This window comes from Sphaerodactylus townsendi, linkage group LG05, assembly GCF_021028975.2.
Source record: "Sphaerodactylus townsendi isolate TG3544 linkage group LG05, MPM_Stown_v2.3, whole genome shotgun sequence".
NCBI lineage: Eukaryota > Metazoa > Chordata > Lepidosauria > Squamata > Sphaerodactylidae > Sphaerodactylus > Sphaerodactylus townsendi.
Window position 1 is genome coordinate 98,653,928 of NC_059429.1, and position 288,358 is coordinate 98,942,285.

The following is a 288,358-nucleotide window of genomic DNA, read 5'->3' on the forward strand; positions in this document are numbered from 1 at the left end:
CATCTTCTGGCAAGTCACCATCTTGCTTGATACTTCACCTTTTAAGTGGATGTCACAGTTGTTGGTGAGGGTATGTTGTTGGTGAGGGTATGTAGAGAGAGAGGGCAAGCACAGCATTATAAACACAATGTGAGAATGGAGGCTGCTTCACCCTTCCCATGTCCTCACTTTTCCTTTATGGAAGTTTATCTCATTCAACTGAGACTGTGAACACCGTGATGTTTCTGTGCTCTTGCAGTCTACAGCAATAATTCCAGTGCTAAATAAATGTTTACTAAGAGTCACAGAGCTGTGACATGTTGGACGGACATGTGACATGTTGGACGGACATGCTAGCATGTTGGTTGGATGTTGTTAAAGACTACTACTGAGACAAAATGTCTACTGCACGCAGAAGGTTATTCCTCAACCAGAAACCAAGGCTGAGTACAGTATTAAACTGTGAGTGTTGTGTACCATCAAACCACTTGTGACTTATGAATGAGACCCTATGAAATAATGATATCCAAAACATCCTATCATTAGCAACCTCGTTCAAGTCTTGCAAACCAAGGGCCATGGCCTAATTGATTGAGTCTATCCTATGCTGCCCTCAACTTTTCTTAGCATTATTTTTTTTCCAGTGACTCTTGTCTTTTCGTAATGTGACCAACATACATTTAGCCATTTCAGTTTCTAGGGAGGATTCAGGGCAGATGTAATCTAGAATTCACTTGTCGGTCCTTTTGGCAGTCCCTTCAACATCAGCAAACGACAGTAAACTACAACAAGTTATGCTAACATACTACCATGAAATGGGTTCTGTTTCTTCCCTGGGTTAATATCATCAAGTCTCACTATGCAGGTAATTATGTAAACAGCATCCATAGGGAGCTAAGTATTACTCCCACTTTTGATGAGGTTCAGTTTACCCTTACTGATTCAAGTTACGAGACTAGGAGTTATACTGGACCCAATAATACTGCTAGGGAAGCAGATTAATGCAGCCACAAAAATGCTTTCTTCCAAGTTAGTTTAGTCCAGATGGCACCATACCTGACTCAGCCCATCTGACCATCTGGATCCATACCATGGAAACACCAAAATTAGACTACTATAATGTACTCTGCATAGGTCTCCCCTCAAAGTCAGTTGGGGACTCCAGTCAAAGCAGAAGCCCCAGCTCAGTAATTATTGGGAACTATTCCATTATTCAGTGACTCCACTGGCTACCTAACAGTTACTAGGCTCAATTCAAGGTATTGGCTATCAAAAGCAAAAGCCCTTCATGGCCTTCGTCCCTTATGTCAGCATAACCATGTTCCTCCCTACGATCCATCACAATAGCTTCAATCATCTAAGCAGGGCTACCCTACAAATGGGGAAAATCAGTGGTTTGTACATGTTTATTCTCTGGCCCTCCCCCCAGAATATCCTGTCTGAAGAGGTTAGGGAAGGCACCCATGATTCTGGCATTCTGCAAAGAGAATTGTTCAGGAAGGCATTTTTGTAAAGGTGACAGGGCTGTGGTTTGGGAGATGTTTCAAGGAAGGGAACAGGTCTGTAGATTTCACCATTGTATATGCTATGTGTACTTGTTCTTGTGTTATCTTATTCTCAGTGGATTGTATTTCTACTTATATAATACCATTTATTGATTGCTTAACATGACATCCTCGATATTTAGGGTTATTCTAGATTTCTGCTTGTTTTAGAGTTCTGTGATCCCAGTCTTATCACATTGCTTATTAAACATTTCATCTTACTGATTGCAGTGACTAACATTATAGAATTCACCTCAAGTCTCAGTGAAAAGGCGCATTATAAATATCATTCATTCATTAAATAAAATAGCATGCATTGTCTGTTGCTGTATGATCCTACTATATAATATTAGCATTGTTAACACATTGTGTTAATGCTTATGCTCTCTCCCAGCTTTGTTTCAGATTTTTATTCTGTCGCAGATTTCTGCAAACCCAATCCTACTGCGCTGTTGATTAGATGTTCCATCCTGTTGATTGTGCTGGCTTACACTGTATAATATCCCTTGAGTTTCAGTGAGAAAGGCATATAAATAATGTAAATAAAGTAAATAAATAAATGTGAATGCAATCAAGTCAAAGTCAACAAGTCTGAGTATAAGGATTGCTCTTGGATTGGTCTCAGAGAAGGGAAGGCTATCCTAGCAGTCATGTTAAGTTATTCCTTCTGCTTTGTTGGCCAAGAGCAACTGCAGCTGACCACACTGAACCAATCTCTCTAAAAAAAACAAAATGAAACCCTGAGACACTTTTCCTTAATCTTTTGTGACACCGCTGGAAAGCTGATGGTATGCCTCTGAGATGGTACCAGGTAGCACTCATGCCTGAAGCAACCTGAGACAACACCATCCTCTCAAGCTACTTCCAGCATAGCATTTTTTTTAAAAAAGCAATGCTTAGTATGGATACCAACAGACCTGGCACTGGGCTCCAATCTGTAATACCTCCACAGGTAAATCAGTGCTACTGGACATCCAGTGTAATGACAACTCCTAGAAATAGTCACAAGAATACTTACCTATCACATCCCTCTGCTGTACAGAAGACCTATTATCCTTGTCAGTTGTTCAAAACTCTAATTTTTGAGGGGGGAGGGAGGGGTGGGGGTTTTATTGCCATCTGTCTGATGTTTGATGTAGTTCCTATTTATAGTTTATATTTATAGTTTTGTTGGCTGTTATGGTTTTTAATGTTGATTAAATATTATATTGTTAGTATTTTTATGTCGTTCGCCACCCTGAACCACTTCGGGGGGGGGGGGGGGCTACAAGTTTACAGTATAACTAACTAAATAAATAAATATTTGAAACCACATGTAGCTTTGTGCCACAACCATTGTATGTGATTTTATGTAAAATTAGCCATCCCTCATGAACGTGTGTTTAAATGTCCAGGATAACCTTCAAACAGTGTTGAATTATCAATACTCTCACAATCCACTAGTGATCCTTGCACCTACATCAAGAAAAAAATGCATGAGACTCTGAAAAGCAAAGGCAGAACATTTTCTCATTCTTCATGCCCTAAGTGGCAGAAAGTGAGGGGGGACTCATGAGTTGCACACAGTGCTTTAAGCTTGCTGTGGGCAGGAAAACAAGTGGAGCATAGGGCTTTCAATTAGCTGTATGGTTGAGGAAAGCTGGTTAACACCCCAGGTCAGTCAAGACACATTAGGATGGGTTTCTGACAACTTTCTGGAGCAATGGGATATTTGTTTGTCACCAAAGGAGACTATTCCAGCAAGGGCTGTTCCCCCACCTGCTGAGCCCCACTTCTTGACTGTTCAGGCCTGAAGCAGAACTGTTGCTTGCCAGGGTAGACTATTCCACCGAGGGCTAAGTTCTTCCACTTGCTCAGCCCTATGGTCTGACTGCTGCCACCGTTTTATCTCAGCATGTTGTGATTTTATATTGTTGTTCATGTTTTGGTTTTGTAGGCTGCTTTGAGTCCTGCTTTGCAGAAGGAAAGTGAAAGTAAAATATTTAAATATACATAAAATAAATAAATAACAGGTGGATTCTAGTAAAAAATAATAATAAGTATGCACGCAGGAAGAGTCATTTGCTCATTTTTGCTTTACATATTCACTGGAAGAAGTAAGCTGGGGCATAAGAAGAGTGGGAGACACAAGACATTACAGGATGTGTTATGTAGGATGGAAAGGTTCATTCTTGCCTAGAGTGCTGCCTTTTTTTTTTAATGGATAGAGATTCTGTGCTCAGTACATGAGAGTCTGAAAATCAATGGGTAAAGTTTATTCAGCATGGACCTCCTATGGCGGCCCAGTACCTCATAGTTGCAAAAAGGGACACCTTTTCTGTCCATGAAGAGGTGACAGCGCTAATCCTGCCATCCGGGTCAAGGCAGATGCTGAAGTGTTGGAAGAGGGAAAGGCTGTTCTGTTGAGGGCGGGGGGGGTTTGACCTGCCTTTGTTCCTGTCCCTGCATTGCTCCTTTCTGGAGAGGCTGGAGAGAATCTGTGCCTTGGGGCTGGCAGGCAGCAGTAACTGAAAGGAGCAGATGAGGCAGGAATGCCGCACAGAGCTGCCAGCTCAGGGAGCCGACTGATCATCAATATCATTGTAGGAGAGCAAGTGAAAATAAATCCAATGGGGCCGTTGTTTGAGAGGCGGCTGGGCTTCTCTGGAGCACATGCCAGCCTCCCTCCCACCCCCAGCCACAGCACTGCCCCAAGCAGCAGAATAATCCCCACAGGGAGAGTACATGAAATCAGATGGACAAGTTTTGATGCGAAGCAGCAGCTTAGGGCAAGCTCAGGTTTCCTCGAGGTTTGCTATATTTATCTCTGTGATTTAATGCCAGCACGGGGTTTAAATGCCACCAAGCAGTTGGTGTGAGGAGCTGGAGTTTTACTCCCCAACACAGGCTTCTCCTTGCCAGACGCTTACTATGGAACTCCTGGAGACCAACCCGTATTTTTTCACAGAACAGAGATTTTATGACGGGGAAAACTACCTGAGCCCTCGTTTACATGGCTATGAGCAGACAACTTACCAAGACCGAGCAGCTATGGCACTGTGTCCTGAGGGAAGGACTGGCTTGGAAGAGAAGGCCTCAACCCTCCCAGACCACAGTCCTGGTCAGTGCCTGCCGTGGGCATGCAAAGTATGCAAGCGGAAGAGTGTCTCCATTGACAGGCGTCGTGCTGCTACCCTGAGGGAAAAGCGCCGGCTGAAAAAGGTCAACGAGGCCTTTGAAGCTCTGAAGCGGAGCACTTTGCTGAACCCCAACCAGCGGCTGCCCAAGGTGGAGATCCTGCGCAGTGCCATTCAATACATTGAACGCTTGCAGGCGCTGCTGAGTACTCTCAATCAGCAGGAGCAGGACCAGCGGGAACTGCGCTACTGTAGCAACAGCACCCAATCAGGGGTAAGTGCCAAGGGAGGGGTAGAAGCCATCAGTAAATCATCACTATTGCCATGGAATATGTTCCTCAACTTTCCTTAGGAACCAGCAATGCTGGCTTGTGGGATGTTCCATGGCAATGGATTCCAGCTTCTCAGGCTTTAATAATTGGCCCCCACACCAGAGCTTTCTTACCCAAAGCAAAGCAAGGATGGATACTCTGCCTCTGCTCCTCCTACACAGGGGAGTGGACCTACTGAGTTTCCCAGTGTATTTAGCCTGTGCCACCTAAGGCAGCTGTAAAATCAGCCTTAGCACTTGCTTCGAGAAATCAGCGTGGGCTGGAGAATTATCTTCTTTGCACATTACATTTCAGCACAGTAGGTGGAAGGATTTATTTTAGTGAGTGTGAGTAATTTTTAGGGGGTAATCTTTAACAATTGGTTGTGTTTCTGCACTGTGGTACATTTAAAATACAGCTGCAATTGTACAGGGTCCTCCCACTTAAATTCATGGAGCGTCATTCCCATATTCAAAAGGATGCAGTAGCATAATCACTTGCTGGTCATGCGTGCCGTCTGGATTCAAGAAATGGGAACAAGATGCAATAGATGCAGAAGATGGGCATGCAAAGCAAGGCAGCAATCGGCTCAGTCCTCGCACTAAAGGGACTGGTACACAAATTTGTATTCAACAGATGGCACTTCAGAAACAAATTCCAACAGACGTGCCAATGAGAAAAGATGGGGAGGGAGGCCTGAGACTGGGACACCTGTTGAGTTCAAATGGGTAACTAGATGTCTCCATCAAGGGCATTTGGGTACAGGCTGCAGCCTTTATTCCTAGGAGGCCAGATTGTTTAATTCCAAATGCATGAATGCCTGAAAAGTATTCTTGGTTCTTCCTGTGAGGCTCACCAGCAGCAGAAGGGCTTGTACAGGAGCTTCCAAGCCCCCTTCCCTGAATGTACAGCTCTTGTCCTGTATGACGGAGAGAGGCTGTGGCTCAGTGGTTGAGCCTCTGCTTTGCATGAAGAAGACCCCAGGTTTTGTTCCCACCATCTACAGTTAAAAGGATCAAGTCAGAGGTAAAAGGTTGATCCAAGAAGTGTTTCAGCTGGAAAAAAAGGAGAAAAGCAACCACATGAACTTCCAAAAGGCTGTACTGTGTAGGGTATCATGGGACTTGCATGAGCAAACACCATGTTGAATACGGGGCTGTAGAAAGGAAGGAAATTGGGAGGCAAAACTGGCTCGATCCAACCCTATGTGAAAGATCTCCACCTGAGACTCTGGGGAGCCACTGCTGGTCAGAGTGGACTGTACTGATTTTTGTAGCCCAGTGGTCTGCTGCAGTATAAGACAGGTTTACTTGTGTTTTATTATTTTATTATTTTATGGGTTTCCTATTTAAAATTAGGAAGAAGGCTTGTTTTTGAAATATTTGCTACTTTTGTAGATACCACACGGAAGTCTTCTGTTTCTGCTTGGAGCATCTCATTTTACCAGAATTCATTGCCCTTTCGGGGTATACAAATTAGTATTCTGAAGGGTCAGTTTACAGTATGATGAATATTAATCAACTGCATGCAGATTGCACTAGTTTTTCCAGAGTTTCACTTCTAACTTAGCAGCACTGGATGAATTTATTTATTTATTTATTATTTATTTGTTCCACTTTTATACCGCCCTCCCCCGAAGGGCGGTATACATTATGAACCAGCATCTGGGAAAGTGCAAAGTTCTCCACACAATAACACATTGATTGTTGTTATGGCTGTCGCATGGAATGTGATTGCACAAATATCACAGGCACCATTTGGTCATTGCGTGGGGTGCCATTTGAGACAACTGGCAGAATTCCTTGCCTGTCCCACTTTGTCCACTGGTTCTATAAGATCAAGATAAGTACTTTGGGACAAAGGGCACTAATTTCCAAGGGACAAGGTGGTAGTTGGAGACAGTAGCAACATACTCAATCTAATCAAGCATCCTATGTCTGCTCTTCTGAATGTGGGGAGAAGCAAGAGGCGATTTCTGTCTGGGAGCCCACATTGGTGACCGCAACGATGCCAGTTGAGCGCTTGTAGCTCCGGAGAGCTCATCCAGCATTTATGGTATCCAGAGTGATGTATGGTCAAGTTCCATTTTTGCTGAAAACTGAGTTGAACTCCTAATTTTGTGGCTGACGTTTTTAGTTGTGAACATTGGTATGAATACTTGTTGTTGCTGGCTGCCCTGAATCTCTGGGAAAGGTGGGATATAAATATTTGCAATAATTTCAAAAGCTCAAAGAGTGGCATCACTGCCCCTCCACTTTCCATACCATCGGATCATTTTAGGAACCTTTACTTCTTAAAAACAAAAAGTAAAAAAAAAAACCAAACCAAATTTTGCAAGCAGTGTGCTTCTGTACTGGACAAAGCTGGTCCTGAAATGCTCATGCAGATTCATTATATATATAAAAAAGTTATGAACAGCTGCATGCTATTGCTCTCTCTCTCGCTCTCTCTCTCTCTCTCTCACACACACACACACACACACACACACACAGAGAGAGAGAGAGAGAGAGAGAGAGATTAGGTAGGGATAAATTATTCTGCTGGCACTGGATTTGAACTTGCAGAAGTCAAGTTTTAGCTATAAAATATGTCTATGGCATCTTTTATCCTTTATCAAGCAGAAATACCCTAAAACAAAGGCAAAACAAAGATGGATATGAGTGTCCCACAAAAGCGGAACAAAAGCAATGTAAGTAACTCCAGTCAGTGAAAAGAAATTGGACAGAATGCAATGCTTTACAGTGAGTTAACTTGGGTGGCGGTGGGGGAGGGGGGCGTATTACAATTTCTTATCAGCCCAGTCACCCAGTATCATGTTTTGGCTAACAAAAACAAAGCTGATTACAGTTAGGAACAAAAACCTCATTTACCTCTAAATTATGGGACCCTTTGGATCCCCTGGATTACTTTTGAGCGAAAAGCCAACCAAATGAAACTATGCTGACTTTAGGCATGCAGGGACACAACTGCACAACTACACATACACACACAGTGTTCTGTGCACAAAGAACCAGTCTAGGTGCTCTCAGCTTAGATGTCTACGAGTCCAGAGACACAAGAATCCTCCTGCCAAACCACTTGCTCTCTCTTTGTTGTTGAATCAGTCAACTCCACCAGGAACTTGCAGCCTGCATCTGTGTATGATGCTTCCAACCCCAGTACAGCCTAACCCTGGGAATGCAATGAATGTCCCAAGTGCTTGTTACCATCACACCTATCATGATGGGTGTCAGGTAATCTTCCCTTTGTCCTTTCTGGAAGAAGGCAAAACTGTGGTAGAAATGCAGTATATACTTTTCTGTACCATCTCTGACAGAACCCGCTGGCAAATGAATAAAAATAGTTAAGTGTTGCGGAGGAGGGGGACCTGCTTAAAGGTACAGTCATGAATATGTTTAATTATCAGGGACCCTGCCTTATGATTCTAGGTATCCAGTGACCATGGATCCAGCAGTACTTCATGTAGCCCAGACTGGAGCACCCCACTTGAGTTCAGTACTCATCCTGGAGGTAAGCAGCGTTTCTATCCATTTTTCTGCATCCCTCATTTATAATACAGAGGTTCCCTCATCATCCTCACAATATTCTATTAACACTGTGATAAACTCAGTTGTTCCAGTATGGATGATCAATGCTCTTCCTGGGATTGCTGTGCCAGATACATGTGTGTTCCCTTCCTTCTTACAGAGGTTACTCTGCCTATCTTGGGAGCCAAGAGAGCTTGTGGAAGTATAAGGATATTCCCAACTCCTCCTTCTAAGAAGTTAAGAGACAGGCAGGCTATGTGGAGTTTTCTGTCTGGCACGAACTGTAGCCTGGTAAAGCTGCCCTGGATTCTAGAAGTCTGCATTCAGCCACAGGAGAACCTGGTTTAGCACCATTTCCCCCATCGAATACTGGCAGACAACTGGTTGTGTGCAACTTAAAGCTTCTCCTGAGGAATAGAATCAACTGTGATTTCTTAGATTTAGTCAGATTTGTAATATGCTTCAGAAGAGCAACCAAATGTCATCACTGAGATACCCAAAAGCTTAATTATAAGCTTTTCCAATAAAGTGGGGGATATTTGTCTAAAAGTTATCTTGGGCATAGATGAAGGTCGATAACTGTTAAAACATAATTTAGATTCAAACTAGTTAACAGCTGTAATGATCATGTATATTAAGCGATTGGTTTTTAAATTACTGAGGTTTTTTATTGGGTCTAGTTTTTTTATTGTTGTAAATCACTAAGTTCAAGGAAAGGTGGTGTATATCAGTACTTCACAGTATGAACTCCCAGTAAGAAAAATGACAAACCCTGAAAGTTAAAATTTGGGCCCCAAAACTCATCACTCCAGGGCTAAATGTCTTGATTATTCTTCAAGAGAGATCTGAATTCTGTTACAAGCTCCCAATTTAGACCTGGCAGGTAGGTTTTGACCTGATAACAGAACTCTGCCTTTATGTACATTTCCCTCAGCTCAGGAGAGTGACAGGTAGAGGGAACAACCACTCAGCTGCAGAATACTTAGTGTTTCAAGGGTACATTATTTGGCTTGTTGGGGGAAATCCACGTGTATATTCATGGTTTTTTTTACAACAGGCCAAGTAGCAATGCCCAGGACTGTTTTAGGACAGGAAAATTGGGTGGGGAAAGACGAAGCCCCTTCTTCACTCATGCTGTGGTAACAATTCAAATGAGACTGTGTGCATTTGGAAATTAAGTGGAGTCTGCCACTCCTGTGTTATACAGGACATAGAGTGGGGAACCTGGACAAAACTTTTGTACTCTAGGAAGGTGGTGGATTTTTAGCCATGACATGTTATCATAACGATAGTCCAACTGGACAACAAACATGGTATTAAAAAACAAACCACATAAACTTTCAGTAATGGGGACAAATACTGGGTCTGTGATATTTAGTCTTCTCTAGGACTGTTCCCCCCATTAATTCGGAAGCCACTGGATTCTAAAAGAAAGCCACCTGCTTAAAGTTACTGTTTTGTTCTCAACAGATCATTTGCTGAGTGACGATTCATCTGAAGACCGCAATCTTCACTCACTGTCTTCAATTGTGGACAGCATTGTTGTGGAGGATGTAGCTGTTGCGTTCCAAGAGGAGAGGTCTCAGAACTGAGGATACAGTAAAACATGCCCATCTTGCTCACTTTTTAAAACAAAAGTCACCAGCAGCAGATTGTAGAGTAGAGGAAACATGATGCTAGAACTTTACAAATGGGAGAAGCTCTCTGAAGATATTCCAAATGGGCAAGAGCTCTCCTTCCCCTCTAACACTGGATAAGATTTTATTTCCCCAGCCAAAGTCATAGACTTTAACTGGTAAAGCCACTTATTCAGTTTCATATGTCTGAAAAGCTATTCTGCTTTTTTGCCTTCCAAGTCCAAAGGCAACCTACTGATAAATGGGCCTCGTATTATTTATGTATCTGCCTGGTCTCCAAAAGGTAGAATAATAGTGACTTCACTGATAACATAAATATTTCATCTGCTCTGGAAACTGGGCTGAAATTGGCTGATAAAAACATTCTGATGTATTTTGGGAACATTAATTAAGGGCTGGAGGACATCACTTCAGCGTATTAAAGAAGGATTCCAGAGTGGCTGTTTTCTTCCCTGCTTGTAGAAGTTTTGCTTCTTTGGGGGCCAATGGTTTGTGTGTGTGTGTGTGTGCACGTGTGTATACTTTTTCTAAAAAAGATACTATCTGACCAACTTCTTTTGGTAGTTTGTAATTTCCAGGCACTAAGCCATATAAACACTGCCACTGAAGTTTTTTTCTACTGTGTGGAATTGCCATTTTTGTATTTTTGCTAACTTATTGTGAGATTTTTTTTAAAAAAATAAAGGCATTCTTTGTTTGAACTGTCTCATGGAATTCTATTTGCAAGATGCATCCAGCAGCACAAAATATCTGTTTATGGGAATGGGACAGTGTGAGGACTGACGACTTGTCTTTAGTGAGTGACAGCATATAGTTACAGGATGGGAAGAAGCTATGAGACGGCTAGAGCAGTGTTGGCCGGAAACTTATGCTGAATAAGACAAAACACATTGTATGGCTATTTAAAGGGCTATGAGGTGGTCCTGTTCTTCTCCTACCATTGCATCAGCTGAATTGAATCCAGCAAAAATATTTAGGGAAGTTCAGGCCGAATGGCATTTGGGCCTAAAAATCTTGATTGCAATCTGGATATTGGCTATAATGCTTTTGATCAATTGTTTGCCAATTGAGTTGCTAAGCAGGATCTGGCAGCCAGTGGGGGGACTAGCTGTTGGCAGGGAGGCCTCACTGGTAACATAATGGCATCATAGATGACATGCAGATGCTACTCTCTATGTGCCCAGAAGTGATTTCAGCATATTGCTGGGACACCAGAGATGTTCTGGCATTTGGACAAAATACTGTGGGTTAGCCATAGTGTTTGTCCAAATGTCTCTGATGTCACCTGACAATGTTCTGACATCACTCCTCATTGCATCCATAAGTGGTGTCACCACATCGCCAGGATGCAGGGTCACTGGCATTTTGGACAAAATTCTATGGTTTAACCATAGAGCTTTGTCCAAATGCCAGTGTCCCCAGTGTCTTATGTCACCTCTGGGAGCACTGTCGGGACACTATTGGAGTCCCCTCCCTCCGACCAGCTGAGTGATAGTGGAGAAGTGCCTGCTAGGGAGTGGACAGTGGATTCCTTACCCCTGGTAGGGATATAACAGGCCTGTTTGGCTGTGAAGTCTCATCCAGCCCTACTTAGATGGCGGTTTTGTGGTAGATCTTCTGCAAATATACTAGTAGCAATTTCTTGTCAGAGTTCTATGGATATTTTCAGGTTGGTCTCTCTGACTGATGTTGACATGGTATGATGGCTACTTCTTGTAAATTGTATCCTTGCCCATGCTGGCTATTTGTGTAAGATTATTAATGTGTCCTTCCTTCAAGGAGCATTTTACTCACAGATAAAAGAAATTGAGATTAGATGACTTCTTAAATAATTATCTTTGGGTAAGAGCAATGTAGACCATTATCAACCTGTGTCCAGACTCCCCTGTCTGAGTAAGGGGACTGAACAGATTGTGTCAGAACAGCTGCAGGCAATTCTGGATGAGACACATGCCCATTTCAATCTGTCTTCAGGTTCAGTTCTGTAACTGTTCTGTTAGCGGTGGAAGATCTCTAGCAACAATTGTATAAAGGCAGTTTAGCACGGCTGGTATTGCTAGACTTATCAGCAGCATATGACACTGTCAATCATGATATTTGGGTAGCTCAACTACAAACAATGTGTGGGGTAAAAAGGGACAATTGGGTGGTTTACCTCATTTGTTGCTGGAAGAAAGCAAGCTGTTTCCATAGGACCGGCAAAAGCAGTTAGTTGGCTTTTGTACAGAATGTCCCAAGGATCTATTGGAACATATAATACCAGTAACGTGTCAACCTCATAGGTTTCCTGTTTGCTTCTAGGCCCAATGTAAAGTTCTGGTTATCACCTTTAAAGCCCTTCATGGCTTGGGACTCTGTCAAACCACATCACCCAGTATACCCCACGAGACAGTTGCGTTCCTCAAACACCCTTCTGGTGGAACTCTCGCCTAGAGACATTTCTACATAGTCCACCTCTTATCCCACATGGAATTGTGGTTAACATTCCACTCCTGGTTTCCTCAAGCACAAATGTGAACAAATACACCCCACAAATGCAAGCTAGTCTGCAACTGATTTATGAAGAAGTCTCCAATCTTTTTGAGTCTGGATACAATTTTAGAAATTTGAGAAAGAGTAGTGGGGTACCACCACAAAGTAGATACCATGGGGAACCAAGACCTTTTACCACTTGTACTTTAAGTAAAGTTTCAGTGAAATGTTTGGAGGAGGGGAACAGATGATTTCAGTTTCGGGGAGAAATCAAGACACCTTTCAAATGATAGTGTAATGCAAACTAATATGTATTTAATAGTAATCAATTATGGTAGCTCCTGTCTTGTGGAATTTAGTTGAAGTCAGTCCTGTAGAGTTTATAGATTTGTGTACAGTGGATTTTATTTATGTTTGTGTGTGTTTATGTATGTATGACACACACACACACACACATATATATATATCCCCCCTCCTGGAGTGGGAGTTGTTCTGTGCCCAGCACTTGTTACCTTCTGCTGGCTAGCTGGGTGGCTGGAGAAAATGCCCAGGCAACATGGAAAGAGGCACAACTGGCTTTCCTGGTGTGATACTGCTGTTTCCACTGCAACCCAGAAATTCGGTCATCATGTCAAGTGATGCTCTAGCAGTCACCCAAAACTCCATAGTTAAACTACAGAGTTTTTGGCACGTGCTAAAACATCATTCCCGGTAATGCGTTCTGAATGTTGCAGGTGCTAGGAGGTTGGTCTGGCTTTCCTGAATGCAAGTACAGTAAATCCTCCATTCACATTTTCCCATTCTTTCTAGCTATTCCGTCCAGGATTTCCAAAGGGGCAAAACAAAGGAAAACATTTAGAAAGCAGCACAATGTAGATATACTGTAATAGTTAAAATACCCAGCATGGCATTAAATGCTAACTTTTACCATGAACACAGGGACACAGATCTGTTCAGTTGTGGGTTCTTGGTCTGAAGAGACCATGTAGATTTGTGTTTCCTCCCCAGCCAACAAACATCCTGGACATTCTGGGTTTCTTTCTTACCTCATAAATTATGGTTATTAGGATTCTTCTGTCCTGATCATTCAAGTATCATTCATCTGAAGATTCAAAAATCTAATTCTAAACACAGATTCATTTCAAGTTAATTAGAAGGGATAGAATGGTTAGGTTAGGGGTGTCCAACTCTGGCGCTTCAGATGTTCATGAACTACAATTCTTATCAGTCCCTGCTGGCATGGCCAGTTGGCCCTGGGTTAGGTATTCCCCATCTTTCACATCATCTGTCTAACCACACAGATCAACTGAGGTCAGAGAAAGAAGTAGAAGCAACCAAGCAACTAGTGGCTGGCTTTGGCCCACATGCCAAAAGTTACCACTGGCATAAAAACTGTAATATCAGAAGGCTGATCCAACTTATGATCATGTGGCTGTATTATTTATTTGATTTGCACCGTGCCTTTTGATCCGGAAAGATCTCTGAACAGTTGGAATTGCACAGACAGAATTTATGTAAATGCAACAGAGAATTATAAATCCACCAGCCTTGTTTTAAAATCTGGTTTATTGGAACACACATACACCCATTCCTGACCTGTTAGCAGGGTTTGGAATCCATGCAGTACCAATATGACAAAAGAAACAGGTCATTGATATAAAGGGATCAGTTACTCTTTAAATTAAAAAAATATTTAATACTGTATTAGGCAAGTAGTACACCAAAAAGACATTGCAACTGTACAGTCTCTTGGATATTGCACTTCCAAACAGCACGGTATGAATATAGGGCATTCCAGCCACCAAGAAATACCACGTCAGTAATAAGGGGCCACACAAGGCAAAGGCAGCATGAGGAGACAAACAGATCCTACCCTAGAAGGAAGAAACAGTGAGAGCTAGGAACCTTCTGGATCACAGACTACTTGTAAATGCAGAGAGAAGACATGTTTTTTTCTGTTTGTCTACAAGGATAGAGAGAGCATTTCCTGTGCACCCAACTTCATATGCCCAGCAACAGGCTTTATACATGACATGGGACCTGGAAGACATACACATTTGCATGACACATGATCTCTCTTTCCTTCCAGCACCTTCCAGCATCTTGTCCCATTTCTAACCCCAACTCTTTCATTTCTGAGAGTCAAAACTGTCCATGGCCAGGTTCTCTTTGTTTCATGGGTAGAATTGCCAGTTCAAGCACAAGCCTGGCAGGCCTCAAGGACCGAACCAAGCTGGGGTGTCCTATATCCTGATGGCCTTGTTTCCTTGGCAACAGTCTTATAGGGTCCCAGCAATACTGCTGCTCTCTGGCACAATGGCAAAATGAATCACAGGAAGATAATGCTGCAGGGACAGTTGTTGATCAATGTTTGGGTGTCTCCATGTCTTACCAGACCTATGTCAAGATCACAGCATCATACAAAGGACTGACCTGGGAGGAGAAAAGCCTGCTCCCTTTCTCAGCAAGGGATGGGTCTGTAACCAAGGGAAAGAGGAGAGAAGTGGGAAGCCACAGCTATAATTGGGGTTTAGGGACACCAAAGAGGAGACCAGGGGTTGTGTACAAGCAGGAAGAAGAGTGTTCTTTTGGCCATGTAGCCCAAAATGATTGGCCTGTCGCTTCCGTTCTTTGGAGCCAAGGAGCAAGCATAGTGTGGTCTCTGGCCTACTCTCGGAAAGCAGCCATTGTATAACCATACAAGTAGTGGGAATGTGCTGCAAAACAAACAGGTAGAGAGAACACATTAACATAGGCAGATACAGTGCTATGGTAATCTGCTCTGACCCCATGCATTCACTTTAATCTGCCAATCAATTTTTGCACTGCTCTAGCAGCTGAAGTAGCTCAGTCATGAACCTACAAAAAGGATAGGCTGCTACAAGTCTGACTCCTTTCATGACTAGGCACAGGGAAATAAATCTGCTCAAAGAGTGGCAGGGGAGAGTCAATACAATTTAAGTGAACTGCAGTCATCCTCTCTGCCTCATTGGGCTCCTCCCTTGACTCCATTCTTTAGTCTTTCACTAATAATCAAAGCATGCTCTGGTTCTGGTGGGTTTTCCGGGCTGTGTGGCCATGGTCTGGTGGTCATGGTCTGGTGCAAAGCATGCTCTGATTGTGCAGAGGTGGCAGAGAAGCTGCACCAGCAAACATAAGGGAAGCAGCAGTTCCTTCAGGCAGAAGATTCCCAAGAACCAGGTCTGTCCATGTCACTGGGAGCTCCAGAGCTGATGCTGCCTTGAGGAGAGGGAGGAAGGATGGAAAGCCTGCTAGCTTTATCTGCCTTCCTTTCCATAGCTGCCTCCCCAGTCTCTATTCAGCACATTCCTCCTTTTTGTTGTCATTATTGTGACCAGTACACTCTTGCCAGCACCTCAAGCACTTGCATCTCTTGGCCAGGGAGCTCTCAGCAAGATACCAGACTGACTAGCATCTTACTGGACAGACAGCAGATTCTATAATACCTTGGAAAAGGATAAAGTGTCCAAGTGGCTCAGCGGTAAAAATAGACTCTGATTTCTCCCATCTACTTTACTAAACTCTTGGTGGAAGGTGTTTTTTTTTAAAATGAAGCTTGCTTTGAAAGAATGGCTTGATGGCCAAACTGGTTTAGGTGGAAGATCTATCTGCCAGGCTGTTCTATTCTGTATCTTAGCTATTTTCCTAGATGTGTAGAGTCCAGTGTTCAATCATCTATTTTTTTCATGCATAGTCCCTTCCAGGAGGGATGTTTTGGCTTCATTATAACTTTGTGGGGTGGATTAAAGGGGCCAGTGACCTTCATTGCCAAGTGAGGATCAAAATATAGGCTTCCCACACAACTCTTAAAGTTACACCTGACTGTTTGTGGCCTCAGCTGCTTCAAATATATTTAAGATAGCACAGAAATAGTTGTCTTCAATGCAGATATTAGAACCGGATTAGAACCAGGGAGCTCACATGCTTCTACAATCTAAACTCCAGGTTATGAGATTGCCTTGTAGACCAAAAAGAACCACTACAGCAGAGCCAGTTTGGTAACATCCCATCAAAAAAATCTACAAAATGCACCCAAGTGCCTGCTGTGCTGACATTTATTCCTGCCAAGACCAAGGAAGATATAATCTTGATAGTATCCAATGCTACTTGGTATTAGGCTTCTGCTGGAGTCAGGCTGATTCAATTAACCTGATTTCCAAAAACCATAAGATAACTGTACTGAGTCCTCTGTTCTGATACAGACAGAAGAACAGATTGTAGGTCAGTGTGGATGCTGCAGTCCACCCCAGCCCCATATGACACTCTTTGTCTTCATACTGTTTCCTGCACTTCCAGCTTAGTATTACAGAACCACCCCAGAAGTACAAAAAGCTTCCCTGAAAACAATATCTAAGACAGGAACAGATATGTTTGGAAGTACAGAGGAAATACACCCCAATGCATATTGAACGGAAATTTTGGTTGGTTGTGGTGGGTTTTCTGGGCGGTGTGGCCGTGGTCTGTGTGTAACAGACTTCCCTCTGTGATACACTTCTGAAGATGCCAGCCACAGATGCAGGTGAAATGTTAGGAACAAGATCCACCAGACCACGGCCACACAGCCCTGAAAACCTACCACAACCAGTTGAATCTGGCCGTGAAAACCTTTGACTGTATGTTGTAATCTGCTGTATGTTGTAATCTGCTGTATGTTGTAATTTGGAATGCTGTTTTTTAATTAGGAATGCTGTATTTTAATTTAGTGTTTTAATGTGAATAGAGCCTATATTTATTTATGGCAGTTTTGATTATGCTTAAATTGTGCTCTATCTGTCATATTTATGTTGTGCACCGCCCTGAGCCCTCCGGGAGAGGGCGGTATATAAGATTAACAACAACAACAACAACAACAATAGACTATACATTGAAATTCCGGTTTCTTCCATGAAGTTCTCTAAAATACTGTGATTGTAGCTGCTCTGTGCCAGTTTCTAAACTTACCTGGAGCATGGTCCAAGTCTCATTGGAAACTGAATTTCAGCAGGAGTATGTGCGAACTGTGGACGACTCCAGTCTTTGGGACCCAGATGCACCAACTGCAAACCATTCACCAACAACATACAAAAGCATGCAGTTAATGAGGACACAGCACTCATGCGAAGCAGACCATTAGACTTGGGCTGCCTGTTAAGGATGAAGATACTTTTGTTTAAGCTATGATAATATTTTGTCAACAAAGAACTAGTATCTGATGGTATTAATAGGCCTAAGAACATAGAATGCTGGTACATTTAGGATGAAATATTCATCCGGGGCTAGGAGAAGTTTTTTTCTCTTTAAAAAAAATCCTTCCCTCCATGCTATTTCCCCAATGCAAATTATTCCCCACAACTCCTAGCAAAAACTGATGATTGCTGGGGGTGGGGGGGATACCGACGCCTCATGTATGTTTGCCTCTGCAGGGTCAACAGCAGTTCCAGAAGTATGATGTATATTACATAACAAAGTAGGGAGTGAGGATTGGGGGATCTATTTAACACTTTCCTAGAAGCAGTGTGTTCTCCCCACTCCCTCATGCTTGCCTTTAAATTTTCCTATCAACAGCGGACACACCATGCAGCACTCAGATACCTGAGAGACAGGAAATGTTAGTTTGGAGTTGTTTATTTCACACATAAGAAAAACAACAAAAAGTTCAACAGTACCTTCTGGAGGCATTTTCTTCGGTGGTGCTGAAGGAGGCGGCAGAGGTACTAAAGAAGTCACTCGGAACCCTGCTGGGAGAGTCTCTGCTGACCCACTGAGCATGTTGATGCTATGAATATCTCGTGGTCGGAAACGTTTTCGCCAGGAAGGCGTTCGCCGAAAGCTCTTGTCATCACCCTGTAGGGGAAGGGAAAATGTTCTGTGTATCAAGGCAAGTGATGGAATGATTGGCAGAGCACATGGAAGGAAAAAAAGAGTTCATGCCTCCCTTACTGCAAAAGGGTACAGTTTGGGCAAACTGAAAGGACAGGATAATTTCATGAGATCTCCATTAACCAAATGGCCAGTTTTAAGCAGATGGAATGAAAAGTATTGTGGTCACAAAGTTCTTTATTGCAAGCAGGAAAGTCTGTATAAGCAGATCATGTTCAGACCATTCTTGGACTGTGTAGCCTGATAGTATGAAAAGTCTCCTTGTGAAAATATCTGAACCCAGGCTCTTCGGCAATAGAATAATGTGTCACAATATCAGGATTTCTCCCCCATACACAAACAACCACCAAATATCTGGTGGAGAACCATCTAGGAAGAATCAACAGGAAACAGCCTGATGGGAAAGACTGCATTTTATGTTAAAAATCAGGAACTTTTGGTGGGGCAGGGACGGGAAAAGGAGTTTGTAAGCCACTTTGAGACTCCTTGCAATTGAAAAAATTGGGAGAAAAGTCCAAACTCTTCTTCTAATATGTGTGCTCTGCCTAGCTCCTGATAATGGCAGAGCCCTGGCATTCTGCATCAATTGGAGTTTCTAAACTGATTTTGAAAGGAGACCAACGTACAGTGCATGACAGCAGTCTAATCTCTGTATAATTGCAGTGTCGATCCAGTGGCCAGATCAGCTATATCAAGGAAAAGCTAAGCTAAGCTGGAAGAAAGTATATTTTATTATTTATTTATTTCAGCTGTATTAACTTGCTTCCATAATGATGGGTCCACGATAACCCCAAGGCTCTTAACTGAGTCAGCAAGGGTCAAAAGTGGGGAGCACAGTGTCCTTCAAGATCTCCGCATTCCCGACCTGCATTTCTTTTCAGGGTTTAGTTTCAGGTTGTTCACTTTTAGCCAACTTATCAAAGCAGCCAGGCAACTATTCTGGACCTCCAGTGCATCACCTTGACCAGTTATATGCGGTTGATGAAGGATAGCATAAGGTATTAGTGGGGACAGACATACTATGATGTTTTCTTCCAGCTATGTTTCTGTTAAGCAAACCAGGTCAGTTTCTCAGAGGTGTGCAGTTTTGTGCTTCACTGATCTGATGTTGCATAATATGAGGGTAGACATGGGGGAACAGGAACCTTGATATCATCAACTCTCAGGATGCTGCAGAGGTTAGACAAGCAACAAGCATCCTTGCCAAACACTGGCCATCCCACTCCCATACTTACCAGCTTCCATTTACACTAAAATATTGCATTCATCAAACATCCTGTTCAGTGTACAGATTTCTCACAACCACTACCAATAAACCTCCCCAGCACCCCAAAACCAACATTCCAGTGTCCACAGAGAAGCCATACAACAGTCCAGAGCATAGCTATGATGTGCTGGGAATAGAGTTGTCCAATAGGTATTGTGCTGTGTTGGTATGGTTCCTGGATAACTAACAGTTGTAGCTCTCTCTCTCCTGTGGTGGAGGGGGGGGCTTATTGCATATAGTGCCTAGGCCCCAGCTGTGCACCACAGATGACAAGCCACAGACCCAAGATTCCTTGTGCTCTCATCCTTCCACTTGCACCAAGAGACTTATGTCTCTAGCACAGTCCTCCTGCTTAAATGAATAACTGGAGTGAAAGCAGAAGAAGGGATCAATGGGAGAGATCTTTTCCATTCATAATTTAGCTACCTCCTATCCCCTGATCAAAAGAGGTACCATCATCCCAATAATAAAATTAAAGGAAACTCAGGGCCAAGGAGAACTCAATGAATTTTTTGCATTTATTGTGGAAAGTGTGGGGAATGTGCCCATACCACAGCCACTATTTTCAGGAAGGGAGTCTGAAGAACTGAATTAAATTGAAGTGAAAAGAGATGAAATTCCAGGTCTTTTGGGAAAATAAAAATAAATTAAATATCCAGGTAGAATCAGTTAGGGCTTTTGGCCAGGAAGGTTTCTGATTGGCCATTGGAGACCGGGTTGGCTTGGCAGATATTTAAAAACATTGCTTTGGCAGCAGCTATCCCCACTACACAAAGGTCTTCAGCGAATGACTGAAAGTAAGCTGTGTGGATGTAAGAATTTTTAAGGCATTCTGTTAAACAGAGCTTCTGCCTGAAAATGTTAATAGCTTACTATAAAAGTTTTGAATAGCCTCACTCTTTGATATTTTGCGGTTAGCTCCACCTTTTGAGGTAGCCATTTTGTAGTTGTGCTTGTGTTAGAATTCCAAAGTGGCTTTCAGGCTGCAAAAGGTCAGGGATCCTGGCATTAGCTCATCCAAGAAGGACAAGCCATTGTAGACAGAACACACAAACATAATTCGTGTGTGCGGTGGATTGGACTGAATCAAGGAAATGCAACATATATGAATAATCAGCAAGGCAAGTATTGATTAGTTAGCTCCTCAAAAAAATCTCTTTTAAAATTAGAGCCAGTAACATTAACTTTGCTGAATTTTAGCATTGTGGACAATATAAGAAAGCTTTATCTGAATTTCAGGCCAACATTCCTATTATTTTTTAGAATACACCATTGCCTGTACTTGTTGAAGATACCAGGAAATTAGTGCCATAACTAAGACAGCAGGGTGGCTTACTGAGTGGTTTGGCCATACAAACTGTAATCCATCAACTGGCAAACTCCTCCTTCTCAAGACGAACATTAGTTTGCATCCACATAGCCAGGATTGTCTGTTTTCCATTGACTGTTGTTGTAGATCAAATGCATTGCCAATGAAACATCCACACAGGATTTTTCAGTTTCCTGCATTAGTGGGATTTCTGTTTTGTTTTTTTAAAACCAGTAATAGCTAAAAGTACTATGACACATTTTTTAAAAAATCATCAAAATACCCTATACTGGCATGGAAGGGTACAGGGTGGCCATAAGAGGATGACCAAAGGAAAATGTCACCAATGTGTGCAGGACCTTTGAAATGAAATTTCCTACCTAGACAGCATACTAACAAACTTGGACTGCATCCCCCCTCCAAAAAGAAAAAAAAAGATAACAGCAAAGCAGGTTTGAAAAATAATGGACCAAGGATAGGGAGCAACTGGAAAGTGGATAATTAGACGACAATGTGGTATGAATGCTCTCCAGCATTCAGGCTTGGAAGCAAAGTAGATAAAAACATCCATGCAAATGTAGCCTTGCTCATGTTTGAATGCAAGAAAGCCAGTGTGACAGTGGTTCAAATGTCAGACTAGACTCTAGGAGAGACAGGTTCACATCCCCACTCTGCCATGGAAATTGGATGACTTTTGGCCAGTCACATGTACTCTGCCTAATCCATCTCACAGGGTTGGTGTCAGGATGAAATTGAGTAGAGGAGAAAGATGGTATGCTGCTTTGGGTTCCCATTGGGAAGAAAGGCAGGATATAAATGAAATACATAAAATAAAAGATATTTTGGGTTAAATTTTGGAGAACCTGAATTTTCAGGTGACAATCTCCAGCATCTTGCTAATTAATAATGAAGTCAAAAATATGGGAACCTGGTTACATAAGCTTATTGAGACTGGACTGCTTTATGCTGGATCAGGTTCCCAAATAGGAAGAGGTAGAAGTCTCTGTTTTTATTTTTTCAAGTCTTATGTTGCTGTGTTATGGGGAAGAAGAGCAGCAAGTAGTAGTGTTTTGAGTCAGCAGTTTGAGAAAAGCACTAAGAGTGAACAATGAACAAGGATAAAACTAAGCAAGAACTAATCAACAATGCTTTCCTTCCAAATCTCCTCTTTCTTGCTGAATCTGCGAGAGGAAGGGCCCAGAACACCTCACCCTATATTGTTCTGTGTGATTTGATACCAATATAATGGTATCTGTTAGCTCATGTATTGGTCCAGCAACTGAAAAAAAAGCTGATGCTGATAATCTGACAAAGAGGTTCCTGCCAAAGGATTTGTCAGATTGGTAACTAAGGTTGCTTACAAAACCTACCTTTGCAAATATTTCTCCATTGATTTTATTCACCTGGGCAGTTCAATTACATATTTTCTAGTCAAGTGTTCCTTTTACTTTGACCACTCATTTCCTTTTGGTTTTTAAATATATTTTTCTGCTGCTTTTATATTGTGTGTTGGTTGTGGTGTTAGTCAGAATAGACAATGCTAACTTTAATAGGCAAATGGATATTCTGAAGTGGTCTAAGCATCTACTTTCAATCTTCAAAGAGAAAATTATGAAGCTCTCATAGTTATTTGCAACATAGTCACCAATACTGCAACGCCAAAAAGATTTGATGTCCTGGAATCCATGGGATCTACTTGATAGAATATTCTCTATGTATTTCATGGAATCCAACACATGCAAGTTCCTTTGTCTCATTTCTTCTCCCAGGTCATTTATCTTCCTCTATATGTGTGTCACACATTCGATGAGCAGGAAAACATACAAGGCTAGCTCTACTATTAGGTTTGGTGCAGTCTACTACATACAACAGATTTTCGGATTCTATTAAAGGGCAGAAAACTGTCAATTATTTAGTTCATTATATTGTTATTGCTATGATAGGACATCATTTGGATTTGCAGACAGCATGTCAGCAGCAGAGCATGTACTTTACTGGCAGAAGTCCCAGGGTTCAGTTCTAGCAGTCAAACTTAAGGATTTGGGTAGCAAGAGCTTTCAATCAGAGCAGACAATATTCAGATGTTCCAATGGTCCAACTAAACCTGATTCCACAGAGGTGATATTTTGGAAACAACACTTTATACTGCTTGGGGTCATAGTATACATTATGGTGCAACATCTATGGATCTGGCCCATGGAAACAGACACCACTTAAGAGCTGAACTTGGTCATTTTAAAATGGCCACTGGCAGGACTAGGTGATCTCCCCCCACTCAATGAGAGAGGGTTGTTCTAGTACTGTAAAAGTCATATGGGGAGGGGGCAGGAGACTGCTTGTGGCAAATCCACAGCTATATAGGTGCAGCCAATCATATTGCGGGACATGGTTGCAAGGGTTCATTTCTGTTTGCCTGCACAGCTACGCATGTGTTGGAGGACATAAAAAAAAGAGAGAAGTGTCTCTGTGCAAAGGTGTGAAAGCTACCCAGATTGTTTCCATGGGCTCCAACGGCTTCCTGAATGGCACACATGTGAATGGGAAAAAAGGAAAACGGGTTTCTTTATAACTGCAACCCATTACACATTTGCTGTGCAGAATCCACCAAAATATACCAGTATCAAATTGTTCTTGTTGATGGAAGAATCAAAATGTCAAAAACATTATATTTTCAAACCACTTAAATGGCTATTACACTTGAAATATAGGGTATAGTTTTCATCTTTCTAGGAACAGATATTTGCTTAAGGCCTTAGCTAATAACTTTGACAGGATATTCCATTTTACTTTTTAGAAAGAATCGTGACTCAGACACCAGAAGATTAAAATTATCTGAAGGGTTCTTTTGTTGTTTTTAAATCTAATTTAGGGGGTTGATTTTGGGTTACCTGGGGCTGACCACACTACTAGGACCTGTGCTTCAAGTACAGCATGAGTCACTTCTATGTGAACCACGGGAGGAAGGGCTTGAATACGTTTTCTTTTTTCCATTGATAGTTGTGTACATTTTGTGGTGCTCATGACTATACTCTTGATAAGATGGGTTTTACATCACTGGCTGCCTTTCATGATTCTGTAGAAATGTAGCAGGTACACTTACCTTTTTAAAGACTGCCATTTCAGGTATCTGCGATGATCCCACCATGGCTGCTTTTAAATGCCATGTTACTTTAAGGATGTAATCAGAAACAGGATCTTGAACTCCACCTTCTTTCCATGGTTTGGAAGGACCAGACATACTAAGTCTGACAGCTTTCAATGTAGCAGATGTATGTGCAAAACTACTCGCAAGGGTCCTGTCTATGCCAGTCGCTTTCCAATTTGATATACTTCTGAGCATACCATTGAGAATAGGCACAATCTACACTTCTTTCTGATCCCTGTCCTGGATAAATGTACTGCTTTTGAATCCTTCACAAGAAGAACTGTGCCACTCACTATACAGAACCAAACTAGGGTTTGTTACCAACTGTGCCCCTAACAAGAAGATGCCCCTAACACATCTTTCTGAAGAGTATGATACACCTTTCACAAATATGTGTTTCTTTTATTCACTCATACTTTCAGCGGCTCATGAAACTAACAATTAGTGCAGATTTAAAGAATACAATATGTAAAGAGTATGTGTGTCAGATTTAAAGTAAAGAGTGGACAGACTAGAAGAAAAGTATGAACTTTTATCATGACCATGCTTCCCATTCCCCTCCTCTTCCTACTAAGACAACTTCCCTCTAGTCATTCTTCTCCAAATGGTCCTCTGTGACCCTAAATAAACCCAGCTGGGGGACCAATAGCTGGAAAGAAATAACTGTGGAAGGTGGGAAAATTCAGCTTTCCGTTCTGCTCACCTATGCTGCACTTTAATTCTGCCCTTACCCCCTTCTCCCCCTGTCTTTATAGAGGTTTAGAAATGACCCGCATTAGGCTGTTTTATGTTATCTAATCTGACCCACATTTCTCACTCTCGGGATACTGAAAGAACAGTTCTGATCTTCTGCCAAACACCGAACATTCCAGAAGGCGTTCTGTCTCCTTTGCCCACTCTTCCGCTCTTGCTCCATCACACTCCAAGGGGCTATGTGTTCCAGTTGTATTACTGGATACATTAGAAAGGTTCATGCAAAACTGGCATCTGTATCGAAACAGTCCCAGATCCCCAGGTTTAAAGAAATCCTTCTACGTATTTTCAGTCCAGTGTGTATATTTATTGACTGAATAATACATGTGTTTTAGTACAGCAAGCAATGTGATATTGCTTCACAAAGCATACAAATAGCAGCGGGACTGTGGAAACTCTGATAGCAGGCAATCACAATGCTGAAAAGGAGAGCAGCTCCATGCTTCATGGAATTTGGTTGACAGGCGGTGGTGACATGGGGGGGGGAGGGCAAAGAGGTCCCAGATGAAGACGTTTCCAACATCGCTGGTCTTCAAAGCTTTGTCCAGAGCCGTGTGAAACTTTGTAGTTCCTACCACTTCTTAGGGAGTGGATTCCATGGTCCACAGATTAAGGATTTGTCTGCATACAGACCTGCACCATTTTGACTAATGGGATGAATTTAGGTTTATGTAAAGCTATGTGGCTGTTCAGAGTTTGTTTAGTCCAATACAACTGATGAAAGTTTAAGCTAAACTAAAAAAAAAATCTACAAGAAATTATATCCTAGTTCCTAAAAATTAGGAAGTTTGTTGCTAATGGCCTAGCATTAGATAAGCAGCATCCCCAAGAAAATAAAGAAGAAAAGCAAACAGCACAAGCTCTGCAGCCATAACCCTCGGCCCCAAGGAATAAGACCACCTCCATGCCACACCATTTCCTAGCAGGGCCCCACCTCTGCAGACTGGAATCTGCTTGGATCAAAATGCCTACATTTTTTTTCTGAACAAAACTTGGGCCCTACAATGTTCCCTTCATGGAAGGATATTTCCAGTATTCCTTTAGCTTTGTCAATTTCTTAGCCAATAGCACGTGTCCCAAACCTCTCCAATTCCCACCATGATTTAATCAGAGGATAGTACTTGGTACTCACATCATCAAGCCTTCTATCAGTGCCCAAGGCAAGCAGATTGTTGAATTCTCTCTCCATCACCTGTCGTGCCTGGAAATAATATCAAATAACACAGCAGTAATGGTCTAACAAAAGGAAGCAACTGCCACTAAAAATGGGAATATAAGATTTATAGCAAATCATCAGTTTCTGAAAGCTGCTTTACCCTCTTGAAAGGGAAATAAAAGCATCATTTTACTTTAAAAACATCAGAACATCTCTGAATAGTACTTATGTGCAAAATCGATTGTAAAGACCCTTCAAGCATGCATCATAACAGAAAACGTACAATAAAACCAATGCTCTAAGTCGCCAGTACAACTGGACAAATAGAATTACTCTCTGCTGCCCCTACAGATGAAAATCAAGGAGTCTATCAATGTCCATGCATAGGTTGTGAAGAGGGGATTAATCATGGCAGCATGAGCAGGTATGGGTCTATTGATTAGATCACTACTCAGTATTTCAAATTTGAATGCCTTTGTTTTCCTATCTCTATAAGCTGAGGTAGGAAGTCAGGATAACAGGGCAGAGTTATGCATAGATTTGGTAACATGACTCAAGACACAAAACTGTCGTGGGCTGTGTGGTTGTGATCAAAGGATGTGCAAGAAACATGGGCATTTTCTTTCATTTCAAATTGGAGAGTCTGAAGAAGTGGGGTAAGTTTTTGGCAATTAATGGGGTGAGAAATAATTTTATAGTAAATGAATTGAATAGGAAAAGCTGCATGAGAAGTTAGCACTGAAGTGGATGAGGGTGAGGTTTGGATGTTTTGTGATAATTACATTGAAGGGTGGTAAATTTGAGAAGGAAATGAATAATTTCAGTGGGAAAATAAGCAAAGAGAAAAAGAGTTTGATATTTGGGGCTTTACCTACGTCTTGTATTCAGTTTGTGACCATTAGTAAGATTTATATCTCCACCTAATCCTACATCCTACTTTAAACAGTGACTAGCCAAATACCTTTGGAAAGTTTACACCAACATAACTACTTATGTTTGTTATCAGCATCTGGTTTTCTAGGGTAGACTGCCTTTGAACTCAAAGATTCCCTTTTGCTATCTTGACTGATGACAGGGAAGTCTGCAGATTAGGATCTGATACAAGGAAGTATAGGTAGGTGGAGTACAGCACAGGGCAAATGTGGTTGGAACAGATTAACATGGTATGGGGGGGGGGGGGGGCTTGTAGAACCTTTATGTTTTCAAGATACAAACTGCTACGCAGCCAGACTGAATTATTCAATTTTTCAAAAGGCAATTATTTCTACTAACATATTCCTTTAATATCTTTGACATTCTCAGAAGTTCCATTAATTACGTGGCTGATACCAAGATTTGAAGACAGAAACATATGATATTTGTCCTGGAATATACGTGGACATTTCTTCTTACCTGAGTGTTTTGAGTAGGAATTTGTAACACAAGGGCCAGACTATTATAATCAAAATTCTCATCCAAAGCTATGAGTGCCCCATGGACTCCACTCTCAGTGAGGTTGTTGGCATATTCTCTAAGCCCAATGGACTGAATCCAGTGCATGACTTGATCATTGGTCCAGACTAACACATCTAGAAGACAGTGCGGCCATACATTCAGGACAGATAAAACTATAATTGAGTACAGTTTTCAAGATCCTGTAAACTGTCAACACAGAGAATACCTTGCTAACTGTAACTAGCGTTATTCACACAACATATCCAGAGATGTGTGTGTGTATACACAGTCCACGTGTATGTGACAAGGAGATGACTGCACCCACTAGTTCCTATTCATACACACTGATCCCACATTGGCACAGCTCCTACTTGCATTTGAACTGTATGGACACAGGCTCGCACCCACATAATTGGATATGCTGCTTTTCCAGAGTTCATAGGAATTCTGAGCCTATGAACATATAAAGATATGGATGAGAGCAGGAAGAGTAGGCACAGTGCCACTCTTTGTTTTACACACATAGTCTGTACATATGAGTTCGGCTTTTTGAAATCTTTCTACATACCACAACTGGTACACTGCATGATAGCTGATATATACTATTGTAGGCATAATATAACTTCAGTTAGCAACATACTCTTCCCCAAGATCAAACCAAAAATATGAAGAAACCAAACTACATCCAACCTCAAGGGCTGCAAATTTTAGTGAGTACATTAACTGACTAAAGCTAACGGCCTGGATCCTACAAATAAGTTCTGTGACTGCTAGATAGTCTCTGCTGTGGAGCTCTTTTCCTATTCCACTACATCTTCTTTATGAACAAGATCTTTCAACAGGCTTTTGTGAAAATGGAATCGCTAACAGAAGAGGAGCAACATTTCATGGCAAAATCTTAGTATGAACAGAATATATTTGTACGATTCAAGCCTTAAACTTTGCACTTGATTAATCAGCATGGCTGATTAATTTCATACCACTTTGCAGACCATACAGGCGTGTTGGCTTCCTCAATCCTGTACAAATGTGTTGAAAAAAAAGTTCTTCTATTAATTTGTATTCGGCATTTTATGGTAAAGTCACTATTCCTTTCTTTCCAGCCAGAAAAACAATGCTCAGTTGAAAGTAATGTTAATGCCTCACTTAAACCTATTGAAAACCTTTGAATATGCTCTGTTTTTGATCCTGGTAACACAGTAATAGAGAATACTCACTATTTCAGTATCCCAAATTGAAACAAATACTTTGCGGCCCTTCCTTCTCACAAACAGCAGCAAACTTTGTTTATTATACTCCAACATAGCACAGTCTCAAGACAATGGACTTATTTATTTGAAGATTTTGGAAACAGGGACATTTACTTGGTGTAGATTATTAACCAACTAAAAACTACCACTGTTCTGTTTTCTCTAAACCCCAAGGCATTTCCTCCTGAAGCAATAAATTGTTAACTTGGGAGTCAGTTCTCCTTTGGAGTTGACTTTAGAGGCTCTCTGTATCCCAAACTACTGAACTCCCATTGAAAGCTAGAATTCCCTATATGGGGAAAGTGAGCAGGATGCTACAAACAAGTTAGACAATTGACAAGTTAGGAAACAGTTGATTCAGAAAACACACCTTCTGTGAAGAGCAAATCTCTACTGAAAATCCAGTAGCAAATGTTGTCTTTGAAGTAGCAGTCACTGAATTTCAAAAAAGGCATCGAGAACTTGGAATTAAGGACTGATTCTTTTGCATTTTGTCACAAGGGGGTCTCTACCTTGTCACCTACCTTTGATTTCATGCTGGCTTTCCTCTCTCCTTCTCTCCAGTTCCTTTCTATCATAATTCAGTCTCTTCAGGCACATAATACCATACTGCAGACTTGTTCTGCAAAATTTCAACAGAGTTTACTACTAGATTACTACAAGGCCTTTCACAGCCTCCCTTATAAACTGAATATCACTTGAGTGATACACTATACTAGTCTAACGTCACTACATAATTACACAGCTCAAAATGGAAATACTTTCTTACAGTCACTTACAATGAGAGGTGTACTCTGAATACAAAGCCATTTTTCAGTCACAAATAGTTCTGAGGGCTCATTTGCCCTATGGCAATTTATGTGACTGATAAAACATTGTACTATTAACACTGCAGAAGCAGAGCCACAATGGTAAGCATTCAAGATGTCTTCATTCATTCCTCCTTAGCCTTAATATAATATCCTCTGGAATTTCTAGTGCTAACAGGAATCTATGCAGGTGAATCTCATCTTCTAATAGCAGGCATTGTGTCTCAAACCAAAGTACTTCATTTAAAAAAGGAAACTTTTTTTAATTGCCTAAGGGAATTTAAATAGATTCACAAAACCTCAGGAAAAAAATGGATACAGGAAACACCTCCAAGCTGACTGCAGCAAGACTTTCTCTACTCTACTTTCTCTACTGTGATAAAAACAAAACAATATATATGTCTAAAGATAGGGGTTTTTTACCGATGGAAACTGTCTACCATCTTCAGGTGCACTCGAAGATCTTTTTTAGTTAGATGATCCAGCATTCTTGCATCTACCAGACACTCCATGAAGTAGCTACGATACTGCGGGAGACCCAGACTAGGAAGCCATTCATTTCCTATCCACTCATGGTTCATGTCCCCGTAAGCCAGTGTCTGTAAAAATAAGGAAAATGTGAGCGTATGCCCCTCAGTAGCAATTACCAAGTCCCATCTTCACAATTCCGGGATGAAATCTAAAAATTTTTGATAAAGGTCTGATAATCACATGTCTGGCAGTTAGAAAAGCCCCCAATATTATAATTACTAGATACCTCCTCTGGTATTTCAAAGTGGCAATTCATTGATGGTTTGCTCTGAGTTAGTCAGAGTGAAGTCAACAATGGTGGATTCCACACAGCATAAATATAACGTCGTTAGGATGTTATAAAAAGATCATTTTGGGATTCTGTGTTCCCACAACACGGGAGAACACATGAATTGCTAGCCAAAATTGATCTTTCTTCCCGCCTGCTGCATGGAGCTCTTGTCAGTTTCAAGTGGTGCCCACCATTTTGTGTGCTGCAGCAGATTCTCCATGGAGATTCCCCATGAAGATTTACTTTGCTTGCTGCTCATCCATTTGCTATTTCACTGTAAAAAGTAGACAAATAAAGTATGTTTAGCCTGGCAATCCCATTAACGTATCATTTCTCATTTTCTTTGTTGTGAGTCTGTGAAGTTATGGCAACACAAACATGCACCTATTGCAGCTTCTCTAATTGTGTTGCTGTAGCTTCACAGAAATCCCCCTCAAAACAAAAAAAGGAAAAGTGACACATGCATGGGATTGCTAGGCTAAACAAACTTTATTCATCTACTTTTTACAGCAAAATAGCAAATGGATGAGCTGCAAGCAGAGAAAGAGGGAATTTCCATGGAGAATTTGCTGCAGCACACAAAGAGGCGTGAGTGCGCAACAGAACAAAAGTAAGAGGTTTGGGTAGGAGAAATAAAGCATTTCCGGCCTGCTGGCACTCCCTCAGGAGTGCCAGGCAGGAATCATCTTCAACCCAGGTTGGGAGGACAAGATAGCTAGTTCATGATTTTTGAAAAACCCAGATTGAAAGGAATATAATGGGTTGAACTTGTTTTGGGGAATAGAGTCATGTGAAGTTCATCCCCAAAATGCTATTTATAGCGTCCTAAAGATGCTATATTTGTGCTATGCGGAATCTGCCAATCACAGAATTTACATTATAGTTTGAAAAGCAGTTTTCAAGAGTATAAACATATGCTATATAATGGGCAATGTTATGCATATACTGTATCAAGAAGGCTTGTGAAAAACATCATGCAGAAGGTCATTTCTAATATAAGGCACAACACAGGAAAACAGTCAGATGGTTTAGAAGATATCTGAAACTGTCTTCCTCGATCTTCCAGTGATGCATGTTTGAGAACTAATTTAGGGAAATAAGTTTTTTTTTTAAAAAAAGGCAAAATAACGTAAGTTTCAGGTAGTCACTGCTCCTTTCAGTGAGTTCTGCTCACTCGCATAGCTCCACGCTCCCAAATACAACAAACATAAGATGATGCAAGAGTCTCACCTGCGCCCAACTGCCCTCCTCATTGTCCTAATGTAACAGTGCAGCATGTCAACAAAACAATAGGTAAAGTCAGTTACCACCACCATAGATGGACTGAAAATATGTCTAATACAAGAAGAGGACAAACACTTGCGACGAAAGATAGACAATGCAACAAAACCATCTGGATATTTTTACACAGAGGCTGACCACAAAACCACAGGCATGAGGAATGCTTCCATCCTATTATTTACCAAATTACACCATGGAATATCATATTGTGGTCAGAATGTTTGGCCTTCAACAGCTAATCTTAAGAAACTTGGATCTGCATTAACCACATAATGGGCCTAAAGAAAAATGACATGTCACTTTAATAGAGACCAAATGGGATGTTATTTACCAACATGCTTTGAAAACCTTCACCTGCCCATTTCCACATATTACACCTCTATTAAAAAGAACAGGACATTTCCCTCCATGAGAGCTGGCAACCCCAGCCTCACCAATGCACATTCTCTGTAGTTCAGGCTGACTGGTATGTTCAAAATACACAGATAAACAGCAAATGCTGAATTTATGAAAAAGTGACAGCTTCTGTTCCAAAATGACCCTATATGTGATTCTGGGCTAACTGCCAGTGGGTGACTACATATAACATGAGAAACATGTGCCCAGTCTTGGGGGAGGGGCCATGACTCAGTGGTAGAGCATCTGCTTAGAATGCAGAAGATCACAGGCTCAATCATTTAAAGAACAATGGAAAAGATGAGGCTGTACGTGATGTGAAAGACCTCTACCTCAGACTCTGGAGAGCCACTGGCAGTCTGAGTAGACAATACTGATCGTGATAAATATAAGAAGCTTCCTATGTTCATGTGGCCAATATGCTACTAATTCTTCTGTATATTTGTGCATGCATTAAGGATCTTTGGCCTTAGCAGAGGATGCTTTAGCAAGTGAAAGATGCCTGTAATTGACTTCCATTAGACTCTAAGAACAAATACTGGTTGGCAACAGTACAGTCAACTGCCAGACTCCTAGAACTTGGGAGCTTCCTGAAAAAAGAGCTTCAACAAGAATAACTAAGTTACCGTAAACACAAATAGATTTTCTATTAGTTGGCAATTTGTACCCAAATTGAAAGGGATGCAATTGCTGTGGCCAACTTGGAGTTCAATGGTTGCAGGCCCTGAACAAGAAGACATTTCTTATTCACACAAGTAAATAATTTGGCCAGAGTCACAACAGCCTCTCATTACGGGTATGCTATACTTTAAAAGGTAGATTGCAGTATAGATCTGAAAAAGCTTTTTATCCTTTTAAAAATACAAAATGTAACCCCTGCCAAATTTGCCAAGGATGAACTGGAAGCTATCTCAGGCACTGAACCATTATTATCCAAAGGAGATTTACCGTTTTGGTTGAAGTTGCCATAGTTTCCATCTCCTCATGTGTGACCCAGACATTTCCAGATGACTAGGGGGAAAGATCAAACAGATGAACAGGAAAGGAAGCAACTTGTCAATCAAGCATTTTGACTTGACATTCATCCTACTTTAAGCCTGTATTAATTTGTAGATAGAGATAATTTTCAGAGGCTGTCATAACAAAGATTCTATGAAAGGTCATTCCCAATTTACCCTCAAAACAAAGATCCTCAGGATAATAAATTCTGAAGCTTTTGAATGATGATCACTTTTCTCTCGGGTGGTAGGGATGGATTCTCTTTGGCTCCATTTCAAAGGAACAGAGGTGATGAAAGCCTCCTCATCACTGAGGAGAACTTCATCACTGTGGAAACTACAGTCTTTATTTGTGCTTCCTCAATCTCTAGCTTGTACACTGCTTGCCCAGCCCTACGGCTTTTAGCTCTGCTAATTACTAGCCATCTCCCTTGCCTGCCTACATTCCTGTCTTTTCCTGGCTTGTTCCTTTAGATGAGAGGCCACTATTCTTTTTGAGCCTGCAGGCACATTAGGAATTCACACACAGCATGGTGGGCACAAAACAGCTGCCACGGGAGGCAGAGCCAGCCACAAAATGGATGTTGCAGTTTACCTTCAATCCAGTGGCATATCACCAAAAAAAGGAGCCCAGGGCAAGAACTGAGTTTTCCGTCCCCCTCCCATGGGTGGTCACCCTCCCCCACCATCTCACAGAAGTGGGGGGGAGGAGGCTCAGCCAGGCTTCTACCAGCTGGGTGACAGGGAGGCCACACATGGGTGAGGGGCGTGCTACTGGTCCCCAGCAGGCCCGCAGCAGCTTCTCTCCGACAGCCTGCTGGCCAGGCGCTCCAGTTCCTGTGGTTTCTGATCAATCCCCCCCCCCCGCCCCCCACTTCACCAAAGAAAAGTGCCAGAAAAGAAAACCAAGATAGGACAAATCCTTGCACCTCAACCCAAAGTTGGTTGGACAGACAGGATTCCACGTGGGATCAGAGGGGACGGGGTCATTGCCCTCTCCACCCCTGTCCTGGGTGTGGGTGCCTGGCTCTCCCTGCCACACTCTAGTTGCACCTGTGTCACCCCTGGGAGGTGGCAGCTGCACAGTTATGCACTCGAGCTCCACAGCGGGCTCCTGCATCAGCTCAGCCTTTGGGGATGTGGTGGGGGTGACTTGGCAGAGCCCGACTGTGTCCATTGCTGCATCGCCCAGTCTTGAGAGGTGGCTGTGCCCTTCCTGCCTGCCAGGCCCTCCTCCCTCCCAAGGGCACCTCCACTGGGCAGGAAAAGCAGCTGCTAGAGCTGGCAGGCGGTCCGACTGCCGCTTCCGCGCTTGCCCACCTTCAAGTGGGGCTGGCTGGTGGCTTGGAGTGTGGGGGGAAGGAGGAGGGGTGTGGGGTGATCTTCTGCCCGATAAGTGACTAAATGGGTGTCGCCCAGGGATATTTGACCCCATATGTCCCCCTGGGTGGTATGCCCCTGCTTCAATCACATATTAAAGATTCTTGTGCTGTGGCAGCAGCTGCTGCTAAAGCAACATTTTTTTTAAATCTGCAGATAATCAGATCTCCAGTGGCCACTGAGAAGCCTCACTAAGGAGAAGTTCCACCAGGTCTTTACCTTTTTCTAAAATCACCTGGAGGGTGCAAAAAAAAAAAAGGTGCTGCTGGCCAGATGCAGCAAAGCAGAGATCTGTGCATAACTCAGCAGGGAAGACTTATTAATCTCAAGAATGCAACATGCAATACTTACTGTTCTTGAGGTAGGAGGGGCTGAAGGGCTTGTAAGTGACACCATTTCTTGAATGGCCAAACGCAGTTTTAACCTGTGGAGGGCATTACTGATGCCAATCTCTCTTTGTATCTCAGTATCTGATAAGGCAGACATGATGGCACCACTCTTCACATTGGCTCTGCAGGCTGCAACATACCAAGCAGGCATGCCTACCCAAAGCTGAAACACAGAAAACCACAGATGGGTTCACATACACCTTCACTGGTTCAATCAACAACATTCTCTCCAACTTCCTCTTATGTTGGGTACAGACAATTCACTAGAGACATGAGAGAGATTAATGAGAATATTTTTCACATTTTATACTCTATTTGAATGTAATTCTTCTTAAAAATGAAATGTTTGCTGCAGATCAAAAATGTAACTTAGATAGAATTGGCACTGCACCAAGTTATATGTGAACATTTTTTGATAGAAGTGGCCAAAATATCCAACACCCTCTCCCTTATTCATCTTCATTGCAGCCTGTTCCCTTTTTCTGATCAACTGGGGATCACATATTCACTGTGATAATGTTACAATGCCACATAGCTAATCATATTTGGCTAAGTGACATCTCAAAGGCAATTTTGAATAAGGGTTTTTGTCTTATTAATACTTTTTAACCTATAGATCGTGGTAACATAAGAAAGGGCCTTCTCAACCGTGGCACCAAAATTTTGGAACTCCCTGCCCAAGATGATTTGTCTGGTTTCCTCTGTTATTATCTTCTCCCAGCAGATGAAGACTTCTTTGTTTTGTTTGGTGTTCCCTCACAAACTCTTATTAGCTCTCCTTCAGCAGTGGCGTAGTGGTTAAGAGCAGGTGTACTCTAATCCGGGTTTGATTCCCCACTTTGCTGCCTGAGCTGTGGAGGCTTATCTGGGGAATTCAGTTTAACCTGTACACTTCAACACACTGCCAGTTGGGTGACCTTGGGCTAGTCACAGTTCTTCTGAGCTCTCTCAGCCCCACCTACCTCACAAGGCGTTTGTTGTGAGGGGGAAGGGAAAGGAGATTGTAAGCCCCTTTGAGTCTCCTACAGGAAAGAAAGGGGGGATATAAATCCAACTCTTCTTGTTCATCATGACTGTGTGTATTTATAAGTGTTTATATTTATACGTTTTAACTGTTTTCAATATTTGTATATGTATATACACATGTATGTACATATTTTATTTTAATATTCAAAAGTTTAAATATTCACCATGCTAGGCAACCAAAGTTGAGTGGAAAGGTGGCATAGCAATATGTAAAACATACTGCCCTGGTGCCCATGTCAAGTTTGGGCACTTTTCACAGTGGATGAAAGCTTTTCCGTTTTGACTCAGACCTAGTGTTGAATAAAATATGTTCTGTTAATAATCTATAGCCCTTGAAGCAGTCTTACCTCCAACCAGGACACTACAGTTGCACCATCCCACTGAGCAAAGGGAATGCCCTTTCTTCGAGCATCTTCCAAAAGCTCATGTCTGGGGGAATGAAACAACATAAAAAGAGGTCTGCCGGATCAATCCGAGAGTCTAATCAATTCTGTTTCACACAGTGGTCAATCAGTTTTCCCGGAGGGCCAAGAAACCTGGCATAGAGGCCAAGGTTTTCCCCTGATGTTGTCTCCTACAACAGGTATTCAGAGCTTTACAGCCTGTGCTAAGCATCAGAAGGGAAGCCTTTGCACAATGGATTTTGGCCTCTATTAGTAGACTAGCACTAGTGTAGCACTAAAGAAACAATCTATTTCCACAGCATTGGAAAAGCCCCCAGAGACACACAGAAAGAACTGGATAGAAGCTTATTTGTAGTTATCCTCAAGAAATTGTTCTAGCTATTCTAGTTTTATCATGCAGACAGGAAGTGACTGAAAAGATGGGGATTGTGAAACTTTGGAAATTGCACTCTCTCTTCTAGAGGATTTTCTTATGTGGGGCCTTACATCTCTAACATATGTATTAGTAGTCTCAGAAAATCCTGGGTTTCCTCAGAAGCTTATGGACTCCTTGATAAGATTAACAGCAGAGAAACTGCCAAAAAGAATATTAAACAATCTTCCCTCGCAATGCGTATCTGAAAGGAAGGCATGGGCATATATTGGATAAGTGTCCTCCAACAGAGTCCCTCCTGAACTGAGATTTCATTCTAGAATCAATCCCAGAATGTTCTGCAATGGCACAGGAATTCCATGGCCAAAGAACAAAGGTACTTCAGTGTGGAATGGGTTCCCTGAAATTAGGCTATTTCGAACAACCTTTCTCAAAGAAATACTGAACCAGAACACTCACTTTTTCTTAAGCCGTCGGTCTCTCTCTGCTTGAGCTCCTAGCTTGCCAAGACCAAGAGTGTCCTGAATGCCAATTTCTGAATCTGTCAGCATAACTGAGAAATATAAAAGACAAAGGATTAGTCTAGAGCACTGATGGAGAACCTATGACACATGTGGCAAAGGTGACATGCCACAACATTCTGGATGACACACCAGTGTTCACCAACACCCGGCAACTTCAGTTCTTCCTGTTTGAGCTTGACTAATTTTGTAACTATTTGACATTTCATTATATAATACAAAGCACGACACTTGATTGGACTTCATCTTTTAAAAAATAAATGAACATGTAAGGAATTGTTTCTCTTTCATTCGGGTTAAAGAAAGTCACAGACCGTGTCCAGCAGCACCTTCTCTGCTCATCTGCATCAAGCGAGCTTTCTCTTTCTTTCCAAACAATCGCCCAATAGAAGATTTGATGCCTTTTCTCTTGGAGCCTTTGTGCAGAGAGTCCTGGCTGCTGTTACTGCTGCTGGGGTTACTGGCCTGGTCCTCCAAACTAAAGGATGTGAAGGAAAAGAGTCGAAGGTTTAGGCTACCATCCATTAGCAAAAGAACACAATGAAGTTAAATTACCTTCACAGATTTAGTCCTATTTCCCCTTTTGACTAAAACATTTATCACACTGCTTGCTATGAACTATCCACTCAGGTCTTTTGCAAAAAGCGGGCAGAAGCCAACTTCAGTGTTATGCCAAATAACTGATGCCTGTTCTGCCTGTTTAAAGAATAGAGGCATGCCATCCCTTCAGGTACATACACAATCCTTAGTCCACAGAAATTAATGCTAAGAATGCCAGTTGCTGAGTATTCATGTACAGAATCCTATATAGCAATCCTCTGAAAGTCAGCCTATCTGTTTCCCTTTCCTCTTTTTGCTATCATGGGTGAGAGAGGTGCTGCTGGAAAGTGGAGAGGGAAAGGAAGGCAAAACACAGTGGCAAACTTGGAACCTTTCACATTGAAGAAAGCCACTAAATGCCCCTTTCCTTCGAGAACTACATAGGGAGAAATGCCGTTTTAGGAACTAGATGGGGGGATATCACTACTTTGAACAATGTCTTGGTGCCATCAGCAATCATTACAGAAAATTGCCTACAGTCATCCTAAGCCTAGTTGTAAGCCTAACAGTTAAAGCATAAGCATAAGCATAAGCATTTTATTGTCATTGTGCACGCACAACGAAATTTACAGCAGCATTCCTCGATGCACACAATTTCAGACTCATACATCATCCTCACTTTCTCCTTCCTCCACCCATCCCTACACAGTCCCAAATACATCAATATGAAGCAGCGGAGTTTAGCATAGCCACAGCTCTAGAGTAGAAGCTGTCTCTAAGCCTCTTTGTCCTAGTTCTGAGGGCCCTGTATTGTCTGCCAGATGGTAACAGTTTAAAAAGAGAGTGTGCTGGGTGAGATGCGTCCCTTAGAATATTTTGGGCTTTATTTAGGCTTCGGGAATTATAGATTTCTTCCAAGGAGGGAAGAGGGCAGCCGATAATCCTTTGTGCAGTAGTGATCACCCTTTGGAGCGCCTTCCTATTCGCCACTGTGCAACTGGAGAACCATACACAGATGCAGTAGGTTAGGACACTCTCTATAGCACAGCGGTAAAAGGACACCAGAAGTTTTCCATCTAGTTGTTGCTTCCTTAAAAGTCTCAGAAAGTACAGTCTTTGCTGGGCTTTCTTAACCACCGCGGCAGTCTGTATGCCCCAGGTCAAGTCCTCTTTAATCATTCATTAGGAAATTTAAAACTAGCCACCCAGCTCCACTTGATCTCCATTTATAGTCAAGGGCTGAATTTCCTGAGCTATTCCTTCTATAGTCCACTATGAGCTCCTTTGTCTTGTTAGTGTTAAGAACCAGATTATTTTCCCTGCACCATGAGCAGTCGGTCCACTTCATTCCGATAGAGCAGACTCATCCCCTCCAGAGATGAGCCCACCACCCGTTAATGTCATCAGCAAATTTGATAATGGTGTTACTATGATAGACAGAATTACAGTCATATGTATAAAGGGTGAACAGTAAAGGACTCAACACACAGCCCTGTGGCGTTCCCATATTTAGAGTAAGAACTGAGAAACCCGATTTCCCAGTCTAACCCTCTAGGAACGATCAGACAAGAAGTCCCTATTCCACAAACAGATTGAATGTGAGAGTCCAAGATCCACAAGTTTAGGTCACCAGTCTTTGTGCGAGATTGTATTAAATCTGGAACTAAAGTCCGCAAAGAGCATTAGCACATAATTCCCCTGATGTTCCAGATGCGTCAAAGCAGTGTGGAGGCTAATGGCAATGGCATCCTCCGTAGATCTATTAGTCCGATATGCGAACTGATGTTTATCAAATGTATCTGGAAGGCAAGAACTAATATGCCTATGGACCAGTTTTTCAAAACACTTCATGATGATGGGGGTGAGTGCCACTGGTCTATAATCCTGAAGATTGTCAGCAGGAAATCTCTTTGGTAGTGGAACAATGGTGGAAGCTTTCAAACAAGATGGGATGGTGGATTGGGATAAAGATCGATTAAAGATCCCAGTAAAAACACCAGCCAGTTGGTTAGCGCATTCCTTTAACACCCGACCGGGAATACCATCCGGTCCAGCAGCCTTCCTTGGATTCACAGCCCTCAAAACTTGCCTCACCTCATGTTCCTCCACAGTGAGGTGTGAGCTGCAATCACCTAGTGGCTGTGTGTCATAAAGTGTCATTCTTAACAAGCCAGGGCCAAGAATACAACAATGCTGAACACTAGTTGGCACTCACGTACCTATTCTGCTACTGTCAATTTTAAGTTCATAATTTCATACATATTTGGTGGACATTTTAAGCCATGGAACCTGCATCAAATGTGCATGCACTTGGGAAGACTTCAGTCACCCACATAATCTTACTTAGAGAATAGTTACCTAACATTATAAACTGCATATTTTAATTAATGTATTGTGTAACTGAAAAAGGATCAGCTGATTGCATAAAGAGAATTCAGCTTCCTTGTATCAATTCTTTGCCCAGTTTTCAAAGACTGAGGCTTAAGAATCAGAGAATCAGAACTAGAAGGGGCCATAACGGCCATCTAGTCCAACCCCCTCTTCAGTGCAGGATCAGCCTAAAGCATCCCAGACAAGTGTTGTTCCAACTCCTTTTCGAAGACTGCCAGTGAGGACAAACTCACACCTCCCTAGGCAGCTAATTCTATTGCTGAACTACTCTTACTGTAAAAGAAAATCCTACTATCTAGCTAATAGCTTTCCACCTGTAATTCAACCCCTTTATTGCAAATCCTATCCTCTGCTGACAACAAGAAGAGCTCCCTGCCTCCTCTAAGAGACAGCGCTTCAAATGCTTAAAGAGAGCAATCATGTCCTCCTTTCACCTTCTCTTCTCCAGACTGAACTTTCCCAAATCCCTCAGCCTTTCCTTGCAGGGCTTCATCTCCAGACCCCTGATAATCCTCATCACTCTTCTCTGTGCCCGCTCCATTATTCTTGAAGGGAACCTCCTGAATTGCACACAGTACTCCAGGTGCAACCAGACCAATACAGTGTATAGCAAGATTATGACAACTTGCAATTTGGATGTTATGCCTCTGTCAGTAGGAAACGCTTGGAGATGCTCATCATCTATGCACTTGATTCTGATTCACATATGTCACTTTTTCCACACAACTGGGAAAAGTATAGGAATACCCTTCTATAACCTATTCAGTAGTGTAGTTTACAGCTGGCCATAGGCACATTCCCTCTTCATCTCCCATGCCAGACCCCTATACCTTTTGCCTTCCTCCTGACTCAGTGCAAGGTGTCCAAACTTCTCCAGCCGTAGGGTCCTGGGTGAGGAAGGAGGAGAAGTCTCACATTTTATGGTGGTTTTATCTTCTCGACTGTCATCCCGACCAGCTGGTGACTAAACAGATAAGGTAAGGTCAGAGTGCAGATTCCTGCCCATACAACTTCTCCCATCTCTAGCAGACTCACCAGTGTGCACCTGCCAGTTCAATTAAAGGAGAAGTGGAACAGGGCCACATGCATTCAGAATGTCACAGGGGTGGCTGATCACTCAGAATATGCCCTAATCCAAAGGCCTGGAGTGACAATTATCAGTGTCATTTGGAGTGATGTAGCCCTAATTAGAGGGAATGCAGCTCACTAACAGTAGGAAGGAGGAGATGGCTTGGTCTGTTAGCCACAAGAAGCAATGAGGAGCGCAGATGCTTCCTTCCCAAGGACTATGTCAACCTATGAGCACCACATAACACAGAGAATATGAGTTACCCTCTGAGTTTAACAAATCTAACAGTTCTGAAAGAGGGAAATGTTGGCATCATGTAGATGAGCTTTGTGTATAGTTCTATGCTTCATCTGGTTCTGTTTGATCCAAAGTAACTTTCTAGTACTGTAAGGGCCATTGTTGAATTTCCCATACGCAATATGGCTTCCACTTGCTGCCAGTGCCAGGGAAATACAACCAATCTGCACAATTCAAGCATTGGAAGGATGGTGATCATATACCCTGGTCACATTTCTTTTGCAAAAGTAATTCAATTGACATGCTTAAAGAACACCACATGCATAAAACAGGGCGGGGGAAAAAGTGGTAAACAGAGAGAACATCTGCTGAAATAACGCATTGTTCTCACAGAATGTGGACTGAAGCAAAGCAACCTCTGTTGTAGTCTCTGGGAAACATATCACAGTTCGTATTACTGGTCATTTCTTAAGATTTCTGCTTCTGTTAGACTAAAAAAATCATTGGTATTCCAGAATAATCTGCTTTGACTTCCTCTGCTGTGCACAACATTCTCTGTAAAGCAATAACATTTGATGCTGCAAGCAAAGTCACCCAAAGCACCCAATCAGAGATACAAAATATGCTTCCATGGAGACCATCAGACTCAGCCATGGGAGAGAGTGAATGCTACAGTTTAAAAAGGAGACTATATTCAAGCTCTTTGTATTGAGCACATCACAGGCAGGCAAGGTAGCTGAAGGCAGACACAGATAAAGCAAAGAAGCAGGTGGAAGGACACAAATGCTAGCAGTGTTATGATGCCCAGTACTTTAGACAATTGCGTTGTGGCTGTAGTATGAATTGCGGAGTGTGCATTTTGAATGCTGAACCAGCAGTTCATGGAGAAGCCTAAGGGTTAAACTATACATTAAGCAGGAGATCTGCAATGAGGATCTCCTGTAGTTAATTCTAAATATAAAAACAGTGCTGGGAGCGGGGTTAAAGGCGTCCCCATGCAAATCCCCTCAGATCCAAAGAGAGAAAAGTACAAATATTTGGTCCTCAAATTATTCAGACAGGTTCATTGTTATCAGACACTCGCTGAACGGAGAACTGAATTTAAACAATTTAAACAACTCAAATCCTATCTTAGTACTGGAGTAATGGAAAACAACCTGGAAATAACCTGACAAACTCGCAATACAATGCATATATTTCCTATATTATTGTCACAAAACTTGGGGCTTCCAATTTTAGGGTCTAAATTTTAAGTGCGGATTTCTAGAGTTCTGTCTTTAGAGCCATGCATGGAAAACTAGACAGAACACATGGAGACTGCTTTATATTCATGGGAAGAGCATGTGAGAAATGTCTGAGTTAATGTTGCATGCATACTGCAGCCCACTAACTGCTGTATCCTTTAAACCTTTTAAGAGAAAAACTTTGTATTAAAAGTCAAATGGTAAGATAGGTGGGAGGTGTGTTGCCTGTCATCAGTTATGTAACATGCACTAGGCAAAATATGATGTTATATTTGTACCATCACATTTCACAAATGTCACTCCCAGTTCTAGAAGGGGATCACATTCTCTCTGCAACAAAAGTATCTTGGTTTGAGTTAAGGGAGAACATGATATCTCTGCAGCAGAGCTGCTGTCTTAAAGAACTCGGGATTTTTTGCAACAACTGAACAACAGCTGTACATTTACCACGGAACAAAGCACTTGTTTAGAAAAAGCCCCTAAGGTGTCCTAGATGCATTTACAGGATAGAAAAGGCAGCTCATGTGACTAGAGCTACAAGGTAAACTTTTATCTATTTTATCTGCATCCAAGAATGGTCTACCAATAGACCGAGCAATTTAACCTTCCTAAACGTGGCCTCTTGTTTAAGATACTTTCAGAATAGCTGTCTTCTACAAAAGAGTTGAGTTGCTAAACTGCAATTCAAAGATCCCAACTTTACCATGAGAAGGAATGATGCAGAGGTAAAATTGGGCTATATGGGTTACAGTCGTTTAGAAGAGTCTGGGACAATTTCCCCCTTTTTATCAGAATAAATTTGGTGGAAACTCTGAAGATGCCAGCCACAGATGCAGGCGAAACGTCAGGAGAGAATGCTGCTAAACACAGCCATACAGCCCGGAAACCACACAGCGCCCACTTGGTGGAAACTGTTTGAAGACTGCAACTACATCCCTACTTAAAACAGCTGTATATTTTACAGCCTCCACAGTATCATCCTGTGGATACAGAAACTTTTCACAATACAGCCAGAGCCACATTGATAATCTTCTAAAATTACTCAGCATTGCTTTCACAAGGTTAGCAGAGAAACAAAAGGGTTACAGGAGAAAACGGAAGTACAAACCAAAGAAAAAGAAGAAACAGACAGACTCACAAGCAGCTTTCTTCGGTGTTTCCTCAAGTCACTGGGCTGTCAAAAGCAGGACACAGAGTAGGTAAAAGTCAGCTTAACATGCAACCATGAAACAGAAGGCAGAATGTTATTACTTTTATTAAAGTTTTATTTATTAAGATGTTTGGATGCTGCCTTTCTCACAGATCATGGGCAAGGCTTCCTACACAGACTTAAAGTAAATAATTGTAGACTTGCGAATAAGGACTTCTGAATGCAATTGTCCTATCAAATGAAGGACAGGGCTTTTCCATACCATGTTTCGATACTGCATATCTTCTTAACTGCATGGGGCTTTCTTTTCTCTTGTGGAAAGGAATGTGTGCTGCTTGTGGCTTTTCTTGTGGGTTTTTCCCCCTGCAAGATTTCTCCATGTTTTTCTGGCTTGCCTCTAAGATGGTTTGAAAAAGTGCTGGAAAAATATCAGCAACCCGCAAACCAAACTTGAATGTGACAAAGGAAACTTTGACTCTTGGGGTGATTTCCCACTGGCGATTAATCCTGGGATGGTCACCCGAAATACCCAGGTTTCCTCGCAATCTCCCCACTGCCGAACCACGGAACACAGATCAATCCCTGCTCTGTTGCTCCCCCTCTCCCTTATCCCACGTATCCCCAGTACCTGGTTGCTTGTGCAACATTTTGGCAAAACACATTACCAACCCGCATCAGTGGGGAGCTTCAGGGGCCTGATGTAGTTCAATTTCCCACCATTCACAGTGATGCAAATGCTGCCAGCCAATCAGAGTGTGGCGGTCCGTGCGCGATGCACGCGCAGTTATTTCTTTTTGTTTTTATTTCGTTTGGTTTCGTTTCGCTCAGCTTTTTCTGTTTCAGTCTAACGTTTAACCTCTCTGACGAGAGAACGAGAGCAAGGGAACGCTCAGTAAAACGTTTAAACTCAGAGGGGTGCCTTGATCACGGTCTCACATCTTCACTGGCTGACGTGATAACGTGAAGGAAAGTTCCCGCCTCAACATGGCACGACAGCCAATCAGGAGAGACCCGCCAAGCATGACAGTGGGGATTGTTGCATTTCTGGAATCCGATGCAAGCCTACAAGTCTTCCCTGGAAAAATGGTGCAGTGAGGATGTTGAATCCGCAATGAAAAGTTGTGGTTCATTTTGAAATTTGGATTAATCTACTTTTAATTTTCAGTGGGAAATCGCCCTTGAAAGCTACCCTGAAAATCTTGCTGGTCTCTAAGGTGCTACTGGACTCAAATCTAAATGTTCTACTGCAGAGTACTATCACAACCCTCTGAAACTATCAGCAAACCACACTGTCTGTAAGGCAGCAAACCCCATGCATTCAAGAAGCTGAGCTGCATCAGTGTTGAAAAGCCTATTGTAAAAAGAACTAAAGAGGAACTGTTAAGGGCTTAAGAGAAGACAATGTGACATGGCTGCAATACATCCAATCATTTTAAAGAAGGTACTGTATACTATTAAATAACCCAGTTGTGTGTCTAGTCTTGTATATCCCCCCTTCCCTGCTTACCAGGGTCATGCTGCATATTCGATCAAGATCTTGAGCTGCACTGCGAGAGGTGAGTTTGGGAGTGGAGCGCCCACTGATAGGAGGAGATGAGCTGGCCAAGGATAGTGCAGTTAGGGAGGTGGGGATGGATGCTCTCTTGCGCAGCTGTGTTAAATTCAGGGCCTCCATGCTACCACTGGTAACACGGCTCTGCAATTGTTCAGCACGCAGCTCTGTGGACTCTTTTTCCTCCTGGATCATTCTAAAGAATAATATGTATCTCAGCACTGCACCTTCAAACATATCCTCTATGTAAGTACCACTTGGAATTCATCATAGGTATTGTCCACATTCAACCAATTTTCAAGGAATTAAAAGGCACAACATCCCCAGCTGACAGAACTCAAATATCACCCAGACAGTCATTATTTGCCTTTCTTCGACCTGATATTTTATTCATTTTCCAGAAAGTCTATCCAGTACTTTCACTAGACAGTGAACATTTATGTGGCTAATCAAGGTGGTCCATGTTCAGATGCAAGTGCAGGAGTTGGTTAGACTACAGTCCTTCAGACATCACTATCAAACTTTGTAACAGCTATTATTTCAGATAGTCTGGAGTCCCTTCTGCACAGATTTTTAAGAGTTTCAAATCTGAAGATTTTTAAGAGTTTCAACAAACCTTTTTATTACAAGCTGAGACCCAGATTGTTATTTGGGCTCCATTCAGCCCATTTCTTGCAAATTTAAAAATGCAAGGTAATGTTGATTACAATAGTAATATATTAACACAAACCACTCAAGTTCCTATTCTGCACTTCCAGTTTTGTGATGTTACTGGATTCCTGTACTTTGGATCCTTGATGTGCAAAAGGCTCAGTTAAAATCAAATACTTGCTATGGACTCACAACTATGGGAATGAGGAGAGGATATATAACCACTATATCCTCTCTTGTCTGATGGGTGATACACTTCTGTTTGGTATAGTACTGGTTCAGTGCATAACACACTGGTTCAGTACTGAGACCGCATTAGCAGCCTGCCCTTAGAACTAAAATGGCATTATTTGTCCCTATGTGGATGAAATATTCTGAGGAAACTGGATTTCCTTTCAATTCTCCCTTTTAACATTTGTTCCTTTGTTTATAGGTTTCCAAAGACAGAATGCTGAAATACTGCCTTTCTTTCTTCTTTATGTATTGTGAAGATTTTAGAGATCTTCAGAAGAAAGAAACTAGAGAGGAATGAAGAGTTCGTACTTTCTGTTACAAATCCAGGGCTCTGGGATTTTGACCCAGTCCCTCAGTATCTATCCTTGAGTTTCCAGAATGGTTGAAGTCCACATACAGAATATTTGTTCCCTTCTAAGAAAACACTACACAGTCCTAGAGATAAATTACACAGCTATTTGTTTCATGACTATGCATGGTCAGATCATGCATATACAGGTCAATTGCCTATGGACTGGACTGATGGATTTCATACCTGATCTCCTCATTGATGGCATCCAGCTGTTCCTGCAGCATCATGGCAAGGGTCTGGGCATCAGAGTGACCACTAGGAGACAGCATGTCCATAGAACTGAAGACTGTCTCCCGGTCATCTTCATCAACATCAGAGATTTCTGGATCACTGTCAAAGGAGTGAGCTGTGGTGGCCAAGACCCCACCTGGTTGAGTAAGCTCCCAGTCCTGCACGCAACAAATCATAAGATAGCTGACATGAAGCACCATCTCGCCATCTCTGTTAGAAGTCAACATATTACCATCATGCTCAAATATCAATATGGAGTGACACAGGAAATAATGCATTTTGAAAGCTGTACCATGCCCTTCCATATCCAATCTTGATTGTGCTGTGTTGAGATTGTGCCTCAGGGAAATCTGGACTTGGTCAAGTGAAGATTTCCTACCGCTGAGAGACATGCCTCGCCAAAACGCAGGCCTTTACATTGATTCTATTGACATTTGACAACATAGAGTATCATCTCCCACCCAGCCATGCAGTTAGTTGGTTCCTTTTCCCAGCTGTAAGTGGTACCCAGGCTGGGCTTCCTGTAACATCGGTCAGACAAGAAAGTAGGCATGCTTACAGAGATGGCAGTGAAGCAGGATAAGAAACATCAGCCTTGTTATTTGAAGAACAGTCGGATGTTTAATACCCTGGTTTTCTCTACCATAAGGAGTCTCAAAACAGCAGCTTACAATTACCTTCCTCTCACTCCCCCACAACAGGCACCTTGTAAAGTAGGTGGAGTTGAGAGTTCTGAGGGAAGTGTTACTAGCCCAAGGTCACCCAGCAGGCTTCATGCAGAGGGTTGGGGAATCAAACCTGGTTCTCCAGTTTAGAATCTGCTGCTCTTTACACCACACTGACTCTCAGATGGCTGAGCCAGGTTGGAAAGTGACAACCTGGGTCTATGTTAATAAGAGGTCTGCAGATACATCCTCACAATTAATTCACAAGGAATAGAAAACTTCACAGCTAGAATTCACTTTGCTGTTTCAATGATTTTATTATGCTTAAAAACTGTACTGGCATTTTGCTTTGTTACAGATATGTAGAAGAAAGCAAGAAAGACTCTTTTGGCCAAAAACGCCGTCCCTGGGCAGCTGTTTGCACAGGCAGCGTGTCCTGTGCGGCCCCCAGCAAGGGAGGTTTTTGGAAAGCACCCACTTTCCCGTCCCCCCCCCCACTCACGTCCTCCAGCGTCGGTCTGGAGGGCTGCTGAGACCCGCCCACGCTGCCCTCTGACCCTTGGAGGTCAGAGGGCAGCATGGGCGGGTCCCTGCAGCCCTCCAGACTGACACTGGAGGACGAGGGAAGTGGGGGAGATGCAGAAGAGGCAACTCCATGTGGAGCCGCCTCTTTTGTGCTGGTAACCTCATGCGGGGGGGGAGCCGCTTCGCACGACTTCCCAAGTACGAATGAAGCCTCTCCCTGGTTCCTCCCCTCCACCGGCATAATTTCTGCTGGTGGAGAGGCGCCCTTTCCGCTGGGCGGAAAGGGCCTTAGTTTAGTTGATCTATCAAGTACAGATAAATATGGCACAGCTTCATTGCCACATAAGAAATTCCCTATACTTCCCAAGTCTCTGTTAGCAGGCAGGTGCTAAATGTTTAGCTGATTACACCGGTGGTCACAATTTGCTCAAATATTTCCATTACCATCACAGCAGGAAAAAGCTGCAGATAAAATTACCCGCTACAAATCTGCCAATATTCTGTTATATCCAGGATCTGTCAGTTCTGTACAGAGTGAACTTATTACATTAGAGCTTAACAAATAGTAACTAATCAACCCTCTCCAACCCTTGAAGAAAACAAATTCACCAAGGACTCTACTAGTATCTCCTGATGTTGTCTTTTTGTTCATGTATTTCATAGTCTGTACTGATGAGAGTCCAAACTCACTGAAACTGAAGTTAGCACCAAGTTGGAATATCAACTTTAAGTCTAACCATCAAACACATGAATTGACACCCTCTTCTCCCAAAGTGCATAACAGTAAAACAGAAAAGCCATTCTAAATGCAATTGTATCAAGTTTCTGAACTGACTGGCGACTGTACATGAAGGCTGGTTTACAATCACATTTCAACCTTTCTGCACTTTATAAGGCATGTGTAATTTTGCTCCATATGGTCACTGTCACTAAAAACGCTTCTCAGCTTGTAACCATATCAGTAGTATTCAGCAATTCCTGTCATGGGCTGTTAGTTAAATACCTAAGCACTTCACTAACACATTTATAGCTGGAGATGCTCACAATAATTAAAACCATAACAATACAATAAAACAAATCCCAGTACCACAGCCAAATAAGGGCTGTACCAGGCTTCCTCCTTGTCCAGATTTCACAGTTTGGCAAAGATCCTTTGAAACTTCATATCACCACCCTCTGCAAAAGCCCATCAAATAAGTACTGTTCTGGCCACCATCCAGTAGCCTTTCTGCACAACAGGGAGTCTTATTCCTTCAGAGAAGGCTAGCCTGCAGCTGTTACTGCCATGTGAAAGCCTAAAGCCCTTTATTTAAAAGGCCCAGGACATCTGCTGCAGCTGTTGCCATCACAAACATTTGGTGATATGCTACAAGATGCAGGCGTAACTGGAGCTGCCCACTGAAGATTAGTGGGAGTTTTACCTTGGAGGGTTCTTCTCGCAGAGCTCCAAATCGGCCCTTTGGTGCCCGGTGAAGGCTAGACGGGGTTCCAAAGGGCTCAACTGGTGCATGGACCATAGTACTCAGGGGATACCGGAGGTCTGGAGTGCTTCCAACAAGGGACCTATGGATAAACAGTCATGAAGCAAGATATTTCACTTTTCTGAGTAAAGCAGAATTACTTCAATAAATAATTCAAACATCATATAAAGTCTCTTTTTGAATGGCCGATCTCCCTCAATTTAATTACATTTTAATATGTTTTTCTCTTTCCATTTTTATTAAGTATCCTAAAGTTAGGAGTACTCTCAGTGACTGCAACAGCACACACATTGAATGCAATACAATATCATCCAAATGGTCTGAAAAGCCTCCAAAGCATTAAGATAATCACAGATCTAGAAAAACAAGAGTATCTTTCATTCGGGACTGGCAAAACCAAAAGCTGCTCCCAGGAACAGACAAGGAACACACAAAGCAGCAGATAATCGTGGCTGAGAGAAAGAAAGAGAGAATACACATATCCTCGCAAATGCTGATTCATCACTGATACCAAAGAAGAAGAATCAAAACTGAATGAGGCAGGGGGAACAGTGCTGCTCATCATAGCTCTGTCACTTGGTACAAACAAGCCCTTGAACTAAGTTTTAGATTTTAAAAAAAAGGTTGCTTGCACATGACCCACGTACACCCTCCCCCAACTGAAGTGGGTTTTCAGAGAGGTGGTCTTCTGTACAACTCTCTTGCGCTGTCACCCACTTTCCAGGGTGTCCCTGGCCCTGCTCTGCAGTTTCCCAAACCTGGTTAAACATCATACTTATTTGGCAAGAGTGTATTATGGCAAGAGTGTATTTGGCAAGAGTGTGGAGGGGAAGGTATCGATTTCTGCACATCCATGCCTATAGATGGGGCAATTTCCTCCCCATTTCCCCTCATGCCCACTATTCTCCCTTTAAAAATTATACCGGTATTTCCATAAACCTTTAAAAAATCAGTAGAAGACATTTTGCTATTGTGTCCCACTGACTTCTAAAAATGGCAAAAAGTCTGTCAGAGGTGCTGGGAAGAAAGTGGCAAGCTTGAAGAACAGCATGGAGAAAACTGCCATGCAGAGTCTCCATTGCAATGGTGAACATCTGTGGCCATGAGAGCAAAATGGGGAACTGTCCTCAAGTGAAAATAATTAATAAACCCATCCTCCTTTCTCAAATGACCTCAGACAAAGTAAACTATTCTGTTGAAGAAGAATGAGGAGGAGGAGGAGGAGGTGGTGGTTTGGATTTATATCCTGCCTTTCTCTCCTGTAAGGAGTCTTAAAGTGGTTTACAAACTCCTCCTCCTTCCTCTCTCCATAACAGACATCTTGTGAGGTAGACAGGGCTGAGAGAGTTCTGAGAGAACTGTGACTGGCCCAAGATCACCTAGCAGGCTGCATGTGAAGGAGTGGGATATCAAACTCAGTTCTCCAGATTAGAGTTGCTGCACTTAACCACTACACTACAGTAGTTCTCCAAGAGGAAGAACAATGCAAAAGGATGCTGTGAATGTTTTCTAAGGCTGAAAAGAGGAAAGTGGAGCCAAGGTGCCAATCGTCAGCTCCCCTGAACTGATCCTTTTTGGATCCTTTTTTCTAGCTAAGGCAAATATACGCACAACATCAATTCTCATTATTCATCCTATTTGATTGAGATCATTATGTTAACTTGAACAAACACTCAATTCCTCTTATGGTGGTTGCCTCAGAGCAGTTTGTGGACTGAGGACCCATTCTGAGGGCATGCTAAAATTAAGCAGATCTAAGAAGATCTCCTGGAAATACCATGCATGCCACTTTGCTCTATTATGAAAGATATGCACAATAGGAATAAAATAAATAACATAATCAGAACCAGAGACAACTGAATTAGGCATTAACTTTTAACTATTTTAAAATATGGAAGCAAATACTAAATACTGGTATATGAGTGCACATGCAACATTTTTTAAAAATTGTATATATTTTTAAAAATTCAAAATCATATATAAATCATGTTTTCATCAGCTCAGTTTAATGTATGCCACAATAAGTTCATATATAAGCCATGAAGCCTTCTCTCATCACACTGGCTGACCTTGGGACCCATTTCAGTCTGGAAAGAAGGAGATCAAAGGAAAAGTAACAGCTGAGATCCACAGTGAGTGCAGGTCTTTCCAATACTACCAAGTGGTTTCTCAGTGTTGCAGAAACACACACACACACACACACACACACACACACACACACACACACACACATCTCTGCCTACACATGACGAAGTCTCTCCTTATACCCAGCAGACGCCTCAATCAGTAGTCATCAGTTTCAACCACCCCTGCAAAAACAGCTAATCTTTGATCTCCAATATTTCTCTAGATGGAAAGCTCTTCAAGACTGCATATGCTGCTCATGGAATATGTAAACTGTTCATTACTGAAACTTGTGCCAGATATTTATACAATAGTGCTTGAACAACCCTCACAAAGGGTGCTACATGTTCTACTTTGTGGCTGATGAAAAAAAAAATCTTAACCTCTCAATGTCTGGTGACTACACAAATAAAGAGCTCAGTTCAGCCCTGACACAAATGTGTCAGTTCACAGACAAAGTACTGAACTCAAGTCTCTTTTTTATGGTTTCATCATGAAGCCTTGGTTTTGTTGCAATGGACAACCCGTTCTGATCAAATCATACTCAGAGTGGGTTTGGGGACAACATTTGTGTCCTTTTTCCAGAATGGCATGGGAAAGGAAAATTTGGCTTGCTAGTAAATTTCTGGCAATAAGTACAAGTTTCCACAAGTTTCAGATTTCAGCAATCCAAATCCTATTGTGTTGCTTATTGGATGTCCCATCCTGTTGATTGCATTGTCTTATACTGCATGCTCTGACTTGACTCTGGGTGAGAACAGTGAACTATAAATGACATAAATGAACAATAAAGCAGACAGATACAAAATGAAGCTACACACATGAGCACTGATGGATGTAGGATGAATACATCTGATGTTCTGAAGCTCATTAGAAGCCATTCCTCCTATCCGTTAGACTGCAACACAATGGACAGCTGCAGTGTTGCAAAAGTTTGTCTGTGTTATCTATTATGCCAGCATGCATGTTATGTAGCTGTGCCCTCTACTGGATCACTCAGAAATATCAGATTTTAACTCCTACATATTATTAGGCCAGTTCAGCACTTTAGTGGAGATAAAAGGAATTTTGTACTTTTTTCTTCTGTAATAGTAATCATATATCTGAAATGTATCTGTCCATGCATACATACTAGTAAAGTAAGTCATCTGTATATAGGGAGCACAAATAGGGATTCTCTGCCAATGTTGTGGGGAAATGTTCATTTTCTGAAATTCCCCACAATCAACTCTAGCTGCCAGGGAAAAATATCTTCAGCTGCAGAGGGCACTGTAGGGGTGCCAGCCCTGATCAGAGATAGCAGAGTTTATACATGTAAGTAAGCACACACACACACACACACACACACACACAAGCGCATACGTGCGCAAGTGTGTGTTTCTGTGTGTGTTTTAAGTGCCGTCAAGTAGCTTCTTAATCAAGTAGCTATGAATTCACAGCTTCCAGAACATCCCACACAGGTCTTGCAAACTCAGGGCTATGACTTTCTTGACTGCATGAATCTATGTCATGTTGGGCCTTCGCTATTTTTTTCCAGTAATGTGGCATCATCACCATATCTCAAATGGTTAATGTTCCTTCTACCAATTTTCATGCCACCTTCATCTAAATTTAATCCAGATTTCCTTACACTATGATCTTCATATATACTGAAGAGATAGGGAGATAAAATATATCGTTGTCTGACACCTTTTTCAATTGGAAACCATTCTATTTCTCCACATTCTGTCCTAACAGCAGCCTCTTGACCGGAGTATAAATTGCAGATCAAGACAATCAGATGTTGTGGTACACCCATTTCTTTTAAAACCAACCACTTAGTTTTTCATGATCTACACAGTCTAAAGCTTTGCTTAGATCTTCTGAAATTCTCTCATATACTACAATAACCAATGGAATTTTGCAGGATGATCTCTCATATCACTTCATCTTCTGAATCCAGCTAGAATATCAGGCATTTTTCTACCCATATACGATAACAGTCTTTTTGAAAGGGTTTAAGCATCACTTTATTCATGTGAGAAAAGTCCGATAGTTGCTGAAGTCATTGACATCTCCTTTTTTGGAACTCGAATGCAGATTAGGCATTTCTGGTCTGAGAGTCATTGTTTTGTTTTCCATGTTGGCATGTTTTTGTTAAACCATTTCTGTGGCTTGGGACAACTCTAGTGATATCCTATTTATTCCTGCCAATTTCTGCAAAATTACTGTCAGTGCAGCTTTCATTCCATTTTCTAAAACTATTCGTTCTTCAAAAGTTTATTTGAAGGAATCTATTTTCTTTTTAATCTCCTCTGCATAATTTTCAGTTTATTTTTCTGGTTGTTTCTTTATTTTGTCCTTTTCACTTAATTAACATACAGCAGAACAGAAAGTAATTGTGTGGAGTCATGTCACCATAGTTATCATAAGAAGGGGCAAATCTTTCCCCTCCACCAGTGGCCCTGAATGAAAGAAAGCCAAGGTCTCTGAAGAGACTAGAGAAAGCAATACACAATTCAGAAGCCATATGCCATTGGAGAACTGTCTCTGAGGCCCAAGTTCTTCCTTCCCTTGTGATGGGAGGAAAAACATAAAAGAAAGAAAAACTGCAGGCAGACTAAGTATTTATGTGGGTGCTTTTGCCATTATTTAAAAATATTTCTAAAAATCCTTACAGCTAGAAATAAATTAAAATAAAAACTAGTGGAACAAAAATTATTACTAAGTAAGCTCTGCCATAATGCAATCAGTTTGTAAATAGAAACGAAAGCCTGCACTTCACGTGTCATTGGATATAATTTACGAGTTCCCCCACTTGGATCCAGTCATGATCAACTTCAAGACCTCAAAATATAGTAAGAAAAAGTAACCAAGCAGCACCTAGTAAAGTAATTGAAGACAGCATTTCATCTTGGAAGCACTTGATAGGTTAAATTTTTTAAAGCCCTGAACATTTTGCTATGCCATGGAAAAGTAACAGAGCAGCCTTACCTTGTATGGACACTGTCAATAAAAGATCCACTTCTTGTCTTCAACTGATCAATTTCTAATCGCAATTTCTCAATTTCTTCTGACAGCCTTCTCTGTTCAGAATAAAATGAGAAATGGTTTCTCTATAGCAAGTATCATCAAACTTTTCCAGATGACAACTTCCATAAAAAACAACCATGTCAAACATGTTTAACACATTAAGTAAAGACACATTTCATGCAGGTAATGGCAGAGGACCGCTCTGAAGGCAAAACAATGAAGCAAAGAATTTCAAAAGAACTATCTAAGCTTGGACTTACATTTTTAAAAATCCTGCAAGACGAGTATTAGTGCTTTTACTACAAATTGGGAGAAAATGCCACATTCAGCAAAGAACTGAAAAGCAAATTGTGTCAAGGCAGCCATCAGTCATGAGAAAGTGACACTGGAAATTTGGCTTCACTCATTAGAAACAAATTATCCAGAAAGGAGCTGTATAGGCCATTTGATTTCAGTTCCTTACAGCCACTGCTGAAATGGACACTATCCAATAGGTGCCTGTGACAGCTGGGAAAGGATTAGAAAAGAATCTTATCTGACCAGCAAGAAAATATTATGGGCTTTGTGTACTAAAAAAATAATCTGTGAAACAGAAGCATAGCACCAAAGGAAAATGAATAACTATCTAGCATTTGTTATATAAAATGTATAAAATGTATAATCTAAAAAGGCTCTTGTTGTGACCTGGATGGTCCAGGCTACCCTGATCTATTCAGATCTTAGAAGCTGAGCAGGGTTGGCCCTGGTTAGTTATTGGAGAGGAAGGTCATGGTCACTACACAGAGATGGGCAATGACAAACTACCTCTGTTTACCACTTGTCTTGAAAATCCTACAGAGTCACCCTACATCAGCTGCAACTCGACGACACTTTACACATACACAAAAAGGATCCCAGTCTTTCCTACTACTAATGACAGGGTTCTCTAGTTGAACATTCATGATCATAATAGGTAGTGCAATGATAATTTGATATATTAAGTGCTCTGGTTTAATGGGAAGTAATCAGAACCAAAATATAAGCAAAAACACCAGCGACTTTCAAAAAATATCCAATCATCTCAGCCACAATGAGACTGGACCACAGCTATTCACATTTTAACTTCCTGACATAATCCAGATGCCATTCCTGGTAAAATTACACTGAATATGCAGTGCTACATTTGGACTTTATGGGATCACCAAAGGCCTCAGTGAGATTACACTGTTAACAGAAGAATGCAGTTTAGGATCAGTCTTTTTCACTATAAAAGAGGAGCCAGCAGGAATGCATAGCAACATATAGCCACTTAAAACAATTTGTGCAGGTGGATCTACTGATGATATTGTTATAATCATCTTCTAATCATGCAATGCCAGGACTTTTTTTGAGGCAGTAAAATACACATTAACAGAAAAGCATGCCTGATGATCTTTGCAAAGTGCCCTGGAATGGTGTTTACCTTGTCGTGTTGCTGTTCCTCAATCTGTTTTTGGGTATTTTCTAGTTCTTGTAACAATGTGTTCTTGAAAAGGAAAGATAAGTAATTACAAAGGTGATGGTAAGGAGACCATCTGGAAAGCTGAGAAAACACCTCAGTGAGGCCACACTGAAAGGCTCCATATTAGAAAAGGAGGGAGATAATTCAGGAGTTTGAGCCCCCTGTGAGTCAGATATCCTGGCAGCTGGCTCATGGTCAACTCAGCCATCCATCCATTCCTTGGTCGATAAATGAGTACCTAGCTCATAGCTAGGGGGTAAAGAATAGCCGGGGAAAGCAATGGCAAACTACCCCACAAAAATGGCTTGCCTATGAAATCTCTCAGTGGTACCCCAGGGTCGGACACAACTGAAGGGGAAACTTTACCTTTTACCTAATTCTAGGAAGGCCTAGCATGCCTTCCACAGGCAACATTCTTGACATCTGTATTTGGCCACAGGCTGACTTTGGGGATAGTGCGAGCATTGACTCATACCAAGTCTAACTATCAGACAACTAATTTGAAGTGCTGTGGACAAAGGTGGTAGTCACATGACGATCCTCCATTGAACAGTACAGTTCTATGCAACAGAATAACAGTTTGAGTGAGTGACCCAGAAACCTTCACAGTAGTAACCCTTTTAGAACAGTTATTAGCAACTCCAACGATGATGTCAGCAAAAGTTTGACAAGGTTTGCAACTATTTGGGGGAAACTGGTTTACTGTTGTGAGTTAGATCTACTGTGGTCATAGATCAATAATCTTTACAAAAACTCAAATTAGTTTATAGTGCTGACCTATTATCTTGCAAGGCTATTACAAAGATCAAAATTGTTTTTATTTAAAAGTTTTGTGAACTGCTCTGAGAATGCTAAAGTAGGACGAAAATTATAAATACATTACTGACACAATGTATGTGAAATGCTTTCAATCCTTAAGGCAAACATTTTGACTAGCATTATTAAAGGCAGATGGTTCGGTGAAACTTTCAAACATTCCTTAAACTTGCCATTGGGAGGTGAGTGGAATTCTGCCAACCAAAATTCTAAACTGGATAGCACTAGAGGAGAATTGTTTCCCTGACTGGCAACAATTAGACTAGAACATCCTTCCCTATTCGCACATAAAATCACTTACACCTGGATGTAATGCTTATGCAATGATATTATTATTTAGCACTGGCATAAATGAAGTAATACAAGAGGTAATGGCCCATCAGTGCCCTAAATTCCAGACTCATTACCTAGTGAGGAAGGTTCTGCTATAGACAGCACTGAGTTCCTGCAAGGAAAATCTGGTTTCCCTGAACCAGAACTTTGTTATAGAGAGTGTTCATTCTGGGATTCAGCAAGCAGATGAACCCAATCAGAAGACTGAAATGTGCTCTACTTCTGGTGGCACAAATGCAAGGGAGCTGCCTCTGTTTTCCCTGTAACATGTTAGAATATCAAGTTCTTCTCCCCCAAAACATCAGATAGAAACTAGTGTAGGCAAAGATGGTCCAACATCTCATGCCATGACTGTGCTTACTATGCGGGCCTTCCATTGGCAATGAAACAAAATAGGGTAGGCTACTGTAGGCTGAACACAAGCATCGAATGTACGTTGCAGTATGCTTGGGGATGCTTCCCAATCCTGAAAAGTACTTTGAACAGAATGCCCTGTCTTTCTTCAGGATATTTCTATTCAGCAGTCCATACTTATTGGTATGAGTTTCATTTCATTTCATGCCCAAGTGAAACTTTAACTGTTGTAGAATGAGTTCCAAGAGATCCTGATAACAAGGAAGCAGGAACAATGACTGGCAAGCTTGCTTTCTGCTGCTCTTGAGACTACAACAAGGAGTAATGGATTCCAAGTACAGGAAAAGAGATTCCACCAAAACATTAGGAAGAACTTCCTGACAGTAAGGGCTGTTCGACAGTGGAATATGCTGCCTCGGAATGTGGTGGAGTCTCCTACTTTGAAGGTTTTTAAACAGAAGTTACATTACCAACTGTCAGTGGTGTTTTGATTGTGTATTTGTGCATGGCAGGGATTGTGGTTTCTTCCAACTCTATGATTCTATTATATCATTCCCCATTGCACAGCGTGGAAAGAATTTTTTCCCCCTAATATCCAGTCAGTACCTTTTTGCCCATAATTTAAACCTTCGGCATATACGATAGCACCTAGAATTGACTGATAACTGAACATCTCAACAACTTTTTATGCCCTTCTTAGACTGACAGCATTTCAGATGCCATAAACCTCCACCACATGAATATTGCCTCACAACAAGGTCAATAATACCTTTTCTTCTAGGGCTGCCATTCGCTCTTTCAGGTGAAGCTGCAGGCGCTCATTGGACTCACTTAGCAGTCTGTCCACAGTATCAGACAACCGTTTGTTATGCTCCTCATTCATCTTCTCCCGCTGACGGGCCTGTGGGGAAAATCATGATCAGTCAAGCAACCCCAAGCAGATCTGCCTTAAGACTGCTGTAAAAATAGATCTAATAATTAAAGAAGCCCAGAAATTATCCTTCTCTGCACTGAAACCATCTTGACACAGAAATGTCTTCACAACCAACCAACCATGCCATGGCCCCCTCATCTGCTCTAAGTGTCAAAACATTCAAGAATGTATGCTCTAAACTGTCATTGGTACAGTTGTATCAATTTATACTAGCAGAAACTCATCCCTGTGAATATTAATTCCTTTGAAAATTAGAGGAGGATTACACTATTTTTCTGAGCACAAGTTTACCCTAGAAAAAAAAAAGAATGGCAAACTGGGACCAGTACAAAACTATAAATTTAAGCAGGCATTGTTAGCAATCATTGAAACATCAGTTCAAGAAATTATGGAACAGACTGGCTAGCAAAAAGGCCTTGTTTTAGAGAGAGAGAGAGGAGAGAGAAGAGAGAGAGAGGAGAGAGAGAGAGGAGAGAGAGAGTTCTAGATAGGAGCAGAGTTAGAGAAAAGAACATTTCATCTCAGAACTTGGATTCCATTCACGGCGCAACAGATCATCTCACTGAAGGATTATAACACAAATGGACTATGTGAATTTGTTGTGTGAAGCAGTCTTTCTGTGAGGTTGGGATGGCTGTCCCAATTTTAAGTCATCAAACCACATTCCTTTGAAACTGAGCTATAACAGTATGGTTGAAGACCAAAGGCAAACATGTGGAAAGCACCCCTAAGGAATGTGTTAAAGCTTAAATCCTCTACGGGGGTTAACCTACCCTTGACAGTTCTTGGTTCTTCTCTTCCAACTGAGTCTCCAGCTGCCGTAGTCGCTCTTCAATACTGCCATGCCTTTCTTCTGCCTGTGCAAAACAAGACAGTCTCCAAGGAGGTAGCAATGCTTACAAAGCTTGGGGATATGGCTTAATATTACTAATATGTCAAACCAATGGGAAATTTGGCTTGAAAGCAAACAAAAAGGATGTAGACAACAGAACCTTTTAAGCTTTGCACAAGAAAACAGGGACAGGGAACGGACTCCTGCTAAACTCAAATCTAAAATAATCTTGCACTAAACAAAGGTTGAAGAAGTATAGGTGGGCTTCTGAATCTTGAAGTACTGCTTTTATATGATCCATGATAATCTTTGTAAGCTCCTCTGTACAGGTATTATAAGAACTGCTCATATTCTGTGCCCCAAGTTCAATTCTTAAACCTGTTGATAAATGTACAAGCTCCTGACTACAGTATAACCAAGTTAAATGGGCCTCAGTCTCTTAATTCAAGTTTGTCCAACCCAAAACAGCTTAGATGAAGAGGTCTCCATCTCCTCCAACTTCCTCCTCATCTCAGAGGAATTCTGCTTCTGGTACCTGGGAACTCCTGAGGGTGCACTTGCCTTAGTGAGTGCTGCTATCCTTTGGGCCAACTCAGCCTCTACCTCCGGAAGTGTCTCTGCTTTCCGCATCGTCTGCTGCAGCTTCTGTTCTGCCAGTTCTAGAAGCTCCTGAAGGTGCCGCGCCTTCTCCTCACACTGGGGATCAATGGAGGATGGCAGCAATAAGTTCAGGGATGTGGAAATGTTAAAATACCACAGAAGTAAAGTCATACCATCCACTGCAATTCTCCCTGGAAGGAGGAGTGCTTAGTTCTGTAGTTGAACCTGCCTTAGACCATGGGCGTGTTCCTCGAAGAACGACTGCCTCTTTGGTGCCGCTATGCCATATCCAGCCACTACTCTATCAACCCTTTGGATCAGACTGCAAAGATCACTACCTGGCGATGAAGAGAGTCTTTATTAGCAAGCTCATTCTCCAGTTTGTCATTGAGATCATGAATAGATGTGGCTTCTCTCTGAGCTGCTAGATAGCGCTTCTCCAGGGTGGTGATCCTCTCCTCCATATCGTCTTTCTGTGCCAAAGCCTGAGAATGTAAAACATGAAGAAAATCACTCACTTTTATTTATTAAGTTGGCATAACTCTCTGCATGAATTACAGCATGGGCAGGCCATCTCTGGTCTACTAGATACCAGATTCAGTACTGAATCTTCACAGAAAAGGGTACCTTGATATTTTGGTTCTGTTTTGTTGATGGACAACTCAACCCAGTGTTGCAATTGCAACAGTTTCCTGCTACTGACAGAAGCTCAGGGTGCTACTGTGTCCTTGCAAAAGTTGAGTTACTGGTAGACATTTTTTTAAACAGATCCAGGGTTTCTGTGACTTAATTTCTGCTTCTTGAGTTCTCTAACCTCTCGTAGGTCCCTCTGGTACTTGCTGCTCATTTCTTCTGATTTGATTAGGTCCCTCCTGGCAGTGCTCAGATCTTCCTCCAGCTCAGCAACAGTGGCAGCCAGAGCAGATAACCGGTCTTTAGACTGTGCCAGCTCAAAGTTTTGCTTCTCTAGAAGTTCTTGCAGTTCTACAGATCGACTTGCCTCATCATCTGGGTGTATAGAGCCATTAGGAAGCCTCTGTAAAAACCCAACAAAAGAGTTCTGTCTCCAGTGGGATACACAACGCACAGTGAAACTCACAGTAATAAAGTATTGAAAATAAATTTCAACTCTGAAATTTCTAGAAATTATCTCCACACATGCCAATATATCAGCACTACATACTATCAATTCTTCTTTAGCCTATTAGTAGGCACTTACTCTTGTCGATAATTGCAAAGTTTAAACATAGCAAGGATAATATGAATCCTCTTTGCAAGAAAAGAGATAATCCAAACTCCTGGAATTCCCTTGGTTGACCCAAAGCTAGACTCTTATTCACAGCATGACAGCACTTACTTTCCAAAGAATCTTCTGGCCAGGTTCTTTTCCCTCAGTCCTTTTGTCATCTTCTCCCACAGGGGCTTCTCTCTGAGAAGGACCTTGCTGCAGAACATTTATCTGTAAAATATACCTTAAATATACTTGGGAAAGGATAATGTTTCTATAAGTATGAGAAGCAAGAAAAAGAAATGGACAGACATAAAAAGCTGCTTGCTTGATCTATCTTCTGCCACTGCCACCAAAGTTTACTACTACCTCATATGTAATATCAAGAGATCCTCCCTGCACATTATACTAAGATTATTACAGCCTGGATTTAAAATTGCCCAAAGTGATTCAGCAAGCCTACTATAGCTGGACAGGGCAGCAGGGACTCTAATAGGTTATTAGAGTCATTTTGTGAACAGCAGCTTAGCATGTATATCTATACACTGAACAGAAGTCACCCAGACACATTATACAACTATACACAGTTAATTTTATCCCATCCAACCCTGCTAGATCAATCCCTGCAAGAACAATTGCCTTCCCAAGCAATATAACTTCTATCTTATCTGGATTCCATTTCAAACTGTTAACCCTCATCCACCTAATCATGGTCCCAAAACACTGCTTTTAAGTCAGAGATGGTTGTAGCTGGAGATTTTATCCCCCCAAAACTTATGTCAGATTTTACATTTGAATTACGACACATTTCTACACAAAACACAGAGATTTCAATCATAAAAGGTCATAATGGAATTCTTTGGGTGCCAAAATTATTACCTTTAAATCCTGCCTTTCTTCTGTGAACCGTAACTTAACAGGATTGCACTTACCTGTAACTGTTGTTCATTGAGTGTTTTCTGTGCAGGTGCACAATTGGACTGCACAGGCCAGCTGTGGAGAAAATCTTTTTACCTCTAAGCAACTGAGGAGGCGCCCTTTCTACCTGGTGTGCTAGGTGATATTTTCCCACTGAAACTATTGCAGAGAGGGAGAGGTGCTATTTTTCCTCTGTTCTCCTGAGTTACTGGAGTGTGAAAGACAATACCGAGCAAATAGATCGACAGATGATGCTGTTAATATGGCTTTGCACTATATCCTACAGCATCTTGAATCGCCAAAGACCTATGCAAGGGTCCTCTTTGTTGACTTTAGTTCAGCATTCAATACTATCAGACCGGACATTCTTCTAACCAAACTAAATCAGCTAGCAGTACCTGAGCATATTTGTAAGTGGATCACAAGCTTCCTAACAGATAGGAAACAGCAGGTGAAGTTAGGAAAAATTACATCAGACACCTGTAAAATGAGCACAGGGGCCCCCCAAGGCTGTGTACTTTCACCACTTCTCTTCTCTCTGTATACCAATGACTGCATCTCAAATGATCCATCTGTTACAAAAATACTTGAAATTTTGCAGATGATATTAACAGTGATTGGTCTCATTCGAGACAACGATGAAACCGCTTGATACAGACGGGAGGTTGAACAACTAGCCTCGATGGGTGCCACTGGAAACAAATCTAGAACTGAAACACACTTAAAACCGTAGAAATGGTGGTAGATTTCAGGGGAGAAACCCTCCTACATCCTACCTCCCTCTCACAATACCTAGACAACACAGGTATCAACAGTAGAGACCTTTAAATTTCTAGGCTCCATCATATCTCTCACTTGTGACCTAAAATGGACACCCTAATCATCAAAATAATGTCATTAAAAAAAAGCTATCAACAAAGAATGTTCTTTCATGCCAACTCAGGAAGCTCACTTTAAACTGCTCCAAGGAGCTGCTGATACAGTTCTACAGAGGAATCATTGAGTCTGTCATCTCGCACCTCTATAACTGTGTGGGTTTGGTTCCTGCAACCCAACAAGATCGACACAGACTTCAGAGAATAATCAGAACTTCGCAGAAAAAACAATTGCTGCTAACCTGCCTTCCATTGAGGGACCTGTATACTGCACTCTGGTCAAAGAGGGCTGTGAAAATATTTACTGACCCCTCAAAAGCATCCTGGACATGCTAAACTGTTTCAACTCTTACCCCTCTAAAACGTCGCTACAGAGGCACTGCACACCAAGACAACTAGACATAAGAACAGTTTTTTCAGTCTACATGCCATCACTCTGTTAGAAAAAACAAATAATTCACCTCGATAATGTCAAACTATTTATTATATATTTATTATATAATTACTGCACTACTTTTTTCATCATTCCTATTACCCATCTCCTCCCAATTATGACTGTATGACTATAGCCTGTGCTGACATTTCATTTTATTTTATGATTTTACATTTTATGTTTTTATTACTATTGATTGTTTCCTGATTGCTTACTAGACCTATATGACAATCATTAAGTGCTGTACCTTATGATTCTTGACAAATGTATTTTCTTTTATGTACACTGAGAGCATATGCACCGGAGACAAATTCCTTGTGTGTCCAATCACACTTGGCCAATAAAGATTCTATTCTATTCTATTCTATTCAATATGCCCAAAAAGGGCAGGAGAAAGGGAATGTGTGCCTGCATGGAAGATACTCAATGAAGATCAGTTACAGGTAAGTGCAACCCTGTTTTCATCTTTGTTCTTCCATGCAGTCTCATATTGGCAGAATAGCAAGCTACTCTCCAAGGAAGCAGGAGTGAGTCCATCAACAAGGAGTGCAGCACCAGTTTTCAAACAGCTGATTCCCCGCTTGAATCTATATCTGAGGTAGTGATGCACAAATGTCTCCTAAAAAGACCACATGGCACCAAGAACACAACTTCCATAGACAGTAAAGCAGAGGAACCCGTAGCAAGTTGTTCAAATGAAGAATAATATGATCCAAAACCAGAGATAAACTACACTGAGGAAATAAAGATGGCTTAGCAGGGAATAAGTTAACCAGTTCCTTTGGAACAGTGGTTCTCAATCTGGGGGTCGGGACCCTTTTGGGGGTCGAATGACCCTTTCACAGGGGTCGCCTAAGACTCTCTGCATCAGTGTTCTCCATCTGTAAAATGGATAAATGTTAGGGTTGGGGGTCACCACAACATGAGGAACTGTATTAAAGGGTCGCAGCATTAGGAAGGTTGAGAACCACTGCTTTAGAAACTGTTGCGAAATATAGTGGGAGAAAATGGAATTACTATACACAGATTCATGGGAAATGGAGATGGCCATCTGATGAACCTTTATAGAAGGCAGGGCTAGGCCTGATCTACTCAGAGTGAGAAGACAGTCCAGAATAACAGGAAGTGGTATTATAATCAGGGAGTAGCCTCTGGAGTGCATCCATTCGACAAGTTATGGAAATATGACTTTTTAGTAGAAGTTTTGAGCATGTTAGTTATCACATTTAAAGCATTCTGTGAGGCAGCTGTGGAGTAATGTGCAGGAGCGAAACTATAAGTTTCAGTCTGGAGGTGCTCTAATGTCAAACAACCCAACTGTATAACTAGTATGATGCAAAAGGAAAGTAAATGCAGTGGCACCCTGCCAGATCCTTTAACAGTGACAGCCAAGTCTGTTGTGGCCAAAAAAGGGCAATCAATATGCAGTATTATCCTGGCAAGCACTTGGTACAGGAAAGGGGTGGGTAGGAAGGTGAAAAATAGACCTTGCGACAAAGGAATCTGAAAAGCATCCCCTAGAGATCTGGGGTCACTGCCTGCCCAGGACCAGAAAAATCGAGCTTGTGTGTTCTCAGAGGTTGTAAATAGTACTATCTGGAGAAAACACTCAGGTGGAAAATTGGCAAAAGGTACTTGTCTGAAATGGACCATTCATGGTGGAGGATCACCGCCCTGCTGAGGGTATCTGCTTGCTGGATAAGAAAACCAGCAATGTGAATGGCCTGGAATGTCACATTGTGCTGAAGTGCCTGGGCCCAGATGGCTGTGGAGGGAAACTGTGCCCCGCCCCCAATCTAAAGTCAGGTGGATCTGGGAATGTAAGTGTTCTGCTAAATAGGCCACCAATAATCAGTCATCAAGTTATGGAAAAATGGTATAGTCCTTGGTGTGCACAAAGGCAGTCACAAGCAACATGCACTTACAGAACTTGGGAGGCCTGAACTGGTGGGAATGGAGGTGGTCATGAAACATTATACAGAACCAACTGAGAAGAGATGCTATATGCTATGCAACATATTTGGTACCTTCTGAGGTGGAGACTGCTATGGGAGAAGTTCGCCTTCCGAGAAGGACTATTCTGGCTCCTGCAAATATGGCAACAGTGTCTAAAGAGGTGGCAGCAAAGCTAGATCAACCTTATTGAAGATTATCAGTTTTGAAGCAGTCAGTTCCAGAGCTAATGGAACAGGCTTGTGGTCTTTCTGACAGCTCAGAACCAAAGATCAGTCCAAATATTTAAATTTTTTAGGTAGTGGTTCCGAGGTGCTATGGTCAGGTGGAGTCAGAACCAAAGATTTTTAACCCACTCTTTTTAACCAAGTTGGGCTCAGGGCAGCTTACAACAGCAATTAAAATTATGCATGTACAATTAAAATCTTCAATGTTACTCAGCACAAAAAATTCTGATAGCTTTGTTGAGACCAACAACACATTAGTTCCGATGCTGATATCGTTCAAGTGAGGAACCTAATTAGCATTATGGTAGGAGCTTATGTGCAACAAATTTTTTGGATGGTGAAGGCTCTTTTTTAGAGGGCAGCTGTTAGCCTCGAAACCTTCTCACCTCTTGCTTTTGGAAAGAATTGTTGATAGTGCAGATGCACCTCAAACATTATGGGACTCATGGAGGCAGAGAAGACATGTTTATCAGAGTAAGTCATTTTCATGCCATACTAGGCACTTTTTAAAGCATTTTGGGCCTTCCTGAGGAAGACAAAGTCAATGAAAAACAAAGAAACAATCTTCAAAGGATAGGGATGAGAGGAGCACACTAGAAAATATTCCAATTGACAGTGACGACAGAACTGAGGGAAAATGGTACTTCTCCCTCTTTGTGTGCAACAGTTGTAGTGGGAAAACATCATGTTGTGTGCCAGATGCCTTTTCAGTTCCTTAGAGCTAGAAAGTTCTTCTTCATGGCTGGTATGTGCCTGTGTAGTCCCAGTGTGGGACTGCACAGAAGAGCAAAGATGAAATGTAAGATTCTTAAGCAGTCTCCCATTACAGCACTGACTAAACCTAGACTTGGCTTCAGCACAGTTGCAATATCATACAAGTTCAACCACTAAAACGTGAATGGCCAACAGTTGCTTCATAAACACTGTGGTCTTACCCATCTGTCCATGTGATGATAACAGTGGGTACCACTTCATTCAAACTAGCTCACATAACAATATGGAGCAGACAGCAGGATGTAGTCTTGATGAAGTTGAGTATTCTTTGAAAAGGATCAGTGAAATGCACATTCAAATTACCTGCTGGTGGGCACCTGTCAATTGTTCTTCTAGTGTAGCTACTCGCTCAAGCGCTGCCCGCAAACGCTCTCTCACCTGAAAGTAAGAAGGAAGAAAGAATATTCAAAGAAAAATCAGAGGTACAAACTTCTGTGATATTATAACTAGGTACAGGTCTAAAGTCCCACATACTACATTGTCTACCATCAAGGAGGTCAGCTCACTGCAAAGCAGAAAGTAGTAGTAGTAGTTTGGATTTATATCCCCCCTTTCTCTCCTGTAGGAGACTCAAAGGGGCTTACAATCTCCTTGCCCTTCCCCCCTCACAACAAACACCCTGTGAGGTGGGTGGGGCTGAGAGAGCTCCGAGAAGCTGTGACTAGCCCAAGGTCACCCAGCTGGCGTGTGTGGGAGTGCACAGGCTAATCTGAATTCCCCAGATAAGCCTCCACAGCTCAGGCGGCAGAGCTGGGAATCAAACCCGGTTCCTCCAGATTAGATACACGAGCTCTTAACCTCCTACGCCACTGCTGCTCCCTAAAGGTTCAAACAAACCACACAAATTCAGAAGCCTAACTCTAAGCTATTTAAGTATCAACAAAAATTAAGTGTGGGGCTCGACTCTAAGAACACTTTCCTAGGAGTGTTACTCCTTCACCGAAAAAAGCTAAAGAGGCAAGGACAAGAGTGTGCAATACACACTACTTGTCCCACATGAAAAGGGAGGCAAATTTACTGCTGACAAAGAGCAGAATAAGATGTGGGTGCGTAATTCGCCCTGATTTTGCCCAAAGGATGGGAAAAGTTGGAATAGCTCTTCAAGCAAGCATTCAAACAGCAGGTTCGCAGGATATATTTTGGATCTCTTAGCAAACTTCAAGGTTTTAGCTCAGAAGATCATTCATAAAAGGAATTGAAAGGTTGGTGAGAGACCTGTTGGAACATGCTGACTAAAGTCCTCAGACTTAATTTTGTGATCAGTTAGTTTGCTGAGAAAAGGCACTCACCATAAAAACACCAGTTAACTCAAGCCTCACCTTCTCATCCAAAGCTTTATGGTGTTCAAACAAAGATTTCAGTGCTTTTAGAACTTCTACTTCACTAGAGACACCAGATGGAGACTGAGCCTGCCGTTTCACCACAGTCATCCTCAAAGAACGTTCATGCCTTGAGACCAGGCACTCCAAGTGCTCTAACAGAAGCTGAAAGGTGAGGTATAACATCAGTCACTCTGAATTCACAGTTGACAGAGGGTAGAAAAAGACTTTTGCTGTGCTGTTATTTTCAAGGTTTTACCATAGATTATCAAGCTTTATCACCGAACTACTTCCATCCTCTGATGTGAAAAACATCATGTATTACTTATCTAATTTAGCATGCTACAGTTGCCAGTTTATCAAACACAAGAGTGTCTGCAACTTCAAAACCCTCAAAGCCCTGGAGTGCCCAATATATAGCCTGTGGGCCGTATACTGCCTGGTGGACCCATGTCTGATTGGAAGTTGGTGTACTGACCGCCTCCCCTGGAACCTCACAATGTCCCCGCACAGATGAACTCTGCAGGTTTTTCAAAGAGGGAGGGATCAGAACACCAACTCACAGCTGAAACTTGTTTTCTAGTACTCCACCCTGCCTGGATAGTTTCTTACCAAGTCCCTCCCTCAGGGCAAAAGCATTCCAACCGCAAGGTGTCACCACTAAAAAAGCTCTGTCTCTGGTCACCACCTATCTAACTGCAAGCAGAGGCACAGAGAACAGGACTTGGGAAGGCAATCTTAACAGCACAACAGACAATATGGGTGGAGACACTCCTTTAAGTACCCAAGCATCAAGCATCTTAGAGCCTTAAAAGATATTATTATTATTATTATTATTATTATTATTATTATTATTATTATTATTATTATTATTATTATTATTATTATTATTGGGTTTATAGACCGCCCTCCCCCGGAAACAACACTTTGAATTGTGCCTAGAAACCAAACAATGGCTAAAGCAGAAGTATCAGAACAGAGGTGACATAATCCTTACTGATTAAAAGCAGCCACTTAACTGTTGCATAGCTCTGTGTCCCCTCAATGTCCCCTCAACATTATTCCCCACAATGTTTCATGAATAAAATTACATTTATTGAGTTGCTAGAACTAGTATATTCTACATTTTTATAACTTACTACTAGAAAACTCAGCAATGAAGGAATAAGAGGGGAAGTCCTCCTATGGATTAAAAACTGGTTTAGGGACAGGAAACAAAGGGTGGGTATAAATGGGAAGTTCTCACAATGGAGAGATGTAGGGAGTGGTGTCCCCCAAGGATCCGTTTTGGGACCAGTGCTCTTTAACCTATTTATAAATGACCTGGAAGTAGGGGTGGGTAGCGTGGTGGCCAAGTTTGCAGATGATACCAAATTATGTAGGGTGGTGAGAACCGCAACGGATTGCGAAGAGCTGCAAGAGGACCTTGATAAATTAGGTGAGTGGGCTAAGAAATGGCAAATGCAGTTCAATGTAGCAAAATGCAAAGTGAGGCACATAGGGGCAAAAAATCCAAACTTCACATACACGCTACAAGGGTTAGTGCTATCAGTCACAGACCAGGAAAGGGATTTGGACGTCTTAGTTGATAGTTCCATGGGAATGTCAACTCAATGCATGGCAGCTGTGAAAAAGGCAAACTCTATGCTGGGGATAATTAGGAAAGGAGTTGATAATAAAACTGCAAGGATTGTCATGCCCTTATATAAAGCAGTGGTGCGACTGCACTTGGAGTACTGTGTTCAGTTCTGGTCGCCACATCTCAAAAAGGATATCGAAGAGATAGAAAAAGTGCAGAGAAGGGCAATGAGGATGATTGAAGGATTGGAGCACCTTCCTTATGAGGAGAGGCTGCAGCGTTTGGGACTCTTTAGTTTGGAGAGGAGACGTCTGAGGGGGGATATGATTGAGGTCTATAAAATCATGCATGGGGTAGAAAATGTTGACAGAGAGAATTTTTCTTTCTCACAATACTAGAACCAGGGGGCATACATTGAAAATGCTGGGGGGAAGAATTAGGACTCATAAAAGGAAACACTTCTTCACGCAACGTGTGATTGGTGTTTGGAATATGTTGCCACAAGAGGTGGTGATGGCCACTAACCTGGATAGCTTTAAAAAGGGCTTGGACAGATTTATGGAGGAGAAGTTGATCTCTGGCTACCAATCTTGATCTGCCTTGATCTCAGATTGCAAATGCCTTAGCAGACCAGGTGCTCAGGAGCAGCAGCAGGCCATTGCTTTCACATCCTGCATGTGAGCTCCCAAAGGCACCTGGTGGGCCACTGCGAGTTAGCAGATGGACTAGATGGACTCTGGTCTGATCCAGCAGGCTAGTTCTTATGTTCTTATGTTCTTATCTTTCAAAAATGTAATCAGTTATGTTCAGATTTACACCAAAGAACAATTGAATAAAATGGTATGGAGCAAACAAAATTGGACAAGGAGAGGGGTCAAAGATAGCAGGGGATCGGAGCTTTTTGTGGCCGTTTTATATCTTTTACAACTTAGAGCCATCACAACAACACTCAGAATCTTCAACTCATGGCCTTTGAGAGCAAGCTACTAAAAAAAAAGCATCAGTGCAGCAGTGGGAAAAGAAACCTGAGATGAAGCATTAGGTCCAAATGTAAGTGACAAAGTCTAGAGGTGCCTGAAAAACAACTGCCCAAGAAGGCATCTATTTGCATATGTACACTGCTAAGGGGGATGCTCTCATCTGGCTGGCCCAGACTAGCCCGATCTCATTAGATCTCCAAAGCTAAGCAAGGTCAGCTCTAGTTAGCATTTGGGTGGGAGACCACTAAGAAATTTCAGGGTCTTTATTCAGAAAAAGGCAATGGCAAACCATCTCTGTTAGTCTCTCGTCTTGAAAATCCTATGTTAGTCTCTTGTCTTGAAAATCCTATGAGGCCATAAGTCAGCTGTGATTTGATGGCACTTTACATACACACAATGGGTATGCTAAAGACAGAGGCTTCTTAGCAAATGTAGGGCCCCAGAGTAAATAATGTTGTGCTTTTATGAGCATGAACTGCTTTTATCAGAATGAAAATAAGCTATACTATAATAAGAATGAAAGACAACAGCAACTGTCTGTAGAAATTAAATTGGATTTTACAGAGATTATGCTAAGACCTAAACATTTAATCAAGAATACCAGTCTCCTATCAAATACTGACTGGGTAGGAAATTCCATAGAGCTGTTAAACCTTACTGAGATGAAAGACTGCAAGTCTTCCATAGATTAAGCAGGAAGACCAACCACATATTAAACTAGATATTTTACTCCCTATGGCAGAAGGGAGGGCTTTTGTTTCCTCTAGATCAGGCTGCCAACAAGCCAGGAAGACTCAGAATCAAGCATCAGACACCACTCACCCTTGTGTTGTTGCGCTCTGCTTTCAGCTCTGAGATCTCTTCTTCTCTTTCCAGAAGCTGCTCTCGACAACCATTCAGTTCCCTGGTCAGTGTTGCAAATTCCTGCAAAGTAATCATACTTTGACAGTCAGAAGTTACCTGTAGCTGGGTTTCCATTTGGCATGGACAAAATACTTACCAGCTTGAGCATTATATTTTCCAACTTGAAGTGTTACAAAGATCAAACGGGCACTGTGGTACAACGTTGTAGCTGCCATTCATTCACAAAGTGCAAATTCCCTCCCTGTTGGCCAGGTGGCAAAGTAGCACTACTTTTTATTCTGGGATTCCTCTGTGGATTTGGGGGAACACTTCAGAGGGCTCACTATCTCATTAATAATTTCAATTCATAATAAATTAACACTAAAAGTGATTGGCCACTAGGGGTTTCCTACATTAAACATAATGCTCAAGGCAAAGCCCATAGCAATACTGACATCCCAGCAAATATCCAAAAGGCAGGAAAGGTTCCTCCTTAAGCGACTGTTCTTCACCTGCTCCCTTTTACACCAGCTAAAATAACCACAAAAACAGGAGGCAGAGCATTTCATTACAAACACCCAAGGCAGTTACACATAAGTAGTCAAGTGTATCTCTAGCTCAATAAAACAGCTTGAGGCTCACATGCCAGCTGCTACTGCAATCCATGTATCACAGTGTAGATAAATGTTTTGCAATATGTGTGTCTGCTTTTCCAGTAGCAGTTCCTATGCACTATAAAACAGAGGATGATACAGACATATGTTAGACCTCGTGTGCTTTGGAGCATTTCTCAAATAATTTCAATATCCAAAAATTTCCAGTCTCCTTCAGTGCTCCCAGATAATATATATTTGACATTTCAGCATGACTTCTGAGCCCATTTGGTTAGCTCAACCATAAATCTGACAATTATCTGCTATGCTGACAGAATTCCCAGTCGGTCATTTAATCCCACAAATACATATTACTTAAACAGATAACTTGGCCAGTCTTATAATAACAAAGCCTGTCAAATTTGAGGATAATTAAATCCAATGACTGGAACTGTGAATGGGCAAGACAGATCTTTCAACAAACCTGAACAATGCTCCAGGTTTGCAGAAAGATCTGAAAACCAAACAAAAAAATGGTGGGGGTTAAAAAAAACCCACAATGATAAAAGAAGCACCTGTAGCTTTAGCAAATGAATTCTCTCAGTGGCTTTTGGTAAGCAAATGCAACATCCTAAGGTTAGGTTTCTATGAATAAAAAGCAGTGAGGATCAGTAGGATCCTTTCCAGAGATGCTTTGGTCTTTGAAGGAAGGCTCATTTGGACCAGGCCTGACAGCAATTTGATTTGATACCACCTGATTTGTATGACTCACCTAGGCCTGGCTGCTTGCTACTCTCCAACAGCAACCACTCTATGGATGCTAGTGTAGTATAGCAGTTAGAAATTCAGAGTAGGGTTTGGGAGACCTAGGTTCAATCCTCATCTTGTTGTGGAAGCTAAGTGTTGTGCCTGTAACATGTTTTCAGCCTAACCTACCTGACAGGGTTGTTGGGAGGTTAAAAATGAGGACAGGAGAATGATGTGAGCTGCTTTGGTTCCCACTGTAGAGAAAAGAAGGTACAAATGAAATAAACAATAAATATAGATGAAGATGGGAGTCAAATAAAAGATGGGTTGCTAGAACAAGGGAAAGGGGAAAGTATGGGGTCTCGATCATGCACGTGGGCCTGGTCTAGTGGCTGATACCATACAGCTGCTTTCCTAAGTAGAGGCTGGTGGAGCGGGGCAGGGGAGACACTGAAGACAGAAGAACAGGCATAGGTATGGCGAAAAGGAGAGAAAGAAACAGGAAATGAGAGGCTATGAGGGCTTTTAAGGGAGAGAAAGAAGAAATAGTGGAGGAGAGTGAAATGAGATGCCTACTGCAAGACCTTGAAGGTTCCCACTTGTTTTTAAAGATTACTGATAATTCCCATACACATTCATATCCCAGTTGCTAGGTGAAAATATAAAGAGCACAAGATAGAATAATCAAAGCAAGCTACTAGTTCAGTATCTTTAAAGGTAGGTCTCTATAACAGCAATTCTATCCTAAATGATAATGCGGATGTTTGATGTACCACGAGCCTTCTATTAATTGCAGTTTCAGTTTTTAGAGTTTCAGCTATGAGTTTCTCTTTGTTTGTAAAATAAAAATGCTTTTAAAACTTTTGAGTTGATTCCACAATATGTTGGCTACAGAATTAAAGGAGAATGAGAGGAGGTGGAATCCTTTTATTTATGCCATGTGTGCAAGTGACAACCAAGAGGAGAATTACTGACTGGCCAAGAACAGCCTATTTAAATAATTAAATTCTCTAGTCTGTGGTAAAGGAACTATGAAGGGAGCTCCAGAAGCCAAGAGGCTGGTGTGCCCATGTAAAGTCACTCAAGTGCACAACCAAATGATCCAACGGAACTCTTAACACCATGAGACTTCTAGTAATGCAGCAGTGGAAGACAGCTGCACCGGTGTCCTGAATACAAAACATCCTACTATAGGATGAAGTCAGACACTTGCCTTCTATAATGTTCTTGATTAAGCTTATTTCCCTCCCTGCCATGTCTAACATCTATCGGAGCTCTAGTAGTCATTATTAACAAACGCTTGTATCCTGAGGTCTGTTTCCAATAGGGGAAAATAGGGGGAGGACTTACGGCTGATTCCGCCTTCTGCTGCAGACTACTACCTTGCTCCACTGCTTGTAATGATCCCCTGAACTCCAAGAACGAAAATGTGCAAAAGGGGAAAGTGGGAAAGTGGGAAAGTCCTGTTGAAGGAACTACGGAGGCTGACATTGTAACAGGAACTTCCTGGCCAGCCAGCATCTCTCGTTTCTTCCTCTATAAACCAAAGATCTTATAAAAATAAATGCCAATTGGAAAATTTGTAACAGCTGTAGGGATTAGCTCTGAAAGGGCAGGGATGAACCAAGCAGAGTTCAAAGAAAGAAACTAAAATAGGAACTGTGCCGAAAGCCCACCCACGTGAAACACTTGATGAAGCATCTTCTGCAGCCAATACTGAACTGGGATTTTGTCACTGGCAGAGCATTTCAAATAGCCTGAAGGAACTGAGTAGGCCTGTCTCTAGGATTCTTTCGTTTCAGAATACAAACAAAAGAACAGCATTTATCTAGTCAATTCATATTATATCTCTTTAGGAGCCTGGCATACAAACCAAGCGACTGTAATAAGAGAAAATAATTGCTCTTGTGTGTTTCCATCTGTGACACTGATGCATAGCCTATTTGCATTATTATGAGACATAGAGATTTCAGGGCGAGTCAACATGAAAAATTAAATATCTTATCTACTTGGATCTCCACAGGATTCAGCAGATCTGCTTTTTAATTTTAATATTCCAAATCCAAAATATCATTCACATATATGAAAAACAGAGGTGGGATGCAGCCTATTCGCACCTATTCGGTAGAACCGGTTACTAAAATTTTCTCAGTTCGGAGAATCGGTTATTAATGATTAACTCTACTAGGGACAAGGGGGTAATCTCTGTCCCTGGGTACAACAAATCTCATCAAGTAGGAGATGCAAAATCGCCCCCCAGGGCCCCTTGCGGCCCCCTGCCCCTATTTATTTATTTATTTATTTATTTATTTATTTATTTCATTCCATTTTTAAACTGCCCTCCCCCAGAGGGCTAAGGGGATGGCACCCCCCCCCATGTGTGTATGAGCTGTATGACATAATTATATATATATACTAAATATATATATTATAGGTAAAGATTTTTCATTTTCTTTTTTCCCCTTGAAATTTATATTGGAAAGAGAGGAGTTTAAACTACTCTTTTAGATTGAGGATTTTGGAGCTCTCCTTCTGTTAGTTTTCTTTCAAATGGAACAGATAAAGTAGTTATAGGAATCTGAAGGGGAAGTAGAAAGTAGAGAGGGAGGGAAATATGGGAAGGAGAAAGGCAATATAGGATGTTTTAGTGGGGGGGGGGGTTGAAGAGAGATAGACAAATTAGATATGTTTGTAATTGAATGTGTTAACAATTTGTAAAGCAGGTTTTGGTTTCTCTCCTTACTTATGTTTATTATTTTAAAACTCAATCAATATAATTATATAAAAAAAGAAATAATACACTACCATACGGTATATTGCTTTTTTAATACTTTAAACAGTCATTATTTGAATCTAGAGGCGGGGCGAAGGGGAACTGCACCTTGGGGACATGCACCCTGTGTCCTTGCCACAGCCCTGCCCAGGAATGCCCCACCCCAGAATGCCTGGCCACGCCCCCAACATGCCCCACCCAGCCCCATTGGCGCTACGCTACTGTTTGAATCCCACCACCATCGGAATCTGTTACTAAAACTTTTGAATCCCACCACTGATGAAAAAGCCATTTCCTTATATCCCAAGCATCACATTAAAATGATCAGGAAGCAAAACCCAGGATTAGGATAAATAGATGAAGTGGCTGAGGAGCATATTTATCTCAGATCAATAGAGCATTGAATGCTTCATTTACTTTGTCCTGTAAAACTGACAATCAGACAATCAGACAATCAGTGGCGTACGGCCCTAGGGACACAAATAACTGTTGTGATTCTGCCACCATTTGACAGAATCCTGTATTCAACAAGGAAAGGCAAATGTGATCTTGAATTTATGGGCTAAAAATATGATGGATAGTTGTGGTGGGATATATCTGTAATCTGGCAAAGGGGTCACTGCTGCCATAGACTCCAAGAGACCTAGCAGACTTTGATCATGAAAAACTAATTGGTCAAGGAAGAATAGCTGTAAAATTGCAAATGTTTGGTATTACACCCCATTTGGAAAGCTAAAATCACATCTACAACTTGTGTTATGCTGTAATAAACAGAAAAAATATATTTTATACCATATTTGGTGGCTATATCCCACTATTAAATTGTTTGCCATAATATTTTCAGATTACTCAAATAACACACACTAATGTTCGTCAGGATCTAAGAATAGCTCTGTTGGTGTATTTTCCTAAACCAGGGGTCTTCAAACGATGGCCCTCCAGATGTTCATGGACTACAATTCCCATCAGCCCCTGCCAGCATGGCCAAGTGGCAGGGCTTATGGGAATTGTGGATCTGGCTTGAACATGAACTGAAACCATGCAGCTTCCGGAAGGAGCCCTCTAAACACTACCATTGGGGGCAGCTAGAATATTGGTAACACAGAACTAGACAAAGAAAACTCACTGCCATATATTAAACATCAGTTGCACAAGGTCTGGTACATCATGCTTCTGAATAAGCTAAAAACCTATCATCTTTATGAAGAAAAGATGCATTCACAGCAAACCATTATTCATTGGTGTTAACCTTTTATCCCATTTTGGAAGGGAAAAGACCAGATATGCCACAAATCAAGTTTTATAATGTACATACTACATTTGTGAAAAGTATGATTGGTTCTGAATGACAACAATTGTGTACCTTAATAATTATATTTTTATATTTGTATTGTTTATGTATTTATTAAAGACATTTTAAAAAATAGAAAGCAAACTGTTGATATATTTTTATTAAGTCTGCTGCCAAACCAATTCTGGTCACTAATCTGTTCTCCAAAATACTAGCCTTTCATAAAATCAAGGATAAAATGAGCTTAACATGATAACATAAGACTTGAAGACATCTACCTGCAAACCTTGGCCTTTTAACAGCTTTAAGCTAAGCTAAAGGTGACAGAGTAGGGTAGTATAAGACAACTGAGTTAACAGCCTTGTGTATACAAGGTTACACATCTCCACCACACAGTAAAAACCATCTGTTTAGTCAAAGTCCTCATCAGTCAAAGTCTTCATCATTATCAAATTAGGTTCTTTCTATATGCCCCCCAGGGAAAGGTGATAACAGATTCTTCCAGACATTCTTTGTAGAGTGCTAGCAACACTGGCAAAACTATTGCTGTGTCAGTTTTAATGCACCAAATCAAAGACTAGATCAGAGATAAGCGGTGAAGGTTGCTTGATAGTAAGCCCTAAAGATTTAGTTTCTTTAATTCAGAATGCTTTTCTAGATTTTCTGACATAGGCAGTTTCATTTCAGACACTAGGGGAGTACAGGAGGAACTGAAAACTTTTTATTTTGGTTGAGTCCCTTACCAAAGAAGAATTCTCCTTCTTTACATACATAGAGTGTCATAACACTGTGAGCCACACAGGACAAAGAAAAGGTGCCTCCGTAGATGCTGAAGACTGAAGTTGTACTGAAGGAGTAGATATTGCAGAGGGCATGCCTGGCATTGCCTGTTGAAGATGAGTAGTACTTGGATACCAGACTGTCATTCTACTATAAGAACACTATGCAAGGTAGGCAACTGTTGCAAAGTTTCAGATAAAGCAGTTGAATGCTGTTGTGTCAATTTCCCCGTTCAGACAGTCATACTGGATGGGTTCAAGGATTTTATTGAAGACATGAGAAAGACAGCAGAAGACAGTTCTGGCGAAAGGGCGCCAAAACTGTTGATAGTATATTGCAGCAAATCCCCACCCCCACATGTGAACCAGGACAGTAGAAGGAGTCCAGTCTGAGAGCTCGTCCCAGTCACTGAGCTTCAAGGCCAACGAAACAGATAAGCGGCACCTGCAGAAAGCTGTCTCCCCAACAGCTCCCCCCATCCCAGCAAATGGCAATCCTGACATGTTGCTGATATGAAGGTTGAGAATCCTGAGCTTTGGGTCCTAGGTAGCACAAGCAAAATCACATTACCTTCCCCCCTCTCACTCTGTGTTTTTTAAAAATTGAAACTTAATTTTGTCTTTGGATTCAAGACTACTCTGTCCCTTGTTTTCTTGTGATTTTTCAATAGTAACAACCTGCCAAATCAAACACAAGTTAAGAAGATTTCCCTCAACATTTCAGGTAAAAACCAACATGAAGTAATTAAAGACTTTTGTCAGCTCCTACTGGAACCAAGCTAGAAGAAAGCTGTCTAATGGACTTGTTTAATAAGTTTCTTCTTCCTCAAGTCACTGAAATCCTTTAAGCTTATATGCTTTCCAAGAGTCGTTTTAGATTAGACTTTGCCAGATCTCTTATGTAGTCAATTACACGGCCACAAGATTTTCAGATTAGGTATGGACACCTATAAAAGGATTAGAAAGTGAAACAGAGATACCTAATCTTGGCTCAATTAAGAGTATTTATAAACTTAGATTATCCAAGGGTTTCTGATGCTCAGCTAATCTAAATTCGCAGCCTGAAATTTGATTCCAGTTTGTTTCTCATTGCAATGAACTCCTTGTATAAATTATACCGTACAGTGGGAATAGGTTGTAATCCCTTCATATCCAATAATCAAATACAATTATGAATACAAAAGTACAGTAATTTCTTTTTCTAAAATGAGAATAATTTTCCATTTCCTTGAAGTTGCCTATTTTGAGAATTCAAGGGTACAAGCTTGAGCCAGGTATATCTGTAATCTCATTTTAGATTTTAAAAAATCCAATCAGTTTTATTTTGAGAATAATGGGCTTATTTTGTGCAGATGGTTCTCTTTCTCATAGCAGAGTTTGATGGTTGAGAGAATTCATCTCGACAAAGTCTGTGGAAATGTCCTCTTTCCCTTATTTGGGCCTGACTGACGAACAAAAAATATATTCTTCTGAAATTCTTTGGACCTATGCAAATAAAAAAGCAAAGCACATCTAACATCAAACAATGGGCAAGACACTTTGGCCAGCTCATAATATTTTATTGTTGACACTTTTACCAGGACAGTGTCTGCGGCAATGCCCTTTCAGAATCATAGAATCATAATGCTGGAAGAGATCACAAGGACCATCAAGTCCAACCCCCTGCCAAGCAGAAATATACAATCAAAGCACCCTTGACAGATGCCATCGAGCCTCTGTTTAAAAACATCCAAAGGAGACTCCACCATACTGCGAGGCAGCGTATTCCACTGTCGAACAGCCCTTACCGTCAGGAAGTTCTTTTTCTGTACTTGGAATCCATTACTCCTTGTCATAGTCTCTGGAGCAGCAGAAAAAAAGCTTGCTCACTCTTCCAACATGACATCCCTTCAAATACTGAAACATGGTTATCATGTCACCCCTTTGCTTCTCCGAACTAAACATATCTACCTCCCTGAACCATTCCTCGTAGGGCATGGAATCCAGATCTTTTACCATTTTGGTTGTGCTCCTCTGGAGACGTTCCAGCTTGTCAACATCCTTCTGGAAATGTGGTACCCAGAACTGAACACAATATTCCTGATGAAGTCTGACCAATGCAGAATAGAGTGGTACTACTACATCCCTTGTTTTAGACACTATACTCCTATTGATGCAGCCAAGAATTGCATTGGCTTTCTTGGCTGGCATATCACACTGCTGACTCATGTTCAGTTTGTGGTCTATGAAGACTCCCAGATCCCTTTCACATGTAGCGTTGTCAGTTCAGGTGTCACTCATCCTAACTATACATTACGCTTTTTCTGTCTAAGTGCAGTATCTTACATTTATCTCTGTTGAAATTCATTTTGTTAGTTTTGGCCTAGCTCTCTAATCTGTACAGATCATTTTGAATTCCGATCCTGTCATCTGGGGTATTAGCTATCCCTGCAAATTTGATTAACATATCCTCTATTCCATCATCTGATTCATTTATAAAAAATACTGAATAGAACTGGGCCCAGGACAGAACCCTGTGGCACCTCACTAGTTACTTCTCTCCAGAATGCAGATGTGCCACTGGTGAGAACTCTTTAAGTTCAACTGTTTGTTGTGGGTTTTCTGGGCTGTGTGGTCGTGGTCTGATAGATCTTGTTCCTAATGTTTCGCCTGCATCTGTGGCTGGCATTTTCAGAAGTGTATCACAGAGGGAAGTCTGTTACACACTGTGTCCAGAGATGCCAGCCACAGATGCAGGCGAAACGTTAGGAACAAGATCTACCAGACCACGGCCACACAGCCCAGAAAACCCACAATGAACAGTTGAATCCAGCAGTGAAAGCCTTCGACAATACCCTTAAGGTTCGGTCGGTCAACCAATTACTAATTCATCTAATAGTAGCCTTTTTTAACCTACATTTTACTAGCTTGCTTGCAAGAATATCATGGAGAACCTTGTCAAAGGTCTTACTGAAATCAAGCTATGCTATGTCCACAGCATCCCCTTCGTCTACCAAGATTGTCCCTTTATCAAAAAAGGAGATAAGATTAGTCTGGCATGACTGGTTTTGAGAAACCAATGTTGACTTTTAATGATCTTCTCCAAAATCTTCCTAGGACTATCAGTCGCTTTTTCCTTATCCTTGATCTTCTGTTTTGTTTTCTTGTATTTCTAGCTGAGCATACCAAAGGCACAAAATTTGTACAACCTTAAACACACATAAACACACATACAGAGCAGATATGTCATGAACTCTCAAATTGATGATTAGTGGGTTTTGAAGGTTAGTGGATTGTAAAAATAAGATTTAATAAAGAAAAGTGTGATGTTTACACGTAGTAACTATAAAGATCTAATTTCCCTTAAGTTATTAAAGAGCAAGCAGTAATTTTTAGTGCTAATACTTGAGGCAGATAAAACTGGGAGTCTTTACAGTAAATGCACTTTTCCTGTCTTTTTTGGTGACTTTTCTTTGCCCTTTTTGTGCTTTCAAGTTGTATAGGTACCAATAAAAATTGCTCTCCCTGTATGAGAAGTAACAGCACTAAAAAGGCTAAAGTTTCTACAAATGCTAAAAACACTACAAGTAAGATAAGAACATAGGAACATAAGATATGTGTGTCTTTAGTATTGAAATGTCTACAAGGGAAAAAACAAGGACCTCCTTGTTTTGTTCCCCAAGCAAACGAAATTCAGGTGCCTTGCACTTGGCCAGAAAAGAGTGTAACACCCACAGACAAATAAGTAACAGTTCAAAAACGGTTTAATAATATTGAAAGTTTAGGGCTCTGACTCCTCCCATGAAGTCTAACTAAATAAAGAATACTTGCAATGCTGGAAATGTTTGTAGATGGTTTGAAGAATTTGCAGACACCAACTGTTTCCTTGACTGCTTCTAAGGAAGTCTGTGCTGCTTGCTGCTTCTTCTGAGTTCTCCAAGTGTCCTCTAAGTGGACTCTGTTTCCTTGCAATTCTGCTGGAACTGAATTACTTAAAATATCATGGATCTTTTACAGCTTAAACATCTGAGACATTGCTGTCTCCAGCCTTCTCCAGATACCTGAACTAAAACTAAACAATCTGTAAAGCAGGAACTGCTAACTAATAAGAATGATATAGTACTTTGCCTCTAGAGGGCTTCTTAAAGGGACAGGGTCTAACTAAGATTCCATCCCATAGAAAACTATACAAAAGGCAACTAAACCCATTCTAAGGGTACAACTGAATAAGGAAAATAGTAAGGGTGTCTCTGGGGGCATGACACTCCTATATAAGAATTTCTACTGAACTTTAATTGCAGAGCCATGTACACCTGAAGCAACAAATTCGGAAACCATACAGCACAGTGTCTTGTTTTATTTTTCTCTTCTGAAGAAGCTCTGCTTTTGTCTCAAGAAGACAGCCTGAACAAATTCTGGCATGAGCAAAGGATCAGATAAAGATAGGTTTTGCATTTTCTTTTTGTTGCAGTTGGCAAGGGGAGATGCAAAGCAACTGGCAGATAATACAAGAATGAATGGCCTTCACTTGCATAATTAGCAAGTTTCATAACAGACAAATTAGGTTACCTGCATTTTGGAAACTTGAAAATAGCTACCCTATTAGGCATGTATACATACGAGCATTATAAGTTCAAGCAGCAAACAAACACTACCTGGATAACATTTAGCCTTCTCTCAGTTTCTCAGTGACTACTAATGAGAATGGTCTTGGGGTTTGTTACTACAAGCCATTCCTACTGTAAGATCTACATAGACCAGGGGTAGGGAACCTGCTGTTCTCCAGATGTTCAGGAACTACAATTCCCATCAGCCTCTGTCAGCATGGCCAATTGGCCAATTGGTAGGGGCTGATGGGAATTGTAGTTCCTGAACATCTGGAGAGCCGCAGGTTCCCTACCCCTGACATAGACCAACTTCCCTATTGTCCCATGACAATTGCCTATGGTAGGAGGAAGGCACCAAATCCAGTTAGGAACAACTATGTGAATGGTCACTTTCCTAGGGAGATGTTAGGGCATATAAACCATGTTTCTTTATCACAATTCAGCTCTAACCCAGCTCAGGCACACAAAGTGAGATATGGCTGTATCTTATGGGCACCATCCAGCTGACCAAGATGAGGACATTAACATGTACACATATTAGTTACCACAGCACTGCCTATACTTCTGAAATTATTGAAGGCTTCTGTAAAAAGCTCAATTTGAAAACTTGCAAAACTGGTTTCTATTATCTTGCATTTTTAGCCTGACCTTTCTCCAAGAAACTTAGGGCAGCATACATAGATCTTTATTACTACAACTGTGTTAGATAGGTGATGCTGAAAAGGGGGGGGAAAGTGGTCTGGCCACCCAGCAAACACCATGACGAAGCAGAGATCTAAAATAATGTCAGTCAAGTCCCTACTGTAACTACAGCTCTTGATTGATAGATATGGGGAAATGTCAAATTCCTTTTTTGGAAACCAAGCTCCATATCTTTAGGTATCACTCCTAAACAGTTTTCAAACTTCTAAAACAGCTGGCAAGGAATTTCTGGTATCTCAAATGACTAGAATGTCTCTAACCCTAGTAGGAGAGATACAGGGGACTTGAGCCATATAGTTGGTCAGCTGCATAAAAATGGATCCTTCTATATCCACCATCATGAAGGTATGACCCAAGTCCCCATGGACTCTTCAGTGTACTATTTTACCTGCAACTGCGGCCTATAGCTCACAAAGCAGTTTCAAAAAATAGGACAGAATAAGCTAAATACTCAGAATAATTATACATGCTCAGCTACCTCCCATCCCAATTCCCTACATGGAACACCTTGTATTCATTTACGTCAGCTACAACAAAAGACTTCGCACCCAAACAACTCTAGATTACTAGAACCCAAAGGTCAAACATCCTTTTGCTTGTCTACATGAAATCTAGCCTGTTAAGGATCATGCTTAGAATGTATACTCTGTTCTTAGCAAGTCACCCCCCCACCCAAAAAAAAAAATTGTATTCCTTCTTAACAGTCAGGGGGAGTATAGATACTAATAAATGTGCCCAATGCTCTATCAACCCAAAGAGGACTTTTCAAATAGCCTAGAGTTCTGCTGTTTCCAAACAAAAGCAAGCATGTCTTCATGAATACAGTTAATTCCTGCAAGCAGGAAGACTGTCTAGCAGGAAAGGGAATGATCGTGGAGTTTAGGGAAAACCAAGTACTAGCTTCAAAAGCACCTGAAATATTTCCATTTACCTAGAGAGTTATGATGGACAGGCTCTGCAGGGGACATCCCGCTTACCTGATACATGTACATGCTGAAATTAATGCCATTGGACAGATGGATGGTTATGGATTTGCTCCCTGCATTCATACTGGGGAATCATAGCCAACTTGATCTGTAAATCCATGGTTCTGTCAGCCTGACTGGAGAGCAGCAGCTAAATCCAGAGATGAAGTTTTGAAGCAGCCTAGGTTCCATATCCTGCTGCAAACTCTGGATATGAGGTTCAAACCAGCAGGAAGTTGCTTGTTGCGGAGTCTCTTTGCCTGGCAGGAGGAAGAACAACTGAGCACTGTAACAGTGTCAGCGAATCACTTGTCAGCAAGAGGCATTTGGAACTAACCGAAATTCCCCATCTGCTGCTCAGGCTAATCACATCCCTTTTCAGCATCCAGGAGAGGCAGCGGTGTTACTTGGTAAGGGAGGCAAAAAAACGAAGAGCAGGAGCTGGGAGAGACAGAGGCCTCCCCCAGAGGATCTCACAGATGCACGAAGTCCCTTTGCGATGACCTAGTTTGCTCTGCATTGCTTGCATGTTCCCTATACAGAACAGCAAAGGGAGAGGAATTGAAGCAGGAGCAGAGAGTAAATCCGCATAGCCCCTTAATCCAAGAGGCTGCAGAGCCCGAAAGGCATAACCCTCCCTTGGCTGACCTGGCATGCTCTCTGCCCAGCTGCTTAGCGTGGATCAGTCTGGGCACTCAATCCAAGAGGAGGGTGCCGAGCATGGACAGCTACAAAAGGGTGTGACACTGGAAATTAGCTCAGTCCAGTTAGGGCCAGGGCACCTCTTGACCAGCTTAGAATTTATCACAAGAATGAATCTGTCTGACTCAGCTGGGAATTTGTCAAGAGGAAGGAGGTCAAAGAAGCTGCAAGACCAAACTGTATCAAGGCCAGAAGAGGCTCTCACTGGGCTTGTAAGATGCCTGCTTCTCTGAACCTTTAGTTCTCCTGCCCCACTAAAGTCTTTTGTAGTTGCTCAGCTATAAACAAGACCCTCTGGGATCAGATGTACCAAAAAAGCATGAGATAGTCCTGTCCTCCTCCAAAATTATGCCCATACCCTCTTGCTTTGAGGCAATGCGTAGTCATTCCCTTGGCCAAGCTCTAGAGCAAGTTGGGGCGGGGTGGGTTGGGTGGGGTATGGATTCATGGGTGACCTAATAAATAACATCCTCAGAACACAGCTGCCAAGGTTAATCCAAACCCTGGATTCCTTGCTGTTTTATGTTTTATACATTTGTGGCTCAAAGTGTCATTGTAGCACTGGTACATCTGTGCGGTTTTCTGCTGCTTGAAAAACTTTGCCCTCCACTAAAAATGTTGGGCCTCCACTAAAAGAGTTGGGTCTCTTGACTTCAGTTTATTCATATCTCATTAAACAAGTTTTAAGATTGGTTTATTTTTGTGCCCTGGAGCTTTACCAGTGCTGAGTGTAACATTTTTCTGAAAAAGTAATGGTGTCAAAATTCTACCTCTGCTGACATTAGACCCTATATTAGGCTCTGCAACCATAAATACTACCTCAGTTCCTGGAGGCAAACAGAAAAGGTATCTGGGAGTCTCTAAATTAGTCCTATATCAATATTTGAAAACTTCTTGTGCTCTGTTTTTTCTCACAGAATGATTAAAATTACACTGGGAGACCAGAGGTTTGATTTATATCTCTGTAAGACACCAGTGGGCCATGAATGCAGAAACAGATCTTTATGCCACTGTGTGACTCAGATAGTTGTAAAATCATCAAGTAGGACAAAATTTTACAGGAGGGTCTTCCAATGCAATTCCTTGGAGGGGAAAGCTAATGTAGAAAGAAAGCTCAAGACCACCTCCCTTCTAAATCACAACACAAAGTTGAGGGGTAAGCAATCCTCTTTATTCCTCCTAGTATCAAGACAGGGGACAAATTATTGTGTTCAGATTCTCGCTATCAAGTAGTCAAGTGGTGGATCGGGCAAAGACATAATACATGATACATAATGTTGGTGTTGCAATTAATTAGCAGAGTAAATAATAGGGTAGAGATACAAGTGTGTTGTTTTGTAGAACTTTACTAGATAACAAATGAATTTACACCGAATACAGGGACAGCAAACTCTATCTATGCAAGTGCTCAGTCTGGGTATCTGTAGTCTATCTGGGCCTGTGTCGGTCTCTCCTCTTTTGCTGGAAGAAGGAACAGAGAGATCTTTCCAGAAACTCATGTGATTCTAGGCATGTGACTTCAGCAGTTAACTCTTGCTTGACTGCATGAAGCAGGCCCTTCTAAAATCCTAACAATAAGACATAAAACATAAGGCCTGTCCTGTGTGTGACTTCAAGTACTGGCAATGACATCGTTGTTGCAATGGTGAATATTATACAACCCAAGGATGTAGGTAAGGGAGGGGGGGTTCTTGGGCTCAAACCCCCCCCCCCCATTACATGTCTAAAGCTCTGCCTCCCGTTTGTAAGTTTTTTGGATTTTTAAAATGTTTTTTCGGTTTTTGGCCTGCAAGGGACACAGTTTTTAGGCTACCAGCACCAAATTTTCAGGAAATATTTGGGAGACCCTCCTGATGATACCACCCAGGTTTGGAGAAGTTTGGTTCAGGGGGCCCAAAGTTATGGACTCCCAAAGGGAGTGCCCCATCCCCCATTGTTTCCAATTGGAGCTAATAGGAGATGGGGGCTACACCTTTGAGGGTCCATAACTTTGGACTCCCTGAACCAAACTTCACCAAATCTGGGTGGTATCATCAGGAGAGTCTCCTAAAGATACCTGGAAAGTTTGGTGCTGCTAACTTAACAATTGCACCCCTGACAGTAGACACCACCCAAATTTCCCCAGATTCTCCTTTTAAATCCACTCCCTTCAGCATGGATTTAAAGAGAGAATCTGAGGTCCCCAGTTTAAACATTGAAAGTGACACTGTTTCAGCGTGGGAGACAATCCACCCCAAAACAGCATCACTTTCAATGTTGTTTTAACTGGGGATCCCAGATTCTCCCTTTAAGGTGGATTTAAAAGGAGAATCTGGGCTCCCTAGTTTAAACACCATTGAAAGTGATGCTGTTTGGGGGTGGATTCCAGCATCACAGTGGCCGCCCATGGGGGGGCCCCCCCGCAAAACTCAGATTTTGCACTGGGCTTCATTTTTCCTAGCTATGCCTCTGCCCAGAGGGGAGGGCAAAAGGGACTGCTGGCTGCTGGCTGGGAGCCCAGCTGGTGGGGGGTGGGGTAGGCAGGGCAGCAGAGTCTGCCATCCCTGGCCTCGGAGAGCTGCTTTTATAAGTACTGAGGCCAGGGGCTGGGCTTCGGGAGATGTGGCCATGCCCCCAGAGACAGGGCCTCGAACCCCAACCCCCCCCATAACAAATTTATACCTACGTCACTGATACAACCTTTATTCAATTGCCTGCATTAGGCTTCAGCACCAATAGAAACAATTGGTAAATTTCAGATTCGGATATTTTTAACTCTGTAAAGCTGAACAGAGTCAATATCAATCGGCTCTATTTGGCCAAAAATATCCTATCCTGCCAAAAATATTCAGATTTCAAAAACACAAATGCAAAATTTTTAAGTTCTCCTCTTACACCCCTTCACATGGGAAAATTTATTTATTTATTTATTCGATTTGGTAAACCGCCCTACCCCTTACCCGATTTGGTAAACCGCCCTATTTATTCAATTTGGTAAACCGCCCTACTCCCAAAGGGCTGAGGTGAGGGGGAGGCGATTGCCCCCACTGGCTTCTCAATAGGGCTTGAGAAATGCCGGCAGGAGCAAATCCTGCATGCGGGGATGATGATGATGATGATGATGATGATGATGATGATGATGATGATGATGATGATGATGATGATGATGATGATGATGATGATGATGATGATGATGATGATGATTTAATTTTCTTTTACTGTCCAATCCCTGAAGGGCTCTGAGCGGTGAACAAAGACCAATAGGCACATATAAAATACAATAATAGGAAAAATAAATATATAAGCATTAAAATTGTTTAAAATACAGTAGCCCTGGCCCGGGTAGAGACTAACCATATCAATGAGGGGCGGGGGACTACCAGAAGATTCATCTCCACAGAGCGCAGAGGTCTACTTGAGACATATGGGGTCAGACGGTCCTGAAGGTATGAGGGGCCAAGGCTGTGAAGGGTCTTAAAGGTCAACACCAACACCTTAAAGATGATCTGGAAGTCTACCGGGAGCCAGTGCAGGTGGCAATATGGGGGAGATGTGATCTCTGATAAGAAGACCACCCATAAGAAGGTGAACCGCAAGCAGGATCGGGCCTGCTCTCCCCCCGCCTCTACTCTCCAAACCACAAGAGCATAGATAGCAGAGTCTGGGGGCAGGGGGCGATCCTGTATGTGAGGCTGCTGAGCTCCACATGCAGGATCATGCCTGCTCTCCCCCCACTTCTACTCTCCAAGACGCAAGGGCTTGGCTGGCAAAGGCAGGGCAGGGGGTGATCCTGTGTGTGAGGCCAGTGAGCTGTGACTGTCAGCAGCTTCTTCAAGCCTCAGGCAGAGATGTTTCCTAGCCACCTCCACTGACTTGCTGAGCTTTAACAGACAGTTATCCTGCCCTAAGCACTGGCAGTTCCACAGACAAATCAATATAAGACCAGAAACAGAGGCTCCATATTAATTAATAATCAGGAGTAAATAGTTTGAAATAAGGTAAATAGCCAAAACTATGACAAAGCAGCTTCTACTCTGCAAATGAACAGTAACAGTTGAATGGGGGAAGGTACAGGATGGAGCATGCCTAGAAATTAGCACTGATCATCAGTAACTGGGTCTTCTCTAGATTGCAGCACCACCTGCTGGCAATAACTTTCCTCCGCAATATGGACATCAGTCATAGCAACAAAGGCTGCTTTGAAACCAGAACATTGCCTTTCCTTTTCTGCAATAGTTGCAAATACAAGTGAAACTGTGCTTCCATGAGGCCACTTATAGTTCTAACTCCATCTCAAACAAAAAAAATCAACAAAATAAAAACACATAAAGGCACATTCTTACTATACATTTATTTGGAAGTAAATCCCATTCAAACAAAGTTCTGCTAAACCTTTTTGGTTTACAGTCTAACTAGTTCATTCTTGTTGATGGCTAGCACAGTATAATGTTAAAGTGTTGAACTAGGACCTTGGAAACCCAGGTTTCCTGCTCTCTCTCTGGCTAGTCAGGGGCATGGGAAGTGAAATCTGGAGCCAGCTCAGTGGAGTCATTATACATTCTGTGGAATGATAGAAGTAAGGGAGCCTTCCTGACCTTATCAAGCCAATACTTCCCAAACTCAGTTAATTCGGCCAACCACGGGAACTCAGAAAAGAATGAAAGACATTTGAAAGCCAGTTTTTTTCTGGATTGTCCACATGGCCATGTTCCAACATTTTTAGATTCCTTGATGAAATATTTTCTGTTTAGTGAAGGCAATTCTTAGACTGCTTTCAGACATCACAAAGAAATGGAGGATTGTTCTTCATGGGTATGAATCTAGCTTTTTTGTACTCTCATGCTCCCTCTCTTAATGCATGAAGTGTGATTGAACACTTCCTGGTTTGGGAAGTCTTCAATTTATCACAACATCTAAATACACAACATCTAAATCTTCCCTGTAAATTTGGATGCTCTCCCACTCCTGAAGCCATGTTTTCTTTTGAAAGCTGACATGATTTCACTCTTGTCTTGCAGATGTTGCAAGGGGTGACGGCTCAGCTGTTACTCCCCTGTGAGGACCTCGCCCTCTCCTCTAGCCAAGATCCAGATAGACAGTAGGGCTCTCTTCTTACTTTAAACTTAGTTGTTTTACAGCCTAAGTGACAGGAGATCTGTCATCACATGCACAATCTCATGGAGGCATTTGGCTTCCGCCATCAGACTAGAAATTCCCAGGAATGAAGGGGAAGGGTATGGCTGCAAGGAAAGCAGAACCCTCATCAGAGGAACTGGGCATTCTCTCAAAATTCTTCTCTTTTTTATGTACCTCAGCCTACACATTTTACCTGATTCTATAAATTGTATTTCAGTTCATGGCCCAAGTATGTATTTAAGAAGAAGTTATTTTGGCCAGCTATCAGTTATCCATTTACACACAAACTACAATTCTTCCAGCTAGACAGATTCTCAATTACAAGTTAACTAGAGAAACTTGTTTCAGCCTTTGTACTCCCAAAGGAAGCTATTTTAAGGTATCCTCTGAACATTGTAAGAGTACAGACATTTCTTTTCCAAAACAAATAGATTTATATAAGCTCCCTCAGGGTGAAATATCATTCACCAGATCTCCCCCTCTCTCCAATTCCTGATCACCTGATAATTCATCATCTCCTTGAAAGAAAAATCAAGTCAACCTGCCTGATATTCTGTGCATAACTCAAATACTTCTTCCCAAAGAAACTAAGAGATACTGCAATGGCAATCTCCCCTCACTTTCACAATGGAGATAGCAGAGTTTGAGGATTTCATTGATACTGTATTCTGTCCAGTAAATGTAATGCTGTGGCTGGACAGTATTAAACTCACCTGAAAAATGCAGACCTCTCAAGTGACTGTACTGAGGTAGTGGAGATGGCAGCAATAGTCGAGATACAAAAATTGTATAAAAGAAAATGGTATAAGAAAGTCCTTCTCCACCCAACCTCCCAGCACCAGTTTTCCAGGTGAAATAGGAGCCTGAAGCTGAATTGTATAAAAGTGGGAAAAGTCCTAAAAGAGATTCACAGAACTATATATAACTACACATTATTCACTCTTATCCAGTGCATTTATCAATGCCAAGAAATGACTCATAGAATCCACTGCTACATGAAAGCAAAAGAAGAAAGAGTTGTATATCACACTAGCTAAAGCTGATCATAAATCACCTTGCATTTTGAGTTATACATAGACATTAAACAGTATAGGGGACAAAATGTAACCCTGCACTCATATAATTCTTACAAAACCAAGAAGTTTCCCGCAATTGACAATGGTTTCTTCAAGTTAGGAAGGACCAGAACTACTGCAGAGCCATGCAACTTAACTCTGAATAGGCTATGCAGCCCAGGAGGATATCACATCAACGTTGTATGTGACAATGTCTAGAATGCAATATCTAGAATGCAATGTCTAGAATTCAAAAGTTCCAGCAGAGGGTGAGCAAGTGGTCAGCTAGATAGAGCTGAAAGATTAGAGACCTTTTCGACCTTTTGTGTCACCTCTTGCCTGTCTTTAAACTGATAATCTCAGGTCTAATTTCCTCCTTCTTGAAAGATTCCTCTCCTTCTTTCCTTAGTTAGTGAGGAACCTGAAGACTATCTCTGCCTCTCACTTTTCCTGCCAGAAATGTTGTTCCCTAATAAACATCTGACTTTACCTTTAATCAGCAAGTCTGCGACTTCTCTGAATAACTAGGAATATGCCAGCATTGGTTATGGGCCCAGACTCAACTACACTGATTAAAAGGAAAGTTTGCGCTGAGATTCAAGAGAGATACCAGATAAAGACAAAGGAACTAAGATGATTTCCTCCAGTATGTCTCCCGCATTGAGGAATTTACAGACTTGAATGACAGCACCCAGCATGTCAGGATAAAAGCCTTTTACAACAAGAGAAGTTATGGAGCATAATTTAATTGAACAGACCCACACAATGGAACCTCCAAGCAACATGGGAAGAGAAAAATGACCAGGCCAGACATATTATAATTTCAGCTTCTTTATGAAAATAGCAGATCTCAAAACAGCCAAAGAAGTTTGGATTGAATTACAGAAGGTGCTGGGAAAGAAATAATAAAGAATGACAGTGTTCCTCCAGCAGAAGTTATATACTATGTGTATGCCTGAAGGGATAGATCTAAGAAACAAGTTAAGAAAAATGCTTAGTTTTGTTGACCCGCTTAAAATAGCAGGAAAACAGATTGTTGATGAGGATGTTATATTATTACTATTGACTTCACTTCCCAAGAGTTATGAGAATTTGGTTGCTATAATAAAGAGCAATTAAAAACTAATTTGGCAGAAGTTATCAAAGAATTTCAGGAGGAGCATACCAGAAGAGAATTCCTTCAAGGCCAACTCCAGTGAATCTACTTCAGTAAAACAAAATCAAGCATGAAAGCCAGATGGAGTCTATCTGAGTATCACAGACAATGCACTAGAAGCACAGCACTATGAACAATGCACATGAAGCAGAGCTTGTATAGCCAGAAGGGGATGTGGAACTGTGTGTCAGATGCTCTGCAAAATCAAACAAAGGAGTATCACCTTTGAGATTAATTTATCTCACAAAGGCAGCAGTTCCCTAGACCCCTTCATAGGAAGACATTACAAGAATGCCTGTGGGAGAAGCAGAAAGGTGGAGAAAAGCTGCAAAAGAAGAAATTAATGTACTGATGCACAGATTGGAAACTAAACATGGTCACTCACAGAACTACTGCCTGAAAGTAGGCAGTAGGATGGAAATGGGATCTTTAAAACCATATAGGAGACAGAAGGGGAAGTAGAAAGATACGAAGCAATACTAATTCCTAAAGGCTACTCAAAAATCTGGAATTAATTATGATGAAACTAGAGGTGAGAAGTACTGCAGTGAAATTACTTTTAAGCACTGCAGCAGTAAGAAAAATAAAAATGGAGCATCTAGATCAGGGGTTGGCAACCTTTAGCACCCAAAGAGCCATCTGGCCCCACCTCCCCAAGCCCGCCCCCAGCCTCCCCAAGCCCTGCCTTCAGCCAAGCAGGCAGGATAGACAGCAGTGGCGATGCCAATGACAGCAAGTTGCACTTGGGACGCGGCAAGTGTGCCTCCTTCCCAACCCCTCCTTCCTTCCTTCCCAACCCCTCCTTCCTTCCTTCCTTCCTTCCTTCCTTCCTTCCTTCCTTCCTCTGGCGTCCTTTCCTCTCCTTCCCAGGCACCAGATGAGGGAAGGAGGGGAAAGGACGTCGAAGGAAGGAAGGAAGGAAGGAAGGAAGGAAGGAAGGAAGGAAGGAAGGAAGGAAGGAAGGAAGGAAGGAAGGAAGGAAGGAAGGAAGGAAGGAAGGAAGGAAGGAAGCGCGCTCACCGCATCCCAAGTGCAACTTGCCACCGTTGGTGTCGCATGGGGCTCCAGAGCCGTGGGTTGCAAACCCCTGAACTAGATGTAAAAACTGCCTTTCTTCACTGAGATATAAAGGAAGAAATATACATGGAACTAACAGCTACCAGGATTTGAGCAACATAAGGCAAGCAGTTTCTGAGCAAACTACAAAAGAGCATCTATGGACTAAAACAAGATGCCAGATGCTGGAATGAGAAACTTCATCAAAGCTTACCAAAAAAGGGATTTGAACAAGGCAAAACAGAACCTTCCCTGTACTCAAGATACGGAGACAACAAATGGACTTACATTTTGACATATATGGAAGTGAAACAACTTGAAAAATATCGACGATTATCTTGGAATATAAGAAAAAGATTAAGATGGGAGCTATTTTCTTGACCAAAAGCAGAAAATCTTGGAATTCCTGGACTTTATGACATTTATTTATCTGTATATTTATTACCTACCCATCACCAAATATGTTAAACCAGTCAGAACTCCAATTGAAACAAATTATTAGAATCAGGAAAAAAATCTAACAAGCGCTTCAGAGAAGCAAATGGTAAACTGTTATACATACACACACTAACACACCCCCATGTAGCACATCCCCGGAACACCCTCGCCACACTCCCACAGGGGAACGCGCCTGGTGCATCGCGCACCCCACCACCACCCCCTTGGAGCTATGCCCCTGCCCTAAAGTTCCCATGCAAAAGGCATGCAAAGAACTTATATGGATACATATTATGGACTGGGTATCCGCTATATGAATTAGGCAGTTGTGAAGTATACAGGCGCTTAGGCACATTCAGGCAGTAGAATGTTGAGAATCCAAAGAGTTAACATGGAACTCCACGTGATTGGCTAGAAAGGACTGCCAAGCATTCTAAGCCAGAGTCCTGGGAGTTTTGAGGGAGAACTGATTTGAACATCAGAGTGAACAGTTGTTCTGTTTTAACTCTGCTCTCTGGAGGCTGAGGACATGTCTAAGTGAGCTGAACTACTCTAATTAAGTGCCAGGAAGGATAGATTTAAGTTAGGGAATCTGTGCCAAGATCCTGGAGTTAACCACGACACAGCAACACTGATTAATCATACTGGTTGATTTTCTCTGAGGAGAAGTCACCCAAATACAGGGCAGTAAAGTTCCTGAAGGTGGTTTAATTGGTAAATAGAGAAAGGATTGGTTTTCCTGGAGGAAAGCCGCAAGTCCTTCTCTGATGAACACCATGTGAGATAGACACTCTAGAGGAGTTAGTGTTTGAGGAACTGGGTAGATTATACTTACCTGATGGTAGAAATTAAGGTTTTGTTGGCACATTAACTAAAGAACCAAACAGAAAACTGAACAGCTATCCTGGTATGTCCTTAGTTCATGGAGAATTTAAGTTACTGTAGTAACTTAAAGGCACTAAAAATAGTGACCTGTATGAACCTTATATTAACTGTAAAAAGATTCTGAAACATCCTGTAAATAGTAACCTCTCAGAAACCAGCTTCTTGTATACAATTTCAATGTTATCCTTTGCCAGAAAAACTTCCTGATTTATTTCTTGTAAAAAAATCCTTTTGATTCTTTGTTTAAAGTTTATATGCCTCCCGTGCCAGTTTACTATTTTTTTCTGACAGAACGGAAAATATTATTTTGGTGTCCCTTCTAAGCTGCTAATCTTCCTGTCTGTGAATTTCCCAGTTGAACAACTAAAGACCATTCCTACCGTTTAACTTAATTTTTAAAAGTAGGAAAACACGAAGTGTATACACAAAGTCTAAATTACCACATTCACACTACTGCACTGAATATTGAAAAAAGGGGGCAGCTCAGCCAAAACATAATAGACTGTTAGAACTTCAGAGGAAAAATCTCAGGGCACGAGTCACAGCAGTCATTACATACATCTGTGGCAGAACACACATTCCTATTACCAAATATATAATTTTTTTCTGAAGACGAAGAAGACGAAGTAGTAGTAGTAGTAGTAGTAGTAGTAGTAGTAGTAGTAGTAGTAGTAGTTGTTGTTGTTGTTGTTGTTGTTGTTGTTGTTGTTGTCGTCGGGATTTATAATCCCCCTTTTTCTCCTGTAAGGAGACTCAAATGGGCTTACAATCTCCTTTCCCTTCTCCTACCCCCCACAACAAACACCCTGTGAGGTGGGTGGGGCTGAGAGAGAGCTCCGAAGAACTGTGACTAGCCCAAGGTCATCCAGCTGGCGTGTGTTGGAGTGCACAAGCCAATCTGGTTCACCAGATAAGCCTCCACAGTTCAAGTGGCAGAGCAGGGAATCAAACCCGGTTCTCCAGAATAGAGTGCACCTGCTCTTAACCATTACACCATGTTGGTTCTCTGTGAATGATTCTGAACAAAATATATGTGACAAGATGAAAATATATGACAAGATTAATTCAAATTTAAGCTAAACTAGACTTGGTAACAAAGCCTTCCTATAAAACAAAAATCAATATTCTTATATATTGAGCATCCAAGCTTCTAGAAGATGACAATGATGAATTCAGTCATTCAGTCTTTACTAAAGAAACACAGACAATGCTATCATTTTGAACAAATTAACCTAAAAATTTACAAACTTGCACAAGTATTAGAGCCATGAACAATCAACATATGTCTTCTTCCTAGTAGGTCATATTCTTGGAATTCTAAGAACAGAACTCCCCAGTTAATAATGATCAGATGCAATTAAACAGCTCACCTTATTTTAACAAAGTCATTGCCAGCATGATGCAATTTAGAGCCTTAAGATGAAGGGACAAAACATCTATAATACAGCATTAATATCAAGAAGCTATTTGATTCTTTCACGTTGTAAATGACAACAATTGGAGGGAAAATAGATCATTCTATTTATGTTGCTTATTTCAGTGTTCCGATATGCTGATGATACTTCTCAAGTAAATAGAGAAGAAACTATTACCACAAAGTCAACATTAATTTAGAATGATATAAAACAGATTGCAAAACTATGTTCATGTTGAATACCTGATTGACAGATAAAAGATCAGTACCTCCTACATTAAACCCATATGTGACTTCAGTTATATTGCCTTGAATCATTGCCTTAGATTAGGAACTAATGTAAGAAAACTGTTCCTTCTGTCCCTAAAACCCTTCACATTCCCACTCAGGAATATTTCTGCTACTGCTGCCTATTCTCCCTCTATCACACACCTGCATATTTATCCTCTTACCTGAGGGAGAGCAGAGTTCAGCTGCCTCTGCAACTGGTCTCGCTCATGCAAGGCCTCCTGTAGCCGGCCCTGAGTCACTGACAGAGTCTCACGTGTTTCCCGAAGAGTCTCTAGCAGCTTGTCTCTTTCATCGAGCATGTTCACCATCAGCTGTTCAAAGTTGGCATCGGAATCAGAGCCTGGCTGAGACCCTAAAGGGTCACTCTCACTGATGGTAGGCATCACCTCACACATCATGGCAACACTTGGTGAATGCCCAGTGATACAGAAACTTAAGGACTGCCAGGGAATTCCTAGTCAGGATGCCTCTTAGGGCTATGGAAATAGCAAGTCAAGGTCACATTGTTACTGTAGCCCACTGCAGAATGTGGAAAGTGTCAAATGCAGGCTGCACAGTAAGGTACGTAAACCCTCCATTTCCCTTTGCAAAAAGCTGGAGATTACATTGCACTTGTAAAAAGTCTTTAAAAAGTCATTACAGCATAAGTAACATGGAATACATAGTCATTAAGATCAGCAAGGCCAGTGAATTGAACAGACTGAGTGATCCTCTGAGGGTCATTCCAAGCACCTTTGACAGATATTAGATCTCTCCAGTGTGGGTCACCATCCATATGGAATACAGCTCTAGGTTGCTCAAAAAATGTTGCTGTCTGCGTTCTGTACACACACTTTAATATCTTATGAGATCCAAAGGTTGCAGAGTATTTCACTTTTCTTGATGTTAGCAGTCATTGTAGACGGATCAACTGTTGCCTTGAGAAGTTCAGCATGATAGTGTAGCAGACGGGTCGTTTGCAAAAGGCAAATTTGTCTTTCAGTCATTTCGGGATCTATTAGGAAAGAACATTTTAGTGATTAGAACAGTGTCCACCAGTTCTCTTGCAAAACCCAGATTTCAAATACTTTTCCTTTGATTATTTCTATGAGAAGAATAAGAAAATAATTCACTTGTGAAATCCAAGGGACAAGATAAACACTGATAGGCAAGGGTGGTTTTGCAGAGAGTTCAGTACTATGGTCCTCAATTTACCATCTAATCAGTGCTGCTCAGGACACTGGCACATTCTTTTACTCAATCTAGGTCCAGCACGTCTACAGACTGTAACTATCATCTGATAGTTTCCCCTGATCTGAATGTTTTAACTTTTTTTGAGGCCATAACCTCCACAGCACACTTCACTTGAAACCACATGAAATTAAGTGTTATAGGGTCAATCCATTAAAGTCTAAATAGCATGCTGATCTCTACTCAGAAGCCCTCCACTGAGGAGGATGGAGTTGCCATTTGTGGCACAATATTCTGAAGTTTTGGTTTCCATTTGTTGCTCTTCCAACAATAACTGTGACAAAAATAGAAAGCACATATAACTGCATTCTGACAAGAGTATTTTCAGACTTACATCCTCAGACTCAGTGATTCAAACATGCACAGCATTCAGGGTATTTCTCTAATGATATTATAGGCACTGCAGTTATGAGAAATACATCCTGCAACCACCAAGACACAAGAATAAAGAAACTGACTTCGTTATGATATCTTTACATCCCACTGCCAGAATGTGGAACTCTGACTGCAACAGACTGAGAATGCAAATGTCAAGATTTGCCATGCTGTCTTGAAATAGGAACGAGAACTAACTTACATACTTGCTGGTGTTGACCTTTAAAGACCTGTATCACCTGGGACTGACATACCATTAATAAAATATATTTATTAATTAAAAGAAAAAGAGAAATAGAAAGTAAAAATATAGGTCCTTTTCTAGCAAAGAAAAGAAAAAATACTCCTTTCACATTTTAACCTTTGTATTTTGATACTTTGATATTCTGACAAAATTGTACATACAGATGTTAATGCTGCTGTTACTTGGGACTTTATAATAAAAGAAAGTGAAATTGCCCTTCCAACCATTCACCAAATCCAACAAGGGGAAGAAGCCAACCATTAGTGGACACACTATGCACAGAAGCAATGTTTTATTACCTGTTACCATGGGTAATACACTGGAAAAGCTGGAGATGAAAAGCAGAAGGAAAGTAGAAAAGAAGCACAGAATCTACCTGCCCGGAGGCTCTAAGTGTGATGTTCATGACCAGGCACGACATGAAGAAGTGTCCAACCTTGTACTGTCAGCTGCCACATGGAAGAAGATAGATCACTTCTTCAGAAATGATCTATGACTCAGAAAAGCTCATACCCTGCCAGAAATTTTGTTATTCTTTAAGGTGCTACTGGACTCTTGCTGTTGTCAGATGAAAGAAGGATGAGCTTTTCAAAAATGAAAATGGAAGGACAACACCATCTGGCACACTGTGTTGTTCAATGTTCGATAAGACATATGAACTACAAGGGCATGTACCATAAGAGTAAACATAATGCCACTATAATGGATATTTTTCACTTCTGTCACCTTTCCTGAAGAGATGAGTAATGGTTTAGGATGACATAAGCAACAATGGAAAGAACAGATGGACTCAGCTCTACAGCTAGAAAGGAGGAGGGTAAAATAGCTCCAACCATCTTGCAGACTATTTACTCTAAACGTTTCATCAAAGCCAAGGCTCTTTGGTCTATCTCCAAGAATGGTGCTGCCAGGTGAGAAATAAAGCCATGCCTCTTCAACTGAGAAGTTCCTTCACTGTGCCAGAGTTCACATACAAGAGCACACACACTTGCCCAGGCAAAGAACATCCATATTAGACTGTTATTTCAAGCAGTAAAAAATATTTTCAACTAAAACTATGCACATTAATACCCCCTGGATATAATATACCCCACACCATTTTTAGAGCCACTGAAAAAAGTCTAAAAGAGTCGTGGGGAAAATATAATGGCAGCATTAATGAAAGGATACAAACAGCTATAAAAGATTCTGAGGATGTTCAGAAGCTTCCCACACTATTAATTCAATGCATCAGTGGAAAGCAGTACAAGAAAACATTAGATTCTCTCCACCCATGCTTTATATCGCACAATGAACATCCTAAACGATTCTACAACTAGCCTTGCCTGCAGTATGCCAAATAAAGGCAAAGAGGAAACCAATAAGAAGGAATTAGATATATTTTGGAATGTCTATCTAAATCCTTTCAAAAGTGCCATCCACACACACCCTTATAAAACAAGTTCATATTCATATGCTCAATAAAAAATAATTCAGCACCAAGCAGCATAAGAAAAAGGAAATATCTTGCAGCTGCTTTTTCAGAAAGCCATATGTTTCAAGAAATCTTGCTGAAATACTACTTCCTAACAAAAACGAAGAGCTTAATTCATGACAACAGTCCTTTGAGAGCCAACTAAAAAATACAGTGGCACATACAAGATTTTAAATATTCACTTAATAAACTGATAATCTGAACACTTAAGTATTTTATTTTAAATATTACATAAGTCCATCTAACACATACAACACCTTTTTAAAAACCAAGTAATAGAAGAAATTACAAGAAACCAGACATAATTTTTAACAATTGTTAGTTTAAAACTGATCAGCTTACCAAACACTTCCCAGTCCAATAATCATTTTAAGTATGTATCTACCTGGATACTATTCAGAGCCTTTTGCAAGGCTTTAAGTCTTATTAAGACATAAATTACCTTAACATTCTCCAGTCATGCACTCTTGAGGCAAAAGATTCTTTCTCCAGTACCTTGCACAGATCAGTTGGGCACAATAACTACATTTAACATCATCACTCTGCATTGTTTTGGTAGTTCTTCCATATACCATGTTTTCCCGAAAATAAGACAGTGTCTTATATTAATTTTTGCTCAAAAAGATGTGCTATGTCTTATTTTCAGGGGATGTCTTATTTTTCCGCTCCACAGCTGCATGCTCTGGTGTTCTGTTCGACGGGCATGCTTCCAAACAAAAACTTTGCTACGTCTTACTTTCAGGGGATGTTTTACATTTAGCACTTCAGCAAAACCTCTACTACGTCTTATTTTCAGGGGATGTCTTATTTTCGGAGAAACAGGGTAGTTCAAAAGAAAAATGTTCAGGCAATCGCAGCATTAGTTCTCATACACATTATAACTGATAATACACATTATAACTGAAGCATTTTTCGGGAAGGCAATGTATTGGCTGCCATGATGGAAAAGATAATGAGCATATTGCATGGGTTACAGGCAGAAAGTAGCAACAGACGTAAAAAAAACTAGGCAAGATTTTAGTTGTACTGAAGGTATGAAATCAATTGACAGACAAACTATGTCCATGATGCCTCATCTAAAATGTCCAGTTAGCACTGGAGTTACTATTTCATGTGTATCGAGATCAAGGAAGTTGAAAACTTTCACCAAAACAGGAACTTTCAAAAACAAATTCAAAGAAAAAAATATGCAGATCTTTTTGAACACTTAAAAACACTGTGCACCCTTAAATGGTTAAAAAAGCAAACAGCAAATTTAGAAGCAGTGCTTTCCAATTATCTCATAATTTTTCAACATGCTTGCTTAATTAAGGCAGAATGCACAATGTAAAGCCTTCTGGCTAACTGCAGTCTCTTCTCTACGAGTGGCCCCTTGGAGGAAATAATTCTGAATATCCACTGTTTGCATACTTAGAGAAACATCAAAGGATCCTCCAGAGTTGGGGCCAGTGTTTCCATCCTTTTGCCTACCTGTATCAGACATCTCTTCTCTGGTGTGAATTGCTAAGAGAGTCAGAGCCTTGTGTTAGTAGCAAAGGAGAGGAGTAGCAGAAGCAGAAGCAGGCAAACCACTTCTGAATGTCTCTTGCCTTGAAAACCCTATGGGATTATCATAACTCATCTGTGACTTGAAGTCACACACACACACATATATACAAGATCCAGAAAGGCTGTACACAAGGACGCAGGCAAGAGGGGTTTTCCGAGTTCAACCCACCCATTACATGTCTGAAGCTCCGCCCCTCGTTTGTGGTTCTTTGGAATTTTTTAGTTTTTTTCAGTTTCTGGTCTGTAGGGGGCACAGCTTTTAGGCTTGCAGCACCAAACTTTCAGGGATTTGTTGGGAGACTCTTCTGATGATACCACCCAGGTTTGGTGATGTTTGATTTAGGGGACCCAAAGTTATGGACTCCCAAAGGGGGTGACCCATCCCCCATTGTTTCCAATGGGAGCTAATAGAAGATGGGGACAACACCTTTGAGGGTCCATAACTTTGGACTCCCTGAAACAAACTTCACCAAACCTGCATGCTATAATCAGGTGAGTCTCCTAAAGATACCCTGAAAGTTTGGTGCTGCCAGCTTAACAATTGCACCCCTGATAGCAGGCACCCCCCAAATTTCCCCACATTCTCCTTTTAAATCCACCCCCTTCGGCATGGATTTAAAGAGAGAATCTGAGGTCCCCAGATAATCCACCCCAAAACAGCATCACTTTCAATGCTGTTTTAACTGGGGACCCCAGATTCTCCCCAGGAGATTCCAGGAGCAGCAGTGGCGTAGTGGCTAAGAGCAGGTGCACTCTGATCTGGAAGAACCGGGTTTGATTCCCCGCTCTGCCACTTGAGTTGTGGAGGCTTATCTGGGGAATTCAGATTAGCCTGTGCACTCCCACACACGCCAGCTGGGTGACCTTGGGCTAGTAACAGCTTTTCAGAGCTCTCTCAGCCCCACCCACCTCACAAGGTGTTTGTTGTGAGGGGGGAAGGGCAAGGAGATTGTAAGCCTCTTTGAGTCTCCTACAGGAAAGAGATATAAATCCAAACTTTTCTTCTTCTCTTCTTTAAGGTGGATTTAAAAGGAGAATCTGTTTAAACACCCTACTTTAAACACCATTGAAAGTGATGCTGTTTGGGAGTGGATTCCAGCATCACAGCAGCTGCCCATTGGGGGGGGGGGGGACAAAACTCAGATTTTGCACTGGGCTCCATACACCTCTGCCCAGAGCCCAGCCAGTGCGGGGGAGCAGGGGAGTCTCCTGTGCCCAGCCTTGGAGAGCTGCTTTTCTAAGCACTGAGGCTGGGGCCAGGGTTGGAGAGGTGTGGCCACACACCCCAGGGGCAGGTGGGGGCATGGTCCCACCCCCAAACCTACCCCATAAAAATCTATACCTATGTCACTAGCTGTACACTATGAATGCAGTGTCTCACCAGGACACTAATGTTGAGGTGAACCAATGAATAGTACACAATCCAACATGGTAAGTGGGATGAAAAATAAATTCATTTACATTTGAAATTACAAGCAGGATTCAAACTTGGAGACTTCTACAGTAGCACGCATTATTGACAAAATTCTGCCAAGCTACCAAGTACCACTGATAAATGCTGCAGCGTTTAAACTGCTGCTTTCCTGGCTACTTCAGCCAAGCATTAGATCAATAATCTAATCAAAACCACTAGGCTACAACTCAGAAAACCACTAGGTACAACTCAGGCTATAAAGCAACTGCACGGAGATAAGTGAAGCCTTCCTTCTAAAATTATGAAAGGATTCTGGCACATCATCTTTAAGACATCAAGGCACAAAGAGCTGCTAGCATTATGCAGTTGCCAATGTATCAATGAGCAATTATCGGTGTCATTGTAGAAATGGTACATCCTTCATCAGAAGTCTCTGCTTTCTCAACAACACTGGCACACACAGTTCCTCCTCTGCATTACTCAGACTATGACAAGAAGTGCTAATTTATTCAGAGTCACCAGTACTGAGCAGCATTACTAAAGTATATGCTATAACTAAAGCTTTGATGAGACAATTATGCCTTGCTCCTCATCATCTGCAAGCTGTAACACATCCCACTCCCTGCCTTAGCACCAAGACATAGGGGGGAGTGCTTTCATCCTCTAGAACACAGTCAAAGAAGTCACTCGTGAGAAAGATGAGCCTAATCATCCACTCTATTGGAAAACCAAAAAGCCAATGTCAACAAGAGAATTTATCACCAACTGCTTCCTTCTGCATAAGCAGAACACACAGGTCCACACTTGACTGCATGATACCTAAGAATGTCCATGTTCATCTGAAGCCAAGTGTACACATGCCTCCTATCTCTGGTCAGATCTCAAAGTGAATCATGCAATTAATGGGTTAGATCCAACCAGTTTATCTGCTGGTAAAAGAAAGTGGAGGAGTCCCCTTACAATTATATAAAAAGGCTATGCTGGGGATCATGAACAAAAACCGTGTGAGCTGTAGTAAACAGGAGATTTAAGCAATGAGCAAAAAGGCTGGCTGAATCCAACTCCATATCAATTCCTAAACACCATTCTGAAGCAGAACTCTGTGTAACATCATCTACTAACCAATAGTGTCTATTACATTAAAATTGCTGACCACTGGCATATTTAAGCAAAAATCTGCACTTCCACAGAAAGACTAGGACTGTGATTTTCAGATAGGCTGCAAACTTGTTCTAGAAGCCACCTTAGTTGAAGTGAAATAGAATATGCAAATTAAAGTTAGCTCCGAGCCAGGATAAAGCTGTAGGCCTTCTCCAGAACCTCAAGACCCACAGGAAGGATACAGAACGAGGAATACCACAACTGCCCAGACAAAACTGCATCGCTCTTATTAATTTAAATAAATGTCTAAATGTGTTAGCCATGTTTCTCAAACTGCAAGGAAAACCTTGTCAACCAGAAGCCAGCAGTTAACAGGTGAAAGAATGTCAACAAGTAAAGAGTGGATCCAGCAAACAGTAGACATGACAAAATGCAGAAGGTGATGAGAAACATGGATGTACCAAGATTAAGTCTAATCAGTTATACACAGGAGATGTTTCATTGCATCAGATATTCCGTTAGGCCAGGGGTCGGCAACCTTTACTACCCAAAGAGCCATTTGGACCCGTTTTCCACGGCCCCGAAGATCTACCGAGCCGGAGAGGAAGGTCTGCATGGAGCCGCCTCCGGTTCGACCCTTCCACTCACCTTTCCTTCCAGCACTGCTCTGTAGGGCCTGCCCGGTACAGCTGCCTCTTGCGCTGTGGGAGGCAGCAGCGCTGGGCAGGGAAACCCCCTCTGCCCAACGGAGCAGGCAGCCGCCTGCTCCATGGGGCAGGGGGGGATGGTGGCTGCGGCCCGCCCAGTGCCGGCGCCTCTCACACTGCAGGAGGCAGCGGCGTCAGGCAGGGAAACCCCCCTCTGCCCTACGGGTGGCAACTGTGGGGATGGCAGAGGGGGGATGGTGATTGCTCTGGAGGAACATGCCCATGCTACCCTCCAACCTCCAGGGGTCAGAGGGCAGCGTGGGCGTGTCCCTCCAGCCCTCCAGTGCAGCGCTGGAAGGAGAGGTGAGTGGAGGGGACCGAGCCGCTTCCAGTTCGAACCCTCCACTCACCTTTCCTTCCAGTGCTGCTCTGGATGGCTGGAGGGACACGCCCACACTACCCTCCGACCTCCAGGCCACATGGAGCCACAGTATAGGACTGAAAGAGCTGCATGCGGCTCCAGAGCCGCAGGTTGCAGACCCCTGCGTTAGGCTGATTACTGACTCTCTCTCACTACAACTGCAATATCAAAGAAAGTTATGGAAGAACCTGTGAAACACATGCACTCTCTTAATAAGAAAATACTCAGCCCAGGGAACTGTAATAGTGCTTTATCCTCCTTTATGGAATCCAAATAGACTTCCTAGACTAACAAGATAGCAGAAACACCACTGAGAAACCTATTAGTACAACCCCCTTTGGTGGCAAGGCATGAACTCTGCTAGCTGCACAATATGCCTGTCACTTAGGCCCATTACCTACAGAACGCTTACCTTGGGGCTGTTCACTGCGCACTGGGCTTGCAGAGGGCTCTCCTCATGTTTCTCTGTTTACATGCAGGGAGGCAGCCCAGTGCCTGCTGCGCGGCTGCTTGCTGAAGCTTCCAAGGGGCTCTGGTTCTTTCGGTTCTCTGAACTCCGCCCATCAACAGCTTTAAAGGCACAGATCTCATCACAGGAGCTGATATTCTCCCCCCTCCCTTCCCCTCCACACATACATTCTCTTTTTCCTCGCTCACTGCTGCAGCAGCAAAAGAGGCTTGTTTTTTTTCAGGGATGGCAGAAGCAGAGTGGGGGAGGTGGAGTGGAGACAGAAACAGACCCTGCTTGTTGGCTTTCTTTCCCTACTCATGCTGTTCTTTTGCAAAACCCAGCTATATCGATGTATCAATACAAGTCCTTGGCCACCGCTTCCAAGTGTACTTCTTACTGCTCCCAGGCAGTCCCAGCAGCCAGGCTCTTCCTCTCCCATTAGTTTGGCACCTTTTCTCACCTGCCTGCCATTGCCACATGCAACAGGGACACTGGGCTGGTACTGTATGTATGTGTGGGTCATTGGGTGGGGTGCCTGCTTCCAATTCCCCTCCTCTGCTCCCCCTGGCCTTTGGCATTTTGAGAAATCAAAGCAGCATGAGGGAGTGGGGATGAGATTAGGCAGGCTGGCTGTGGACAGAGGGAAGAGGGCAAAGCTGTGGTCACTGGCAAATGTGCCCGCTCTGGCTGCAAAGCAAAAATTACATTCAGGCTAGAAGTGGTTTCACTTGCTGCAGGGAGAATAGAAACTGACGATGGGGCTGGAGGAAATATGTCCATATAAGAAATCTTGTGGCAATGCACATTAGTTCCCAACACGCAACAGATGACTTGTGCGTAATCGGCCTTACATTTTTTGCTGAATGCATCGCCACAGTCCCTTCCCTCTGCAGCCGTCCTTCAACAAGACCACCACCAGAAAGACACCAGAATACACAGGATTGGTAACCTTCCCATATTTATAAAGGTCATTAATGCTTCAATTTGTTATAATAATTATATTAAAGAACTGTGTATTGGGCATTAATTGATTTTGGATAATGATTAAATTCAAATATTTACTTTATACTCCACTTTCCTTCTGAACAGGAAACCCAAATAGCTTACAACATCATATAGCCTCCTCCATGTATTGTCAAAGACTTTCACTGGGGTGCTGTGTGGTTTCCGGGCTGTATGGTCGGGTTCTAGAAGCATTCTCTCCTGATGTTTCACTTGCATCTGTGGCTGGCATCTTCAGAGGATCTGATAGTTGGAAAGGAAAGCAAGTGGAGTATATATACCTGTGAGTAAAGGTCAATAGGTGAGGGCATCTGAATAGGAGTGGCCTGGCAAGTGAATAACAATGAAGTGTAGCATGTGAGTAACAAAAGAGATAGCAAGGTCAATAGGTGAGGCATCTGAATAGATGTAGTCTGGTCTTTGTTCCCTTTGATTATCTGTAGTCATCCTGTGCCTGTGTGGAGCTGATTAGTCACTGTCTTGATTCTAGTCTGTCTTGACTCAGTTTTTCAAAACTGGCAGCCAATTCTGTTCATTTTCATGGTTTCTTCCTTTCTGTTGAAATTGTCCATTTAGTCCATGTAGTCCACACAGCACCCCACTCCATGTAGTCCTCACAACAGCCTTATGAGATAGATAGGTTATCTGATGAGCTCAAAGTTACCCAGCATGTTTACATGGCAGAGTACATTGCCTAAAGCACATTCCTACCAGACATCAAAATAAAATAAAAGCTCTGTGTAAAGTTGCATGCTTCCTACTAGCTCAGAAGATCTATAGCCCAATTCAGCCAACTAAAACCAGTGGCAAAACCAAATATATCTAGTGCCATGCATTTGGAGCACTGGCACTTGTAAGCATTGTGTTTCTTCTGCAGAACAGGAATGTGACTCTTTTCTTTCCTTTTTAGAATCATAAAGTTGGAAGAGACCACATGGGCCCATCAAGTCCAACCGCCTGCCATGCAGGAACACACAATCAAACACTCTTGACATATGATCATCCAGCCTCTGTTTAAAAACCTCCAAAGAAGGAGACTCCACCACTCTCAGAGGCAGTGAATTCCACTGTCAAACAGCCCTGACAGTCAGAAAGTTCTTCCAAATGTTTATGTGGAATCTCTTTTCCTGCACCTTTAATCTATTACGCCGTGTCCTAGTCTCTTGAGGCAGCAGAAAACAAGCTTGCTCCCTCTTCAACATGGCGTCTCTTCAAATATTTAAACATAACTATCATGTCCCCCCCTTAACCTTCGCTTCTCTAAACATTCCCAGCTCCCTAAGTCTCTCTTCATAGGGCATGGATTCCAGACCTTTTACCATTTTGGTTGCCCTCCTCTGGACACGTACCAGCTTCTCAATATCCTTCTTAAATTGCGGTGCCCAGAACTGAACACAGTACTCTAGGTGAGGTCTGACCAATGCAGAGTAGAGTGGTCCAATTATTTCCCTCGATTTAGACACTATATTCTTATTGATGCATCCCAGAATTGAATTGGCTTTCTTGGCTGCCATATCACACTGCTGACTCATGTTCAATTTGTGGTCTACTAAGACTCCCAGATCCCTTTCATATGTAGTGTTGTCAAGCCAGGTGTCACCCATCCTATATCTGTGCATTTCATTTTTTTCTGCCTAGGTGTAGCATCTGACATTTATCTCTGTTGAAAGTCATTTTGTTAGTTTTGGCCCAGCTCTCTAATCTGCCCAGATCATTTTGAATCCTGCCCCTGTCGTCCAGGGTATTAGCTACTCCTCCTAATTTAGTATCATCTGCAAATTTGATTAACATGCCCTCTATTTCATTACACAAGTCACTGATAAAAAATATTGAATAGCACTGAGCCCACGACAGAACCCTGTGGCACTCCACTGCTCACTTCTCTCCAGGATGAAAATAAGTCATTGATGAGCACTCTTTGTGTCCAGGCCAGTCAACCAATTACAAATCCATCTAACAGTTACATTGTCTAGTCCACATCTTTCCAGTTTACTCACAAGAATATTGTGCGGCACCTTGTCAAAGTCCTTACTAAAATCAAGGTGTGCTACATCCACAGCATTCCATTCATCTACCAAATTTGTCACTCCATCAAAAAATGAAATAAGATTCTTTCGTTCTTTCGCTTGTACATTTCATGTACTACCTGAAGACACAACTGCCTCTGTCCAATTCTTGCATATATCTCCACCACACAAGTTGATATACAGTGCTACATACATATTAATTTTGCAATATGTAATGGGGCTCTGAAACACATAGATCATTCTCATCACACACAAACACAGTGTTAAAAGAAAAATGATAGATTGCCTACTAGAATTCAGATCCAGAGCTAAATTAAAATTTCATGAGCCCTTGTACTGATGAACAAGATTGGAATAATATTAGCCATTAAGAAACACACAATGAAACAACAAAGAGTTATCTATATATATAAAAAGCTAACAGTGTTTTTGTTGATGACAGTATACCTCAGTAACTGCTGGGCCAATTCCTCTGAAAATTCCCAGCCACTGTAGTCAGCCAGGTGAGAGTGTTTTTAGATGTTCACATACCTGAAATTTCACACCTGGCCCAGGTAAAATGCCTTTTTCCTGGCGCTCCCTGGTGAAGGACATGCAGCTGCCTGTGTGTAACTGTCACTTTTAGAATGTTTGTGCTTAGAATGTTCACTCAGACAGCCAGATATGAGCAGTGGAAACAGTACATAGGCAATCACTCAAGTGGAAGTGAAACACATACACACAAATACACAGGAGAGAGAGGGAAGGGAGGGAGAGGTGGCATGCAAGGGAAGAGAGGGAGGGAGAGGAAAGGGACGGAGTGGGAGGCATGCAAGGGAAGAGAAGTGAGAGAGGGGAGACAGTGAGGGGTGGCATGCAAGGGAGGGGAGGCAGGGGGCCCAGCATCTTGATATGACCCACCCACCCTAGCGGAGGGAAAGGGAAGGGAGGGGGGGGGAGGGGTGGCATGCAAGGGAAGAGAAGTGAGGGAGGGAAGAGAGTGAGGGGTGACATGCAAGGGACGGGAGGGAGGGCCAGGCACCCTAGATTCCCTGAATACTGCGGTTACAGTTAAGAAAACCAGGCACGCATTACTCAGGAGTAGGCTCGGTACAGCAACTGTGACATACTTTGAATGGCTGCGTCGCACCCCTCACAGGGTTTCCTCAGAAGCGATACCCATTGCCACCAACCAAACTTACTCCCAGGTAAAGGATCATGACCAGCTAGCCTAGATGTTTGGGAGGGGTGCCTTTCCATTCCCCCCCCCCCAGGAATGCAGGCACACACATCAATGACATCTCACAGTATCAGGTTGCGTGTTTGCATAAGCACGTATTGCTGGCCTCTGCAATTGATTTGATGCTACTGTTCCTTTCCCATTTCCCCACAATAAGCCACAGCAATGCGTGGCTGGGCCACGCTAGTAAATATCTTTATATATAAAAATCTATCAGTGCATTTTTCTGCTGACAGGTAATCTCCCAAACTACTGGACCGATTACTTCGAAATTTTCACACAACGTCGCATTCGCGTGCGGCCAGGTTTCCATACTGTTTCCACACCTCCTGTTGTGTACATGTCACAACTGTGCCAGTTATTGTGTACATGCCACACCTGTGACAGTTGGAACCACAGTTCTGTTCCGCAACAGCACCATCTGCTGGCCGTCAAAACAACACCCTCTGATACAAGGGAAACAACCATGGCTTCCTTGAAAACTGCTGCCATCTGGAGTGAAAAAGATGGGGCCCGCCATCTGGACATGGCCCACCCACTCTAGCGGAGGAAGGGGAAGGTGAGGGAGGGTCCGGGGTTTGTTGGACCAAACGCCGTGAAATTTGAACACAACGTAGCACATGCCTCCCAGCATGTTTTAAGCTAGGTAATTCACCTGCAAGGGAAGGGAGTGAAAGAGACAGGGCCCACCACCTGGACATGGCCCACCCACCCTAGCAGAGGAAGGGGAACGTTAGGAAGGGACGGGACAGGGTGCCATGCAAGGGAACGGGAGAGAGGGAGGGGAGTGAGGGGCCCCCTGCCCCTTGCAAGCATTGTGCAATGACACATGTTCGAACCGTTCGCCTTTTCTTTCTTTTCCACTTCACCAGACTGAGCCACAGCAATGCATGGCCGGGCCCACTAGTATACAATAAAAAAACTGAAATGACAAACTTGGCGGGAAGACACTCACAATTGGAATGTTAGGATTGAGGGTACAACGTTTAAGAAGGATAGTCAAATAAGGAATGGGAGTAGCATTATATGTCAAGGATGAGTATACTCCTGAGGAAATACATGAACCTGAGCATACAAGTTCAGTTGTGCATCTCTGGGTAAAAATTAAAAAGTAAGAAATAATAGTGATATGGTTTTCCAATCTGTATCCGCCGTCCTCCGCATGTTTCAGCGCAGCAGTCAACAGCATAAAAACAGAGTAAAAACATAAATTATCATAAAATCGTACACAAACAACAGATGATGATATTTCCTTCCCTTCTGTACCCAACAGGAAGCCAATAGCAATGATTTTTTCCAATTCAACTAGGCTGGCCAGATGTAAAAGCCTGGCGGAATTGCTCCGTCTTACAGGCCCTGCGGAAACAATGTAGGTCTTGCAGGGCCCTAATCTCACTAGGGAGTTGATTCCACCAGATGGGGGGCCAGGGCCATAAAGGTCCTGGCCCTCGTGGCAGCCAGCCGGATGTCTTTTGGGTGGGGGTCTGCCATAGGCAGTGGTGCCCCCCCACAGCGTGAAAAACATAGCCAGGTGGGAATTTAAAAAGCAGGGGGCACAATGCTACAGCGGAGGCATGGCCAGGTCATGGCAAGGGTGTTCTGGGGTGGCGCAGGGGCAGCCAGTGCCACGGCAGGGGCTCAGGGTGCACGTGCGCCCCATGCAGTTTCCCCTCACTCCACCTTTGGCCATAGTCCACCAAGTCAGGTAGACTTGGATGAGACATTCCTAGATCACATTACAAAGTTCTCAAAGAGATGGGACATAGTGGTCATGTGATATTTCAATTTCCCGGATATCTCTCGGAAGGTCAACTCTGCTAAAAATGAAAGGCCAAATAAATTCCTGACTTGTCTCGCTGCCAACTTCATTTTCTAGAGAGTAGAGAGTGAACAATGGGGTCTGCAATGGGGACTTTCTCTTTTCTCTAGAAAAATCATAGCCATTTGTTTTTTCTGGGTGCTGTTCTAGATATTCTACAATATTTAGAACTATTCTAATATAATCTTTTAATTGTCATTTGGGTAGAAACCCAGTTTGATCTTCATGAATGTAATCTTGTAATTTGTTTTAATAGATTTGCTAGAATAGCGAAAATATCTTATAATTTAAATTTAACAGAGAGATCGGTCTGTTATTTTTCACCTCCTTATGGTCTTGATTTTATTTCGTAACTAATGATGCATTCGCTTTTTTCCATGACTGGGGTATTTTACTTCCGCTTAATGTTAAAGTCATTACTTCTGTTAATTTGGGGGCCAACATCTCTTCAAGTGTTTTGTAATATTTTGTTGTGTATCCATCCAGACCTGGTGCTTTTCCTATTTTCAAAGCTCTTATACTTTCTCTCATTGTTATCAATAGTTATCAATTCATCTACATTTTTAAAATGTTCTTTTATACTAGGAATATTTTGTTGTTCAAAATATCTCGTTATTTTTTCCTCACCATTATTTCCTCCTTATACAAGTTTGAGTAGTATCTAATAAAATATCTTTCAATTTTCTTGATTTCGTGTACTATTTTTTCACTTTTAATTTTAGTTATCTCTTTCTCCCGTCCTTTCCTCAATTTGGCGGCTAGCCATTTCCCAGGTTTATTTATCAATTCAAAATCTCATTGTTTCAAGTATTTCAATTTTGTGGCCTTCTCGGTTGTCCATTGTAATTCTAATTGTTTTCATAATCCTGTTTTGTTGTTATTTGGCCTCTTTTATAGTTCATTTTCTTTTTTTCTCACTCCTCTGTAAAAAGTTTCATTTTATCCTTTTTCTTTCTTTTTAAGATTTTTCCTCATTGTAAAAAAACCCCTCTCATAAATACTTACTTGTGTCCCAAATTATATTTGGGTCTTCTACTGAATTATTATTAATTTTAAAACATTATTTTAAGCTTTTCTCTCAATATTGTTTCACTATTTCATTTTGTAACAACCACTCCTTTAATCTCCAATTGTTTTGTTTATGTCCAGTTTTTACTTCCCATTGAATTGGGGTATGATCTGATATTAATTTGGGTAAGATCTTAATTTTCTGTGTTTGAGTACATAAACATCCTGGTGCCCAAATCATATCATTCTTTGTAAAACTTTTATGTCTCTTTGAAAAAAAGTAAACTCCTTAGCCTGTCCCTCCTGTTCTCTCCATACATTTTTAAACCTAGTTTCTGCATTAAGTTTGTAAATGATTTGAGTAGTTTGTTTTGTTTCAACTTCCCTTTTGCTTTCTCTACTTTCTTGTCTACTCCCGGTACAACTAGGAGTTAAAGTTCCCCAGTATAACCCAATTTTCACGTGTATATTCTAGCAATTTATCTAACAGAACTTCATAAAATTACCTCTTGAACTGTTATTTCCACTTCCAGCTATCTTGCCCCTAAATCCACAAAAATTATTTTTGAACTTACCGTATTTTTTTTTCAAACAGAAAAAACTACTCCCCTCTTTTTTGTGATGGCTGCATGCATTAAAGTTCCCAATTTATCACATTTTAAATATTTCTCCTCACGTTTTAAATATGTGTTTCTTTCATAAATGTAACATCACTGTTCACCTGTTTTAAACAATGGAATACCTTTTTCCTTTTTTGTGCCGAGTTTCGTCTATTAACATTATACTTTAAGATCAGTTATTATTAAATAAATAAGACTAATTCAGAAACTAATCAAGAAAAATAAAAGAAGAAAAAAAGATAATAATCGACAAGTACAACAGACAAAAAGCAACAACATTTAAACAATCCCCAAAATGAAATTGACCACATACTGTTTAATAATGTTACTGTTAAATCTTTTTTGTTCCCTGTTAGGAGATCTTGTGCCTTTTGCACCATGCTTACACTATATTTTCTAGAATGATATTTTCTAGAATTATTCTACAGTTGTCCCCAATGAAAGTTTAACTCTCATTTTCATAAGATTTCCGCCAAAAATTGTAATCCTTTCTTTTTCTTAAAATATGAATTGGAATTTCCTTTAGAACAGTCATTGTATTTCCCTCTATAATTAGTTCCTCGACTGAATGGTGTCTGAGAATTTCGTCCCTTGTAACTTTTTTTAGGAAATGTATCAGAATGTCTCTTGGCACTTTCTTTTCTTGAGCAAATCTTGAGTTTATATGAAACACCCAGTCTATTTCTCTACCTCCTCCATTTTCAATCCCAGAAATTTTGCCAGTGCTTGAACTATTCTTGCTCCCAAGTCCTCGTTTTCTTGTTCCTTTAAATTTCTAAGACTTAAAACAGTCTCTGTTTCAGTACTAATAGGGCCATATTGTCTGTGTAACTGTCTACTTGTTTTTATAAGATTTTTTTCCAATTTATCTTTTAACACTTCTACTTTTCCATTTGTTTTTAACTCCATCTTTAATTTGCTTTATTGAACTTTCAGTCTTTTTAATTTGTCCCAATTCTTTTTTCATCTCTTGAAGTTGAGTATTGTGAGAGATGGCAAAATGTTGCTTTTACACAAAGAAGGTATTATTAAGTGTTTTCCTAAAATGTAAGACTATAGTAAGTATTTTCACAGATAAACATATTTTAGTGCACAAATATAGGTGTTATTTAGAAGTCACAAAGAATATAGCCTTCACAGAAAATACAAAGGTTGTTGAACACTGACTATAATTTAGCTTTATAAAAGTTTATGTAGAGTTCATATAAAGTTCACTTTAAAGATGTTAGAAGTCCAGTTGACTCCACGGTTATCATGTCTCCTCTTTTGAAGTCGGTTAGTAGAAAAAGGGAGTGTAATGATAATAGCGTTATTGCTACTGTATACTTGCTCTAATGAGCTGAAAGCAGGAAAAAGAGGTTTAAGGAGTTTGAAACAGGGGAAAGTTCATAATACATTTTTACGTTTAAAATGCTTCTATATTGTAACTAAGTAATGAAACTTAAAGAATATGTTAATCACTCATGTTCAATATATGTATCCTATTAGCTTTCGTATGTGTAATGAATCCTGCTTTATAAATGTTATTCTCTCAGTTTAAAGTGTAAAATAGCTAAAACAGCTTGCTTCTCTAGATCCTAATCAGTAGGTGCTATTAAACAGAAACTCCATTCAGAAGCTTCTTAAAATACCTCTAGCCACAAGTCTTTTTTCTAAGATGCTTCTGAAGCTTGGTTTCAATAGTCATAAATAATAAGGGAACATGAGTTCTTGTGCCAAACAGACACCTGCTGATAAGAGCGCCCCTAACAAGCTTGGGATAGTGTCTTCAAAGCAGAGGAATGGGTCAAGAAAACCTAGATTCTTGTGCCAAGAAGTACCTGCTTATAGGAGGCTAAGATCCTGTGCCAAGATAGAAGGCCTTTGGATGAAGGGGTAAAATAACAGTGAATTATGTCTTCACAGTAAGATAAGGGAACCAAAGACATGGCAGGTGCATCCAGAGGGCATCCAGAGGAAGGATATATATATCATGAAGATTTATATCATGAAGACACAGCATGGATATATATCATGAAGGCACTACCGAAGGGTTGACAGTTAAGAAGAACCACATATTAATTACAGGAAATGACCATATAGAGATGTATTAATTGGAGGAGATACCACCTGGTATATGACATAGTATGACTAGATGAATTGTAATAGGCTATGGCCCTCATCTCCTAGCCAATGGAGAAGTGAGGGAGGGATTGGGTAGTCCTGAAAAAGTAATATAAACCGTGGTAGAACAAAGGAAGGGTGTGCCTACTACTGAGTGGACACCCGATCTTGCAAGACCGTAAACCAATAAAAGCTTTGTTATCTGCTTCACCAACTTTGTCCAGATTATTTTGAGGGTCCTTGGACCCACGTTTCTAACAGTATCTAATCTACTGAAACATTATTTCATTTCTTGTTGGAAGTTGAGTGTAAGTTCTGTTAGATGTTCTTTGGTTTGATGCTATTAACATTTTCTCTGGAGTCTTTACATCTACTGTAATGTTCCCCTTGGTGTTATTTTTCCTTGTGTTTGCCATTATTCCTTCTTTGACCAAATTTTCTTTACTCTTTAGGACTGTATCTTTCTGCTTATTAGCTTTATGCTATTTAAGTTTGTTTCTCTGCTGCACCTTCCGCCTTTACTCCTTTCTCATTCTTATTTCTCTCACTCTTCATCAGCCAATCACATTCCGCCTCTTTCTACTGTTCTATCACTCTCTTCTGATCATTCACACCATTCAGTCATTCTCAGTTCCAACAGGTACCTTTAACATTTATAATTGTTTGTTGTTTATTTTCTTCCATTTATTTTTGCCTTTGTCTCTTTCTCAGAATTACAGCTACTGTTTCCATTTCCAAACTCAGGTTCTGGTTGTGTTACTTTTCTTGTTCTTTCTTTGAGACTTTCTCTACATAGTGACATGTTTTTCTTTTCCTGTCTGGGTCCTTTGAACTCTCACCCTCTTTAATGACATCATTCTTGTTTACCTTAAGGTACCATATCGGCTTTTCTCCACTCACTCTCTGCTCCCTCTTTTTCTTTCTTAAAGACACCGCAACCCTTTCCCACTCTTTTATTTTCCTCTTTCTTCCACCACCTCCTCCTTCTCAATTACTCCATACCAGTCTCCCTAAAGTCCAGTTCTTTCCATCTTGTACTTTGCTGTGATGACCCCTCCCCCTTTATTGGACCTTTCCTTTCGGAGGTTGCTTTCTTCTGCCCACAATGGATCACAGGATGAGGTTCCTGATGAGGTAATGGAAATTCTTAATGTTTAGAACTAAATAAAAAAATTTCACCATCTTTTATCCCTCCATATGAGCACTGAGAATCTTTTGTTTCTAAGATGGCATTTTGTTCTGTACCCTTCATGTCTTAGAGACGGTTCCTGCCGCTGAACAGAAACCGGTAGTCTTCCAAGGGACTATATTTTCTGCACCTGACTTTTCCTGTTTATCCAGGGAGTTTTTCTTGGGTTTACGTTAATCCTAATCCTTTTGCAGTTAGTGAGGTTTTTCTCTGTGACAGGGAGATGATCAGCACTGTTCGGATCCTGACCCAGAAGAGTTGTGAACATTTTAAAAATATTACACTGTCTGCATCTATATTACTCAGCTTGGCTTAAACTAGAGCTAATTTTCTCTCTGTCTTCAGCATTATGTTTAACTGTCTAGGCTTATTGCCAGATTACAGATAACAGTCTGGGCTTGTCGCCATATTTTTCTCCTCTCTCTCCCTCTTCTCCCCATGTTTTCTTTGCTCCTTTTATTTACTTTTCAGGCTCAAAATAGACATTTCTATGACACTTCCCTCTCATTCATTTTAATCAATCACTGATGGAATAAGTCCATATATGTCAATATTATCAAATTAATGGGAATGGCCAGTGCTGTAGAAAAATCTGGCATCTTACTAAGAAGCAAAAAAAAATTAATTCACTTATTTTTAAAAAAATATATCCTGTTTCTTTTTCCCCTTTAGTTACTTGGGGGAATAGTTGCAACCCTCTCCCCTTCCCTCCCTTGCATGCCACCCCTCACTCCCTCCCCTTCCCTTGCATGCCACCCTCCCTCCCCTCTCCCTCCCTTCACTAGGGTGGGTGGGCCAGGGCCAGATGCTGGGCCCCCTCCCCTTCCTTCCCTTGCATGCCACCCCTTACTCCCTCCACTTCCCTCTTCCCCGACGTTTGCTTCAGGAGGTCCAAAGTTATGGACCCTCAAAGGTGTAGCCCCCATATTCTATTTGCTCCCATTGGAAACAATGGGGGATGGGGCACCCCCTTTGGGAATCCATAACTTTGGACCCCCTGAACCAAACCTCACCAAACCTGGGCAGTATCATCAGGAGAGTCTCCCAACAAATCCCTGAAATTTAGGTGCTGCTAGCATAAAAACTGCACCCCCTGCAGGCCAAAAACAAAAAAAACTAAAAATACAAAAAACCCACAAATGGGAGGTGGAGACTCGGACATGTAATGGGGGGGTTGAACCCGGGAACCCCCCACTTACCTAGGTCCTTGCTTCTTCCCATTATACCCAGAGTACTGGATCTCCAGACTGCTGAGCCACAGACTGTGTGACCCACAGGCTAACCCCTCTACCTTGAGGTCTTGCCCTTTGGTACTCACTAAAGACACCAGCCATGGTCTAGATCAGGGGTAGGGAACCTGTGGCTCTCCAGATGTTCAGGAACTACAATTCCCATCAGCCTCTGTCAGCATGGCCAATTGGGAATTGTAGTTCCTGAACATCTGGAGAGCCGCAGGTTCCCTACCCCTGGTCTAGATAACATAGCTAAAGTAATGCTGGTGAGCAGCAGATGTCTCCACTCTGGCTAACAAGCTCAGAAGCTGCTCCCCATTTCTATCCTGTCCCCTCTTCCCAGAGAGAAGTTGGTTCTCCAGGAGTAAGGCGAAAAGGTGCCCTGACAGACCAAAATCCAGGGCAGTCACAGAACATTCCAGGATTCCAGACAAACAGGAACAGGGCTTGCAAGACATATCAATTAATTCGCATATCAATTAAACTGGCTGCAATTACCCAGTTTGAATCTTGGTCCCTCCGCTAACTAATTCAGTGTTTGTCAAATCTGGATCCAAAGCAACAGGTTAAAGTCAGTTTATCAACCAGTTAGTCTTAATGATGGTTCCACATAATGTCCTGAGCCCTACGGGGATAGGGCAGGATAGAAATCTAGAAATTTAAATAAATACCTTGATTTAATCCTGGCTTCCAACATTGCCCTCCCTAGTTACGCAGCCTATATGATGAAAATAGCATTTGTTGAGGCAGACCAGCATTGATTACCCAGATGAATCCTGGTTTTACAAACCATTGCTAAAGTAAATAATCATGTTATACCTAAACTGAGCCTATAGCTAAACTCATGTTTAAGTACTTTCCTTCTGCCACCTCTCACTCTATGGCTAAGGAGAGATTGGGTTAGGTTCTGAATAGTTCTACATTCAGCTTTGCACACAACAGCCAACACACAAATAATAAGGAATCAATTACTCAGTAGTGAGGTACCATTTTCAGTGACGTGGATTTTCTGGAAAAAAATTTAATCAGAACATTTTCTAGAATATCACCAGTGCAGAATGGTCAGACTTAGCATGCTTATTACAACTTATATTTAGCCAAAAGCTTTAAAAGTATCTCCCAAAGGTCACCCACAGCAGTCATTTTGTAATGATGCTATTAACCTTTTCTCAAAATTTCACTATAAAGTCAACAATACTATGAATCCCCCATTTTCTATCCAGATCTGGATTCCTTCCAAGCTTGTGGAGGTCAGAGATCAAGCAGAAAGTTTTCCAGTTCCATTTCAGATTCATTATTTTATAAAATTAATAGTACTGAATGGGTTAATTGCCATTAAAATACTGGTCAAAGGTAGTCATTTCATTGTAATGAATATTTTTCAGACAATTTTCCTAGTAGTTATGGGACACCTCCCATTCTCCCTATAGTAAGCTCAAAACAAAGTAAACATTAGACTCCACTTATCTCCAATCATCTCATGATTATGCTATTACTCTCTCTGAAAATTCCAAAAAATGTCTACAGGCTCAGAAAGACCCCTTGTCTACAAAAAATGGACCTCCTAAAAAAAAAGTTGGTATTCTATCTGTACTTGCAAATTGCGCTGCAATAACGGCTGAAATACCAAATTAGCTCCCACAACTATATCACATACATTTAGTACTCATTAATCTCCAATTACACACCATGTAGCACTTTAACCTCCAGTCAGCTTCTGCTGATACAGTTTAACTATTAAATTTCTAAAAATCAGCTGAATTGAATGCCACCAATTCCCAATACACCTTCTCAGCATCAGCCATCATAGGATTAGCTAATGGATAACACAAAATCCTACTTTCAACAGAACATCCTGTAAGACCAACACACATTAGGACATTAAATGTAAGTAGTGGTTCTACTTTCAGTTAAAGGCTATGTCTGCACGCCATTTATGAACAGAACCTTATATATGTCACACTATGCTAAATACAAGCAGCAAAAAGTACAAGGATATCAGCTGCATAATCACTACTCACATTATTTTTAGAAAGCTGTTAATGCAGACCTCTTATTGAGAGGACTCCTGCTTTGAAATGGCTAAGATTATTTTGAGTCTGGCCTGACATCTTGAAGAAGATTGATTTTAGATCCTGACTGTGCATGGTATTTAATCAGAAACTGTAATTTTTGCTTAAACTATAATGATAGATCCATCAGGGTGCTTTGCATTCCATGGGGAAACTTTGACCACAACTAGTTATAAGCATTTGAAAATTACCTCTTTATATTAAGAGACTATTGTTTTTCAAAGAGTCATACAAAAACAGTCGTAGTCCCCCAATTTTCTTAACTGTCTTTGGCCCTGCAGAATTTCAGGGGGGAGCATGAAATGAACTGCTGGACTTTTGACCTCGGTTTCAATTATTCTTCCAGTGGTTCCAGGAGGATATGTGGATTCTGCAGAAAGAATCTAGAAGATGCTGGGGACAGTGGGGAGGAATGTGTCGTGTTGACACAGTGCCAACTGAGTTAAAATCAGAGGGTCTATTGGTTCTTGATGCTACCACAAGCCAATGACACATTTGTGCACTTATTGTTCACAGTGGGTTTCACTGTGATTTTCCATTCTGACCAGATTGCCCTGCTGCGAAGGGTCCCTATCCCAGCCAAGCTGCCATTTTACCTACCCACCGCTGCCTTGTTTGCTTCCTCCCAACCCCCCTTTCAGCACCTCTTTTGTACCCCTTTTTTAATCTAGCATTAATACGCTGGATTAAATAGGATCCATTGCTCCAGCATTAGATTTTCACTGCCATTGTTTTAAAAAAAGCCCTTCAGGGCTTACACTGTGCAGTGTAACTATAGCTTGCCCACCACTCCCCTGGTTTTTCCTGCTGCCTCTAATTTTTTGTTTATTGACTTTTTCATGTGTTCGCTGGCACAGTCCTTTGTTCCTTCAATAGAACCCTACACTGCATTCAAAAAATAAAAAATCCTTCTGATCAATGTGAAATGCTAGAACTTGGGCAGGGGAAGACAGGAAAGAGTGAGAAAACCTGAAGAGGGGATAACACTCAGCCATCTCCACTTTCTCTGTGGAGGCAGGAAAAAAGTCACACTCCACTTTCCCCACTTTTGGAAAAAGCACGTATTTGCTCATCTGCAGTGCCATCAGTTCAAGAGCAGGGAAAAAACTGTGCATAATTAACCTGTAGGTAGTATATATTTGTCCTGAAGAGACCAAACGTAGATAAAAGGCCACATGTAACCAGATTGAACAGGAGCAAGTTCCACACATATGGTTTGGATGCATCTAATCAAGTTGCCAAGGCGCCTGAACTTAAGATCCACCAAGGTCATTCCATGTCCTGAGTTTCAACTGAAACCTCTGAAAGGTAACTATGGCTATCTCTGCTTCATAGGTCTCCAATAATTTCAATAACTTGGCTTCAAGTTAGAATGGCCAGGACATAATCTAGAGAGGCACAAAATATCCTGAAGTTTCATATCAAATCATATTGCCATAAATATTTATTCATATTTGTTACAATACAGTGGAACCTCGGTTTTCATTGCCTTCGGTTTTCATCGATTTTTTCAGTGAAAATTTTGTCTCGATTTTTGCCTCGGTTTCCATCGATTTGCAGTAAGGTGCAGGGGTTTGTGGAGAAAAATCACCCGGACAAAGCTGTTGCAGGCCATGTCTGCAACTTGTTTAATGACAATGTCTTGCTGCATTTCAGACAAATCTTAAAGAGGCGTGAGAAACAGACCTCTTTGGACAGCTTTCTGGTGTGACATTGATCCACTGGCTCTGAAGCTGGTCCTAGTGTTATTGTTTGTTACTATTTTCAGCATTAAACACTGTTTTCAGCATTAAACATTATTCACCAAAAATGTGTTTTTGGTATGCTTTTGGAGTGCCTAGAATGGATTAATTGGATTTACATTGATTCACATGGAAAAGTTTGCTTCAGTTTTCATCGGTTTCGGTTTTCATCGATTCTTTTACCAACGAAAACTGAGGTTCCACTGTATGTACTCAGTTCATCTCTCCACCACATCTGTAATTTTAAGTGTTTCTTTGTAGTCATTTACTGTTTCATTTAAGTTTCAGATAGGATAGGTATCTAGCACACACAGAGCTCGTTCATATGAAGGATAAAGGATCCCCTTCTACCTCAAAGCCACCCATACACACTGACCATTCTGTCATTCTACCATATACAACTAAAACATTAACTATTTATAAACCAAAGACAGCGAAGAAAGAAACATCGATTGTTCCAAAAGTTCAAATAATTTGTCCTAATGCTCAGAAGGTGTAATAACAGTGGTCTACTAAATAGAACACGATTTCTTCCATCCCAAGAAGCCTTATAAGAGATCCAGCCAAAGTATGAGGTTTCTAAAGTAGTCTCCATACAAGTATTGGCCTGGCTCCATTTAACTCAGTTTCAGAATAGAACAGAACTGTAGGGGTGAGCCCGCGAACCCAGCAGAACCGTAGAAAGAGCGCCTGGCATGCCGGTGCCGGCTACGGCCTTCTGGGCGCACAAGCTCCCCCACCCCCCAGTCCCCCGTGAATCACAGGTCATGAGATGCCTGACTCACGGTCACCAGATGTCCCAGACAAAGGGACAAAGGGGCTCTTGCCCTCCAGGTGTGGATTAGACCCAGACGTGGATGCTTCCTCCTGCACGTAGTAGCCCGATGAGATCATGCATCACATGATGATCTCCCGCTCTCCCGCTCTCCTGCCTCCCGGTCCGCCCACATTGCCCCCCCTCTTGTAAACCCTAATAAAAGGAGGCAGGGCCTAGCACACGGCAGAGTTGCCAGGATCACGGAATCCCGCGCTTCCTGCCGCTGGCGCTCTCCACCAGATGGAATCTCCACGTCTCGTCTCTTCCTTGGGGCCTCATGGGCAAGACTACAAGAACTACACCATGTGTCATAAAACCAGTCTCTGGTCCCAGCATGACCTTTAACAGTTTAATGCAGCATAGATGTTCTGACTATTTAACAGAATCATATTTTTAGTTTCAAATTATTCTGACATGATGAATCTGCATCCAAAATGGCCTAGATACAATAAGGGCATGCCAGATTTGAATCTTCATTGCCCATGGTAAGGGAACACATGACATACAAAACAATGGCCTATTTATGTGGAACCATATCCAGATCATTACAGAAAAACACCCTGTACTATCTGTAGGTCTCCAAATTCCTTGAGGTAGGTTCAGGTATGTAAATGTCCACACAGGCAGTAGAAATAAGGACCACTGTGTACAGCATATAAGCATAGCAAGCTTCCAACTTTAGACTGGCAAACTGAGCTCGTAACAGCTATACCCAAGTTTTACTACACTGAACAAGTCAGCAGCAGTCAACACCCAGAAAAAATATTTCGTGAATAAAAAATAGAAGAAGCACAATGATCCTCCATGCCAGAAACACCACTGAGAATCTCAACAGTCCATTCTCAAACACAGCCTGTAAATGAAAATTCCAAAAAGAATTGCTGGGAACAATCAGCAGTGGTGGCCTGTCTACATTGTGCTGCACAGATTAGCACACTTAGTCAAAACATTTGTTATCACAATTTTTTGAGCATTAATTACAATATGGTGCAATTGCTCATTTAAATACATTTCTCAAGGGGAAAACAAACCCAGAACACTGTATGAACATGGTTTTCTGTATTGATTCAATCTGTCTGTGTTGCCCATGAATTCAAAACAAGACATTAAACCTTTCATTTGGATTTGCTCATTATAACCAGCATTGTTGGAAATAAATAGATTTTGAATGCAGAATTAAAGAAGTAAAGAAACTGTCAAACAGTATTTTAAAAATTAGAAGGTCCCATTTACTAGGTAAGTGGGTCCTGGGAGGGGTGCCTTTCCATTCCCCCTCAAGGAATGCGGTCACACACAACAATGACATCGCACAGTATCAGGCTGCCCGTTCCCATGAGCATGTACTGCTAGCCTCTGCAATTGATTTGCGGCTACTGTTCCTTTCCCATTTCACTACAACAAGCCACAGCAACGCGTGGCCGGGTACCACTAGTATTATATATAGGTAAAAGGTTGGACTGGTAAACCATTTTCCACTGATAAAACATTTTTTTAAAGGCTATGGTAGGGATCATGGGATATGTATAGGCAAAAGCCATGTAGGACAGGGGTCATAAGATAAGAACATTGAATCAAAAATGGGAGAAGGAAGGTTTTCTAGACACTGGGAAAACTGAAAATTTAATAGACAGTTGGAAAAATATAAAGATTGAGAAAGATATGGAGTTGGAAAGAAAAGTGAAATTGAAATGGTATAGAACACCAAAACAACTAGCATATATGATTAATGGACTCAGTCCTAAATGCTGGCACTGCGGAGACCAGGAGGCATATTATAGTCATATGTGGACGGAATGTTAGAAGTGAAAAAATTTTGGACAACCGTAATGTTATATATCGAGAAACTGGTGAAGATTAATATTGGGATAAATAATGATTTAATGTTCATGGGTGTAATGGAGAATAGAAGGGTAGATTAAAAAATATAGCTATATGTATAAAATAATGATCAAAGCAGCACGTGCAACAATAGCTTTAGGCTGGAAAGAAAAGAAAAAATGGACAATCCAGAAATGGTTGGAATATATCTGGGAACAAGTAACACTGGACATTTTCAATATAATAACAAAAAATAAACTGTGGCAACATAAACAGAGTGAAATTTTGAAGATATGGACAATATATGCTGACTGGATGAAAGAAGCTGGAGTCAATGAGGAGGTATGGGAGAAGAGATTACAAAGAATGAACTTACTGCTGTTTGTTTGATAAAATTATGAAGAAAATAGAGGGGGGAAAGGGGGAAATGTATTGTTTGAAAACGAATGAAGAAGAGTATTAATATAAAATGGAATATTCAAATGATACAATTAAAAATTTTTTTAAAGGACAGGGGTCATAAGTAAAGAAGGAAATCAGTCAAGAATGAGCAAAAAAAGCTGGCAGGATTCAACCTGAAGCCTCACGTCATTGTTGTTACCTCTGAAAAACAGAGGAGGCCCATGCATTAATAGTTGCATGCATCAGGCAGGTGAACAATAGTCCTATTTCAGGGTGTTGAACAGTTAGATGCCACAAATGGGTGGGGTCAGCAGGTACAATCCCACTCCTACCCTGTATGTATAGCATATAAAATTGAAATCTTGTGAAAAACAGTCAAGTGAAACAAGAACAGCAGAAAACAAGAAATTCAAGAAGAACCCAAGGTGAATTAAAGGAAAACAAAATAGCAAGGATGTTTAAAAGCAGACTGCCATGCACATCCTGGCTTAAACTGAGACTTAGATTTCTTCACTTATCAGAGTTTCTAATAACCCAATAAGATTCCTTTTTAAAAACTTTAACAAGTGGGGACTAGCAGAGGAATCTCTGGTCCCTTCCGCACATGCAAAATAATGCATTTTCAAACCACTTTCACAACTGTTTGCAAGTGGATTTTGATATTCCGCACAGTTTCAAAGAGCACTGAAAGCAGTTTGAAAGTGTATTATTCTGCATGTGCGGAATGAGCCTCTGCTTTAATCCTTCCCCTTGCAATTCTGGATTTAAATTAAATTAAAATAAATCTAACCAGATGAAGGTATTATGACTCCCCCCCTGCCCCCGCCACAGTTGCATCGGCCATCAGCGACCCTTCTGTGTCTCCTGGCCTCTGCTCTGGGCTCCCACACCCCTAACATTGACTACTGGCAAGTCCTTCATTCCTACCCTCTCACTTCACTTCGCTGAGACTCCACTGTCACTGCTTCCACTGCTAGGCCTGCTACGCTCCCACCCCCAACATCCCACACTGACACTGATGCTGGCAACACTAATGCATCTCTTGAAAAACCCCAACCCTTTGCAGCTGGAGTGAATGTGGTGCGGCTCTCCCCCCTACCCCCATCTATGGTGGTAAGCAGTGGCGTATTTACCTAGGGGACATGGGGTACCCTATGTCCCCGGGTGCCCCCCAGTGGAGAACCCAATTTTTTTTGTATTTTTTAGTGTTTTTTCAATGTTTGGCCTGCAGGGGATGCAGTTTTTAGGCTAGCAGCACCAAAATTTCAGGGATCTTTCAGGAGACCCTCCTGATGATACTTCCCAGGTCTGGTGAGGTTTGGTTCAGGGGATCAAAAGTTATGGACTCCCAAAAGTGGTGCCCCATCCCCCATTGTTTCCAACAGGAGCTAATAGTAGATGGGGGTTACACCTTTGAGGGTCCATAACTTTGGACTCCCTGAACCAAACTTCACCAAACCTGAGTGGTATCATCAGGAGAGTCTCCTAAAGATACCCTGAAATTTTGGTGCTGCTAGCTTAACAATTGCACCCCTGACAGCAGGCACACTCCAAATTTCCCCAGATTCTCCTTTTAAATCCACCCCCTTTGGCATGGGGTTTCCAGTTTAAACGTTGAAAGTGATGCTGTTTCAGGTTGGGGGATACTCCACCCCAAAACAGCATCACTTTTAATGTTGTTTTAACTGGGGACTCCAGATTCTCCTTTTAAAATGGATTTAAAAGAAGAATCTGGACTCCCGAGTTTAAACACCATTGAAAGTGATGCTATTTGGGGGTGGATTCCACTGGAGGTGTTTTGTGAGAGATGATGCTGACATTTGTTTGAAAAATGTTTTGCTGGGGGTGATTTGTGAAAGATTTACATATTTAATACCCACTTGCACTGGCTTGGAGGTGTTTCTCAGGCTAACAACCTACCACATAGGGTTGGTGTGAGGACAAAATTAGGAAAGAGAGTTGGTGGGGAGAGAGCCATGTATGTTTTGCTGGGGGTGGGAGGTGTTTTGTGAGCTGGTGCAAAAAATCATTGTTTGGTCATCGTGGGGGAGGGTTTGTGTGTTTGGCCCAATGTGGGGGGGCGCCAAACTCAGGTTTTGTCCCCGGGCTCCAGCTTGCCTAGATACACCTCTAGTGGTGGGCCCAGTGTGGCCTCTGCCACCAAGCCCACTGTGACTCCCAAATCCCCTCCACCCTCACAGCTTCTGCCAGTGAAGCCAGAATGGCTCCCAGTTTCCTTTGAGTGCGCCACCATGGCTACTACCCCTAAATCACCATCGACAGTATGGTGACAGAGGCAGGTACATTATCTGCACATATGCAGACAACACTTCTGAGTTTTTGGAAACAATTTACATTTTTAAGGATTTTTTTTAACAATTTCAGATTTGTCTGGAAATTTGGGGGTAGGGTCCATCACGTTTGGAGAAAAATATCTTTTCTCTCAGTATGGGTCTCATCCTTGGATTTAAATATCCACAGATTTGCCTACACTTGAGAAATAGATAAATAGACAGACTATTAACCTGTTGTGTCATATCATAACCTTTGTGCATGTCAGTTAATTCTCTACAGCCTGCTTCTTCCTTACTCTGTTATTTCCCTTATTTCATTTCACATTTATCCTCACTACACGAGAGAGATTAGAAACTCTAACTTCTCTCATTATTCATAAGTTATAACAATCTAAAAATTCAAGTCCCTGACGTAGAGAATCTCATCTGATTTATGATACCAGGCATCTCTTTGCTAAACTCCTATTTTATCCTCTACCCTTCTGTAATTTTTAGATATATTGTGTGTGTGAGGGAGACTTCTTTCCACTGGATCTGAAGAAGTGAACTCCGATTCACAAATGTTCATGTTGGAATAAGTGTTGCTAGCCTTTAAATTTCTGGATTTCTGTTTTCTCATGAACACTACTTCACTGAAATCCATGAGCAGCTACTTCAGAAGACTGAAGAGAGCTTTATAACGCTGGAAAAGAAACAGATACTTTCTGCTTCTGGTTGAAAAAAGCTACTCTTTTCAGTTAGTACTGTCAATCTTTCCTTCCCAGTCATGCATGCTTGCTCTACCAGAACAGTCTTTGGACGATACTTGAATGCTTTAGCATTCTAGAGACTGACTCCTTACTTGATAACATTTTGTTTAAATACTGAATTGTTTCAGATTTCATTTAATATAAAAACTGGCAACATAAATATTATTTAAACAATCACCCAGTCCAACATGGAATAGGCTTGCTAAGCAGTAATGCAACTAACCCTTGACTACCAAATTAATTACATGACCCATTAATTGCCCAGAACTAGGCACCTGATTCGTAAGAAAGTGGAACCAGACAAATCAATTACTTCTATGAAGAACATGCCATCCAATTACAACCAATTCATGGCAACCCTATCCATGAGGCATTCCATGAAAGAGATGAGCACAGATGGTTTGCCATAGCCTTCCACTCCTCAGTCTCCCATCCAAGTGATGCCCATGGTCAATTTTGCTAAGTTTGCTTTCCAAGATCTGATGGGTTAAGGATAAGCTAATTAGGGTGCTATAATTCTCTAACCAGGTCACTTGCAACAAAGGCATACAAGACTGAGGCCATTTCCGCACAGGCCAAAAAAGCCAGCAAAAGGACGGTAAAATCAGCGTTATAGGCGGGGAGACCGCACAGCCGTCACTGCAGAAACAACACTGCAGCAACGCAGCAACGCTCCAGCGGGTCCACAACGGTTTAATAGAAAGTCACCCAACGAGCATGTCTTTTCAACAATGGCGCTCTGCAGTTGGCGCCTTGTGAAGTGCCCGCCAGGAATCGGTGCTGCAGAGCCCGCCCCCCACAATGGCAGCCCATACTGGCCAATTCTGACGCCAAATGCCCGTGACGTATACTCTGGGGAAAAAAGAATGTCGTTTGCAAAGCGCAGCCATACGAAGCACAGCCATACGGGGTCAGCCGATGCACTACCTGTCTATGGAACGCCTGCCCATGCAAATGCTCCGTTGCTGCAGCATTGCCAATAACACCGACGGCACAATGCTGTAATTGGCTGTGCATAAATGGCCTGACTGAACCTGACAGCCTGAAGTAATCTTTCACATACTTTGAATCCAATCTGAGACCAGGAACAAACTGGCAATCACTTCAGCTCATAGCGCACAAGCCACATCAGCTCATTAGGACAAATATTTGTTTAAACTTTTGTAACAGTTACTTTTGTGACTAAGATCTTGCATGTAAAAATGTAGTTATACTTCTTGTCTGTTTAAAATCAGGCATCTCCTGCGCATGATAATGGACTTGCAACTGAAACAATATTGCTAAATGCAAATGCCCTGACTTAGCCCCAGCACAGGTGCAGAGTAGCATGGCAATATTTGCACAATTTTGCACTGCACCAGCAAAAAGAGCAGCCTAAATCATTCTATAAAATTAAGAAAACTATTAAAAGATTCTATAGCATCCAACACATTGTAAATGTTAAATGAATCTGGAAGTTCAAGGTCCAATCATTGCTTAAAGATATTAAGTAGCTACAAAAAGCATGGATAGTCAAATAACATGTATATTACCATGCATTACCATGTTATGGTAATGCACCTTTCTCATTTAGATTCAAAGAGTGTAATACAATGCAATCAAATAACATGAGATATCCAATAAACCATGCAATAGGACTAGATCACAAAAATGCAAAAAAAAATCCACCCCAATACAAGACAAACAGGGCTAAAAATGGAATTACAAAACTAGGCAGTAACAACACAATAATAATTATAGCAGTGAAATAGACTACAATCCCATTCTATTTATAAAAGCACCCTCCATTCTTCTATACTACAGGCTTATCACCTTTATAGAAATATTATTATACTATACAATATAGACATTCAGGTGAAAAGTGCTGATGGGATTCCTACACCGTTCTTATTTCCTTGGCTACAAACAAATCTCTTTGATGTGGCAAAATTCCATACTACACTAAATAAGTGCTTAAAAGTCTTTAAAAACCCATGAAGCTTGTTCCAAGGTTGTAGCTGTAGATACACATGCAAATGTCCAGATAACTGTAGCTACTTGTCTGTCCATCCTATTTTTAAAAACATGTTTTTATATCTAACATTGTTGCAACATCACTTTATCAGAAATCTAATCACTACCTGGATTTTATTCAGAAAAGTCCTAAACGTGGAAACATCCTTCCCTGCTCTACCTGTAAATTTAGATATTATTTTTGTTAGAAGAACACATTTTGCCACAAATTTTAGCTATAACACATTGTAACACAATGCTTTGAAAGTTCCTGTGGTGGACAGCATGAGAAATGTAACACAGTAGTGAGAATTCTTATTAAATGGAACTGGACTGTTTCTGATACCTGTCAATGCTGATTTCTCAGCTGCAGAAGTGTGACAAATGCACAAGCCACAAAGTCATTACTATAAACAGCTGGTAAACAGTAGGAAAAAATATGACATCATGGAAAAATTTTCCCTGGTAACTCACCCAGAACATACCTTGAAATGACACTTATTCAACATATGGCGTGGAGGGTCCTCAAGTCAAACAAAGCCAATCTGAAGAAAGAAGCCTACATTTTGAACTGGAGAGTTGAGCTCCTTATGACCCATTAACATTGTGGTGTACATTCAGGGTTATATCCAAAGTGATTCGACGGGAAGCATCAAGGCGACAAACACCTAGAAAAGCAAAGAATTTAGAATAAATTCAAACAACAGGTATACCTTACAAAATAACTGCCAGTCTCTTAGAGTACAGGTAAATTTGTTTTAATGATTAAACCTGGTAAAGAATGTAAAGCAGTGGTGGGATCCAAAATTTTTAGTAACAGATTCCCATGGTGGTGGGATTCAAACTGTAGCATAGCGCCAATGGGGCTGGGCAGGGCACGACGGGGGCATGGCTGGGCATTCTGGGGGCGGGGCATTCCTGGGCTGGGCTGTGGCAAGGACGCAGCCACTGCGCCGGTCCTTGGGTGGGAAACGAATGCACCCAGGAGCAGGCTGCCACGCACGCCAGTGCACCTCCTGCTAGACTGCTTCAAGTTCTGCGCGCTACTGCTGAGAGGAGGGGTGTAACTAAGGCAAAAATCACGTGGCAAAATCACCAATTAGTAACCCCCTCTCAGCACACACAAATAATTAGTAACCTACTCTCGGGAACCTGTGAGAACCTGCTGGATCCCACCTCTGATGTAAAGAATGTTCTTATAGGTCTAAAACATTATTTAAGAATAACTATACATTTGTCAAGGTATTGTTATCATGTTTAGTATGAATCATTCAAAATACATAGATACTGATTAAACTGGCTATATCTTGAAAATGTATTTAACTCTGAACATAAGGAAATTTTTGTAATTTGGAATTACTAAAAATTTGGAAGCAGCCTTCATATTTCTTGATGTGTAAAAAATATCTGATCAGGCATTATGAGTGGTTCATAGACTTTTGGAGATTACTTTATGAGCTGGGATACAATTATTTTTTGGACTCCTTTGCAAAATGAGCATTATTGGGCCTCTTATCAGTACAAATTAATATTCAGAAGATGTGAAGTCAGGCTGTCCTCTTTCACTCCTGCAATGATAACTAAGTCATTGACAACATATGTTCATAAATCAATTGATAGCAAGAGTTGCCAACCTCCAGGTAACAGCTGGAGATTTCCTAGTATTACAGTTGATCTCCAGGCGACAAAAATCAGTTCACCTGGAGAAAATGAACACTGAAACCCTCCCCTCCTCAAACTCCAACCTCATCAGGCTCCCCCAAAATCTCCAGGTACTTCCCAACCTGGGGCAGGCAACCCTATTTTTAAAGACAAAAATATCATGGTTCGCTAAATGATTTAATGAACATCTTGATATTGGATAATAACGGAGCAATCACTGACTTGTACTCCTTTAAGAGATCGGTCCATTGGACACTTACCGTGAAGGGCCCTTCTCCTGATGGGCCAGGAGTCCATCTCAGATGGGTATTTCTCAACCCTCAATTAGGGAGGCAGGTCTAAATTTTTGATTTCCTGTCCCTGGCTCCTCCTCCACTTTAGCTCCAGTACTGACTGTCAAAGCAGTAATTAAGTACAGCGAAAAAAGTAGGAACAGGAAAGAACAGAAAACAGTACTCCAAATAAATGAAGTGTAACTAGATGTTAGAATAAGTATAACTGTAACTATAACTAGGCCCCTAAGGACTAAACTTACATAGTGCTCGCGAATTAGTCATGGCATATGCTATGTATATTCTATGAGTGTTTTGACTGAGATGTTCCAGAGGTTAGAACACATCCAGATTGAATTGACAGTCAAGGGAGGGTCGAGATGGACTCCTAGCCCACCAGGAGATGGGACCTCCCAGAGCAGTGTCCCGAATACGGGTGGGACCGTCATTCTCCTATGATGTGTTCCAAGATTCTCTGTCCGAACGCCTTTTGGGCTACAGACCGTGAGTGAAGTCTGTAATGTCTGGTAAATGAGGATGGTGAAGACCAAATGGCTGCTCTGCAGATGTCTTCTACTGAGACCTGGTGCAGTAGAGCAGCGTTAGTGGCTGTGCATCTAATGGAATGGGCCGTGATCCCTGTTGGGACCGGTAAATTCAGTGCCCTGTGTGATTCTGTGATACAGTTCTTAAGAGTTGAGTTGATGGCAGTGGAGGACATCTGGTGACCTATGTTTGGAGTAGTAACATTGATGAAGAGACTTTCGGTTTTGCGAATGTTCTCTGTTCGTATAATGAAGGCCTTTAGAGAACGTCTTACGTCCAGGTTGTGCCACAGCTTTTCCCATGGGTGTTTGGGATTGGAGCAGAAGTTTGGAACTACAATCTCCTGTCTTAGGTGGAATCGTGAGGCTGCCTTTGGTAGAAAGGTTGGGTCTGTACGTAGTATGACCTTGTCAGAATGAAAAATGCAGAGATTCTTGTTCACCGATAGTGATCTAATTTCGGATAGTGATCTAACCTCGCCTGGCCGAGGTTAGCGCAGTAAGGAAAAGAGTTTTCATACGAAGCCACTTTAGGTGAATGGATTGCACTGGCTCAAAGGGTGATTTGGTGAGGGCGGTTAGGATGGAGTGTAAGCGCCAAGATGGGAATCTGTGTATTGTTGGGGGTTGTAATTGTTGCACTCCCTTTAAAAATCTGAGTATGTCTGTGTGTCTGGATGCTGGAGTTCCTTCGAACGATGGCCAGCTATTGTTGGCCAGTGAGGGCAGCTATCTGTCTACACCATCTTGAAGAAACTCTAATATGTTGGTTATAGATGGATGTTGTGGATTGACCTTCTTACGTCTTGACCACCGATAGAATGCTTTCCATGTGCAGTTATATATCCTGGTGGTGGAAGGACGATGCAAGGTCAGTAGGGTGTTGATTATTTTGTCCAAATAATCTTTCATCTTTAGGTTGTTTCATTCAATGTCCAAGCGGTCAAGCGGAACCAACTCGGGTTTGGGTGTAATATTGGGCCCTGGTGTAGTAGTTCTGGAATTATGGGAAGTCGCAGCGGTGGGCTGTTCGACATCTCAGTTATGGCTGAGAACCATGGTCTCCTGGGCCAATAAGGTGCCATCAGGATTACTCTTGCTTTTTCCAGTGCTACTCTCCTGAGGAATCTGGGGAGGAGAGGAAATGGGGGGAAGGCGTACATCAGTATGGATGGCCATGGGGCTGTCATTGCATCCACTGCTAATGCCCTTGGGTGGAAGTATCTTGACATGAATGCGGGGAGTTGTGAGTTGTCCGCGGTGGCGAACAGATCGATTTCTGACATTCCGAAGGATTGGGAGACAAGAAGGAAGATTTCTCGGTTGAGTGACCATTCCGCCTCTTGAATTGTGGATCTGCTCAGCCAGTCTGCTGATACGTTCAACTTCCCTTGTATGTGGTCTGCTTGTATGGAGTTTAAGTTTTTCTCTGACCAGGTTAGTATCTTGGCTGATTCTCGATGGAGGCGTGAGGATCGGGATCCTCCCTGATTGTTTAGGTATACTTTGGTAGCCATGTTGTTCGTCCGGATCAGGACATGTTGATTTTGTATCAGTGGTTGGAAATGTTTGAGGGCCAGGAGTATGGCTCGAGTTTCCAAGATGTTAATTGGAAGGGAAGATTCTGTGCTGGTCCAAGTCCCTTGGACAAAGTTGTTGTTCAGGGTGGCTCCCCATCCTTTTAAGCTGGCATCCGAGAATATTTGAGGGCGGTTGGAGAATAGGAAAGTCTTCCCTTGTGACAAGTTGTTCCGAATGGTCCACCATTGAAAGCTAGTTTTCAGCGAGGTTGGCAGGGTGAGTATGTGGTCTCTCTTCTTCATGATGTCCAATTGAAAGGGATGAAGAAAGATTTGAAGTGGGCGTGCATGAAACCTCGCCCATTGAACCATATCCATTGCTGCAATGAACTGACCTAGTAGGCTCGTGAGACACAGCAGAGAAGATTGTCTGGCTGAAAGTATTGTTGATGTTTTCCTTTGGATTGATGTAATCTTGGATCGTGGGAGAAAGAGACGGTTCTTTGATGTTGAGATGATGGCTCCTAAGTGTTCCATTTCCTGTGAGGGTATCAAACAGCTTTTTGCCATGTTTACCAAGAAACCGTATTGTCTTAGTGCACATGTGTCAAACTCACGGCCCACAGGCCAAATCAGGCCCTCTGTATAATTCTATCTGGCCCTCGTTAACACACACTTAACATCCCATTGTCTGGCCCGCCGACCTGGAGCCGTGGGGGAGGGGCGGTATCGTACCTGGGGAAGAGCAGTCGGGAAAAGGCTGCAACCAAGGGAGCCTCTTGTACCCACACAAACCAACAGCAGGAGCCTCAAGTTTGCAGCCTGCAGTGAGGGACGAAGGAGGAGGCAACTGGTAAGCACCAAGTAGGCAGGCCAGGCGTGGGGGGAGTGGGCAGGCAGGCTTCCCCTCTCTGGGGCTGCTCTGGCTCCATTTTGGGCCCAGCTGCCCCTCTCCGGGGTCCCAGCTGCTGCCCTTTGGGGCTTCTCTGGCAACAAACCTGCTCTGGGGACTGCAGAGAGAATCACACGGGACACTCAATGTATTTATTAGAGGGGTTCCTTGGCATTCAAAGAGCAGTTCCAACTGAGCCTCTGGGGCTGCAACTTGAGCATCAGCTGCCTCCAGTTTCCCTTTCGTTCTGCAGCTTTTTGTTTTTAACCCCGCATTTGCAAAAGGCCAGCCGGCTGAGAGATTCCCTCCCAGGGAACCGTATTTGCATGCAAACTTTGCAATCCTTTGAAAGTAATGCTCACCCTGTTACCGCGCTGCTCAGGTAACTTTCTACAGGCTCCAAGGTACCCAGCTCTCGGCAGCGTCTAGGAACCCAAACAGGACCCGACACGACGAGTATAATAAAGAAAGGTTTTATTGAGATGCCGAACTCCAAGTAAGTCAGCACCCCTCCTGCTCCACAAGGACTCTTATACCGTCAGCAGCCTTACAACATCTTAAATACACTTTCTCCCATCGGGAGGCCAGGAGAATACAAGACAGCCCACCACCATTCATTAGCAAAACTCAAAGTAACCAATCATTCATTTACGACACACAGGAACCAATCAGAGTCCAATAGGCATCTCCTTCTTGGATTTCGCGCCAGAGTTGGGCGAAACAATGACGTGTCCACTGGCGGGAACACACAAAGGTTTCCCCAGGTGTCCGGGGTCAGGAAGCAGAGCCTGATGACGATAGTCCCCATATCTGCCTGCTGAAGGGATTAGGCAGGGCGAGGCGCTTCCTCCGAGATCTTCCCTTGTTCGCGTCCATCAGGGACCTTTGCACGTGAAAAGGGTGGGCTCAGGTGAAGCCGAGATGGATTCCTGCCTTGGGCCAAGGAGGTCCCATGCAGTCGCAAATACAGAGAAACTTACAAATCCTATTTCCTATCTAATACAGTTGGTTTCTACCTAGCTCACACAGAAATAAAACAGGGTTTAATCTTTAATCCAGACACAGTCCAGAAGTGGGACAAATTCTCTTCTGGCTCCGCTATCAACCCCTCCCCAAAGTTGCAGACCCAAAAGGAGAAGGAAAATAATCTCCTCTCCTTGCAAGAGAGCTGACCCATTGCAAACACACGCCCCCAGCCCTGTAATCCATGAAAAAGGGGGCCATGAGTTATAGAACTCCAAGCCAAAAGAAGGGCAAGCCCTCCTCTTTCACTCCACCCAAACTTGCAAACTCCCCGCCTCCAAGTCCCGTGGCATCTCCTTGCGGGCAGAAGTTGGTGTGTGTTTTTTTGCCTGGTGCTTTGCATGAGTTTTTTGCAAGAGCCACCCCATCTCTGGGTCATGCTTTGGGTAAGGCGGCCGAGTGGAAGGGGCGGATGGGAGGTCCAGATTCAGCTTTGCGCCAGGGGAGTCCTGCTCTGACTTCTATGCATACCTGCAGGGTAGGCTGCCATGTGGGATGAACAGCAGCTGCTGCTCTCCGTAGGGCAGAGGGGGTTTGCATGCCTAGTGCTGCTGGCAGCACCAGTCAGGCTGCTGCTGCAGTCCCCTCTCTGCCCAACGGAGCAGTTGGCTGCCTTCTCTGTGGGGAAGAGGGTTTGAATGCCCGGTGCAACCGGCTCACGCAACACAAGAGCCGGCAGCACTGGGAAGGCTGCCGCCCCCGCCCCCTCTCTGCCCAATGAAGCAAGCAGCTTCTCAATGGGGAAGAGAGGGTTTGCAAGCCCGGTATTGCCGGCTCATGCGGCGCAAGAGCAGCAGCAGCATGAGCAGCAGCAGCAGGCACGCCGCTGCTGCTGTCCCCTCTCTGCCCAGCTCAGCTGCCTTCTCCATGGGGCAGAGAGGGTTTGCATGCCGTGTTCCCAGCTCGCACGGCGCAATAGCAGCAGGTAGGCAAGTCCCCTCTCTGACCAATGGTGCAGGAAGCTGCCTTCTCCATGGGGCAGAGAGGGTTTGCAAGCATGGTGTCACCAGCTTGCGTGGTGCGAGAGCGGCAGCACCAGGCAGGCCACCGCCGCCGTCCCCTCTGCTCAACAGAACAGGCGGCTGCCTTCCCCATGTGGCAGAGGGGGTTTACATACCTGGTGCTGCCATCCCTTCTGCCCACGGACCAGGTGGAACAGCTGCCCTCTCTGTGGGGCAGAGGGTTTGCATGCCTGGCACCGCCACCCCCTCTGCCCAATGGAGCAGGCAGCTGCCTTCTCTGTTGGGCAAAGGGGGTTTGCATGGCCGGTGTTCCCGGCTCGCATGGCGCAAGAGCAGCAGCACCAGGCAGGCAAGTCCCCTCTTTGCCAAATGGAGCAGGCAGCTGCCTTCTCTGTGGAGCAGAGAGGGTTTGCAAGCCAAGTATTCCCGGCTCACGCGGCGTGAGAGCGGCAGCACCAGGCAGGCAAGTCCCCTCTCTGTCCCATGGAGCAGGCAGCTGCCTTCTCTGTGGGGTAGAGAGGGTTTGCAAGCCTGGTATTGCCAGCTTGTGCAACGCGAGAGCAGCAGCACCAGGCAGGCAGCCGCCACCATCCCCTCTGCCCAACAGAGCAGGCGGCTGCCTTCTCCATGGGGCAGAGGAGGTTTGCATGCCTGGCAATAAATGGTTATCCTGTTCGGCTCCCAACCTAAAGTGTGCTTTGAGTTTTGGCCCCCTGTGCAATTGAATTTGAAACCCCTGTCTTAGTGTGTGAAGTACTATCTGGATGTCCTTGAGTGCCTGTTCCCTGGATGGTGAGCGGACCAGGATGTCGTCCAGATAGGGGTGTATGTGTATTCCTTGTTTGCAGAGCAGGGTTATTGGTCCCAGTAGAATCTTTGAAAAAATTCTGGGTGCAGTGGATAGTCCAAACGGTAGGGCGCGAAATTGATAATGTTGAAGAGACGTTTGAGACGAATCTTAGATATTGACGATGTGCCGGATGTATCATTATATGAAGGTATGCCTCCGTTAGGTCCAGGGAGGTGAGAAACTCCCCTGGCCAGAGTGCTTCCATGATGTTGCGAAGAGATTTCATTCGGAAGTGTCTGAGTTTGATGTGCCGGTGGACATATTTTAAATCCAGTATGGCTCTCCAGTCCCCGGTCTTTTGGGGGACTGTGAAAAAATGAGAGTACACGCCTGATGATTTCTCCGCTGAGGGGACCTGTTCTATGGCTCTTATGTCTAGAAGATGCTGTACAGCTGTTTGATTGCGAGAAGTTGTAGCGGAGTTCTTGGCATTTGTGGTTTTGAAGAAACGTGGTTTTGGAATGTGGGCAAATTCTATGAGATAACCTGTGGAAATGATTTCTTGGGACCACTTGTCTATGTGTTCCCCTCTCCATTGGTTGCGGAAGTGAGATAGTCTTCCTCCCACCGGGAGTGCATTGGCGTCATTGCCTTCCTGATTTGTCAAACTTCCCGAATTTGTCTGACCTGGGTTGTGTGACTGAGTAGTTGTGGGCTTGAAAGGAGCCTCAGCCACAAAAGGAGTTAGATGGTCTCCAGTTGGAACGGGGGAGGTCCAACTGGAGGTGCCCTTGGTAGTGTGCGATATGATCTAAAAGTATTTCTCTGAAATTGAGTTCGGTCGGCTCTAACAAATTTGGGCATTATTTTCTTTTTGTCTCTTGTCTCAGTCAAGTTCCTTGCCGAAGAGCATTTCCCCCTGGAAGGAGTAGTTTGCTACCAGTACCCTTGAGTGAGGGTCTGCCTGCCAAGCCCTGAGCCAGCTGTTGCGTCTGGCTACGATGGATGCTGCCATGGATCTAGCTGAAAGGAGTAGGGCATCCAGGTTGGAGTCAGCCAGGAAGGAAACTCCACAGAGAATCCTTTGTATGCCCTCCCTGATTGCGGTGCTTTCAGGAGGTATCATGTCCAGCACTCTGTTTGTCCAGCCTAAAATAGCCCATGCGACTACCGCTGATGGTGCTAGAGCTTTCATTGCGGTGGCTGTCCACTTGTGAGCCCTTCTAAGGGAAGCGTCTAAGTGTTTGTCCATTGCGTCCCTGATGGAGCCGTCACCGTCTTTAGAGACGAATCCACCTAATTGGAGGGCTGCCACCGGTGCATCTACTAAGGGAACTTTTAGCATGGAGTTAATGTATTCTGGCACAAAATATAGTTTTTTAATGTTGGAGGGTAGTCCCCTAGCTGCCCCTGGTTGTTGCCATTCTTTTCTAATTTTCCTTTCTAGGTATTCTGGAATGGGAAAATAGTTGGAAGAATCATTCTGGGGGAAAAAAATTGTTTCCTTTTGGGAGTCCCTTAATGGGTTTATTGGATGTGGATGGAGCTGATGGGTCTTGTGCTCCTTCCTCATCCTGTAAATCCAGGGCAGAGATGATTTTATTTATTAACATGGGAAGGTCTTCGATTTTGAAAAATCTGGTTAAGTGATCAGCTGTTTCAGGCAAAGGATCTTCCTGATCTGAAAAGTGTTCTGGCTCCTCCAGAACCTCGTCTCCACTAAATGTCTCCTCCCCTGGGAAGGCTTTAGGGTTCCCTGGCTGTTCTGGGGAAGGGCGTTTCCTGGCGGAGTTGGTGCTATTCTTGGAAATGGGGGGAGAACGCCGTACTGCGGCTGCATTGAGAGTCTGCATTTGTTCTGCTATGGCTGCTTTGAGTATTTGGGAAAATTGCGCAGCGGTCATGTTTTGGAGGTTAAAGGGTTCGTCCCCCGTCTCCTCCCTCGGCTCTATTTCCATCCCACTCCCTCCGTCCTCGGTGATATCTTGCCTGAAGTTGTCTTCCAAGTCTGGCTCCGAGAAGGCTCGCGGGGACGGTGGGGCAGTGGCCGATGCCTCGCTCTGGGAGCGTTGAAGCTCGTGAGGGGCCGGCATTTCCTGCTGCTCTGTGCGTCGTTTCTTTGCCTCCGCGTTTGAAACAGGAGCGGCAAGAGACACAGCTGCCAAAGCGTCGTCTGGCTGTTGCTTGTGTTTTCCTCCGGCTCTGCTCTTAGCGGGTGGGTTTTTACCCCCCGTTAGGTCGAGCGATTTGGAGACGGAGGATCTGGTGGCCTCCGCCGCAGATTTAACAAACTGTGGCCTGGGAGGTGAAAATGAGCCGTCCGCCATTTTGAGTTCCGTTTTGGCGGGAAAGGATTGTGACAGAAATCTTCAAACCTGCTAAGGCTAGGAAATTCCACCAATGTTAGGTCTTGGCACAATGGTCAATAACAGACTCTGGATATAAAATTGGAAGTCTTTATTGGACTAGCAACAAGGACTCAAACTGCAAGAAGCCAGATCTGGAGATCCTGGCATCTGCAAACACATTTATTCCTCCCTTTTCCCACTCAAACACCCCCTCCCATCTTCCCACAGATTAGTAGAACAAGGTATAAAAGGTTTTGTTGTGGAACACTGAGTGTCTCAAGGCCAAACTGACAGTCTTCTGCCCAAGGCCTTCACGTCTCCCTCCTTCACGTCTCCTTTGCTTCCGGAGGCTCCAGGCAAAGATGTCTAGTTAGCTACATTACCAAGCGCACAGATTTAGAACAAAAGACCCATTAACACATGATAGGTGGTCACATGAAGGACTGTCTCCCATGCCCAGGTCTGCCCTGGATGGTTTGGCCAAGGGGAGGGCAGGGGCCATTCCTGACAACCTAAAAAGCATCTGGGACCCTTGATTACATTACAATAAAGGTACTCAGACTCAGATTCAACTGTATTGCTTTCTATTTCAAGCTCTGTGTTGTTGCTGTGTGCTTTTGCTTTTTTTGTTTGCTTTTTTCCCCACCCCCTTTTGAATCCCACCACCCTATCCCTTTAGTCTTCTCTTTTTCACAATAATCCTTTTTTTATAAAGACATTTCTTGACTTCACATAGTACAATCTATTTCTCTGGGATAGTTCTCGTAACCTTTCTCTGGGATAGTTCTCAGTGACCTTGCTATCTACAGGGTTACTCCCAGGCTATAGTCTTCATTGTTACTCATACTTCTATTCAGATGCCCTCAACTATTGACCTGGTTGCCGCCTTTGTTACTCACTGACAAGGTTTCCCCACCCACCCTGGACACTCCAACAGATATATACTCCACTTGCTTTCCCAACATCAGATCCTCTGAAGATGCCAGCCACAGACGCAGGCGAAACGTCAGGAGAGAATGCTGCTAGAACACGGCCATACAGCCCGGAAACCACACAGCACCCAAGTTCTCGTAAACTCTTTCTCCTGTTCTACATGACATAAGATTGGTTATAAGTTATTTTGTTATTGCTCTAGTACTGACCTGGAAGAAGGCCTTCTCAGTGAGTCAGCAACCTGCGGCTCTCCAGATATTCATGGTGGCAGGGGCTGATGAGAACTGTAGTCCATGAACATCTGGAGAACCGCAGGTTGCAGACCCCTGGCCTAGATGTTCTCAGGCGGTCCTGAGTGGTAGTGGTAGGTTACTAGGGTACTTTCCAAGAATCCCTTGGCCTAAGGAAATTTCCCAGTAAGGAAAAGCACAATTTCCTCCTTCCTAGAGTTATAGCTATATTGTGATCTTTTTAGGATTTGTTAATATATTTGACATCTGTGGCATCTAAGGCACACTTGTCCTCCTTAATTATCTGGTACATATTCCAAGACAATATCTGACAGTAACATTGTACTCAGTAACTGGAGCATGTTTAGTTTTTGCCAAAATCAAAGCTGAGGTCACCAATATATGTTTTGTTTAAAAAGGTTAAAATGTATAAATTGTTTAAAAGCTTTATTGCAAAGTTCTCAAGTTATTGTAAATATTACAAGTACATGGAACTACAGGATTTAAAAAATGAACAGCTACGAAAGTTAAAGTTGCATTAGAAGTGATCTCCCTTGCCATGGAGAGAATGGAAAGTGAAAGTGGAGCTTGAGGAAATATGTTCGTACAAGAAATCTTGCCATGACAGACATTCGCCCCCATTGTGCACCATCACCTTGCGCACCTACAGCCTTCTGTAAGCTGCATAAGCGCTTTCTCTAGTCTATGGCTGGTGTTCTGCTCCACAATGAGGGTACATTTTCTTTGGGGCAGAGTTTTCATTGCAGACACACTCAGACTTAAGGCATCGCAGATCCTGGAAGTCCTACGGTTCCTGAGAGTGGGCAAATCCCAATGTTTTCCCTTGCTTTGGTGTTTCCACTCCTCTCTGTCTGCCCCCACCCACTCCTTGCAGGCATTTCCAGGGGATTGATAGCCAGCTCTTCTAAAAATAAACAAAAATTAACACTAACAAGCCACTGAAGTAGTGACGGCTCAATAAAAGATCAGTGTCATTCCACATGAGAGAGACCATAACAATTTTCTTTAGCTCTAGAAGCCAGCCCAACAATTTGGGAGCAAGACTTTTTCTGCCTTCAAGGTTTTGTATTTTCATTATAATATTACAGAACTTAATCCTATTCACAGTTTCTTATGACATTTTTATGCCACCTAGTATTTTAAAACCTCAAGCATTATTTCTATCTACAAAGCATTAGGAGGAGTAATTGTCAGAGGGAAAGTGACAGCTAGGAGAAGAGATGGTTAGCTTTCCCTACCTGGCACTTTTCTCCTAGCCAGCTCCTGATCAGTAATAAAAGCAATCGTTACTTGCTCATGTCATACCTGTTTGCATGCAGCTGCAGCATATTACTATATGTCAAAATGCTGCCCTTTATCCAACATGACTCCTGCACCAAGGAAAGGAGCAAACTCTGTCATGCCTGAGGTCTGGAAACAACAAATTAATGCTGACATATAAAAGCAAGCAGCTACCATCATTGCTACTGTATGGACTCAGAAGTACAAGATATGGGAGAGTCTGGACGTGATCTCCAGGGTTAAAAGGGGGAAAAAACCTGATCAAAATGCAGCAACTTTGCCATTTGTAAGACACATTTCCATACAAATTCCAATCATTCAGAGGGAATCTCAGCAACATGACTGAAGGGACAAGTCACAGTTAAACCGAACTGAAGGGAAGTAAGACAATTGACGGCACAAAAAGACAACTGAAGCAGTACAGAAAAAAAGCTGACACTGGCTCAACTTCAGATTAATCCTGACCCACTCATGACTCTATACACTAAATCATGCCTGGAAAGCAAAACAAAACTCAAAACACAGCAGATAATTTCAGGCAGTGGAAATGTTCAAATTTTAAATAGGTAACCGGCCTCTGAACTATGTTTAATGATAATATAAATGAAAAGGGTGAAAAAATTATCAACTAGCAATAAAGCCCTTTGTACAAAACGATACAATGGTCTCTGGAAAACTGGTGGTGGTGGGTGCAGCAGGGAGCCAGGATCTCTCCAAATCAATCATCAACGCTGAAAGATTTGTCTACAATGTTATTTGTAAGGATTGTCAAAATATGTCCCCATAAACATGACCACATCTTAAGAACATAAGAACATAAGAACAAGCCAGCTGGATCAGACCAAAGTCCATCTAGTCCAGCTCTCTGCTACTCGCAGTGGCCCACCAGGTGCCTTTGGGAGCTCACATGTAGGATGTGAACGCAATGGCCTTCTGCGGCTGTTGCTCCCGATCACCTGGTCTGTTAAGGCATTTGCAATCTCAGATCAAAGAGGATCAAGATTGGTAGCCATAAATCGACTTCTCCTCCATAAATCTGTCCACGGCCCTTTTAAAGCTATAAAGGTTTGTGGCCATCACCACCTCCTGTGGCAGCATATTCCAAACACCAATCACACGTTGCGTGAAGAAGTGTTTCCTTTTATGAGTCCTAATTCTTCCCCCCAGCATTTTCAATGAATGCCCCCTGGTTCTAGTATTGTGAGAAAGAGAGAAAAATGTCTCTCTGTCAACATTTTCTACCCCATGCATAATTTTGTAGACTTCAATCATATCCCCCCTCAGCCGCCTCCTCTCCAAACTAAAGAGTCCCAAACGCTGCAGCCTCTCCTCATAGGAAGGTGCTCCAGTCCCTCAATCATCCTTGTTGCCCTTCTCTGCACTTTTTCTATCTCCTCAATATCCTTTTTGAGATGCGGCGACCAGAACTAGACACAGTACTCCAAGTGCGGTCGCACCACTGCTTTATATAAGGGCATGACAATCTTTGCAGTTTTATTATCAATTCCTTTCCTCATGATCCCCAGCATAGAGTTTGCCTTTTTCACAGCTGCCATGCATTGAGTTGACATTCCCATGGAACTATCAACTAAGACGCCTAAATCCCTTTCCTGGTCTGTGACTGACAGCACTGACCCCTGTAGCGTGTATGTGAAGTTTGGATTTTTTGCCCCTATGTGCATCACTTTACATTTTGCTACATTGAACTGCATTTGCCATTTCTGAGCCCACTCATCTAATTTATCAAGGTCCGCTTGGAGCTCTTCGCAATCCTTTGTGGTTCTCACCACCCTACATAATTTGGTATCATCTGCAAACTTGGCAACCACGCTACCCACCCCTACTTCCAGGTCATTTATGAATAGGTTAAAGAGCACTGGTCCCAAAACGGATCCTTGGGGGACACCACTCCCGACATCTCTCCATTGTGAGAACTTCCCATTTACACCCACTCTTTGTTTCCTGTTTCTCAACCAGTTTTTAATCCTTAGAGGACTTCCCCTCTTATTCCTTCATTGCTGAGTTTTCTCAACAGTCTCTGGTGAGGAACTTTTTCAAAAGCTCCTTTTGAAATCCAAGTAGACAATGTCCACCGGGTTCACCCCTGTCCACATGCCTGTTTACACCCCTCAAAGAACTCTCTCTAGTAAGTTTGTAAGACAGGATTTGCTCTCTGCAAAGCCATGCTGACTCTTTCTCAGCAGGTCTTGCTTTTCTACATGTTTTATAATTTTATCTTGAATGATAGATTCTACTTCACTTACTCAGGAACAGATGTCAAACTGACTGGCCTGTAATTTCCCGGGTCCCCCCTAGATCCTTTCTTAAAGATTGGTGTGACATTGGCCATCTTCCAGTCTTCAGGGATGGAGCCTCATTTCAGGGATAAGTTGCATATTAAAGTGAGAAGATCAGCAATTTCATGCTTGAGCTCTTTAAGAACTCTTGGGTGAATGCAATCTGGGCCAGGGGATTTGGTAACATTTAGTTTATCAATGGCTACCAGAACTTCTTCCTTGTCTACCACTATCTTCGCTTAGTTCCCTGATTCACTCCTAAGAAGCTTGGTTCAGGTGCAGGAATGTTCCTCACCTCCTCTTGGGTGAAGACAGATGCAAAGAATTCATTCAGCTTCTCTGCAATCTCCCTGCCATCTTTTAGCACACCCTTTGTTCCTTTGTCATCTAACGGGCCTACTGCTCTTTGCTGGCTTCCCTGCTTTTGATGTACCCTTGAAGAACTGTTTGTTGCTGGTCTTGATGTTCATAGCCATATGCTCCTCATAATCCTTTTTTGCCTCCTCTTGCAGCTAACTTATTTCTTTTGCCACCATTTGTGTTCCCTCTCATATTCTTCATCAGTCAAACTGGACTTCCATTTTCTAAAGACATTTTTTCTTTTTTCTGATAATTTCCTAACCTCTCTTGTTAACCATGGTGGCTTTCTTTGGACTGGGTGCTGCTCTTTCTAACCTGTAGGAACACATTCCAGCTGAGCTTTTATTACTGTGTTTTTAAATAACCTCCAAGCATCCTGGATAGTTTTGACTCTCTTGATTTTCCTTTTCAGCTTCCTGTGCACTATCCCTCATCTTTGAGAAATTTCCTTTCTGAAGGCTAATGTAACTACATTTAGTTGCCACTTGTTCTATTGCTGAGATACTGAATCTGACAGCATTGTGGTCGCTGTTCCCTATCGGCTCAACAACACTGACTTCCTGCACCAGGTCCTGGGTCCCACATAGAATTAGATCTAGGATCACTCCCTCTCCCCCCTGGTTGGTTCCACAAACCATCTGCTCTAAGCCACACAGTCATTTAGCATATCCAGGGAATGCTCTCTCCTTACTATGACCTGAACATGCATTTTTCCAGTTTATATGGGGATAGTTAAAATCACCCATTACCACTACATTTTTTGTTTCTTTGTTGGCCTCTCTAATTTTTTTCCATCTCAGAATCCTCTTGTGCACTTTGGTCAGGGGGACCTATAATATATTCTAATATTAAAACTGTCCTTCACACCTGGTAGGTATTGATATCCACAATGATTCTGTAGGGGAACCAGCAGCTCCCCCCTTGCATTGTCTATTTTATGTGATACTATGCCTTTGGATGTAAAGGGCAACTCCACCCCCAATGCTTCCTGTCCTATTCCTTCCTATAGAGCCTGTAGCCTGGTATAACATATCCCACTGGTTCTCCTACATTCCACCATGTCTCTGTAATGCCCACTATATCAAAGTCCTCCTTCAAAACTCTGTATTCTAGCTCCCTCTGTATTCTCCTAGCCTCCCTCCTGTGTCATTTACTATTAGCATAGAGACACCTGTAAGCACTCTGTCTCTCTGTCCTTAACCTGGGATTTCTATGTGTTTTATCCTCAAGTCTTTTTGTAGACACCATCCCTTGTCACATGCACATTGCTATGTTCTCGCTTGTATGTGGTTGATTTAGAAAACCTCCTCTCTGTCTGCATCCCCATAGATACTGTATTCAACCTAAGTCACCTCAGCTCCTGTCGGCTTTCCCCAGTGATCAGTTTAAAAGCTGTTCTGCCACCTTTTAATGTTGAGCCAGCAGTCTGTTCCTCTTTGGTTAAGATGAAGCTCCGGCCCCGCTTGTACAGGCCTACCTTGTCCCAAAAAAGGTTCCCAGTTCCTGACAAATCTGGAAACCCTCTGCCTTTACACCACCTTCTCATCCACTTATTGAGACCTCCTGTATCTGGCTGCCTAGCTCGCCTAAGCCCAAGTGATGGAACGGGTAGCATTTGAGAATGCCACCTTGGAGGTCCTGGACTTCAACCTGTTTCCTAGCAGCCTAAATTTAGCTTCCAGAACCTCCCTGCTACATTTCCCACGTCGTTGGTGCTGCTACTGTGGACCACAACTGCTGACTCCACCCCAGCACTGTCTAAAGCCTATCTAGGACGAAGCTACATCCAAGCAACCTTCTCGCGACCAGGCAGGCAGTCACCATATGTACTACCACGCCTCTCACAAACCCAACTCTCTACATTTCTAATGACTTAATCACCCACTACAAGGAGCCCCCCACCTCCCCGAGGGTTATCCTCAGTGCGAGAGGATAGCTGATCACCAGTTAAGGAAGGGATCCCATCTAAGGGAGCATCTTCCCCCACCTCAGACTGGCACCCTCCATCCCCAAGGCCTTCATTCTCCATGACATCTGAAGAGACGTCACCTTGGGAGTGGGACCCGGCTGTTAGGTCCCTGAAAGCCTCGTCTGTCACCCTCTCTGCCTCTTTCAGCTTCTCCAGGTCTGCCACCTTGGCTTCAAGAGAACGCACACGTTCCTTGGGAGCAGGAGGGGTCATTTGACCCAGGCACCATTCTCCTGGGTCACATGGGTGCGCATTTTGGTACCTCGCCCCTTCCCTCCCAACCTGACCTCCACTCAGCAAAGGTAGGCTGAGGGTCCCATATGAAGCATATTTACCCAGAACATGGAAGGGTTGAGATCTATGTCACTCGTGTCCAAGTCAGCGTGTTTTGGACCGGCCTTTAATGCCTGGCACGTGTGAATTTTCTGTGTAAAAGGATGAGGCCCCAGAAGTAACTTTCAGAGTTCAATGTTCTTACTCTAGAGTAGCCCAAGGAGCTCCAAGAGAAATCTTTTCAAGGAAGTGGTTGCTTGGATTTTAGCCAGGCGGTTAGATCTATTTTCAGATGGTGTCTTAAAACACTCCAGAACCTGAGTTCAGAGCATCCCCTTCCCAAAAACAGTGGTGATTTTAAACAAGCATGAAAAGGTATGTAGTTGTGTTTTTTTTTAAGTTACAAATGGTTGAACAAGTAAGTTTGTCCAAAAGCTTTCTATTCTGGTTGTTCCAGGTGGGCAAGTGGAGACAAAAGCCCCAGCAGCCTCAAGGTTTATGATCTTATCCAAGGGAGCTCTGCCAGCTTCCCTTACCTGCATGAGTTTGCAGGTGCTCCAAGTTAAGCCAGTCTGCAGCTGTTGGATGGTTCAGGGCCAAACACTTTTATGTGCCAGCGTCTCTCCACAGCCATCCTGTTCAACTCAGTCACATCAGTCCCTTGACTTCAGTGAATGGAGGCTGACTGTTGCCCTCAGAATGAGGGGTGGGGAGATTTTTTTTACACCTTTCTGATAAAACCAACCTCATGCCCATGCTCTCCAAAGAGCTTCTCTGGGCAGCATTCCCCCTGCCCCAGTTTCTGCTGATTCTTGCAGACTGGAAAGAAACTCCCATGGATTTAATAGGGCTCCCTCCTCACTGAGGATGTTTAGGGCTACAGGCGTCGATTCTAAGTCCTGCAAAAGAAGTGCCAGCTGTACTCGCCAACATCCAACTGGCCCCTGTCCCAATGAGGTGGGAAGAGGGTGCAGCATCCAGGGTGAGCACTGGGTGCTGTTTTAGCTTGATATGCTCCTGCACATAAAATTCACTAGGTGATACTGGCCCAATTCAACAGTCTGAGCCTAACCTACATCACACCTTGTAAGAAGTTAAAATATTTATATTTAGAGTATCTCTAATCACCTCTCCATCTCCAGATGCTGAAGAGTGTTGTGCTGTAATAGTGGGAGATCTCCAGCCACCACCTGGAAATTGGCAACCCCATTATTAGAGTATGGTTAAAAAAAATACACATCAAGCACCACCCCACCACTCTGAGTCAGACATCTTTCAAAAAAGGCATGTTTCAAACTGTTTTATAATCTTGAAGCGTGCCAATCTCACCTCCAGGGTGAGAAAATTTGAAAATCTGGGGCGAAAGCTGAAAAAGCCCTCCAAGGAAATCTGACCTTGTTAACTATCAATTTCCTTGCAAGAGAGCGCCACTCTTGGACCTTAATGCACAAAGAGACTGATATGGCAGATCTGCAGATACTCCCCTATCCTCAGGTGTTTAGGGGTAGCGGGGGGGGGGGGGTTTGCAGCCCCTGGGGAAGTGGGGCAGGGAGGGCGGTCTTGGTTCTTCAAGCCACAGGGGCTGATGGGAATTGTAGTGCACCTACCAGATGGTAATGCAGTACAATTCCCAGCAGCCCATACAACTTAAAAAACCGAGTGCTGCACACATGCTCAGTCACATCTCCAAAAGCGGGGGGTGATGGGAAGTGTAATCTGTGAGCATCCAGGAGCCACGGGGGTCTGGCCCTCATGGACTACATCGCCTATCAGTGAGTCATCTGAAACCCACTGGGCTTTTATACAGTAGGATACTTTACAGTGTAAAAGATGAATAAATAAGGCCGTACCTTCAAATATTAAAAAGTTAATAGATCCTTCTGAAATATAGATATCGGTGATATCTCTGCAACCATACTGCTGGTTAAGGCATACTTTCTGCTCATAAGCATAATTAGGTCATGATCACTTACACCTTAGCAACCACAATGTCCACATTCGGTGAAATAGCAGTCAACAACTGTTATTAAGCAAATACATTGTCTAGGATTTCAAAGCAATTCATATACACTACAATATCTCATGATTGAACTGGCAAAGCTTCAGGCACAATGCTATTTGTTTAACTCGACTGCCACATGTTCTTGGGGGCTTGGACTTATATAACCCTGGCCCCCACTCGGATTGCTATTTCACCATGTTCTCTACACTTGTTTTTTAGGCTTTCCCAGTATCATCATGCCATTGCTCTGTAATTCATAGAACAATTTCAATGACCTTAAGAAGTCACAGAAGCATATGGGAATACTGCAACTATTTAGCCTGCAGCTAAATGGTTATCTAGATACAGAATTATTATTTGAGCAACATCCATATTCTACAGATCTAGAAATATAAAACTTTTTACCACCATATGAAAACTCAGGCTCAACTCAGAATATTTCATTGTTATCGGTCTCCCTCCATAAGTCAGAAAAACCATACCCACCACCACCACTGATAAACAGCATCAAACACTGAAATTAATAACGTGAATTTAAATTATCATGCAACGAGAAAATGTTACTTTCATGCATAGCTTTTTGGAAAGACTGGGAGCAGGTTCACATTGCAAAATCTACATGATAGCCATGTGAATTGTGAACAGTGATCGGTTTTGTGCTGTTCTGTCCATTACCAGGCACACCAAACCTTGATCTGGATCAGGACCCAACAGAGAGAAGGAACTTTAATCTTCCCTCTGCGCCATTTTCCTGATCTGATACAGGAAAATGATGGACTGAAGAGGGGCACTTCTTCAGTCCATCAGGGAAGCTTAAATAATGATGACTGCACCTAAATTTCTCTGAGTAAAAAACTGGCTTCCCAAGGCTGCTGTAGGTCAGGAAACTGTGACCGGGGCAGGGGTGGGGGCTTACTCTCCCTGCTTACTATGGTCTGAATCTGGAATCCCAGGACAAGACTCCAAGCACACATCTGATCCAAAGTTCTCATAACTTCTGCAGAGATTGTGTGAATCAGTTCTGTGTCATTGTATAAAAGTAGTCCTAAATCTGAGAAAGAGCTACTGTACATAAATGCAAAATATTATCATTATGCATCATATACACATTTATTCTAATCAACTTTCTTACTCTGAAATAAATGTATTCACTGAACAAAGCATTTAGTTGTAATCACTCTTGCGTCTCAGTGAGAAAAGCAGACTCTAAATGATGTCATCAATAGAATACTAACCGGTTGCTACAAAAAAAATATTGATTTACAACTATAGCCTAGAAAAATAATCCAAAACTGTTGATCCTGCAGCCCACAAGTTTTTTCCACTACAGAAGTTAAGAATATATAGATTTTAATTTGGGTGTTTCTGTACAAAAACAACCTTATTTACTTGAAAGTTAATGCTGAAATTCTATAAGCATTTATTTAGAACTCCTAATGAACAAAATTATGCACAGGATTGAGCTGCAAATGTCCAGAATCTTCCAAAAGTAAGGGATCGAACAAAATATAATTTCTTCATGAAACTGAAAGCAAATTCCATGCTGCCTGAACTCCAGCAGATGGACTGCATGCAGCATGAGTAGAGTAGAAGATCATCTAGATGGATTAAAAGGATTCCAGTATTGGGGATGATTAGCAATCATAGCAAAATGCCAATATTATGATACCTGACAAACTGTTCATTTATAATATCTATCTGCAGCTCAGATACTTGACCACATGGCTTTCTTCTTTACATAGGAAATATCCTTTAACTCAACAAGCTGCACCCGATTACTTTATTCTCCTGGAAGTGGAACGGCTCTTCTTCTCTTCTTAATAAGATAAAACCATGTGGAAAGATCCATATATCTTCTCCTCAAAAATTTTCAGTGGTCTTGGAATCTTGAACAGCCTTGTTTTCTTTCTCCTCCCTTTTTTTCTGCCTTTACCTGTTCCCAATATTTCACACCTCATCTAGCTGTTGGGGATGGGTAAAGTCTATTTTTAATTTTGGTTAATTTACAAGATATATTTTTCAGTGTACCTTAGATATACCTTAAGTACACAGAGGCCCTATTGGTTTTGATGCTCTCGTGGTTGGCATGGGGTCCAGCCATTTGACTATCAGATATGGCCATAGCTGCTCAGATTACATACCCTGTTTCCCTGAAAATAAGACCTACCCCGAAAGTAAGCCCTAGCATGATTTTTCAGAATTTTTGGAGGATGCTTGGAAAATAAGCCCTACTCCAAAAATAAGCCCTAGTTACAGATTCCCTGGCGCAGCTGATCTGGTCATGTGAGGGGTGCAAAATCATGGGAAAAATAAGAGATAATAAGTCTACATCTATGCCAGTCAGGCAACATCAGCTGCTCTAGAGTTTTTCACTATTTTTGCCGCATGCCTGGCAGCAGTGGTGATGGGGACCAAGCTTCAATGAACATCATATTCTCTCAGAGCAAGACCAGTGTCAGCACTCAGATGGCAACGCCATTGGACAAAATATTCATGCTCTCCAAAGAGAAACAGAACCAATGGGAATCTTCAGATAGGAAAGAGCCTCAGAAAACAGAACATGCATGACTCAATGCTTCATTAACACTCTCCAGCAGCAAGAAATTATCAGTGAGAGGTGGGAACAGCTCACTAAAGATGGTACTAAAGAAAACCTTCACAGCACAGCGCACTGGGGAAATCAAACAAGGCGACAAAATATTCAGCATCAACATAACTACCGGTATACCTTCCCCCAAAGAGAGATGAAAAAGCTATAGCGATCCCTTCCTTAAATCTTCTAAATAAAATCGTGATCAAAAACAAATAAAAGCAAACGAGATCTCAAATACTACAGTGTAGAATCAATACCATTTAAATTTTGCAACCTGGGGGGAACCAAGAAAAGTTATTTTTAAAAATTATTTTAGCACAACAAAAATTATGTGATTGGCTTGGGAATAGTTGAAACATGTCAAAAATTGTGCTGAGTCAAGATTTTTATATGCGACATAGGAAATGTTTTATGCGGATAAGGAACTACAAGATTTCGTGTACACTGATGGCCCTCCATAAACATATGCCATATTTCATTATAATTCACACCCTTTGCAACTGTCTGAAAAACTTGGCATAAATAACCATATATCCAATTCTCAATTTGACTCCATTGTGCAGAAAATCAGTACAGTGTGGCCACTAAAAGATAGAAGATATCTCTACAAACCTGTGGTAACGCCAAAGTTTACAGAAGAATCTGAAAACGGGGGTGGCAGGAGGTGGAGATTTCAAGAACATGAAAAAGTAAAAATTAGTGAAGTGGGGAGCCACAAGAGGACAATAGGATTTTCCTCTATTTTGCAAGTCCTCCATTTATCAAGTTGCATTAAGCACAAAGTTCTCATAAATACACACTAGTCTTGCTATGACTGCTTTGCATGGAAGAATAATTTGTCTGAGAAGAATGTCACAAATATATATTCCTAAAACATTTTATGTTTTTATTACTATTGATTGTTTCCTGATTGCTTACTAGACCTATATGACAATCATTAAGTGCTGTACCTTATGATTCTTGACAAATGTATTTTCTTTTATGTACACTGAGAGCATATGCACCGGAGACAAATTCCTTGTGTGTCCAATCACACTTGGCCAATAAAGATTCTATTCTATTCTATTCTAAAACTGTGGCTGTAAAAGAAGAAGAAATTGGATTTCTATCCCACCTTTCTTTCCTGTAAGGAGACTCAAGATGACTTACAAGCTCCTTTCCCTTCCTCTCCCCACAAAGGCACCTTATGAGGTAGGTGAGCTTGAGAGAGTTCCGAAGAACTGTGACTAGCCCAAGGTCATCCAGCAAGCATGTAGGAGTGCAGAAACACATCTGGTTCACAAGATAAGCCTCTGCCATTCAGGTGGAGAAGTGGGGAATCAAACCCAGTTCTCCAGATTAGAATCCACCTGATTTAACCACTACAAAAGTCCAGTGGCACATTAAAACTTTAGAACTCTCTCTCCAGGAAAATTTGTCTGTCTCCCTCTATTGCCATCTTTTGCCAGCAGGTGAAGTCATTTCTGTTCTGTCTGCCATATTCCAAATCATTGGCCAAATCATTTCCTAGCTCCAACAGAGATTATAATAAACTTGAAAGAGTGCAAGCACTACTTTGCTAAGATACAGAAGCTTTGAAAAAATAAAAGATCATGCCTTTCAATGGGATTTTCAGGACTTTTTTCCCTTTCTCATGTTTAGCAAAATTATGAAAAACAAATACAAATTTGGCATTCATATATTCTACTTACATAATTCTTCTCTTGGAGTGGACCATTGGCATAGGATTTCTGGTTTAAACAGAAATTACACATACTGGTTAACTAAAAAACAAGAGTGGTATGAATGCCATCCCTTCCACGCCCCCACAATAGACACCTTGTGAAGTATGTGGGGCTGAGAGTTCTGAGAGAACAGCAACTAGCCCAAGGTCCCCCAGCAGGTTTCATGCACAAGAGTGGGGAAATAAATTCAGCTCACCAGATAAGAGTCTGCTGCTCATGTGGAGGAGTAGGGAACAAGGGCGTATTGGAGAAAAGTGCCGCCTGGAGACAACTACTTCTCCAGATGCCCCCCACAGCCCCTGTGCTCGGGAGTAGTGCTCAGGGGCATACCCATGCCCCCCGAGGCTGCCCCCCCCACCTCCATGCCAGCCAGCTTTTGAAAGCCGGAGTTTTTGAAAGCACGGAGGTGGGGAGTGGGGCCATACCCCCAATTTCCATGCAGCCAGGGGGAGGGGTCATACCCCCGAGCCCTGCCCCCCACCTCTGTGCAGCTGGAGTTTTTGAATGCTGGCTTTTAAAAGCACCAAGGTCGGGGACGGGGACTCAGGGTGGGGCCACACCCCCAACCTCCGTGCAGCCAGGGGGCAGGGCTCAAGGCCACACACCACGAGCCCTGCCCCCATGCAGCCAGAGCTTTTAAAAGCAAAGAGGCTGGGGAGGCCTCCGTGTTTTTAAAAGCGAGCTTTCAAAAGCTCTGGCTGCATGGAGGGGTTAAGGAAGGACGAAGTCAGATGAGGCAGCAGGAGGCAGCTCGTCTGACTTCGTTCTCCCTTGGCCCCACCCATGTCATCCTCTTTGATGACATAGGCGAGGCTGAGGAAGGACAGACAAAGGGAAAAGCATCTGGCCACGTGGGGGCCAATTTTGCGCCCCCCACATGACCAGATTAGTTGTGCCTGGGGAATGGGTTACTATTTTCATCCAAAATTTAGAGATCCCTATTCTGTTCCCATTTGATTCCTTTCACACCACAGTACAAGAAAAAGATGATCTCACACCAACCTCAGGTCAAGCAATCCTAAGCAATAAATGGCTAGGGGAATTGAATGTCCTAACGATGAACTCTTCACCAACAGGAGAGCAGCTCACAAAGTTTACTCACAAAATGAGTCCTGCTCCCTGATTGGTGGGTAAAATTCCATTCATTCCCGCCACTCCTCTCCATCCTCCCTTTATCCTGACCTTCCCACCTACCTAAGTCACACATGTCCAATTTCTCCCACCCCCAAGCCACAGGTAGAACCAGGTAGGTGGCAAGCTTTGCACTTGGAGTTGGGGAGGGGGCGCTACAGCCCCAGTAAAGTCCATTTCAGGGGAGATGCTTCCTCTTCCACCCTTTGGTAGGGCCCATAACATCTCCCTTGCAATGGGCTTTGCTGCTAGTACCGTATGTTATAATAGTCTACCAAAGAAAGAGGCTAAGGTTTCTGAAGGAGTTACAGCCCAGTGTGTAAGAAAAGCAGGTGCAATGTTGCTTCTCTAGGCAACATCTGCCAACCTGTCATCCTTCACAACAGAATCAACTTTTGGGGAAAGGGTTCTTCAGCAAATCCTCTGAGCCTGCTCCACAGCAGACAGTTCCATCTGGGATGAGAGGTACATCTCTAGGTTATATCCCAGCTCATTGCTTCCTCTTCAGAAAGAAAATAGAATATTGATCTTACCACGCATGGTCCTTTATTTCCAGGTTAGGAAGTCATACTACCTAAAGTTGGTTGGTCTTCCATTTATGCCAAGCCTGATCCAAAACACACACACAACCAGCATTACGTGTTTTGATGCAAGATGACAGTTTTCTGCAGAAGAAAACCATCTGCCCTCCCATCCCCACCCCCTTTTGTAAACAAACACGTTCCTTGAGATATACACCCCAAAGCTGGAGAAGTACAGAATACATCATAAGTAAAAAAGGGTTATTGAAATGTTGTCTAGGATGTTGCCTTTTTATAGGTCTACTAGCAATAAAGCCAATTTGGCAGAAAATTCAATGGGCTCTAGAAAATTAATCCTCCCAGGACAACAGATATGGACAGGCATATCTACAGGAAATGGCACCTATGACAAACAGTGAACTGTCCATTTTGGGCTGATAGTTCTCAATAGTAGTAATGGATACTACCATTGAGATAACCTCATATAGAAATGGCCTTATTCTTTGATTGACTAGAATGATCCTCCCCATGATGTGGCCTTCTCCTAGGAGAAAGAGGTGCATTCTTCCCAGTAGTGTGCTAGCCTCCTGCCACCGGAAAGATGCCAAATGCCTTTCCCATTATTACAGTAATCTCCTCAGGTCCATACTTAGAATCACAGTGAGCACTCCCAAGCCATGCCACCATTACTTTGCAGTCGATATAACTGCAGAGACTTCTGTATAAGCAGCTGACTCTGTCTGCTCCTTCACTGAGGTGGCCATGAGTTCACCCAGAAATCTTCCTCAGGGCAATGTATGCTACTGCACTGGACAGGAAATAGGCCACCAGCAGTTCTCATACAGCTTGCAAGTATTACATGCACAAAAATTGCAGATGTGACACCCTAAAGAACTTCTGGATTAATGAGGAAGAAAGAATGCAACCTGTCATGTTCTTTTTCTATTAACTATATGGAACATAACTTCATCAGTTGACAGTAAAGGGACCATTTTCTAGGATCCTGACCCAATACATTCCCCTGAGACACTTTCTTACCTTGCAGAAGAAGATACCTATTCTGTCTTATACAGTGTGCAAACAATCAATCATTAAAGCAGCCATAATGCTTACAGAACACTCAAGAATGGTTCAGCAGCTGGTGTGCTATGACAGCTGTTTCTCCTGTTCTGTACTGTCATGCTGTCCCCTTGTGTTTCTTGCAACCATTTGTTACATCCATCTGTTACTTATTATTTCAGGCTTGATTTCAAGATCTTTGGACAAATACTCCATTCCCATTATCCCCCCCCCCCCCATCCCAAGCTTGCACATTATCTTTGAAAATACAGTCATTCCTTCCCAGAATTATCATAATACAAGTTAATTAGGGCAGTATTTTACCATAGTAAGTAATAACTCCATAACTGGTCATGCTATTCATTTTTCAAAATGAATATAATCCTGCAACACTGATGCGACTTCAAAGAAGCATTTCATAACCACTTAATAAGAATTTACACAACTGAACATGACTGTCATCAAAAACAGAAGTCGTCTCCATTTTCAAGCATGTCAAATACAGTATATTTGTATCACAGACTCACAATATAGTGTTTTAGAAAACCATCTGTACCAAAAATGAGAGTCACACTTGTGTAAATATAAACTGATGTTAGAATTCAGTTACAAATTATAATCCAGCCATTGCTGCTATGTGTGTGGGGGAGCTTTCAGCTAATCTACAGGTATATATTTTTGTTACCAGGAGTCCCTCTTCTCTGACTCTGGAGAACCTGTTTCACTGCTATTCTACTGAGAGACACTGGGTCATCAAATCTGCTATTACACAGAGTAAGCTGGGGATCCACTAGAGTCACATAAGGTTCTCCCATCCAAAATTCCAAAGATCCCAGGTGCCTGGTCTCACTCCTTCCCTTTAAGTGAGTCTCAGCTGCTCTCGACATCCCATACATCTTGGAACTTTTTTCAGTCCTCATTATACCACCGGGGGGGGGGGCTTCCCATTTTATTTCGGTCGCTTCCATCCTCTGCATACTTGAGGACTCCCCCGAGTTGAACTCTCTACCTTTTCAGAGATACTGCTGTTCAATTTATCAACAGGAAACAATCACGGTGACGGCAGTTTTTTTTTTAAAAAAGGACAAACACACGCAGCTTGTTTATACTGCTCCGGGACCAGCCTCGAGCAAGCCTCGCTAGGCAGCATGGTAGAAGAGCAGCAGGAGCCGCCAGGGCCGAGCTCGCCAGTCTCCTTCCTTTTCCCTCGAGCATCGCGGCTCTTGAATGGCCGCGTCTACGCCCATCGCCTGCATTCCCGCAACTCCAGACGAGCCTAGAGGCTCTGTTGGAAGGAGGCTTTGCCTTGCAGGTGGGAAAAGCCGTGGCTTGAGCCGAGAAGGCTGCTCGGCTCAAGCCACGGCTTTTCCCACCTGCAAGGCAAAGCCTCCTTCTGCATCTCCCGCGGGCCACGCGAGGATGCCGGCCGCCTCCCCCCTCCCCCCCTTCGAGGGCAGCGTCCTCCTAACCCCAGGTCGGCGGCTCCTGCCAGCCTCGCTGCAGGCACCTGTTCGCGGCCTCAGTCGCTCGCCGAAGCCGCGGCGGAGCCAGGGGAGGGGACGCTGACGTGCTGCGGCAAGGACGGGCAGAGCGAGGCCTGAGCGGCGGCGGGCGCGCTCGCTTCACCCGCCGCCAGCCTTCCAGCCGCCCGAAACTCCTCCATCTCCACACGGTCACACAGCGCCTCAGAGCTGACAGCCAAGTTACTCACAGCCACACGGCCAGACCGAGCCTCCCTCAACGGAGCCTTTTCCATCCGGGCATGCAGCCCTCAAGGGAGAAACGACCAGAAAGACTCCGACCCCCCATCTTGCCCAACCGTCACTCACCGGCTTCGGAAAAGCGGTTCGCATAGCGGCGGGTACAACCGAGGACCTCACTGCGCAAAGCCACGCCCCCCGCGCCGCCTCGCCCTTCACAATTCGCGCAAAGCCACGCCTCTCTGAGAACATAGCCGCGCCCCCTTCGGGATCCCGCCCCCCCGATCTTGCGTATGACTCACAGCCGTTCCATGGGTCGAAGCCCCGCCCCTTCATGACTCCGGAACGCCCTGGAAGGCGCTGTCCAGGCCCGCCTCTCTCCATGCGGATAAGGAGACCCCCCCCATACTTTGCAAAGGTTTCTTTAAAGCCGTGACATGGACAAGGTGGTTAGCCGGAAGGAGTGGAGGCAACTGATTTTTTTAGACAACCTGTTCCTTTGCACAAAAAAGTGTTTTAAGATCACAGTCTTGGGTTACCTTTGTTTTCTATGGAGAGGAGAGCTACGGTAGAATCACTGCCTCTGGGTAGTGGATAGCCTTGTTCTGAGGTGCAAAACAGCAAGGCTTTGTTGCTTGTAGATCATTGAGAAACAGCCACGCTCATTATAGAAATCAGATAATCATAGAACACGTCCATAAAGACTGCTAAAATTATATTTAATAGAAGCAGGCAGCAGCTGAAGAGTTTGGATTTATAACCTGCTTTCCTCAACCATAAGGAGTTTCAAGGAAGCTTTCAAACTCCTTCCCTTCCTCTCTCCACAGAAGACACCCTGGGACATTAGGGTCAGCTAGCAATCCTGCTGAATAACTGACTCCCAAATAAGCATACATAAGATCTGATTTATTTTTGAGTTACTTAATTTGAACACTGTAATTGTATATTTGGGGTAGACACAAATATCAAAACTGTTTAGATAAATACTATCCCCCAAATCTAAAAGCGTGACCCTGTGTTTGGAGTACTGTGTTCGGTTCCGGTTGCCACATCTCAAAAAGGATATCAAAGAGATAGAAAAAGAAATGGCAAATGCAGCAAAATGTAAAGTGATGCACATAGGGGCAAAAAATCCAAACTTCACATACACGCTACAGGGGTCAGTGCTATCAGTCACAGACCTGGAAAGGGATTTGGGCGTCTCAGTTAATAGTTCCATGGGAATGTCAACTCAATGCATGGCAGCTGTGAAAAAGGCAAACTCTATGCTGGGGATCATTAGGAAAGGAATTGATAATAAAACTGCAAAGATTGCCATGCCCTTATATAAGCAGTGGTGCAATCACACTTGGAGTACTGTGTCCAGTTCTGGTCGCCACATCTCAAAAAGGATATCGAAGAGATAGAAAAGTGCAGAGAAGAGCAACAAGGATGATTGAGAGACTGGAGCACCTTCCTTATGAGGAAAGGCTGCAGCGTTTGGGACTCTTTAGTTTGGAGAGGAGACATCTGAGGGGGGATATGATTGAAGTCTATAAAAGTATGTATGGGGTAGAAAATGTCAACAGAGAGACATTTTCTCTCTTTCTCACAATACTAGAACCAGGGGGCATTCATTGAAAATGCTGGGGGGAAGAATTAGGACTAATAAAAGGAAACATTTTTTCACGCAACGTGTGATTGATTGGTGTTTGGAATATGCTGCCACAGGAGAAGGTGATGGCCATTAACCTGGATAGATTTATGGAGAAGTCGATCTATGGCTACCAATCTTGATCCTCCTTGACCTGAGATTGCAAATGCCTTAGCTGACCAGGTGCTTGGGAACAGCAGCAGCAGAAGGCCCTTGCTTTTACATCCTGCATGTGAGCTCCCAAAGGCATCTGGTGGGCCACTGCGAGTAGCAGAGTGCTGGACCAGATGGACTCTGGTCTGATCCAGCAGGCTCTTTCTTATGTTCTTAAAAGTACACATTTCTAGTTCCAACAGAGAATTTACGTGAGAGACTATCTAAGCTAGAAGAACTGGCTGCTAAGAAATTGGTCTTGATATACAACTTTTCTAATCTGCCATGAAACATGACTTCCAGCTGTACTTGGAAGAGGGAGGAGGGGCCTGAATCAGTTGCCAATGCCAGCTTCCATAAATATACATTTAATTCAGATAGATGCATGAAATATTAGGTCATTTAGCATTAAGTCTAAGCTGTAACAAAAAATGAACTAGAAAAGAAAAGCCAGGCAAAATACAATCCATTTGTTACACTCAGGTTTACAAAGGATTGCCAAATCTGGTTTTTAAAAATTCTGACATCATGCACTGAATACATCAGAGCCACATCCTTTCTGCCAAGAAATATTTTTGGAAAAGAGAATGGAGGCCAGAATAGCTCTTTTTCCTTTGAGAAATGTACAACCTTCATCTTTAAAAGTGGGCCTAAGGACAAAATGCCTCAGAGCATTGCAAGTTTTTAATTGTGACAGAAAGGAAACAATATTTAATGCAAATTTTAACCTTGAATTAAAAGATCCTTCCAAGCATCACACCATCTTCTTTGTTCAGGAGACTGTTATCCTAAACTTTCAGTCTCTTAAAAGCACAACATCAGACCAAGCGATTTTTTTCTGGTCAGTTGTTAATGTACCTATGATCAATGCACAATATATCATAAGTATTCCTATTCAGGGCCTTTCAAAACTAATTCTCTACTAAATGTATTGTTTCCTATTCAACTAGTTTTCCAATGAATATTTTATATCTAGATTATTGAGGGTGGCAATTTTGTGAGCTCAAATGTCAGAAAATGGAAGCATGGAACGACAAACACTGAATAGAAAAAAAGTGAATGAAAAAATAGGAACAAATGTATCTTATTGAGGAAAATGGCAGGATAAAACAACAAAGGCAAAATATTAGAAATATAAGATAGTGGAGGTCACAATGTAAAGCAGGGGTCCCCACCATGGGGGCCACATGTACCATGATGCACAGACACCTTTTCTGGTACTTGCCAAATGGTTTCAGTAAGTTGGTGGGGCCAAATGAGAATTTTGCCCAGCAGAACTTCAGAATGGAGATCTTGTTGGCTGTGCAGATTTTTAAAAAGTTGTTTTGCCACAATTGCCACCACAGCACAAGGATCTTCACTGCCTGACAGGTGTATGAAAGAAAATATTTTTAAACAATATTTTGTTGGCATTCTGAGCTCTGCCTAAAAAGTTGAAGTTACCATTAGAGTTATGTGTGAGCATAATATTCTCTATTCTCTTTTGCAATATCAATATTGAAATTAAGAGGTCAGTGTGTTGTGTAAGCCCATGCGGCTGACTTTATTTATTTAACTTCCACTAGTTGATTACACAAAGATGCCAGCAGGATGTGTAGGAAGCTCGAAAAAGCTGGCAACATTGAGAGGGGGAGGCACTGACACAGTGCAAGGGCGTGGAAAGGGTGAAGCTAGGTAGGCTGACCATGGGTGCAGGGAAGACATCTGGAGCAAAGCTGTGCTCACTAGTAAATCTGTCCCACTCTGGCGGCAAAGCAAAGCTGCAGTAGAAGTGGTGTCACCAGTGGCATACCTATAAAGGGAACATCCAGAGACAAACACCCCAGGTGCCCCCCCCCCCCGGGAGTCCCCCCCCCCCCCCCCCCCCCCCCCCGGTCCAGCATAAATTTTTCAGCCAGCTGCTCTCTTTCAGCTGGCTGAACTAAAATAAGTGGGTGGGGGTGGGTGCCATCCCCCACCCACACCTCTGGGTGACACTTACCGGGGAGAGAATGGAACATAAAAGCGGGGTTCAATGAAATACGTCCATATAAGAAAACTTGCTGCGATGGAATTTAATTTCAGCACCACAGCAGATACCTGGTACATGATCAGTCAGAGGGAATTGCAGGTAATAAAGATTTTGAAATATAGTTTCCAGCAGCACTTTCTTGGGAGTGTATTTAAGTAGCATAAGATTTTCTTCTTACTTAGGACGGCTCCCTCCGTGCTTCATCAGGATGGTGTATCCCATAATTACACATTCTCAATACTTTTGTAGGACCACCTGAGAAAGTGACCTGCTCAAGGTCTGCTGCTGAACCGAGACTTTTGCTCAAATTTCTCCGTCCGAGACTTGCTTACGGTCCCATCCTGGTTCTTGAGACACGAATCCGAAAAATATCGTTTGATGGTGGGTGTAAAAGAGAATCCTGAGTGCACAATAAGGAGGCGTCAAGCGCTTTCCACAGCCCCCAAGTCAGCCTAAACGAAAGCGAGTCGCATTCCCTAGAGCGGTCCTTCCAACCCTCCCAGCAGCCGTTACTGTCGCATGATGATGGCGTTACCAGTGCCGCGGGCGCTCATCTCGCGCATAGTGACCTACGGATGTCGCGAGAGTTTGCTCTGAGGCCGGTCAGGTGCCGGTGGGACTGGGATGGCTGAGGAGCCGCGCGGGGCCGACCAGCGAGGCTCCGAGGTGCAGCCGCTCAGGAGGAAATGGCGCCTCGGGACCGTCCGGTAGCGGCACCCCCGTTCGCCATGAGAAAGCGCGGAGCCCGGAAGCGCCTCAAGTTTCGGGGTGACGACGTCTGTTCGCAACGCGGTGAGTAGCCGCTCCCCCGGAGCTCGTCGCGGTCGGCGGTCGTTACCCCTTCGCGTAGGTCGCTGACTCTGGCGCTGCTCTCTCCGTAGTGACTGTGGCGGACTATGCCAACTCGGATCCCGCCGTGGTGAAATCGGGGCGCATGAAGAAAGCTGTGGCCAACGCGGTGCAGCAGGAAGGTATGCTCGGGTGTGAAGACTAAAATGTGTTCTATCCCGAAGAATGTAATAATAGTGCCCCTTCTAAGGTTTGGCTGCACCTCATAGACTTAACGTAGAGTTGGCAATCGTAGTTCTCCGTTCCCCCAGGGCTTCTCCAGAAATCCTCAGGGCAGATTCATGCTTTTCTTAGGCAGAATCAGTTTCGTTTAGGAAGGAGCACGATATTTATGGGGGAGGGGAGATGCTAAAGATAACTCTGGCCTTGTTCGTACTGTAAATTTAGCATTCTGCTTAAGGATGAACTTGAAGAAACACAAGTAATCGTTACCATCCCCCCTTGAACATTGACAGGGTTGAATTTGTCTAGTATAGGGATGGTCAACCTATGGTGCTCCAGATGTTCATGGACAACAAGTCCCTTCAGTCCCTGCCAGCATGGCCAATTTACAGTGTATCAGCTCTACACTAGTCAATGCCAGGCTATTAAAGTTGAAATGAGAGTGATCTGAAAGGAACTTTGAACCACAAAAACAAAGTTGGGTTATAAATCAGAAGAGGAAGTGTATACATTTCTGAAACAGTATTTGTGGAAGTTCTGTGAATGTAATGGAACTTACAGTAGTTGAAACATGCACATGAACTATGGTGTGTCTTTTTCTCATGGTTTTCCCTGCTGATACTATTGGTGGCTGGTCCCCTTTCCCCAAATTTTCTTTTGCATTAGGAACTGCCACAGACTGGAATATAGTGTTGCATCTTATAGAAGGGGATTATTTGAATCATACTTACTTCTGTCCTAGCTTGCCATATTTGGGGTAAGGAAGTTGTATCCCCCAACATCAGAACAGTGGTAACCTTTGGAAGTTCACTTTTTATAGCCATTCAGAACATGGCAAATAGCTCAGGATGCCAGGCAAGCCAAGCAAATGTTCTTATCTCATGTATCTGCTTGCCTCTTGTGGTATGTTGCAGTTCTGATTGATAGTTCTTAGGTGGCCAACTTGCAATATAAGAGTGGCAGTTGTGAAATCCTTGGACTTGCAGAAAGATTGACTGCTACTTGCATAAATGAGTCCACTGAAAACTATTGGATGGTTCATCTTGCTCAGCTTTGGTCCTGTGAGTGAGCTCAATCATTTTATGGACCATTTCAGTTCTTATAATTAATCACATCTGAATAATGTATTAATGTAATTTTGACTGGCAGAAAATTAACATAAGATGAGTTGTTGAGATCATGTTTTAAATCTGGCACTATAGACTGTAGCAAGCTAGTTTAACTTTAGACTGAAATATAAGTGCTCAGAACAAAAGACAAGCATTCTGTCTTCAAGTGCAGGATAATCTAATATTTTCTCCTAACAGACAATCCCTCTGCTTTACTAATTCAGGAATAAGACTGAGCAGAAATAGTATGAGAAAAAGACACATCATAGTTCATGTGCATGTTTCAACTACTGTGAGTTCCATTACATTCACAGCACTTCCAAAAATACTGTTTCAGAAATTTATACACTTCCTGAACAGTTACTGAGCAGAAATAGACATTTACCAACACAAGCTGGTGTGAATATCCTAAAATACCATGTGTATGTTTACGGTTCTAGTAAAATCACTTTGTGGTTTGGAGGCCTCATTTGTACCTACCGATGAAGTACTATCAGCTACAGAATCATGTGCCAGTAGTGACGAAATGGATTGTAAGGAATTCATTAGTGATAGAATATTATCTAGGAAAAAGAAGAGTAAGAGGCATAAAGGTAAGAACTGTGGCTTATTTAATCATTCCTATTTGTCAGACTGTTGCCTACATGTAAACTCTGTGGTTGAACATTTGTGCGTTTCTTTCTTTGACTAATGATCATCCTGTTCTTAGTACTTTTTCTGTGGGATAAAGGGTTAAATCTTATCTAGTTAGTGAATTATGTAAAATGTTGGACTTTATAAGCAGCTGGATTTGAATCCCTGTTTAGCTGTAATAATCTTGGACCTATCTATCTCTTCTTCCTCATGAGGTTCTTGTAGGAATGAAATGGAGTAACTCTTATATATGCCCCTTGAACTCAAACTAAGTTGATAACTGAAGCTGAGGTGTGATTTTTCTTCTGTTTGTGCAGACAATCAGAAGCGGTAAATTTTTGTACTTGTTCCATGCACTTGCTTAGGAGTAAAGACTTTCTCCCTGTTTATTGATTTACAGTATTTCACTTTATTATATTTATATCCAGCCTTTTCAAATATCTGCTCAAGGCAACTAACAAGAATAAAAGAAATAAAACAATAAAACAATCTATAACAATGAATTAGTAAAACAGTTCAGAGTAATCTTTCTGTTTGTTTTTCCTGTGCTCATGCTACTATTTAGTCTAGCATCATGCTCAAGGTTCCTAATGAAACAGTTTAGCTAAATAAAAGCTTCTCTGCCATTGCACAAAGGCTCCTTCCGCACACGCAAAATAATGCGTTTTCAAACCACTGTCACAACTGTTTGCAAGTGGATTTTGCCATTCCGCACAGCTTCAAAGAGCACTGAAAGCAGTTTGAAAGTGCATTATTCTGCATGTGCGGAATGAGCCATAGATTGAAACAATATTATGATCTTACTTTAACAGATCTTTTTTGAACAGAAAAAAGAACCTGTAGTCTCTTTGCATTAAAAAGACACTTTCCCCACTTACAATCTTACTGAACTGATATCAGGTCATTGCTAGCCCTGAAGATTGTTGACATTAGCACAACTGGTAATTAGGGATGTACATGTTTTTTTAAAAAAATCAACTTCAGATGTTGATTTTAATTTAAATTTTGATTAGGAACAACAGCAGTTACCTGGAAGACAGTCTGCAGATCCTGTCATTTCTCTCTTGGCTTCCCAAGTTCACAGTGGATCTTGTTTAAATGTTTACAAAATGGTTGTTGTGGGTTTTCCAGGCTGTGGGGCCATGGTCTGGTAGATCTTGTTCCTAACATTTTGCCTGCATCTGTGGCTGGCATCTTCAGAGGTGTATCACAGAGGGAAATCTGTTATACACTATGTCCAGACTGGACACAGTGTATAACAGACTTCCCTCTGTGGTACACCTCTGAAAATGCCAGCCACAGATGCAGGCGAAATGTTAGAAACAAGATCTACCAGACCACGGCCCCACAGCCTGGAAAACCCACAACAACCAGTTGAATCTGGTCGTGAAGCCTGTGACAATACATTGTTTACAAAATGTTTATGTTTGCTTTATTTATTTAAATGTTTGATAATTTACATTCCTAATGGTAACATTTTTTACTACATTTAGAAAATGCTGATGGAGCAGTAGGCCAAGAATATCCCATTGATATTTGGCTAGTGCTGGCATCCTACATACGTCCAGAAGATATTGTGAATTTTTCTCTTATTTGTAAAAGAGCCTGGACTGCCATCTGCACTGCTGCCTTTTGGACCAGACTTTACAGGAGGTATGACTGTTTGTCAACCATTTTTTTAACAGATGATGTACAGTAGAATCCTAAGCAGAGTTGCTGCTTTCTAAGCCCATTGACTTCTATACACTTAAAAGGGTGTAACTCTTACAGCTCAAACCACAGCCTGAGGCGACCGGAGACAGCACCACTCCTGTGTTGTCCCATTGCCTCCCAAGGGCTTTTCAGTAGCATAGGGAAAAAGAAAATACAGAAAAACCTCCCTGCCACCAGAAAGCCCTCCACAGGACTCAGTTGGGTGGTGTAAGCCCAAGCCACAGTGTGCTTGCCCTCCTTCCCTGGTAACACTTCATCACACCCCTGTTGCACTAACCGGGGCAGCAGCAGGGGAGCACCGACGTCGCACCCAGTTCTACATCGCAGAGTGCTGCAGCAGCCACTTGTCCTTCTACTGGCGTGTGTACTCCAGGGAGGATAAATTCACCAGCATAAGCCCACACCACCTGCACAGAAAAATTTGTGTCCCCCCCAAAAAAATCTGGATAAGGTCATTAGTACTGGAACTGTTAGTTAGGATTCTCCAAATTCTGAGCTATTCCTGTTTTATCACTACACTGTAATAAGGCTATCCATTCAAATAAATGAAGTTAATTAGAACAGTAGAACTAATCATGCATTTTTGGTGATAGGTAGGTATTCAAAGAACGACATACCAAATAGATATAAGGTATAAAGACTTAACCACATTGCTTATCATGAGGCAGTTGGAGTGAAGGAATGAACTGCAGCCACTTCAGGATGGTTAATGTAGTTAATTGGCCAACAGTTCTTTTCCCAGTGGATGGAGGTGTTCTCCCCTATGAGCATATTGTGTGATGAGGTCACCCTGTGGAAGCCTGGCTCGTGCATTCCTTCCCACATTTCCATGTGTAGACTTTAATACAGAAATGCCTGTACAACATGTTATTTTATGAGAATTACTGGGGGGGTAGGGAGAGATACCCCTGAGTCTATATCTCTGGAAGGCTTCCGAGGGGAGTTAGGGCCCTGCGGGACCTGAAGGAATTCTTCAGGGCCTGCAAAACGGTCCTATTCATCCAGGTTTTTCCATCTGCCCAGCTGGTGAGACTATGAAATATACCATCTGTTGCCTTGGCATCTCATGGGCTTGGTGGGAGGTGGGCTGGCTGCCATCTTGTTTTATCTGTTTATTTGTTATATATTTTATTTAATGGACCTTTTATTGAAATACTGTATTGCTATTGTGCTGATGGTCCTCTTGTACGCCGCCCTGAGCCCTTCGGGAGGGGGCGGGTTATACATTTAATAAATGAAATTAAATTAAATTGGCCAGAAGCATGTTTATCAGCCTTATGTTTATAGAGGCACTGCTCACACTGGCTCATCTCCTTTAAAAGTCCTCAATAAAGCTAACGTTTGTAGCAAGCTGTAATTTACTGTAAGTATTAGTGGTTGTTTTCAGACACACATGGGATGTAGTGATATACCAATATGCAAAAAGTCATAGTAAGTGGCTTTAACTTGGCTACTCTGGGAGGACTGCAGCACATGATCAGAAACAGATAAGCAGAGAGTAGCTGAGAATCATGTTTTTCAATACATTCAATAACAATTGGTGTCCTTTTTGGGATTCATTTTTCTGTATTTGCAGTCAGGCTTTTTCATTTGTGTATTTCAACAATCACATTACTGAATTGTTTGCTTTTCCACTGTCTCTGTACATGTAAACTTGAGGTTTGATTAGCCAGATTTATTCCCTTCCAATACACTGGTTGGACATTAATTTTAAAATAAATGTGACATTCTTATATAGATTTGTTAATGATTATACTGTGCAGTGAGATCCCCCATAAAGAACAAAACACCTGGAATAGGGGCACAACATTTTTGGGAGTGAGGGACATGATGCTGATAGTGTTGGAGTTTTCCCTCCTTATGCTTGCCAAGATAAAGTTGATTTGAATGTCCTCCAGCAGAAAGTCCTCATTAATTACTATTAGACTTGAGGGTGGGGGTGGGGTAGACTGCTCTTCCACTTGACTCCTAATTTTAACCTGATTTGGAAAGGTATGTAGCTCCAATCTAATAATGTTTCCTTATGTGAACTTTTAGGAGAGCTCAGGATGTCTTTTTGTGTTACATTTTCTATTGCCAGTGTTAGACTAATGTCCTACTGTACAGGTGTTTGAACATATTAGGTAGCATCTATCCAGCTGTGTGGAAGGATCTCTGCCTGCTGTGCCATGTAAGAGATGGTTGGTGTTAGGTTGGGGATTTCAGAAAGTGTGTGTGTGTGTTAAGTGCCATCAAGTCATTTTCAACTTATGGCTACCCTTTGAATTAATGACCTTCAGACTGTCCTGTCATTAATAGCTTTGCTCAGGTCTTGGAAACTGAAAGCCATTACTTCCTTGATTGAGATAATTTATCTACTGTTTTCCCTTCCTCTCCTCCTCACTTCAACTTTTCCTAGCATTATTGTCTTCCCTTGTCTTAATTTCCTATAATGTGACCAATGTATGATAGCCTCAGTTTAATCATTTTAGCTAATAGGGAGAGTTTGGGCTTGATTTGATCTAGAACCCTCTGATTTGTCTTTTTGGCAGTCCAAAGTATCTGTAACTGTAAAACTGCAATCCAGAGTACCTCCAAAACCACATTTCAAATTAATAAACTTTCTTCTGCCAGCTTTTTTCATTGTACAACTTTCACTTTGTCTCATCATAGGGTTTTTGAGGTAAGAAATGATCAGAAGTGATTTATTTAAGTCATATTCTGTGAAGCTAATCAGGGTTAGCTGAAGTGTCACTGCTGTTGTGTGTGTGTATTCCTCTTCCCTCATCACCGTTGGAACTGCCTGTTCTCTCCTGCTGATGTGGCTGTTGATTCCTGGAGGGGGTGTAAGCATCTTAGTCTGGTGTCCCAGCTGTGACTATTCTGCCTTGAGTGACTCTGCTGGGAGTCTGAGCTTCTTACAGTATTGCTCTCAGCTTAGCTGACGAAGGCAAGCCATCTCACCACATTAAGGTGGGCATCCAAGATGGGGGAAAGTAAAATCAATTTAGATGGGAGACCCAAGCTCAGAATCCAAGAATCCCTGGTTTAAATAGTATTTACTCGAATGATTTATCTTAAATGATTTCTCTTTTTAGGCACTACAACAGGACTGCACCCCTCCCAATCCGTTTACAGCCAGAGTCAATGGAAAAAATGTATTGTCTTCGAGCATGTGTAATTCGATCTTTATACCATATGTATAGACCTTTTGCTTCTCGAGTAGCTAGAAATCCAGCCATCCCAGAGACTACTCCCAGCACTCTGAAGAATTCTAAAGTAAGTAACAACATTGGGGTAGAAGGAGAGTTGCTGTTCAGTTCTTAAACTTGTTTTTCACTTGCAGTGAAATGCATGTGAATGTATTCTCTCATCTGGCTGCTGGCACAGGGTGTCTTTGCTAGGAACATTTGTGCACATCTCTACTTGCTGCTTAACCCTGAGTTAGAAATTTATTCTAAATAAACCAGCCAAATAAGAATTACAATAGAAAATAAAATTATGAAGATAGAAGATTCACATTCAGTCTTGGGGCATAATAGTTAATATATTCCTCTCTATTTCTGGGGAGTGTAGTAACAATATTCACATGTTGTTTGTGTCAAAGCAGTCCCCTCTCAGGTTTTGCCTGGTGCAGCTGGAGAAGGGGCTAGGCCACTGGCAGGCCAGTGGAAAGACAGGACATTTTGGATTTTCTCATGTTCACATCACAACGGCTTTGGTGTCCACAGATAATGCTATATCATGCTTACGATTTGTATATCCCTTGTGTATAATAAATTGGCTTTGGAAAGGAAATTAAATATCAAAAGTTTTGTATTGCAGTAACAGTCGCGGTTTGGCTTAAAAGTACAGAAATTCAGTATCAACTTTCCACTGCATCTTGGCATTATGGAAAAAATATTGTTTTTGCATTTAATTCTGTGTGGCTTTGCACACTGTACTGTCAGAGAACCTGTACGTTTGGATTTTGCTTTTACCTATTTAGAGCCTCCTCTTGCTTATGGGCGATTTCCACATATGTTATTTGTAGAAGGCAGGAAGTCTTGGACCCTTTGATTACTGAATCCAGCTTTTCCTATTTAATTTCCTTTTCTCTTTCCTAGTGTAGCTTTTGTGGGACACTGGAGCTGTTTTGGTGTCAGCAGAAGTTTGCTCATAAGATATCCGCACTCTTTGGAGTAGCAGGCCATATGGTACACATCTGAAGGGCAGGACAGCTGATATGTGGACCTTAGGAGGTAATTACGTTCCTCCTTGAAACTAATATTCAAAGCTACTCAATAAAACCGATTTTGCATGGAAGAGGGATTAAGCATAGACAGCATGTTTCTATTAAGTGAAACTTAAGGGACCCTTTGCATAAATGTCCCTCATTACTGCATGCTGATTGACAGTTTGGTTTGTGCATGACTTCTTCATAAAGATTAATCTAGAATCCACTAATTGGAGTTTAAAATAAAGGCTGCACTATTAGCTGTTGGCTTGGGTATCAGGTTTGGTATTTTCACAGTGACAGATTTTCAACCGGGCTTAGTATATTTTGGACTGCTTGTTTATGTTTAATAAATTTGATGGATGACTGGCAAGGTAATAGAAAGGCAGCATTTATAGGACACTGTCACTGAAATAAGTGTAACCCAGATGATGTTAGTAGAATAAACTGCTCCTCATAAATCCAAAACGTGAATTTCCTTTTCTGAACATATGTTTGAGAAGTGTCCTGAAATGTATTTCCTCTGGCTGTTCTGTGTATAAAATTGTTTGCTCTCAGTTGTTTGTTGAAATCATTGTTGCTTGTCTAGACTACTGAAATTGAACTAGAAACATAAACTTTGGCATATAGTTAGTTTCCTCTTGGCAATCTCTGATTCCAGTTCCATAAAAAATATTAATTTCCTATTCTTAAAGTAATGTTCTGTGTGAACAGTTTACAGATACATTAAATCCCAAAACCTACAAATTTGATAAAAATGTTTCTTTGTCCCCTTTCACTCTAAAATTGCAGGAATCCTAAATTGATAGGCTGCATTTTATTACATGTAAAGGTAACCTGAGATGCTGGTGCAAGTGCATACATTATTGGCTACAGTGTAAGTAGCTTGGAAATAAAAGCTGGTAGATCTTTGACTGCAGTGTATTGAAACCATATCCCATGGCTGACCTGCTATGTTGAAATGTTTACACTGCTCAGTCAGTTAAAGGAGATGAGTTGAGTTCTAATGGAGGAAAACAGTGTAGAAAAGTAAGGCATAAGACTAGAATAAAAGTTAGAATGAATCTTGTTGCCAGCTTTCTCTTGTGTACATTGTGTACATTCTCCCCGCCTGTGGAGAAAGTGCATCATCATAATTAAAATTCCAACTTTTCAGTTAAGATAGAATTTTGTCTGTAGAACTACAGAAGAAAGAATCCTCTTGGAAATGTCCTTAGTAAAGCAGTAGCAACAGATTTGGCACACAATCAAGTTAGAAGCCATAGGTGCAAAATGGTAGTGAGCCAACATGGCTGCATGCTTGATATCAAATTCTTTTGGTTGTCTTTCCAAAAATAACTTAGCAGATTTGTATGCAGGTGCATATTGGGAAATCCCCACACTATTTGTGGGTTCTTCTGAAAGAATGTGTTAGATTTTTCAGTTTTGGTAATCTGTTCCTAAAAGCATCCTTAGTAGCACTGAGGATGTAATCTGACTTCTTCCGTTTAAATCCCACTAAACTGTAAGTACAGTTTGTTTCTCCTTTTTACATCTAGTCAGTTTCTTACTGCCTGGATTTCAATGTAAGCTACATACTTAAGTCAGTTGGGTTAGATACATAATTTTGCTAGCCAGAGTTTGACACAAGTATCACCTAGAACAAATGGAGCAGCCATTAATGTACTGTCCCCTACCACCTTTTAAAAGGATTAAAGGTTTTGCTGCATAGATGTTGGCATGTTTACTTATCCAAGGTGGTTTACAGGAGCTACTTTACATCTGAATTTTTTTATCTAAGTTAAACAATGTCTACAAATTTTTCATTCTTTTCTGCATTAGTGTCTGCTTTTCTGGTCTAAGAGAGTTGACAAACCGTCTTCACTGTGGGAATTCAGCTTCAAATTCAAAAGGCTGGTATGAAAATAAAATCCTTAATACTATCTGAACACTAACAGTTTGAAATTATAGTGGTATTTGAACTATTGAGTATACGAGAGAGAACAATGCAATAAAATCAATCTAAGTCACACTATGTGATCTAAATGTGATCAGAAACGTGGAGTATCACAGTATCTAGGAATCTTTTGAAAGCATTTTTCCCTGTCATGATAGAATCTTGTGAAAATCATACCATACCATGATTGATCTGAGTCTAAACTGTCATGCCAAATGACAGTTTGTTCACCTGAAGTCTTACCATTGTGAAAGTTAGCACTCTAAATTCAGGCACTGGAATGAACACTTCAGAACAAAATGAAAAGCCCTTTTTACAGAGAAGGAAACAGATGAACTGTAGAAGGTCTGGAAGCTCAAAGCAGTTTTAATTCACCCTCCCCCAAATTTGAGTTTGTGCTTGTGAAAGTTTATGGATATGAAGTCAATTTTTGAATTAACTTGTTTATTTTGAGTCCCCCAAGTTCAAGAATAGCCATTTGAAACTTCAACCTCCTGTCCGGTATGAAGATGTCCACTTGAATCCTGATCAAGACTGCTGCGTGCTACAGATAACTACCCTTGACTTTATATATATACCCATAGTCATGGGCATGTCCGTTACTTTGGTAAGTTCCTGTCATTACTCTGTAAAAATGTCCAGGACAATCTTCATGCTAGAGTGACAAGATCAGATGATATGTCTGTAGTTCATAGTAAAACAAAGGCATAATCTTCTGTCTGATTTTTTGACTGTTTGGTGGATAGGACGGAGTAATTGCATTTGCTTTTGAGCTTAAAATTGTTTGTATAGCAGTTTTAAAATAGACCTCTTCCTTCCTGGATCAGTTTCATGTATAGCATCTAAGCCTGTGTAGTATAGTGGTTACAGTATCAGGCTAGAATCTGGCTGTCCGAGGTTCAAATCCCCACTCTACCATGTAACCTTGCTGAGTGACCTTTATCCAGCCATACATACTCAGCCTAACCTACCTTACACGATTGTTACAAAGGTAAAATGGAGGAAAGGAGAATGCTGCTGTAAGCTGCTTTGAATCCGCCTTAGGGAGAAAAGAATGGCATAAATGAATTAAATATCAATTTTTAAAATCCTAGTAGCAAAATTGACATCTAAAAAGCTGTTAGAATCAAGTTTTTGGCCTTTTAATCAGTTTCACGATTCCAAGTATTTTCTCAAACATGACCCTTACTTTGAAAATATTTACAAGTTAAATGATGTTGTTGCATTAAAATTCTGTTTGCCTTAATGGGAATGTGCATGCTACAGAAGAACGCTCAGGGTTTCTTGTTTTGTCTCCCTTGCAGTTCACAATAAATGTAAGCACTGATATGAGGCATCACAGAGTGAAAATGGTATTCCATGATTCTCCTGTGTGGAATGGAAAGAAACCTCGATTTGACCATGGAGTGCAGGTTATCATGGACCCTGTGCACAGTGTGCGCCTTTTTGACTGGTGGCACCCACAGTTCCCGTCTTCACACATCTGACGATTCTCAAATAGTTTGCTTACTATGAACTGAAATCTCTAGGAAGCCTAATTTTCATTTTAGTTGTAGGTTATATTCTATATACAGCCTTCAGAAATGACTGAACTTAATAAGACAGCATCTGTATATATTGTTTGATCACCAGTGGGGAGTAATATTCTCTAGTAATAGGGTTGTGCTAAACATTTATGTAAGACGTATTTTCTGATCTGGAAAAAAACCCCAAGCAACTAAAATTCTTCTGGTGCTAACACAACTTGTCCTGTGTTTTTCCTTTAAAAGATGCCAGTGTTTTGCTTCTGTGTACCATGTTAGAAATACTCCTCCATCTGTTCACGTGTTAGTGATAAGAGGGTATGCTGGTAAAGACGGCTTTTTTAAATGTTCCTTTTAAAATGTGCTCAAAGGCAACTGCTGGACTAACACTACTGTTTCTGTGTACAAAGATGACTGAGCTGCTATATTTTAATATTTTTTCACTGATCCAAGCACTTGTAGCCGGAAATGTTCTTCCCATGCCTTGAGCATCATTTTCCAAATGGAGACGATTGTAGAGGAAAAATAGGAACAAGACCTCAGAAGAATCTCTTTTACAGCTGTCTTTTTTATCTTTACTGTAAGAATATATATTTCGCTTCCGCATTACCTTGATCACTTGAGATTAGTCTGCTTATATATTCCTTTTGGTTATTTCCCTTTGATGTACATTCTCAAGTGTAGGAAGATTGCAACCATTTTTCATACAGTGGTAGTTGGAGTGTTGTCTTCTGCAACAGTCTGCTGGACTGTTTCTAGGAGCGTGTTCCTACTTTAAGAGGGAAAGAGGAGAATCCCCTTCTGAGTGTCTGGCAACCTTTTGGCACAGATGGTGAAGAATTTGCTGCCTACCTTGCCACTAGGTCTTCACACCATATTCCAGCTATGGATGAAATGAAAGCTTACGTATAGAACATAGTTGCCAAATGTGATTGTTAAACAACAGTGGAGGTAATGTAGTAAAAGAGAGTGATTGTTCCTAATATTTGGTACGGTATACTGCGTATTTGCAAGTCTGTTTTTCACGGAAATGATAAGCACAGATGCAGAAGGGTATCAGCAAAAAGATGAGAGAAAGAAAGAATATTTAGGCAAATCTGTAACTTCATCTGGAGAGGTGAGAGCACACAAATGCTCATAGCTCCTTCCCTCTGCCAACGATTGCTGTCCTTTTTATACACACAACACCTGCTATATCTTAGGGTAAGGAAAGAGTTATTTTTCCCCCTTTTTTAATAGTCTTCAGAACAGAAAGTTGCCGCTGCATGCACACATTCACTCCTTTGCCACTCTTAACTGCAAACATAACAGTTAGGGTGCATGCATGAAGGCAGCCATTTTCTCTAGGGGAACTGAATTGTCATCTGGAGATCAGTTGAATTTCCAGGTGCTCTCCAGCTCTCACCTGGATTAAATGGCTACTTTTGAGGGTAGATTCCATGGATACCCTTTTTGAGGTCCCTCCTCTCCTCGAACCTCTCCTTCCCCAGGCTCTACTCCTTACATCTCTAGGAATTTCCCCACTTGGAGTTGGCAACCCTATCTTCTTCCCATCCAACAACCAACCTGCCTTTATCTGCCTGTTTTTCTTAAGTTTTCCACCCCCCTCCCCCCACAGCCGCTACCTTGGAAAACTACAATTTTTCTCCACAGTGGAGACCAAAGGAGCTCACGTTATTCTTTTTATCTACACAACAACTCTGTGAGGTAAGTTAGGCTGAAAGTAAATGACAGGTCCATAATCACCCAATGGGGTTCCATCGCAAAATGGGGATTTGAACCTGGGTCTCTCGGACCCTGCTCTGAAGTTCTAACCACTATACCACACTGACTTTCATACGGTTGAACAGTAGCAAGCAGCCAGGGCTTGCTGCTGTCATGCAAGTCAGGTGGTATCAATTCACTTAGAAGTTGCTTCCAGGTTTGGGTTACCAACCTCCAGGTGGGACCTGGAGATCACCCAGAATTACAGCTGAGCTTCAGACAACAGAACTGCCCCCCTTGGGGAAAGTGACTGCTTTGGAGAGTGGACTGTATGTCATTATACCCTGCTAAGACCTCTTTCCTCCTCAAACACTGCCCTCATCAGACTTTACTGCAAAATCTCCAGAAATTTTCCAATCTGGAGCTGGCAAACCCAGCCAGGCCTGGCCAGTGAGTTCTTCATTAAAAGACAAGATGGACCTGGAAAGGGTCCTGCCCCCTCCCTCTACCTTTTACTGGCAGAATCAGGCCTGGAATTTCTCTGCAAACCTGGACCCTTTTCAGATTCGCAGAAAGATATGTCTTGCCTGTTCACAGTTCCAGTCACTGGATTTAAGTATCCAAATATTTGCCAACTTCGCTATTAGATATCTAATATATAGATATGAATCTGATATGGATTTGTGTCCTGACCTAGATAGCCCATGGTAGCTTGATCTAATCCGATCTTGGAAGCTGCTTAGTATTTGGATGGGGGACCACCAAGGAAGTCTAGGGTTGCAACACAGGAGAACAGGTAATAGAAAACCACCTCTGAATGTCTCTTGCCTTGAAATTCCTACCAGATCGCCATAAGAAAACTTTGATTTGATGAAGAAAGAGAAGAAAACATTGCAGATATCAGAAGGGTAGAATTTTCATGATACCTAATTGTCTCATGCTTACAGTAATTATAATTCTGGGGCATTTTGCACTGGTGTGTGATCCTCCTGTCTTGCTGCTTTTGACTGTTCATAGGTTTTCTTCAGTGCCAGACAGTTATAGTGATGTTAGCCAATGGCATTTAAAGTTTTTCTGGATTATATTTTTTCTTTATTTGTATATGATTTTTCGTTCTATGTGTATATGATTCTTGTATATTATTTTTCCTTCATGTGCAGATGATTCTGTTCCAAGCCATGTTAAGTTCTGGGTTAACAGATTTATTTTTTTAACAATTCTTGAAATACAAGTGTAAGCGGAGAAATGCAAGTGTATCTGTCACAATGTTGTTGCTATATTGAGGCATAGGATTCATTGTCCTTAAGAACAAACTGAAAACAGCACCATTGTCAGTGTGCTTTTAAAAATCTTTCCTGGTTAGTGTTTTCCTTCTGTTCCTTCCTTTAATCACATACTAGGAGCCTGTCTGCAAATGTGTAAGCAAAGTGCTGTTGTCTTGGATACTGCTGTGAATCTAAGCCAACAATAGTTTCTGCTGAAAAGACTTAGAATAGCAACAGTGTGATAGTTCAATAGAAGGCATACATGCAACAAAAAGCAGACTTAAAATGAGAGATACAAAATGGAGGTCGGCTGCGCTAGAGCCTTCTGAATCCAAAGCCAGATGTGATGTTTCTTCCTCAAAACTTTCATTGATCAGTAATCTAACTTTACCTTTTAGTTGCTCCACTTCAATTTGTGCAGCCTTAATAATGATCTCCTCAAGTAACTCCACCTTTGGCAACCCAATAATCATTAACCAGAGATTTTTAGGTGCTGGAGGAAATTAAATCCAATAACTGATTGTTTATATAGATAATATAAGGAAGATAAGCAGAGAACCATTTAGGAAAGCCAGACTTGGAAGGGAACTGGTAACGTTTGTTCATGGTCCTGGGAATCAAAATCCTGACAAAAGAAATCTGGATTTCAAAATGACCCAGAAGCTGTGGATCATAACTCTTAGAAAGGTGTTCTACCTACTTCTTGCTATAATTGGCATCCCATGTGAGTATGATGCACAAAAACAGGAGTCAGAAATGGGAAAAGCTAAAGGAGGTCTCAGAATCATGAGCTGCTGACATGGTTTGCTTGGCAGGACCAGAAATATGGACAGCGGCAAGGGTGTTGGGTATAGGGAACCGTGGCACTCAGCAATTGGAATCAGGCTACATATCTTGTAGGCATAGCATGTAGAACAGGAAACTGCTGTGAAGTAGGGGACTAGGAGAACGGTCCCTGAAATTAAGTGGAGTTTCTCCCAGACTTGGCAGAGGATTCCTCCTTGCATCTGTGACATCTCAGACTACACTGGCCAGACTTTATTCTCTGTGCTGAGAAGTGTTATGGGAGCCTAGGATGCATTGAACCTGTTGCTATGAATGCCATGCAATGAAAGAGGAAAGTCTGAGATTTGTTTTCTTCTGGTATTTGATCTTTGAGAGAAGCATAACACATTTGCAGTTCAGCTTCTGTGAGGAAAGGGAGTGTATATTAAGTAAGAATAAATATATCTTGAAATTTTTACAAGTAGAAGAGCAGGGGGCAAGCTGAGACAAGAAAACAGAAAAAGTCCCTGAATTTAGGGCAGCTGAGAGAATACAGAGGCAGGTTAAGAAAGAAAAGGACACGATAGGCATGGGATGAGTAGTATAGGTGGGAAATTTGCTTTTGGGTCTTTTAAAAGGTTCTTTGCTGTCTTGATCACAAAAGCTAGTTTAAATTATTTTTCATTTCCATTGGTTTCAATGGTAATGAGTTGCTGTCTGTGGCTGATTGCACACAGTATGTCTGCTGTGTGATGGGGGCAAATGTTCATTCTTGTCCAGACCTATTTCCTCAAGCCCCGCTTTCACTTTTTATCCTCCCTATAGCAAGCAAGAGTACTTTTAGCACAAATTTTGCTTTGCCACCAGAGCACATAGATGTGCCAGTGAGCACAGCTTTGCCCCAGACCTCTTCCCACCGCCCACAACCAGCCACCTATCTCCACCCTTCTGACTCATCCACACTGGCATCTACACCTTTTGTCCTCATTCCATGTTGCTGGTTGCTTCCTACTTCTCAAGATTTCAATATAAGCCAATCTCTCTCTGGCTCCAGCTCATCTCCCCCTACTCTGCTTCCTCTCCAGCTCACCTCCCCCTACTCTGCTTTCCTAATTATCCCCAACATAGATCCCTTTCTTGTTTCAAATGGAGAAACAGCAAAGAACCTGTTATTGGGGAGGGGCTTTTAAAAACTTTATTTGAAACAAGTTTCTTGTTTCTTTATTTGAAACAAGAAGGGAATCTTTGCTGGGGATGATTAGGAAAGGAGTTGATAACAAAACTGCAAAGATTGTCATGCCCTTATATAAGGCAGTGGTGCGACCGCACTTGGAGTACTGTGTTCAGTTCTGGTTGCCACATCTCACAAAGGATATCAAAGAAATAGAAAAAGTGCAGAAAAGGGCAACTGGGATGATTGAGGGACTGGAGCACCTTCCTTATGAGGAGAGGCTGCAGCGTTTGGGACTCTAGTTTGGAGAGGAGACATCTGAGGGGGGATGTGATTGAAGTCTATAAAATTATGCATGGGGTAGAAAATGTTGACAGAGAGAAATTTTTCTTTCTCACAATACTAAAACCAGGGGGCATAAATTGAAAATGCTGGGGGGAAGAATTAGGACTAATAAAAGGAAACATTTCTTCACACAGTGTGTGATTGGTGTTTGGAATATGCTGCCACAGGAGATGGTGATGGCCACTAACCTGGATAGCTTTAAAAGGGGCCTGGGCAGATTTATAGAGGAGAAGTTGATCTATGGCAGGGGTCTGCAACCTGTGGCTCTCCAGATGTTCATGGACTACAATTCCCATCAGCTGCTGCCAGTTGGCCATGCTGGCAGGGGTTGATGGGAATTGTAGTCCATGAACATCTGGAGAGCCGCAGGTTGCAGACCCCTGATCTATGGCTACCAATCTTGATCCTCCTCGATCTGAGATTGCAAATGCCTTAACAGACCAGGTGCTTGGGAGCAGCAGCAGCAGGCCCTTGCTTTCACAGCCTGCATGTGAGCTCCCAAAGGCATCTGGTGGGAAGTGCTGGATTAGATGGATTCTGGTCTGATCCAGCAGGCTCTTTCTTATGTTCTTAAGCCTCTTTTTAAAAACAAGCCTCTGCAGCATTGGGAGAGAATGTGTGAAGGGAAAGGGAGCAGGTCAAAGTATCACTGGAGTTAAGAGAACCTGTGATGGATGGAGTTAAGAGAAGCAGCAAAAGGAAAGGCCAGTTAATGGTAGCAAGCAGCTGCGAGGTAGATACTGGGCTGCTTCCTCGTGTGTAAACAGAAATGCAAGGAGACCACACTTCAGCCACACCTACCAGTACCTAGGTAAGTGTTCCACGAATAATGGGCCTGTAACTCTCCTCCCTCCAGTTGGACTTTTGTTTTAGGAACTGTACCACTCCCCCAAGTGATCATTACTGCCAAATTTCAGGAAGACTGAAGAGGGGGATCTCATTTTATAGCCAGAGGGCAAAATTCCTGCAATCTCAGAAAGCAGGAAGCCTCTAAGAGGAGGCATACATTATTTTTTTAATATGCCATTTTGCCATGTTCCGCAGGAATGGAGGACCATCTTTATACCAGAAATGCAAGAAATGTGATCTTGTGAATTGTAAAGCCACCACTATGCTCCTGTGTCCCATGGTATTCTTCTCTTAGGACAGAACAATATTGTATGATCCTCACCTAGTTTTTCTTTAATTTTTATTTATTTTATATCCTGCACTATCCCCATAGGGCTTTTAAAAGAATGGATCATAGTCTCTCTGCGTGTTTCTGATTACAGAGTGCATCTACTGAGAGAGCTGGAACTCAAGGTCTGGTTTCTGCAGGGTGGCAGTATGCCTTTGTTTTAAGCCACTGGGAACTTGCCTTATGCCTTCTATCATAAATCCCTACATCACCAAAATGACATTTCCTTGACCCATCCAAGGGTGTGTGGCTGTTTTTTAAAAACTTATAAAATTCTGGGTTTTCAGGTATTCCAAACGCCTTTTCCCAGTCCTTCAGGCAACCAGAGCACCTTTATTTAAAAACTTCCTATATGAAAAATATTTCCCAGTACTAATGAGGAGCTGCCCAGCTGTGTGATCAGAGGAACAGATATACTCTGAATACATAATTATCATTTTTAAAAAAAATCAGAAACTCACATGGCATTTTAAAAATTGGAAGCCATCTGTCATTCAGGAAGGTAACTTTGAGATGCAAGCTCCTGAAAAATGCTAGGCTATTTACATCAATTTATAGCTTTAAAAGGGGCTTGGACAGATTTATGGAGAAGTCGATCTTTGGCTACCAATCTTGATCCTCATTGATCTGAGATTGCAAATGCCTTAACAGACCAGGTGCTCAGGAGCAGCAGCAGCAGAAGGCCATTGCTTTCACATCCTGCCTGTGAGCTCCCAAAGGCATCTGGTGGGCCACTGCAAGTAGCAGAGTGCTGAACTAGATGGACTCTGGTCTGATCCAGCAGGCTCTTTCTTATGTTCTTAGCAGCCCTATATATATGTGTGTTAAGAAAGATAGGATAACTGATTTTTGTTGTTGTTTATTGTTATAACTGATGAAATAAAGAGTAATTTTTAAAAAAAGGATTACATCGGTCCTTTTACACAGTGGTTGCTCCAGAGAGCGTTCATTGCCATTACAAATGAAGAGGTATTCATGGTAGCAACACAGTCCACTCAGCTGTTTTCTCAACACTTTATTCAGAGGTGTCCAACTCTGGCACCCCAGATGTTCATGTACTATGATTCCCATCAGCCCCTGCATGGCCAATCATACTCCATGAACATCTGGGGCACCAGAGTTGGACACCCCTCCTTTATTCTCTCCATGCTTCCATGTCTACTATTCCCCGCCTACCACCAGAGGGCACTTTTGAGTTTTTAAAACCAGCAGCTGGAGTATTACTGTGGTACTACAAGATTTAGTTATGTATTTTAGGGAGAAAGTCCTGGGTTGGGGAAAGTGGCCATGGAGGGCTGAGTGATGGAAAATGGTGCCAGGGTGGATGAGACCTGCAGAAATGTGCACCTTCCCACCTGCATGCCAAGCTTTGGCTGATCTTTCTCAAAAAGATTGTATCAAACCAAGTTTTGGGAGAAACTGAGGCAAAGCAAGGGAAAACCTGAATAGTACACACTTCAATGAAACTGATAACATTGTGTAAATGCTTTTTAAAAAGTCTGCTCCTATTTGAATGCCACACTGGAGCAAAACCTCCTTGTGACAGCAACCTCTATCAAGTCAATGAATCAGACAGGGAAGGAAAAAAACCCAGGGCAAGATCTATATGTAATTCTACTGACTAAAACATTCTTTATTAACTGCATTACCTCTGTGAAGTCTCAGGCAAACTGCTACAAGGACATTTTCAAGGTCCTGTGGTAGAACAGCTGCATTCAAATTTGAATCCAGTAGTACCTTAGAGAACAACAAGATTTTCAGGATATGATCTTTCAAGAGTCTAAGTCCCTTTGTTGGATAGAATGACAGATTCATCCAAAGACCTCTGGATATATATTACCAGATGTTGTTGATTTTTCTTTTTGGATTAGTTCTAGTAATAATGTAGTAAGTTAAAGAAACCATTGCTGGGCTAACATATGTGGCTACTACACTGTAGTCATTCCCTCTCATTGCTCCAGCTGTTCAAGAAGGTGAATGGTATGGGAGGGGCTGGGGTTCAATGGCAGAACATTTGGTTTGCATGCAGAAGGTTCCAGGTTCAATCTCTGGTGACTCTAGTTGTAAGGATTGCTTCATGATGTGAAGGGCATCCACTTGAGATTCTGAAAAGCCACTGCTGGTCTGATCGGACACTTATAACTTTGATAGGTCTGTTCTGTATAAGGCAGTTTCACGTGTTCAAGTTTAGTAGTGAAGACAAGGAAAAGCGAAAAGTGAATAAGAGCTATGAAACGAAGGCCTGAAAAGCAGTAGAATTTTGTGGCATTTAAAGTTCACCCGTTGCTTTGAACTATCCAGCCAATGTACTGGCTGCAGACTTCTGTTCTGATAGTGTTTTGACACCATTTGAGTGACACTTCTAAAGGGGATCCTATTTCTATACAGCATGAAAACACAACCAGAGAACAAGGCATCACCCACTATTTCTGTGTCAGATATTTACATGGCTTTTTTCTTTTTATTGCAGCAAATATTGTGACATTCATGATTTTCTGGCAAAAAGACTGCCTTATTTCCACCTCCAGTCGCTATCATCTCATGGCTATGTCAGTGGCAGACACTGTGGTTCTTGTTTTCCTCGTCATAGTTGAAATGATCCCAGCATCCTTCAGTGTTAGACCTTTCTGGTATGAAGACCCCTGGTGTACCCTACGGGATGTGTTCAACTACGGCTCAGTCAACACTTCTGTCTGGCTGGTGATATCCTTCACTGTTGAGCGTTTCATTGCTATCAACTCTTTCAGATTAAAGATGAGAACCTGCTCCCCCAGGAAGGCACTTTTTGCCATTGCTGTGATCCACATCTGCAGCTACACTGTAGCGATCCCCTATTACTGGTCTAACTATTCAGAGGTAGAGAATAGTACAGGAGATGCTATCTGCAAATATAATCCTAACTTGCCTAGTATGTATGTTGAAGGACTTGTGTGGTTCCAGACTTCTCTGACTTATATTATTCCATACATCATCATTTTCACCTTAAATGGTCTCAGTTTAAGACAGATAATCCTCAGTAACAAAGTACACTGTGTCACACAAGGAGTGTTGCGTGGAGTCTCATCTGGTTCCCAGTTGAACAGTCAGAAGAAGAAATCAATTATCCTACTGCTTACTGTTTCAATGACATTTGCCTGTCTCTGCACCACCAGGTTTGTCACCCAGATTATCATCAAGACTTCCTGCTACAGCATTGATAGACAGGATTATTCTAAGAGTATTAACATTGTGACAGATATTGGTACCATGCTGGAAATGACAAATACTGCCATCAACATGTATCTCTATGCTTGTACCCAGTCAGTTTTCCGTAGGGAATTAATTCAGTACTTCAAGGCCGTAGTGCCTCCTTGGCGAGCAAAAAGAAAAAATGTGCCTGTTATCTTCCAGGTATAGAGCATCTTAATTTTGAACATAAAAATATATAGCCGTATCTTTTTAACTTTTATTGCATTATAATAAGGTCACATAGTAATTTTGTGAAACTTGCATATTTCTGCTATTTATCCAGTTTTACAACATCATTACAGTCAAGTTCAAGTGTTTAAACATCTGATAATGAATATAAAGTTAAGTGATTTCTTATCTTAAGACAGTGATACCTAGTGGTTAAGAGTAAGTGGACTCTAATTTGAAAAACCAGGTTTGATATCTGCTCCTCCACCTAAGCGATGACTATGTTGATTCAGAGATTCCAAGAAGCAGGAGTCATTTGACTTTCTGTTCTCCCTTTCATAATTTCTCTGAGTAGCAAATAGCATTGACTGCTAGATGATTTAACCATGGGATAAGTGTCCTCAGAGCCACAGTAAAAAGCCAGTGTACGTAGTGGTTGGAGGTTGGATTTAGGAGGAGCCCTAAGCTCAAATCTCAGAATACCCTGAAACTCCTTGGATAATCTTGGGCTAGTCATTTTCCACCAAGTCTACTTCACAGGATTGTGAGTATGAAACTGAGGAGCAGGTTAACCCAGGGGTCTGCAACCTGCGGCTCTCCAGATGTTCATGGACTACAATTCCCATCAGCCCCTGCCAGCATGGCCAATTGGCAAGGGCTGATGGGAATTGTAGTCCATAAACATCTGGAGAGCCGCAGGTTGCAGACCCCTGCCCTATACAATCCCCTGGCTCTTTGGAGAAACAGCTTTAAAATTACTTGAATAATTCAGCTCCAGCAATGGATGATGCCTGAGTTTTACAATGGTGAAATCATGGTTGGGACTCTGACTGCCAGTACCCAGTCCCATAGGATGAGAAGTTTTTATTTCTTCACCATTCCACTCTCATGGATTTTATGAATCATGGGCAAACTGATTTACTATATAGTTAATTTTCTGAGTGAGAGTACATAATTTTCTATTCATCTCCCTTAGCAGCAGCTAGTTATTAGAATAAAGAAGGAATGGGAATGGCACAACAAGAAAAAAACAGGAAGAAATACATGGAACCAGGAGGAAAAAAGGAAATATGAAACATGGAAAGGTAACTGAAGTAAATGCCCATGTGCATACACCCATGTGTTGGTAGTCACAACTTTTGCTCATTCCTGTCTCTATTAGTAGGATTTTATAATCTGATCTATATGGTCTACTCTGTTGCATACAGAGAATCCCATGCAATTGATTTAGATTATTGTGGAAACTATTTTTTTCAAAATTACAAAAATATATTCTGGATTAATTAAACCTGAAGGAAAACATGTTTTAGTCTGTACAAAATCTAATGTTAATCAACCACTACAGTATGGGGTGGGGTTTCTTTAAATACTGGTAGGAAGAAAACAACCTCTGTCTCATTGTTTTTGCAAGGAAGACTGGAGAGAGAGAACAGGCAGAGATTATGACCAGGTTTTGAGGAGGGAGAACAGAGGCTAGAAAGCATTAGTAGACACAGGGAAGTAGTACTGCATATTATCTTCTATATAGACTGGCCACAAATGCCCTGCCCTGCCCTGTTCTATCTTGTGTCTGTGGTTTTATTAGTCATTTGGGTGGACTCAGGTGAGCAAAGTCTGAAACCTTCCTCCCACCTAAGCAGCCTTCTTCTGACTTAAATGGCTCTACCCTTCCCTCTCAGCCGTATCCTTTGGTTTCTCCCATCTTATCTTCTTTCCCCCACAGCTTCTTGCACTGTAACTATCCTTCTTTCTGTGTGTATTTATGTTCCTGTCTTGGGCAATTCCTGTCCTTTGGTCATTTTCCTGGATTAGACAAAAGTGTTCCTCTTCTTTCATCCCTGCTTTGAGCTCTGAGCTTGAGCTTGTTACTCCTCGCTGGCTGAGTCACTTGAATAATGGAGAGGGGTGAGGTCAGCTGTAACCCGATTCAAGGATGCTGCACGGCTCTATGATTCCTTCTAGCAGCAGCTCAAAGGGTGGGTAAGGCATGAGATTTCCTCTTATCTGCTCCTCTTCTCTTGAAGGGGATCAGGTTGACTTATTTTCCCTGTTGACTGTATTTCTGTACTGGAACAGAGTGACCAGAGTTGCAATTTGACACTTGCCTGTAATTGGGGATTAAAAAAACTCCTCTGATACACAGCTTCGGAACTCTTTTGTGTCTGGTGAGCTGTGCTTTCTAACCTTATTCCCAGAAGCTCCTCAGCTCTGCCCTGAGGCCACCCTGTACACAGAGGCGCACTTCTTCGCTGGGTTTGTAAGTCTATTCTTTTCTTTGTAGTTTTACAACAGGAGAGAGGTGGGCAATGTCTGAGCTGGGACTTGGCATTTCTCACAGAATATGCAGTAAGATAAAATTGTACGGCTTGGTGAAGACACCAGTGCCACTGAAATCACTTTTGTCTCAGCTTCTTGCAAATGCAACAGGCTGAGAAAGAAGCCAGATTGGCAGTATCCTCCTCTGAGTCTCTTGCCCTTGATTTTGGAGGTCGGGCTTTAACATTTCAATTATCATTTGGGAGAATGAGAAAAGGAACAGAATTCCTGTCCAGTTGTGTCAGAACTGAGGGGAGCAGTTGGGACTTGCATTAGGCAGCTGCCCTCTCTGGTTGTCAAACATCATTTTAAAAAATTAAGTAAATGTGTGTGTGTGTACATTGTTTCATACACACACAAACACACTACAGGCCATGTAGTCCAGTCAAGCCTCCTGCACAATCTAGGATTAATCTAAAGTAGGGGTCTGCAACCTGTGGCTCTCCAGATGTTCATGGACTGCAATTCCCATCAGCCCCAATTTACAGTCCATGTATTTTGACAGTCCATGTAGTCCATGGACATCTGGAGAACCACAGGTTGCAGACCCCTGATCTAAAGCATCCCTGATGAGTGTTCAGTCTCTATTTAAAGGCTGCTGCCAATGAGGGGGAGTTTACCACTCTGCCCATAATTTATACCCATTATTGCAAGTCTTGAGAGTCAGCATAGTGTAGTAGTTAAGGTGTCAGAGTAGAACCTGGGAAACCTGGGTTTCAATCCCCATTCACACCATGAAAACTTCCTTGATGACCATGGGCCAAATCACACAATCTCAGCACTGACCTTGGTTAGTATTTGGATGGGAGATCTCCAAGGAATACCAGGGTTGTGACAAACCACCTTTGACAGAGAACCTCTGACCATCTCTAACCTTGTAAACCCTACAGACTCACCGTAAGTCAGCTGTGACTTGATGGTTAACAAAAATTTCTCTTCCCTCTCATCCTCAGTTTGGAAAGGAAATTTTAAATGTGTTTTGTTGTTGTTGTTGTTGTTGTTGTTAGTATTATATCACATTATCAATGTGACCTTAGGGCATAGACACAAGCCAGATTGATTGTACCAGCTTTGTCAATTTCATCTTGCATTAGTAATGGGACATTTAGGTGAGGATACACTGTGTCTACAATTAGGAATGAGTGGAATTGACAAGGGAAGTTGCCTTGCCAGAAGGAAATTGACAAGTTAGTGCTGCAGTAACAATTGTGCGTTTCTGCAACTCTAATTTGACCAGAAAATTTCAGGGGTTGTGGGGCTATTTGTTTGGATCCAGCCCCTCAATAATGCTGACCTCCTGAAGCTAATTTTGTATCGACAGTGACTGCATAGTTTTATTAGCAGAGTCACATGTATGAAAGTTGTCTGCTATTTCAGACTGATTATTTAGGGAAGCTCCCCACCCCACCAATATTCATCATCATTTAGACATGACTAAAACTGGGACAATTTGTATGTATATTTACCTGAATTAAATTATTTTTGGAGCATTTATGCTTTGTGCATGTTCTATGCACATTTATATGTGTAACTCTCTGCATGTTTGCTGTAAGGGTGATATTTTGAAATATCTGTCTTCCACCAGGAAGAAGGAAAAAACCTATTAAAGTTTTCCAGAGAAAAACTACCATGTCTTCAAATGGGGACACAACTTGTAAGTTCCGCTTTGCCAGCCACCCTGCAGGGTAGGCTACCTTGGCCACATAGGAACTCAGCCACACTTTTGGAACAAACAGGACATTACTTTAGCTTCAGTTCATATCTTCTTTACTTGCATCAGGTAGTTAACAGGACTCCTGCAAGCATGAGCCCCTGCACCACACCAACCAATTCCCACTTGCCCTGCCTCCCTTTTATTCCTCTCAGGAGGTTCCCTCCCTCCTGGGAGCTCCCTGCTCTAACCTCCTAGTGGCTGGTGAGCTGTCTGTCTTGCCATGTCAGCCTGAGACTGGCTCTTCAGCCTTCCTGACCCTCCTTCATGATTACAGCCTGCCTGGGGTGGTGCCAGCTCTGAGGCTACTGAGGACTGCTGCTTGGTCAAGGCCATGCTGCCTCCACCCTGTTCACTGTAACTGTTGAGGCTTGTTCTTGCTGCTCAGGCTCTCTTGCCATTTCTCTGCTGATCCTTCTTGCTGCTGGCTTGGTGGAAGTCCCTGCTCCTTCTGGTAAGTCCAGGGACAGGGCTGTTGGTTGTGGCGTGCTTCAGAATCCCTCTGTGGGCATTTGAAACAAGGGGGTAGGGTGGAACAGGTTTCTGGGTGCTGTGAGACAGCCCCATCCCTGGACACAACTATTTGCAAAGCCTTTCTAGGTGGCAAAGCTGTTATGGGCCAGTCCGCAGTAACCATACATCAGGAACTTCAGGCGAAGTGCCAGAATAGCCACACGCTATAGCAAGGGGGGGGGGGCTCAAAGCAGACATAGTGGGGGACTGAGTGCTTGTGGAGATTCCTAGGCAGTATTCTATTTATGCCTCGGCATGAACTCTGTTCGACAACTAACAATGCTTCATAGGGAAGCTTCACATACCTGATCTCCCTCAGCTTCTCTGAACTCTGGCTCAGCCTGTCTACCTGAATTGACACCTGGACTGCCTGACTATGCCTTTGCTTGCTACTGTCCTGACCCTCGGACTGTCAGTATACAATCTCGCCTCAGTCAGTTATCTGCCTGGGTGCCCAACTGGTCCAGCCTAGCCCATGTCCCCCCACCCTTGCCAGCAGAACAAAAGCACCGTTTTTTATTGAGGAGCATAAAGTCATATCACCATTTTTCTATTGATGTTACTTGATCATTGTAGCTTGTACATACAAAGACTGACCTTGCATAAAAAGAGGTGTTATCTGCATTCACTTAGCAACTAGATCATGTGGAGCAGACACAGGTAACAACAAACCTGCAGCAGTAACTGTTTATGAAAAACTCAGGCTCTGAAATATATTTGAAACTGGATTTTTTTTTTAAAAAAAAGGTGTCTTGTTTATAAGAATTTTAGTTTAGTAAAGTCTGGTGAAGTGGCACCTTAAAAACTAACAAAATTTTAGTCCATCATAAATTAGAGCTGCTACACAGCAAAATATAACTCCCAGGTTGCTGAAAAACATGATCCTCTACAGGAAGCCAGAACTTTATAGTGGTTAAGATGTCGGACTAGGACCTGGAAAACCAGGTTCAAAACCCCACACTCACAATGGAAGCTTGCTAGGTGACTTTGGGCCATTCACATATACTCAGTCATGACTCCAGCTAGTATTTGAATGGGAAATGTCCAAGGAATATAAAAGGCATAAGGAAACTCCTCTAATCTTAGAAAGCTTACAAGGTTGCCATATGTCAGCTGTGACATGAGGGCAAAAAAATAAAAAATAATAAACCCAAGGAAAGGTTCAGCTACACAGGTGTTACTGCCACTCCCACACAGCGCTGCAGTTCCAAAAAGGAAAGGAAAAACACTGTTCAGAAAGTTCAAGCCTGTAATACATATACACAGCAAGAGCTAGACATACCCAGTTCAGAGTAGGCAGCTCGTAAGCCCTTTCTAGGTAAGTCACAGTTTCTACCAGGGAAAAAAGTGTCTGTAAATTTCACATGCTGACAAACTGCTTCCTTATGGGCCGAGGAAGGCTCTCAGTCACAGTGAAACCAGTTGTTTCTTTGTCATCCACAATGCCAGACTCAGAATGGAAACTCTCAAAGTCCCTCTTTTAAAGGCAAGGGTGTGGTAGGTGTTGCTTGCTCAAATGACTGGGGAAATATTTCTGTCTTTCCACACTACCATTTACTGGGGAAGCAATACTTGAAGCAACCATGAATCATAAGCTTTCTTAGAAGCAGATGGCAGAATCAAGGAAGGTAGTGGGATGGTTTCTGCTCTGATATTTGGGAACTCCCTCTGATGCTGGTGTTTGCTTATGCACATACAGATGGGCAAGATGTGCTACAAAGGATGCCAGCCTACAGCAGGATCTGGAGACTTCCTTCCCCAAATTACAACTCATCTCCAGACTACAGCAATCAGTTCCCTCAGAGAAAGTGAATGCTTTGGAGGGTCAATTCTGTGACTGAGGTCCTTATCCTATCCAGGCTCCATTTTCAAATCTCCCAACTTGGATCTCACATCCCTCCCCCTCCATCCCTTGACAGTGGTCGGGGGAGACCTGGCAATCCTATGTGCTACTGAGACTGCAGCACTAAGAACACGATCTAGGAGTAGTTTAGGGAGGTAGCTTTACTCATAAAACTATTTTGACAGTTTTTGGGGCGTGGCTTTACTTACATGGTGCGTGCTGATTGGTTGGTAGGCAGGACTTCCTGTATGGTGTGGGACTTCCTGTTTCTGGAGCCCTGAGGTGGGACTTCCAGTGTTTTGCCTGCTCTCTGGCTGCTGAAACAACTTTAAAATAACTGTAAATTGTATTTTGGGTTGATTTGGGCCATGTGTAAGGGTTTTCAGGGCTGCAGAAGAATGTGTTGAGTGTGGGACCATTTGTGGCTGGGAAATGAATGGAAATGAATGGAAATAAAAATAAGAACATAAGAACATAAGAACAAGCCAGCTGGATCAGACCAGAGTCCATCTAGTCCAGCTCTCTGCTACTCGCAGTGGCCCACCAGGGGCCTTTGGGAGCTCACCTACAGGATGTGAAAGCAAGGGCCTTCTGCGGCTGTTGCTCCCGAGCTCCTGGACTGTTAAGGCATTTGCAATCTCAGATCAAAGAGAATCAAGATTGGTAGCCATAAATCGACTTCTCCTCCATAAATCTGTCCAAGCCCCTTTTAAAGTTATCCAAGTTAGTGGCCATCACCACCTCCTGTGGCAGCATATTCCAAACACCAATCACACGTTGCATGAAGAAGTGTTTCCTTTTATTAGTCCTAATTCTTCCCCCCAGCATTTTCAATGTATGCCCCCTTGTTCTAGTATTGTGAGAAAGAGAGAGAAATTTCTCCCTATCAACCTTTTCTACCCCATGCATAATTTTGTAGACTTCAATCATATCCCCCCTCAGACGTCTCCTCTCCAAACTAAAGAGTCCCAAACGCTGCAGCCTCTCCTCATAAGGAAGGCGCTCTAGTCCCTCAATCATCCTCGTTGCCCTTCTCTGCACTTTTTCTATCTCTTCAATATCCTTTTTGAGATGTGGCGACCAGAACTGAACACAGTACTCCAAGTGCGGTTGCACCACGGCTTTATATAAGGGCATGACAATCTTTGCAGTTTTATTATCAATTCCTTTCCTCATGATCCCCAGCATAGAGTTTGCCTTTTTCACAGCTGCCATGCATTGAGTTGACATTCCCATGGAACTATCAACTAAGACGCCCAAATCCCTTTCCTGGTCTGTGACTGATAGCACTGACCCCTGTAGCGTATATGTGAAGTGTGGATTTTTTGCCCCTATGTGCATCACTTTACATTTTGCTACATTGAACTGCATTTGCCATTTCTGAGCCCACTCACCTAATTTATCAAGGTCCGCTTGGAGCTCTTCGCAATCCTTTGTGGTTCTCACCACCCTACATAATTTGGTATCATCTGCAAACTTGGCCACCACGCTACCCACCCCTATTTCCAGGTCATTTATGAATAGGTTAAAGAGCACTGGTCCCAAACGGATCCTTGGGGGACACCACTCCCTACATCTCTCCATTATGAGAATTTCCCATTTACACCCACTCTTTGCTTCCTGTTTCTCAACCAGTTTTTAATCCATAGGAGGACTTCCCCTCTTATTCCTTCATTGCTGAGTTTTCTCAATAGTCTCTGGTGAGGAACTTTGTCAAAAGCCTTTTGGAAATCCGAGTAGACAATGTCCACTGGGTCCCCCTTCTCCACATGCCTGTTTACACCCTCAAAGAACTCTAGTAAGTTTGTAAAACAGGATTTGCCTCTGCAAAAGCCATGCTGACTCTTCCTCAGCAGGTCTTGCTTTTCTATATGTTTTATAATTTTATCTTTAATGATAGATTCTACTAATTTACCAGGAACAGATGTCAAACTGACTGGCCTGTAATTTCCCGGGTCCCCCCTAGATCCTTTCTTAAAGATTGGTGTGACATTGGCCATCTTCCAGTCTTCAGGGATGGAGCCTGATTTCAGGGATAAGTTGCATATTAAAGTGAGAAGATCAGCAATTTCATTCTTGAGTTCTTTAAGAACTCTTGGGTGAATGCAATCTGGGCCAGGGGATTTGGTAGCATTTAGTTTATCAATGGCTGCCAGAACTTCTTCCTTGTCTACCACTATCTTCGCTAGTTCCTCGGATTCGCCTCCTAAGAAGCTTGGTTCAAATAAAAGTTTATAGAGTTTAATTTGGATGTTTTGGTCTGTGTGGAAGGCGCATGTGCTTGACTGTGGCAAGGATGGGCCGGTAGAAGGGTATTTCCGAGTGTAGGGATGTTTGGTGGCTGATGAAACAAATTGAAAGAAAATTTTATTTTGGGTTGCTTTGGGCTCTGTGTGCTTGTGTTTGACTGTGCCAAGGTTGGGGCTCTTGTAGAAGCATGTGTGTGTAGAAGGGGCTTGTGCTCATTCATGAAGGGCCTGTGCTAATTCATCAGAGAGAGATTTTTAATGCAATACAGCATAAGCTCCCATGAATCATGAGGAATGGTGGGATATAAATGTTTTAATAAATAAATAATATGCAAATAAGGAATACCAGATCCTATTTACACATTGATAACAAAAACATTAATTGTTCCTCACTGAGTGTTCTGAAAATGAACAGCTGTTACCTGTACAGGCCATTAATAGCAGAGAAATTAAAGCTAGACAGCCTAAGGGACATGTCAGGACTTGTCTGTGCTTGGACAAGATAATACGACCACGCCTGAGTCTAGCTCAGGGGTAGGGAACCTGCGGCTCGAGAGCCGTATGCGACTCTTCTGCCCTTAAACTGCGGCTCCACAAGCCGAGCCGCCGGACCCATCCTTGCCTGCCCTGCAGGCAGCAGGGCGGGCGCACCAACTGCCCATGGTCGGCTGGGCCGCGCCGTGGGCTTCCCCTCTCGCTCGCCCCATTGGAGCGGGGCGGGCGCTTTCCCGGCAGCCGGTGAAGCCGAGCCACCGGCTTCATCCTTGCCCGCCCTGCAGGCAGTAGGGCGGGCGCATCCATGCGCTTCTCAGAATGAGTGTAGTAAAAGGTCAAAAAAACCCTATATATATAGTGTTATCTTTATTTTAAATGTCAAAAATTATTTGCGGCTCCAAGTGTTTTCTTTTCCCGTGGAAAACGGGTCCAAATGGCTCTTTGAGTGTTAAAGGTTCCCTACCCCTGGTCTAGCTGATTCAATCGTCCCCAGTCCACAGAGCACTGATTATTTTTCAAATAGAGAGGGGCGGGAACAAGAGTTTTCTTTACTTTAGCGCATCACATCTGAGAAGAGTTTCCATTGGCCAGCAAGCAGAAGCACACTTTCCATAGAGAGAAGCCCAGGAACAGCCTGCCCTTTCCTCAAATGCAGTATTTGCAGAAGATTGTGCCAAAGATTTGGCTGGGTGCTTTTTAAACTGCATGCTTTTCTCTGGGATGGCTGCTATGCCTCTGTGACAAAGGTTTGGCTGGGGCTGGAAATAGGAGATGGCTGAATTGTGTAAATGCTTTGTGTAAGAGAGGGGGGGTTGCATTTCTCTGAGGCTGGGGAGGGGATTCTTCTGTAAAAGAACATGTCCTGATGAGGGGCTGCTAGCCAGCAGCTTTCTTGAAATGTAAAATTTTAAACTGCCTGGAGGGGAGGAGGGTGGCTGTTCATTGGGAGGAATGCATGCTTTTTTTAAAAAAAAGGGAAAGAAAGACTTTCTGGGGGAAAGGCTTTTTGGAGGCTGTGGGGTGCTTTGGAAAATCCTGAGTTTTTAAAATGCAGCTGAGCTTGGGAAGGGGAGGGAGGGAAAGTGTGTGTGGGGGGGCAACTGAAGTGCAACTGAAGCACTTCTTTTGTAAAAACATGTGCTAGATGAGAAGCAACTATCCTGCAGCCTTTTGTGAAAGAAAAATTTGTCCTTGCTGCTTGGGAAGGGTAAGGGTTAATTTGGGAGGACAGGGTCCCTGGGAAAGTGCTTTTTTTGGAGGCTTTGGGGTGCTTTGGAAATGCCTGAGTTTTTAAAATGCAGCTGGGAGGAGGAATAAGATGATTGTGTGTGTCTGTGTATGTGCGTGCACTGGTTTTTTTCTTAAAACGCATGCTGTTTTCTATAAGAGTGGACGGAGAAACTTCCTTCATGTCTGTATGGGTCTGCTTGGGAAGGGTGTTTTTTAAAATGCATGCTTTTCTTTGTGGCGAAGTGTGGGTGGGTGGGTGGGTGGGTTGACTGGGGGGTGATTTTCTTGAAACAGAAAACAGGCAGTTTTCTGCAATTCTTGTTAAAAAAATCTGTGTCGGGAAGGGGAAATTGGGATGATCAGGGATGAGAAACAGCTTTTTTGCAGATGATAGCTGAATAGGTCTGTAAAATTTAGAACATATGTTTAAGAACGTATAAAAATAAAATTTTATTCAACTGCCTCTGTGTTTCTTGTCATTTTCTCAAAACGCCTTGCAGCTCAAGCAGAGAAAATGGGATGGGGGCTAGTGGTGAAATATAAATGAATGTTTAAACATTATTTTACTGCTAATATACACATTTACAAATAAGCAAGCCAAGTCAGGGGGTGTGAGGATGCTGTCTACAGAGGAGGGATTAGAGGGTTTGCTTCGCTCTGAAGAGGCTCCCTGTGAAGCAGCCCCTGGGCTCCAGCCAGGCTGTTGGCCCAGTCCCAGCAAAAAAAAAACACCTCCCTAGCAGCTAGGGCTGTGTGGATGCTCCACACTAGTGACCTCCCCAAAGCAGACTTCAGCATAGCAGGGGAACAGACCCACAAACATAGGTATCTTCTGCAAAGTCCAGATCAGACAAACTACTAACTGCAGCATTCTGGTTTATATTACTGTTTTTTGGTAACAAGTCACAAGCACCTTCCACACAGAGCTCAAATCAACACATAATACAATTTATATTATTTTATTTCATTCCACAGAAAGCCACAAATTCCAACACAGACAGAAACAGGCTTCTACAAGCCCCAAAACCCTAACACAAGAGCACATTCAAGGATAATCCCCTTACACACACGCGCATGCGCGCTTCTACAAGAGCCCCAACCCTGGCACAGTCAAACACAAGCACACAGAGCCCAAAGCAACCCAAAATAAAATTTTCTTTCAATTTGTTTCATCAGCCACCAAACATCCCTACACTCGGAAACACCCTTCTACCGGCCCATCCTTGCCACAGTCAAACACGTGCGCCTTCCACACAGACCAAACATCCAAATTAATCTCTATAAACTTTTATTTTTATTTCCATTCATTCCTCAATGTCACAAATGGCCCCACACTCAACACACTCTTCTGCAGCCTTGAAAACCCTCACACATGGCCCAAATCAACCCAAAATACAATTTACAGTTATTTTAAAGTTGTTTCAGCAGCCGGATTGCAGGCAAAACACTAGAAGTCCCACCTCAGGGCTCCAGAAACAGGAAGTCCCACCTGCCAAACAGGAAGTCCCACCCCACAAGGAAGTCCTGCCTATCTACCAACCAGCACGTGCTAGGTAGGCAAAGCCTCGTCCCCAAAACTGTCAAAATAGTTTTATGAGTAAAGCTACATCCCTAAGCCTCAGGGCTCGAGAAACAGGAAGTCCCACCTGCCAACCAATCAGTGTGTGCCACATAAGCAAAGCCATGCCCCCAAACCTACCAAACTGGTAGTTGATGAGTAAAGCCTCAGGGCTCCAGAAGCAGGACGCCCCACCTACCAAACTGGAAGTCCCACACCAAATAGGAAATCCTGCCTACCAACCAATCAGTATGCACCATGTAAGCAAAGCTACGCCCTGTAACTATGAAAATAGTTGATGAGTAAAACTTCCAGAGAACTAATATGGGACTTGCTTATACATAGACCTGCTCATGTTTGCTTCTTAAACTGTCACTGTGCTATATTTCCTAGATTTTCTTGTAAACCCATGTGTTGTATTTCTCAATTTAAAAAAGAAATACAACATTTTGGGAAAACTCTCCTGTTTTGAACCTTTACCACTGAAGCCATTTTGTTTATATTTTGTCACCATTTGCTTCATTGCCCCCTTTCAAACATTTGTATTTACATATTTCTAATTTTGTCTGCTACTTTATTTTTGCACACATTAAACTGAATTATTTTACAAAATTACCTTTCTACTGCCAACTTTTTCCTGGCAAACTGGGCCAATTTTATGGGAGGGCTTGTGGGTACAGTTGTACACCTCAGCATTCCCTTCAGATGCAAATCTCCAGAGGTGACCACAATTTGCATTTCTTACCAGTATTGCCTCTCTCAAAGGTTGGGAGGAAGGTACCAATTGACAACTGTTTTACTGATGCTCTGTATTGGCCTGTACCTGCTCACTGTCGCTCCTGGATATATCGTACTTTTGAGATGTGTCAGGATATTTTAGTAATGACTGAAATATTCATTTTATTGCTAGAACAGCTAGTTTATGAAAGGTTAGCTTTGCTTGAACCTGTGTCCCTTCATATCATATGTTCAGCTCAGCAAGAGTAACTCATCTGGTCTATAGTGAGAGTAGTAAAAATCCAGTTCAGAGTCATGAAACTGAGGAGCTGTTTCTTTAAGCAGAATGAGTTAACTATATTTAAAAGGAGAAATTAGAACAGGAAATAGCAGGTGGAGTATATTCTAACCGTTGTTTGTCAGGATGTATTGAAACTGGGCATACACTGTCATGTGACCTTATTGTAAAATGTCTTTTTTATTGTGTTTGTATTGGACCACAGAGGTGAAAAGCATATTCCCTGTGGGTTTTTTTTTTTACATGAAATGGAGACAAAGTCTTTTATTTGCAGGCATTCTGAAAGCTGAAGGCCAAGCTGATGGTAGTCGGCTGAGAGAGTGCAACCAAGGATCTCCGGAAAAGCAACTATCAGAACAGGGCTTGAAGCCTAGAAGCAGTTATCAAATGTTTACTTGAAGCGACTTGACAGCAGCTAGCACACACAGTTAGAGGTAAGTTCTGCTGAATTCAATGGACCTTACCTTCTTTCCAAGTAAATCCAGACGTGGGTGCAACCTTGGTGTATTTGGAAAATAAAGAGAAATATCTAAAGATTTTCCATGAAGCTGATCTCTGACTCAGGATCATTGTCTCTATCTTTTCCCTTGTGTTCTCAAAATAGGGTTGCTATGACTATATTGTATCCTTCTTTGTTGAACTCTCACACAGAAAGGGAGAGATACTAAGAGTCAAAGATTATATTGGGGAAAGTGGATAGTTTCAGCTTCAGAAGCCTAGAGAAGGTTGGTGATGGTCCCTGTGGGGAAAATAGCTGCACTTTCTTTCCTTGCTATTGACTTTTCTCTCTGAGGCATAACTCTGTTCCCTGGATAATATGAGAAAGCTAAAACCATGAAACCAGCTCCTATCACACTGCCAGATTACCCAAGATTTTGCTGTGATGCAGTTTTCCCAAGGAATGACCACAAATTGAATTTAATCATAAAACTCCCGTGTACCAGTAATACTTGTTAGTTGACTTTCTGCTAGCGATACCTTCTCCTAGGATTGCCTGTATGACAGTGGCTAGGTCATGAGCATGTTCTGTGGTGGATCTATTGTTCTAGATTGGTCTAATGATGCAGGTGCAGAGAGTACCTTGCTTGCCAACTTTAGGAGGGCTTATAAGACCGCTTTGTATCACAGGCCGTTTGGTGGAGGGTAAACTGTTTTGGCAGGTGCAACCCTAGGAGCACTTTCCTGAAACTGAACCACATTGAATATATTTGAATAGGTTTCTGTATAGACCTCCTTGGGATTGTTTGCTTAACTATGTTCTTACACTACTTTTCTTTATTACAAAATTTGTGTTTTGTATTTTCAGCTTTCATTTTTCCTACCTCTCAAATGGCAAAAAGAAATATACATGTTCATAACAAGGTACCCTCTAGTCCAGTGATGGCGAACCTTTGGCACTCCAGATGTTATGGACTACAATTCCCATCAGCCCCTTTCAGCATGGCCAATTGAACATACTGGCAGGGGCTGATGGGAATTGTAGTCCATAACATCTGGAGTGCCAAAGGTTCGCCACCACTGCTCTAGTCTCTTCAGCGAGTGAGCACGAATGGGTATGCCTCTCTCATACACAAGTGTCTGCAAACTGCCTGTGCTCTGAGGAAATTTTTTTCCTCCATAGTGTCTTACAGAACAGTTCTGACAGAACAACTTTTTATTGTCAGAACAAAAAAAATGTTTAGTAATATAGAGAGTTCATATTTCTCTTTCAATTTTCCCACATATTTTTTTCTAAGAAGCCATTTAAATAGTCTTTAGAAGCTCTTCAATGGCACTTGTCTGTTAGGCAGGGCAGTATCTCTGAAAGAAAACAAAAATAACCTGTTGTCTTTCTGTCATGAACTAAAGAAATGGCACCAGAGGTTTGTAAAGAAATTGAATGATTTTATTTACAGGAACAAGCTTAAAAGACATAAACAAGGAAAGAATTAAGGAGAAAAATATAAGTACAAAGGAGGCTGGTTTTAGAGAGGCTACTAGGTACAAGATTTTGCCAGCAACTTTTTCATTTGATACAAATTACAGACCGGACACTATTGTGCCTTCTTGATGTTGTCACTTTGACACTAGACATTTTCCAGTACAAAGCAATCAGAAATGTTGCTGCTACTAGTATGATTGAAATCAGTTCCCTTTGTTGGATACAAAGTTTTTGTATATCAGATTTTTCTAATAAGACAGTTAAGACATAATAATGGACTTTGTATTGCATGATTATTTCTATCCCTCTCACAGTCTTGTCCTAATATACATTTACTTTTGGGCATGTCCACCAGCAGTGCAGAAAATTAACTAGGTTGCCACAGCCTTTCCAACATGGACCTGAGTGTCCTGGTGTGATATGATGAATAAGAGAGAGCATACGATACCAATGGCTCTTAATTTTATAAGGTCATTCTTTAATGTTTGTAGAAGCTGATTTCAGAGGGCACATCTTCCAAATAGCTGTCCAGTCATCCTCAGATACATTAGATTTGACTTTTCTTTGTTACTTCTCTTAGTATGTGAGGGAGTCAAAGGGGAGTTATCTTTAATAATTTTGTATAAAGTTGAAATGATACTTTTACAATAAGTTTGTCTGTTCATTAGCAGTGTCTCAAATTTTGTCAGCCGTCTAGTAATATTTGGTTGGATAGTTGGTGTCTGGAACAAATGCAATAATTGTTGATATTGGATCCAAAAATTTTTATTCCCCCATGATACCATGTAATAATGATCTACATCTTAATGTAACTTTTTCAGACAAGTCTTTTAATATGTAGATCTTTCTTTATTTTCCAAGTATTACATCTACGTCTTGTACAGGTGAAAAGTAGGCTTGGCCTATTATTGTAGAAGTTTTTCCTTCTATTTTCTCAAATTGAATCTTTAGTTGTAAGAAAAGGGTTCTGCTTTATTCTTTTTCATCTTGCTGAGGCTTTTTGCCACACCAAGGCTTTTAGGGGAACTTCAGGGCTATGGCTCTACTCTATCTGAAGACATGGTGAACTATTGCTAGGTCCTAAATAATGTAATATATTGTGTATTTGGGCTATTTCACAATAAAGATTAAGACCAAATAGATTTAACCTTCATCTGTTTGCTGGCAGCATGAAAGTATCAAAATGGATTCTAGATCTATGATTATTCCAGATGAATAAATCTATATAAATAAAAATGTAAACGTTCGTTTGTTCAAAGTCTCAAATCTCCAAAAGCTCTTCACCGATTGGTTTGAAATTTTGGCACAACGTTGCATTCGAATACGCAGGTATTTTTATGTACCTACTATTATACTATGATGCAGGTGTCACACCTGTGACAGGTAAAACCATGTTTTTACAAACAGCGCCATCTGGTGGACGTGACAGCAACACACGCTATACTCACTACTTTACGATTCCACCTCAATGTTTTTTTTACAAACAGTGCCATCTGGTGGATGCGACAGCAACACACGCTATACTCACTACTTTACGATTCCATCTCAATGTTTCCAATTTCACCAGACTAGGCCACTGTTTCTGATTTTACCAGACTGGGCGGGAGGGAAGGGAGGGGTGGCATGCAAGGAAGGGGGAGGGGGAGGGGCCCCAGCATCTGCACATGGCCCACCACCCAACAGACGGAGGGGAGGGAGGGGTGGCATGCAAGGGAGGGGAGGGAGGGGGAGGGGCCCTGGCATCTGGACATGGGCCACCCACACTAACAGAGGGAGGGGGAGGGGAGGGGAGGGATTTTCCCATTTTCTCAGTGTTTCCCATTTCACCAGACTGGGCCACAGCAACGTGTGGTCGGGTACGCCTAGTAAAATATACATTCAATTGTTTTCTAGAAATAAATCTAGGGATCATTTGAAATAAAAATAAAAGTTTAGGAAATATTACTAGAATATGTGGATGGGAGCTCTGAAGAGTAGGATAAATCAGCAACACTAAGTTCCATGTTCCAGTTTCAAGTTAATATGACATTAGCGCAGTTTGACATGTAAACTGCATGAGTGAAGTCTGTTTGGCTCAGAGATATAATGCTGTGAAAGCTTCCCCTACTAAATGTCTGGTTGTTGAAAGCACAGGTGGGCTGCCAAATAAAAGCTGGTTATCTAAATACAATCTTAACAGTCCAACTAACAGGCTTCTTTCTAATTAGCTGACTTATTTGTTAGGTGCCCTTGTCATTGTGCCTTTCACAATGGAAATCTAGCAGTTTTCTTTTATGCAAATATGATGCTGGTAAAAGTTTGTATTCTGGTTATTGACAAGAATTCTGTTAAAAGGGGGGGGAAATTACCAGGGTAAAATAAGTATACACCTCTGCACAAACTCAAGATTTCCTATAGCTCACTGAATAATATCAAATGGGGAAAAACCCAACACCAAATGTTGCCAAAGTTTTAAATATTCTGGCAAGTGTCCCAAATCCATCAGCAGATAAGCTACTCATGAGAGGAGGTACAGCACTGCAGCTAACATAAGCTCTTACAGTCTTCAATTTTCAAATTAAATAATGTATAGCAAAGCTTGCAACCATCAAAGCTTTGAGCAAATCTGTAATCTGTTGGAGACCGAGATTTCTGTGGCTCTAAAAATACATTGTGCTCATCTATTTCAAATTTGAAGAAAAAGAGGCAAATTTGTATTTGGTTTTAAGAACAACATATAATTGTTTTAGTTTGTTTCTACATTGTAGTATTTATTTGTGATTTTACAATGCATTGGCTTTAGTCTATTTTTGGAAGCTGCCCTGAACTCGGCTTCGGCTGGGAATTGGGTGAGGTATAAATATAATAAAATAGAATAAAAATAAAAGCATTTGGAAACACAAATGGGCCTTTGTGATGACTCTACAAAAGATCTCCTGGTGGGGACCTTTCTGAATTCCCCTGGTTCCTCTGTCTGCTTCCATGACTTGGCAGATGTTTGCTTATAGGATACTTATGAGAGAATTTCTGACTCAACTGCTCTGATCATCCATGTCTACTTCCTATGTTGCTTCCTGATTTAATTTGAAATTTCATCTATTTTCCAAATATGAAAAAAGAATATTTGAGGGGGAACCCTGTTCTTTGAAGTTATCCTTTGATCACAACAAAGTGGTGCAGAGTTGTTGGTTTTTTCCTAAAGAAAAAAGGTTGTCATTTTCACTTAGAAGTATGCTACTATAACAAGATATTGTTATGATAGATCTATGGAAAAATTAATCATGGATAATTATATAGATTTTGGTATATGAATTTTGTGTGATCATTTTACTATATATTGTCTCTGCGAAATAGTTTTCTACCTGTACAAGTAATACATAACAGAGTTAACTGGCATCTGGAGCACATGGTAATTTTTCCCCTAGTAAGGTGTGCTTCAGTGTGGTACCTGGCATTATGTGTTCTACACTACTCCACAAATATTTGCAAAAGTAAATTGCCTGCACCTTGGAGTTTCCCAAACTGTTGGTTTTGGGGAACTTCAATGCCCATGTGGGTGATGCTGCCTCCAATCAAGTCTCCGATCTGGTGTCTTCCGTGGTGGCACTAGACTCTCCCAGTTGTATCACACCCCACACTTGGATTTAATTTTCGTGGCAGGTGTAGAAGTAGAGCTGATTACTGTGATTCAGATGCTTTGAAAGCTCTCTTAGGAATCAAAGACATATTAATCAAAGACATCTTAGGAATCAAAAACATCTTAGGCAGCAGCATTTGACTTGGTTGACCATGATATCTTGGCCAATTGCCTTGCCAAATGTAGGGGTTTGTAGCCTTGCAATGGGTACACTCCTTTCTTCTTGGTACAGCAAGTGTCAGCTCTTCAGCCATTGATGAGATTGCTCCACATCACACTCTTCACTCCCACACCAAAATAGCCTTGTGGCCAAATCTGATGCGGTGAATGAATGAGAGGCCCCTCAACTGTCTTCAAGTCCTACACGGGACCATTTTGATTGGCTTTCTGAGGATGAAGTGGACAGGGTCTTGAAGGTTGTCATACCCACCACATGCCTCTTGGACCCCTTCCATCTTGGTGAAAGCCAGTGGGGATGAGGTCTGGATTCTCCGATGGAGTGATATTAATATGTCTTTGAGTATTGAGCAAAGCGACTGAAAGAGGCAATGGTGAGGCAGCTTCTTAAGAAACCATCTTTAGATTCTTAGGATACAGCCCACTACTACCTAGTGTCTCATCTATCTTTTCTGGGAAAGGTAGTTGAGGGAGCAGTTGCTAACAACTCCAGACTTATTTGGAGGAATCTTCTATCCTGGACTCATTCTAGTCCAGCTTCCTCCCTGGCCTTGGGACGTATATAGCTTTGGCCACCCTGATGAACGATCACCGGAGGCACCTAGACTGAGGTGGGTTGGCATTGCTGTTAGACCTGGCAGCAGCATTTGACTTGGTTGACCATGATATCTTGGCCAATTGCCTTGCCAAACATGGGGATTTGTAGGCTAGCCTTGCAATGGGTACACTCCTTTCTTCTTGGTACAGCAAGTGTCAGCTCTTCAGTCATGAAATAATTAATGATGTGGTTTGTAAGTAAATATTAGCTAGATTAGCATAGTCAATAGGGCATCAAGTAACTAGGTGTCTGCATTAATAAAGTGATCCATAGGTAACGTGTTTTGAAGCATGTAGGCACTTTGGGAGGTTGTTGTAAACTTGCTTCGTTCTCAGTCAGTGTGCAGGTTACACCTTCTCACAACCTACGCACAATGTAGCTCAGCTTCAAGATGACTTATTGTTTTTTTCTACCATGTTACCCTTCCCTTCTATTTTCTCAGTAAACTTTATTTAAGCTAATCAGCAGTGTCTGTGATTATTACTCTGCTAATTATTTCATATTTTTACACCAACATTTTTCCAAGGTCAGGGACAGAGAGTTGCAATTAGTGAGAGAACCTCCACCCATCAAATGATGGTCTGTGGGTCCCTCAGGGAGCAATCCTCTTGCCTAAGTTATTTAACATATATATGCAGCTCCTCACTAGGTTAATTCAGAGGTTTCGATTCATCAATATGCAGATGAAAGCCAGCTGTATTTGTTAATGGATGCTCATCCAGACTCTGCCCCAGATACTCTGGTCAGCTGCTTGGGGGCTGTAGTGGATTGGTTGAAAGAAAGCTGCTTGAAACTGAATCAAATGAAGATGGAGGTTCTCTGGCTGGGGCAGCAGGGCAGGGGACAGGCTTGTTGGTTGCCAGCTCTCGATGGAGTGCACCTTCTCATTGCACAAACCATGAAGAGCCTAGGTATATGCCTAGATTCCTCCCTATCGATGGAGGTCCAGAAAAGACATGTTGCGCACACAGCTTTTCATGCTGGGTAAAATAGCTGTTGCCTTATCTGTGTCAGGCTGACCTAGCCACAGTAATCCATGCAACTGTCACTTCTTGATTAGATTACTGCAACTCACTCTATGCAGGGATTCCTTTGGATTTAATCCAGAAACTCCAACTGGTAAAAAAAGGCAGCAGCACAGGTCCTAATGGGAACTCCATGACGTGCACATAATCATCCAGTGCTACATCAACTGCATTGGCTCCAGGTGGAGTACCCAGTTAGATTCAAGGTTTTGGCAGTGGCGTAGCTGCCAGGGGATATCCAGGGACAAACACCCCGGGCGCTCCCCTGGGAGTCATGTGGGGCGGGGGCGAAAAAATCACCCCACAATTCCAAGAAGGAGGAAGAGCATGGCTGGGCCTCAGCACCGCATGAGTGCGCTGCCTGGGCCAAACCTGGGATGCTTCCTTGGCTGGCCTTCAGCTGGAGGATGGAGCACCCCTCTCTCCCTGAGAGAGACCCTCTCAGAGAGAGAGGCACACTTGGAAAGACAGCACTCCTTACTTTGTGGTGAAGGTGGTGTATTTGCCTGGGGTTGTTTTTTGTGAAAGTATTTATATCCCATATTTTGACCTTTAAGGTTAACCAGCGTTCAGAAAAGAGTGGACTGTGCTAAGACATTAGTATTGAAATCAAAATTTTGTCTGATTCTGAGTGATAGTATCGGAGTGTGTTTATCTGCTTCTGATTAAGTACATTTAATATTTACACATTGATTTGTACTGTTAAAATATTGTACCGCCATGAGTCCTTCAGAACAGCTTGCAATACAAATACATCCCACAAATTGCATACAGAATGATGACCCTTGTCCCTTGAACCAGTAGATGAGCCTGCATTTTAGCGCCCACCACAAGGGGGCGCCCTGGGCAAGTACTCATTTTGCCCAATGGCAGGTACGCCACTGCTTTGGGTAGGCAGGTAGAAAGTAAATTTGATTTCATGTTTGTTCTATACTTTATATTCTAGGAATTACTGATCTATTTTAAAAGGCCTTAAAAAGCCTTCCAGTGGCCTGGCAGAAAAAATGCTGGGAAAACTGCACCTGCAAGGTGTTTACATGAAAATGGTGCTGGTATAGGGAGAACCTTTAGCAGGTCAAGAAAATAGGTTTACTCCTTCCAGAGGGCAAGTTAACATGCTTGGATCATGTTATTTCCAAAAAGGATTGGAATAAGGCAAGTATGGGAAATAATGTATTGTGGATGGGGAAAAACTGGAAACAGGACAGTTAAAGTACAATGTCACATGGATGCTTTCCTTCCAAAAAGTGTTCAAGTTTATAAACCAAGGTGTAGGGTGGGGGAATCACTATGTGGAAGCATCTTGAATTTGTAACTTAAGTGCCTGAAAATCATGTGGGTAGAGTAAAAACAAATACTGCCAAATCTAAAGCAAAACACAACAACCATTTTTCCATAATTTCATAGGCATTGTTAGCTGTGTAGTCACCTACAGAAGAAAAGACTACCATTTCTTACTACAGTTGCAACTAGAAAAGAAAATCTTTAATTGAAAAGCGCAATGATGGAGCCAGATATGTCTAATCAAAAGCAGATTCCTCATGGGCCAAAAACAGTAGTGTGAAAACTGTGTAAAATGGTTTAAAACAGTGTAAAAGGATTTACACCATTTTCACACTGCTGTTTTTGGCCCATGCGGAATCCGCCAAAGTCAGTATTGTCACTCTCTGTTTATTTCCAAAGGCTACAATCCTATGCTTGCTTAGCTTGGACTGACTAATAAGTATTGTGTGCAGGCTGTAATGTTTCCCTGTTCCAGGGTTTCTGCACTTGCTTTCCTCACTAAGAATGTGTTAAGTATTTAGTCATGGATAGGCTCTGCGCTGCACCTCTGAGGGATGGTCAGGGTTAACAGCTAAGTGGGAAAGAACATTTGCTGGTACAGTGAATAATATATGAAGAATGCTAGAGAGATGCCTATTGTTCCTGTACAAAACATCTTGCACTTCACAAACACTGGCATTTTCCTGTTCTACACTAGGAAGGCTAGAAAGAAGAGCCACTGATGGGAAAAGGAGAGTATCAACTACCTTTGAGAATCCTGGATCTTTGTACTGTTGTGTACGGGTGGGAAGGGTGCTCTCAAAGGTTCATGAATCTTGGAAGAGGTTCTTGTCCTTTTGCCTAGGTTATTGCCTTTAACTGAAGTATCCAAGAGTTTTGTTTAAAGACGGCTTTCTTTGGAATGTCTAGCTTCTTTGTCGAATCTTGGGTTCCTTCCTTTGCTACTACCCCTTTTGGCCTCCTGAACACTTACACTCTTGAGAAGAAAACACATTGGATGAAGAAGTTGAAAGGTAGGCTTTTCATAGCTGGGATAAAAGCTTTGGTTGCTACACATTAGTGATTTAATCTGCAACGACCACTCTTGTTTTCTGGACTATCCCAATAGTTTGTTTTACTGCATTTCCCCCCAGACCTCTTTTGTGGTGATCCCACCCTCATTATTAAATACATTTGCAGCACCGACCACCAGAATGCGGGCTGTTAAAGTGCTACTAAGGTATTCAATGGCTGCTGTGCCTTTAAATCCTTTTGTTGTCTGAGGTTTTTGTAACATTTCTGATATTACTTCTTCAGTTGAGTATCTGGTGCCCCAGCATTCCAGAACAGATCCTTTACCTGGATAGGGCTAGTTTTCTGTTTTCAGCAAATGGGACTCTCCCCACCACCCCCCCAAAAAATGTTCCTAATTGTATTTGAAGCACAGTTGTGAAAAGTAAACATATGAACAGACATTGCAGCCTGATCAAGTATGGTAAATGAAGCCTCCCCTTTCCTGGCAAGGAATTGCTACCAAGAGAACCGGAATACACTAATGACGCAGCACAGAGAATTAGAGGCTGCTATGAAACAGAGGCAAAGAGACATAAAGGGTGTGGGGGTGGGAATGGCTTTTCTTACTGCACCCTTTTAAATGCTTCTTGCCTCTCTCTCCCTGGTGCTTGACTGATTACTTCTTGAATTTATTCTTAATCAGTTCCCTTTCTGAGGGTGGGGGTGGAGAAGAGGAAGTGTCAATTATTTAATTTTTCTCAACAGCAACCTGTGCTCTTTTTTTTTTTGCTGTTCATTATTTTAATTTCATGATTGTATCATTATGAGTATTTTTTAAAAGTGAATGATCACACTTGTTGCAAAGGAGAAAAGGAGTACTTAAAGCTACCCCCTTACTATAGCAGCAAGAATTATCATGAAGTAATTAATTAACTGTGCTACAAAGTTATCATAAATTATGAAGTGAAGATTGTGGGAGGAGCAGAAGTCTGCTGAACCAAGCTTAATATGAAGTATGGTAGGCATTGCCAGATTTTTTTTTTACAAGGAAATATAGCACTTTCATAAGTGCTGTGTGAAACTCCCATTTTAATTCTGCTTGCAACTGGAGGCAAAAAGGAAGTCCTCAGCAGCACATTATAGTCATTGTATGGAACTACCTTGATGCAAGGAGATTAAATACAGGAGCTCTCTTCTTTTGGGGAGAAAGGTGGGATACAAACCAATTAAACAAATAAGTGTACTGATCAACCAAGTCTCACTCACCAAGTGTACTGATCAACCAAGTCTTTCCTCAAGAAGAGGAAATAAAGCATGAAATAACACAGGCTTGTTTGTGAAGCAAGGGGCAATTAAAACCCTCAGATCCCTCCATATGGAGAAGGGGGCAGCTTTGTGGGGACAGATGGACTGGGAAGCAGCAATTCCACACTTAGACGGTTGTGAACACCTCTGGTCACTGCACCTGAAAAAAAATACTGTAGAGCTTGAAAGGGTGCAAAAAAAAGTGGAATCAAAATTATCAGGGGGCTAGAACAGCTGCCTTATGAAAATTGGTTAAAAATGTGTATGGCTGTTTAGCTTAGAAAAAAAGCGAGTAAGGGGAAACATGAATGAAGTTTATAAAATTATGCATGGCATGAAGACAGGGGAGACGTTTCTCTCTCTCCTATAGCACTAGAACCTGGAGTCATCCCGCTGAAACTAAAGTGTGGGAGATTCAGGACAGACATAAGGAAGTATTTCTTCACACAGCATATGGTTAATTTGTGGAACTAACTGCCATGCCAAGATAGCTACTGATCAGGATGGATATTTACTTCCTCAGTATCAGAGACAGTATGCCTCTTTAAATCAGTTGCTGATTCATATAGGCAGGATGATGCTTTTACCATCTTCCTGTTTGTGGGCTTTCTAGAGGTAGCTGGTTATCTAGTGTGTGCACAGAATGCTGGGCTAGATCAGCCTTTGGACTGATCCAGGACGGCTCATCTTGTGTTCTTATAGTGAACTTTGGGGCTCCGTTTGGTCACACTGCAAAGAGAGACAGGATGGACCAATTTTAATGTCCCATCTTGAAACCCTAAAATCAATCATCCAAGAGTTGCCATGATTGACCAGCACAGCTGTGGTGAGAAGCTTTTATCCTGGGATAAAAACTGTTAGCTTTTATTGGCTCTTGGCATCAACAAAGGAAGTCAATGTTCAAGGCCAGTGTGTGGCAAGATCTTAGGGCAGGGAAGTCTTTGTTCAGCTCCCACCCCAAAGAAGTAGAATGTAGTGATCTTGTGCATAAGCATAGATAGCATTGTACCTTCTGCCTCATTCAACATAATTATTTGTGTTTAATAGTCTTTATGTTTGTAAAGATCTATTCTTTTGCTGAACTTAAGTGTGGCTTGACTGGTTTTGAGAACCTGACCCACAAAGCTGGCTCTTTTCCACACAATTGCAGCTGGTGTGGATGGGACATAGATAGAGGGGAAAAAAGAGGGGCTCTAGAGAGAGATAGAGAAGGAAAAAGAGGGGCTCTAGAGAGAAGAATTCCTTTTCTCTCACTTACACAATCCCCATAGGGACCAAGAGCACCAGAAATACACACAGAAGAGGGTGAGTGTTTTTTTTTTCTTGGTGGTGGTAGATTACAACTGAAGGATCTGAGTCCCAAGCCTGAAGGATTGGGGAAAGTGTGTGGGGTTTTTTTTACATCATTCAGGGGGTTATTTTAAGGAGCCATAAACCACACCCTCTTGGTTTGCCTGAGGTAGGAATGAGGTCTAGGAGGGTGATTTACTATGCTGAACACATAGGAAACAGGTTTCAGGTAATGGTTCCAGCTGTCCTTAAGGCTTCTGGCTTGTGATGTTGAAGAGAAATAAGAATGAGAGTGACCTTGTTTGTTCAGTAGTCGTGATGATGACATCTTTTCCATGTATGATCACCAAAAAAAAAAACACCTTGAGGCTAGAAAATCAATAATTTCCTCAGTAATCAAGTTAATAATCAATAACTTCCTCAATAATCAAATATGTATTTTAATTATACTATTTCAATGTAAAGCTGAAGTTACATAAATATTTTTTTTCAAAATCAGCCGTTAAATATCCAAGGTCATAATCATATATGTGATAGAATCAGATCAAGATCAAAGCAGCTTTCACAATCCAAAATACAATGAGCCAGCTTTCAAAATAGGTTCACAGTAACTGTCAAAGTCTCAAAATCTTCTTGTTTGTTAACAATATGCAATATTTTTAATCTGGGACAACAGGAAAAAAACCCACTCCTCAACAGCATCATAGAGTAAATAATATCTGTGAAAATTGCATGAAAATACTACATCCACACATCACTGAACTACAACAATTACTGGATTATGCCAGGACAGGGGTCTCCAACCTGCGGCTCCGGAGCCGCATTCGGCTCTTTCAGGCTTATACTGCGGCTCCACGTGGCCTGGAGGTCGGAGGGTAGTGTGAGTGTGTCCCTCCAGAGCAGCGCTGGAAGGAAAGGTGAGTGGAAGGCTGAACCAGAGGCAGCTCTGTGCGTGAGGGTGCTGCTTTTTGCATCCCCTCCACTCCCTTCTCCTTCCAGTGTTGCTCTGGAGGGCTGGAGGGACACACCCATGCTGCCTTCCAACCCCTGGAGGTTGGAGGGTAGCATGGGCATGTCCCTCCAGAGCAGCTGCCATCCCACCTCTGCCATCTCCAAGCCGCCATCCCCACTCTGCCCCACGGAGCAGGCAGCTGCCTGCTCAATTGGGCAGAGAGGGTTTCCCTGCCTGGCTCCTCCACCTCCTAGGGCTGGAAGGAAAGGTGAGTGGAGGGGCCAAACTGGAGCGGAGCCGCCTCTCCGGCTCGGTAGATCTTCGGGGCCATGGAAAACGGGTCCAAATGGCTCTTTGGGTGGGAAAGGTTGCTGACCCCTGTGCTAGGAGGACATGCCAATCCCATTGCATATGACTGCTGTTTCACAATACTTGTGTGGGTGGAGTCAATTACTATGAAGACATTATAGGCCTCCAGAGCTCTCTCCTCCAAAGGGAACTGACTCTGGTAGGCACCAGCCCTTGGAACTTCTCTCTGCTCAGTGAAGTGAGGCATGTGTGATCATGATGCCTGTCTTCCCAGCACTTGGCTCACTGCCTTTTACCTCTTGACTCTGAGCTTGCTGCCTCAACAAAGTCACTGAGAAGTTTGATTCACATTGAGTTGAACTTCTTCTATCCCACCCTATCCTTCGCTTGCCCAGTTGTCTCCCCTCCCTATTTTCCTTTGTCTTTTCCTCCCAATTGTGAAAGAGAGTTCTCTTTCAGGATTGTCAGTATCTTGCACAGCCTGAGCAGTCTTGAGGCCCATGTTTCTGGGAGTTGTTTATCTCCATGGTCCCTCACCTGTGAAAATCAGCCATGTCTGTTCCAACGTGTAATTAAGCAGGAAGCGCAGATAAGTAGGAATGGAAGCAACTCACAGGCTGATTTTGCACAGGCAACACAGGCTCATGGAACCCGTTCCAATTCCCTGTGCTGCTGTTTGTACGACAGCTGCAGGGGTTGCTGGGACCCTGGAGGCAGGAGGCAGCACAATTTGCATGGAAGCACTGTTTCCGTGCAAACTGTGCAGCTGAGAATCCCCCCACCTTAGAATCCACCCACCAAGAATCCGCCCCCACCTGATAATCCCCCCACCTTCCTGCATGGCATGGGAGCCGCCTATTGGAGTATCCACTCTAATGGCGGCCGCCATGGGAATCCACCATAATGGTGGATGGAAGTGGGGGGGGGGGGGATTCTAATAGTTTGCCATAATCTGTTATGATTATGTTGTTCACCGCCCAGAGCCCTTCGGGGGAGGGGCGGTATATAAAATTGATTATAAATAAATAAATAAATAAATAAATAAATAGTGTGCACAGACAAGCAGGAAGCGTTTGCAACCCGGGTTAAAGGGGAAAAGTCACTAATTGAACAATTTTCATTTAACCCAGGTTCTGGTCAATAAAATGGGTTAGATGCATTTTGGGGGCAAGTTCTGTGGGAACTCCCTACCCCTAAATGCTTTTAAAAAGTCTCTCAACCCGTTTTACTTGGCCCGTGCAGAATCACACACAGCATGCCTACCATGGCTTTTCTGAGCCATGTTTTCTGTTTCTCAGTTAGGTTCCCACCCCATATTTCAGGACAATGAGCAAATTCATTGTGGTTGGGAGGAGGTTCCTTCTTTGAAATCTCAGCTGCAGAGATTGGAGGATGGGAAAACCATGAGCCTCCCTGGAGTGCAGGCCTTGTGTCAGCACTGGAGGTGGGTGGGGTCAGGTGGCTGTGAATTTCCTTCATTGTGCAAAGGTTGGACAAAAGGGGAAACAAATCCTTGGGATCCCTTCCAATTCTATGTTTCTAACAGAGCCACAGAACATTTCAACATCACCCTGGGGGCAATTATTAACAAGTATGTGGCTGAGCGATCTAATGACTGGGACATAAATCTGTTTTTGCATACCTGGGAGTGAAACAAAGTAGTTTGTGGTTCAGTCTTCTGAGAGGACGTATGATCAGCAGGTAAGGAGATCCCTGGAAGTGGTTAGAGTGCTGTGGGAAGGGGAATCGGCATCCTGGCCCATAATCATTGTGGACTAAGTAAACAAACTCAGGGAAATACTCACTTTGGTTCATGAGAATTTAGCTCAAGTTCAGCTCACACTGAAGTTGTGATATGATTAAAAAATGCATGCCTGAGTAAATGTAAGAAAGAAGATTTAGTTGTCAGGTGCTTGGGAAGGGCTGTTTTCACTCAAGCAAAGGACGTTGGATTATCTGGTCTCAGGTTCTGATTCAGAAGTCAAAGCCTTGCCTGCATCATGTCAACATGGCTCAAGCATTTCTACCCCTGGGAGACCAGGTAAGAAGAACCAGGAAGGGGAAGGATTTGACAGACCAGTCTGAAGAACAAATTTGAAATGCTGACAGGCCAGGAAGTGAACTGGTGGGGGAGTTAACCCTGTAATTGCTGATCCTTGTACCTTTGCAGAAACCCAACACTATGAATGTACACTCTGCTTATGCCCAGTGGCTATGTGTCATTGTGATTAGTAACACTGTGTGCAACATAGTAAATCATTGTAGGATAAATTCTTACTATGGGAGAGATGAAAGAGTTGGGGTGTGTGTGTGAGAGAGAGCATTGTGAAATGTTTCTTGTTGTCAAGTTGGTGCACCTGTGCATGTTGCTATGCAGTCAACAGCCAAGGATGGGTCAGATGTTCAAGGACAGGAAGTTCACCTAGCTACTAACCTTTTCCATGTTCTTTTATTTGCTCAGATATATTTTAAGACTGCCCTGTACTCATTCTTTGAGCTGTGCCTCATAGAACCACAAATGTTTTGTTAAGAAGTATTGCATAGATCCTTCACTCACAAATGCTACTATAAATCCCTAGGTGTTGTACCCTCCATGACACTGGGGATGGGAAGCAATTAACAAAAAGAAGGTAGAAGTGGTGGCAGGCTAGTGCTCCTGAAGGAGAATCCCAACATCTTTCTTAACAGGAACTGAACAAAGAGGCACCTTTCTGTCCCAGCCTTTCAACAAGGCTTCATGCCAGTGAGAAGATCTCGTGGGGAGGGACTGGGAAGAAAGGCTGCAAGCCGCTATAGAATGAAACTAGGAAGTGTGCAGTGTAATCCTATGCAGAGTTCTTCCAGTCTTAGCCTACTGACCGCTGTGGACTTGGACTGGGGTAAGTCTGCATAGGATTGCCTTGCTGGTCTAGTTTTATCAGTATTTGTTACAGAATGGTGCCTCTTAGGAAGGACACAAACATCTCGGTGAAAGCTCTTCCATTTTCCTCTGCTTTAATCTTAAAATGCTGGCAAGCACAACTGAGTCAGGTTTTTGAATGATTGTACAGAGGATACAAAAGGAACTGAGTGATGCAAACTGGTTGTTTTGCAGAACAGATAGGAACCAAATGGTGACAGAGTTGCTAAAATGCTTTTTTGAAAACTGACAGTGTGGTTGCTCTGTACTGATACATTTCTGGTTCCTAAGATTGCATTCAAATAGGACAATTGCCAGTAGGTGGTTAACACAACATTTTGTGTTTCTTCATATGCAGATCATTGGAAATACTGAATTGTTCATTTACTTTGAGGTCAGAATAATAATATCTTGGAGTTGGAAGGAATCCCCAGTGTAGTCCATTCCAAGTATTTCTATTCTAGGTCAGTTTATATATTTAACCGCATTGTGATAAAGCATTTCCCTGATTGTACTACTTCAGGCTTTATTTATATTTCTTCCATAAGGTACAGTTCCTCTATACAGAGAAATAGTACATCAGGAAGGAAACTCTGCTGAATTCCTTCTTCCTGCCAGATGACTTGTGTTTGTGCAGGGCGTTTTCTTCAGGAGAAAGAGACTGAAATAAAGATTTGCTACTTGTAGCTAATTTTAGGAAAGGTTTTACTATTGGAGGCCCAGCTTCTGCTTGTCTTGCCATATGTGGCTCCCCAGAGTGTCACTGGTAATTTATGCACTTGTGGTCTCCTTTATATCTATATATATAAAAATGGAACCATGCGTTTGTTGCTTCGAGAATAACCCCGCACCTGCTGGCCCAAACGCTCTGAAAATTTCACAGACACTTACTCATTCCCCCGACTGTGTTCTTACATACCTCCCGCTGTCAGACAACACACCTGAGCCAGGTAAAACATCTTTTTCCTGGCGCACCAGGCCATGAAGCTGCCTCTGTGTAACTGTCACCCTTAGAATGTCCGTGCCCTTAGAATGTTCGCTCAGATAGCCAGATATGAGCAGGGAAAACAGTACATAGGCAATAAGTCAAGTAGACTTGAAACACATACACACGTTGCCATGTGAGATGTCAGGTGGGGTTCCCCCCTCACACACAGGTACCTTTCACTCTCTGTGCCTCACCCACTAATACCACACAACACACCTACTCTCATACACATTCAGCGGAGGGAGAGGGAAGGGACGGAGGGGGAGGCATGCAAGGGAAGAGAAGTGAGGGAGGGGACAGAGAGTGAGGGGTGGCATGCAAGGGAGGGGAGGGAGTGGGCCCAGCATCTGGATATGCCCCAGCCACCCTAGCAGAGGGAGACGGAAGTGAGGGAGGGGGAGGGGTGGCATGCAAGGGAAGAGAGGGTGGAAGGGACAGAGGGGGAGGCATGTAAGGGAAGAGAAGTTAGGGAGGGGAGAGAGTGAGGGATGGCATGCAAGGGAGGGGAGAGAGGGGGCCCAGCATCTGGATATGACCCATCCACTCTAGCAAAGGGAAAGGGGAGGGAGGTAGTGGGAGGGGTGCCATGCAAGGGAACAGAAGTGAGGGAGGGGAGAGAGTGAGAGATGGCATGCAAGGGAGGGGAGAGAGGGGGCCCAGCATCTGGATATGACCCACCCACTCTAGCAAAGGGAAAGGGGAGGGAGGTAGGGGGAGGGGTGCCATGCAAGGGAACAGAAGTGAGGGAGGATGCGGTCATACACATCAATGACATCACACAGTATCAGCCTGCGTGTTTCCATGAGCCCATACTGCTGGCCTCTGCAATTGATTTGCTCCTACTGTTCCTTTCCCATTTCACCACAATAAGCCACAGCAACGCGTAGCCAGGCCACACTAGTTGAGCATAAATTCCCTGGAGGTTGGATTCTTGGTTACCACACATTTTCCCCTGTTTGGAATTTACTGCACTTTTAGATCAGAAAATCCCACTAGCTTACAAAAGTTTTCAAAGTGCGACTTTTTCTCTCCCCTTGCAAGGAAAGCAAAGGAGATCGTTATGCATTAGGTTTTCTTTGGGGTTTCTCACTCCTTTTCAACTTCCCCAAACCACATCATAGCAGTTCCTCCCACTCTTTGGGTCACCATTTCAGAACAATGAGAAGGGCTTTTTGTAGTCTTGCTGCTGTGATAGATCCAGTGAAATTAATATGAAATTGACCTCGTCTAGTGAAGTAATGCTAGAGTAAAGATAGCAACCGAAAAAGAAAGGCAGCAGGGAACCTCCCCAAATGAAGGCTGCTTGAAAACAACAAGGGAATGGTGGGCAGATGAAATAGCTGATCAGCCTGGCTAGGGACACTTTTGCTTGTGCAAAAAAAAAAACACAACAACCCAAAAAAGTGAGAAAGCCCCACTTCAAATCAAACAGCTGCAGGGTAAGTAATGCTTACACAATCACTCTGGGAGTTGGCCCAGCACGTATGGAAAAGCCAGCCTCTGTGGGCAGTTTTCTAGGCTCAGAATTGGAGCACTGGGGCACTTCCATCTGTGACTGACTTACAGCATGTGGCAGTGGAATGCTGAAGAAAGTTGTGGGGGATATGGGCCTTTAATGGGACCTAGATGGGTCCAGCGATGCAGTAGCAGAGGAGTCCAGCAGGATCATCACACTGGCACACCTGTGAGTACGTTATGGGACCAAGGAGAGGATGCTTCTTGACCACATGGAGTCTATCTTTGGTACTGGTAAGGGCAGTCAAGGCAAATCCATCCATGCTTCCGGACAGCGTACTGGAGTAGGAAGTATGAGGCCAAGGTGGTTCCACCCACTATGTGGCCTACTTACTTGGTGTGCCTAGCTGGGGGCCCCTCTATTTTTATGTGTGCTTGGCCATGTGGCATGACATTCTGACCTTTGGGAACCCCAATATCCTGGTGATGGGGCCTTCCATCCTTGTGAGGAGCTGTGCCACCCGGGATACTTGGACTGTGCATGTCAGCAAAGGATACAAGCCTCCAGGATTCCTTGGAATTGCAGCTCATCTTGAGACCACAGAGATCAGTTCTTCTGGAGAAAATGAATGTTTTGGAGGGTGTACTCTGGCGTGCTTCCTATCCTCCCCAGCCTCCATCCCCAAATCTCCAGGCGTTTCCCAACCTGGATCTGATAACCCTACCCTGGTGGCCAGGGAGACCTGACAATCCTAATGTCAGTAGCATAGCTGTCATGTGGACAAATACTTATTTAGCAGAGTTAATGCAATAAGGAGGCAGACATAGTTGCTTTACTGAAATATATATAGTTTACGTACTAACAAGGGGAAAAGGTAACTTGGAAGAAAAACAAGAAACATCTTTCTAACTAGCTAGCTCCAACAGCCAGCTTGCTGCTTATACTATTACATGGCTACTACTGAGCGACTGACCATATGCAGAGTGCAACAAAGAACATATATCTAAAGCCTATGTGCAGACCTGCATGTAGTCCACCCAACCAATAGGTATCAATTACCTGGTCACTGACTTCTGACCTCACTAACTAATTAGCATGCAACAAATAACTCCTTCATTACTGGATTGTATGACTGGCACTTGCCAAATCCCAGCAATAGCCTTGAACTCTATAGGGAGAGACATGAGCCTGAGTAGCCAGTAACTTGCCAATAGGAATTATAATGGCGTTCCTCCCATTGGGCAAAATGGACAGTTGCCCAGGGCGCACCCTTGTTGTGGGCGCCAAAAATGCAGGTTCGATTGTGGATTTTTATGTATTTTTAGTGTTTTTCGGTTTTTGGCCTGCAGGGGGCACAGTTTTTAGGCTAGCAGCACCAAACTTTCAGGGATTGTTTGGGAGACTCTCCTGATGATACCACCCAGGTTTGGTGATGTTTGGTCCAGGAGATCCAAAGCTATGGACTCCCAAAAGGGGTGCCCCCATCCCCTATTGTTTCCAATGGGAGCTAATGGAAGATGGGGGCTAAAGCTGCACAGGCCAAATCGTCACCATGGGAGGTAGAATTCACCCAAAAAATGGCCACTACAGGAAGCAGAGTCACACACACTCATGCAGGAAGCCCAAGTGCCAGGGACCAGAAAGAATAATTTATTTTTTAAAAAAAAACAAGCACTGAGAAACAGGAGTGAAAGATTGAATGAAGGCAACAATGTAGTGACATTAATATTTTATTTTAATCTGCACAGCCAAAAAGATCTCCAGTGGGCCATCAAAAAGCCTTGCTGGGCCAGAGCCTCACCTAGACTCACCCACTTTCTGAAAATACTTGGCAGAGGGCAGAAGAAGTTATTGATGGACCCCTCCCGAAGGAATAAAGTTTACACAGGAGTTACTACTTTAGAAAAGGAATGGATTGTTAAGAAGCTGAGAAAAGGAAGAATGAGCAAAGTGGTTTTGGCAGTTTGATTTGTGATTAAGTCGTTAGACTTAACAGTGTCATGGGTAAAGCATTATTGGTGTGTATTGGGACATTGAATAATGTTTTTTCCATTTTTTTCCTGCTGACAGGGTAAACACAGAGAGCCTGTGGAGTCACTAGCCTCCTGCAGGAAGGAATCCTTCCCAAAGTGCCATGCGATGCTTCCTGAGGCGTTCACTTATAGCAGCCATATTTATCTTTGTGTTTCTGCTCATCAGTCTGGCTGTTTGGACACAAAATGACCTTGAGATGGTGAGCACAGTGGGTACACGTGTTCTAAAAATTAGAAGGAGCATGGACTTTTCCCTTTATTTGCCAATTATACACTGCTGCTCTGCCCTGCAGCAAAGGAACATTTCTTTCAGCGCAGAGATTTCTGTACTGACACGCTCTGTGTTATAGCGCTGCAGATCTCCAAAGCCCCATGGTTAGTGAGAGCATGGAACTCCCAATGTTTTACCTCACTTTGGGGTTTCTGCTCCTTCTGGTCTTCCCCTGCCCCACACTCTTTGCAGACATTTCCAGGTGATCTTCTACCAACTTTTGTGAAAAGCACAGAAATATCGACATAAAAAATTTAAGGGCTATAAAAACAAGGTCAGCAATCTTGCGATGACCAGGAGTAGCCCAGAAGTGGGGGCAGACAAACCATGCAGCAGGCAGTGGCGCACCTCCTCACATTTAAACAGAGAAACACAAGGCAACCACACGATGACCCCACTGCGCAGTGAAGAACCCTGAGGAAAACACTCCATGCATAGTGGGCCTTGGACTACTTTGGAGCAGTTTTCCCAAATTATCATCAGGAAACAGGCTTTGCTGTAGAATTGAGGCAGGCAGTAGCAGATCTCTTCTGCACCACTCTTTAGCCTTGAAACTCCCAGAGTCATCATATGTCATCTGGGACATGATGGCAAAAATAAGGACGGAAGTAAATTCTTCCTGTCAGTTTGTCATATCCTCCATTTTGGGGCCCAGAAATGGAACAAGATGTTTTGAATTAAGCCAAAAAACAAATGGAACTCCAATGATGGTAAACATATAATAAATGTATATTTGTTAATTTGTTTCCCTTGATTACTGCCTTCAAGCCTGTTACCTCAGGTAGGTTCAGCCTGGTTGGGCCCATGCTTCTTTCTTCAGGCACTTCTCCCTGGCCACATTACTGACAGGATGAAAGTTTGTTTCAAAACGCGAACAGTGAAATTACACAGACATCAGCAGTTTCAAAACATCTTTGCTTCTGGTTTGGTCATTTGTATTACGCTACGACATGATCCTGCTCCTTTTGAAGCAAGGGCTGTCTCTCAACTGTTTTGAGCTACAGGTTCCATGGGAAGTAGATAAAGTTTCTAACCATTCCTCTTTGTGCTGTGAGTCCACAGGAGAAAACCCAGCATTGGGCCCAAGGTATTGGACTACAACAACTTCAAGCTGACTGGAACCTGCGTAGCCTTCAAAATCTAACCAATGCCACCAATGTCTTGAGCATCTCTTATCATTATCTTGCCGGCATTCCCCCTCTCCAGAAAAGTGAGTACCACATACCTCCAACAGGTGTGCCAAACAGAATCAAAACATTGCCAGATGTCCACAGTAAGTCACTTAAAAGTGCAAAGAGATTTTATTTCCAACGTCAGTTTTATCAGCTATTATCCTACCCCTCCTCCATGGAGTTCAGGCTACATGAACACAAAAATTCATCCCATGGTTCTTCACTGAGGCACGTTTGGTTGAAGATTCATGACAGTCTGCAGACATTTGCAGGCACTCTTTGAACTTCATGCCTGTGCAGCGATTGGTTTATATATTTATTTAGACATTTATACCCCACTTTTCTCCCCAGTAGGGGTCTCTTCTTCATTTTATCCTTGTAGCAACCATCCTATGCTGAGAGTACATGAGTGGCCCCAGATTACCCTGCAGATTTCCATGGCAGAGTGGGGATTCAAGCTTGGGTCTCCCCGTCTGACATTCTAGCCACCTCCCCTTGCTGGATCAAGATCTGCCTACTCTAAATTCAGTACCACTGAGTCACACTGGCTCTTTAGGGAAGTCCAATCACACAAAAAGGATTGTGGAACAGAATACTTGCTAGGATTTCATCCTTTACTCACCACACAGTTGCAAACTGGGGTGAGAGTAACATTAACCTTTTACCAATCCTGGCTCTTGCAAGGACTCAAAGCAGATGGGACTAGGAGGTACAACATCGTCACTTCCTTAGCAGCACTCTGTGCCTGTTGTACCAGCTTATTTGCCGAACAGGTTGCAGAGAGATCTCTGCAGAAGAGCTGTGTTTCTTCCTCTTCATTCTAGGGCTGGTGTATAACAACAAAAACCCTTGTGGCTGCTACCAGTGGTAGAACAACATTTTCTCTGTTGGCTTTACACTGCCACCCAGTGGAATGATAAGGCAGATACATTTCCACAGTTTTTCTTCTCTCCTGTGTCCAATGAACAAGGGATGAATGAGGGAGATTCTGCTGCTCTTTCTACCCATCTTTTTCTTCCTGCAGCTCCAAAATCAGTTGCTGCTTTCCCAGTCCATTGGTGTAGCAAGCAGGTTTCTTGTTTCATCACATCGCAGAGGTGGGTAAAGGGTGTGGGATGGAACTGGTAGAAAAACAGGGCATGAGTCACAGCAGCCATATATTTTCCTGCTGCCTCAGAATGTTTAGAGACAAGTAGGATCTCTCTTTGAGTTATAATCTAGCAGCAACAGTCAGGAACATACAGCATCACCACTGCACTATAAAGGCATGCTGGTTGCTAACCTGTCTTCACAGCAAATGAGAAGTACAGTAGGCTGCCCTGTCAATTTGCTTACCCCACCCCTTTTTAAGGAATTTAAGACAGTGGTTGCCCTACATCTTGTAGCAGAGAATCCCATAAGTCAGTTATGCATTGTGTGAAGTACACCTTCATTTTTCGGTCCTGATTCCATCAGTTTCATTGAGAGACCATGAGTTCTAGGCAGATCTGCAAAAAGGCAAAAATAAAAAATAAAACTGAAGTAATATGACTGTTACTATAATTGTTAAGCTGCCTTGGATTAATACACTATATCCTTTTGGCTGTATGTTTCAGAGTTTCTGACGATAGGGCTGTGTTCTGTAAAACGGAAGAAAGGGAACTACCTCCTCGAGACACTGAGGTCCATCTTTGAACAGTCAACACATGAAGAGCTGAGTAAAATGGTAGTAGTGGTACATCTAGCTGATCCAGACCAGGAGTGGAATGTTCAGGTTGTGGCAAATATTGCCAAGAGATTTGCTCATCAAATCCTGCTGGGCTGCCTGCTAATTATACATGCCCCCCAGGAATACTATCCTTCCTTAGAAGGTTTAAAGCAGAATTACAATGATGCTACAGAACGGGTAAAATTCAGATCAAAGCAGAATGTAGACTATGCCTACCTCATGAACTTTGCAGCCAACCTCTCCACCTACTATCTCATGATTGAGGATGATGTCCGCTGTACCAAAAACTTCTTCTCGGCCATCAGAAGGGTGCTAGAATCTCAGAAGGGCTCCTACTGGGTCACCTTGGAATTTTCCAAGCTTGGCTACATTGGCAAACTCTACCACTCTAGTGACCTTCCCCAGCTTTCTCGGTTCCTCTTGCTCTTTTACCAAGAAATGCCATGTGACTGGCTTCTAGGATACTTTCGACTTCTCCTTACCCAAAAGAAGGTGATTCGTTTCAAGCCATCCCTTTTTCAGCACATTGGTCTCTACTCTTCCTTCCAAGGCACAGAAAACAAACTGAAAGATGAAGACTTTGAAGAGAATCCTGCTGCACTTCCTGACAATCCCCCTGCAGAAATGATAACAAATATTGTCACTTTTGAGAATTACTTACCAAATAAGGCCTACAGCAATGCAGAGGAGTACTTTTGGGGCAAGGCCCCCTCAGCTGGAAACTCATTCACTGTTGTCTTCAAGCAACCTGCACGTATCTTTCGTATTCAGATCCAAACAGGGTCTGAAAAACGTCATGAAGACTATCTCCAGGCAGGGCTTGTTGAGTTGGGCACCCAGAAGAAAAGGGATGGCACAGGTTGTAACGTGTACACTTCTATTGGACTCTTTGAGAAAGGAAACTTTAACAGACAGGGCCTGCAGAACAGCACAGCCTTTGCACCTGAATGTATACGCATTGTTGTGACTCAGGATCAGAGTGAATGGCTGATCATACGCAGCATAAGTGTCTGGACAAAGCCCAGTCCCTGAATGAACTCTGTCCTGGATCAAGGACTTTCTAGGTATCCATTGGGGACAGTGGGGTACCACTAATGGAGACATAGGGTATCCCCTGTCCCTGGGCGCCCACCATTTCATCACGTGGAGGGGAGGGGCGCCTGACACCGGCTGGCTCCCGGCACCCAGCCTCTCCTGGGACATGGTGACCCAGCCGGTGCCTGGCAGCTATCCCCATGCTGGGGCATTGCTTGCTGGCCGAGCTGTCGTCACAGCTGCAGGTAGCCCCCCCCCCCCCCCGCAAACACTTCCGTCCCCTGCATCCAGGCAGGTGGAGGGATTGGGGCAGGCTCCGAGCTCTCAAAGTCACCTTGCTGCAGGCAACTGCCTGGGCGAAGCGGGCAGAAGAAAACGACTGTGGGGCTCCAAGGATGGCAGCTGATTGAAGGCGGGGGCATCTTACTGGGCAAGGCCTCCATAGTGCAGGGGGTGCTCCCGGAAGGATCAGCAGGCCTCAGGCTCAAGCCCGGCTGAGTCCTCCGGTGCTGGGACCCCTGTGGCAGAGCAGGAAGGGGCCAGCCAAAGGACCACCGACAGACCAGCTCTCTCTCGCCGGTGCATCACCTTAAGTGGGGGACTGGACGCTGGATCCCCTGCAGGGCACCCTGGCTCTAGCTTCCCACAGGGCCCCAAGGGCGGAGGGGCGCATTTCCAGGTGGGCAAGGCAGGCAGCAGACCGGCTTCCCCGGGGGAGCTGCAAGGAATTGACAGGGTTGGCACAGGAGCATCTCAGTAAGGCCCTGTGGAAAGACCCTGAGGAAGCCCAGCAGCCCTTCCACATCTGTTGTGGGCAGGTAGGCAGGCACCAAACTTCAGAGCAGCACAAGAGAACACTGTGGGGGCTTAGTGGCGGGCGGCCCCAGTAGGTGCCCAGGCCCCCTGCCCCTGAGTCCTGCCCTCCCTGCAGGCTGGCTTCTGTCCTTCCCAGGCCCTGGGAGCTGGCCTGCAGGGAGGCCAGGGGCAGGGCTTGGCGGTGGGCAGCCCAGGCAGGTGCCAGGTACCCATCCAATCTGCCCCCCCCAAACCCCTCCCTCCCCATGCCTCCCTGCTGGCTGCCATAAGTGGGGCGCAGGGGGCACCGGGAGCCTGTCATGGCCCCGAGCGCCATTTAGGCCCAGTGCCCCACTGATTGTGGAGCAAAAGGAGATTCTGCACTGTCACAATGAATGGTTATGAAACACACAATGCAAATGGTTTTGATCTATATGTGATCCAAAGCATTGGATTCTCCCATCTATGTTCTCTGACCATTTTGGCAACTTGTGGTGCCTTCAGTTGCATCTCTCAGGGAAGACTCATAGCTGAAGTCCTCTTTGTATCTGAACTGGACTTATGTTCAACTTCATTTTGCTCCCCTTTCTAGTACCATTTATATAAATGGAGCTGGGAAAATGATAGTAAGCTTGGAAGCTGGGTCAGAGTTTCAGGCCCAGTTGGTATCTCAGACTCTCTCCCATATTCTGGGCCTAACATCATTAATATCAAGCAGAAAGTGGAAGCAGGAACTGTTCCAAGTTTTGGTGTCTTTGGGAAACCAGTGCCCAAGGCACTGTTCTCCTCTGAGCACAACTAGGACCTGCACTCATGCCTTTCTTTCAGCTCACCCACATCTCCACATTCCTGTTTTCTTTCTTCCGCCACCTGTTTGTGAATCTTCCTACTAGAAGAAGAAGAAGAGTTTGGATCTATATCCCCCCTTTCTCTCCTGTAGGAGACTCAAAGGGGCTTACAATCTCCTTGCCCTTCCCCACTCACAACAAACACCCTGTGAGATAGGTGGGGCTGAGAGAGCTCCGAGAAGCTGTGACTAGCCCAAGATCACCCAGCTGGTGTGTGTGGGAGTGTACAGGCTAATCTGAATTCCCCAGATAAGCCTCCACAGCTCAGGCGGCAGAGCGGGGAATCAAACCCGGTTCCTCCAGATTAGATGCACGAGCTCTTAACCTCCTACGCCACTACTAAGCATAAGTCCTTTACCTGATAGTGCTGTGTGGTGTATGAAATTAGAAACACAACACAATCAATGTGCCCGTCAGAAATGCCACCATTGTAGACTACATACAGGTCCTTTTCTGGCAGCATGTTGTTGGGGAGACTTTGTGACAGTGAGCTATGCCAGAAGCTCTAGGCCATGGCAGCTGCCCCACATGGCGTACCCTCCATGTACCCAGGTGCACGCCATTTTGTCACATGGGGGGCACCGAGCACTGGCTGGGTCCCTGCCCCGAGCCTCTCCTGCAGCAAGGCAACCCAGCTGGCACCCAGCTGCTCCCCTCATGCCGTGGCACCATTTGCTGGTTGAGCCACAGGCCAGCTCCCGCCCGCCCCCCAGAAGGGCAGGAGCCAGCCTGCCACAACAGTGCTCACCCGAGCTGCCTGTCTGAGCCATCCACCACCAAGCCCCACCCTCCCTACTGGCTGCTGTAAGTGGGGCATGCAAGGGGGCACGGGGAGCCATGCAGAGGGGCTGCTGAGAGCCAGTCATGCCCCAGGTGCCATTTTTGCTGAGTACGCCTCTGCATCACATTATGCTGATGCTGGTCACATCTAGAAGGGAGCAGAACAACCGCTGTTACGAATTATGTATGTAGGCAGGAGACGATCCCTTAAAAACCAAGGCTCTAGCATTGGTGGTTGTGTCAACCACCATTTTGTGTTTCAGCTGCTGGAATCTGAAATGTAGGATAGTGACAATATAGGTGACACCACTGAGTGAAATCAAACTTTTCACAAATATTGCATGGGTTACATTTGTATGAAACCCCTCTAGCTTTCATTAAAGCCACAGGGGTTTTTTGCACTTTTAGTTTAACTATCAGACTGACAGTATATAGATTTTTATCTTGAGGAAATCAGAGCCCAATTAATGGATCTTTTTATTCAATCTTGGTTAAACTATGAATAATCAAATAGATAAGACACTGATCGAATGTAATTCGAATCATATCTAGTAACTTCAGTATCTGCCAGAGGCAGGCAGTTAATGCATGAAACTAGTACAGATTAAGTAGTTCTGAAGGACCCGAAAGTCAGCACTTGAAACAGAAGATTATTCCCTAGCCAGATTCACAGCAAGATAGTCGTGAGGCATTTAATGTTCCTCCAAGATAGTCTCTTCTTACAGCAGATTTAGCCAGACAATTTCATCAAGCCATTTCAGTCTCTACTTTTTGTTTAGCTGTTCCAATTCCTCAGAAGAACATTTGTGCAAGTGAAGTCATATGGATTCTCGCAAGATTTCTTACCAAAGGACTTCAGAATTCTTACGAATAGGGCCTGCATCCACCTTCTTGTAAACCAGTGTCGTTTACAACTGGAATAAACTTCTGTGGAAGGAATGGCTTCCCTTTCCTTTCAAATGAAGAATGGCTAGTTCTAGGCAGGGAAATTCCTGGAGATTTTGGGCATGGAGAAAGTTGGAGTTTAGGGAAGGACCTCAGTAGGTATAATGCCATAGAATCCACCTTGTAAAGCAGCCATTTTCTCCAGAGGAAGTTATCTGAGTTGTAATAGCAGGAGATCTCCACATCACATCTAGAAGTTGGAAGCTTATTCTTTTGAACTGTTTATTGTGTACGCTAATGTTGGCATTCCTTTTTTAAAAAAGATTTTTAATTACACATAATCACACATAAACAACCCTCAAAGGGCTAATTAAAAACAAAATAAGAAATTAAGAAAAATAAAAAATATGCTTACAATTATTACCATGCATTTTGTTCTGCAGCTTCAATGAGATCTTTAAGAACATAAGAACATAAGAACTAGCCTGCTGGATCAGACCAGAGTCCATCTAGTCCAGCATTCTGCTACTCGCAGTGGCCCACCAGGTGCCTTTGGGAGCTCACATGCAGGATGTGAAAGCAATGGCCTTCTGCTGCTGCTGCTCCTGAGCACCTGGTCTGCTAAGGCATTTGCAATCTGAGATCAAGGAGGATCAATCTTTCTATAGCTCTACCAATTATACCTGTATTACTTGTCAAATCATATCTTTCCATACCTTTCTAGCATTCAGGATGGAGAGTTGTTGAATGTTGACAAGTAAAAGACATAAATGGATTCCAAACAACATGGAAAGAATCTAGACCCACAATTTTTAATCTAACCTGATAATTTTCCACCAGAGCTATATTCCACAAAGTTTCATACCATAAATTAATTGTAATTTTTGTTGTGGATTGTCAATGATAAGATGTGATGGACCTCATTGCTATTTTTTTAATTAATGATTTGGGTGCTAATTTCATATCTTCTCCTTCGATTAAATATAACAAAGGTACTTTTGGTTCAGGTATTAAATTGATTTTCAGAAGTGTATTAATCTTATATATGCTGTATTTCAGAAAAAGATGTCAGTATGGTCAGTGGAGGTGTAGCAGTCAAGAAAATTGTATGCTTCCACATTAGAATATAGTTCCAGCTATCACCAATACTTGACGAGTGAGCTGGGCTAGGAAGGCACTGGACCCAGGCGGAAGGTCCGGCATGCTGAGTTCTGTGGTTGAGGGTTATACAACCCTACTAACATATTTTAGTAACTTTGACAAGTTTTTTTGTGGGATTTTTTTTGCAATTCCATCCCAATGTTGGTATTTTTTAGGTATTTTAGGGAAGCCAGAAAGGTTTCTAGATTGAGCTAGTTTCTGTTTCAGCCATGCATGTTTTCACCGGCAGTTTTATGGCTTCACGTTAGTATTTAAAAAACAGCTTCAATAAAGAAAACATCATGCCTGAATTTTCACCAGCTAAGGCTTCCCACTAAATCATCTACTTACCTATTGTTCAAAATTCAAACTTGAACCTATCGAATGGGAATGGGATGTCGTTAATCTCAGACAATCCTTTTCCCACAGAACAGCAGGCTCTGATTACTGAACACTTGAGCAGACATTGCTATGAACGTGAGGCCTGTATCTCTGTAATTGAGAATACAGCCTCTTGCTGTTTGGAAAACAAAAACACTTTGATTCAACCATGCACAGAAACCCTTTGGAATTTCAGTACTTCTAAGTAATCCACCTGATTCGGCATTTTTATCTCACAAATGAAACCTCAGTATCAGTTAAGCTAGAAAGCCCATTTGTGTCTTTTATATTGCACTATAGTTATCTGATTTTAATACACTGACTAAAAGTGTAAACTGTGAGTCATGAAGTCCTTAAATTCAAATCTTGGCATAGCACCCACCTGTGATGAGATGGTTAACTATCTTACAATGTTGCTGCAATCATTGCAGACAAAGAATGTACGTGTAGAATTACTTTTTTGATATTTATGCTGTGTTTTCCTTTTAATAAAGCTTGTTTAATAATATTTTTGAGACTTGCTTCAGGTATTCAAAAGCTCTGAAGCCAAATGCACATAAGTATCTATCTGTCTTACCCATGTTGTTTGGTGTATATATTTGAGAAAATTGAATTGTAATGATGTAAATCCCCCATGGTAAATAGAAAGGAGTGACTCTCTCTCATAGTATTTGCTCCTTATTGAAATAAGCAGGTTTATTGATTTGCCTCAACATCAATGTCTGGTGGAAGAATGACAGCTACTCTGCATGAAGCACAAACATGAAACTTGGTTAGTTTATTGTTTTAGCACCCTCTTAAACAGAGCTATACCCACCTAAACTCAGTGACTTCAATAAATGTAGGAGGATATAACTCTACTCAGGACTGGGTTGTTCTTTTAGGTGTTTAATGGTCACCAATGACAGATCCCAAGTGTGAGATCCCAAACATGTGAATCAACCAAATTGCAATTCACAAAAAAACCCGCCAGTCCTGCTGCTTAAGAACACAGACACACACAAACTTCTGTACTTACTAATTTACTAAGTGAATTGAAAAGTGAATATGAGTGCACTACTGTCTAAAACAACTATGAATATACATAAATACATTGTTTTCCAAAAATTACAAAAAATACAAACCACTAGCAATATACATATACAGAAAATACAGTTATATACATAGGAATAATTATGATCTAGAAATCCTTTTTGTTTTTGACTGTGTAATGAAACTTTACTGTGGTTAGTGGTTATAATAGCTGTACACCTTCTTAAGGAATGCAAAAATATCCAGAATAAGGCATTCTAAAATGCCATTCACAATAATGAGATGTTTTTGTGATCTCTTCCTCAGTAAAATGCTGTCACCATTGGATACAGTAGTACTCTGCGAAAAGGGTAATTCAATGCCCTTGAAATGCAGCAACCTTCAACAGTTCCTAAGGCATTAAATACAGGACACAATCAGGTGTAGCATTGTGCATCTGATTCTCCTCCCATACGCATCAGTCAGTCATTACTCTTCCACAGCTAATTCTATGTGGGGTAGCTATTATTATTAATTGAAGGCTGTAAGGAATATTCAGTGTTTACCAGTTTCTGAAACTATCCATCCTCGTTTTTCTAGGCCGAGCAAGCTGATTCAGTCATAGTAGCGGTAGAGACAAAAAGCAAAGAACATGGCAAACATCTGAAACAAAAGTAGAAAGCAAGTTAGATCCACTGCACTTCATATACAATGCCGGCAGTTCTCCATTCCTTCCCCACCAGTTCTATGTCTGGAGTTTGCTTAGCTTAGCACCAAGGCTGGAGAGGGGTGCTATTTGGGGATTAACTGTATTCCCTTTCCCACTATTGTGGTTTGCCCCCACACCTGTGCCCTGCTGAGACCAACATTAACAGCAGTGAGGAAGACCATGACACCCACTTTTATTCTTACATTAACTATGTGTGGTAGTTTAGCTGAAGAAGAATGCCTGGCCCGAAGACATTTACAGAGTTCAGTGGATATTTGAACATGGGTCTCCTAGATACTAGTCTGACACTCTAATCACTATGTAACCCTAGAACTAAGCATGCATAGCCAGGGGTGTACGCCCATTGGGCCAAGTGGGCAGTTGCCCAGGGTGCCTCCTTGTGGTGGGCATCATAAATGCAGGGTTCGTTTGTGGGTTTTTTGGTATTTTAGTGGGTTTTCTGTTTTTGGCCTGCAGGGGGCGCAGGTTTTAGGCTAGCAGCACCAAAATTTCAGGGATGTTTCGGGAGACTCTCCTGATGCTATCACCCAGGTTTGGTGAAGTTTGGTCTAGGGGGTCCAAAGCTATGGACTCCCAAAGGGGGTGCCCCATACCCATTGTTTCTAATGGGAGGTAATAGAAGATGGGGGCTACACCTTCGAGGGTCCATAACTTTGGATCCCCTGAACCAAACATCATCAAACCTGGGTGGTATCATTAGGAGAGTTTCCTAAAGATACCCTGAAAGTTTGGTGCTGCTAGCTTAACAATTGCACCTCTGACAGCAGGCACCCCCAAAATTTCCCCAGATTTTCCTTTTAAATCCCCCCCTTTGGCATGGACTTAAAGGGAGAATCTGAGGTCCCCACTTTAAACATTGAAAGTGATGCTGTTTCAGTCATAGTAGTCATAGTCCTTTGCTTCTGAAGCAGCTGCCTCTGCCTCCTGTGCATAGCTGGCTCATCACTGGGTTCCCTAGAAGGATCTGCAAGCTCCTCCACCTGGCACATCATTAAGCAGGGAAAGGCTGGGAGTTGGCTCTGCTAACAGGTCTTCCCGTCAGCCTCCTCTGGTTGCACTGTGCCCTCAAGTTCTGCCTCAGAGTCCTCTGTGTCCTGGTAGGTACCCAGGGGCTGGTTCATGACAGTAATTGTGCAATAATTCATTGTGCAATAATTTTAGCGTATTATTATAAAAAGTACAGTCTGTGAAAATGCATGGATGCTCATCTGAAGCAATTATCCTCATAGTAGAAGAATATATACTGTAGTAGGGGTGAAGGGTTCCTACCAATATCCAATTAACTTTGGCCTTGTAATTATAATAACATGTCATGGGAAACAAGCCCTTACATGGTAGCACAGAACAGCAGCATAAAACCACAGCAGCATGAAAGTTTAACTGAACGCCCAAGCCCTGTTGATTGAACCCAAGTATGCAGTATATTTGAGGACAGTCATCTTCTGCAGATTATTTTTGTGATTATAACCAAAGAATTTTCACATTTCTACATATCAAACATTTTAAAACCATATTAAATAACTAATTTTAATCAGCATATCCCACTTGAAACGAGGAAACAAGTCAAAAGAAATCAAACCAGAGAAGCTTCAAAACTGATCAAATGAAATAAAACAGAATATGCTAAATTAAATGTGCTGTAGTTTAATATGCAGAGATATAAAAGTTCTCCTGGTACCTTCACAAATATCATTGAGGAAGAAGGATATATTAGAAAGAGGAAGATTACCAAATTCCTATCTATAATTATTTGAATATATACATTTTATATTATTATGTAGTTGACTCTGTCTCTGTTCAGTGGGTTCAACATTTGTTTTGAGATTATCAATACCTCAATAGCTAGCACTCCCAAACCACAGGCCCCAGGAATAGAGATATATTTCTGCAACATCCAAGCAATTGTTGAGAAGCAGCCCTGCAAAAAAAAAAAATAGAAATTCTTACAGGTGCAGTTGTGGTGATAATGGCAGCCCCATCAAAATTGCAATGCAAAGGTATTTGTATGCATTGAAGTGATCAATACCTCAGTATGAGACATGATGTCTTTTAGATTTCCTTTGTCTCTAGGGTAGACAAATGACTGTAATTCCAGAAATACCTATCATGATGGCAAAGGAACCATTCATTGTACACCATTGTACATTGTACACCATTCATTGTACACCTATGTATGGCTACAGTGTACACACCAATATATAAGCAAGGCCCTACCTACTCAGCCAGCCCTTTTCTTATTATGATGGTTGCTTCTGTCATATGCCATACTGCAAACTTAATCAAAATGATCAAAATTCTCTGTGATGTCTTCATTATGTAAACATTTTGTGTGCATTTTATTTCTAGGTTTTGATGTGGAGTTTTATGTGTATGTTGCAGTGATTTAAAATTAAAGAACTAAGGGGGGTGGGGGGTGGATGGTGATTGAAGTGTGTTATGATTGTATGGTAACTACCTTAGGGGGCAGAGCTGATTGGTTTGTTCAGACAGGCTTTGTAGGAGAGTGTGTGTGACAGAGGGGAAGAAGAGTGAAGTGCTTTAATGTGTGAGAGAAATATATGTTCTGTGGCAAGTAGAGAAAATAAGTCTGTGTAGAAGTTATTAGCCAAAGCGGCAAGTTATAAAGTTATTAAGCCCGCTACATTCCAGGAGACAATATTCATCATGCGAAATAAGAGATTTTTATTCTATACAGTTCCTCTATTTGATCAAGTTGCCCACATGTGTCACAAAAAATGCATCCATTAACATGATTTGTTGTGGGTTGAACTTGTTCTGGTTGAAGCAATAATTCTCTGACAGGATCCAGCCCTAGTTTGGACAAATCCATATCAGAGTGATGATCTAGCAGGATTTGTTCAGATGGACCTTTGATGACATCTGGTCGAATTTTTGTAAAGTGCTGAGCTCATTTAGCTCTTGTGCCCAGGTTTTCCGTCTTATAGGGCCATCTCGCATGCTGAAGACTATTGATGAGAGTCTAGTTCACATTCTTCTTCATCAGGTGACCCCTGTAGGGGCTGACAGAATGGTGTTGGGACAGAATGTCCTTGATTACTGACTGATGGCACGATGACAATCGGAATGGCCAGCATAGTCTGTGCCAGGGGCAGACCAGAGGGTTCAGATGTTTGAGTGGGTTGACCAGATAACTCATTCACAACAGATTGAACTCCAGTAATAGCTTCCATATGTCCGCGAATCTGATGAAGGGCTTTCTTTAGTTGGTCCAACCCCGACGTTGCCACATCCTGCTGCTCCATGACTGAATCATGTTGTAAGGATTTAGCTGATTCCTCCCATTTCATGGGGAAGCCACTCTGGAAATACTTGATATGCCATTATAATTATACAGTATACGAAAGGCAGATGGCTGATTATTGCTGATGGCCTTCGCGCCCATGTAAGAAGGTGGACTAGGAGCACTATTGCTGCAATTATCCTTGGAACGCGTAGCTTCCTTCACATCACTCGGGGTTCTATACAGATGCTTCCAGTCAGCAATAGTGCATTCAAGCTGTTTCCTAGCACCAAACTCTGTTGGGGTTGACTTATCTCTTATCTCTTATATATCTCTTATATATGAAGCTTATCTCTTATATATGAAGCTTTCTGTTTAAAGATTGAGTCATTTTTGGAAACTTTGTTGCTATATTTGTCAGTTCATCTGGATCAGCAGAGAGGTCAAACAACTGAGAAGATACTGAATGATCATCTGAATAAGCTATGTATTTCCATTTGCCAGTTCGCAGCACGTAGGTAGAAGAATTCACACTGCAGCCGTGAAATTCACTCAGGACCCAACCAGGATGTTGTTTTCTGGATGGAATGTTATTGTCTGTCTTTTCTAATATCAAGAGTAGGAAATCTTGATGACTTGAATATTAGCTGAAGTCTGCAATAGTTCTTAATTGGAAGGAGCCATGTACTCTTTGATGTCAATTCAAAAGTCTTAGAAATCAGAATAGCCTGTTGGAACTGAAGATTGAGCAATAGGGAGGGGTTTGAAGTAAGACTTTGCTGAGTGCCTGCCTGCTCCTGTTGATGGCTCTGCATTTCAGGGATTAAAATCCTGCCATGAGCAGTATGCGTCTCACTCAAACAAGAGTTGCTCACAGATGGAGCTGAGGACGTTGTAGACCTGGGCTTTAAAGATGTAGGAGGGGCTGTCTCCGTATCCGGAGTGCTGCAAATTAATTAGCATGTTTAAAACTATCCTATGCAATATCAAGCTCAGATACCTCAGCATAAAACTGATCCATTTTGGTTTGCTTAGATGCTTTGTGCTGGAGGAAGCTCGGAGAATTTACAGAGCGGCAATGTTTCCTTGAGCTCATCTTAGATGAAAGTATAAAAGTACAGATGAATAGAGCTAAAATAAGTGTGTCAGTAATGGTGTGCCAATAATAAGCTGGAGGAAGAGAAATAGCTCAAAAAAGATTAAAAAGAAAAAACAACACTTATCCGCCCAAGAGATTAAAACCGTTCTTCAGCAAGGGAGGCACTGTTCCGAGTAAGATAACATTGCAGTCAAAAAAGCTTCAAATTAAAATTCCTTCTTCCCACAAGAACAAACTGGTCAAACGAAATGACTATAACCAGACAGTGGAATAAAAGCCCAGTTGGGGAGTAATATTAAGAACTGAAGGAAGTATTAAAATTTAGAAGAGTTTTTTTAAAAAATGGAATGGTCTTATAATGTGCTGCTGGCAGGAAAAATCCTTCTTAATTAACCTGGGTTAGCATGATCTGTTAAGCAAGTTTTCTTCAGTCTTGCAGAAAGTCAAGCCTAGCCAACAGTCAGAGGACATTTATGCAAGAACTACTTACCTCATGGCTGTTTGCTTCACAGTGGGGTTTTCCTCCATTTTGTTTGTTTGTTTACATAGGGATTCTCCTAGCCAAGCCACCCCCCCCTTCCTTGTTCTTTCCATGCAGCCTCCATCTAGGGAGATTACCTACTGCTTGTGTGTGTGTGTGTGTGTGTGTGTGTGTGTGTGTGTGTGTGTGTGTGTGTGTGTGTGTGTGTGTGTGTGTGTGTGTGTGTGTGTGTGAGTGTGTGTGTGTGTGTGAGAGAGAGAGAGTGTGAGTGTGTGTGTGTGAGTGAGTGAGTGTGTGTGTGTGATCTTTCATCTAGCGCTAGTTCAGACCATGTAACTTTCATATCAATTTCAAGGGTCTAAACACATGCTGACTGCCTTGCACTTTCAGAGTTTTTGAAAACTGTGGAGATTCTCCAATCTGAGTGTGCAGTGAGCTCTGAAGAAGGGAAAACATGTGCATATGCCATGATCTGCCCTGTTTGATCCTGTCATGTTTCACCTCCCGCCTGGGACCTCAGCACACGGCAGCCTGGACTGTTCAATAGTAAGAATCTGGATTTAGTTGATTTCTTTATTATGAAACAGCATCAGGAAAGGAGCAGTTGGACTTCTATTGCCAGAACTAAGCATAATCAATATTGCAAACACCATGATACCCTATGTCACCCCCACGTTTTGCCACCTTACCCTGCCCACCAGTTCCCAAGGAGGGGAGGACATCCCTCCAGTCCCACAGTCTGCTGAAGAAGAAACCACCCTCACCCACCAGGGTCAAAAATTACTTACATTCCACATCACTGTGAGAGTTGCAATAGCAAGTGCCTAACAAGCTCATAAAGAAAAGGGAAAAGAGGGAGGAGGGGGGCATCTGGACAGAAAGCCAGAAAAGAAGCAAGTGCCCAGGTCCTGGGCAGGAAGTGAAACATGGAAGGATCAAGCAGGGCTAATCATGACAGTCTAACTGAGAATCCAATCCAAAGGGAATGTGTGGGCAAAGACAAGAAGTGCACAACAAGGAACACTCTTACTCCAGCTGTCTGGGCCCTGCAGGACCTTGGCGAGTTCCACAGGGCCTGTAAGACCAAGCTGTTCCACTAGGCTTTTGGTGAGGCTGGCCACAGATTGGCTGCCCCCTTGTGAGGCCCTGCCATGGTTTTGTCATCTCTGGCAGTGTTCCCATTGGTTTCATCTTTGGGCGCTGCCAGCCCCTCCGAGCCTTAAGGCCGGCCTTAAGACCGGGTGCCACCAATATGGGTAGTCTGTTATTATTGGGATTGATGCTGCATATTGAACTTTACATGTTTTTAGATGTTTTTAAGTAATTTATTGGTTTTTATTGTGTTGTGAACCGCCTAGAGCACTTGGGAGATGAGACGGTCTACAAAATCGAATGAATGAATGAATGAATGAATGAATGAATGAATGAATGAATGAATGAATGAATGAATGAATGAATGAATGAATGAATGAATGAATGAATGAATGAATGAATGAATGAATGAATGAATGAATGAATGAATGAATGAATGAATGAATGAATGAATGAATGAATGGTCAGAGTGTCTTTTACTGTGCTCAGATTTCTCAACACCTGTAGTGGCTGCAGACAAAACTGCATTAAAATAAACAGAAAGACTGAATACATCATGATGGGGGCTTCAAGGACTCTCCAGTAGACTTGTGTTCCCTGAACTTTGTCTTCTCAATCCCCCTCTCTCACCAGCCCTGGCTTCACTATGGCATGTGGGTTGGGGGCATGAAGTGATTTGTAGCAAGTTGCTTGCCTTCCATGCTTACCTGGCTATTGAGATACTTAGGATCTCGTTGCCGGCAGAGGTTCCAGTCTAAAAGGTGAGCCACGTGGAGGGGCCTCTCCCGAGTGCAGCAGGCACGAGGCCACAATTCATCTGGCTGTTGCTCCTGGAAATGGGAGCAGTTCCCAAAATCATCAGGCCCTGAAATGCCACAACATGAAAACTAAAACAGAAACAATATAATCAGAAATTGGGGCTCAGAACTCAAGTTCTCAGTCAACCACTTGAAGGAATTGGGGCTCAGTTTCTTTATAAAGAATTACAAGAGTAATTTTAATGTAAACAAATACAAAATATATAATGTACAAAAGTGGAATCAGCCCCAGGTACATCATGGGGTGTTGGCAAACGATGGCATACATTAACATTTGTTGTAGCATATTATCATTATTATATTCCTGTTTCCAATAGTTTATGAAACACTGCCATCTTTCTACAAATAAATGCATAAAATATCCATTTACTAACCATACATGGGTAACAGGTGCGATTTTTACTGGGTTTGTCTTCTATGCATTTTAATGTCTAAGAGAGATTTGACAATTCTGTGTTCCAGCTTCGGTCTCAGCTATGATACCTTAGGATTTTTAAAGCTGCTGAGTATGTGTGTTCACTACAGTATAAAAGAAGGGGAAGAAGACTAACAGTAAAATTATTGTTCATGAATAGACAGGGTTTTTTTGGCCCAAGTGCTACCTGCCCATCTCCCAAACACCCCACAACGTCCACCTGTGAAGATGTTGATGTGTCAGCAAATGAACGTTTGTTGTGGGAAGGCCACACAAGTTGTATTTAGAGATACTGAGATCAAGCTCAGCTGAGGCCTAGAATTTCTGTCAACTTTGCCTCAGTACTTCAGGTGCAAAATTGGCCCTGTGTGGTGACCAAAATGCCGTTATTTGGTACTTGTGACCAGGGGTTGCCATCCCCCTGATAATCCTTTAACAGGCCACAGCAAACAACACAACAAAAACCATATCAGCATTCCAGTTTACATATTTTGTTCTATAATCCTGCAAAACCTGGCTTGTGCTTTTTTTGTACTACACATGTTGTAGCAACACATGTTGTCCCTAGAGCACATTCCTCCCCCAGAGAGATGTTGGGATCCTGTACAACAAATTAATAGCAATTGCTCATTTATTGAGCAAAAAGGGTGGTGGGAATCTTAATAGGGTTATTGGACTCTAGTTGGAACCTACAGAACTAATCTCCAGACTACAGAGTTTAGTCACCCTGGGACTCTATGGCATTACACCTGTTGAGGTTCTTCCCCTCTCCAAATCCTGTCCTCCCTGGGCTCCACCCCCAAATCTCCAGAAAATTCCCAATCCAGCGTTGGCAGCCTTACACACACCTGCAGTTAGTTCATCAGCTCTGCCATGATTTGAACAGCAACTTTTTGAAGAACTTACTGCAATCATGATGGTGTTCCAAGATGTGGAGAACACATCAGAGGCATTGTCCCCTTGGTAATTCCTTTGAAGATCAGACAGGAAGAATTCAGCTTTGATCTGAAGAAAGAGCAGAGACTTTTTCTATCCTGGTAATAAGGGAGGTTTGTTTCAAAGGGAGGTGTTGAATGTGGTTAGCATTGCCCAAATCAAGTTTTGAAAGCTACACCACTGCATTTAATAGCTGCACAGAGAATAGAGATTTAGCAACTGCAGTCTCTACCATTTCTGATGACTCTGACAGGAGAGGTCATATTTGCAGAATCTCTACATGCCATCCAGTGGCGTAGCGCCAAGGGGGCGGGGGGGCGGGCGTGTGATGCACCAGGGGCCTGCCAGTGCAGAGACATGGCTGGGACGCAGGGCGCATGCATCCCCCTAGCTCCGGCCCTAATACCATCTAATTATCAAAAGTGCAACATCCAAGAGTTGGCAATTCTAAGACAGCCATCTCTTGAGACAACCTTTCATTATTTTCTATTCCACACTAGAAGATCGATTCTACTGATTTTAGGCCATGTCCACATTTCAAACACCCATAACAATTGCTATATTCTAACCCTAAACCTCTTTCCACTAAGGCAAGAAGAGAAGAAGAGTTTGGATTTATAACTTGCTTTTCACAACCATAAGGAGTCTTAAAGCAGTTTACAATTTCCTTCCCGACCCCTCTCCACAACAAACACATTGTGAGGTTGGTGGGGCTGAGAGAGTTCGAAGAGAACTGTGACTAGCTCAAGGTCACCCAGCAGGCTTCATGTGGAGAAGTGGAGAAACAAACCTGGTTCAACCCAGTTCTCCAGAGTCCACTGCTCTTAACTACTACACCAACTCTGGCAAGTGGTACTTTTGCTGGATTTTTACCAATTACCCCTCATCCAGCAGACCCCTTTCAGGCATTTCATGCTATTCTTGAGGACTCCACCAACCTTCTAGGAGTGGCATTTTGAAGAACCAAACAGGCTACACAAAGAAAGGGAAGCAGTCAGCCTAATACAGACTATTCAATCAACTCAGTAAATTTATTCCCTATAGCAACTGTATTAGCAGTCAGAATGTTTTCTATAGCACAACGGAGGACTAATTGAGAAGCCAAGTCACCTTCTGAGGATTTCTGGGGCACTGCAGTAAAGGGTTTACAGGAGGTTAGAAGCTTTACTGCAAAATCTCCTAATTGTCAAATTTATCCATTCTAGAAGGACCATTACCTAGCAACTTGCAAGGAGGAGCATAACCTGTAACTGGAAAAACAGAGGCACACTCACTGCTTGATTCAGTGTACAACTACACCACCTAAGACCTTTGAAACCAATGCATTGAACACTACATAGAGTTAGATTGGTCTGTCAATAGTTTTGAGGAGTGTGCTCTGCTAAATGGCATAGTCCCCAGATTTCCTCATTGTCTCTCAACCAAGCACTAATTGTTCTACTGAAAGCCCTAGCTACTTAAGATACCGCTTAAGATACTGTTTAAGATACTGAATTCAGGCTGAGCCCCTCTGAGAAGAGATTCTGAGTTAAGGCAGCTATGTTGGCATAGCTTGAAGAGCATCCGTATTTATTTTGTTTAATCCTTCCCATCAGTGATGTCTGAGACACAAAGAAGAAGGCAATATTAAGAGTTGCTGAAGATGCTTTCAGTAAGAGAAGGAAGCAACAAACATGGGGAGATTTGGGGATGAAGAAGTCTGGTTCATCTAGTTGCTATCACCTGTTTCCTATTGACAAGAATGAGAGCAGCAGCCACAATCTCCACAGAGAACACCAGAAACACCAACACGAAGAACTGTAGGATGAGAAAAAGAAACAAGACAAGAATCAGATCACATCCTGGCCTTCATACTGATACTGCAAGCATCAACCTAACCAACTCAAAAGTTGCATTCTCCTATCATTATTAATTTTGAAGCTGTTTAGTATTAATCCATAACTCATGAATCTGCTAAAGCTATTTCACATGATAGAAGCCATGCTTGCTGTACCACAAGTAATATTTACCAAACTATGGTATACTTACCACCATATTTATCCTCCATTTCCAACACACCTGCATTCTACTTACAAGCAATAATGTGGACCTGTTTTCTTTGATGGCTCCAAAGCAGCCCAAGAAACCCAAGATTGCAAGTGCCACGCCCACAAAGATGATGAGGTAAGCTCCAATGGTCAGAAGTGGGCTGGAAACAATGCTCTGAAATCCGTTAGGGTCAGCAGCTGCCCAGATGCCCACAGTTAGGAGGCAGATGCCCCCACCCTGAAAAATGTACACAATGGGGGTTAAGAAATTAGTTAATTAAAATATGCACAATGTGGGGTAAAAAATTGGTTAAAAGTCATGTTCCATATAGGCACAGCATTTGCTTTCAGTGATTAGCTAACAAAGACAATGCATGTACATCTGTTAGTACCAATAAAAACTACTGATGCAACCCTGAAGATGGTTGACACTTTCCCCAGAAGACATAAAGGAAATGCTATCTATGTACACATACCAACAACAAATTTAAGTTCATTGTATTTAAAACTGTTCTTTTTTTTATTAAGACCAGGTTTTTAAAAATGATTGGTAGCAAAAAAAGAAAGCTGAAATTGTCTCCTTCAAAATAAGGGATACCCTTTAAAAGACTGATTATGCTATGATAAATGGCATAAATAATTCTTAAAATCAAGGTCAGACACATTTTTTCCTTGAAGAGATATTTACAGTGCAAACCTGAACCTGTTGATTTCAGAGGACTTGGAAGGGATTGGAAAGGGATTGTATGTGCAGTCCATACACACCTGGGTCACTCTCAAAATCCACATGTGTTAAGTAGATTTAACTTCCTCTTCCCCTTGCACATCAACACTGCACATGGGAGTGATTGCAATACCAGTGTAAGTAGCAGAATCTGCATGGCCAGCTGGTACATAGATACCCCAGAAAAGAGTATAGCAAGGTATTTTATACAACCCAATCAGGCTACTACCAAAAAGATAACTTAGAACAAGCTCAGAGTAGGTTAAGTACATATGACTAGTTCAGAAGAAAGACCAATGAGTTTATGTCAAAAGTAGGGTTCATTCTAGGATTGGTTATGCTGTGTTATGTTTGTTATTTTTTAAAAAGATATTAGATATTCCTTACTGAAAAATATCCAGATCCAGAATATTGTTTATTGCTGAAAGTTGATCTGGTGATCAGGCATGGCATTGGATTTCTGAGGACCTTAAGTCCAGAAGTCCCCTTTTGTGTCTGTTTCATTTTCCTGTTATGTCCCCAGGGCAACATCAAGAGGCAAGGACATATACAGACAAAACAAATCCGACTAGCTGTCCACACACATATGCCATTTCTGCACAACACAAATAAATCATCTTGAGGACATTAAAAGAAGCATTTTCGGAAGGAACTCTGCATAGCTTTCCCCCCCAAGATGATCTCAAGACATTTTATTTCTGCTCAACCCAATTTATTTTGAAAACGCTAAACTAGTGATCTTTTCCTTCAAGATGGGTTGAAGACGTTTCCTGCTTGCTGTGCAGAAAGCAGGAAAACTTTTATCCCCCGCCCCTTTAGGAGCTCTCTGACTTTCATTTTCGCCGCAGCTCGCACCCACCATTTTCTGCTGCTGCAGGATTCTCCATGTCATTTGCCATTTGCAGAGGGTTCCTTCAGAGGTTCCCTCTATTTGCAGCTTATTTGCCGCCATTTCCATCAAAAAAGTACCTGAATAAAGTTAGTTTTCATGGCCGATTCGGTGCATGTGTCATTTTTCCTCTGAAGCATCAAAGACACCTCCCTCAAAAAAGGTGGGGGGCAACAACATGTGCACCTAACCAGCAGTGAAAACTGACTTTATTCATGTACTTTTTAGACAGAAGTGGTGGGTGGATGAGATGCAAGCAGAGGAAAATTCCATGGGAACCTTCTACAAATGGCAGGTGGCACTGGAGCATCCTAATGTGGTAGAAAATAGTGGGTGTGAGCTGCTAACAAAATGGAAGTGAGAGCTCTAACAAGAGGGGGGTTGCAGGTAAAAGAACTGTTTTGGGATGAAAACATTTGTCCGTGCTATGTGGACAATGAAAGCCAAAACGGTTCCTCTAAAAACATTTGCAAGCCGTTTTATTTGCATTGTGCAGAAATGGCCAAACACACCAAGATAATAATAATATACTGCCAAGCTGGCATGAGGATAATCTACATGAGTGCTGCAATGAACATGCAAATACTCACAAACCCCAGCACATTGAACACAAACATCAAGTATTTTACAAGGTCTAGAACTCTCATCATGAAGTCAGCTTTAGTCTGGGGAGAAGAGAAAGGAGAAAGAGATCAGCATAATGTTCTTTCTTTGCCTTCCCTCGCTTGACCTTCCATTCTGGTCTTCTTGGGCCAGCAAGGACTGAAGAAAAGTCCTGGCGTTGCTACTGGGAAGAACAAATTTAGCAGGTCTTAACTTATGAATGCCATGAAGTCCATGCTTTGGACCAAGTTCTCAGTGTCAATAACATAAACAGATTCTGCTTGGAGTTTGAGGTTTTTTGTACCATACTTATCATGGCCTTTATAAAGTCATGCTTCAAGAGCAGGGGCAGTCTTAGCCATTAGACAACAGAGGCAGCTGCCATTCCCCCCACCTTCCCCCATGCATATCACTACAAAATGAGGCAAGTAACATCCTAAGGGTCATTGTGGCAGAAGTGCCTTCCTGCCATGCTGCAATCCTTTGTCGATGGAAACTCTGCAGACAGGTCCTTTTGCCCAAAAAGGAGCATTTTGCACAAACAGTGAAAGTGAATTTAAAAATCAACATATTGCTAACAATTACCCTTTCAGAAACTTTATCCGTGTTCCACCTTAAAACACAAACTCTCATCAAAAGCCCTCATTTCATGGAAGGCTTCTGGCTTAGCGGGATCATAAAATGGCTTTCACAATGTTACTCCAGTTTACTCCTAAGGAGAGTTACTCTGGTTTAACTGAATTAATTTCAGTGAGTTTAGACTGGAGTAATTCTGCACAGGTTTGCGTTATCAATAGCCAGTCTGAGACTGAGGGTTGAAAAGAGCAGAATAGAAAATCAAATAAACAAAACAAATGGTGAAGGTCCAAAAATTTGTTAGACGTTGAGGTAGAGTAAAAATGCAGCTCCTATTAGAAAGATATACCTGTTTGCATACCTTTAAGAATATGCAGACTGTACCCGAAGATTATTTAGAGCACAATCTGGGAGGGGGGGGGCGCCATGCCACAGTCAGAAATGGCATAGCAATTGGACTGTCAAGCCGCCTTCTAAGCAGCTGGCTGCACTACAGTCAGCAACCTGATAGGGACGCTCACCCAACCCCTGTTGAACCACTGCAAGCAGCTCTATGGACCGCACTTATGTTTTTGCTTGTGTACGTTCGCACTGGCAAATGTGGGCATTCTCATGCTGAAAGGGCTCAAATAGTTGACTAATGCCAGCCCTGCCCCTAGCCCTGCCCCTTTTGCCACCAGCATGAGGGATATTGACCAGCTGGAGCGGGTCCAGAGGAGGGCAACCAAAATGGTAAAGGGTCTGGAGTCCATGCCCTACAAAGAGAGGCTTAGGGAGCTGGGGATGTTTAGTCTGGAGAAATGTAGGTTAAGGGGTGACATGATAACCATGTTTAAACATTTGAAGGGATGTCATGTCGAAGAGGGAGCAAGCTTGTTTTCTGCTGCGTCAAAGACTAGGACACGGAGCAATGGATTTCAAGGTGAAGGAAAAGAGATTCCACCTAAACATTAGGAAGAACTTCCTGACCATCAGGGTTGTACGGCAGTGGAATTCACTGCCTCAGAGTGTGGTGGAGTCTCCTTCTTTGGAGGTTTTTAAACAGAGGCTGGATTAGCATATGTCGGGTATGCTTTGATTGTGTGTTCCTGCACTGCAGGGGGTTGGACTTGATGGCCCTTGTGGTCTCTTCCAACTCTGTGATCTGTGGGCCCTCAGAACTAGGACAAAGAGGCTTAGAGACAGCTTCTACTCTAGAGCTGTGGCTATGCTAAACTCCGCTGCTTCATATTGATGTATTTGGGGCTGTGTAGGGATGGGTGGAGGAAGGGGAAAGTGAGGATGATGTATGAGTCTGAAATTGTGTGCATCGAGGAATGCTGCTGTAAATTTCGTTGTGCGTGCACAATGACAATAAAATGCTTATGCTTATGCTTATTTGATTCTATGAAGCTCTGCACTGGAGGTTCATTGGTGTTCAAAGCTGCTGCAGCTGCACCAGTGCTCATGTATGATGTTGCTGCAGTGCTTCCCAACTTTGGCATAAGTACCCCAGAGCTGTCATAAATTTTCCTTACGTCAGCCCAGAGAGCTTTTATGCAGGAATTGGGGCCCAGTGCTTTCGAGGGCCCCCATGAGGGTTGCATTGTTCGTTTCAGATCAACAATGATAATGTCCAATGATTATTTTTGTACGTTTTACAAGTCAACAATGCATACATTCAGTTTTATTATCACCTCATGTTCAGTCAAAATTGATTGGAAACAGATTACACTATTCTGTTTTTATAGATAAGTCTACAGTTAGAGCTTCAGAGAGAAGGAACACAATTACTTGCTTTTCTGCCATTTTTGCATGAGTGGTAAAGCTCAGTTTGGAGTTACCAACAGGCATCTCAGATAGCAAGTATTTTCTTTCCCACCCTTTCTCATCAAGGTCAGAGGAGGCAAGCTGCTGGCAAACTTCTTATAATCTTGAAACAGGAGCTTCATGCACCACTTATTTTACAATCTGCTGGCTGCTCTCACAAACAGGTCCCAAGAATGCTAGTAAATAGATTTTCATTCACATGATATACTTCTTCCATGTTTCTATGAATGCAAACCTATGGTTGTAAGACCCTATGGCCATAAAGAAATTTACTACTGAGCAGACTTGCATAAAACTGTGTTGTAATGTAGCATAGTTGAGTACAAGATACTCCTGGTAGGGAATAGTGTCTTTCCTAGTTTAGTGGGATGAAAAAATATTTGAGTGCACTTCATAGGAGTACCTGAGCTGGGCACACTGCCTATAGTGCAAATCAAAACAAAGCAAGAAGAAGAATTCCATTGTATTTGTAGAAGGGCAACTTTTAATTCAATTTCCCTACACGATTTTGTCCATACAAAGAAGTAAAACATATTTGCACATCATCTTGCTTTGGACTTTTTAAAAAAATCTCTTCAGGTACCCATAAAATATGGGTATTGCCAGAGATGGGAGCACTTGGGGATGAGCTGAAGGGCAAGTGACCATTTCACTCCTGTGATTTGTAGCCCATACTTTCAGATGAGCAAGGAAATGACTCTAGGACTGGCCCAAGATGTAGTAGTTTGGTTTATTCAGAGGAATAGTTGAAGTAACCTTTAAAACAGCTACAAGCAGGTCAATGAACAGATGAATACTCAATTGAAAAAAAATTCCTGTTCACCACTGGCAAACAGTACATGAGCCAAATTGGCAGGTTATCCCCTGGATTGCATATGTCACAGATCACTGGTAAACCACTCATCCTATATGACGAGGTGAGGGCAGGGATGGGCAGAGTGCAAAGGATGCTGCGATAAATAGCAGTAGGTAGCAGTAATGAGTCCCCCCCTCCTAGTGCAATTAGGGGGATGGCACATGGGGGAGCACCAACCAAAATGAAGGGCATGTGGGGCAGCTAATCAGCATGAACAGTCCTCCCCAAGTGATTGTGTCTGATTGTGCAAAATCCCAGCTGTACCTGGGATACCCTTCTGGCCTTCCTAGCTATGTGAAGGGTTTAAACCAGACACCTTGGGCATGTGGTGGTGGTGCTTATTGGCAGGATTGGTGAGAAGGCATAATAAAGGTCCCTTGCCCTGGAATCTGAACTGCATCTCCAACTGAAAGGACACTGCTCCCTCCTCGGGAACAAAAAGAGGGGCACTTCAGGTTGAGTTGCTGCAAAAAGATCCACAGCAGGAGATTCCCCAAGAAAACCAATGTGGTATAATCATTAAAAGCGATGGACTCTAATCTGCAGATCTGGGTTCGATTCCCCACTCTTCCACATGGAGCCTGCAGTGTGACCTTATGCCAATCACAGTTCTCTCAGCCTATGTGGAGGCAAGCAATGGCAAACCACCTCTGAAAACACTTTGGGTCACTATAAACCAAATGTGACTTGACGGCACTTTTCACCATTACCAGACGATCCCCATAGGTAGAAAATCAGAACTATGTGCATACATGTAGGGTGGGTAAGGTGGAGAGGGAAAGGCTAACTGTGTTGTGGCTGCTCCATAGAGAGGCAAGCAGGACGTCACTGTGAGGAGGAAAAGAAAGAGGCCACCAGTTTAAACCTTGAAGCTGCTGCTGCTGCCCCCCACACTACCCTTGCACATGTGTGGCCGGCTGGGTTTCTATGCCAGCTGAGACTAGGCTATTTGAAAGGTCTCCCCATTGCCCTACAATCACAGGTAGCAGCTTCACTCAAGCAGGGCAGCAATCAGCTCTACAATGGAGTGGGTAGGGAGGGGAAGAGAGACTGTGCTACATCTGTGCTGCCTTAAAGTTTGATACAGTAGCTGGGACAGCTGGTTACACAGTGGTTTGGGCTCCCCAATGCAGGCCCTGGTGTAGCTGTCCTGGACACCCCTGCTGTCATGAAGGCAAACATTTTAATTCCCATATTGCTGATAGGAAAGGGAAGTATTGGAGAGTGACAGAGAGTGACTTGTCTAAGGCTATTCAGTCATTCCTTGCTCCTCTGGTTCTTACAATACATTCTCACCAATGCACCTCCTCTTCTGCTGTATGCAGCCTCTATTGCCATCTTGTGCACCCTCTCCCTCACCAGCAGATATAACACCATCCTGCATCTTTGCCTCTGCATCTATCAGTAACCCCTGCCTTTCAAGTCCCAACAGACCAGTGTTCATCGAACTATGACCTCACCAGCAGTTCTGGGCAGAATGAAACAACCTCATGAAAGTGCTTTGATTGACATTGCCTTCCTAAGCAGAATTATATCCTTCTAAGTCCGCTGGAGTCAATTGATTTAGAATGGTGCTTAGGATGGCCCTGCAATATGAGCAGCTAGGTTCCTCCTCCCAGGGCTAGTTTCAGACATGTATACTATCTCCAGTGGTGCATTAACTCAATAATAGTTCCATTAATGTTGATGAGGATCAGCAGTGACTCATACTTCTGGGTGCTTAATTGCTTTAGAATACATATCCTGCTGTTGGAACATGTCCTCAAAGTAGTTCACAGCATATAAAATTTTAATACAATTAAATATTACAAATTCAATAAAATAATGAACTATTATAAGAGGATCATTGGATCTGACCAAAGTGCAATGTCCTGTTTCCCAGAATAGAAACCAGATTTCACAAGGATGTTCACAAATGGACCTTACATAAGGCTTTACACATATGAACATAAGCAGCTGCTTTATACGCTGGCCCGTTTCCTATCCCGAATTTATTGCTTATCCTGCATGGCAGTGTCTCTCCAGTTTCAAGCAGAGAAATATCTTTTCAAGCATCTGTTACCAGAGATCCTTAACTGCAAATGGCAGTGACTGAACCCAAGACCTTCAAAGAAAGTGCCAAGTGTGGTCAAATGTTTGGTTTGGGCAGTAACCCTCCTCTTAAGTTGTCCCCTGGGAACCAGTATTCAGTGGCATATTGCATCAGAGCATGGAGATTCCATTCCGCCATCATAAAGTGACACTGTTGCTAGACACAGCCTTCATGATCAATTTAGTTTTGAATCATTAGATGCAGACACTTTCACGGAACCATGGACCAATTAGTTGCATCCTGTCCACTTTATTGCCTATTGACAATATTCACTTTATATTCCCTTGCAGGATTAATGACATAGATATAATACAATTTGAACTTTTCTTGTACAAACCACAACAAAATTGATGGGTAATAATCACAGGATAGAAGTTTTCTTTATTCTGATTTTATCCTCCTGTGGGATTATGGCTGGCAGCAATCCTTTGAAATTATATGTGAAATATAAACTAGTGTTAAATAGATGGATAGTCCAGGCTAGCCTGATCTCACAAATCTCAGATGCTAAACAGGTTTGGTTAGTAATTGGATGGGAGACCACCAAGTAATAGCAAGGTCTCTATGCAGAGAAAGGTAATGGCAAACCACTTCTGTAAGTCTCTTGCCCTGAAAATGGGGTTGTCTTGAGACAGCTGTGACTTGATATTTATTTATTTATTGGATTTGATAGACCACACACCACCACCACCACCACCACCACCCCCCCCCCCCGAAGGGCTCTGGGCAGTGTACAATACATTCATTAAAACTTATAAAATATAAAACAAGTTACGGTAGCATAAAACCAGAAATACTAAATTGATACACTAAAAAAATACATTTTACACTTGCACAAGTAGAAATGCATACACACAAATCCACTGCTGATCAGCCCTGAACATTACTTACCACAGCAAGGTTTCTGGATTCTGCTCCTAGGCTGTCTTAACCCCTTAAGCAATCAATGCTGGATAAGTCTCCCAACTAGTAGGGGAGGCCCCTTGCAATGACGTTCAACCTTAGGACCTACCACTTGAACAGAAGCTAATAATTAATAAGGAACATAATCCACCCTTGTAGAAGAAAGTATACGTAGGGCAGCAGAGTAAGGAAGCCCGAATCACATCATTAGCATTGTTGGGAGGGGTAATTAAATAGTCCCCTGTTGATGCAGCTAAGAAGGCCCAGGAAAATGATATGGATGTACCTGGACAAAAGGTGAACTTGGAAATGAATTATTGCTGAGAAGCTTGCTTGGCTTTTCATGGCTTGTATCCTAAGTAGCAAATGTTCTTGCTGCGTGCTCTGCATTGCTCCCAGGGGAAACTTGTTAATATTCAATGTGGAGGTATTTCCTTCAAAACAGTATCAGTCAGACTGAAGAAAGGCATTCAGGATGATCAGCCATTGAGCATCCATGCCCAAATTCCCCTTACTGATCCTTCCAGCTATGGCATGGCATTGGAGTAACTCAGGCACTTATTCAAACATGACTTCTTTGGGAAAACAGCAACTTAGAAATCTTCTCTCACACATCTTTTCATTCTAGGTGTCAAAATTTGAGTTTAAAGACAGAAGCACATCATAGAGTGGTGTGGTGGTGTATATGTTTTATCTGCCTCACAGTGACTGGGGGTATATGTTAAACATATATCCCACGACACAATCAACTCCACATTGTGCCATGCAGAGAAACACATCTTAAAGTGGCATGCCTCTGAAGATGCCAGCCAAAGATGTAAGGAAAACGTTAAGAGCAAAAACTACCAGATCATGGCCACACAGCCTGGAAAATCCAATAGCCAGTTGGTTCCTTCCAGCTGTGAAAGCCTTCAACATGACAGAGATTTGTTCGCCTTATGACTGCCAAGCTCCTGGGGTGAGGAGAAAATTCCCCCACCATGAGCTCTTGTTTTTTGGAGTGATGGGGAAATGTTTTTTTAAAGGCAACATCTCAAATCAAGGAATAAGAGGGGAAGTCCTCCTATGGATTAAAAACTGGTTGAGAAACAGGAAGCAAAGAGTGGGTGTAAATGGGAAATTCTCACAATGGAGAGATGTCGGGAGTGGTGTCCCCCAAGGATCCGTTTTAAGACCAGTGCTCTTTAACCTATTCATAAATGACCTGGAAGTAGGGGTGGGTAGCGTGGTGGCCAAGTTTGCAGATGATACCAAATTGTGTAGTGTGGTGAGAACTGCAAAGGTTGCGAAGAGCTCCAAGTGGACCTTGATAAATTAGGTGAGTGGGCTCAGAAATGGCAGATGCAGTTCAATGTAGCAAAATGTAAAGTGATGCACAAAAGGGCAAAAAATCCAAACTTCACATACACGCTACAGGGATCAGTGCTATCAGTCACAGACCAGGAAAGGGATTTGGGCGTCTTAGTTGATAGTTAAGAACATAAGAACATAAGAACAAGCCAGCTGGATCAGACCAGAGTCCATCTAGTCCAGCTCTCTGCTACTCGCAGTGGCCCACCAGGTGCCTTTGGGAGCTCACATGTAGGATGTGAACGCAATGGCCTTCTGCGGCTGTTGCTCCCGATCACCTGGACTGTTAAGGCATTTGCAATCTCAGATCAAAGAGGATCAAGATTGGTAGCTATAAATCGACTTCTCCTCCATAAATCTGTCCAAGCCCCTTTTAAAGCTATCCAGGTTAGTGGCCATCACCACCTCCTGTGGCAGCATATTCCAAACACCAATCACACGTTGCGTGAAGAAGTGTTTCCTTTTATTAGTTCTAATTCTTCCCCCCAGCATTTTCAATGAATGCCCCCTGGTTCTAGTATTGTGAGAAAGAGAGAAAAATGTCTCTCTGTCAACATTTTCTACCCCATGCATAATTTTGTAGACTTCAATCATATCCCCCCTCAGCCGCCTCCTCTCCAAACTAAAGAGTCCCAAACGCTGCAGCCTCTCCTCATAGGGAAGGTGCTCCAGTCCCTCAATCATCCTTGTTGCCCTTCTCTGCACTTTTTCTCTCTCCTCAATATCCTTTTTGAGATGTGGCGACCAGAACTGGACACAGTACTCCAAGTGCGGTCGCACCACTGCTTTATATAAGGGCATGACAATCTTTGCAGTTTTTTAATCAATTCCTTTTCTAATGATCCCCAGCATAGAGTTTGCCTTTTTTTACAGCTGCCATGCATTGAGTTGACATTCCCATGGAACTATCAACTAAGACGCCTAAATCCCTTTCCTGGTCTGTGACTGATAGCACTGACCCCTGTAGCGTGTATGTGAAGTTTGGATTTTTTGCCCCTATGTGCATCACTTTGCATTTTGCTACATTGAACTGCATTTGCCATTTCTGAGCCCACTCACCTAATTTATCAAGGTCCGCTTGGAGCTCTTCGCAATCCTTTGTGGTTCTCACCACACTACACAATTTGGTATCATCTGCAAACTTGGCCACCACACTGCCCACCCCTACTTCCAGGTCATTTATGAATAGGTTAAAGAGCACTGGTCCCAAAACGGATCCTTGGGGGACACCACTCCCGACATCTCTCCATTGTGAGAACTTCCTATTTACACCCACTCTTTGCTTCCTGTTTCTCAACCAGTTTTTAATCCATAGGAGGACTTCCCCTCTTATTCCTTCATTGCTGAGTTTTCTCAACAGTCTCTGGTGAGGAATCGAGTTCCATGGGAATGTCAACTCAATGCATGGCAGCTGTGAAAAAGCAAACTCTATGCTGGGGATAATTAGGAAAGGAATTGAGAATAAAACTGCAAAGATTGTCATGCCCTTATATAAAGCAGTGGTGCGACCGCACTTGGAGTACTGTGTTCAGTTCTGGTCGCCACATCTCAAAAAGGATATTGAGGAGATAGAAAAAGTGCAGAGAAGGGCAACAAGGATGATTGAGGGACTGGAGCACCTTCCCTATGAGGAGAGGCTGCAGCGTTTGGGACTCTTTATTTTGGAGAGGAGACGGCTGAGGGGGGATATGATTGAAGTCTATAAAATTATGCATGGGGTAGAAAATGTTGACAGAGAGAAATTTTTCTCTCTTTCTCACAATACTAGAACCAGGGAGCATACATTGAAAATGCTGGGGGGAAGAATTAGGACTAATAAAAGGAAACACTTCTTCACGCAACGGGTGATTGGTGTTTGGAATATGTTGCCACAGGAGGTGGTGATGGCCACTAACCTGGATAGCTTTAAAAGGGGCTTGGACAGATTTATGGAGAAGTTGATTTATGGCTACCAATCTTGATCCTCTTTGATCTGAGATTGCAAATGCCTTAACAGTCCAGGTGCTCAGGAGCAACAGCCACAGAAGGCCATTGCTTTCACATCCTACATGTGAGCTCCCAAAGGCACCTGGTGGGCCACTGCGAGTAGCAGAGAGCTGGACTAGATGGACTCTGGTCTGATCCAGCTGGCTTGTTCTTATGTTCTTGAATGTGATGACATTACTTCTGATGTCATAGTGACAGTGGGTACCTCTAGAAATTGCTGGAAACTCACAGCAGTGGGAAACAAGGCTCTGCCTCCATTCTCCTCTCTTTTAGTTACAGAAACCAATGGTTGAAGGTTGGCAATACTGTTGTGGTTGCCCAGCAATGGCCACAGAAGACATTAAACCTACAAGCATTGCCTCTGTTATTTGGGAGGGGGAATTAACTCCAAAGCATTTTTAATATTTTTATTGGTTGATTTTGTTGGTTGAGATGTAAACTGTAAATTAATAAAATGCAACTAGAAATATAGGATTAATGTTCACAGTTATTTATTTATTTTTAAACCAGGACGGAGCAACACTGGTGTAATTCCATGTCCATTTTTTGCAGATTTTATTTCCAAGTAAATATGAAAGGAATCAGAACAAAAAGCTCCCAAATCGGCCACCAATTTAGATTCCAACAACAGCCAGCGAGAAGGTTGTCGCAAACAAACGTACCATCTAAAGTGCCAATCACAAAGGCTCCACACGAGGGCGCTCTTGGAGTCCAATGGAAAGAGAGAGGGACCCTTATAGGCCATTGCCGGAAGTGTAGCTACTACACAATCATGTGACTTTGGAATCCCAAAACGGAAGGAGCTTCTGAGCGGGGGGGGGGACGTTTCCGGTTCTGTTACCGCCGCCGCTTGTTGGAGACGCCGCCGGTGGTGCCCACTCCTGTCTTTGCGGGATGTAGCAACGAGGGCAGCCCGGTATGTTTTAGAACGAAATACCTTGGGGCCAGTCTTGTTCCTGCGGCGACCTTCTTGACTGGTCCGCTCCGCATCCGGGGTGGGGGGGAGGGTTGCCGTTTGGGGGTTGATTCACCGGCGGCCACACGGCAGGGGGCCGTCAGTAAGTGAGGTGGTCTGGGACGGAGCCCCCGTGTTGCTCCACTCTTCGTGGTCAGGGGCAAGTGGGCGTCGTGCTTTCCCCCGCGGGTGGGCGATATTGTCCCTGTGCAGCTCACTTGGTCTTTAATCCTGCGGATAAGGAGCTTATGGTGGCACAATTAGTTGCCACCTAAAGTGTTGCGTGTTGTGCTTCTGTTCTGCTTGATGTTCGCCGGGCTTCGAACCCGGGCTCTGTGATCCTGCACGCTTCTTTTTTAGCACCTACCAGTGGGATCCGAGATGAAGTATGCGCAGGTAACAGCAAATTGGGCTTCCTTCCCACTCTTCCATTAGCAAAACTACTGTGGATGCTGGCGTCTTCAAATCCACACAGCCCATTTTAAATTGCATTTTAATCATATGATTTGTCAACATACCTGCCTGCCCTTTTAATTTAGCTTGTTTAAAGCGATTGGTGGCTGATACTATAGTGGTTATGTGACCTCATTGTTAAACAGGTGTCTGAATTTACTGTGCCTGACTGGCTCAGTGGGAAGAAAATTTAGGGAGAAGTGTGTTTTTCCTGTTTCTACATCTAAGGGAAATGTGAGGTCAATTACTGGCAGTTTCAACATTTGGTTAATGGATGGGGAAGTTAATTTCAGCAAGGGAAGTATTTTTATGCATGAACAGTTTTTTGTAGTTGCAAACACATGAGCTATATTTTTGAATCCTCTGTTGCACTGCATGTTTCAATCTGCATAGCAAAATATGAGTGGAAATTTGAGAGTTCAAATGATTTTGCCTCACGTAATGAAGAAGCTGTCAAATAAAGGTAATTTGCAAGGAAGTTAGAAAGAATATATAGCACATAAATGATTCAGTTTTTCAATGCAAAGAGGCCACGTACAGAGGTACCATTAAACTAGAACATCTTTTCTATTAAACAACTATTAGTTTAAGATGTGTACTTAGATGTTACAGGAGGATAATTGATGGTGGTTTTCATGTTGCTTCTGAGGAACATGTATTTAAGGCATATGAAATAAAATGTTGGAAGGAATGAAATTAGAATGCTGTTACCTAAATTATGGAAAGTACTAGAAAGAAATTTCCATCCTTGCGGGTGTTTACTGTTATGCCTTTTATTTCTTATATGATGATGATTGCACTGTGTAGTTAAGGAGAGTGTGATTTCTGCTCCATTTTTCATAAAAATCATACAGTTGGAAGAGACCACAAGAGCCATTGAGTCCAACCCCCTGCCATGCAAGAATATGCAATCAAAGCATCCTCCAGCCTCTGTGTAAAAACCTCCAAGGAAGGAGACTCCACCACATTCCAAGGCAGTGTATTCCACTGTCAAACAGCCTTACTGTCAGGAAGTTCTTCTTAATGTTTAGGTGGAATTTATTTTCTCTTTGTTTGAATCCATTACTCCTTGACTTAGTCTCTCAAGCAGCAGAAAACAAGCTTTCCCCCTTTTCAACATGACATCCCTTCAAATATTTAAACATAGCTATCATGTCATCCCTTAACCTTCCCTTCAGTTTTCTTTAAAGCTATTCTGGGGGGAAAGAACCATCTATTAACTTGAGAATATACTCTGGTAACCTCTGTAAAATGACAGGCTGGATTTCAAATGTCCTCAAAGTTGCTTGAATCTGTAATTTGACCTCAGATTGGTTTCAAGAGGCAATTAGAGCCCAGAAATGTAAGGCTTTAATGTTTTTCCTTCAGTTGGATAACTAAGCTGTTCATGAAAAGGGGTGGGGGTGTACAGGAACTGCTTGTGCTATAATTCAAGAAAGGGGGTGCTCTCTCACTGAAGATAGTTCTTTTGCATTAGCCCACATGGTGGCTTTTGAGTGGTCTTCTAAGTTCTCTTGCCTAGTAACTAGCATAGGAATTTCTTGTAGTTTGGAGATCTTTGTTCAAATCTTTTGCTCACCATTAGAGAAGCTAAAAAACACCAGTTTTGTGATAGAACTTTGTTTGTGGTCAACAAAATAAGGGACCTGAATTTACCTCTCCCCAAATAGGCCTTCTAATTCTTCATTATAGCATCTGTATTTATTCCGTGTATAGTTTAAAATATTGCATTGTAGCAGGTAGAAAGCTTTAACTGGTAATATTGAATTTGCAGGAAGTCCCTGCGTGCAGGGGGGAGCTTCATGAAATTAAGACACCTCTAAAAGTTTGAGTATAGTACTATCTTAAATTTAGTCAGTATTAAAAACCATCAATTTTTACACTGTATTTTATTTTACTTAAATAAAAGTAGATTGGCCTCAAAGACTGCAACTACTGCTATAGAAGTTCTAGTAGTTTTCAGTTGGATTCCGGTGACCTCTGTTGTCGTTTGGATGCATCTCCGGGATTCCTTATGAGAAAATATGTACTAGAAGACTATCGTGAATGATAACTTGACTACAATCTTGTCTGCAATTGATAGCCACAGACATTTTCCATTCATGCAGGGCAACAGTGGAATCCATCAGGTCTAGTCTATACTATGTGTGAATTGCTTGCCTTAAAATGCATCACAGAATCTTATTGTTTGGCTGATTATTGATGGTGTAGAGATGGGTCCTTGAAAGCAAATTGTTTGAAAACCACTGCTGAGAACTGCTGCCTTGCAAGCATATGGGTGCCAGGTAGAGCCATAAAACTCCTGGACTTTTTTTTAAAGCAGGGGTCTGTGTCTGTGTATATTCTGTTTCGTTTTCAGAAAAAATGAGATTATGCAATATTGAAAAATCTATGCTTATTTAACTAGTTTTTAACTAGTTTAGCATAAAATGTAAGTATAATTTTAACACACAAAACTGTACTGTTTAATATATTTAGGACCTTTAAAAGAATGCCTGCTTTTTGTCAGCAACATTGCAAACTGTTGTACCCTTACTTTAACATATGTCCTTGCCATTGGATCTGTAAGAAAACATCGGTATTGCAGTAAGCAAAAGAAAGTGTAGGCTTTGATAGAATGAAACAAAAGACTAGTAGCACCTTAAACAGTATCAGCATTTGAGGCAGAAATAGTCTCATATGCTCATAGTAGGGCTGGCTATAGATGAGTGCTGAGTTCATGTTAAATGTTTTTAATGTTATAATATTTAAGAGGATATCATATGAGTATATCAATTATTGGCAAAATTAGACACATTTAAACAATGAATATATCCTAGAAAATATTGGATATGTCTATTGTATAAACTGGAGTTATCATTCTTTAATACAGTAGAGTGTTTTTCTACATGTTTATTCATTTATATTTCAAATTTGGATCCCGCCCTGTCCCCGCAGGGCTCAGGGCAAGTCACAACAATTAATAAATACAATCCATAAAAATGTTTAAAATAGAGCTATACAAAAATTAAAACAATAATACAGTAACGCCTAATAACAATATACACAACAGGAGTATTACAAAAATAGATGGCAACGTAATCCCTTCCAACTCACTCTGTTTCCCCTCCTCCCTGGGTCCATCAGTGCTCAAGGCCTTCGTACTGTACACTGAGTAAAGCTTTTTTTATCAGGCAGCCCCAAACAAGGCTTCAGGTGTCGAGAAGCCCCCACTGGGCTTAACAGACTTACGCCACCCAAAAGGGTGCCATACGTCTGAGATCCCAGTCGCTGGTGTAAGATTCCAAATGACCAACTAATGGCCATGCCCCTGGCCCACCCCTGCAGCAGATGAAGCAGGAGTGCTGAGATGCTGCCACGCTGTCCCGGTGTCAGGGAGGGCCGTGGTGGCCGTGCATGCCAGCTATTTTGCCCTTTCACAGGGATAAGTGCCCCGGGGAGGGCAAATTTGCTGGAACAGCCATGCACCACTCCCACAGGTGGATTCGTGTCACCCCACCCCCCCACCCCCGGATGGGGCTCTTAAGCATTTCACTCATTCTAAAAGAGGCTGCTTTTCCAGTGCTCCCTGTTTTTCCATTGGAAATACTGAAAAAGCCAGCCATGGGTGAGAGAGACAACACCCCACTCTTCATTTTTCAGGATGTTTTGGTCCTTCACATTAAGGGTGAGGAACAGTGCTTTGAATTAACCTTTGGAACAGGACTTCACCCAAGTGCTCGCAGACCACACATTAGTGGTTGGGCCTATTTTTGGTAGCTGTAAAACAAGTTTTTCTTAGCTCTCACCTCTCCATGTGTTGGGGACCTTAAATTTGACAGGTTGACTCGAAGTGTCTGGATTTTAGACCCACTAGTTCTGGGGGAAAAAATAGAATCAGCAGTGTGAGCAAGCCGTTGAGCTCTTGGAAACAACCTCCCCCTTTTCTTTGTCTTTCTTCCATTTTCTTTGTTTTATCTTTTCCTCTTTGTTTCTTATTTTTTTGATAATAAGGATTAACCTTTGGAATGTACAAGCAGCAATGTAACATTATTTTAAGAAGCGTAATATGTTTCTAGCTTACCCTAAAATAGTTCAGTGATATGTACTGTTGAAGGCTTTCACAGCCAGATTCAACTGGTTTTGGAGGATTTTCCGGGCTGTGTGGCCATGGTACCGCCACACAGCCCGGAAAACCCTCCAGAACCAGTTCAGTGATAGTCTGTAACTCATAGAGAGCCACATCTACAATTCCCATCAGCCAAAAGAACTGTATGACTTGTATGCCACTTCACTAAAGATACAGAATATTGAAGACATAACTATTATTATTTAATACATCATATTTAATTATTAGAATATCTCTGAGCATTGTTGAGTTTCTCTCCCTATACTGTTAAACCAGCCCTTGTGTATCTGGAGTGAAGGGGAAGGCTTGTGAGTCAGTTATGACACAAAACAGTATGCAAAAGTTCACTTTCTACGGGACATTAGGCAGTATGTAGCCAAATCCTTTTTACATTGAAATTCCAACCTAGGAATCAGATACTCCCAAAATGTCCTCAGAAGTTGGCTGGATACGACTTAGCTGGCTCAGTTGTAATGGAAAAGTATTGTTTTTCCATTGCTGCCACCCCCAACTGGTAGACTGTCCAATATGCTCCATAGCAAAGCATCATATTCAGACCATATTCTCTGATGATGATGTCCTAGTCATCTTCCAGCCTATTTCAGTTCCCAACTCCATACTGAATTGGGGATGTGTGTTCCTTCATGAGGGTGAAAGGGTAGTAGCAAGCTACCTTGTGTGCTGCCCCTGGAGTCCAGTATTCCAGCCTCCTGTGAAGTCATCAGAGTTACCGTTTGGGCTGTCAGAATCCCCCACAACATCTTGTAAACCAAGCAGGTCTATCTACCTCCATAATTGGACTGTCCAGATTGATCCACCACCACTGCAGGTGCTGAGTGCCACAACTAAGAAGGCATGGCTAAGTAGCATGCAGAAGGTCCCAGGCTCAATCCGCAGCATATCTAGTTAAAGGAAATAGATAGTGATTGCTGCCAGTCAGTCTGCAATACTGATGATCTTGGATAATGACCTGGTAAGGCAGCTTCATATGTTGAGATGACAATGATCTGACTGGATGGATGTCCATCCCTCTCTTCAGGTCACTATAGTCCCGGTTAGCCCAAAAAAGTGAAATCCAGTATGGCGTTTTTCACATATTGGGCCCATGATCCTTGGGGACAGGCCCATAATAGCCATGGCTGCCTTAAAACCCTGAGTTTGGCTTGCCAAAGGATCCTCCTCCATATGGATGTTGTAGGTGTTCAGGACAGTGAGCTCAGGGAGGGGGGCAGCTCTAACACCAGGCTGGAAATCAACTCTGCTGTTGTTGGTAAACTAGGGTGACAGTATAGCAGCAGGATGCCTAATCGATCCCTGGAACCCAGCACAAGTCAAGTCTGACAAAAGTTCTCAGCAGGAGTCTGCAGTTGGAGTCATGGAGGACTATGTCTTCACACAGTGGTAGCTAGCCTTTTTGGTATGGTGACCCACAAGTCCAGTTTTACTTCACATGTTAACCTATCCAGAACTGACCTAAGGTATTTCTGGCACTGTAGGTGTATTATGATCTTCTCATCTATCTATTCCAACATTCCATCTTCTGTAGTGCCCAACCAGATGTTTTTGAGAAACCAGCGAACATCACAGAAAGGGCACAGCTGCCTCCTCTGTGAACCCCAAGCAAGAGGCATTCTTAAGTACACAACCTTTACATATGACAGTTACATCGCATATGGAGACATTTGACCACCCTGTCATTCTCCATCTAATTCCCTCTAAGAAACTATCTAGTAACCATTAGGGCACATTTTATTTGATTCTTAATCAACGTGCATGTGCAGTGAAGAAAAAATACTGACAAATGTACAATACAGAAGAGACTGTTTCCAGGGTCAGACCCTGTAGGTCAGAGCTTTGCTTCAAAGTGAGTGCTGAAATTGTTTCTTTTAGGAACCACTTCATGCATAATGATTTTTGTACAGAAGTATTGTTCCACATTGGAAAGTATGTATATATACACATTTCATTTATAGTCTAATACAGGGGTCTGGAGCCTGCGGCTCTCCAGATGTTCATGGACTACAATTCCCATCAGCCCCTGCCACCATGGCTAAATGGCTGATGGGAATTGTAGTCCATGAACATCTGGAGAGCCGCGGGTTGCAGACCCCTGGTCTAATATAATAGTTGGCTTATTGAGATAGCAGCATTGGTTGCATTTGTCACAAATTGTAGGGTATATTCTTTTATTTAGAAAGTAGAAATACCAATTATGGTAAATCGCATACAGTGCAAGGGGCTTAGCAGTGTACAAGCTGAGAAAGAAGAAGAGGAGGAGGAGTTTGGATTTATGTCTCCCCTTTCTCTCCTGTAGGTCACTCAAAGAGGCTTACAATCTCCTTGCCCTTCCTCCCTCACAACAAATACCCTGTGAGGTGGGTGGGGCTGAGAGAGCTCCGAAAAGCTGTGACTAGCCCAAGGTCACCCAGCTGGCATGTGTGGGAGTGCACAGGCTAAACCGAATTCCCCAGATAAGCCTCCACAGCTCAAGCGGCAGAGCAGGGAATCAAACCCGGTTCCTCCAGATTAGAATGCACCTGCTCTTAACCACTACGCCACTTCTGCTTCTTAGAAAGATGTCTAAGTTTCCATCTAAACTTAGAAGACATAGTTCTTTTACCACTGGGTAAGAACCACCATTCACGGAAGAGTAGATGCTATTCGCCAGTTGTTTTGCATACTTCTCTTTTTCTCCTGCTCTGGTTTTTCCCTGGCATGTTCAATAGCTCCCACCTGCTCTCCAGCCTTCTTTCCCCTCCTCCCAGCTGCTGTCCTTACTAGTTGCCAGACAGCTTTCCCCCTCATCAGTATAACAATGAAGGAGGAAGAGGTGAGAATGAGAAACTGACAAGAGAAAGAGAAGGAATCAAAGGAGCTGCCATTAAGGAGGACTTGCCTATGACCCACTTCTGGGACTGACCCATAAGCTGAGAAACACAGACTTAATACCCACCCACCCCATCCTCCAGTTCATGGATTTGATAAAGAACAAATTTAGTGGCAAGACCTCATTGCAGGGGAAGATGAATAGTAGAAGAATTACTGTGTTCCTTTTAGGTAAGTCAAGAGCAGAGGGAATCTAAGGCCACACTCTGATGAATTACCAGAGCTGGAGGAGGGGTGGCCAGTGAAGGCAGGGCTCCTCCTGAAACAGAAAAGTGATATGTTTTCAAGGCAAGGGGAGGAATCTCAGAAGAGCCACCATATTTAGGTCGTCAACCTGTTACTGGCACTCCTGGTCTTCCTGGCTTCAAGTGACCAAGAGGCTGAGGTGTCACATGAGTGAGTACCTGAACCTTCTGGAGTTTAATTGCTTTATTACAGCACCATTGAGAGCTGCATGAACTGGACTCACCATCATGTCCTGAGGAATTTTCCTTTCTCTTGTAAACATTTTAATTTTTTTTGCTGTTGTAACATATAGCCTGATGAAGAGTTCTGGGGAACTCAAAATCTTGTACATCATTGGTTGATCATAGTAGCAAGCTATTATATGGACTTTGTTCTGTGTTATTGGATATTACTTGTTACTGTGTTATTGGATATTACTTGAGATAGACATACCATCATCCAGCCATATTTCAGTTATATACACCAGATAAATAATAAGCCCTATTGGGTTTTGGGCAACCTGTGTGCGAACAGAAGGACAGTGGAGGAGAAGACTGATAATTGCGAGCAAGTTTTTGTTGGCAGTCCACAAACTTCCTCCAGTGCTTCATTTTAAAGAAAAGTACCCCTGTTTAAGAAAGGGTGTACTTGATTCTGTTGCATACTTAGTGGATATGGTTGCTCATACAGATTGTCCAGTAACTCTTACACCCATGGGCATTTGCTGTAGAGAACTTCCATTCTGAGATGACAGTACACTCTTACAGTAAAAACTGGCATAAGCAAAATTATTTTGGGAACATTTTCTGTAGGCTTTCAGTAGGTTTTGGAAATGACAGTAGTTCTTGTTTTACAGAGCTGCATGAGAAGATATGTTAAGGAAGTATTTGTGAATAGTTGCAACTGAGTCATAGCCAAACATAGATGGGTCAGTTTTAAGTTTTTTTAAAAGAAAATTTCTGAATTGTGGAATTCCTACTTCTAGGCTTTGCAGAGCTGGAATGGCAAGCTAGGCGGAAGTGTGAGCTGGTATCCTGCAAAGTACATCATTTTCTCCTAACAATTTGGAGGTAACTAATTCTTTTCCCATTTCCTGTTATGCTTTGATTTGTTCCTAGTGTCTGGGTTCTAATAGTGGTCCTCTCAGCTTGAGTGCTCCCCCCTCCCCCCAGTTAGCTGAGGCTAAATAAGTTCTGTGATGCTGATGAGCAGGGCTGGCATTATAAATCAGTCGTTTTGACTTATGAATCCTGCCAGTGACTTTTAGACCACAGGGCAGTTATCCCTTGGTCCATATTTACAGTTCAATCATAGTGTTGTTTCAGTCTTACTTATTAACTGCTATGGATTTAGAATGGGGTAACTCTACATAGATTGCATTCAAATTTGTTGAGATTTAGGCTGCATATTTTAGTTGCTAATTTTGTGTTTTAAACAATTTTGTGTTTTAAAATCCCAGAATTTTGCAGTCTGCTTTAGCTCAAGGTTCAGCAATCAATTAAAGTTAAAAGTCCTTTTAATATACTCATATCCTATGCAGTGCGTGGTTTTCCCCATAGTCTCTGATTTCTGTTGCTTCCTGCCATTCATGAAATCTGTCAGGGTGATGGCACTATTATTTATTTGTTTATTTAATCCATTTATACCCCACTCTTCACTGAAGTCCCAGGGCAGCTTACATATGGGGTTAAAAGCCCCGTTAAAACATTTTAATCCTAAAAACATACAAACATTAAATATTAAAAACCACCATAAAAACATCCTTTAAAACAGTCAATAAAAATCCATTAAAATCCCCACCCATCCTTCCCCCCCGTCCCTTCATCTGGCATTGATACGGGGGACCCTGGGGGTCACACATTGAAGCCTTGCTTAAAGAGGAAGGTTTTAACCAGGTGCCAAAATCCATAAAGTTCTGGCACTTGGCAAATTTCTGCAGGGAGGCTTTTCCACAGCTTGGGGCCTACCACAGAAAAAACCTTCCCCCGTGCCCCTCTCAACACCTCAGCAGCAGAAGGGATCACTAGAAGGGATCATCTAATCAGCCAAGTTTAGCATGGGTCCAGGAGGCAAATAGTAGGGTGCATCCCTGCGAGCTACCTGCCCACATCCTTAGACCGCAACAACTGAAATTGATCCATCACAACCTGACTAGATGGCCCTCTGGACACCCCCACTGAATACTTCTCAATGGTGGCATCCAATCCCCTGCGGATCTGGGCAACTTTATCCCAAAAGTGCCCAGCAAAAGTGTCATAACAGATCTCTGGGGATGTCCCGGCCCCTACCCCCCAATTGGAGGATAGCAGGCCATTCACCACTCGGAACAGTTCTGTCGGACGACTACTTGAGGATGCGATGATGGAAGAGAAGTAGGCTCTCTTTGCCCCCCTCACTGCCACCTGATAGGTCTGAAAATGGTCTCTAATCAGTGTTTGGTCAGACCCACAGCAGGATTTCAACCACTTGCGCTCTAGCCATCACCCCTCCTGTTTCATTACCCACAAATTCCCATTAAATCAAGGGGCTGAGCGGGCTCTACAGGCTGGGTCAATGGCCCTCTTGATTTCACCATTCTACAGTGAAACAGGGCCCCGACGGGAGCACCAGCCATGTGGCCTGGAAACTCCCCCAGAGTTCTCAGGAATCTAACAGACTCCATTCTTCTTCAGGGGTGGGCCTTGTAATAGGGCCCTCACCCCCACAGTGGGAAGGAGCAGCCAGCAGTCCAAGCTTCACCAGGTAATGATCTGTCCATGACAATGGGCGAGTAACCAGCCCTCCAATCAATCCCGCAGCGGGATTTCAACCACTTACGCTCACCCCAAATACAAACTCTCAACTCCGGAGACAGGATGAGAGGGGCGCCTGGTGAATGTGTATGACTCCTTGTGGAATGACTACCCCGCCCCCCTAGTCTGGACTGGTGCTGCATCTAATAGCCTGAATATTACAGACATTCCATATTGGAGTATCATTCTGACCTTCTGGAGCAGCTTTTTGAGGGGCTATAGCCCAGTGAAAGCTGCTTCTCACCCACTTGGGCATGAGCAGAACAGTTTTTGTTCATGCAAACAGGAATTTGGATATACAGCCTTTGTTGCTGTGGCCTTTATATTTGAACGACTGGTTTCTGCTGATTCACACACACACACACTTCCAGATGCAGAACATGTGTGGACCTTCTGTCCTCTTCTGTATGAGTCATCTTGACAAATGTAAAATTCGGGACTTAATTAGGCTTATCGTATAGACGGGAGAGATTATTTGGATGTCATAGAATCTTGTATTTGAAGTCTTTGCTCTTTGAAGAATTGTTTGGAATGAGCTGTGTGTTTGTAGGTGACCTGAATCAGGTAGGGCTGGCTGCCAATCTCTTGTGCTTTGAAAGTGAGTCCTTGAGAGTGCTGTTCTGATGTTTAGCTGTTTGGCTATATTCACCAAATACAAATCTTCTGAATAAAAGTGTTCCCATTATTATCTGGGTAAATGTGTCAATTGTTTTTAATGAAACAATTTATGAAAGAAGTGAGTGGCAGTTGAACAGCACTTCGTGTTTCATATAAGGAGAAATTCCTTTACTAGGATGATGTTTGCTTTGCTGCATGGAAGCATCATCTATAAATAGAGTAATACGTTTTTCTTCAGAACTGTTTTCAGTAGATCTAATTGAAACATGCAGTTTAATTTCTTAAATCAAGGAAAAGAATGCTACCTAGGAAGGAACAACTAAAATATATATTGGTTGCAAGCACCTTTAGAAACAGACTAGTCTACAAAGTAATATTTTCTTCTTCCTAGTGAGAATTCATAAGGGTGCTGGAGAAGTCTGGTGTTCTACTTTTGCAGAAGTCCGGGTCTGGTGTCTGTGTGCCGACCAGATGTTGTCCCGTAAAGGATCCTTAACTAGCCAAGGAAATGGACCTTCAAATAATGTCAGAGACAGGGAAGACGTGGAACTGGCTGAACTTGGACCCCTGCTGGAGGAGAAAGGAGACCAAATGGCAATTAACTCATCCAGTGTAAGTAGTTTTCTGTCAGGAAAGTGTACCATTAATGTCAAGATCAGCTCATTAAAAATAACTTGCTGTAATACAAAGTAATCCTTAAGTAATACAAACTTGACAGGATTCATTGAAGCACAGTTCCTTTCAAAATATTCATTTTTCAGCAGGGAAAAAGAGGTGAGTAGACGAGCCCTCCTGTGGTTCGATACGTGATGGGGAAAAAAGTCTGGTGAAATGACATTTTTCCAAAAGAAGTTTAGGACTCGGGCTATCTATTAAGGTTCCTGCATTGTCTTTGGAGAGCAGTCATAACTATACTGAATATACCATTGAAACAGTTGGTAATAAACAGCAGATTGAGGGTCGGTGAGAGGAATGGAGTTTGGAGCAGGCGGGAGATGTGAAACAAAAAAATTAAAATTGAACAATAAAATTGAAGAACTCATTGAAGACTGCAGAAAAACAGAGTGGTCAGTCACAGAATGGGCAGCTGAAGCCTCAGAGATGTGCAGACAGGAGGGACTGAGCTATATGTGCAATGTTTGAATGCAAGGGCACTGCTGACATTTGAGGGCATGTATAACATTGGCAAATGAACATGTGAATGAGTGGATATGAGGACAGATCTTGATTTGTTGCAGGCCCCGGTTGAAGACTGTCTTTGGGCAAGAAATGGTTTGCCTCCCATTAACTGTGAGAAGAGCATCATTTTCCAGCATGGGTCGCTGGTTGTTAATGATGTGTTGAGCCAGTTTGAGCGGAGAGCCATATTTTAATGTTGTAAGCTTGTTGTAACCTGCCCAGAGCCCTTCAGGGATTGGGCAGGAGAGAAATCCAGTAAATAAATAAATCATGTTAGCAACCTTGTAGCTGTACTCTCTGCCAGAAAAATGAGTGCTAATGGGACTTTTAGGATTGAAAATCGACTTGCAGTTCTACTCCATATTGCTGGACCATATACACCAGTTCATTTATTTATCACATTTGAATCCTGAAGAATTTATGGGGATGATTCTTTTTATTCATACAACAACCTTGAGAGGTACGGTACGTTAAAAGACAAAACTTGACCCGGACTTTTTTGGTTTAGTGGGGCTTTGAACCCAAGGCTTCCTGGCCCATACCATATACTTCAGACTGCCTCCTGGACATAGAACACTGGGAGCTAAACTGAATGTCTGTTTTTTTGGTGTACATTGTAATAAACTTCTGTTCTACATGGAGTGTACTATATTCATAATGGGTATTTTGAAGTAGTTTGCGCAGTTGGCAATGGGAAAGCCTTATAATGCCAATTTTCTGCACCTTACCTGCTCTGTAAACTAACTTGTAGAAATTAAAACATTGCACTTCAAGACATGTTTTTTCCTAATAGTACTACCTCTGCTTGCAGTGGAGAACTAATTTGTTTTCTTCCTTGTACTGAAAGTGTAGAGCTTTTGCAATGAGAAACACAAAGTCTACACTGTTAAGAAAGCAAATAGAGGATGAAAAGGAGGCCTGTCCTTTCTTTTCTGCTTTGACTGCCTCCTGATTTGTTTCCTGGGTTCCAGCCAGGGTGGGAAATTGAGTTGCCAATTTGGGTGTCCTCTTAGTTCTAAGAAGGAAAAGCCTGTGCTTTAATCCTTGCTCTGAATTCCAGCCAATCAGGGATTACTGCTGTGTAGGCATTTGACAGTAATGCTGCATGTGTGGGCAGCCACTGAGGGAGTTCTCTTTCCTGCTGGACTTCTCAATAACTTTAGATAATAGTAAACCACATTACTATTTTGTATTGCTTCAATGGCTCGCCACTGGATTAAAAAAATGATGTATGTAATCATTCATGCATAGTTCTCTTGAAGATTCTGTATCTGCTCTTCAGGTCTTCATCTGTGCTGTCATGCAAGGTTCCGTGCTGTTACCAGTGCTGTTTAATATTATAGAAAACAGCTGAGTGAAAATATATCTTTTCAGCTTTGGGGTAGATTTTCTACTATATTTCATTCAGCAAGGAATTTGCTCTGTGGCTCTCTTTCCTTTAGGAAGACCAATAGGCAGGGTGGAGAGGGACAAGATCGGTGTGGCTATTTGGATGTCCTGAGTTTGACTGTAAAGGATTTGGGACATGCTTCTTAATTTGGATAAACAAAAGATACACTCGAGGGTCCAGTCCCAGTTTCATGATAGATTGAAGTGAAACCCTCCTCCAGCTGGGACAGGAAGAGTTAAAAGACCTGGATATCCTGCCAGAAGTGCAAGCCAAGGTCTGGGGAACAGGCAGCAATGGATTGAAGTCTGTCTTGACCATCCTCTATTTTTCAGAGCTACAGAATCCATTCCAGGTTAGGGAATGCCAAGACAACACCAGTGATTATACAACTTAGTTAGCTTCATGTGTTTTGTGTTCTTTTCTTAGTTCTGCAATACCCTGTTGTGTGTTGATACAGTTTTCTAATGTCCTTGTGCTCTAGTGATTGGAGAGTGTCTTTTGATAAAGATCTTTTCCTTTTAAACGGTCCAGACTGAGATCAAAGAATCTCAGCTGGGGCACCTGACTACTCATTTCACGCATCGACAGAAACTCCTAACTGGGCTGAAGATAGTTAGCTGACCAGGGATGTGAGGGGTCGGTGGTATTTGTGAAGCAAATACTCACATATGTACACACACACATTCACCTAGTCCCTATCAGTTATTGCAGCCACAGGGAGAGAAATGAAGGACAAAGCTTGGGTGGTAGGGGCTGACGGGGGAGGAGGAGGAGGAAGCCCACTCTCATGCATACAGACTTCCCTATGTCTCTTGACCAAAGACCACAGGAAGGAAGGTGTGAATGAGAACTCTCTTACATCAGTGAGCAGAAAGTACAAATACTGTCTCTTTGCCATTGTGCCTGTGCAAAGTTGTCGAGTGGAGCTTTTCCGAATTGTAAGGGGTCCCTTCCTTCCGAGCCCTCTGTGTTGATAACATGATCCTATGATAACTCTGTTATTCATTTGCATGACATTTTGCAAATAAAATTTCTTCCTTTGCTTGATACTTCCTTGCCCACCTTTGTTCACTGGTGCCTACAGTGGGAAGAGCCGGTCCTGGAACTAGTTAACACTTCCTTGAGGACTGACTGCTCACTCTCTTGCAGGGTGTGATTGTGAGATGTCTTCCGGAAAAGCCTTTCTTGGATGCTAATGATCTTAATTGCCTTTTGTAACAAGATGCCCAAGTAGGCGGGAGCTGTGCGACTCTAGATTTACCTGGATGAGCAGGATCATCTATACATATTTCAATCTAACTTACAAACTTTTAAAATACTGGAACTGCCTGTCTTGTCCTGACTGATCTTCACCGGGAAAGAAACGAGGACTGCAACCTTGCTGATTCTCTGGCATTTCTTGGTTTTTTCCAGTACACATACTTATCTTGGATTGATCAGAATGGGTATACTCTGGAGTTCCCCTTCTGCCTAGCAAATCTATCCCAGAATATGTGGTACTGAGAGATAGCTGCTTGACTCCTGCCAGTCTCCCTCTAAAGCAGGGGTCTGCAACCTGCAGTTCTCCAGATGTTCATGGACTACAATTCCCATCAGCCACAGGTTATTTGAAACTACTGGAAAAGATTGTCAGCAGGTTAAAAATGCCAACAGTATGCCAGTGAGACTTGAGTCAGTTTTTTCTTTTCAGTTACTCTGGACTGGCCCAATGGTCACCCAACAAGTTTCATAGTGGAATGGGGATTTGAATCTGGGCCTTCCAGATCCTAGACCAGTGGTGGCGAACCTTTGGCACTCCAGATGTTATGGACTACAATTTCCATCAGCACCTACCAGCATGGCCAATTTTTGCTTTAGACCGAATTTAGACCAATTGGCCATGCTGGAAAGGGCTGATGGGAATTGTAGTCCATAACATCTGGAGTGCCAAAGGTTCACCACCACAGTCCTAGACTGACATGCTGACCATTATACCACACTGGTATGTGTCTGCAAGTGGCTGTGGGCTGGGTGAGGATCAAAAACTGGACTCAGTGCCGATTAAGACTGAGATGCTGTTGAATGCAGCAGCTAAGTTGGTAACTGGAAGAAGTTAATGTGAATACATCTTACCTGAACTAGTTTAATTAACTTCCAACTCGCTTCTGGAACTCTCTACATGGTATAAAACAGTATAGATACAGTACTCCACCCTACATAAGAACATAAGAAACTTCTTAACACCCTAAAGAAACTTCTTAAATAAAAGTGTGAAGTGTAAGAACACGCTGATTTAAAACTGAACAGAATCGTCACACAGCCTTTTAAAATCTTTAGTCTTTAACGGTTTTAATTATTTATAGTATATTCTAACTGAAATACCCTTGCTGATTTAGAAAAGGAATTCTAGGTTCGTAACGCCTGGCTCACAGCCTGTGGCATTGGGAGGAGGCAGAGTACTCTTTTCTCTGTTAACTTAAATACACAAATACAACTTAAACGGTTTAAAGTGTGTTTTGGCATTTTTGTAAACTGTTTTGGGTCCCCTTTGAGAAGAGAAGTAGAGAATCGCTGCATAAATAAATGAGTGATTATTTTGATTGCTTACTTTAATCTACATAATCTCGGACAAGTTGTCTCAGACACTTGCAGTGCTGTTGAGATTTCTATACCCAGCTGTGAGTTGGAGTAATATTAGAACATTGCTTCTTGAGGATGTTCCTTTCAGTTGTAGCTTATCCCTTGTCATATAACTTCCCTTTCCTACCTCTAACTCACAAAAGTATATGATCTGAACCAGAAACTAATAATTACTGAGGAGAACAGTGAGATACAAGATATCAGTGAGATGTTTATAGTATATGCTAAGCTCGGTAGGATAATGAGACACCCTGCAAGACCAGATAGTAACTAGGCATAAAATAGTGGGGAGGGAAGGAGGTAACCCGAAGGATCTGTGGATGCCACCTATTGTGAATTCAGCGATAGTGTTTGCAGTAATTGTTCTGCATGATAACCGAGAAAGGTTTCCACACTTTTTGCTTTAGACCGAAAAACAAACTTCCTTTGGTTCCTAAGAAGATCATACATTCAGATGTCATTTTAAACCTCATTATTTTAAAATGATAAACTTTTTGAACATTTCAACTATAATATATTTTAATCATTTCTTAAAATCCAGTTTATACCCTGATCTTCTTCCAGTGATATCAGAGCAACTTGTTTATGACTTCCAAGGTGTCCCACACACCTGGCAGTTGACAGGGTCAGCTGTCATTCTGCCTTCCCCCTCTACACACAGGATAGAGTATCTCGCATGCTTTCTTGATGTTAAAATCCACAGCAGAGCTTTGCCCCACCTTCTGAAATATGGTGACAGAGGAGAGGACCATTTCTGTCATGGCGCTGTGTTTGTGATATTTCATTCCCCTCCTATGTAGCTGGCATCTAGTTGAGTTTTGATTGCAGGTAGAAGCCTGTTTTTCCAGGCTTTTTTTTTGGGAGGGGGGGTGTTTTCTCTCTCCTTGCACTCTTGGATGGTTATGCTGTATTATGCGGTTGTTGCTGATTTTCTTCTGTTGGTTTTGGTGACTGTTGATGATATTGTAATAGTTTTTTATTGGAATTTGGTTGGGAGGTGGCACAGAAATATCATAAAAAGTAATAAATGCTGCCATCTATGCCGTATCCCTGTCTGAGCATGTCTGCCCTCTCTCCTAGGATAGTCCTTATTCTTGTTTGATCTGTCTCTTCACGAGCACACTCGATTTGATAACACATTTCAGATTAAGGCTCCTCAGAATAAGATGGAAATGTGTTGCTCTGCAAATTGCCCAGCTCCTTCAGAACGTCTTCCTGTCTTCCAGTTTAATTAGTCTCTCTTCCAGGCTCAAGACCAGCCATGTCCAGCAACCCAGGAGGAGGAAGAGGAAGAGGTGCGGGTGCTGACTCTCCCTTTGCAAGCACATCATGCTATGGAAAAAATGGAGGAATTTGTATATAAGGTAAGACTGGCTCACGGTTCTAATGGGTTTAGGTGAGCTGAGCTATTATTCTTTCATGTTTGGAGCTAGCAGAGTTTCTGGCACATCATATTATTCCTTTCTCCTTGTTCCCTGTTTCCATCACCATCTTTCAAGCAAATGGTATTCTGCATGTAGCAGTTTCAGTGTGGGCATGATCCCATTCTAGTGCTTCATAAAAACTTGGACCAACCTAACTGTTAACTTGGGAACAAAATTACTTGCTAATGGAGTTCCTGCATACAGCCCCCATTGGGTAATGAATTGGAACTTATAAGAGGCATGGAGCTTTTTTGTGCCAATTATGCAGACTTGGATTAGATAGATTGTTCTTTTTGCAGCCAGTAGTTATTTTTTTCCCCTGAACCATTCAGTCAGCTGTGGCCAGGTGTGCCTTGGGGGCTTCTAATACGCTTTCCTGCATAGTAAAATAGTATTGGCATGCAACTGTAGGTAGAAACTATTGCACCACTATTGGCGCCATCCATCCCAGCGTGAATGCTCCCTAAGTATTTACCTGTGGGTAAGGGCGAGCACTTAATGATATTGCACAGGAGAGACCAGTAACTGTTCTGGGAGTATTCTAGGTGCAATAGCAGATGACTGCTCTAGTCCCAAAGGAATATCGAAAATAGTTGTTTGTATGATTTGATGTATTGTAGGTCTGGGAGGGTCGCTGGAGAGTTATTCCATATGATGTCCTGCCAGACTGGCTGAAAGATAATGATTACCTTTTGCACGGCCATCGGCCCCCCATGCCATCTTTCAGAGCCTGCTTCAAAAGCATCTTCCGTATACACACTGAGACAGGCAACATCTGGACACACTTATTAGGTAATTTCTATATTAATGTTCAAAATTATTTTATCTTACTGACTGTTTTCCCCCTTCCTCCAATGAAACAGGCTGTGATGTTAAGGGGTGGGGTGGATGGTTTTGTGCCATTTGTTCTTCTCTTAAACATTGTATCCCAGTGTCAAATAACACTGAAGAAGTGTTAGGATCTCTTGCATGCTAACCTTTGATGTGGAAGAAGAAAAAGAAGAGTTGGCTTTATATCCCCCCTTTCTCTCCTGTAGGAGACTCAAAGGGGCTTACAAACTCATTTCCCTTCCCCCCTCACAACAAACACCCTGTGAGGTGGGTGGGGCTGAGAGAGCTCAGTAGAGCTGTGACTAGCCCAAGGTCCCCCAGCTGGCGTGTGTTGGAGTGTACAGGCTAATCTGAATTCACCAGAGAAGCCTCCACAGCTCAAGCAGCAGAGCGGGGAATCAAACCTGGTTCCTCCATATTAGTGTTCACCTGCTCTCAACCACTATGCCACTGCTGCTTTTTCTGATCTGGATTCCATTGTTGGAGATAGTAATGACATTGTAGTTCACACTTTAGTCTGACTTGAGCATGCTGAAGTTCAGAATAATCTGGTATTTTTCATGTAGGTATTGGTGGATCAGGTCCCACAATAGTCATCAGATGCTTAGTCATACATTCTTCAGGACAGGAAAACCCTTGCTAGGGAGCAACACCTAGTTTTACTGCAGTTTTTCTAAAGTGAAGAGTAAGAGCATGAAGAAGGTTTTTAAAAGGTGTACACCTCTGCTTCCAATAACAGTAAGTCAGTTTCTAGCAGGTGGACTGAAAACTGTCCAGCGTTTATGCTTTATTAAACCTTGTTTGTCCTTTAACAGTCTGGATTTAGAAAGCATTGACAAGGATCTGAGCCACAGGAAGGTAATCCCACTAAGTCCTGCAGGGTGCTTTTAGTTAATCTAAAATAAAATCAGTGGATCAGATTTAGCATCTTTGGCAATTACTGGACAGGAAGTGAGTCAGGCTTGAAGGATTACTTGCTGTTCTTCTGTTTGCAAAGCACTTGGGGTTGCATCCCAGGAATACTGACCTACAATCTAATACAGCCTATTAGGAAATAGGGAATCTTGTCCCAACATTTTTCTTGAAGGGTTGCAGCTGCAGTGGAAATTCAAATTGCATATTATAACACTAACGTGGGAGGGCTAGTGGAGAGAAGGTGCTTGAGAAAGACGTATCTGCTGACATGGAGTAATTGCCACAGTCGCTGTGCTGGAAAGTGCTAAACACAGGCCTTCCCTTCTGATTGGCAGTAATCCCCAGGATGATTGGCATAATCTTGGTGTGTAGCTGTTAGGTGTGATAAACTGACACAGGGGCATGCATTCAAAGCTGACTAGTTATTTTTCCTGTGATGTTGAGAGCTGTGATTGTTTCCAGGAGAATTTTGCTTTGCTGCCAAAATGTTTGTTCCATCCTGACACTATAAAATGCAAAGACTGAGTGTTTAATGTCATAAGTATCTGTTCTGCCTGGTGGTAAAGAATGATAATCTTTTCTATAGGCTGATTAAAGTGTTTTCAAAGAGTAATAGCTGCTAGGCTACAGGTATAATGGATCAAGGTGCACAGTTAGGATGAGTACTGCAATTGAACCTTGAAAATCACCTAATCGTGTGTGTCATAATAGACTTAGCAGCTTTGCTACAAAATTCTCCCTGCCTTGAAGCAGTAGAAACAGAGGATTTGAATGGCCACAAGTTCTTTCTTGTACAAAATGCTGGTTTTGTGTGGAATGCTCCACAAGGCATCCTAAGTGGACTTCATATAATTTAAAATGTAATGGCCCTCCAGCCTTGTTAGTTTTGATTAGATACATTTATGACCCATTAAACTTGGGGCAGTTCCTATTAAAAAAAGAAGTCCAGAATTCTCCACAGTAAAAATACACTAAAATTTGACAAATTATGAAGTAGTTTGGTATCCATCTATCCATCCGTTCATGGTACAGTTTTATTGGCAACTGCATTATCATCCTTAATTGCCTGTAGTCAAATAACAGCACACTTATTCTTGATGGATATTCCTAGATCAAAAGGTCCTGAAGAAGTGAGAGTTGCGTTTGAATAGCACTTCACATATCTTTTTGCCAGTTGGAAACTGCTGGCTGTACAGAGGAAATAGGTTCAAATTCTGATTTGCAAAATTGGTAGATGAATCTGTACATAGTGACTTCAATTTGGTGAACAGAGGCTGCTCACTTCAACAGATGAATTTGGCTTGTGAAAAATAGTAGACTGAGAATTTGTGCTACAGTGGCAAATTTTTCTACAGTAGAAATTTGTGGTACAGTGGCAAATTGTTGTTACTCCTAAGCTTTAGGATTACACACAAGCCATTTTATCTGCAATTATTTATCCTCCATCTTACAGGGTGCAAACAGGAGTGGGAAAAAACAGAGATTCCAGGCTGAGTAATTTGTTGTGGTCCTATTTCCTTATGGCTACTAAGACATATGACTTCTTGCTCCTGTGACAAATTTGGTGGACTTGAGTCTTCTGTGTCCCAATTACAGGTTTTGTGTTATTTCTTGGCCTGGGAATTTTGACCATGCTTAGGCCAAATATGTACTTCATGGCCCCTCTTCAAGAAAAGGTGGTGTTCGGAATGTTCTTCCTTGGAGCAGTGCTGTGTCTCAGCTTTTCCTGGCTTTTTCATACAGTCTACTGTCATTCAGAAAAGGTGTCTCGGACATTTTCCAAGTAAGTTGGTTGGAAGATTTAAGATTCGACAAGATGTAACTTTTATTCAAACAGGCTGTTTTCTCCGATAACCTCTTATTAATTAAAATGCTAAGTCCTTTTTGTTAATGTGATATGAAGAAATATCTAAGCTGGAGTTGTTGTTTAGGTGTTATTTGTTAGAGTACACTGAAACCCTGCCAAAACTGTTGGGAAGAATGTAATAGAAGTAACTGGTTTTAGTCACTATGCTTTGCAAATGTTTTGAGGTTATGATTTGCTATTACCTTAGTTAAGAAACTGATGTTGCTGAAGGGCCTAGAATGGTGCTTACTGATTTTCTAGCCCTGGGGGTCACTGTAATGATTTCCTATGTGAATCCTGTCATATTCTTCCTGATTGACTGGTCCAGAGCAAATCAACCCAAGGTGGTGGGCTGCCCGAAGTAGGATGAAGAAGGTGCAGTAGAATAAATAGGAACAAAGGTAATTGGACACTAACCCATTAACGCCTTGGAGACCTACAGAAATTTGAACATAAAATGAATTTCCTCATTTCACTGACAGTAAACAGGTTAATGGCAAACGGAGAGAGGCTTTGGGGGCCTCGCTTCAAAATGGAGTTTTGAACTAATTTGACCACACTTTCAATGGTATATGAAACCACAAGTATTAAAACATAATTTTCTATAGCTAATGTTCGTGACGTGGGTGGAGTGGAACTGTTGTCATATGAACCCCCCCCCTCCCCCCGTTTCTCTCACTGCTATGGGGAGTTGCTTTCATCAGCAGCGGAGCAGCAGAGGCAGCTGGGTACTCTTGTTGATGTTTTTTCTTGCATGGTGTCTGTTTGCTTTTATCCTTTGTAGCTCCTCATGGTTATATTTTTCACAGGTGGATAGCATAAGCAAAACCAAATAAATAAAAATATCCCCAAAACCAAAAATGCCTTGATGCTTTAAGCAAATGTAATTAAACACTCGCTCTAGAACTTGTAATCAACCCTCTGAGTCTTTTGTTTTTTCCCCCCACTAGGTTGGATTATTCTGGAATAGCTCTGCTAATTATGGGGAGTTTTGTTCCATGGCTGTACTATTCTTTCTACTGCTCTCCACAACCTCGACTTATCTACCTCTCCATTGTGTGTGTGCTGGGTATCTCAGCAATCATTGTTGCACAGTGGGACAGATTTGCAACACCTAAGCACAGGCAAACAAGAGCAGGTAGGATTGACTTCGACTGATGTAAAATGAAGTCCTGGGGATTTTTAACTCAACAAATTTCAGATATTTGGGGGGTTTAACCTCTTTAAAAATGCTCCAACTTTGGGGATGGTTTGGATTTCTTGGAGTGAAACCTCTTGGGCAGCCTGTTCATATAGTGGTAAAAAGGACTGTTGAAAGTATAACATTTTCTCTCCCCTGCCCCCCAGAAGAGAATGGAATATAAAGCAGGCTAGATGCCCAAGCAGAGGTGACAGGCAATTTGGAAAATAGGCCAAGTTTGAATTAAGTTTTTGTCTTGTCAGACCTTGCATGTTAACATCTTGTCAGATCTTGTCAGATCTTGCATATTAACATCTGGAGTGAAGTGAGTATGAAATTTAGTTTTGGTTCCAAAGCTACCATTACTTCTAGGCTCTCAGTCTCCATGCTCTTAGCCCACAATGGTCAAAACATCAGATCTCCTGAAGCCTAACAGTTTTCCTCCTTAATTGTGGCAACAGTGTAGGCTGTTCTTGCCATGTCACTTTTTGGTTATGTGCAGTTTTCACACTCACGAGGTATGGGAGGTAGAACTTGAATGTGGGAATGTTGCTAGCATCTTTCCAGTTCTCCCTCCAGAATATCTCCAGGACTGTTACCAGGGTTTCTTCCCCTTTTAAAAAAGCTGCATATCATGGCCAATTGGAAAGGGATTAGGTTATGTATTTCAGCCCTTTTAAATGCTGACAGATCTTGCTGTTCTTTTTGCAGGAGTGTTCCTGGGGCTGGGGCTGAGTGGTGTGATCCCCACCATGCATTTCACCATTGCAGAAGGCTTTGTAAAAGCCACCACTGTGGGCCAGATGGGCTGGTTTTTCCTTATGGCCGTAATGTACATAACAGGAGCCGGGCTGTATGCTGCCCGAATTCCAGAGCGCTTCTTTCCTGGCAAGTTTGACATCTGGGTAAGTGTGAACTTTGCTAGGGACCATTGCCGGCTGTGGCTTTTTCTGACAGTGCTTTAACAATGCCCAGTATCTCTAGGTTGTAGCTTTAGGTCTCCGACAATGGAGGCAACATCAGGTATCCAAGAGTGTTGGCAGCAGCAGTTTTCAGTATTTGGACTGATGAAGTTGCTCTGTGTTGTTACGGATCCCTTTTTACAATTGTTTTACTGGCTGCAGAATCTATTTTTGGTGAATGCAGTGTGCCAGTTTTGTGTGGGTTCCACAAAATATGTGTGATACGTGTGGGCTCCACAAAAATTGTGTTCGGATCCTATGAGTGGCTTCCCATAATGTATTTTCTGCTCTGCACACCTTGCTGAATGGCTGTTCTGTTTATGTTGACCACAGCTAGTGGAAGCTTTTGCAGCAGATCTGGAGACTTCTTTCCCTAGTCTTTCAGTGAGGGTATTAAAAAGAACAAAGTCTAATTTAATGTTACAGACATCTACTTTGTGCCTGTTCTGTGTCACAGTGAAAGGCTTTGCTTCTACAGATTTTGTTGGTGAAAAAGCCCCCTCCCCTGAAAGATGCAGCTCCATCTGGGCATACTCAAGGGTGAGGAGTTGTGCCTTTCAGTTCAGTTCTTCCAGACCAGGTGCTCTGCAGCAAGTTAAAGTGCCTGTTATGGGGACACTGGACAGGTGCTATGACTGCACAGATGACTCAGAAGGAGTGCAGACATGAAAACTATACTTACTACTTTGTGGTTTCTGTGCTTCACACTAATGGTATTAACTAGCAAGCTGATCAGAAGTTGCATGTAAGAGAAGAGAGCGCCGAATACTGCCATTCTGAAAGGGTGTCTGTCCATGAGGGGTGTAGTGCCTCATGAGGGTGGATGATTATTCTACTGTGGGCTACTGTATGCTGGTGTTAAAGTCAACATATTTCCACTGTGGTAATAGAAATGGTCATTCCTTTAGCCTTTATTAAGTTTAGTATATACAAGAATACACAAAAACGTTTTGCTTTTGGATTGGAAGTTAGAACCAACTGGTTAGTCCCAGGTAAACGTCTCTCGGTGAATTAATTCCCATGAGATCATGCAGAAGATCTCTTATCAGCTGTATGAAAATGATTTAAGATTTTAACTTGGACTCTTCAAGGAAGGCATTGCATTTGGCATGGCCAACCTTGCTAGAATCATCGCAAATGTGCCTGTTTAGTCTTTAACACTTCTTTTGCATTTCCACAGTTCCAGTCCCACCAGATCTTTCACGTGCTGGTGGTGGCCGCAGCCTTCGTCCATTTCTATGGAGTCTCCAATTTGCAGGAATTCCGTTATGGACTTGAAGGAGGATGTACTGATGACTCTCTTCTCTGAGGACTTTAGAGGACTTTGGTACAAGCTTCCCAAGTGCTTTTAAAATAACTTCTTTGCTAAAATCAAAAGAAGACTGAACCTTTTTTTAAAAAAAAAATTGGTGGTGTTGGCAACGGCCATTCCTGGCTTTCCTTTTCTCAGGAAGATGGGTTGGGGTGGGGGGTGTGGTTTGCCAACAGTGTCCACTGGGTGGAAGTGCCTCCAGCAGCAAGCCCCTTCTTGACAAGTGAGTTGACCACTCACAGGAATAACACTGGTGGTTTTCTGGACACTAGACAAATTCTGGCACCTGGCAAAAAGGAAAGGGGCTTGTTACCTGCTCTTTGATGCTGCACACATACCCCATGCTTGAAGAAACTCTATATGGTCGTTACCCATCAGATACCCATTTCTCCTTTGGATCTGTAAGAGATGAGTTGCACTTGCGTGGCAGGGCACTGGCGGCTCATAGCAGGAGAGCTCAGAGGAGGACGCATAGGGCCATTTAACTAGAGAATCGTCTCTGACTTGACAAAGTAATGTATGCCTGAAAAGAGAGTATTTAATATTTAATAAGCTTTAAAAAAAGTTGCTATCCCTCCAGCATATTGTTACTGGAGAGCTATTCATGGTATTACAAGTGGGGCGTTTAGAGGATTGTAGAGCTGCTGTTGCTTTTATGCCACGGTGACTGAAATAAATGGTCTGTAGCTTTTAATGTCGGGCATTTCAGGAGTTCAGCTCAAATGCCTGCAGATAATTTTTCTCCCCTGGAGGGACTGAATGGGTTTTCTTCCCTTGAGCCCTACAGAGTATCCTGTGGGATCTACAGGCTTGGAACTTGGGAATGTTTTATGCTTCTATATTGTTGGCCCTGAAATCATCTGGACAGAAGTATGTTGCTAGTGTCCATGTTCGCTACAGCCTTTCAGCCTAGTGGTTCCCCCTTCCACTCACCCACTGACCCACACAAAAACAGCAGCCTCCTTCACAGCAGTCTCTTACTACATTTGAAGCTCCTGATTTTGAAAAGCATTTTGTGCTTTCAGATAGGAGTGGCTTCTGGAAGATAGAGGGAAAATAGGAGAAAAGAAAATCCAGCTGCACAGATTAAATTGGTTGCAGTTCTCAGCATTCTGGCCGTATTGAGAAGCATAAGGGCGTGTGGCAGAACAACAACGGTATGCCCTTCTTCTCTCTACCTCCTAGATATCTTTACTAGACTAATCCTGGCAGGACAGCCTTCTGTACTTATGTGCCTGGGATATGTTTTGTTTAAGACTTTTCAAAGGAGTGGATTTGTTTTGGTATTTTAGAAACATTGCGCTTAAGCTTCGCATCCCCCCTTTAAGGAGGTTGTCTGTCTGCTGTGGAGTAGCTTCCTGTTGCTGGAAGCTAAGAAAGCGGAGTTTCTAATCCACTTCCCCATTAGAATGTTATTAACATGTGCAAACTAATGGGAAGAGAGGTTATTTGCCTTTTGCCAGCAAAAGAGGTGAGCTAGACCTGTTTTTCCAGCTGATGACCTTTGGTGAAACTTCCTCTTTGTAAGAAGCTCTCCCACCTCCTTACCCCTTTCTGCTTGCTGTTAGACTGTAGGCGAGAGTAGATGCTGCTAGTTAGATGACCTTGTGCTGTTTTTGTTCCAGTTGCACTTGGAGAGGAACATTTGGTGGGCCAGTTGGAAGTTGGTCCTGCTGGTGGCCTCTGCCAGCGTCCAGTTTCTCACTACATGAGCTACTCAGAACTTCATATCACATTGTACAAAGGAGTTCATACGTGCTTGGCTTTGTAGCTTTAGATTAAATTGAGTGCTCCCTGGTGAAACCAGGTCTAAAATATGGTTAGTTAGAACTAACACATGTACACATACAATTAGTCCAAAACATGCTGAACATCCATTCCTGTTCTATTTTGGCCTCAGCTTAAGTATGTTAGGGGGTGGGAACAGAGATTAAGCTGTGTTCGAGTCTAGATGAAGTTGGTCTAAACCACTTCCAAGGATTTAATGTTATGTTGGGGGCTGGTGTGCACCCCATCCTAGCCTCCTAAAAGTAGGAACAGCTCCTTTAATTTGTCTGAACGAATCTGCACTTCTGTTTTAGTGACCTCCTTTTTTAAGAGTGAATGTCAAGTGAATGTCATAAACACCCAGACTTGCCAACACTCGGTGGTTGGACAGGGCAACCTGGTGCCATGTGGAGTTCTGCACAGAGGTGATTTCCCCAGATTTTCCCTTGGGATGTGAAAGTAGTCCTCTTCATTATTTGCAGCTGCCAAATGGGCCAAGCAACTAAAGTGTATCACTTGAAGGCCCATTTCTGTATGGAAAGAAAATCGCTAACCCTCCAGATCCATTAATTGTTGTTCAGAGAGGAAAGCTGGTGAGAAACCTCCCAGAGTATGCCTGGTTTTCGTGTTTATTTCTCCTAAGATATTCATTGAGGAGCAAAATACCCAGCCCGGTCATCAAGCTGTTGGGAAATTAGAGGTATAACGCTTAAGGACGGGACTTGAACTTGTCCCTGGCAAGCAGTGGTTTTCTAAGAGCGCTGATATTTTTCTCTCTGGTTGCAAAAAAAGCATGTGGCATGCTATGTTTTAGAGATTCTGCCCCATACCCTCACCTTCATCCCAGCCACCCCAATGAAAGCTGAACAGAACAGACTGGTGCAATCTACCTCAAGCATACTAAACCCATATCAGTTGTTACTCCTTCACCAAAAGCTTTATAACTGAGACAATGCAATTGTGTTGCAGAATAATCTCCTGCAAATAATAGCTGCATTTTAGCTAGAACAGTCTTGTTCTTTCTGAAGAGCTCTGCAAGTTTAACTGTGCCAGAACAAGCTCATGGACTGTTTGGGTTTTTTTAAACATCTGAGATGAGCTGACTCCCCAGCGATTAAATGGGAACTTGTTGAACTTTGGTACTTTCTGTTCAGTGGAAAGTAGAAGAAATTACCCTGTGCTTAGTGCCATGAACCCCATGCTGCAGGCCCTATGGCCACTGCTCACCGAAAAACTGCTGTCAGACGGGTACAAGATTAGCATATCTTGGGATAAAAACATGTGTTCCTTTGGCGCCCCAAGGGAATCCCTTAATTTCAGCCATTAGGAGGGTATTGGAGCTGTTCCTTTATTTGCCTTATTTTTTCATTTTCCTAAGTAGTTTTTGTAGCCACATAGAGTGCACATGGATAATTTTTCTGTACTTTTTCAGAAACATTGAAACTCTTACTAGGAAGGTTTGTGTAAGATTAATTGCTACAGCTGTGTTCTAGAACTCTTAGGGAAGGGATGGAGAAAGTAACTGTCAAAGAGCTGGTTACAGGAGAGGCAACTAACCTTGCTCTCAAAAAAGAGCATGAGTGCAGTGAACGGGAAGGTTAAGAATACAGTCGTCTACAATGAGTTCAAGAATCTTCACCATTTAAGGAGGAGTTTGACATCTTTGAGAGTTTTTTTGTAGATTTCATTTTAACTGAAGAGAAATGTCAAGTCGCCTAAATGGTGTGGATTAGAAAGGGTTGGGGGTAAGAAATAGTTTTGCATTTCCTGCATTTCAGGGGGTTGAACTTGACGGCCCTTGGGGTCTCTTCCAACTCTGATTTCATGATTTTTTAGTACACCCAAGCAATCTTGAGAACATATGGCTTGTTCTAACTGCAGGAAATAGTAATGACAGACAGCTGTTTAGCTTAGCAAATTGAACATGAGAAAGTATGCTAAGGAAAACAGTGCGAAAGAGGCATTTTTGTAACCCATAATAAAAGTGTCCTGCTGAAGTAACAAGTTTTATTGCACAAAACCTTTGTAGCTGCTATGAGGTAGGTGTTTGTATTAACAAGTACAGGTGCGAAATGGAACTGAACAAACTATTTGAGAGTAAATGGAAGTATTACATACATTAACTATGTGGCTCAAATGTCCTGACCTCTCTAAAAATTCAGGCAACTAATGAAGGTAACGAAAAAAAATCTTAACATTTTCATCACTGGAGAGATTTATTAACATAGAATTACTGCTCAATGACTCCATTATAATTGGAATAATGCTAGACATTTATTGCTTAGATGTAAATATTCAAATAAGAGAAACAGCAGATTTTGCATTGGGGGGTATATAGAGAACAATTTTTTGTTCAGCTTGATAACTAGGGGTTCTTAAGAGATGTTCAGATTTTGAGCAATAAACATTTTAAATTAGTAGATGTTGCTGTCTATAACAATTCCAAAGACTTGTCAGCTAGGAAAGGTCTTGTAAAATAATACTTCAGCCGCAAGTGTATTTTACAGAGGTAAATATAGCAGCTATTGACTTGTCTGGCAAGGATAATCGAATATCTTTAATGCAGCTATATGTCAAGATTACAAATGTTTCCATACATCCACACCCAACCCCTTTCCCTTGTTCATCTTGCTTATGTACCTTGACTTATGCAGGTTGTAGAATTATACTGTAGTAGCTATTTGCAGTAATTAAAGGTGCATACAGAGACCAAGGAATGTACCAAAACAAGGGCCAGTATGTTAACGCTCAACAGGCTGCATAAAACAGATTTTCTACAATGGAAAGCAGATCATAGTTTCCATGTATATATAACTAGGTGGCATGGAGAAGAATTCTAACTTAGCCTTGTCCCTGACATCTAGTTCTCTCTCATGATAGGTATAGTGCGCATTCAATCATAGGAATTCCCACCTGCAATCCAAAGCAACAGAGTACAGTTACAGGGTTTTTTAAAGGAAGTGTATATGGAAGAGGCAGCACACAACAATGTCAGAATCAATCAATGAACTATTAAAACATTTAGAAAAGTAGGGACCAGGAAAACTTGTAAGGGGATGGTACATCTGTGCTTAAGCAAAGCTCAAATTAGAAAAATAATCAGTGTGCTATGTTGTACAATACAAAGACAGCTGAATTAGCAGCAGTAATTAATTTTATTCCACTGTGCATATTTACAAGCATACTTTTTTGCAAGACAGTGATTTTTTGAGCAATTGGGATCATTACCTATCTGACTGAGAACACCATGACAGCAATATTACCTCTGAAACTGTCACTGATTTTGCTAAATCTTCCCAGGCAAGTAGGAAAGAATATTTTCTTGCCTTGAAGTGTGACCTGGCTGTCATTAGAAAGAGACAGATTCATAGTTTACCTAGAAAGTCCACTGAAAAACAGCACGATATTCGGAACAATGGTTTAAATGGTTTAAAAGCAGTCAATTGAAAACCTGGGAGACTGATTGAATTGAATACTTTGTGTGCAACTTACATTATTTGGGTGGAAATCAAAGCTTAGTTTCACAGCCTAAGACAATTTCAGAGAAAGTCACTTTACAATGCAAGATACTATGTTATGCTATGAAGTGTTCTGTAATATTTCAATGGACTTCCCACAGCATCTCCAATAAGAAGTCCTTCATTCCAACAGCCTGATATAAAACAAAAAGCAGCCCACCTCAGTTGTTGTGATTTATTTAGTCCATCTACATGCTTCTTTTCTGCCTTCTTATCGAGGCACCCACTGTTAATTTCTTGCTGCCTTCAGACATCTGGTTCAATAGTGCTTTGACTGTGTGTTCCTGCATTGCTGGGGGTTGGACTTGATGGCCCTTGGGGTCTCTTCCAACTCTATAATTCTATGAATATGGTATTGCCTTAAAGTCAGTGACAACAGTGTGGTCAGTGCCATACTATAAAGGCCACAAGATCAGTTCTTTCTGCAACTGTAACCAAGATGTTATACAATACGCTTGTTAGTCTTCTTGTCACACAGGACATAACTAAAGGAGCTATACTGGATCTCCTGTGTCCATGTTACAATAATAGATGCCTTCTGTTTCTGGATGTTGTGAAAAGTGCTTGCATGAAAATCTGGGTGTGTACAATTGATGAAAAGTCTTCAGCTTATGTTTGTTCTTTTAAGAGTGGAAATTTGGAATACAAGAAATCACTGATATTGCCGGTAGTCTCCAAAAGGAGAGGGCTGCAACTGAGAGGGGTCTTCTGAAAATGGAGGGCCTGAAAATTAAGAGACATTTAACAATTCAGTATGCTGCAGCATAACATAATTGGATATATTTTCCACTGGACCAATTCAATCATACCCAGGCTTATTTCTTCATAAGTACTGATTTAAAAAAGAGCTCAAAGACAGAGTTTACTAATCTTGTTTGGATAGTGTGGAAGCCATATAAAGCAGTTGACCAATCTCTGGATTAACCTGAGGCTCTAGAGCCCATTTATCTATTTTATGGGTGTTTCTTGTTATATGGTTTCATCTATTTACAACAGGCTGATTACATCAGTTAGCTCTCACCTGTGCCATTACTGACTTTATCTCCAAATGGTTTTGACATGAATGATCCAAGCAAAACTAACCACTTTTAAATCTGATTGTTCTCCATTAGGGAAAACATTTCATTCTTCCATATTGAAAACTTGATTGCCAACAGTAAAATCCAGTTGAAGTTAATCCACTTCGAAGTACTTAACTCAGAGACTAGAATACTATTCCAGAAGGAATACTATTCCTCTTTACAAGAAAGGGGTCTCTTTTTTTCTTTTGCTGCTTCTACATCAAATAGTAACCAACAATTTTTAGAGGCACAATTCATTTTCATATTCAATAAAGTTTTCTTTTAAAATGCATTTGAATGGCCCACTTCTGTGTTTTATAGGAGAATCACTGTCCTGGTGAGTACACCTCTCTACGTGCCCTTTGCACTGGAAGCGACTGATCTGGGCACACCAAATGCAGTTATGGTTAAAATGATTAGGAGAAGACAAAGACAAATTAGTAAATTCATACAAAGAGGTAGCAGGCAGCCCTTTTGTGTGTAGATAAAATTTCGATTTATAGCAACCTTTAATTTTTCATGTTGTACTAGCATCTCTTGCAGCATCCTAGATACTTGTCCCACATACAACTTGGAAATTGCAATCACAGAAGTCAGCAAAGTTAGTCAGATTTAGGGACCTGTCATTAAGAGCCCAGATTAAGATTATTAAAAATCTGCACACATTTTACTGTCTGGTGGGCATTCCTCTCTCCCACTAGTCCCGTACAAGCCTGAATAGTTGATACCTAAAGTTGTGGGATACACAGGAACCAACCACCACATGGGTTAGAGGCCTGAGGGGAAAGAGAATGAAGTAACCATCTTCTGTCAGCACAGATCTGTTGAACGGCAATAAGGAGGACTTTTTGTCTCTTTACTCCTCAGCACAGGTCCTCACCCCCCTTCCCCCAGGATTGGATGGAATTGCTAGGGAGTAAGGAAAGTGTGAAGGATCTGCAACCATCAGCAATCTCTGAACAGATCACTGTATTTAACCCATGGACTCCCAAAGTAATCATGTACACATGAATCATTTGTAACTACCCACTAAACAGGCACAGATGAAAATTCAATATAGAATGCGTTAATTTTAATTAGCAGTATGAGAGCAGCCAAGTATTTAACCATTACTAAACTTTTAAAGCAGCATTCTTAATATGTAACGTTGCCAGATTCTTCAACAAGAACTTGGGATAGAAGTTGCAGGATTTAGAAAATAGTTGCAGTGGAACATGAGCTTAAAGTTAATTAAGTTTTAGGCCTCTACATCTATTGGAACAGTTGCATCTCGTCTTCTTGTTGTCTTGGTTTTCTTTTAAAAAACACCCTGTATTTTTACAATAGCCTCTGCTTAGGGATGGCCAATGGTTAATACATCAATGAAACAGCATTATGCTGTACCTGAACTATAGCAGATATCTTACCATTTGGAAATTGTGCAGACGCGAACCTTGTTAATAAGATACCTGCTCCTTCAATTAAAGCTAGAAGAATTCCTCCCATAGCAGCAGACCCAACCATGGCCACTGGTCCATCTAAAAGAGGAAGCATAGGGAAAAGGTGGGTTTTTAAAAAATGTTTATAATGATGGAGCATATGCTGTCTTACATGCTGCTAACAAGGTTATCGGGGTTGGAAATTTTAAACAATTCAATGTTGCACATCTTGAGGGGAAAGGTGTAGGAGCTGGAAGGCTCATATCTACAACAGGCTGTATGTTTCCTTTCAGTGCTAAGATAATAAGAATTCCACTTTCATAAGGGTGCCACAAAACTGCTATATTCTTAACATTATAAACTCATGCCAAAACACTGGAAAAGGACATGTGGACAAGGGTATGGGACTATTACACATTTCAACATCTTTTGACAGACACGATGGTTTTTCATGAGTAGTCACACTACATTGAGTATTCATACTACCCCACCAGCCTTACTTCTTGCAGCTAATATGGCTCCTGTTAAGGCACCACTGGTGATGGAATTCCAAGGATCTTCTTTTCCTCTTGCTTTCACCATACTGCAATCAATCATGGAAAAAAGACCACCCCAGATAGCAAAGCTACCTGTATGAGGAAAGAAATTTATTTATACATCAAAACCATTTAAAACAGCTCTACAGTCATTTCCTTATTCATATTCTTAGGACTATAAACTTTCGTTTTCAGAACATTCTTTTGAAAAAAAAAAGTCACCCTGTGCTTTATGGTGTAACAGGCTGTGGTTCAGTGTCAGAACGTGTACTTGGCATGTGGGTCTCAGGTTCAACCCCTGTGATCTTCTGTTAAAAGGATGAGGTTGTAGAAAAGCATTTATGCTTGTACATTTGAATTCTTTGCCATCCGCAATATTAAGGTTTAATGTTATTCTATACTCTTAACAGACTTGTGAATGTGGTAATAACACAGTTGACAAAGCATACTTTTTTGGATAGTTCTGAATTTTCAGATATGAGAACCGAATTGATTTTCCTTTGTTTAAGCAGACCTCTATCTCTGTTGCTAAGTCTTCTTGGCTACGAAGAGATAACAATGAACAAGTAACTTGCCCATGGCTACAACTTTTGCCAGTTGTAGAACAATCATGTAACTCAGGTAGCAAATTTTAGGCTCTCCTTTAGTGTGTTAATGTCTCATCTATATTTTTGTTGCAAAAACAGCCATTAAGAATAACAATAAAGATGAGGTAGTTGGTGATGTGGAAGATGACCTCTGCCTGAGACCTTGGAGAGCTGTTGCCAGTCTGAGTAGACAGTACTGACTGTGATGGCATGATTCAGCCTAAGGCAGCTTCATGCATGTACATCCCCCAAAATGGCATGATGCAACAGCATTCAGAGATGAAAACTGATACCGGACATAAGTGAATATGTTTACAATTGAGTAAAGAATATAAAAAATAGAATACTGTTCATTAGGGGCCACTTCTTCAAGTGCTCTAGGAACAGAAATATATACCAGGTCATTACACAATAACATTGCACACTGTAAGTAATCTAAGATGTTATGATAACATCTTTCAGTTTTCCTTTAAATCCCAGTAGTAATCTATAATAAACAAGTAGCACAATTACCTCCCAACTGTGGTGCTCTGGTTTTAACTGCTGTCAAACTACCCCACAGTCGATAATTTACACCCTGCAACAAATGAAAGCATAATTGAAGCAACAAAAAGAAAATCAGTCTTAACATTTTGTTTTATCTTCAGCAGAGGCACTTGGTTTTAACCCTGAGATCTCTCAAATTTTGGGGACCAAGATGATTCACTCCTAACCATTTTGATTTGCCAGGTCTGTAGACAGAAGTGGCAAATAAATTAATCATAAGTGTTGAGCAACTCAATTTTGCCAAGCCTTTTCTCCCCTGGACTCATGTAGTTTAACCCTCCTGACATACATCTATTCACCATGAGCGTCCCACTTGCTGGGGGGTGGGGCACAGAACTTTGGAAGTTTTTACATTGTTTGCTCCTAACACATACACAATTTGCACAGAGGATGATAATAATACAAAATGATTACAATAGAAATGTTTCAGAATGGGGAAAAGGGGTACATTGTACTTCCCCTCATCTTTCAGCAGCCATTTGCATTTAATTGTTTTGCAAATTTTTACTTGTACAATAAGAATTTAAAGAAAAATAGTTTATTACCTGTACAAAAGTTATTGATTGGCTGGATCCACAAGTGCTGTTCTGCTGGCATTAGTGTACATATGCTAGGGAACAGCAATTCCACTTGGTGAGTGGAAGCCCGTTTCCTTCTCCCCATGCTCTTCATAAGCGTACCCAGAATTCCAGGAACAGAATTACATGGGCTCAGTAAGTGCATGGGAGGAGACAGGTAAATCCCATTTTTGTGAGCCTTGCTCAACTCATGTTACTCGTGTTTCTTGAGCAACCAACCCATTGCTGTTGTACTGAAATTAGAAAGCACCAGCTCTCCAAGGAAGTTCTTCCACACTTAAATTCTTCGGCATGTTGAAGAAGCAAGACCTTGATATAGCTGTTAGAAATGCCTGCATTAGGAGACCTGTATGACTGTTTATTACCCTTTAATTTCATCCCACTGCCGAGAGCCACTGATGACAATATAACTAGAACTCTTATCCACAAGAAATTCTTTTCACTCACCACTGGGGAATTTCTGAACCCTTTGATGGCTTGAAAGATCCCACCACCAATGGCTCCCATTGTGAAAGCACCTCCACAGTCATCCACTATTCTCCAGGGACTAAGTGAAAGAGCACACATGTTACCCTGCCATGCAGTTATCACACCACTGCAAATAAACAGTTCACATTCGATCTCAACCTTTCCTTTGTACTCTTTCTCAAAAATGCAAGGCCACTCTCTCCCTTTAAATATACTCCCAGATTATCTCCCATATTCCGGACAAAATAGTTCTTGGCAGGGGCGGACTGAGAACTGAATATGGCCTTGAAGCCCTGTGGGCTAGCAGTACAAACAATGAGTATTAGCACACCTAATGCGCCCTCCCAAAAAATTATTTGTGCCAAATGACAGTTACATTCATTGCCAATGAAGGGTCTGAGTCAAATGGCCCACTGAGAAATTTCCCTTAAGTTAATAATGCCAGCCAACCCCGATTCTTGACTACAACTGCTGACTCTCCAAAGTTTTCAAGAAAATGAAGATTGTGGATTTATATCCCACCTTTCTCTCCTGTAAGGAGGCTCAAGGTGGCTTACAAGCTCCTTCCCCTTCCTCTCCCCAGAATGGACACTTTATGAGGTAGGTGGGGCTGAGAGTTCCAAAGAAATGTGACTAGCCCAAGGTCACCCAGCAGGAATTTAGGAGTGCAGAAACACATCTGGTTCACCAGATAAGCCTCTGCCACTCAGGTGGAGGAGTGGAGAATCAAACCCAGTTCTCCAGATTAGAATCCACCTGCTCTTAACCACTACACCAGTGGTTCTCAACCTTCCTAATGCCGCGACCCTTTAATACAGTATCTCACGTTGTGGTGACCTCCAATCCATTTTACAGATGGAGAACACTGCTGCAGAGAGTCTTAGGCGACCCCTATGAAAAGGTTGTTTGACCCCCAGGTTGAGAACCACAGCACTACACCACGCTGGCTTCTTTGGAGCACTGGGCTGTCCCTGTAACTGTGCCTGATGATATTTATATATCAGCAGTGACTCTCCAGGGCCTTGGGTGCAGGTCCTTCACAACACTTACTACCTGATCAATAACATATAATGAAATTTGGGTGGTTCTTTTATACTATTGTGGAGAAAGGAAGAGATGCTCTAACAAACTGGACCTGGGAGCCAGTCTTTGCATCAGTGTGAACTCATCAGCTGCAGCCTTGCATCAGCTCTGTTGCCAATTCTATGAACTGGTGCAACAGATCATAAAATTCCATTCTGACAATGAAACAAGTTCCAAAGAATTATGGTCCTAGTAGAACAGTTCAAATACTTTTAAAGAATTATTTAGACAGAATTTTGAGCCCACCTCTTCCTGCTGAATAAAAGAACTAAACTGTATTTTACACATGTTAATAAATCCAGCACAATTGGGAAATTCCCAAGCATTTGGTGCTTCAACAAGTTACTGCAAAAGAGTCCCCAGGGGAGGAGATGGCAAGTTTATAGAACTGTTTAAAAGCAGCATAAACTCAAACTAGAGGTTTTCTCCCTCTCCACCTAGTTTATTTTCAACCTGAGCCATACAGTACGGACTAGGCAAGTGGTGAGTCTTGGTGCTTGTTTCGAGAGCTACAATTTCCACAGCCCAATGTGCCTCACGTGTATGATGCAACGGTGCGTACATTCAGACTCTCAATAAGGAAGGTTATTCTGAGTATACGTCTTAGTTAAGGTTAAAATAGTCAGCCCCTCTGTTTACCTGGTCTATGCACAAATCCCAGCAAGAAGTAGGCATTTTGCTATCTGCCAGATGTTGGTGCACCCTCCCCCAAGAAGATCATAGTTCACAAACGAAGGTTAATCTGAAGGTATTGTCGAAGGCTTTCACGGCCGGAATCACTGGGGTGTTGTGTGGTTTCTGGGCTGTACGGCCGTGTGTTCTAGTAGCATTTTCTCCTGACCTTTCGCCTGCATCTTTTGAAGATGCCAGGCACAGATGAAGGTGAAAAGCCAGGAGAAAATGCTACTAGAACGGAAACCACCCAACACCCCATTAATCTGAAGGCCTCTTCACTTTCCCAGATACTTAGAATTTATGCCCCATTCAGCCTCTCTTGGAGTCACGGGGATGTGGGCAGCGACCTCACCCCAAACTCCCAAGAGGAATGAATGGCCGACCGGCTGTCCCGCTCCTCCTCAAGGTCAATTTCCCCAGGCAGGGAGAGGACAAGGAAAGCAACGTGGGACTCGTCACCTGTGGCAGCCCCGGCCTCCTCCCGCCACTGCCTGCCGTAAGAAAAGAGCACGAGCGACCCTGGGTGGCTCACCATGGCTCGCGCGCGTACTCCTCCATCTTGGCCCCCGGCTTCTACTCCGCGTGCGACGTGCTCTACCGGCATTCAGGTCACGTGATCGCCGGCTACCCTCGTACCGGCGAGAGAGCAATCATTGGTCGCCGAAGTTCGAGGGCGGAGCCAGTGTTCCATAGCCCGCAAACCATGGAGATAATAAGAAAACAATTTAGAGCGGCACATCGAGCCCAAACTTCCGGTACAGTTGAAAGCTGCCAATGGTCAGGTCTTTTAAAGACGTGGTTTCTCTGTGTCTTTATGGTTGCAAACTCCCCGTTGGAAGTTTGTAGGAAAAGCTGTTCTGCTTTAGACCGGAATTGGTCGGAACGGTGTTTGAATCTAAAGTAAACCCGGATTCCGCTTCCGTGATTCAGAGCTCCCGCGAGTGTAGTTTCTTGCCTGCATCTGGTGAAGTGAACTCTGACTCTCGAAAGCTTCCGCTGGAATCAGTTTTCTTACTCTAAAGTGCAACCGGACTCTTGGTTTATTTTGCTGCAGCGTAAATTATCCTTTCCTGCTTTAATAACTGTTTATTAATTTTCACAATATATTTAACAGACATAGAAAAAGATACTTCACAACAGAAAAGACATCTATCCAAGACTGTATTAATATAATCATTGCATAATGGATCCCAGTATTACAATCTAATATCAGAGAAATCATCAGGAAATCTTCAAGTCACTGTCTTCTGTCCACCAGATCTAAAACGCCTTTGCTGGTGAGTTTCTTTTATCTTAATCGTTATCAAATTATTAAGCCTCAAAATAAGAAATAGCCGTGCGGCCCCCCACTGGCTGATTTTTTTTTCAGAAGTGCCAGTAGTGGCATGAGTGAAGCAAGATTCCTTCTCTAGTCCCTTTCCTAACATCTTGGAGGTGGGCTGCAGAGTGACTTTTCTTCTGTCTAGAAGAAATGGCAGGCACAAGCTATCAGAGGG

General features: G+C 42.5%; 7 protein-coding genes across 27 annotated transcripts; 4 read left to right on the forward strand and 3 right to left on the reverse strand.

Annotated features, from left to right (window-relative positions):
- The first annotated feature begins 4,270 nt into the window (after window positions 1–4,270).
- Window positions 4,271–10,811, forward strand: MYOG (myogenin). The gene is made up of 3 exons (XM_048497560.1): window positions 4,271–4,913; window positions 8,379–8,460; window positions 9,948–10,811. Exons 1-3 carry the CDS (start codon window positions 4,359–4,361, stop codon window positions 10,067–10,069), a joined length of 759 nt encoding a protein of 252 aa, XP_048353517.1. The 5' UTR covers window positions 4,271–4,358; the 3' UTR covers window positions 10,070–10,811.
- Window positions 10,812–14,134: 3,323 nt separating this feature from the next.
- Window positions 14,135–161,107, reverse strand: PPFIA4 (PTPRF interacting protein alpha 4). Of its 13 annotated transcripts, XM_048497279.1 has the most exons (34): window positions 156,891–156,955; window positions 152,318–152,356; window positions 129,139–129,321; window positions 95,805–96,637; window positions 71,075–71,176; window positions 67,694–67,858; window positions 66,678–66,752; window positions 61,324–61,425; window positions 60,781–61,002; window positions 60,305–60,451; window positions 59,928–60,062; window positions 59,308–59,391; window positions 58,370–58,501; window positions 56,059–56,121; window positions 54,579–54,670; window positions 49,422–49,563; window positions 46,763–46,968; window positions 45,298–45,538; window positions 43,779–43,814; window positions 40,921–41,054; window positions 39,476–39,478; window positions 37,474–37,637; window positions 37,098–37,191; window positions 36,209–36,290; window positions 34,798–34,998; window positions 33,017–33,079; window positions 31,622–31,648; window positions 30,013–30,188; window positions 29,305–29,402; window positions 27,489–27,664; window positions 26,073–26,141; window positions 18,253–18,430; window positions 17,549–17,643; window positions 14,135–15,303 (listed from the first exon to the last, which is right to left on the reverse strand). In XM_048497279.1, the coding sequence occupies exons 4-33, from the start codon at window positions 96,039–96,041 to the stop codon at window positions 17,585–17,587; spliced, it is 3,705 nt and encodes a 1,234-aa protein (XP_048353236.1). In that variant the 5' UTR covers window positions 96,042–96,637; window positions 129,139–129,321; window positions 152,318–152,356; window positions 156,891–156,955; the 3' UTR covers window positions 14,135–15,303; window positions 17,549–17,584. The 13 variants fall into 13 exon arrangements, with proteins under 13 accessions (XP_048353236.1, XP_048353239.1, XP_048353237.1 ...); XM_048497282.1 differs by lacking the exons at window positions 152,318–152,356; window positions 156,891–156,955 and adding an exon at window positions 160,529–161,107; XM_048497280.1 differs by lacking the exon at window positions 152,318–152,356 and having other exon boundaries at window positions 156,891–156,974.
- A 21-nt stretch (window positions 161,108–161,128) lies between these two features.
- TMEM183A (transmembrane protein 183A) lies at window positions 161,129–172,893 on the forward strand. Of its 3 annotated transcripts, XM_048497293.1 has the most exons (8): window positions 161,131–161,350; window positions 161,440–161,529; window positions 163,119–163,271; window positions 164,805–164,964; window positions 168,102–168,282; window positions 171,041–171,115; window positions 171,610–171,762; window positions 172,460–172,893. In XM_048497293.1, exons 1-8 carry the CDS (start codon window positions 161,245–161,247, stop codon window positions 172,640–172,642), a joined length of 1,101 nt encoding a protein of 366 aa, XP_048353250.1. In that variant the 5' UTR covers window positions 161,131–161,244; the 3' UTR covers window positions 172,643–172,893. The 3 variants fall into 3 exon arrangements, with proteins under 3 accessions (XP_048353252.1, XP_048353251.1, XP_048353250.1); XM_048497295.1 differs by lacking the exon at window positions 163,119–163,271 and having other exon boundaries at window positions 161,129–161,350; XM_048497294.1 differs by lacking the exon at window positions 171,041–171,115 and having other exon boundaries at window positions 161,130–161,350.
- Window positions 172,894–183,224: 10,331 nt separating this feature from the next.
- On the forward strand, window positions 183,225–221,471 carry LOC125432431 (alpha-1,6-mannosyl-glycoprotein 4-beta-N-acetylglucosaminyltransferase-like). 4 transcript variants are annotated; one of them, XM_048495936.1, is made up of 5 exons: window positions 183,225–184,477; window positions 195,706–195,865; window positions 216,315–216,477; window positions 217,611–217,758; window positions 219,316–221,471. In XM_048495936.1, the coding sequence occupies exons 3-5, from the start codon at window positions 216,379–216,381 to the stop codon at window positions 220,458–220,460; spliced, it is 1,392 nt and encodes a 463-aa protein (XP_048351893.1). In that variant the 5' UTR covers window positions 183,225–184,477; window positions 195,706–195,865; window positions 216,315–216,378; the 3' UTR covers window positions 220,461–221,471. The 4 variants fall into 4 exon arrangements, with proteins under 4 accessions (XP_048351893.1, XP_048351892.1, XP_048351895.1 ...); XM_048495935.1 differs by lacking the exon at window positions 183,225–184,477 and adding an exon at window positions 184,720–184,758; XM_048495938.1 differs by lacking the exon at window positions 183,225–184,477 and having other exon boundaries at window positions 195,670–195,865.
- Window positions 221,472–226,850: 5,379 nt separating this feature from the next.
- On the reverse strand, window positions 226,851–239,415 carry LOC125432507 (tetraspanin-18-like). Its single transcript, XM_048496079.1, has 7 exons — window positions 239,346–239,415; window positions 237,189–237,380; window positions 236,838–236,912; window positions 235,086–235,184; window positions 233,654–233,833; window positions 228,868–228,951; window positions 226,851–226,966 (listed from the first exon to the last, which is right to left on the reverse strand). Exons 1-7 carry the CDS (start codon window positions 239,403–239,405, stop codon window positions 226,919–226,921), a joined length of 738 nt encoding a protein of 245 aa, XP_048352036.1. The 5' UTR covers window positions 239,406–239,415; the 3' UTR covers window positions 226,851–226,918.
- Window positions 239,416–249,729: 10,314 nt separating this feature from the next.
- On the forward strand, window positions 249,730–280,069 carry ADIPOR1 (adiponectin receptor 1). 3 transcript variants are annotated; one of them, XM_048498433.1, is made up of 9 exons: window positions 249,730–249,846; window positions 258,543–258,627; window positions 261,359–261,579; window positions 267,403–267,519; window positions 268,200–268,371; window positions 270,922–271,108; window positions 272,122–272,309; window positions 273,063–273,256; window positions 274,494–280,069. In XM_048498433.1, exons 3-9 carry the CDS (start codon window positions 261,439–261,441, stop codon window positions 274,620–274,622), a joined length of 1,128 nt encoding a protein of 375 aa, XP_048354390.1. In that variant the 5' UTR covers window positions 249,730–249,846; window positions 258,543–258,627; window positions 261,359–261,438; the 3' UTR covers window positions 274,623–280,069. The 3 variants fall into 3 exon arrangements, with proteins under 3 accessions (XP_048354390.1, XP_048354392.1, XP_048354391.1); XM_048498435.1 differs by having other exon boundaries at window positions 261,407–261,579; XM_048498434.1 differs by lacking the exon at window positions 258,543–258,627 and having other exon boundaries at window positions 249,749–249,846.
- TIMM17A (translocase of inner mitochondrial membrane 17A) lies at window positions 279,529–287,544 on the reverse strand. Of its 2 annotated transcripts, XM_048498436.1 has the most exons (6): window positions 287,395–287,544; window positions 285,084–285,183; window positions 284,026–284,089; window positions 282,890–283,018; window positions 282,378–282,488; window positions 279,529–280,633 (listed from the first exon to the last, which is right to left on the reverse strand). In XM_048498436.1, exons 1-6 carry the CDS (start codon window positions 287,418–287,420, stop codon window positions 280,563–280,565), a joined length of 501 nt encoding a protein of 166 aa, XP_048354393.1. In that variant the 5' UTR covers window positions 287,421–287,544; the 3' UTR covers window positions 279,529–280,562. The 2 variants fall into 2 exon arrangements, with proteins under 2 accessions (XP_048354393.1, XP_048354394.1); XM_048498437.1 differs by lacking the exon at window positions 285,084–285,183 and having other exon boundaries at window positions 287,395–287,517.
- Window positions 287,545–288,358: the final 814 nt, after the last annotated feature.

Bases quoted from the DNA above. Each gene is read 5' to 3' on its own strand.
- PPFIA4 (XM_048497282.1), bottom strand. From the start codon at position 96,041: ATGATGTGTGAGGTGATGCCTACCATCAGTGAGAGTGACCCTTTAGGG. The intron at 49,564-54,578 runs GTAAGGCTGCTC...GTTTATCCATAG, and splicing joins ATTGACAGTGTCCATACAAG to GTCCCTTGTTGGAAGCACTC. The intron at 17,644-18,252 runs GTACTGTTGAAC...AATGGTTTGCAG, and splicing joins GAAGAAAATGCCTCCAGAAG to TTGGTGCATCTGGGTCCCAA.
- LOC125432431 (XM_048495936.1), top strand. From the start codon at position 216,379: ATGCGATGCTTCCTGAGGCGTTCACTTATAGCAGCCATATTTATCTTT. The intron at 216,478-217,610 runs GTGAGCACAGTG...GTGAGTCCACAG, and splicing joins CACAAAATGACCTTGAGATG to GAGAAAACCCAGCATTGGGC. The intron at 217,759-219,315 runs GTGAGTACCACA...TGTATGTTTCAG, and splicing joins CATTCCCCCTCTCCAGAAAA to AGTTTCTGACGATAGGGCTG.
- TMEM183A (XM_048497293.1), top strand. From the start codon at position 161,245: ATGGCGCCTCGGGACCGTCCGGTAGCGGCACCCCCGTTCGCCATGAGA. The intron at 168,283-171,040 runs GTAAGTAACAAC...TTTCTGCATTAG, and splicing joins GCACTCTGAAGAATTCTAAA to TGTCTGCTTTTCTGGTCTAA. The intron at 171,116-171,609 runs GTATGAAAATAA...GTTTATTTTGAG, and splicing joins GCTTCAAATTCAAAAGGCTG to TCCCCCAAGTTCAAGAATAG.
- MYOG (XM_048497560.1), top strand. From the start codon at position 4,359: ATGCCACCAAGCAGTTGGTGTGAGGAGCTGGAGTTTTACTCCCCAACA. The intron at 4,914-8,378 runs GTAAGTGCCAAG...TTATGATTCTAG, and splicing joins GCAACAGCACCCAATCAGGG to GTATCCAGTGACCATGGATC. The intron at 8,461-9,947 runs GTAAGCAGCGTT...TGTTCTCAACAG, and splicing joins GTTCAGTACTCATCCTGGAG to ATCATTTGCTGAGTGACGAT.
- TIMM17A (XM_048498436.1), bottom strand. From the start codon at position 287,420: ATGGAGGAGTACGCGCGCGAGCCATG. The intron at 285,184-287,394 runs GTGAGCCACCCA...TCTTTCACTTAG, and splicing joins GAGTACGCGCGCGAGCCATG to TCCCTGGAGAATAGTGGATG. The intron at 283,019-284,025 runs GTAATTGTGCTA...TTCCTCATACAG, and splicing joins CAGAGCACCACAGTTGGGAG to GTAGCTTTGCTATCTGGGGT.
- ADIPOR1 (XM_048498433.1), top strand. From the start codon at position 261,439: ATGTTGTCCCGTAAAGGATCCTTAACTAGCCAAGGAAATGGACCTTCA. The intron at 261,580-267,402 runs GTAAGTAGTTTT...TCTCTCTTCCAG, and splicing joins TGGCAATTAACTCATCCAGT to GCTCAAGACCAGCCATGTCC. The intron at 267,520-268,199 runs GTAAGACTGGCT...GATGTATTGTAG, and splicing joins TGGAGGAATTTGTATATAAG to GTCTGGGAGGGTCGCTGGAG.
- LOC125432507 (XM_048496079.1), bottom strand. From the start codon at position 239,405: ATGATGAGAGTTCTAGACCTTGTAAAATACTTGATGTTTGTGTTCAAT. The intron at 236,913-237,188 runs GTAAGTAGAATG...CTCATCCTACAG, and splicing joins ACAGGTCCACATTATTGCTT to TTCTTCGTGTTGGTGTTTCT. The intron at 235,185-236,837 runs GTGATAGCAACT...CTCTTTCTTCAG, and splicing joins TTCTTGTCAATAGGAAACAG to ATCAAAGCTGAATTCTTCCT.